The sequence below is a fragment of the Mustela nivalis genome (assembly GCF_964662115.1).
Source record: "Mustela nivalis genome assembly, chromosome: 3".
Taxonomy (NCBI): Eukaryota; Metazoa; Chordata; class Mammalia; order Carnivora; family Mustelidae; genus Mustela; species Mustela nivalis.
The window spans coordinates 169,565,924-169,854,281 of record NC_139022.1 but is presented as its reverse complement, the minus strand read 5'-3'; the positions used below and the strand labels follow the sequence as shown (position 1 = coordinate 169,854,281).

Sequence of the window (288,358 nt, the reverse complement as noted above, 5' to 3'; positions counted from 1 at the left end):
ATTCACACAACCCTTTAAACTCAACTAAACCAATCTAGCTCAATCTCCGCCATGCATACGGACTCTCCAACACAAGGTATCATGTGAGAAAATGGAGGAAAATGTAGGGTGGGAAGAGACTCTATCCTTACTGATGATGGTTGAAGTATCTTATTTTGAACAACTTTACACATACTCCGCATATGAACACACTGTGGGACCCCTCCCAGGGCCTTGGTAAAAAGCAGCTTGACTGGAAATTTAGTTAGCCCCTGGGTTTGACAAGAGGTTCTCAATAGGAGAGGAGGGTGGAATTCTCTCGTGGGGGCATTTGACAGGGACCTGAGACGTTCACTTTTGCTGGTCATAATGGAGAGGGGATAGGAGGGTGCTAATGGCAGCTAGCGGGCTGAGGCCAGGGATGCTGCTAACGTCTTTCAGTGCACAGGAGAAACCCTCCAACCCAGAATCATCTACCCCTCGATGTAAACAGTACTGAGGTTGAAAAGCCCTAAGTTAGATTAATCAAACACGAGAAAAGAAATCCATGAACAAGATAATTCAAATAGAGATAAATACTGTAGAGGCATTAGGTTACACAGAATGTGGTGAGAAAGGTATCCCCAAAGAGGGAGAGGTGGCTTTTAAGCTGAATCTGAACAACACAGAGGACCCAGGGTGAAAAGCCACAGAGAGAAAGCAGTATAGGCAGAGTGAAGGATTAGCGCAAAAGCCCAGAGTGGTAATGAGCTTGGTGTGCCGTGAAACAGAGCCGACCAGTATAACTGGGTCCTAGCAGGCAAATGATGCGATCCAAAAGTGCAGGGCCTTGGAGACCATGGTAAAAAATGCAAAAGGAAAGTAATCGAAATGATCTGACTTAAGTTGTAAAAGGCTGTGCTGATGCTGTGTGGAAAATGGAGGACAGAAGAGCAACAAACTTTTCAGGGAGACAGATTAGCACTTTACTGCAGTGGTCTAGGCGAGTGAGGAAGGCGGCCTGGACCACGTGATACCAATGGAGAAGAGAGTGGTGGAGAGAAGAGGGGTTTATTTTGGAAGTTGAGCTTAAAGTTCTTGCTGAGGGATTAAAAGTAAAGATGAAAAAGGACGCCCTAAAGAATGACCTAACGGTGCTGTGGCTGAGCACCTGGATAGATGTTCTTGAGATTTTCTGAGATGGGGAAACAGAAATTTTGGAGGGTGGCAGAATCTAAAATTTCTATTTGGCCATTACACATTTGAAATGCCATTAGACATTCAAATGGGGATGCTAAGGAGGCAGACAACTGGATGGTATTTAGAGCAATGAAAATTCCATCAGATATACAGGCTTAAAACTTACATTACAAAGAAACAAAAACAAAATTTACATTGCAACGAGCATTAACTATTATTTATTATATCTGACAAGTTTTCACCTGAAAGAATTTGAGCTGTGCTTAGCCAAAAACTGTCAAATGACTCTGAAATTCCAAGGACTATATTCAGAGACAAAATATCGACCAAATGAAATGATAAGCACATTGCCAAAGACTTCATTCCTCTCTCAGGAATCAAGAAGCTAAAAATCCTGAAAACCTCCAAATATACACCCCTGGACCATATCCTTGCATTCCAAACCATTAAATCAAAGCAGTGACTCAACAGTATTCAGCATAATTGCCATTTTGAAAGATTTTCCTCATTCTCCAAGCCTGGGTCAATTCCTATGTGTTTCCAAAATTACCAATGGAATTATTTAGAGCAATTCCACCTGCTATCAGGAAAAGAATGTAAATGTAGCGCTTACTACAACAACAGTAGAGCTGATGCTGGTGACCTGTTAAGCAGAAAATGAGAAGATTCTGATCCATATAGTCCTGTAGGATTCAGACTCAAAGAGACCCCATCATTGTTAATATGTCACTTTCAAAGTTACTTAAACTATGAGGCACACAGGAGATGGAAAGAGAGACCATAGAAAAGACAGGCAGGAGAGAGATTGTGAAGCAACACATATCACATCCAATCACATTCCACAGATGAGAACAAGCCATATGGTCATAACTACATTCAAGGAGACTGGGAAATGTAGTCTCAGGCCAATAACCCACCTCCCAGCAGCAACCCTACACTACAGAATATAGATCTCTGGTGTAGACCTGTGCATGTCTTCCACCCATTCACTTGTCTATGCCTACCTCTAAAGTGTAAGCTTCCTGAGTGAATGTCTTCCACCCATTTACTGGTCTGTTCCTACCTCCAGAGTGGAAGCTTCCTGAATATAAGACTATGCCTTGTTCAGCATTATGTGCCCAGAAGTCAGCCTAATCCCAAAGGAGGCATTGGTATATAGGTCCAAAGTATGGAGCCCAGTGATTACCTGAGCCCTAAATTACTATCCTATAGGCTCAGATTGCAGTATCTTTCAAGGATCTGTGGTTATAATTAAGACAAGGAAAAAATTACTGTCTATACCCTGAAATATCTAAAATGGCTGATCTCGGACTCATCCACCAGGAGCACTGACTTCAGCAGAAAACTTACGGCCAATTAATGGCATTATTATTCATATTAAACTAAGAGTAAAGGGGTGACCAATGAAGAACCCAAGAAAGTGGAGTGGTTCCCAAACTATAAACACTAGTGCTCTTCTATGAATGGTGCCTTTGTGAAGCATGGCATGGCTTTCCCAAAGGGAAACTATCACATGACCTCTGTCATCCTACTCTTCCGTATAGCTTCTCTGTGCCTAAAAGCCTTTGCTGGAAGAAATGCCTGGTGGTCTGCACTGATTTTGACACTGAACACATTAAAGTTGAGTAACATGAGACTGGATAGGCAGCATATCTCACCCAGACACATCTGCTTTTCTATGTTAAGTAGCCAAGCAGTGCTCCCAAGAGTCCACACAGTCTTTGAAGAACCATTTCAGGTAAGAGGATCTTGTACGAAGATACTGCTTAGAACTGAAACCATGTGGTTCCACCCCAAAGCACAACCGCGTCTTAGTGACTGGCTTAATGTGAGTTGTCAGACATAATACAATCAAATAACAGGTTTCATTAAGTTAGGGTACCTGTGGGCAGAAACTTTAAGCAAACAGTGGACAGGAGAAGAAAGCAAATGTAAAGTCTTATTACCCTCAAGTAAAAACGGTGCTGTAAGTTTAGGCAAACATTGAAGGGTGACTTGAAACACATTACTGAGTGAGATTTGTGAAGTAGAAGTGGGCAGGCTTGGGCACAGAGAAGAACTAGAACTGATCCTGATTGAGCCTGCAAAATCAACAAGATAAAGAGCCTGGTCCCAGGACATTAAGTCACAGCCAACATCAGCATGAGTAGGTGGAGACTCAACAGATATGATGTTGCCAACATGATGCCACTGATTAGTATATAAAAATAACACATTATAATGAAAAAGGGCCCATCCATCCATAAGGAATTATGTAACTCCTCTGATCAAAGCTCTCCAATAGCTCACAACTCCACTCACCTAAAAACCAAAGTGTTATCAAAGGATCTAAGGTCCTACAAGTCTGAGCTCATTTCCTGTCACTTGGACCACACCAGCCCCTTTGCTACTCCTTAAACTTGACAATCACACTCCCACCCTGGGCTTTGTTCTTTGCCTTTTTTTTTTTTTTTTTTTTTAAGTAAGCTCTATGCCCTGAGCATGGAACCTGAACTCAAAGGCCTGAGATCAAGAGCCACATGCTTTACTGTCTGAGACATTCCAGGTGCCCCTCTTACCCTGGGTTTTATAAGACCTGATCCCTCTGCTTGTAAGGTTCTGCCACCGGAGGCCTGTGTGGGCTGCCTCTTTAATCCAGGTTTCCATTAGAGGTCACATTCCCCATGGGGTTCTCCCTGCCCACTCTACATTAAAACAACAGCTTCCCTCCATACATACTTCAGCACTGACCTTACTCTACTCTACTTGTTACCACCTGACATACTGCTAGTTTTCCTACAAATCTGTTTGTCTTCCTTCCTGCCTAGAATGTAAATTCTGGAGGAAAGACTGTTTTATTTACCTATAGAGCCCCATTGCAAGAACAGTGCCTACACTGGGATAGGAAATGTTTGCCAAATGCACAGGGAGGGACTAGAGCCACTGGGTTTCAACTGGTTGTGAGAGTGACTTGTGAGTAGAAACAGAGTGGAGAACTAGTCAAAATCAAAGTACTTGTTAATTTTCATACTACTGTGGTTAGACATTGTTCCAGATATTATGCTAGATGGGGCTTCCACAAATTCTTTAAGGTAAGCATTACTGTATCTACATTAAAGATGGGAATATTAAGGTATAGAACAGATAAACAATAAATGACAGAGCAGGACTAAGTCTCACGCCAGAATGACTCCATGGTAAGGAAATCTTTTTTTTTTTTTAAGACTTTATTTATTTATTTGTATTGATTTTGTTTTATTTATTAAAATAAGCAAAGGGAGTGAGAGAGGGAGAAGTAGGCTTCCCCGCCAAGCAGGGAGCCCAGTGCAGGACTCGGTCCCAGCACCCTGGGATCATGCCCTGAGCCAAAGGCAGACGCTTAATGACTGAGCCACCCAAGCAACCCCATGGTAAAGACATCTTAGATGAGAAGGAGGCAAAACTTGGGTGATTAATAATGCTTTTATCATTATTTCTTCCCCAACCCCCTAAAATAATATTGAAAAACTGCCAAAAAAAGTAATTAAAACCTACATAGATATACAGAAATTAAAATAAAAGGGCAAAGAGAGACACAGGGAGAGATCAACCCATTTTAGAACATGGAATGATATACAGCACCTGGTAGATCTGTAAAAGCTGATTTCCAAAAACGTGCAGAGAGGAGGAAACCAAAGATCAGAACGTCAGTTTGAGCCTGAGAACCCGGAAAGGCTCAAGTATCAGAGCTGTCTGCTATCCAGGGGATGGGGCAGGGCAAGGGGCTCAAAGCAAATGACTTAGTGGAGTGTCTATATAAGGAGGCTCACATACTGCCCTCTCCCAGCACATCCTCCCACCATGACTACCCTCCTCCAGCCTACAGGAGGGAATAGTCATTCTGTGGGAATACTGAACCAGATGGGGCTTTAGACTGAAAAAACACCAGGAGAGAAGTGCTTTACTGAAAACAAAAGAACAAGGTCAGGGAGTAATACAAAGGGAGATCTCCAGGTGCCTTCTCTCACTTGTCTCCCAGAGATGGCAGCCAGCTGAGGACCGTCTACTGAAAAGTCCAACAAGCATGGATTAATAGCCAGAAAAACCTCCGATCAACATGACTCACTCACATCCACAGAGCTTCAAATGGGATTTTTAGTACCTCAATCTTACTTATAAATAGACAGGTCAGGCCACCAGACAAGTGAGGGACATGACTGAGACCAACACAAATCAACATAAAAACTGAGAAGAAACAGATACAACATAAGATACAAAAGAAATATTCATTAAAGATTTAAAGAGTAAAAATATTCTTAAATATTCATAAAAATCAAGAAAATTCCCAGAAAAATGAGCTAATTCACATGTGAAACTTGAAAAATATCATTTATAAAAGAAACCCAAAACACTCTTGGAAATTAATGATCATACAAATAGAATTACATACTAGAAAAAGTAGAAGGGAAAAGTGCCAAGAACACATCATCAGATTAAAAAAAAAAAAAAAAGTAGGAACAAAATCTGCCCAAGTTATAATATTTAAGAAAACAGAGACTATCAAATACATTTTAAAATATAATTTCCCAATTGAAAGGACATGACAAGTGCCAGCCCAGTGAAAGAGAAGACCCACACCAAGACTTACCACCATGAAGGCCTAGAAAACCAAGGACAAAGACTCTCGAAGTTTCTGAGGGTTAGGGAGTTGGGGAAATTATTGCAATCAAAAAATTAGAAATCAGAGGGAAATTGAGTAACAAGCCTACAATTCCAAATCAACATGATTTCCAACCCAGAATTTTAGAACCAGACAGCTCCTAACTGTGAAATCATTAAAAAAGACATGTTAGTTCTCAGGGGGGGGGAAGGTATCTCTCAATTTTTTGTCTTATATAACAAGACAAAAGATAATGTCTGAAACTGGTATATATGAGAACAGTAAGCATAAGCATTTTCTTTAGAAACAAAGAAATAAATGCCAGAAGGAATAAAGCACTACTGATTCAGAAATGGTTAACCCTCTGAAGTGGAACTGGGGTTTGGGCAGGGACAGCTGTTTCTCATTAATCTCTTCTAGTACTATTTAACTTAATTAATACTCATATTACAAAAACAAAAAATGTTAATGACAAAATGGGCTTTCAACAGTCAACTCTGCTGGATTTCTGACGAAACTAAGGTTTTGATTTTGGACTAAAACTATCCAGATATGGTTGACAAATACAGAACCTGAGCATTTGTGCTACAGAAATTAGTCCCTGCTGAGAATGAAAGAAGGGCTTTTTCTTCTTCTCAAAATGAGGCCCCAGGTCTCATCATTCCAGATTCCGCATCATCTTTACTTTGACCCATGGTGAGAGGGCTCTGCCCAGCATAGTGTGACAACAGCAGAAATACCAGCTATATTCGCTAAATCCTCTTGTGCTGACTTTTCATTCGTAACCACTGAGGACTCACAGAGGTTTCCTTTACCCAGTGAAATGAACAATAAATCTATAGCCCCTGGAAATTCTGATATGGAGACTACTCATACATCTGCACCCAACAGAGCTGCAAACTTAAAAGAGAACTATATGCTCCTCCTCATAGTTAACAAACGATAAGAAATCTACAGGAATTATTCTTCAATATGAATGGCTGTACTGTATTTGACTTGCAATGGTTCTGCACCATATGAGGAGATGGAGAGGGGTGGGGACACTTGAGTCTCTTTGGTATCTAACTGTAGCCATTGTTGAAGGTCTGCTTTCCTGGTCACCTATTTGTTTACTGTCACCTTGAGAGCCAGCAGAGGAGGAGGTGACAGTTTCTAAGACCCTGCTACATCACCATTTCTCTTTCCCTTGCTCATAAGAATCCTGAGAAAACTTACACCTTCTATAGATATTAAAAACAGACATCTTTTCTGTCAGCTGCTCTCATAGGAAATGAGCTGGTTCCATGATCCCATCTCTTTGGAGGAGAGATGGAAATCCTTTGGCTCCCCTTGGGCTGTCAGAACAAAAGGGGAAATGTGGCATACTACGGGCCTGCCATTGTTGAAGACTGAAAAGCACTGTGAATACAGGTGAAGAAACCCTTTCATCAGAATGAAATTGAGGCATTTCAATACGCTTTTTACCCTAAATTTCTTCCTCTTCCTAGAAGGTTGTAATCAAAACTATTATTTTATGAAAGAATTTAGAATCAAGTAAAAAGGTGTGAAAGAAGATAGCATTGATCAAACTCCTACCAAGATTAAAACACTTTACCCTCATTATCGCTCTTATCCTTAACAAAGACAGTACTATTATCACTAATTTAGAGAAAAGGAAACAGATTACCAGGTCAACTAAATCACCCTAGATGGCACCATCTAAGGGTAAATGGGGGACAGAACAAGCTCACCTTTGAGATATAAAAAATGCAGCTTTACCCTGCTCTTTTAAAATTTCCGTTTAAAATGGATAAAAAGTCAGGCAGACTCCCAAGACTTTGTTGGTCACTCTAAGGAAATTAAAGTCTTATAGCCAGTTGAAAGTCACAATTTGGTAATCATATCTGATTGCTTTCCTAAGCAAGAAGCACAGAAGAAAAACCTTGACCTTCTCCTTTCCTGGCTGCTCTTTCCCCTTCTTCCTATCTACCAAGTGACCTACTATCTACACCATGCTACCTCTAGACTTCCTCTTGACCAGAAATAAGAAAGGAGGAGGGAACTTCCTACCTGCTGGCCTGTCCTATGCTTTCTACTAAGGACCTGGCCCATGAGAAAGTTGAGTCCATCTCCAGCATGCACCTTCAAAGACTTCCTGATATCTCCCAAAACCTGGGAGATGCATACCTTCCTCTTGGTGTTTCTTGGCCCTCCACCCTGGATTCTGCTGGTTCACTCTATAGTAATACTCTGACCACTCTAGTCTCATTATTCTTCAAAGAGGTCCTCTCAGAAAAAGTGAAGTGATTCACACTGGGACCACAGGGAAGACCCAAGATAGCCCCTCTTCCATCTGTGTAGCTCTCAGAACACTTTACCAGCCACTCTCTCTGGGACAAGAGATCTTTCAAGCAAGAGACAATCCAAAGCCACTGAGCCCAACTTCAGAAGAACTTCATGCCATTCAAGTGGTCATATTAAAGCCCTAAATAATCTTATTAATAGCTTATAGAATGAGAGTTGAGACTCACAGAACTCTAAGAACTTTCTTGAAAGGCATCCATCTTTCAACTGTTCTCTTCTCCTTTTTCTTTTTTTAAAATCCTTTCGTACCCTTCTTACAGGTGGTGAGTTTTAGGATTTGCAACTCTGGTTTCCATTAGAAATTTTCCTCTCTATATAGAAATTCCCTTTGGAACTTTTTTCCAGTATCTCTTGATGCTTCACTTAATAGGAAAAAAAAAAAAAAAAACCTTCTATGACATGGGCAAAAGACTGAAACCAGGATTCAACCTAGGCCTGGGAACTCCAAACCTGTTCTCTCTCCTGTAGGACCATAATGATCCTGGGAACTACACTGTCACTGAGGAGACCACAAGGACTCCTTATAACTGGCACGAATTTGCCAGCACAGTCTGTTTATTAACAGACAAATGTTCAAGGTATTTTAGATACAAAGGATAAAACAAGGTTGACATTTTAAGAAATATGAGTTTTTGGTAGACACAGGAGGTTGATAATCTTTAAGGAAGTGTCAATGACCATAAAACAGTAAGACAACCAATATTCTTCATAGTAAATACACTAAACACAGCCTCATCAAATATAATCATCAATGGGCTCACGTACAGGAATTCTGAAATTCTGGTTATGTTATTTCATTAATTATCAGAATTGGAATATCCATTAGATACCACCTGTCAGCACCTTCATCTTATAGTGAGGAAATGAAGGCCCAGGCGAGTGAAAGATGGGTTCAATTAGCATGTGACAGAACCAGAACCAAGATTCAGAACTCAACATACTTATTCAATATCTTCATCTCTTTCACTCCACATTTGGTGTGGAGTGAAACTTAAAAACAAGAACAAAAACCAAGGGATAGTAGATATGCTTTGAGAAGTCACATTTGCAGTAATGAGGCTCAATGAAATTCTAAATTATCATCTATATTTCCATTGAGTTTTGCATTATTAATATTATGCTGCCTTCTTAAGGTCAAGATACAAAAAGAAAAAAAAAACAGAGGTAAAGAAGTAATACTTGCTAGATTTTTTTCATATGTCATCTCTCCATTTTTATGCAAAAGCATCCCAAGCTACTGCATTTGTCTATAAAGATAATTTCCCTAGGTGTGCTAAAAAATGAAGCTGAATGATCCAAAGTATCATTTATGCTCAGCATGACACACCAATATTGCACTGTGCTTAGTTAAAAAATAAGCCTTTATTGCAGATTTTGTATTTTGGGCCTCGTTTGCATATTTGTCTCCAACCTGTGAAATATTTGTCTAGTTAACATTGACATTTTCTGATGAGGCAATCTATTCTGAAAGCTAGACTAAAACATACAGGTGGGCCAAAATATGTGTTTTCAAAGGATTATTTAGATACAGGTGTCAATTCTATTGTATATGCTAGAATACTTACTATCCTGCTGCCAAACTTACTTGATTTCTCACTTCCTTGATGATTAAAGTGGCCACAGTAAAAAAGGGTCAGGAAATTAACAATTATATGCATACACACACACACACACAGACATGTATGCACATGCACATGTATATAATCAACATCCTTTAAATAAGAATGAGAAACCAGCAAAACTTCATAATTAGAGGAGAGCTTCTTACTATGAATGGGATAATGGGCTATATCTAAATATATATATTACTGTGCTTAGTAGGTGTGAAATAACTCTTCTAAGACAAATCATTGATAGTAAATGATTAAATAAAGGGGAGAGAGGTCTAGGGGAACCTTATATTTAGCCCAATGTCTTTATTTTGTAGATAAGAAAAAATGAGACCTAAAGATATTAGAAAAGTCAGACCAAGTACACACAGATAGAATCAAAACTAGAGTCTTCTCACTCAACCTGCATTGATATGTATTATCACTGAATTTTATAAAACATCAAGTACAGATAACAACCCACAAATTCTGTACCCATGGAATGTAACTTTTTAACTTTAATTCTACACTGTATTTAATTTCTATTTTAAATTTCCACTCTACCAGATGGTATAAACTAAATAGCAGCCAATTCAAGGACTTGCCCACGTCCCCAAGTCCCCAGAGTAGCATCTGTGTTCTGTAAGAGCTTTCACGATGCCAAACATGAGTGTGTGTGTATACAGTGCAAGGTTGTGAGCCCTGTTGGTCTTACTAAAATGGATTAAAACATCATTGTTCTGGTTGCTGGCCCAAGTTGGTCACTGTTATTCTTCTCCTGCTGACTGTGAGAACTCTCCCAGTCAAACTACCTCTCAGTTGTTTGCAGGCCCCTCTATGTTAAAAGGAAAATACTGGGCTTCCATGTCTCTCTGAGAACCTGATTTAACCTTCTAAGATTCTCCTGTCCCAACACCACACAACCATTTCTAGGCTTTTGTCCTTGTACCAGGGGATTCCTGAGATTCTGGGGTGTTGTCACCTCCCCAAGCTCCCCTTAAAAAAAAAGGACATAGGTTCACCTCTTTTCCTGGGTTTTCCAAACCCATCTGGTGTCAGTACCACTACCACCTGTGGCCTGGGGTTAGAGGGCAGACTGAAACCAGGAGGTTGGGGGAGTTGAGCAATGAATTATAATGATACAAGCTGCATTTTAAAAGATCATTCTGACTGCTGTATAGAAAGTGGGCTCTAAGAGACTAAAGGGAAATGGGAAAACATATAAAAAGGTTACCTGCTACTTATATAAAACAAACATGAATTACACCAGAGAAGTAGTGGAAAATAGCAAGGATATGATATGAGGGATAGGCTGGGCTAGCATAGATAGAATAGTGTAGGACAAGATAAAAAATACATTTTTGGAGCTGACCAAACATCTTGATAGATTAGACATACAATACAAATGGAAAAGAAGAATCTAGGATAAAATCCTAGCATTTTGTCTGGTAGCATTGCTGAGGGAAAAAAAAAAAGTTTCCAGAAGAAAGAAATGGTCAACAGTGTCGAATGCTGCTAAGCAGTTCTGTACACAGTTGTTCACAGGACAGAAAACTGACAGTGGATCTAGAAGGATGGAGGGCATGTAATAATGACTTTAGAGGAATGGTAGGGTTGAAAAACTAATGGGAGTGGATTGAAGACACAGTAAGAGATGAGAACATACAGAGAGCAATTCATTACTGTTAAGGGAACAGAGAAATGAAGAAGTGGCGGAAAATGTGATGACAAAAATGTTTTGATGAAGACAGGTATATCTGTAAAAAAAAAAAAAAAAGGGCAATGAGCCAGTAAAAAGGAATACCTGTTGGGGAAAAGAGGTCTGGAAAGAGAGTAGGCGAGACTGAAGAAGGCAAATGTGAGAGGGTAACAAAGTTCTTGAGAAATCAAGAGTTGACATGATCCAGAGCACATAACAAGTTTGATCTCAGGTAGAAGGCAGCATACCTGCAGGTCACTTCATTGCAAAAGGAAATAAAGAACTGGTATTTACAAATCATATGGGTTAGTAAATTAGGGATGGAAAGTTAACATTGTTCTTGTCCAACTAAATCCATTTTCTTTGTGAAGAATGAGAACACATCAGCTGAAAAGTTAGGGGATGAAGGTATTAGAACTGAGAAAGAAAAAATATATGGGGTGGTTTTCTCAGAGTGTAAATTTGAAGTCTGAAGTATGAAATGCCCAGTTGTGAAATGTCCCTGAACACTACACAGCTGCCAGGGGCAAGCACCACTTTTGATGTTTAGAGAGAGTTGGGTACAATATATGTGGAGCTGAGAAAACCTTGACAGATCATCTATGTGGTTGTGAAAGTCCTGTGGAAAAATGAAGGAATGGACAGAGGAGGAGACAATAAGGCAGGTACTGAAGTCATCAATGAATAAGGCCAGCAGATGACAGAGACAAAAAATGTGAAATGAGTGGAAAAATCCTATACACCACACTTTAATGAATTAAGATTTCCAAGGATAAAAAGAAAAAAAAAAATTGAAAGCGGCAATAGAGAACAAGGAGGACAGTGATCCCTCCATCAGATCCGGGGTACCTAAGGTGCCCAAAGAAATCACAGCCTTCTCAGAGACATGTCTTTGGAGGAGAGCCAGTTTTCAGTCAGGGGGGAAATGATGAAAGAAATTATCAAGAAAAAGGCAGTGCAAGAGAGCACAATGGGTGAGTTTGGGGAAGCGGAGAGGAGTATGAGCTAGGGTCAGATTCAGGGCTGTACAGAGTAGTGAAAAAAAAAATGAATCTTGCAGGAACAGATGGTGTGGGAAGTAAAAGCTTATAATGGTACTGAAACAAAAAATAAGTACTATTGTACAAATTCAATTGTTTTAAGGTAATTTCTTAAAGCAAACTAGAGCAAACCTGACCTATATTAATTAACCTATGTTAATCTTATCACTCTGATATTTATCCCATTATGTTGTGTGAACTATGAAGCTATGAAATTTTTAACTTATATGACACAAAAGTCCATTAATCATTAACATAGGATTATGTACAATTAAAGCCATATATTAACTTTTTAACATAATGTTCAATTAACTCATAACCTGGCCAAATAAGACAAAATGTGACAATGAGCATCCTGGAGATATTTAATCTCTGTCATAGGGATGAAGTTTAGAAAGAGTTAAATGGTTAAAAGTTTCCCTCAGGATGTAACTAAATCTTCCACTCATTCATAAGCAATAGAAAAAGCCTATACTAAGTACTTGTATTTATTTTCATTTATTTTGTTTTAATTCCAGCTCTATCTTTTAAAAATAAAGGGAAGAGAAGGGGAGATGAACAAGGAGGGTAGAGAAGTGGGGGGGGGGGGGTAGAACAGAGAAGAAAACAGAGGAAAAGGGAAGGACAAAAAGGAAAAAGACACAGAAAGGATGGTAAGAGAGCTATAGAGCCAGGAAAGGAGAACAGAGGAGAGAAGGGAAAGATGGAGCAGGACCAGAGGTAGGATGGCAGGGAAGGGGAAAGGAAGAGAAGGGAGGTGAGCAGGAGGTGGATCCTGGAATGGATATTTCCTTACCAGAGAAATACTCATACCACTGCACAGAACTTTGATTAAAAGAGATGCACAGGGGTTAATAAAGCTTGGTTTTTCCTTTAATGTAAGAATTAAAGATGAACTGCTAGTACTTGGAGTAAACAAAAATTGGAACTAGCTCTACTGGTAGCATTTAATTTGGCCAAAAGGGAAAACTGTAGGTCAAGCAAAATGGGGAGACAGAAGAATATGCTCCAAAAGAAAGAACAACAACAACAAAACTCAGAAAAAGAACTAAATGAAAAAGCAATATGCCTAATAAAAAGTAATTGATGTAAATTAATTAATTAATTAATGTAAAGATACTGGGCTAAAGAAAAGAATGGAAAATGCAGTGAGATCCTCAATAAAAAAAATAGAAAATATTACGTATTAAAAAGAACCAATCAGGGCGCCTGGGTGGCTCAGTGGGTTAAGCCACTGCCTTCGGCTCAGGTCATGATCTCAGAGTCCTGGGATCGAGTCCCGCATCGGGCTCTCTGCTCAGTGGGGAGCCTGCTTCCCTCTCTCTCTCTCTGCCTGCCTCTCTGTCTACTTGTGATTTCTCTCTGTCAAATAAACAAATAAAATCTTTAAAAAAAAAAAAAAAAGAACCAATCAGAACTGAAGAACACATAACTGAAATTAAAAAAAACACACACTAGAAGGAATCAACAGTAGATTAGAAGATGCAGAAGAATGTATCAGTGATCTTGAAGACTGGGTAATGGAAAGCACACAAGCTGAACAGCAAAAAGAAAAAGGAATTTTTAAAAAATAAAAACAGTTAAGAGATCTCTTGGACATCATGTAAACAAACACTTGTATTATAGGAGTCTCAAAAGAAGAGAGAGGGAAAAGTGTACAACACTTATTTTAAGACATACTAACTGAAAACTTCCCTAACCTAGGGAGGGAAATAGACATCCAAATCCAAAAAGCACAGAGAGCTCCAAACAAGATGAAGGAGGTCCATACCATGGCATATAATAAATAAATTTCAAAGATTAAAGATAAAGAGAGAATCTTAAAAGCAACAAGAGAGAAACAAAAGTTACCTACAAGGGAAAACTTACATGATTTTTCAGCAGAAACTTTGCAGCCCAGAAGAGAATGGCATGATATATTCAAAGTGCTGAAGAGGAAAAAACCTACAAACAAGATTCTACCCTGCAAAGTTATCATTCAGATTTGAAGGAGAAATAGTATCCCAGACAAGCAAAAGATAAAGCAGTTTATCAGCACTAAATCAGCCTTACAATAAATGTAAAGAGATTTAAGTGGAAAAGAAATGGTCATAAGAAAAATATGAATAAAAACATATAAAATGTGGGGCACCTCAGCAGCTCACTCAGTTGAGCATTCAACTCTTGATTTCAGCTTAGGGCTCAAGCTCAGGGTCAGGATCAGTCTCTTCATTGGGCTGCATGCTCAAAGGGGAGTCCCTTGAGATTCTTTCCTTCTGCCATTCCCCTCCTCTCTCTTGCTCTCATAAAGAAATCTTTTTTTTTAAAAAGATGCAAAATATGAGAGCATGTACATAAAATGTAGAAAAGGGGGTAAAAAGGGAAGAGAAGGGAAAAAAAGAAAAAGAAGTTTTTTCTTTTGTTTTTTTTTAATATGTTTAAATGTAAATGACCACCAAATAAATATGGAGTGCTATTTACTTAGTATGTTACATGTGAACCTCATGGTAACCACAAACTCAAAACCTATGCTAGATACACAAAAAATAGAGAAAGACAAGTAAAACACTACAGACACTCATCCACCACAAAGAAAGAGAGCAAAAGGAGAAAGGAACAAAGAACTACAAAAACAACCAGAAAACAAGTTTTTAAATGGCAACACATACTTATCAATAATTACTTGAAATGTAAATGACCTAAATGCTCCAATCAAAATACAGAATGGTGGAATGGATTTAAAAAAAAAAAAATCCATCTACATGCTGCCTACAAGAGACTCACCTCAAACCTAAAGATGCATACAGACTGAATGTGAAGGGATAGAAAAACATTCAACTCACAAATGGAAGTGAGAAAAAAAGCTGGTATAGCAATATTTATATCAGACAAAACAGACTTTAAAACAAAGGCTGAAATGAGAGACAAAGAAGGGCACTGCATAATGATAAAGGGATCAATCCAACAAGAGGATATAACAATTGTAAATATCTATACACCCAAAATCGGAACATCTAAATGTATAAAGCAAGTATTAATGGACAAAAAGAGAGAAACTGATGGTAACACAATAACTGGAGGGGACCTTAACTTTTTACTCACATCAATGGACAGATTATCCAAATAGAAAATCAATAAGGAAACAGTATCTTTGAATGACACACTGGATAGGATGGATACAACAGATATATACAGAACATTCTATCCCAAAACATCAGAATTCATAGTCTTTTCAAGTGCACATGGAATATTCTCCAGAACTGATCATATACCGGAACAAAACAAAGGCTCAAAGAATTCAAGAAGACTGAAATCATATCATACAACTTGTCTAACCACAGTGGTATGGAACTAGAAATAAATCACAAGGGAAAATTAGAAAAAAACACAAACATGTAGAGACTAAACAACATGTTACTAAACAACCAATGGGTCAATGATCAAAGAAAAAATTGGAGATAAATGAAAATGAAAACACAATGGCCCCCAATCTCTGGGACACACTTAAAAGAGTTCTAAAAGGGAAGTATGTAGCAATATAGGCCTACCCCCAAAAAAACAATAAAAAACTCCAATAAACAATAAAATCTTACACCTAAAGAAAGGAAAGAAGAACACACAAAGCCCAAGGTTAGTAGAAGAAAGAAAATAATAAAGATCAGAGCAAAAATAAATGATGTAGAGACATAAAAAAAATAGAAAAGAATCAATGAAACCAGGAGTTATTCCTTTGAAAAGAAAAAATTGACAAACCTTTTGTCAGACTCATCAAGAAAAAAATAGAAAAGATCCAAATAAATAAAATTAGAAACAAGAGAGAAGTAACAGCTGACACCACAGAAACACAAAGGACTATAAAACTAAAGAAATGGATAAATTTCTAAACACATACAATCTTCCAAAACTGACCTAGAAAGTAACAGAAAATCTGAACAGACCAATTGCAAGCAATGAAATTAAATCAGTTGTCAAAAAACTACAAAAAAAAAAAAAAAAGTCTAGGACCAAATGGATTCACTAATGAAGTCTATCAGACACTTAAAAAAGAGTTAATACTTATTCTTCTTAAACAATTCCCAAAAACAGAAGAGAAAGAAAAGCTTCCAAATACATTCTACAAAAGCAGCATTACCCTAATACCAAAACCAAAGACAGCACAAAAAACGAGAACTACAGGCCTATATCCCTGATGAACATTCCTCAACAAAATATTAGCAAACTGTATACAACAAATACATTTAAAAGATCATTCACCTGGCTAAAATTAACAACTCAGGAAATGACAGATGCTGGTGAGGATGCACAGAAAGGGGAACCCTCCTACACTGCTGGTGGGAATGCAAGCTGGTACAATCACTCTGGAAAACCACATGGAGGTTCCTCAAAAAGTTGAAAACAGAGCTACCCTATGACCCAGCAATTGCACTAATGGGTATTTACCCTAAAGATACAAACGTAGTGATCCAAAGGGGCACATGCACCCAAATGTTTATAGCAGCAATGTCCACAATAGCCAAACTATGGAAAGAACCTAGATGTCCATCAACAGAAGAATGGATAAAGAAGATGTGGGAGATATATATATGGATGGACATATATATATATATATATATATATATATATATATATATATATAGTGGAATACTATACAGCCATCAAAAGAAATGAAATCTTGCCATTCGCAACGACGTGGATGGAACTAGAGGGTATCATGCTTAGCGAGATAAGTCAATCAGAGAAAGACAACTATCATATGATCTCCCTGATATGAGGAAGTGGAGAGGCAGTGTGGGGGGTTTGGGGGGTAGGAAAAGAATAAAATGAAACAAGATGGGATCGGGAGGGATACAAACCATCAGAGACTCTTAATCTCGCAAAACTAACTGAAGGTTGCTGGGGGGAGAGGGGTCGGGAGAGGGTGGTGGGGTTATAGACATTGCGGGGGAAGGGGTGTGCTGTGGTGAGTGCTGTGAAGTGTGTAAACCTGGCAATTTACAGACCTGTATCCCTGAGGCTAAAAATACATTATATGTTTATTAAAAAAAGAAAAATTAAAAAAAAAAAAAGATCATTCACCATGATCAGGCAGGTGGGATTTATTCCTGACATGGAAGGATGATTCAGTATTTGCAAATCAATCAATGTCATATACCACATCAAAATGAAGGATTAAAGTCATATGATCATCTCAAGAGATGCCGAAAAAGAATGCGCTAAAATACAACAATGATTCACAATAAAATATCTCAATAAAATGGGATTAGAGGGAGTATACCTCAACATAATAAAGGCCATATATAGAAAACCCAGTGCTAACATCATCCTCAATGGTGAAAAACAGAACCTTCCATTTAAGTTCAGGAACAAGACAAGGACATCCACTCTCATCACTTTTATTCAACACAGTACTAGAAGTTATAGCCACAGCAATCAGACAATAAAAGGATGTAAGAGGTATCCACATTGGTAAAGAAGAATAAAAAGTCATTACTATCCACAGATGACATAATACTATACACAGAAAATTCTAAAGATTCCACCAAAAAACTACTAGAAGTAATAAATGAATCCAGTAAAGTGGCAGGATACAAAATTGATACCCCTAAATTGGTAGTATTTCTATTCACTAACAACAAAGTTGTAGGAAGAGAAATTTTAAAAACAACATAATTTACAACTGCACAAAAAGAATAAAATACCTAAGAATAAATTAACCAAAGAGGTATAAGATCTGTACTTTGAAAAATATAAAACACTGATGAAAGAAACTGAAAATGACACAAACAAATGAAAAGATATTTAATGCTGGAAGAATTTATATTTTCAAAATGTCCCTATAACCCAAAGCAATCCATAGATTCAATGCAATCCCTATCAAAATACCAACAGCATTTTTCTCAAAAGTAGAATAATACTAAAATTTGTATGCAACCACAGAAGACCTAGAATAAGCAGAGCAATCCTGAAAAAGAACAAAGCTGGAGGTATCACAATTCCAGATTTCAAGATACAATACACAGCTTCAGTAATCAAAAACAATATGATACTTGCTCAAAAACAGACAACGATCAACAGAACAGAATAGAGAGCATAGACATAAACTCATATTCATATAGTCAATTTATCAAAGGAGGCAAGAATATACTCTGGGGAAAAGACGGTCTTTTCTGTCAGAATACTAGACAGCTACCTATAAGAGAATGAAACTGGACTACTTTCTAACACCATATACAAAAATAAATTCAAAATGGATTAAAAATATAAATGTGAAAATTGAAGATATAAAAATCCTAGAAGGGAACACGGGCAGTAATTCCTCTGATATCAGCTCTAGCCATATGTTTAAGATTAATCTCCTAAGGCAAGGGAAATAAAAGCAAAAATAAGCTATTGGACCACATCAAAATAAAAACTTTTGCACAGCAAAGGAAACCATCCAAAAAAAAAAAAAAAACTAATGAATGGGAGAAGAGATCTGCAAATGATATAACTAATAAGGGGTTAATATCCAAAATGTATAAGGAACCTATACAACTCAACACACACACACACACACACACACACACACACACACACACACAAAAGCCATCTGATTTCAAAATGGTCAGAGACCTGAACAGACATTTTTCTAAAGATGACATACATAAGGCCAACAGATATATGAAAAGATGCTCAACATCATTAATCACCAAGGAAACACAAATCAAAACCAGAATGAGTTATCACCTCATACTCATTACAATAACTAAAATCAAGTCAAGAAAGAGCAAGGATTGGTGAAGTTGTGGAGAAAAAAGAACCCTTCTGCACCGTTTGTGGGATTGTAATCTGGTACAGCCACTGTGGAAAACAGTATGGAATTTCCTCAAAAAAATTAAAAAAGAGAAGTACTGTATAATACAATAATTCCACTATTGGGTATTTACCCAGGGAAAACACTAACTTGAAAAGACAGGCACCCTTATGTTTATTGCAATATTATTTACACTAGCCAGACACGGAAGCAACTTGAGTGTTCATCAATAGACAAACAGATAAGGAAAGTATGACATACATATCTATCCTTAGACACACACAAGGGAATATTATATGGCCATAAAAAGGGATGAGATAATGCCATTTGCAACAACATGAATAGACCTAGAAGGTATTATGCTAAATGAAATAAGTTATAGTTAGAAAGATAAATACCATATGATTCCACTCGTAAATAGGATCTTTTTAAAAAATGAATAAATGAACAAAAAGCAGAATCAGAAATAAATACAGAGTCAAATTGATGGTGGCCAGAGGGGAGGGAAGTAGGGGGTTGGGCAAAATGTGTGAAAGGGAGAGGGATATTTAGGCCTCCAGCTATGGAATGAGTAAGCCACGGGAATAAAAACCAGAAGGTAAGGAATACAGTCCATGATAATGTAACAGCAATGTAATGGGATGGATGGTGGCTATACTTGTGGTGACCACAGCATAATATACAGACTTGTTAAAACACTAAGTTGTACACCTGAAACAATTGCAAAATTGTGTCAACTATACTCAAATTTAAAAAAAAAATACATTTAAAGCCCTTAAAAAAGAGTTGAACAAATTATATCAAGAGAATACTTTAAAATGATGGCTTTATAGAAAATGTACATTCCCTGAGAACTTGTTTTCCATAAATTGCTAAATTCTTCGGGCATCATATGCAAGTTCTCCAATGCTTTCTGTCATTTCTTTTTTTTTCCCCTTTCATGTCATTTCATAGCATTATTTCCCACTCTTTTTTTTTTCAACTTCTAGTCACTTTTATTCCTTCTTTGTAAAATTTGTATTAGAAATACCTTAATTTTATAAAATTATAATAAGCCACATGAAAAGATGGGCAAACAGTATAAACAGACATCATAGAAAAAGAAACACAAACTAGTGGTTGACAACATTAATTATCCTCCAACTTGTACAATTAAAAAAATTACACAAACTTTGCTGAATAATTCAGAGAAGACATAGGTGACAAAATTTATATTTTAAATTAAACTGACTGAGTACTTTTGTCATTTACAGTGTTACTTTCTCTTACTATAAAAACAGTATATTTCATTATAGAATATTCAGATTAACAAAAAAAAATAAAGAACATCCATAACACCAGCCACTTGAAAGCATCCACTGTGTACACCTGAAAGTGTCTTATACATTCCAATTGTTTCTACCAAAAAAAATACTGTTTCTACCAGATCACCTGGAGCCCCAGCTATTTATATTCAATGAATGCCAGCAACAATTTAGTCCATTAAATCTACAAATTGTTTTCTTGCTTCATCTTCAATCTGTAATATCACGCTATTCTTCGAAGCATCAAGTCACTCTGATTCCCCTCCATGCACCCCCAGTATATAGGGCTGGCAGGAGAGCAGGCTGGGTGGTACCAGTTCATGAACCAGCTCTGGGGTGCTCCTGCAGTAGCTTTATCTCTAGGAAATTTTAAACTTTTACTTAATTAGTAATTGTTGCCTTTAAGGATTTCAGTGTAGTTCCTAGCAGTAAAGACTCTTTGGAGAGGAGGGGAAAACCTTAGGATTTGTTTTAGTAGTAGAGATAGATAGATAGATAGATAGATAGATAGATAGATAGATAGATAGTAGAAGAAGCCTTCGCCTCCTACCATAGACCCAAAAACCAAAAGAAGTGAAAAATGAAGATGTGGGGAACTAACAATAGAGTCAAGAATAGAGCCAAATTAAACAATAATAAGGATGAATTAGGATAACTGGAAATGACCCGATGAAAGCCAAACTGTATTTAAATATTATGTGCTCACAATAAATAATCTCCCACACACCCTAAATTTCCCACAGGTGGGAAAAAAGCTAATAAAACTAAATCAATAGCAAAAACTATAAAGTTTGCTTGTGAAAACATGAGTGCATTTTGCAGGAAAAGAAAAAGAATTGACCCAAAGAGGGTCTTCCAACATTCAAACATCTAGATAAAGTTTAGAAGCCACAATCTTAATAGAAAGAATTATTTGTTGACTTAGTCACTTATTCATTCATTATAATTTCTGTGTTTTCAAGTACATGACTACTTTATGAGATAGCTCTGAGAGCACTTACCTTTTAATTAAGACAAGAGCTTTACTATCTTACTGTACAACTTTAGCCCAATGAGACAATCAGTGGAGAATCCTTCAAGATCTAAATTTAGGGCAATGCAGTGCACTGGGTGTTGTTTGGAAATGTTGAATCACTATATTATACTCCTGCAACTAACATTACACTGTATGTTAACTAACTGGAATTTAAATAAAAACTCTAATAAATGGGCACATATGGCATGAAGCACGGATGTGGTGCATAAACAATGAATCCTGGAACATTGAAAAAATAAAATTAAATTTTAAAAAAACTCTAAAAAAATGAAAATAAATAAATAAGTCAATTATAGCAATGCATGATCCTGAAATCCCACTCCTGCTTATATATCCAAAGGAAATGAGAACAGGATCTGGAATAAATATCTGTACTCACGTTCACCGCATTATGCACAACAGCCAAGATATGGAAATAGTTTAAGTGTCTGTCAACAGATGAAAGGATAAAGAACATGTCCTGTATAGAGAGGCAATTCTGTAATATATATATTCTGTAACATATAGGAAGAAATATAATAATACATGTATTATACACACACACAGAGAAAAATTATTCAGCCATGAGAAGAAAATCCTGCCATCTGCAACAACATGGATGAAACTTGAGGGCATTACGCTGAATGAAATAAATCTGACAGAGAACAATACTGTATGATATCAAATTACATGTAGCATCTAGAAAAGGAGAACTCATAAACACAGAGTAGAATGTTAGTTACCAGGGGCAGAGGAATGAAGATAAAGGGAAGATGTTGGTAAAAAGGTACAAACTTCTGGTTATAAAATGAGTAAGTTCTAGAGATTTAATATACAACATGGTGATTATAGTTAATAATATTGTATTATATACTTGAAAGTTGCTAAGAGAATAGATCTTCAAGGTTCTCCCTACAAAAAAGATATAATAACTATGTGATGTGCTGAACATGTTAGCTAGCACTATGGTGGTAATTATTTCACAAAATACACATTGTACACCTTAAACTTACACAATGTTATATGTCAATTATATCTCAATAAAGCTGAAAACAATAAATTAATAAATTTGGGCAAAGCCATGTCCATTCGTGATTGTTATGGTGTCCACGCCTAATCATCCCTAACGGCGCATTATCATCTTTGTATCATCCACCTTTCCTCTCTCACACTGACTACTACTCCTAGAAGCAGATAGCAAGTCTTTCTTTCTCCCACAACACTTGGCAAAATACCTGCCAGAAAGCAGACTAATATCAGACGAATGTCAAGAAAAACCAAACTATTTACTCTTTTGCAAATGCTATGAGTATGGTACAATTTTTAGCTACTGACTGTAAAGGTAACTGAAATCTCCATGACAAAACCATGAACTAACCTGGACTGAAACACCCTAATGAATTTTAAATCATCAAAGGCATCCTATTTTTATCTTTCTTCCAAAACAGAGCTTGCAAGGCACTTACAAATTTGAATAGACTTCTTATTTATTTGCTTTTTCACATTGTTGGGTAAAAATGTGAATATATGGTAATGGATTTCATTGATTTCTGTCAAGCTGGACAACAATTTGTAGCATTAGTCTATCCTTTCAGGAAGAAAGGTAAGAAAGCTGTTGTATCAAGCCTTCTTCCTTGTCAGCAAAATATTGGGAAAATATTATTCTGCATTGACTTTAAAAATGATGAGAGGTACATATCAGGATTCAAGCCACTAGTGGCTGAAGCCACTAGCAATACAGCTTGTACAAAGAGGTACTAAAAAGAACTCTCACTTACCGGCTATTTCTAAGCAGACGGGGATGCTACCGGAAGTCCATCAACCAACTCCACGCAACTATTCTTGTGCACAAATGATTATCCGAAATTCCGGGGAAGAGATTCGCAAAGGCAGTTGCTGAAAGGCAGCAACACTGCGGGAACTGCCAGGAAGCAGTGCCTGAGGGACATCAGCTACCCCACAGTGTGGAGCACTCCCAGTAGTTTTAGACTCCGGTTAGACACCACTCCTTTCAGTCAAAGAACAGAAGTGCACTTCAGAGAGGATAATTCAGCTACTACTAGAAGATGATTATTATCCTGCTTTAGAGATCAGACAATTCAAGTTAAGAGGGAAAGGATTCCTGGGCCTTGTGGAAAGATTCTCAAAAATATATTCCAGTGGTGCAACATTGACCACAGCAGAAGGGGATTGTCCCAAGTGCCAACACCTTGACTCAGGCTTAGTCAGGCTTGGAGTTAGTATCCAAAGTCCAAATATGGAGCCCTGTGCTGGTCAAGTGGTTCTAGTCAAAGCTTTGTGAATACACTACATGAACCAGCAGACTATGTGCGGCTGGGTGGCGAGATACTCATGGTGACACTGTTTCCAAAATATCCATGAAAATAACATCTCCTATTAGTTCTGTTTTCCAACCAAAGACAAACAGAAAATCTGAAGTTCAATCAGGGCCAGAACTATATTTCTCTAAAAACAATACTTCAGGGGCACCTGGGTGGCTCAGTGGGTTAGGGCCTCTGCCCTCAGTTCAGGTCATGATCCCACGGTCCTGGGATCGAGCCCCGCATTGGGCTCTCTGCTCTGCGGCAAGCCTGCTTCCTCCTCTCTCTCTGCCTGCCTCTCTGCCTACTTGTGATTTTTAAAAAGCTTTAAAAAAAATAAAAATAAAAATAAAAACAATACTTCAAACTCAGCAAAATAGCAGAATCAGAAGTTCTCAGAATAATGCTCTCCTGCGCACGACTCTTACCACTAAAAAACTACAGTTTGATAATTTCTCCAGTTTCCTGTACTCCTTAGAGTAACAGCCAATGGCAAAATACACAGAGTCTCTTAATACACTTTGGAAAAAGGAAATCACACTAGAAAGTTTCATCCAAAGAGTCACACAGGTATTCCATGGAGTCACCTTCTGGGAAAGGATGGCCCAGACTTCTCCAAGCATAACACCCAGAGTTTAAAAAAAGACAGGGGTTGGGGGAGGAGGTGGGGTATAAGGACATTGTAGCTTTCACTGCTTTTTTTCCCCGGGTCAAAATATCTGTGAGGATGGCGACTATACTTAATAATCCTGTATTATATCTTTGATAATAATGAGAGTAGATCTTAAAACTTCTCATCATACACACTAACTCTGTGCTGATGGATGTTAACAAGGCTTATTGTGATGGTCATTTCACTATATATACATATAACAAATCATTATGTTGTTCAAAAACTAATATATCATATGTCAATTTTATCTCAAAAAAAAAATCTGTGATGACATATTCCTGGCAACTTGTACATGATTGATGCAACTTCCGTACTGAAGGATTCTACTCCCCTTCCCTTTCTGTAAACTTGGAAGGCAAGAGTTTTGAGTCAGCAGTTCTATTAGACACTAACTTCAGCCACTTCCTCAAGTTATGTGTGCATCTCTTGCCTCCTGGACTCTCCTCCAGGCCAACAAGTCCTTTGCCTTTTATTACCACAACAGCTTGGCCCATCAGCCTTGATTGAAGTGTGTGCCCCCTGTGTGCTTCCAGGATTCAAACAGCATGGCTTAGATGAGGCCACTGGTGATGTATATATAGCTTGTACAAAATAGGGAAATAAAAGGATGCCATCTCACAGGATGGACTTTGACATCCTTAATGGCCACAGGCAGAGTTGAACAATGCAACCCAAAGTACAAGGAAATGAACTCTCTGTTGAGTCAACTTTGAGCCATGGTCAGAAGGAAACAGGAGGGAAGCAAAGCCTACCCCAGTATGGACTCCATGCTCTGTTCGCATGGGCTTCTTTGTCTTCTGGTGCTGAGGAAATGCACCTCCAGGCCCCAACTGTGTCTTTTCACAGCATTTTGTGGTGCAGCCGCTGGTCTGGTAATACATCCCTTCGCATCTCTGCTTACTTTCCCCTCACTCTCACTGCCTCGGTGTTGCACCTCCTAAGTAATACATGAATACTTTAAATCCTTGCCCCAGACTTATTTTCTAAGAAACCAAGGGTAAAACTCAATCTATGAAGTTTCACTTAAACTTGATTTTTCAGTTATTTTGTTCATCCAAATTCTAGACTTAAAATATAACTAAGAGTAAGTTCAAATTAAGTGTGTCAAGTCCTTGGGGAAATACTGGGATATATATATATATACACAAACTCACCAATTTTAAATTAAAGAAATATCCTTGGAAAGTTTTATAATTAACTATCTTCCTTCAAGCACTCCAAACAGTGTTAATAAAGACTCACTCTCAAAAAATCGACAAAGCTAAAATCAAAGATCCATCTCTGAAACTGGGGTGAACAACCAAAAAATTGTCAAAGGTTATTACTTCTCTTCATCAACATTGTAGAAAAAGAGTATAGGTGACATGCACAGTCCCCATTACAATGAACTTCATAGTCTTGACAAATTTATATCTTGGGGCCCAAAACCTGCACTTTTCTTACGTGGCTGGAATTCATAGCCTCGGGCAGCTGGAGATAAAATAGCTATGTCCAAACTCTCTAAAATGAATTAGCAAACATAAACAACTGCTCTAAACACAGTTAAGAAGTTGAAAAATAACATGAATCCTCTGAACAAGTGACTCTTTGTACAAATTGTACAAATTGTGTAATTTTCTTTTGGAGGGTGATCAGGATATTTGAGAAGGAAGGAGATGATGAGAATCAGCTGTGCAGTGTTGGGCCCTGGGGATTCAGAGATGAATAATAAACAGTCCCTGCTTTTGATAAGAGTCCGATAAAAGAGAAGAGACAAATCAGAATTCAGAATTCATTGCAGTTAAGTATTGAAAGTAATACATTTCGTGTTATGGTAGCACAGATGGCAGTTGCTAATCCAACTTGGAGGAAGTCCGAGATATCAGTAGATGTTCTAGTTAACATGCTACTGTTAACTTGTTTGAGGTATGAATTTTCTCAAGGAAGGAAAGTAAGAGGTTTGGTTTGGGATATGCTGCCTTTAAGGTACCACATCCAGGTACAGACAAATGGAAAATCAGGCCTGATGTTCAGGAAATACTTCTAGTCTAAAGAAGGAGATGTCAGTAGAAAGGACACAGACTAGAGTTGCATGCATACATGAGAACATCCAGGGACAGCATATCAAGAGAAGGGGGGGAGAGTCCAATTTTGGAACCCCCGCAAACACAGCTATTTGGGATGAACAGGGAATGAGAGAAAGAAAAGAGGGAAGAGTAGTCAAAATTTAGGAGGAAAACCAAAAACATACATTATCTCAAGTGAAAGTTGGAAAGTTTCAAAGAGAGAGAATGTGCTCAGCAGTTTCAATGCTGCTCCACTGTCCACAGAAATAAGTGACCAGAGAAAAGTTACCGTTGGATTTGGCAGTGAGCAGGTCATGCTGAGAGGACTTTTTCAGCATCAGAACTGACCGAAGCCAAGTTGCAAATGGCTGAAAACAGAAAGGCAGGCAAGAGAGTGGAAAGGGTGATGAGTGTCTAGTGTGAAACAGTGATACCGCATCAGCACGCTGGGTCGAAAAGGAAACTGCATCAAATACACAGTTGCTGTGTGTGTGACAGCTTGTTGTCTCTTCCTGGGGTCTGCATCACCTCAGCAGGTCTGGTCCCTCCTGCAGTCTGGTGTTCCTGGGAGCCCTCTGCTGGTTCCCACTTAAGTATCTTTAGAGGACCATTCTGGCTTCCGGGGCCACCTGGGATTTACACGCTCAGCTCCCTTTTCATAGGCTTCAAGCAGGAGCACTGGGCTGGAGAACAGGACACAGGCACTCGTGGTCTGCCTCCAGTTTCCCAAGACAGTTTGCTGCTTCCTGCTTTGCCTCCTGTTGCCCTCCAGCTGCTGCCCCCTCCAGATGTTAAAAAACTGTGGCCACCACCACACTCTCCCTCTCCACAGCCCCCAGCCTGCTCCCCTTCGTGCAGGATGATGACAGGGCCCCTGACAAGAGATGGCGGCTCTAAGAGGGACACACATGCACCTCTACCAGGGACCGCAGAGGAGCAAGAAAGAACTTAGCTACAGGTGTCTAACCTCTGGTGTCGTTTCAGTTACTTTTCAGTATTATTATTCTCTAGTCCCTCATTTATCATCTACTAGCATTGTATCAAGTACCGTGATATGGAAACTAACTATTGCTTGGATAGAAAAGACAGACTTCATATATGGTAGGATATGTCCTCCTCAAAACTGTGCCAGTTGTACGTCTCTGGCTGTCAAATCCATTTTCCACTCTTCCTCTAAGGAATTTCACTCCCCAGTTCCCCTTGGCACCTGGATTCCACATGACGGCAGCCAGGGAGAGGCCCCAGCCAAAGACCGGACAGAGGGCAGAGGATAGAACGCAGGAATCTCTCCCTCTCTGACTCGCTTCACGCAGCTCCCCCAGCAGTGGCTGTGTCTTTCTTGTCACTGCAGATTCACCATGCCACTGCCACGGTTCTCTCTCCCTGAAGGGGAGCCTGGGTCCCAAGTTCTGGTCATACCACTGCCCCCCACTGTCTCTCCAGTCTTATGCGTGAGCACAGATCTCTGCTGTCACTAATCTTTTCAATGCATCAACTTCCCCACTTGGTTTCTCAGATCTTCCACTACCCAAGAACAAATTCCCTAAATTAAACTCCTTTTGTTTAACCATCTAGAATGGTTTCTGTCCTCTGATTAAACCATCACAGAGAAACCACCATAACCAGATGTAGGAAACATAGTTTTAGGAGGATTACTAGCAAATATAGAGGGAAATATCTCTATTAGCCTTCATTATCACACTTCCCTACCCAACCCAAAGTGACAGAGACACTATGTTCACAGTGTCCTCTCTAGTGAGAAAATGTAAATGGATTTAAAAGCAGGAAAACGTGAATTCAAGGAAAGACAACGCCATGGACAGAAACACTGTGAAGTCAGGGCTCTCAGACAATGAGGGCTGGTGGTCCTAGATGCAAATTAGCTGAGGGAAAAGGGGGGCATACCAGAGGCTGAGAGCCGTCAGAAAGGGAAAAGATGTCAAGATGAGATGCATAGGGAAATGTGCAGAACAAAGTCAGAGGAACCGAGGTGAGGAGACTGCTTAGTGAAGTTAAAATCTCTGAGATCTGTGAGGTAAAAGGACACAGGGCTCCAGGGAGGGACAGAGAGAAGGAACGACTGTACTAGAAAATAGGGAAGGGGGTTGGTTTTGTTTGTTTCATTTTGTTTTGTTTTTAACATCAAGAAGAAACAGCAAGTATACTAAATGGTTTAAGTCTCTGCAGATATAACTGGACCAATGAAGCCTATGTTTAAACAACTTCACTCATAGAACCTTAAAAATTAAACAAAATAAAAACAAATTCCTGGACTCCCACTCTAGAATTACTGAAACAGACTGTCTAGGGGGTGAAGTTTGACTCTGATTTTTAAAGAGCTCCCCACACAAAGTTGAGAGGCCCAGTTGAAAGGATTACCTGCAAGACCTCGTGGGCAGAACGAACACTAGCACAGTTGAATCATCTCCCAGCATGGAGGCGTAGAGGGAAACTTCTTTAATAGAAGTGAGGAAATCTGTCTGATACCAGAGATCCCAAGAATTAGAAGAAACATTTCACAGTAAGTCTTTCTGGATACTGTGGACAGTGATAATGTAAAGTTGTTTCCAGCAGACCTGGGTAAGCCTTCTGTTTGACCACTGCCTTGAGACGAACCTGCCTCATTCCAGCCCAGAGTAAGAGTTTGGTATCTATGCATACTTCCTTGTTTAGGATGTACACGTCTATTGATCTCCTCCATTTCTTTTTCCTGCATTTGTGGTTTGGTCCTGAAATAATTTTACCTAACTTTCCTCACCATGGCAGTTTCTTTTAATTCTCCGTTGGAAAGTTCTGGAACATTAAACAAAACAAAAAGGCTCTTTGAAAAATATTATTTTATAGAGCTATTTGCTGCACTTATTTTACACACAGAATGATGATTACTTCTCCGGGCTTTTTTCCTCCCCTTCCTTTTTTTTGTTTAGAGATAACTAGATAAGCAATTTTTAGAAAACAGTCACAGACACCCATTACTAAATGCCTAGCACATTCGGGGAAGCTTCAAGACCATTTGTAACACCACTGAAGACATTTTCAATAACTGGCACAATTTTGAAATGGAAATTGCTCTTGGTGTTAAATTTTAAAAGCAATTTTGTTTGGAAATATTAGAGCAGTCTACAAAGAAAAATCAAATCATACAGCTAAGGGGACTAACAGCCTTTGAAGCTTTAGCGGTAGACTGGAGATTTCTCGTTCTTTTCTTTGTGCTTGCTTGCCTTCCCTTCCTGTCTTCCTTCTTTCCTTTGTTCTGGTAGATATGAGGAACGCAGGAGTGAATAAAACACCTATTATATCGGCCTTTATGGAGCTAGAGTCCAATGAGACAATTAGATAATAAGTAAAGAATTATATCCAAAAAAGTAGTTATAAATGTGAGTGCATCTAAATGTGGGATTTTACACAGGGATGAGAAGTTTCGGTGCCTTTCAGACGCGTAGGAGAAAAGATAGGTAGACGGGTGGTTAGAAGGTAAAAGTCGAAAGACAGGTTGTGGTTAACAGATTACAGGCTGAAACTATTCTGATTCAACGCTATTTCCTTTGCATTATCATTTGAAATGGCCTGGATGAAATTTATTCTTTCAGGTAATAATCACTAAGTAGTTAACATAGCGGTAGTACATATATGGTCTTCACTGGCCTGGTCTTTCGTGTGAGTGAAGGGGAAAGATGGGTATGTTCGAAATGGTGAAGTAGAAAGCCCTATATAAATTCAGACCCAAGATGAGGCAGGGACTGATACCCGAGTCCGAAGGAGAAGATCAGGAGCCCCATGCACAGGGTTAGGAAAGGAGGAGGACATGGAGAGGTAAACGCATTCCGAGGAGGGAACAACCGTGGGTTTCCCCAGCTGTCTGGAAGGGAAGCATTCTCACGAACCTTTCCTAAACCTAAATGGCCTAAGGAAAGACGCAATTACCGTTAATTTAGATGGGAAAAAGTTTGAGCATTCTCCACCCCAAAACTCACCTCCTTTAGGTTTTTCTGATACCTTCGGTCACATCTTGCTAACGGACGGACGCACAAAATAAAAGGAGGCAAAGCCCCGAGGCTCGCAGGCACAGTTCGAAGCCCCGAGGCTGGAGGCCCGGACCCTGGGCGCCGCTCCCGGGCAGGGGCCGCCAGCACTGCCTCCGCCAGGCCCGCTGCAGAACCAGCCAAAGCTGCACGCCCTTGCGCTTGCACCGCTCCCCTTACGGGACAAGCCAGTAGGGTAGTCCCCCCCACCCCTGACCGCGGGGAATGCACTCAAAGACCCCAGTCAACACCCGAAGCCACAGGCGGAGCCGGACCTCCTGTAGAGTACGTATTTTTCCCCAGACAGACGTCGGTGACCAAGTTTAACGTGTAAGCTGGGCACAGCAGAGGAGCAGCAGTAAAAGGTTAACGTGCTGGACTCCCCCTTCTTCTGGCGACGCCCCAGCCAGGAGACGCAGCGAGGGCAGGGACGCGGCCGCGGGCACCCAGCGCGGGTTCCCACTGACCTTCGGACGCTGCGTCAGAAGGAGGCTCATCTGCTTCCGGACGCTGCGTCAGAAGGAGGCTCATCTGCTTCCGGGTCACGGTTGACCGCGAGCAACGGAAATGATGGAAGCGAATCCCCAGATCCGGGGAGACTCCTGATGCAGGTCTTCTGCAAAATACAAGTGGCCTAAACAAACTTTCGAAAAGCAGGGATAACCGTTTACCAAAGCAAGTATCCGCAGAGAAGAAAGGCAGATCCCGGCATAAATGGGGCTGCTGTGAAGTCACTCAGGTCAGAGAGCCACTCAAGATACTGACCGAAGCCCACATCAGAGGGTGGGTCTATGTATATATGCTTATCAGTATATGCATATGTATACGTGTATAATAGACAAATATTTATTAATTAGTATGTAAGATGCAAAAATACTAAAAATTTTAGCTAAAACAGACTCATAGCATGAGAATAGGTAAGAAGTTGAGCCAAACTTTAGGGAATTTAGAAATTGAGAAGGTAAGAGTTTAAATAAAACTGGACAAGTTCCCCCCCAATACCCCTTTCTCTTGTGGCCTTCCAACCTTTCCCCACCTCTTGTTATTGTATTTCCCCCAAAAGCTATTATTATCACCATAAATGGCCCAGACTATGACTCAAATCAGTTTTAAGGTATATAGAAAGTTGACTAGCAGTTCAAATTTTCTAATACCCAACTATCCCATTTTAAAGTAACCCTCAAGGAGGTGAACCATGAGAGACTATGGACTCTGTAAAACTATCTGAGGGTTTTGAAGGGGCAGGGGGCAGGAGGTTGGGGAACCAGGTGGTGGGTATTAGAGAGGGACAGATTGCATGGAGCACTGGGTGTGGTTCAAAAACAATGAATACTGTTACGCTGAAAAGAAATTTAAAAAAAATTTTTTTAATAAATAAAATAAATAAAAAATAAAGTAACCCTCAAAAAGAAGGGGAAAGTCTCATTACTACCATAAACAGGGTAGCTTAAACAACCAACATTAATTTCTCACAGTTCTGGAGGTTGGAAATCCCAAATCATGGGACCAACAAGTTCAGTGTCTGGTGAGAGCCTGATTCCTGATTCCCAGATGCAAGTGCCCCTATGTTTTCCAACGTGGAAGGTCCTAGCGAACTCTATGGCATCTCTTTCACAAAGACACTAATCCCATCAGGAGGGCTCCACCCTTAGAACCTAATTACCTCCCAAAGTCCCAACCACCTTGCAGGTTAGGATTCCAGTATATGAATTTAGGGGGAACACAAACATTATATACCTGAATTAAAATGAAAAAAAAAATGTATCTGCATAGTTTATATGATCAACATCAACTACAGTCACCAAATTAAGAATAAAGCATTAGGAATGCATCTATGTGTATTAAATACCCTTATCAAAGAAATAATCCGGGCGCCTGGGTGGCTCAGTGGGTTAAGCCGCTGCCTTCGGCTCAGGTCATGATCTCAGAGTCCTGGGATCGAGTCCCGCATCGGGCTCTCTGCTCGGCGGAGAGCCTGCTTCCCTCTCTCTCTGCCTGCCTCTCCATCTACTTGTGATTTCTCTCTGTCAAATAAATAAATAAAATCTTTAAAAAAAAAAAAAAAAGAAAAGAAATAATCCATCATTAAGGAAAGTCTTTTACTATCATAGATAGAAATATGCTTTCTTTTTTGCTGGTGCATTTAAGTATTAGCTCTTTTGTAATTGTACACCTCCCAAGGCTACAAAGTCTAATTATTCCAGAAGTAAATAAAACATAAGGGTTTTCTTACACAAATGATTCTTGAAAATGACTTAAACTTCAGCACAGTTCCTTAATTATTCATTGTTCTTTGTTTCACTCATCAGCCCTTTTCTCTTTGTCTCACAATGAAGAGCTAACTTTCCAAAAGGGAAAGGAAAAAAAGCACTTTGGAAAAAGCACATAATTTCTCTGAGCGTGGAGCTCCTCCTATGCAGAACGGGAGAGCAGCCCGGTTGGGGTATTGCCTGCTACTGTCAGGGGGCGCTCCAAGCAACTCAGTCTTCACGACTTGGAGGTAACCATCCTCCCATTACAGGTAAGGAAACTGCAGTTGAGCTACTTGCCCATCAACACAGGGGAAGGGAGGAGGACATAGGAAGGTTCAAGTCCAGGGACTTCAGCACCGTTTGTGCCATGTGGCATCATCCTGTATAATCAACAAGTCAACCTCCTAGGATTCTTCTGCAGACCAAAACAGACAAATTACATGAAACATTTATTAACCTTTTAAAGGATTACACAAAAGTAAGTTATCATTTTTATTTAAGTGAGTGATGAAATGAATATCCAGGGCTATTATGAATGAAATTACCTCAAGACCTTCACCCTTAAGTTGCCTGATTTGAGGGGCACCTGGGTGGCTCAGTCCATTAAGCATCTGACTCTTGGTTTTGGCTCAGGTCCTGATCTCAGGGTCATGAGGTTAGGCCCTGCACTGAGCTCCACACTGAGCAGGGAGTCTACTTGAGATTTTCTGTCTTTTTCTCCCTCTGCCTCTCCCTGCTCACATGTTCTCTCTCCCTCTGTCTCAAAAATAAATTAATAATAAGAATAAAAATAAGAATAAGAATAAAATAAAAGTTGCCTGATTTGAGATGTCAAATGGGAGGGGAGAAAAAAAGATAGACTTTACATGTTTCACAATACCATAAAACATTATTACGGACATTATAGCTCACTATGAGTAAAATAAAGCCTTGAAAATATGTGATACCTTACAGCTTTGGTGGTCTGATTAAATCAGACATGAAAACAGTAATCTCTTTTGTGAGTAAGATTATCTTGGGTCAGGCTATAAAATTTTTATTTTAACTCACTTCATATTTTAGGTCAGATGTAAGTTACCTTTAATATATATTATCTGTCACTTCCTAAGAAATTTGAAATCAATTTTTTCTAATTCATTTGAAAAACTGTGCTGCAATGATCAAAACTAATTGTTCAATCTTGAATTTAGGTTTATTCTATCAATAAAGAAACATAGCAACCACAAATTTTTACTTTTATTACTATTTCTTCTAACTTCAGTACTTTAAGAGGTATTTCCAATTTTCTTTTTTTTTAATTTATTTTTTATTTTCAGCATAGCAGTATTCATTATTTTTGCACCACACCCAGTGCTCCATGCAATCCGTGCCCTCTATAATACCCACCACTTGGTACCCCGACCTCCCACCCCCCGCCCCTTCAAAACCCTCAGATTGTTTTTCAGAGTCCATAGTCTCTCATGGTTCACCTCCCCTTCCAATTTCCCCCAACTCCCTTCTCCTCTCTAACTCCCCATGTCCTCCATGCTATTTGTTATGCTCCACAAATAAGTGAAACCATATAATTGACTCTCTCTGCTTGACTTATTTCACTCAGCATAATCTCTTCCAGTCCCGTCCATGTTGCTACAAAAGTTGGGTATTCGTCCTTTCTGATGGAGGCATAATACTCCATAGTGTATATGGACCTTAATAGATTTTATTTATTGACAGACAGAGATCACAAGTAGGCAGAGAGGGAGGAAGGAAATCAGGCTCCCCGCTAAGCAGAGAGTCCAATGCGGGGCTTGATCCCAGGACCCTGGGATCATGAGCCAAAGGCAGAGGTTTTAACCCACTGAGCCACCCAGGCACCCTTCAAATGGTTTTCCATCATTTACTTGTAATTGTGGCAGATGAGCCACACCCACCTAAAATATCATTGCATAACATTCATAAAAATAGAAATGTATGATACATAGTTAAATATTTATATGGATATATTAAAGTCACAAAACAAAATAAATGTTAGAAATTGTTCTATATCAATGTAAAGCATCATAGTTTTATTACTTTCAATCTTGGAAACAGTTTGACATCCATGAAACATTCATTCATGGATTTCAAAATAGTTTTATTCCTTATACTGTGTCATATTTTAGACATTTTATATTCTTTTGCTATAAACTGCTTGAAGTCACCAAAGTAACTCGAACTTTGTTGAGTATTACTTTAACAAGCAAGAAGTTTGTGTGGCAAGTTGTGGAAAGTCTAATGGTATTCAATCAAAAGGACAAACAATACAATGTGGTAATATTGAAAGGTTCATGAAAGGTACGTAATTATAAATCCTCTGGTGGTGTTGGTTCTTGGCTAAGTAATTTCATTTGTGGGTAAACCTCAGGTAAACTAGAAACATTGAAGAAACTGCAGAACCAGATTCCAACACAACAGTAATTATTTGAAAGGCTATAATATATAATTTTTTCGAGAACTAAATGATATTCTAATATTTATTGTATTTAAGGATGAAGTAATAATTATAAGAAATTGACTGAATGGTAACTATGTTTTAAGTACTTACTAAAGGCTTCATGCCCGTTATAGTTAGAAATAAAGAAAATCGATTCAGTTGCACATACAAGTGATTTACATAGAGTTAGGAAATGAAATGGGTCATTAGGAATCTGTGTTCAGTCTGGTGATGTTTGATGATATTTTATTCCAGGAAGCTAAAAATCCTCCTATTTGGCTTTTTCACTAAGGCTAACAATGATTAATAGGAAAAGTGGACATGAAAGGCACCTTATTAATATTAGCCACTGCCTAAAACACTTCCAAAGCAAAATTCCTGCTGAAGCCCACACAGCTCAGGCTGAAACCTTCCAAGGCCTTGATTTTCCTCCTTGCCTGCATTGCAGTGGAGCCCCCAGTGGTGGATGTAGTGAAGCACAGCAGGGAGAAGAAATAAAACAGACTCCAAGGGAACCACAAGTCACTTACTAATATCACAGAAGAGCTGCCAAAGAGGCAGAGACAAGCTATACCCATGTGAAATACCATAGAATAATGGTCATAAAAAAAGAAATGTGTAATACATATTTTAAAAATTAAAGTCATTTTCATTATGTTTTAATGTACAAATGACTCTTAATTTGGAAGAGTAAAGCAGCCAAAAATCATTCCATAGGGGTTCTATCCTAGCTGGTGAAGTGTGATAAGTAACTTTATGTATCAACTGGGCCACACTTTGGTGCCCACTTCTTTGGTCAAATAGTCTAGATGTTGCTGTGAATGTACTTTGTAGCTATGATTTTCATTTATATTCAGTTGGTGTTAAAGCAGTGAGCGCCATCCAATCAACTGAAGGCCCTAAGTGCAAAATCTGAAGTTTCCCAAGAAGAAGGAATTCTGACCCAAACTTGTAACATAGAAACCCTGCTTGAGGGGCCCCTGGGTGGCTCAGTCAGTGAAACATCTGCCTCAGGTCATGATCTCAGGGGCCTGGGATCAAGCCCCACATCAGGCTCCCTACTCAATGGGGAATCTGCTTCTCCTTCTCCCTCTGCCTCTCCCCCAGCTTTTGCATGCTCTCTCTCTTTCTTGCTCACTCTCTCTATCTCAAATAAATAAATAAAATCTCTTAAAAGGAAGGAAGGAAGAAAAAAAAAAAAAAAAGGAAACTCTGCTTGGGCTTCCCAAACTCCTAACAGGCCCTGCAGATTTCGGACTTAAGACTACAACATAACCCAAATTTCCATTCTACCTGTATTCCCTATAGATTTTGAACTTGTCAACTACACAATCATGTAGGCCAATTCCTTTGAGTATATATCAGTCAATCAATCTTTAAAGAGAAGAAAGAGCAGAACTCTGAATTATGTGGAATGGTTAATTTTGTAAGGTAGAGAGGGGACATTTAAGAAATATTTAAATATTTAAAATATATAAAAATATATTTTATAACCTATGGATGACATATTTATTTTCACCTGGTTAAAAAAAAATTGCTTAAAATGATCATATTTGTGACTGCAAAAGAATTCATAGTACATTCCCATTAGCAGAACTATTTCTAACTCACAATGCATTAAATCTGGTAATGTAAGAACGAATATGTATGAAAACTCAAAAGACAAAAATAATAAAGGTTGATTATAATACAACCAAAAATCTCCTAAACTACTCCTAGGTCAAAGAGGAAACTTACATCTCTAATTACAGAGATCTTTGAGAATGTGGTGTATACCAAATGGATGTATTTGGCTTCACACTGAATGTGCCCCCCTAGTGTGGCAGTATTTGGCAGTGGGGCTTATGAGAGGTAACTGAATTGGAAGAGGTCTTGGAGATGGGACCCCATGAACAGATTGGTGCCCATATTAGAAATGAAGAGCCCAGAGCCCTCTCTTGAACTTATGCAGACACCATGAGAAGGTGGCTGTCTCCAAGCCAGGAAAAGGGCCCTCACCAGAATCTGAGCATGCTGCCACCCTGATCACATATTCTCAGCCTCCAAAACTGGGAGAAATAAGTATTTATTGTTTAAGCCACCCAGTCTATGGTATTTTGTTACCATACCAGTAATAACCCAGGCTAAGACACAATCTTCCTAATTTTCTGCTGAAGTAAACCAACAAAAAGAAAGTGGCTGAGAAAATTGTATACCATTGTGGAAAAGTCAGGAGGCATTTTAATTCCGCATTGCAATGTCAAGGAATGATAACTTTTAAATAATGCAGTTAAAATGAGATTATGAGTAAGAAACAATGTCAACCTCTTCCACCACTGGCCATGTCAGGAAGAGAGACCATTGAGGACAAACATCTACCCTGAATTGTTCCTGCAAAGAGAAATTATCTGGTCAAAAGTTAATTTTTCAGGAAAGAAAAATGCAAAACTGTACCTCTCCTACAGGTGTAAAAACGAACACGTTATAGATTTTGTTTAACTCATTAATGACGAAGCTGGAGAGGTGTCACAACCAGTTTCAGGAGTTAATATTACAATTCATTTACATTGTACAGATAAGAATTCTTTCACATTGCTTCTAGTTACCTGCAACTCAAATAGTTATAACACAGCTCCCACAGAATCCAAACCATATGATGTCATATTTAGAAAATAAGTAGAGGGGCTCATGGGTGGTTCATTCGGTTACGTGTCTGCCTTCGGCTCAGGTCATGATCTCAGGGTCCTGAGATCGAGCCCTGCATTGGGCTCCCTGCTCAGTAAGAAGTCTACTTCTCGCTCTGCCTCTCCCCCTAGTTTGTGCTCTCTTGCCCTCTCTCTCACAAATAAATAAAATATTTTTAAAAAGAAAACTAAGTAGATGCTCCAGCAAATCGTTTGTAGATGTTGAATTTAACAGCTCTGGTTATAGTGACTTCTATATAATATGAATCATATGCTACAGTAGATTTCTCTCATCCCTATTTAAAAGGTCATGATATTTATCCATTCAAGTTGAATGCGTTGATATTTATATTACAGGCTGAAGAGAAAACCAGAGCCCACTACAACGAGCCTCTTTATAATTTCTTTATTTGAACACCAAGTTATCCTACATCCATCCTAAAAGTCTGCCCTAAACCATATAAACTGTACAGGAAAGCTGAGAAATCTTCAGACATGAAAAAAGACAAAAGAATGATAAAGAAAACTTATGTGCGAGCTGAACATCCTTCTCCTGTTCACTCTGGATTTAGCATTTTTTAAGAATCTGATATTTTTCCCCTCCACGTGCAAATTCTTAATGAGTGCGAGCATCAGCATTTGCTTCTTTTACTTGCCCTGGCCTGGATTTCTAGACATTTGAATATTTGCAATAAATTCCTTTGAATTGGAAGAGAGAGGTTTATACACATAGAAAAGGGTTCACACAGGTCCAGACATCCTTGGTTACTTGTAACTATCCATGATTATATGTGGATAGTGGAATTGCAGTTCTTCTTATTTTCTTATTTTTGCTTTATTTATTTCCCATGTTTTCTACAATGAAACTACCATGATTCAAATTGAGAATCAATCATTTTTATCTGAAAATTTTTAAAGGCCACTGGGAAATTTCGATGTCTCTTAGAAGCTTATGTTTGTTTCATGTGAAGGTACTAGGCTGAAAGCCTTAGGCCAGACATTAATTGATGTACTACTCATTAAAGACCTGTATAGTTTATAATTCTAATAACTAGCTATACCCTTCTCATGCTCAGGGAACACAAGTCCCACTCACTCCATCTCCAAAAAAATGATGGGTGTGTTCCTTATGCACTTTCATCAGCTTCTTATAGTTATAGAATTAATCATCGCCAACATCACCATCATAGCTAATTAATCATGTTCTATGTGCCAGACTCCATTCTAGCTAATTTATAGATAATTCACCAATCCTCATAACAATCCTACATGGTATGTGCTAACATCAATCCCATTTCACAGATGAAAACATCAGTTTGGAGAGAGGTAAAGTTCCTTGCTCTAGATCACACAGCTAGGTAGTGCTATAATTGAACTGGATACCAGATGAGAGACTCCAGATCACACACCCTGAACTCCCAACCTCTCTGTCTTGCTATTGTGTAAAGCACGTGAACAAAAAGAAGAGGTGGGAGCAGCACGAGCAATGTGAAGGTCACACACTTAGAAGCGAGCAGAAACAGGCAACATTCTCCTGCACACTAAAGTTCCACTGATGACCTGTCCATCTTTCCTGGCATGAGTACCTGTCAGTAGGCACCATATACCTTGACCTAGAGGTTTTCTGCTGGGTCATATTTATACATCAGACCAAATGGCACAGGGGTTAAAAATGCTCTGAGTTTTTGAACAAAAACTTTTTGAACAAAAACTTTATGTATGATATAGGCACACAGAATAAAATGGTGGAGTCTATGATCAGAGAACACCCTGGGATTTTAGGGCACATCCTGCCTTCACTCAGCTACTATCTTCCTTCTAGCTCTGCTTGCCTTCTCCAACTTGAATGCCATTTTCAGTCACTTTACAACCTACCCAACCATGACCAACCACATCATCTTTCCACCATGCCCAACTTACCATTTACCGACCCCAGGAAAGCTGACCACGTGTTCTTGTTTATTTCCCGCTCCTACTTCTGACCTGCCAGGAATTATGAGAAACAAAATAAAGTCATGGCAACTGGCTTGATTAATCTCATTAATCAGATTATGTTGCCCTCTCTCTCACAAATAAATAAAATCTTTTTAAAATAATCTATATAATATGAATAATATACTATAGTAGATTTACTATATATACTATATACTATAGTAGATTTCTCTCATCCCTATTTAAAAGGTCATGATATTTATCTATTTTAGAAATGCTCACCACCAGTTTTCATTCAGTTCCTCATTATTTCCCTTGCCCATGGTAAGTAGCAGGTATCAGAGAACATTCCCGTCTCCCCACCTCCTTCCACCTTTACTTCCTCCTCCACACTCAGCAGATTGCCTGCATCCTGTTCTTAGAAGGTTAGGGCTGTCCACATTGAGTCTCCTCTGCTTCCATTCTAGCCACCACAAAATCTGTCTGGCATTCAATCTCTAGGTATTTTTGTCCCTGCTTTCAAGAAAAGCACATCAATCCCTTTGACTGCAATAGTCACCTCTAATTGAGCTCTTTGCCCATCATTTTTTTGTATTTCCTTACTTTACTCTTTATCCCGTTGCTCTTGGAAGTATGTATTGTCTCCCTCTTGACTTTTAAGTTTGGCCATTTCCTGATATTTAGGCCAAATAAGGGTTACTAGCTTTCTGGTTTTCTATATCTGAACCTTAATATTTTTGCTCCATGTCTTCCTCAGTCAACCAGTTCTTTATCACATTCATTTATTCAATAAATATGGATGTGCACTCCTAGTATCCAACTCTATTCTAGTAAATAAAGTAGGCATAAATACCTGTCTCTTGACACTTACACTATAGGGGGGAAACAGGCAATAAAATGGACATAAAAGTAAAATATACCATATGTTAGATCATGCACGGAAGAAAACTAAATCAGGAAAAGGAGATCTAAAATATCAGGGGATAGGAGGTTGAAGTGATGGAGAGACTAAGGAAGAAGCACTGGGAAGGAGATTTTGAGTAAGAGCCTAAAGGATAGAAAAGAACTTGCTAGCAAACATTTAAGGCAGTGCTCCGGCTAGGGGGAGCAGCAAGTGCAAAGCCTTGGAGTTTGGTGTGTACCTGATGTGCGTAACGAAGAGGCCATGGGACTGGAATATAGGATATGCAGGAGACAGTGGTAGGAGACAAGGTTAGGAAGATATAAGAGGAGGAAGAGGAAACCACATCAAATAGGGCACTATTGATCTACAGATCAGTGTAAGGACTCACTTGGGCACTGAAAGTCTGTTTCCTTTAGAATGGAGAGCTGACCCAAGGAAAGAGTACATTCCCAAAGTTGTGGGTTAGTTTTCTCATATATATCATCATGCAGTTCAGAGACAAATAGTCCAGGACTGTCACAGTCATAGGAACCCACGCTCCATTTATGGTTTTGTTCTGGTTTCATTAGCTTGTGACTTCATTATATTCAAGACTACCTCATGGTAACGGAATGAATGCTGGGACTCCAGCCAATGCCTATATCCCATGCAAGGGCCACTCATAAGCCCTTTTTAAAGGCATTCTCAGAAACCTTCAAAGACATGTTCTGATATATCATTGGCCATCCCTACTTTATAAGAGAGGTTAGGAAGCGTTGAATTTTAGCTAAATACATTGTCATCTCCCCAAATTAAGAGCTCATTAAAGGAGAGAGGAGAATGCGGTTGGAGTGGGCAACTAGCTGCCCTAGATAGTTAACATTTTTATAGCTTTTGATCGGAAAATGAAGAAGCTGGATAAATTTTTTAGAAGTGGAATTCTGAATTTGGCAGTTACTTTATTCACAAAATAAAGGTATGTAACAAAAATACTATTTAAAATAAGAAAGGAAACCAATATTTGAAGCAATTTCAGTGAGTATTTCATCAATGGAAACATACTAAGGAAACTTGGAAAGCCCCCCTTTTTTTTTCTTTTGTTGGTGTGGGAATATAACTGAAAATATGACTCTCCAAGATAATTATGAGCAAAGAGGCCCTCAAGAAGCCATGGATCTACTCAATGCTTACTATGGCAGAAAAACACATTTCAGTTATAGGGAAACCATTCCACAAAATGCGGACCCAACTGGTATCCTCTGAAACACCAGTGTCCAGAAATCCTCAGGAGAGATTATGATGCTTGAATAGCATTCTGCGAACTTAAATGTTGCACATTTGTGGGGTGTTAAAAAAAGAGCTCAAGAGGAAAAAATAGATACAAGAGGTAAACTAAGTGTTCATAAAATTAAAATGTAGAGGCAATAGTAAGAGAAAGTCATTGAGTATCTCTGCGGGCACGTTGAGTGGAGGAAGGAAAGAGAGAGATTTACAGTTTGAAGTGCTACCTTGACCAGAGAACTCATCCTTTCTAGGTTCCTTATTCCTGAGATCCTCTGTCGAGGTCATAAAATCCACGGAAGCCCTCATTGCTCCCATTTCCGGGTTAATGTGTTTTATAAAACTCTTTCAAATCCGGGAAGGTGGTTTTCACTAAGACGGTACAACCTTCCAGCACAGGGGAAGCTTCGTTTCTGTCTTCAGGAAGCAGTAAACCCAGAGTCATTCTCTGTGGGCGCTAAATGAACATTAATTAATGATGAATGGAGGGTACTTTGCCATCTGTTCAGCACTGATTCAAAATACACTGTTGTTATTTAATTGGATTATTTTTAGTCTCCCAGTTTCAGCTGGGTGAACACTAATGGCTGGAACTGTGAGATGCCCAGGCAAATCATAACTCCCATTTTGAATTCCTTGTCTGGAAGGGCGGCTAATTATTGAATGATAAGTACATCCAAATAGCAACGAAAGAAGGTCTTTTCTAACATTTGGTTTTCGGAAAGTGATAAAGCATCCCCTCTTCAGTAAAATAATTCAAGTCATGTATAACAAGTGACAGCCTGAAGGACTGGGAGCTAATGGAAGAAAGACAAGGAAAATATATTTTTTTACAGGGGAAAAGAAAACAAATGGGATTTACATGCATAGTAAATAGTAGGACATTGTCTTTTTTGTCATTAGCAGCCCTCTGCACACCCACCGCACTCCCTAATCCCATCAGAGCTGCCGCGTGGTGCTACCCTCTGGAGGGAAGCCCTGTGATACGCAGCGGGACCTGCCCAGAGGATTTCCGTTCAGTCATTTCATATTTACAATACAATCTTTGCCATTTCCTTGTGAAGGAGAAATTGAGCTGTTTTTAAAATTACCTAAGGCAAGAGGTTTCCGAGAGGTTACAGGACTTTTTTTTCAGACTTTCGAATTAGAATTAAGAATAAGAAGTAAAGATATTTACTTAGGTGAGCAAGGGAAGCTATGGTTTAATTTGAGTGTATTTTTTTTTCGTTCATGCATTGCAGGCTAGAATAATCGATAGCCCCAAGTGTTTTATTTGCCCCGGTGAAGGACTTTATTAAAGGTGTGATTTTCCCTAGCTTGTTTTCAGCTGCTCCAACAACACAGCCATCTCAGATATCTCATGACGCAAGATATAAAAGACAATCACGATCGTGCTTCTAAGATGGATGGCCGGGCTGGCAGAGTGGATGGAGCACAGAGGTCAATTGTAAAGTATCATATTCCAGCTGCAGCACATGCCAGATACGTGACCTTAACCTCTAGAAGTTTCAGTTCTCCCTGAAGAAAAAAAAAATGCACATTTAATAAAATCTAAATCACAAAGTTGCGTTGAGTATCACATTAAACGATGCCTCTTAGGTATTTTGTACAGTGCCTGGTACTTCCCATGCTTTCTGTAGGTACATATAATAGAGAAAATGCTGACCACGCTTGCCCTAAGGGAAGCTTAACAGCTACCACTCACCCAGGCCCCTTCTGAAGAGTCATTTTCCCATGGATCCCATGATTTGAACCCAGGTCAAGATGGATTTGACCAGAGCAGGGAGCCTAGTGCAAGGACAATTGATCTATGGGCTGAGAAGAGGCCCACAAGGTAGCCTACTGCAAAATCTTTTCTCTACAGATATAACTGTAATTAACTGAACCAAGGGGGTGGGGAATCCTCTTGGTCAAGAAGGAGATGTATGAACAGAATCCGGTGATGTCTGGGGCAGAAGCTACATGACACATACGTGGGGAAATGCAGCAAAGGGACATGAAGCAACAGAACACACAGGTAAGCAGGAGCAAAAGGCAAGGAGTTTGAGCTGTGGCAGCAGAACTGGTAGGAGAGGCAGAGTGAAAGCATGAGTCGACATAGGGACCACAGGACAAGATAGACGCCTGTGACCCTGAGGGACAAAATATCCCAGTCCCTAGAGCCAGCAGCCTCTGGCTGGGTGCCTCCTGTCTGTGCCCAGGTAAGGGCCAAGACGGTAGCAGGTGGCCCCAATTGATCAGAAACCAGGTCAGCTTCTACAGGGCACGAGGTCTGTGCGCAGCCTCTACTTCTCAAGCCTCAGTCCCGGGGCTCCCACGCAGGCAGTAGTGCCGAAGAGCAGACACCTGCGTCTGAGGCTAAAGCTGCCTGCTTTGTCCCCCAGGTGGCCCTTGCCAAAGTCAGCAGGAAAAGCTACCCTTTCCACTCCTCCGAAGCTACCTGAAAAATGCCGGCTGAAGTTTACCCTTTGTAGCACTCCCTTCACCGACTCTCTCGTTCCTCCCTGTTCCAGACCTTCCCTTCCTTGGCTCTTCTTACATCTGCGTGAGCTTTGGCGCAGCAAACACCTCGTCCCCATGCTGTTCTCAGAGGGGCTGTTTTCTAGATTCTACTTCTAACCCTAATTAATAATCATTTCCTAAGCTAATAGAAGGGGGAAATTGAGTGTTTTTCTTCTACCAGACACTGGTCTGAGTCCTCCACGTGAATTAAACCACTTTATTCCCTACAACAGCTCAATCGGCTAGTAATGGAATAATCTTCATTTTATAGAGGAAGAAACTGAAGGACAGTAATTCTAAGTAATTCGTTCAGCATCAGTCCCCTGAGGCTTGTCAGTGTGGCTGTTTATGTTTGATTTGCTTCTCCCTATAGCATTGCAACAAAATCCGAATGCCCAGTTTAACATACATGTTGAAATAACATGGAACATCTATATCGGTTTCTTGAAGCCTTTTTTTAAAAGGCCCAGCTAAAATTCCTTAATATATTTTTACATGCATGTCTCCTTAAATATTTTTCCTTTGGAAGCCAGAGTCAACACAAAGAGATTATTATTTCCTGAAGCAGATTCATAAAGAACCACACTTGGGCCCAATACGAGCACGCTTGCTTTGGTTAGGAAACAGGGGCTCCGCGTGGTGTTATAGACAGACACAAGAGGAGAGCAAGAGGAGGGAAGGTCAGAGTGGTGGCTGGTGGCCAAATCATAGAGAGCCTTGTAGGATGTGGCGAGGACCGTGGTAAAGCCAGCAACGTAGCCGCCGTTCGCAGGATATGAACTGGGGAAGGGCATAACGTGGTCTGTGTTTTAGAATGATAACCCTGGCTGTTGTTCGCAGGAAAAAAAAAAAAAAACCACAGTTGGAATGTGGCAGTAAAAGAAGGTAGATCAACCAGCAACCTGCTATAATTATCCAAACAATAAATGCTGGCAGCCCCAATTTGAGAAGAAGGGGGTCAGAGCGCAGAGAAGGCATGAGATTCTGGATATGTTTAGGAGGTGGCCGTCAGGATTTGCTGATGGACTGAACGCGACACGTGCATTCGTCTTCTGCTGCTGCACAAGGGATGACCACACAATGAGCAACTTAAAACGACAGTCATTTATCTCTCATCTTCTGCGCATGGGGACGCCAGGCGTGGCTCGGATGAGCCCTGTCTTCTGGGCGGCCCAAAGCCGAAATCAAGGTGTCCGACAGGCTGCATTCCCATCTCAAGGCTCAACAAAGGAAGGACCCACATTAGAGCCTCCTCACGTTGTCAACAGAATCACTTTGCTCGCAGCTGTCGAATTCGCCGCAGCCTGCTTCTCCAGGGCACCACAGACAGAAATCTCAGCTATTTGAATTCTCAATTTCAGGAAATGTCTAGGCCCTTTAATAACAGACTCACCCGACAAGGTCAGGGCTACCCAGGATTCTCTCCCCCTTTGACCAACCTAAAATGGACTTATAGGGGATCTTCTCTTTTTATTTCTACCACATAACATGACGTAATCACAGAAATTCGATCCCATACACGATGCCATCTTCTATAGCATAGAAGCACATCATCGGGACACCCACAAGGGGAGGAGAGTGCACAAGGGTGTGTATACTAAGGTGCAGAAATCATGGGGGACACCCCAGGATATGTCTTTCCCCGCCCCCGAGAAAGTGTAAGAGAAAAAGAGGAGGCCTGGATGGCTTCACATTTTTTGCCCAAGCAACTGGAAGAATGGGAGCGTTCAGGTACTAAAATAGAAAAGATAGGCTGGCAGGTTTGTTGGAGGACTGGAGAATGAAGAGTTTGCCTTCAGACATATTTTCTTTGATATGTCTATTTGATGTCCCCCTGGAGACGTCAGGGTAAGCATGTGCACATTGCCGGTGACGTGGGAAGACTGCATGACTGTCCAGGCGGAAACCAGCATGTGGCACCTGCCCGGCTGAATTTTGCACGGCGCAACTTCCTCACCTTCCATCTCGATGGTTCTGAAATGGGATTGACTCAGTGCTCCATGGCTCAACACACTGAGTCTGCTCCCTCGTAAGAGATGAACGTAATAACAAGAACATATGATTCACCGCGGTGATGTCACAGGAAAGCAGACTGGATTTTCATATAAATACGGGGAGCACTGCCGAACAGGTCTAGGGAAGCACTGCTAGTATTTGATCTAATGACTTGCATTTTTTTCTATGAATCGGTAACTGGCCACCTCCCATGACCAATGCACACATTATTTCTTTCACTCAGAAATTTCGACCACCACTACCCCCATATAGTTCTGAAATGCATGCTGAGTGGGACTACTCCCTGTCAAACATCCCTGCTTTGGTTTTTAAATGGGATGTTGCTCCAAAATATTAGATATTCATTTCATAACTCTCCAAGAACAGTTTTTATCACCTCACTTCCCAGTTTCTTGAGGCTTACCTAATCATAGTCACATATGACCTGCTACTTAATGAGGTACGCATAATATCCAAATTTACTGATGAATATAGAAGCTCAAAGAAGTTAAAGGACTTCCTTAAGTCCCACATCTAGAAAGGATCAGGGAAATTCAGACTCCGGTCTAGAAAACCCCAAAGATCACGTTCTTTTTTAAATATCTGCATTTCTAAAACCGTGCTCTGCGTAGCTTGGAGGTGAAGGGAGGAATAAGCCAAAGAAAATTGGAAACTTCTTCCTTCCTGTGTAGAGCAATTAGAAGTTAGGTGAATAGTCCTACAGAACAACTGTCTATATCATTTTCCCAATATATTTTCAATAAGTGAAATAAGCAGATTAATACATCTCCAAATCCCTATTTCCTCTTAAAATCACTATTGATCCTTCAATATCTAAGTTCGAATGACTCTCTAGTGAAGTCCCCAGACAAAATCAATAGCCTTCTCATAGTTCAAAACAGGAATCTATTTTAGTACCTTCCATATTTATTATAATTATTGCCCTTTCTGGCTGTCTCCCCAACCAGTCTAGGAGTGTCGTAAAGGTGGATGTCGTTTCTGCATCAGATTTATATCTTTGGCGCCTAGGACCATTTACCTAAGCCTAAAGGATGTTCAGGCACTGTTGAATGAAGGAATAAAAGAATAAACAAATGAACGAGCAAGGGAATAAATGAATGTTTTTTGACCCATCACTGTCACTGTGATTACAAGAATATAATGCCTAGAACAGAATGGCCCAAGATAGACTTCTCTTCTATTTGCTAAAGCCGACAACACACAGGTTAAATTGTAGATTCCAATTTTACGTCCTGGCATATGTATAACTTTAAATAATAAATAACAATGACTCTTATAATAATGGCTCTTATTAATAGAGTCCAGCTTCACTCTGGCCCAAACACTGTGTTATACTTCCTACATACATCATCAGTTTTGAGCCTGACAAAAGGAGGAAGAAGTGAGTACTCCTATCTCCCTTTGCATATGCTATAACTGACATGAAACTATCCTGCAAAATTCACACCTTTAGCATTTCACACAGCCAGGATTTAAGCCCAGCTTGTCGGATTCTAAAGTTCATGCTCTTCCCCACGACTTTATAATACCCTTAAAAATGTTGCTAAATAAATCAAGGTCTGCAGTAATTCAATGTGGAAGAAAAAAATTAAACAGATCCAAAAGTGTATTGTTCTGCTTTGGTTTCTACGACTGTTCAGTGCTCCAGGGTGTGTATACCTTCGATAGCTAGTTTATGGGGGGACATTTAGAGTGACTCTGGAGAGTCTCTTTTATCACTGCAGCATCTTCGGTTGGCACCAGTTCCAGCTTGTCTGATGAAGCTGTTTCATCTGAGATTTCTTTGCATTTAATGTGCGTGTGTGTTTTACACTGTGTCCAACCATTCTGGTAGGAGCATATGGTTGGTTTTGTTAATTGGGCTTTTTGTTATGCTGTGTCTGCAAAGCTTCTTTTAATTTATATTCAAATGTTTGTCATCCTCTGGCAGTCTGTTTTGTGATGTCTGTGTTTGTTTTGTGACCCAGGACTGTAGCATGTTTTTCAAGCTGTGTCCTGGCACATTGTTTGAAGATGCCCACCATGTGCTGGCTTCGTGCTACAATATAATTCCTGCTCTGTTTCCCTAACGAGCCAGCGGAGTTGGCCCTTGGAGAGAGTAGGGGCGGGGTGGGGGAAGGGGGTGTCACTGTTTCAGCCCATTCTAGGCAGCTACATTGTTAGGCATGATATAGATGAGACAACAGTTGGCCTGCTTATGAAATACACAATGCTAGATGGTTCCTGTAGCATGAAACATTCCTAAAATCCTATCCTTTGCCAGGCACTGTTCCTGGCCAGGCTCAGGAGATTCAGTAAAAGGTAAACTAGGGAAGCCACCAAGAATGGTACTGATCTGGGGCGCCTGGGTGGCTCAGTGGGTTAAAGCTTCTGCCTTCAGCTCAGGTCATGATCCCAGGGTCCTGGGATCCAGTCCCTGCATTGGGCTCTCTGCTCAGCAGGGAATCTGCTTCCTCCTCCTCTCCTCTCTCTCTCTCTCTGCCTGCCTTTCTGCCTACTTGTGATCTCTGTCTGTCAAATAAATAAATAAAATCTTTAAAAAAAAAAAAAAAAGAAAAAGAATGGTACTGATCCCAGACTCTTGAGACCTAACTGCCTGGGCTCAGATCCCAGTTCCACTGCTCACCAGCTGTGTGACCTTGGACAAGATACTTCACTTCTCTGTGCCTGAATTCTATCTATATGGTATGGAGAACAATATCTGTTTCATAAAATTTGTGGAAATGTTAATGAGCTAATCTTATAAAACACCTAGAATAATTCCTGGGATGTAGAAACATTCATCAAGTGTTAACTATTTTTGCTATCATTGCTATCATTGCACTAATATAATTAGTGCAAGAGGCACTGGACATCAGAAATTAAAAGACCGGGATGCCTGGGTGGCTCGGTCGGTTAAGCTGCTGCCTTTGACTCAGGTCATGATCCCAGGGTCCTGGGATAGAGTCCTACATGGGGCTCCATGCTCAGCAAGGAGCCTGCTTCTCTCTCCACCTCTGCCTGCCACTCTGCCTACCTGTGCGTGCGCGCACTCTCTCTCTCTCTCTCTGACAAATAAATAAAATCTTGAAAAAATATATATATTTAAAAAAAGAAATTAAAAGACCAAAGGGGTTCAACCAATATTTCTCAAACTGCACTCTGCAGAAAATTAATAAATTTAAGGAAAAAGGCTTCTGTGGTTAATATGAATAAGAAATGCTGAGTTAAACAGATGCCTATGAACTTCACAGAGCCTGTGTTAGGCGGATGTGGCTTGCGACTCTCCGAAAGCAAACACGCAGCCCCCAATCATATTAAATACAGGACCTTCATCCACACATGGGGTCTAGATGAAGGGGCTTGTCTAGTGTAACAGCCTAGTATTAAGGGACTAGTTTCCATAGAAAAATCTTTGGGAAGTTCTGATCTGAGGAAAAATGTGAACAGTCACAACCGGAAATTACAAGGAAGCTAAAGTTAAGGAGAGGAACCTTGTTCCTAACTGTTAAAGATCAAATTCTTGGAGATTTAAGTGCCAGTGCAGTAATGCAATTATGTGACACCACACATGTGCACGCATACACATACAGGGAACTTGTCCACAGCACAAAGCTTGGTGTCACCATCAGAGACCAGATCTTACAACAGTTTTGGTACCTCATCCTTTATGGAATGATTTCTCTCAAAAGAGAAACCAAAGAGCCTCCAATCCCCCAGCAAGGGAGAGAGCTGAAATGCAGCTGGGATTTTGCTGATGACTGGCACTTCTGTGCTGCTCATGTGAAATTCTGAAGATGGAGAATACTGTCTCCCTCCCATTTTGTTTCTGAGAATGTAAAAATACACTAATTTGTTTGTGCTGTAATTTGCCACACGTATTTCTAATGGTGAACGACTTGGAGAAGACCAAGGGTAAAGAGGAGCCCCAAAGGAGGGGGATGGCAGAAGCCAGAAGGCAGTCATGTTGGGGCAACACCACTAAACGGAAGCACTTCCTCCCAGCTTAAGGAACACTTATGTTTGACTCAAGAAAAGTTTTTACGGAAATATTTGACCAGTTTTAATGTGACTGTAATTCTTTAGCATGATTTCTACATTGTGCTAGATGCTAGGTGGGAAACGGTGGATTTGACACAAGAGTCTCTTCGTGTCCTCATGGCTAATCACACAGGTGTTAAGTTAATTCGCAGCAAGGTAGCTGTGGGCTGAAGAGGTTCAGGAGCTGTAAAGACAAAGGGATGAGTCACTTAACTCCAGCTGGCTGGGGAAGAGGCGGAGTACTTCCAGGGGAAGTGGGAGTCGAGAGAGAACTGGAGTGAACAGGAGTCAGCAAGATGATAAAGCGTGGGATAAGAGATGAGTTTGACAACAGAGAAAAACCCAAGGGCGAGAGAAAGAAGAGCAGAGCTGGGAAGCAGAAATCAGGTTACTATGGTTGCAGTGCAGAGTCCAGAGGAGCAGAGTGGTGAGAGATGAGACGGAGAGGTAAGTCGGGGGCAGACAAATGACTTCCCAAGTCAGGTTAAAGGGCCTGCAACTGTTCCTGAGGATTATGGGCAGCTATTGAACTCTTTAGAACTCTGTTCTAAACAGAGCAGGGACGTGATCAACTTGCTTTTCAGAAAGATAACTCCATCTGCTATGAGGAAAATCAGTTTGGTTGGGAACAATATTGATGGTCAGAAGACCACTTAGGAATCAATATCTGTAAAGAAGGCAAGAAATAACAAGGGATGGAAAGGTGTGAGAGGTGGAGGAGGTAAAATTTGTGACTGGCCGGATGTGGGAAATGAGGGAGGAAAATTCAGGATGGCTCAGTTTCTTGGGATGTGGGTGCCACTCATTGCTTTGGGAACAGAGAAGCAGAACAGGGTGGGGATAATTAATTTAACTTTAGATATGTGGACTCTGAGATGCTCAGTCCGCTGTCTACACGGAGATGTCCAATGGCCAGTTGGATATGTAAATCTGGATTTCAGTTGTGAGTAGTCTATGCTGGAGATAGACTCAGGTAGTGTCATCATGGAGTAGATGCCTGGGAAGAGTATATGGAGAGAGGACCTCTAGGACAGTTCTCTGGGAGACAACCAGAAGGCAAGGTACCCCCAGGGAGACTCAGAAGTCAAGGAAAGAATGGGGGAAGGAAAATCATCAAGAAAAATAGAGGCAGCCACCATCAATGCTAAGAAATGACAAAGCTGAAGCCTGAGAAGCATTCTTCAAATGCAGAACCACCACCATTGTTTCAGGAAACCAGTAGCAACAGCACCGTGAGTATGCTGGAAAGGGGGTGCAAATGAGGAAGGGGGAGGAAAGTGTGCTCTTGAGGGAAAGTGATTTGATTGGGAGCAGAAGGAGGATGCTAAGTCATGGAAGGACGTTTTCTCTTGGTACCAGGTTCATCTAAAGAGAGGAAAGGGTTGGGTGTTTAATTCTGATGAGAAGAAGCCAGTAGATAGGAAAGAATTATCTGGAACTATCAGTTGAGTAAGGTCTCTGAAGAGGTAAGAAGGGATAGGAACCTGAGCTCACCAGTCCTTGATTTTGTATTCATGCCCCCCAAAATCACAGCTATACATCTATCGTATCACCGACCTTTGAGCCTTGTCAAGCTCCTTTGCAATAGCTGTGTATAGTAAACTCCATGCAGGCCGGAATTATGTCTGCCTTCCTCATCACTGTATCCCTCACACCCATAGTAGTCAATCAGCACACATGTGATTTTTAGTATTTCCATAATGCAAATTTTAGGAAAGAAGACTTGGCATAAGGACTAGAGGCCACAGCATGTTCTTTCAAGGCCTTAATGTGTCTAAAACTTAGCAGTAGCTCAACAACATCCTTTTCTAACTGAAACCTTAAGACTTCATCAAAAGGCAGCATGGTTTAGCACATTGCAAGTCTGCTGCCTTTGGACCTAGCAGAACTGGGTTATTCAACTTACTAGTTACTAGTAATGGGGGACCTCAGACAAATTGTTCCGCATCTCTTAACCTCGGTTTCTTGATCAGCAGAAGTGAGGAGGAAGACAGACCTGAGGGAGAAGGACAGGAGCTGCTACAACCTCACAGAGCATCAGAAAATTTTACAGATTGTTAGGGAGCAAATATTCAGAACAAATGTGTTCAGGGTTCAGTAAAGAAAAATCTCATGGAGCTCTGCCAGGTAGATATTTTTTTTGGAACTTGCTTTGTTCATAACAAAGAATGATGTTTCATGTCAGCATTGAAATGGTACATGAGACTGTTTAAAACATGTGTTCTCTTAAGCTCCCTCGTAGTAGACTGGTGGTCTACCCAGTCTAATAACACACAGCTTGCAATTAACAAAGCCAGGATTCAAGTATAGATCTAACTGAAAACTAGATCTCAAATCCCTCCCACAAACCTACTAGGAAAATATAGACAATGCATGGAATAATGCACAAAAGACTAAAGAGGCACTTTGCCTCCCCCCCCCCAAAAAAATCCAATAGGGTAATGAATGTGTGCAGTGACGCTCAACATCATTGATCATCGGGAAAATGCAAAGTAAATCCACAAGCAGATACTTCCAAACCCTGACAGAATCACTAAGATCGGAATTTCTGGATCAGCCAGGCATCTTATCTGCAGATCACAGGAGTCCTTTTGGAGTAACTATTCAATCAGTATCTATAGTCTTATGTTGGAACGCAAAGATTTCCATGAGCTGGAGGAAGAAATTTGAATTTGGTCTATGATGGAGCTCAGAGTTTGGCTTGACTTGGTTTGGTCCAATTTATCTATTTTTGCAAGTTACAGTGCAACACCTTTTGAAAAACTGATTTCTCTCCATTTCTCAGTGTTCCCTTTCCAGTCTAGCTGCCAGCAGAGCAAATTCTATCTTTATTGCTCTATATTTATATACTACATATTAATATTTGCATATATATTCATTGGGTTCCTCAGCTACAACATGTACACTTTCTTGACCTATATTATATTTTAACATAAACTCACAAAAAGTAAGGAAAAAAAGACATGAATTTCCCATTCCCACTCTGCCTCTCTTCCCTTCATCTTCCTGTTTTTGTGTTCTGCTCTGCTCCACCTCCTAGCCCTGTGAACTGGTGGACACACTAGCTTTTACCCAAACCCTCCCCCAGAATGTGGATGCCCTCGGAATCTACACATCTCCCCTGAGAAAGCAGCTTTCATCTCCTACACCCACCCTCCCGCTTCCCACAGGAAACCCCTCTGGCTCTGCCGGACTTTCCCACAACCCTGACCGTGGTTCACTTTAGATTAGCCTTCTATTTTTTTTTTTTTTAAGATTTTATTTATTTATTTGACGGAGAGAGATCACAAGCAGACAGAGAAGCAGGCAGAGAGAGAGATAGAGGGAAGCAGGCTCCCCGCTGAGCAGAGAGCCCGATGCGGGACTCGATCCCAGGACCCCGAGATCATGACCTGAGCCGAAGGCAGCGGCTTAATCCACTGAGCCACCCAGGCCTTCTACACATTAGGTCTGTTTTCCTCTCATATGCTGTATACTTCAAAATGATGTTGATACAGGGTTGTGCTGTTTGTTTCAGAACTTTTCCATTTTTAAAAATTTTATATTTCAGAATGGGTTTTTTTATCGCATGGGAGAGAAAAGAATAGCGCTTTTTTTAAATCAAAAGTTTCTTTTGTTTCTTTCTTTCTTTTTCCTTTCTTTCCTTTTCCTTCTTTCTAGCTGTAGATACACTGAAATAACACCTTCCTCTGCACAGAGGAAAGTTCTTATAACTTACCTAAAAGTAGTTAGAAGCTAATATAAGAAGCCCCCATGATTATTTTTAAGATTACTTTGCTGACACCTACTGGACAGGATCTCTTACACAAACATATAACACAAGTAAGGCAATCAAGAGTCCCTATTCTAATTATGATACATGAACTATTTTTTTCAAAGAATAAAATGGATGGGATTAACTGATTTGTAAACTCCTTGTATGGATCCAAGTTAAATTTTGTATTCCCTTTCCTTCCTTTCTTTTCCTCTCCTCTCCTCTCTTCTTTCCTCTCCTCTCTCCTGCCCTCCCCTCAATTCCCCCCTCCTCTCTTCTTTCCTTTCCTTTTCTTTCCTCTTCTTTCTTTCTTTTGACAGGGAATGGATAAAGGTCAAACATTTCCAGCTTTTCAGCTTGGAAAGAAATGATATCACTTTTCTTTAATACAATAATGTATTGAGAAAATCAGTACTTAACAAGCTATATCTAAATTGTAATAGCTGGTAGATCTTCCAGGTTAACAAAACAGATGAGACGAAAAAATATTTTGAAATTCATCCACTGGTTTCCAATCAGAAGTTAATGTGCTCTCTTAAGTCATTTAATAAGGCCTTTTGAATCCCAAACAAACATTTATGAGCACTTGGAATTCCAAAGCAAACAAGAGTTTCATTTAATAGTTAATAGAGGTAATAAAGCTGTAATTCCTAGAGCTATAATTTTAAAGTTGTTAACAAATGTGTAGCTACAACAAAACTTAAAATTTATTTAAACATTTCATTTTTTAGTTGTACAGATAGTAGGTGGACAGTCGAGGAACTGGAATTACAAGAAACATCAGAGTTGTGCCTAGAACCCAGAACCTGAATCCCAAGCCAGTGCTTCATGCAGTATCTACTCTATCCCTGGCCCTTAAATGTGGGCTTACTATTTATCCTGTGAGAGCAACAATTTTCATTATATTATGGATCAACACCATTCCTTACTTCAACTCATTGATTAGATGCTAACAATGGAGCAAATGATCTGGTGACAAATTTGGGGAAAGATGTGTTGATGCATAATCAATAACCACAAATTTAGTAGCTTAAAACAGCACCTACTAACTGTCTATAGTTTCTCTAGATATTTTCTGAGGTCAGGAGTCAAAACACAACTTAACTAGGTCTTCTGACTTAGGATCTCCTGATGTTAAAGTCAAGATGTTGGCTGGCTATGGTCTCACCAGAGTTCAACTGGGGAATGATCTGCTTCCACAATCTCTCAGGCTGTTGGTAGGTTCTTTTCCTTATAGCTGTGGGACCAAAGGCCTCATTTGCTTATTTTATAGGTCAGAAAGTGCTCTCAGCTTCTAATGACTTCCTAGAATTCCTTGTCATGTGGATTTCCCTAACAAGGTAGCCTCACTCCATGGAAGCTTGCTTCTTCAAAGCCAGCAAGACTCCACAAGACAGTGCTAAGTTTTATGAAAGACCACCACAGAATATGTGGTGCTCATGTAATCACAAACATCCCATCTCCTTTGCCACATTCCATTGGTTGGAATCAAATAATGTGTCCTAACTACATAAAAGAGAACACCAGGAGGCAGGGATCTTGGGGGCCACCCTAGAATCTTTACCCCACAAAAGAGATCTAAAAATACCAAACTCACATTTATATCCACCTTGCATTTTAAAACAGAAGAACACCCATATGTATAATTTTGCCTTGAAAATGTGAGTGTGTATCTAATGGAATATAAAACAACACATAAGTGGTACAGCTTTTACCCTTCTACAAATGAAGCAGCTCCAGTGAAGATTCCCAGAGTAAAGGGACCACTGGCCGGAAACCATTAAAAGCCCCAAGAATACTCCTGTCACTAAAATGGGGTTGTGAATGTTTTCAAGGAGAGATGATAGATATGGAAGAGGGAAGCTTGTTTCAAAACAGCTACAAAATAGGAGAAAAAAAAGAGAACAAAATAAAATAAACCTCTTTGCATGAACCCTGCAGACACATGACTGTTGTGAACTTTAAAACTAATTCTTCCATAGGAAGTACAGCCAAATATACCAAGTATAGCACATTTTTCAACACCTATTTCAATTTTCTTGATTGCATTTTAAAATAACATACATTTGAGAAGCTTCTAATATGAGGCAGGCATTTACAATTTTGTCAAGTTATTTGTCCTCCATTAAATCTTGGAATTCATGGGCTTGGATTTGACTAGCACCATAGACAGCACTAGAACAGATGCGGGGAATGTTTTATTAACACAACGAAGCAATGTGCGGTTGTTTCCTATATTGAGAGAGTTTGGCTATAGCAATATGTGAAAGCAATTTTGCAGGCTCTAAAGATGAGTTACAACTAATTAAGCATTGACTCAGCCATGTTAGCATACTGCCAGATTGGTAATGGATATTCAATAAGTCTCATTTAATCTCCAAATAACCTTGTAAGTCACAGTATTACCCTTACTTTATAGATGAGGAAACCAATGCTTAGAAGTTAGGTAACCAGCCCAAGGTCAGGCAGATAATGAGTAGGAGTTCTCTAACTTTATACCTAGTGCTATTTCCATCATAAAATATCTACCTAATATTTGTATTTTAAATTAATTTCTTATGTCCTAAAAGATCTAAAGGAAATATCTTTGCTCCCAACAGATATGATTTGCTGGAGTTGGTCAAAAAACTTATACATACACCTATTTTAAGTTGAAGAATGTGAGTATGTGCTGCACATTTACACATTTTTTAAAAATAACTCATGGATTTAAAAAAATGAATGTATAAAAAACAAAAGGTCCTTGGCTATCCAAATGTGGCCATGACACTGGTCTGCTGGCACAGGAGATTTCAAGTTGAGCTCTTGGCTACTGGGATCTATAGATTGATTCCTTAGGGGCTGTGAGAGCTAATCCAGGGGGCTACCTAGAGAAGCTGTAGAGCTCTCATGACATGGGGTGCATTGTAACAAATAGGGGAGAGATCTGTCCTCTATTTGCTCTTTGTGTACAAATGGCAGTTTAGATTTCAAAAATAATATCCATTAAAAATCAGTTGAGGAATGATAAATTACGCAATAGTTTCTGGGAAATGGGTTCGAAAGATAGCTCTATTTCACACCAAAAACAAATTCTTATCATATTAAATATAACTATAAAAACAGAAAAAATATTACAAACTTGTATCATGAAAAGGCTTTCTTAGCATATCACTTAGGTAAACAGTGCAGGGATACACACACACAAGCACACAAACTGTAGAGATAGTCTATTGTTCTTTCTTGTCAGTGATCCTTCCTTCCTTTTTTTAGTAAGAAAAAACTTCTGAGGCTTTCAGGCACCATTTTTTCCTATTGCTCAGTGCCCATGACTTACCACCCTACCTTCCAGTTCTAGATCAAAACCAAACCGGCCCATCAGAGCCACGTGCTTCACATCACTTAACATTCATGGGCGTGTAACCTGTGTCAGCCCAGACAAAGTCTTCCAAAGGCTTTTTTGGAATTCTTGGGAGAAAAGACTCTCTCTTCAGGGTCTTGGGAACTGAAGATCTTGTAAGTCTGAATCTGCTAAAGGGGTGAAGGGAGAGGGTGAAGGGAGAAGAGTTCAAACAGGAAAGACAGTAGGAAAGATAAGGGAGAAAATGAAAGATGAGAGAGAAAAAGGGAAAGGCAATGATCAAGAATCCTCCCCATGCAACAAATCTTTGAAATAAATTGTTTTAGCCTTGAGATGGATTTGAACCCCAAAATTATTTTGAATTATAGAACAGAAGGGAGTTACCAATTTTCAAGGGTTGAATTGCTTTAAATGGCTATATCCAATTTTGCTGTATTGGGAAGTCCGTCAAAATTAAAGTAGAAAAATGGCCTACTGATGGGAATGAAAAATACTTTCATTAAGAAAGGAAGCTGAGTGTGTGTGTTTTCCATTTTGTTGTATCCAATACAGGAGTCTCGCTAAGAACTCTTCATTTCCCTTCATCACTCTTTATTGAAATTCATGGACTTTAACGGAACCTTAAGGATAATGTGGAGGATGTGATTTATTACTATTTAGAGAATTTTAATGATCAGAGAAACTGAGAGCTTATGTTAGCATAAAATACTTAACATCACATTCTGTAGTTACCAAAACAGATGCACAATTATGTCAACTAATTTCTACTTAATCCATTGTTGGAATAATTTATTTATGAAGATTAACTTGAACAGCATTGCAATCAGTAGGAGAACTGGAATGGGGGAAAGCATAAATAGCATAAATAAATAATGAAGTGAAATAAATAAATGAGAAGAAACTATAGAAACAAGTTAGTGCTATGTGTCCTCCCTTCATATGAGAGAAGGGTACAAAAGATCTCATGTGAAAATATCCCCTGAAATGTGGAATGGGCTGAGCTCCTGTTTCAGGAAATGCTTTATTTTACACCAACAAACCATTGTCCTTCAAAAGATATTCTGTCCACATTTGTGTCCCTGCCTTTTGCTAGTATTTGTGGAAGAATCCATTATTTTTTAGTCATTTTGTTTTAACACCTTCATTCAGGTAACTATTAAGGGCACACATTCTGCACTCTTCTCATGCCCAGGTGGAAGAATGTCCATTGAGATAAGCCCTCACTTGTCTCTTCTGCTACCCTCATTACTTCTTGAATAGCAGAGCAGTTGTCTAATACTGCCTGTGATTAAGTGGGGGAGGTGATTCTGGGATAACATTTGGCAAAGCTCTGTGGGGTCACAACAGAAGGCTCATTCTCCAACCAGTTTTATTTGCAAAAAGTTGAAACAATGATGTATCTTAAATTTCCTTCAGTCCAACTTTTGAATCAATCCATCAGTTGATACAGACAGAAATCAGACAAAGAGAGAAATTCAGTGTTGCCTTCTTGAATCCCAATTATTTTGTCATTAGAGTTAGGGTCTAATACTATATTTAATTCAAAACCTCTCCTTTTTATTTACTCAGGCCTGACCTATTATCCACAAGCCTCCAGTGGGCTAAAGAGTGTGGTTCATTCTTTCACTCTCTCCTCTACTCACTAGGCAATGTCCTCCTTCCTGACCTCTGTGATAGACCTACTCAGCTCTCCTTCCTTACAGCCTACAGTTCCTTCACCTCAGGAAGCTTCTGTCTTGAGTGGGTTCTTTCAAGATGGCTTGGGCCCACTCACCCATCATGAGAGGCAGTATGGCAGCCAGACTCATGGTATTTCATATGCCATTCATATGACCCTGAAAAAGTCTCAGTGACCCGTGTATAAAATGAGAAAGCTAAAATACCAGTAGCATGTGGTTGCTTAAGGATTAAATGAGCTAATATACCTATTACTTTATACATACATACATACATACATACACACAGATATAGATATAAATCTAGATATAGCTATATTAAGGTATTCATTTGGAACAGAGCATGAAGAATTGCATACCAAAGTGTAAAAAGCAATGCAGATATTGGTGGTAAGTACTTAAGAAGAACCCATAGTTCCATGATAGTAAAACAAATAAAATGGACAAGCACAGAAGGTTAACAAAGCCAAGGAAAGACTGAAGGAGAATGCAAGGATCTCAACTCTGGGTGTTGGAAAGACTGTATGTACAGAAGAGATTGCAACCACTCAGGGAGCTATCAGAGCAGGATGTGGGATAAAGTATTCCCTAATCCACACAGAAAAGCATCAGCAAAGGACAGAAGACTTAGTGGTTCAAGAGGCTTACAAGGTTCTACATCTGACCAAACACTTACTAAAAAATAAGCTCTTTTGACCCAGAGACAAAATTTAGGAAGCGTAAATTAAAACTAAATGACACTCCTTCCAGGTGATCTGGAAAACTGTGTGCATGCTCAAAACTGAACCTTCTCAGAGGTGACTAGAGAGGGAGGTTTCAAATGTCTAGACCTCGACAGAATGTGGAACAAAACTATAAAATCCCTAAACTGTGAACACTGTTCTCCAAGCCACACAGACACACAATGATAAAGCCTTACATACACATACAATCAGGAAATTCTAACTGGCTGAGGAGCTCAAGCGTAGCCTTCATCCAATGACTCAGGAGCTGGCTCAGGAACTACCCTAGGTAGCCACACTCAAAGACAAAAACAAGGAGGGGGAAAAAAAATGAAGCAGGGACTTCAGAGCCTACATGATCCTGAGTAAATAGACTGCACAGCATGCATTCAGCCAAGTCTCTAAACAAATAAGTGACAAGACAAACAGCAAAAATAAGTGCTGTGGGGGAGAGGTGGAGTCAGTACCAAGATTTGTCACAATTTATTATCTAAAACTGTCTGGTTTTCAAGAAAAACATTATAAGGCATGCAAAGAAACAGGAAACTTAACCAATATCCAGAAGAAAAGAGCAAACAATAGAAACTGCCTTTGAGGGGATCCAGATGTTGGACTTTAATAGCAAAGCCTTCAAAGCAGCTATTGAAAGTATGTTAAATCAATAAAGAAAACTCTATTTAAACAATTAAAGCAAGATATAAAAATTCATTAAGAAATTCATTGAGTAGAGAATACTAATAAGAAAACAGAAATTGTTTAAAGAATCAAACAGAAATTATGGAGTTGAAAAGCACAATGCTAAAATGAGGGGGGGAAATTACTAAAAGAGTGTGTATTCATTTGCTAGGGCTTCCTTAACAAGATATCCCTGCTTCTCCCTCTCCCTCTGCCTCTCCCCCTGCTTGTACTCTCTGTCTCTCTCTCAAATGAATAAATAAAATCTTAAAATATACCTATATCAAAAACCGAGAAGCTTAAACAACGGAACTTATTGTCCCACAGTTCTAGAGGTTAGAAGTCTGAGATCAATGTGTCGACAGAGTTGGTTTCTTCTGAGGGTTATGAAGGAGAACTCTGCTCCATGCTTCTCTCCTAGATTCTGGTGATTGGCTGGTGGTTGGCTGGCAATATGTTCCTTGACTTCTCCTGCATCACCTCAGTCCCTGCCTTCACTTTCACATGGTGTTCTCTCTGTGGCATGTATCTATGTTCAAAAGTCCCCTCTTTATGAGGACACCACACATATTGGCTAAGGACCCACCCTATCGCACCATGACCTCATCTTAATTAATGACATCTACAACAAGCCTATTTCCACATAAGGTCACACTCTTTGCTACTGGAGGTTTAGGACTTTACACACACAATTCAACCTTTACCAGAGTGCAAAAACAAATTGATCTGATGGAAGAATCTGAAAACTTGAAAACAGATCAATAGAGATGGTGAAATTTGAAGAACAAAGAGAAAAAAGAAATAGGAAAAATGAACAGAGACTCAGAGAAAGGTGGGCATTAGCAAACAGGCCAACATATGCACAATGGAAGTACCAGAAGAAGAGGAGAAATCTATTCAAAGAAATAATGTCAGAAGTCAATAAGAATTAGAGGGTTGGAGTGGTGAGTGAGAATGCTGGTGGGAGGCAAGAAAGTAGGTGTGATAGAAATGTGACTAAAACATGTTTATAGCAGCAATATCTGTTTGATTTTAATTTCTAATATATGCTGTACTTTGTTATTCTACCACCATATAACCCAACTCATCAGCAAAATCTACTGTGCACAGCAACCATAAGCCATCAGTGCTGGAAAAATTAAGGAAAAAACTACAGAGATGGAGAAGAAAGCACTGAGTACAGATACTAAACAGAAGATCAAGAAATCAAAGCCAGAGTTGACTGAGCAGTAAGCAGCCAAGAATCATCCAATAAACTGCAAGAAACTTTGGGCTTCACACTGCAAGTAAGATGATATTTAAGCCAGTTTTAAATGAATCTTCAGGGACAAAGAAAAACCAGCCAGGTTGCAATTCTTATTATAAATTCAAAAACAGATAATACAATTATTGCTCAAATTGTACTAAAAGGTTAATGGCTAAAGAACTTGGTCTTAGTTGCATTTTCTTAACTTGTTACATGGCTTTAAAATATGTCTAAACAATGAGTTGTACCGCATATAGACAGACCCATATTGCTTGCCTCAGATAAATGCGTGCGTTCTTTTTCCTTTCAGGGTGATTTAATTCACATCACATTTTTGCATACCTAGGGAAATACAAGTAAGGTGAACTTTCAACTGTAATTTCTGCTGTAAGATCATTTCCCCATCTTTAATATGAATCTTCTCCGGTGGGGAAGGATTCCAAACTGTTTGGCTGTGGGCTCACTTCATAATACATCAAAGCCTCAGCTCTACCCCAGCATCAAGCCATTCCAGAAGGGACCTGTCATTCTCATCATCAGCAATGCCTCCAAAAATTGTGTACTCGTTTTGTTCAATGTGAACCCTTTGTATAAAAGAGAAACACTTGAATAAAGACTCTGTGCATCTCCGATCTGAGAAAACTCTGAACTATAAGCAGCAGCATGTGAGTGAGGAGTGAGCTGAACTCATGGGAGTGTCTTCAACTGAAGAGTTTCATCATCAGGGATTTTATGTTTTTAATGACATGTACCACTGCAACTGTCTTCTTTTCCTCGATCACATGTAAAAACAGCCTTTTCCTTGAGTGAGTGATCCTAAGATTACTTTTCCTAGAGTTAACAAGCAACCTGTGGCTGAGACTCCACAAGGCCAAAGCACATCTAAGAAATGAGCTGTGTAGGCTCTTTGACCTGAGTGAACATGAAAGTCAAGGAGTAACCGACAGAGAAGCACTTGTGTCCAAGCTGACTTTCAGGGCAAGCTGATGAGGACTAGCTCAGATTAATGAAGGAGCTGTGGGACTGAACCCTGAGCTCCCAGGGAATGCCCATGAGCTTGAGAGCCAGGAGCGCTCCACCATTCAGTGGACGTTTCATCTTGGCCTGCGGCAAAGTGAGCTTCTTAGCCTCTTCATATTCTCTTATGTAAAAGGAAGATATTACTTTTTAACCTCGAGGGTTGTTCTGGGCTTAAATGAGACACTGTGGGTAAAACACCTATAGGCTGACTTGGCAGAGCGAGTTTTTGCCCTACTGTCATCCCCAATGAATAAAATAAGTCTACAGTGCAATGTTTACAAATAAGGATTGATAATTCTTCATGAATATTTGTTTGAAGAATGGTGTTTTTGTTAATAAACATGATGTGGAGAATTCATGACCACAATTTTTGATGGAAGGAGGTCTGCAAGGAAAACATTTTTTTTTTAAGATTTTTTTAAAATTTATTTATTCGACAGACGGAGATCACAAGTAGGCAGAGAGGCAGGCAGAGAGAGAGGGGAGAAAGCAGGCTCCCCAAGGAGCAGAGAGCCTGACGCGGGGCTCAATCCCAGGACCCTGGGATCATGACCTGAGCTGAAGGCAGAGGCTTTAACCCACTGAGCCACCCCGGCGCCCCAGGAAAAACATTTTTGAGCAAAGGACAGTGAAGGGAACACTCATGTCATCTAAGAAGCATCCCAGCTCATATCACTTCCTGAGAAGTGATTCGTTTAAATCAGTCAATACAAAGTTGCTGAGAGACAGAAAGTGCCCCAGAGCCCTCGTAAGTGTGTTCATAGACCACTGGCAAGATCCCACTCTCTTCTGGGCAGTGCCTGCCTGTCCTCTTTCTTATCTACGCAAATGAGCGGGAAGTAGATGGCAAGGGTTCCACTCCTGTTCCGATTCTAATTAGCATTTTCATTTCCTACAAAATAAAAGTCATTTCGTTGATCAACATGCAAGCAATTGACTAACTGCTCCTTTTAGCAGATCCATAGAATTTATCCAAGATGATACTATCCAGAAAAGCTTTTCTGAGGGAACCCAGTAGGACGGTATTAAGTAACTAACTAGCATGGAATAGCCTGGAGTACACTAGAAGCTCTAGGGACTTAAAGAGCTGCCAGAAAGTAGCTTTCCCTGTGTTTCTAATGAGTCAACAGCCATCGCTTGCTGTATGAAGAGGCAGGACATCAGGCAGGGTTAATGGTACCAGGTGCGAAAGGTAGATCTGGCCGAGATCATAGGGTCCACCCCTGCTGACTCAGTGGCTTTGAGCAAGTTACCCAAACTTTCTAAGTGTTGTGTTCATCATCTGTGAAACAGGTGCTGACAATAATACCTACAATAATGATGAGTGTTAAAGGCACTAATACAGAAAAGAACTTTGTCAAAGCTTCATGTTCAAGCAAATCAATAGGAATCTTGCTAAAATGCAGATTCTGACCGAGCAGATGTGATCATGCATTCCTAACAGGCTCCCAGGTATTTGACTGCTGCTGGCACTACCACAATCTTTCTAGTAGCCAGTCTTTAAAGATGTTGTCTCCGGCTTGGCGCACTGTAAATATTCAGTGAGTTTTCACTTTATTATTATGATTTTTATCCATTAAAACCCATATCAAAGAGCCCTGCATACTGGCCTTCCTTTCAACTATGGAATGCCTCTGGAACTATTAACCGTCAGGGACAGTGATGTTCAAGAAAAGTTTGTATACTCTAAAAGTAATATAACACTGGGCAGTAGGCTGAATATTCCCACCCAAAGACATTAGGTCCTAAGACTTGGAACCTGTAAATGTTACTTTATAAGGAAAAAGGGTCTTTGAGATATATTTTCATAAGGCAAAAAGGCCTTGGGTCCATTTAGAATTCTGAAATGAGATTACCATGGCTTATCTGGGTGAGCTGTAAATCCCATTGTGAGTGTTCTTGTAAGGAAACGACTGAGAGAGATGAGACACACAGACAGAGGAAAAGGTAAGACAGAGGCAGAGCGGGGTGTCTGAGTGGCAGTTAAGCATCTGACTCTTGATTTCGGCTTAAGTCATGATCTCAGAGTCCTATGATCAAGCCCTGTGTTGGCTCAGTGGAGACTCTGGTTGGATTTTCTCTCTTCCTCTCCCTTTCCCCCTCCCCCTGCTCTCTCTCTCTCTCTCTCTCTCTCAAATAAAGAAATCTTGAAAAAAAAAAAAAAAAAAAAGAGGCAGGGAGTGGAGGAAGGTGGCCAGAAGCCAAGGGAAGCTAGAAGCCACCAAAGGCTGAAAGACGCAAACAAGGATCTTCCCCCAGAGCTTCTGCCGGGAGCACGGCCCTGCGGGCGCTCAGAGTTTGGACTTCCGGCCTCCAGAACTGTAGGGAATAAATTTCCTTTGTTTTAAGCCACCACACTTGTAGTAGTTTGTTTCGGCCTTCATGGGAAATGAAAGTAACTGGTTTTAAGTAAATTGTTAACATATATACAAACGAGGCTGCAAACACCTCGAAAACTAAGTATTTTAACACAGCAAATTACTTTGTCTCTGCAGAAAGAAGGGTCCTGACCCTCGCCGAAAGCATAAAGAGACTGAAAGCATATTAACACTGAGATTTTACTTTCAGAAATCAGAAAAACCCTATATTCTGCTCTTCTGTAAAATGTAGAAAGTTTTAAAGAAAGTTGTCACTGTTCTTACCATGAGAAAATGGTAAAGGCATAGATAGGCCAAAAAGAAAGGATAGAAAAACATAATCCAAATAAGTCTGAGTGCGAATATTAATATTAAACAAAGAAACATCAGGAGAAGGAATATTACCCACCTTAAAGAAAAACATTACATGATCATGGAGTCAACTCACTGCAAAGACACAGTGATCCTAAATGAGTATGCATCTTTTTTGGCGGGGAAACTTATAATATTTATTAGTACGAATCAGCGTGTGTTAAACCCCAAATAACATACACTTGGGTGATGCTGAGGGCAGTGCCTTACTATAGAACACAAGGTGGAAAGGTCCTAATTGTCTGCAGAAGCATCTTCTATATGTGTGAGAACAGGGTCCAGCCCAGACAGAAGCCCTTTATAAAAACACGAGAAGAAGGAGCAGTTTATGCGACAGAGTGCTCACATTGGATCACTGGGTCCGCTTTCAACAAGGATGGCTCAATCCCGAATGGATCTGAAAACAGCAAAGGTTGAAGACCTAACATGAAATTTGAGCCAACAGAAGGGCTGTGCCCCAGGGAGAACTGAATTCACCTATGGAGGGAGGTTTGGATGACGGAAATAGTTCCCTTATGGTCAAGGACTGTGGTATACGCGGGCTGAGGCCAAGCTCTTCTTAAGGGATTCCACTCGCTGCCATGCTCGCGGCCAGTCGAATTACAAGCTAGCTTATAAGCTAAATTCATATGTATTAAAAACAACTTCAAAATCCACTTAGAGATACATGCTGTCACGTAGGCGACATTGATACCATCGGGGAGCTTGCTAGACATGCAGAGCCTCAGGCCCCTTCCCAGCCCCACTGATTCTAATCTACATTGGTAACAAGATCCCCACGTGACTTGAGTGCATTTTAAAGTCTAAGAACGCGGATAGCCTTGTGCCACACTTCTAATAAAGAATATATGCTCAGGTGGTATATTTTCATAGCAGTTCTTCCCACAGGCACAAAAAAGAGGCTAACTCTGTGAGGGGATGGACACGTTGACCAACTCGATTGTGGTGACTGTTCCCAATGTGTACAAATACCAACTCATTAAGTTTCACACCTTAAAGAGACACAATTCTTAATTGTCAATTAGTCCTCAACAAAGCTGAAAACAGTCAATTAAAACATATTTTGCCACAAACTCATTAATAAATATAAATAAAACCATTTAATAAACCTATAAATAATAGGTCAAATAATTACAATTTCTTTAAATTTTTTAGAAAAGAATCTTTTTGCTTCTTGGGTTCATAGAGGATACAGAATTCAGCAACAATGTTTTATAATAAAGATTTGAAAGTTGGAGACTTAAATAGAGTATTAATAGGAGAAACATTAGAGATGACTGGGTGGCACAGTGGGTTAAGCATCTGATTTTGGCTCAGGTCCTGCTCCCAGGGCCCAGGGATCAGGTCCCATGTCAGGCTCCCTGTTTAGCAGGGAGTCTGCTTCTCCCTCTGCCCCTCCCCCATTCATATTGGTGCACGTGCTCTCTCTGTCTCTCTGAAATAAACTAAAAATAAAAACATTTTAAAAATAGGGGAAACATTAAAAATAATGAGAAACATTCTAATATCATATTTGAAAGGTACTTTTAGCATTGCAACTCTCCAGTTACATAATTGCTCTAAGCTGTTTGAGCCACAAACATAAGTTTCCTCATTGATGAGCATTAGTAGTCTGCAACCACTCACTCCTTCAACTAGTGGTTCTGGATCCAAGCTGCTTTAACAGGAGGCCCAGGCCCTTCCCCTAGATATTTTGATTTTAGTAGACTGTAGTAAAGCCCTGGCAACAACAGGTTTTTAAAGGTCCCCAAGTGACTCTACTGTACCACAGGATTAAAAAAAAAATACTTTAAGAAATTAAGGGATTTGTGGGTATTTTTGAGGGACAGAAACAACATGAGTGTGCATGCATACCAGTGGGGGGAGACAGAGGGAGAGAAAGAATCTTAAGCAGGTTCCACACCCAGTACAGAGTCTGATAGGGACGCTTGATCTTCCAACCCTAAGTTCACCACCTGAGCCAAAATCAAGAGGCAGACACTCAAACAACTGAGCCCTCCAGGTGCCCCACAAATTGATCTTTCTTTAAAACACACACACACACACAATTAGTAACTGTGATTTCAACCCATGCATAACCCATGAACACTGTATGTGGCCTTATTAAAACTGACTCTTGCACAAGTAGTGGGGAAAACCTAATTACCTAACTGGCTTTCCAGGCAACTCTGTTTGTGATTACATTTGATATGAATGTTACGCGTATTAGCCTAAGTGAAGAAATACATGAAGAAAGGTATTAACAGTAATCATAAGACCTTACCAGAGCAGGGGCAGAGCTTCGCGCTGCACAATATGTCTTGGCTCTATCCACACGACACACAGCAAGGAACAATAATGTAGAGCCCAGTGAAAAATGGCATTTGGCATACAAATTAAAGACAGAACAAGGCTCCCGATCTTGGCCCCGTACGCGCCCAACAAAAGCTCAAACTTGGAAACAATTAAGCTTGCCTATAAATCTGGAGCCTTGGGAAACTAAATGGAGTCTTAAATCAGAGAAGGTACACAGAAGGCTAGGAAGAAGACTCATTAGCCAAATTCACACAGTGGTTTGATGAGTGTTCCTAAGAGGTGGCAGCTGATAGGACTTTTATAAAATCTCAGAGTCTACCCTTTGAGGCCCTGAAATTCTTTTTTTTTTTTTTTAATTTATTTATTTGACAGGCAGAGATCACAAGTAGGCAGAGAGGCAGAGGGAGAGAGAGGAGGAAGCAGGCTCCCTTCTGAGCAGAGAGACTGATGCAAGGCTCGATCCCAGGACCCTGGGATTATGACCTGAGCCGAAGGCAGAGGCTTTAACCCACTGAGCCACCCAGGCGCCCCGAGGCCCTGAAATTCTAACGTTAGATCATAATACCACTGGCATTTTGTAATGAAGCCTTTGAAATCCAAGGGATAAAAAAAAGCAAAATTTTAAAGGGCCATTTACTCGTTCATTGTCTTGCTCACCAGAATTACAGCAGTAATTGCATTCGAACAGTGTCTGTAAACAAACCTGACCCTCCTCCTTACCCCCCCCCCACCCCACTCAGGATACTTCATCCCATCCCAGGTTCCTTCCTTCGCACTGAATCTCTATTTTTTCATGTCTTCTCATCCAGGTGAGAGGGTAGGATCCAGCCCATAAGTACTGTCTATCGGGCTGCTCTGCCGTATGGCCTTTCCAGCCTGATAAACAGAACCAGGAAAGGCCCTGTCGACAGATTGGGTCCACAACACATTCTGCTCTTGCCTGGGTCAAGTTCATTGGTTTTCACATGCAACACAGAATGGAACTCACCATTTAAGGTAAATAAGAATGCGTTCATGGGTTCAGGGTCTTAGACAAGTTCCTCTCTGATTCTAAAGCTGACCTTGAATTCTCTCCTCTTCTTCAACGTGGTGGTATATGCGGGTTCTTCAAATGCACATTCTGGATACGACAGATGTCAGTCAATTGACCAGAATGCATAAACTGCAAAAATTACCACAACTAAAAGCCAGAAAAATTACCAGCCGAAACTACTAGATGTCCTCATGTTTTCACAAGCTACTGATTTGTTTATTGGTCTTCCGAAGCATTCGCCCAATCTGGAGGACCATATTGTGAATAGAAGTAGACCATTTGTTTACCCTTAAGAGGTATTATTTTGATGGGCTGCTGAGGGCTTCCCATCAACGTCATCAGTTACACAATATAATTTTTAAAAATCACTCTGAGCACTTGCAAGAGAAAAGTATTTAAAATGTAAAAGCATTGGGAGATGGAGAGGAGAAGGGAGTTGGGGGGAATTGGAGGGAGATACAAAGCATGAGAGACTGTGGACTCGGAGAAACAAACTGAGGGGTTTTGGGGGGTGGTGAGCCTGGTGGTGGGTATTGCGGAGGGCACGTTTTGCATGAAGCACTGGGTGTGGTGCATAAACAATGAATTCTGGAACACTGAAAAAATTTTAAATTTAATTTTAAAAATGAATAAAATAAAATGTAAAAGCAATTATGCACTTCAGCAGGATCTGACAGGAAAAAAATATGTTGCAGAATCTGGGTGGGAGTGGAAATTATATCTTCTAAGAGAAAACTGCTCATGTATATATTTTATTACTCTTATCATTACTAAAGATTTCTGCGCTGCAAAAAATCTGTCAACTACATTATCAGCAAACGTATCAATTTTTTTTGTAATTCTACACCTTTGAGTGCAAGTTTATCACTAATAAAGATATCGCCGATGCAGTGCATTTTGTATGTACTGGAGACTCCTGCAATCCATTTAACTACATAACACTCGTCATTTGCCTCATCCTGTCTCCTACTGTCGAATTCTTGACAAGACTTTTCCATCACAAATAGCGTTTAACACCAAGAAGTGCTTCTCACTCTAGGGACTTGGGAACACAGGATTTCCACGGGCCACAGCTCTGTAGCTGGCAGCAGTCAAGCAAGGTTTGAAATTCCATTTAGGAAGCAGCCCTCCTCAGCCCTCCCACTCCAGGCTGGGTTTCCTGTCACCCTTCCTCTGCTCCCTTCCTCTCATTAGGAAGCAAAAGAAGACTCCCCAGTCCTGCCAGGTGGGAGAGGTTTTCCCTTGTCCTTCAGATCTAAACTGAGATGTCACCTCTCCAGAGCTGCCCTTCCTTAGGGCCGAGTCACATGACGTCTCCGTAGGGAAACCGTTGCTCAAGAACACCTGGGCTGTGGCTTTGCCACGTCCCCTAATGGGGACCTGGCTTTGCTGCTGCTGAATGGGTTCAATGCTTGCCAACGCTCCCTTAAAGAGAAGCTCAGAGGAGACAGAAGTAAGTGGAAATCCCCACACATCAGGACAGTTCTGATGTGGCAAAGTGTTTTCTTTTGTCTCAATTCTGAGAGGACTTCATTTGCATCAAGAGAGTCATCAATACCTGCCCCCTGCCCAGGAGAACCAGGGGACCAAGAAAAGCCAGACAGCAGTGTAATGCCCAAGTTTTCGTGTCCAAGAGACCACCAAGGAGCCAACACCGATGCAATCACATGAGGGTTTATTTGACAAGCTTAAGCTTGGGCCCAAGAATACCCAACACAGCAGAGTAGGGACTTGGACCCCGACGCTAGCTAAGGCAGGAGTTTTTATGGGTCATTACAAGAGGTCTGCGGGGGCGCAGGCGGGGAGAAGTTTCTGACTTTTCTGCAGTAAGCTGATTAGCTGTTGCCGGGCTGTTTACAGGGTTAGGTACTTTCCTGGAAGTGTTTACAGTGTTAGTTATAGTGGTTTTTCCTGGAAGTGTTTACAGGGTTAGGTATTCCTGTTACTAAAGCAGGGTGGGGGTCCCTGGAACTAAAGTAAAGTAGGGGAAAGCTCAGCCCTTGGTCACAGGGGCCTGAGATGGCTGCCGAAGCTAAGATGGCTGTACTTGTGCTAATGCTAAACTCGAGGTGGGATGGCCTTAATTTTCTCGGCCTCCACAAGTAGCTGCTTTGGCTCAGGGGAGTTGCTTGCTGCTGGTACACTTGGTGTCCTCTGTTAAACAGGGACGCTGTAGTGTGGCTTCTGCCTACTAATCCGTGACACCTGAATGGCTGTGGTCTCCCTCGCTTCTAGCACCCGGCATTTTCCTTTGGAGTGCAGAACTCCAATCTCTATACGTCCCTCTATGAATCTCATACATGTGTCATACTATACATTCATACGTTGAGATCATGTAAAGTTGCATATCTGAATAGTCGCTTATTTTCTGTGTCTAGTCCTCTTACGCGAAGTCCTTGAAGTCAGGGAATGTGGGCATTTTTTTTCCCACCGTTGTTCCTGACACACAGGAATCAGACACACTGAAGTAATTTTTTAAGTAAATCAATACTGAGATGATGACAAAGACTCAGCAATGACACCCGTACCCTCACCGTGTGTTGTTTTCTCCTCACACAAGCAGTTGGCGACTCTTCCCATCACCGGGAAGAGTCAATGAGTTGGTTCTCTCTTGCCCCACACCCAATTCAGTAGAAGCCAAGAACCTTCTGTGGGTGGGAGCTGCAGGGTGAGAGCTGGAGGTGGTGTGGAAAGGGGCATCATTGGCTCTTCACTTCTTCAGCGACATTCCTTATTGAATTTGTCCCTAAAAATTTCTAGTTGTCTCCATGATGTCCTTTCCCACTTCGGGTCTCAAAGACTTGTACTTATATACCAACAATTTCGTTTCACAAAATTAGATGAACTATGCATTTTCAACAAGTTAACTTGATAAGAAACCTCGTTTTGAAAGCTTATTTCTGGACACTCAATGGCACTTGCTCCCTGGCTGAGAAATAGCAGTTACAATTTTGACATTCATTAACAGCTCTTTATTAATTCACGTCATTTCTACATCTTATTATTTGTTCTTCAAAATAAAATGATTGCTTTATCACAATTCCCACAATCAACTAGTATATAGTAATTCAGACCAGCAGAAGCTGCTCAAATGAAAAGCGTATTGTTCAAGATGGGTGAGGTCCCAAGAACCGTCCAGGCCCAGCTCTGACCATAATTAACATAAAATGAGAGGGACCCACACCTGCTTCCTTGCAGCCCCTCCTTCCTATAAAATGGTTTATCACCAGAAACACAAAGTTAGACAGGAATTTAAGCAATCATTTGCAGACCACAGCTCTAATTTAATTCTGACTAAGTTTTCTAGTCAATAAGTTATAGATGAAGCAGTTTATAATTCACAACAGGATTTAAAATAAAAACATATGAAGAGTTCCACAGATAGTATTTTCTTAATTAATAAAAGGCCCCCACAGCAACTGACTTCTATTTTTTGCCTGGTCTTCCAATCATTACACCATTTCAAGTCAACCCGATATTTTCTGAGGTGTATCTTTCACCTCATACTACATGTTTACCATTTCCATGTTAAGAAAGCTTTGATCCTGTTTATCGTGGCTGCCTCACATCCCCTACTTCGGTAACTATAGACTTAGTACTGAACACGTAGGGTGCTCCCACTGTTTTCTGTTATTAAATACATTTTGATATATAAATTACTTCAGCCTCTTCAAATTGTTTTCTTGGTATAGATTTCCAGTAGAGAAGGTAAGACTCAAAGCATATGAACATTTTTATGGCTCTTTCTGTGCTTGGATATTTACTTATTTTACAAAAAGAATGGGTTGATTTCCACTGCTCTAGGAATCTCTAAGCATATCACTTTTACAAAGACCTCACCACAAGTCACTTCCAGCCTTCATATTTTTTTATTATAACAAATATCTGTATCTCATTATTAATTATCAGTGGAGTTGAACATCATTCTACATGTTTATTCTCTAAGATTACATGTATTGTCTATTCATCGATTCACATCCTTAACCCAATCATCTACTTCCTTCCATTTTTTTTAAAAGGTCTTCCCAAATGGCTGATTGAGCTGTGAAAACAAATCTCTTAACCTGACCTAAATGCAAAAGGCCATAGAAGCAAAATCAGCACAAACCTGCCTGTTCCCTTAGTGAACAGGGCTGTTTCCAGAACCACATTAGTGGAAGAATAATACGTTCAAGGAAATGTCTGCTTGACCTACCCTGTCTTTAGACCTGAATGCATTACTGTGGATTTGCAGGCCACACTTCATTAGGGAGTTGTAAGTTTTGCTTTTAAATCACCAAATAACTTTTCAATAAATACAAGGATTGGTCATTAAGGATGAAGCAGGTTAAAAGTGATTAAGCGTCCAACTAAGGAGTAGGGAAAACCTACACAGCTCATTAGCTGCGTGATCAACATTGTTCAGCGCTCACGGACAAATAAAGGTTAGGGTAATCCGGACCTGCATTTTCTGGAAGTTTTCAGTAGGGACACACCCATGTTACTTGACATCACAGAGAAGGGCAACCCCACGGAGCACCCAGTGTTCAGGGACCTGGGCCGTCCTGAGGTCCACAGCGGCAATGTAGTTCAAGTCTGTTCGAACTGGCTTCTTGTAAATGGGGCAGGAATAAAACCGAGGATCTCTTAAAGCTACAAAAAAATCCATAAAAAAAACTTAGTGAATTTCAACATTAGGCAGCCCCAAAAGCACGCAGAGGCAAATCTGTGCATTTTAAAGATCATTCCAAAGTTTGGGTAGAATGAGAGAGATTCTTCCTTAGGTCAACCTGTCCCTAGATGTGAGGCAGACATAACTGCACCTTTCCAGGGAGTATGACAAAACACCCAGACATCTTCAGGTTTATCCCACTGGCCTCTTGTCTCCTGTCCTTGACGATAATCCCTGCCCACATGAAATGACAATGGACCTCCCACTGCTTCCTTTCCACCCATCAGTTCAACATGGCCCCCGCGCTCCTCCTCTAAGTCCTCACCCGATCTCATGCTTGGACAACACCCTCTCCATTTTTCTCTCAGGGTTTGCCTTTGACACAAGGCACTTGTCACTTTTAATCAAATACCCAGCACCAAGCGTCACTAGTATTTCATTATATTAAGATTATGATTTCAAATCTCTGCCTTTGACCCTCTGTGCCATAGTCTAAGGATATTCGAAATCACAGGACAGAGGATGTCCCCCCCCCTTATCAGGGGTTGTGAGTTCTCCATGTGTACAGAGGAAGAGAAGTGGCTGGGAAGAAGACAGCCATGGCACAGTTCAATTCCCTGAGACGCAACCTACCACTTTGGAGTAGATGATCACACGGAGTTTCCAAACTGCTTTTGCAACAAAGACAACTTCCGCATGTCCATCTTTCAAAGACCCTTGCTAATATATTCATCCCTAACCAAAGTTTCACATTCTCTCCAGTCTCGGAAACCCCATGATCAGGGACAGATCCACAGGTCTTACAGGTGGCACAAGGCTTTCGGAAAAAGAGTAAAAATTTACAAATACTAAATTAGGCTTTGGGAGGAGCCTCTGCATGGAACAGCTTGGAACAGGAACTTGGTCAGCTTCTCCTTCACTCTACACTGTCCGCATAGCTCTTCTGTGTGTCTCTGCACATCCATCTCAGGAAGCAGTACTTTATTTTCTCTTCTCTTCCTAAACTGTTTCCGCAGAAATGTGGTGTCTGCACCCACCGCTGTGCCCCTCTGGAAGGCCAACACTGTACATGACCCTCACAGAAACATTCAGACAGAAGCAAGTTTAATGAAGAGGAGAACGCTGCTTTGGTGAATTCGTGTGACGCACACATGTGAAACTTGGAAACAGTAACTCTCAACGCTCTACGTGAGATGCTGACATATTGCTGAATTTATGTCCCAAAACTAACTTGTATGATAATTTATCTTTTCCTAACAAATTCCAAAAGCAAGTCACTCTCAAAAGTTAAGATCTCATTTTCTGATCCAGTAAAACCCTCTACCTGCTTTGCTATGTGTTTTTATAACTCTACTGTAATTAATTTATTGGGAGAAATTAAACACTTGAATATGATGATATTATACATTAGGTTTCAATATAATGTAAATATTCTAAAGCAGTGATTCTTAACCAAGGATGATTTCTCTCGTGGGGGACATTTGTGACTATCTGGAGATATTTTTGGTTACCACAGCCGTGAGACCGCTACTGGCATCTAGTGGGCAGAGGCCAAAGATGCTGTCAATGTGCTATAATGGACAGGACAGCACCCCCTGCAACCCCCCCAAAGGGTATCAATAATATCAAGGTCAGGGAACCCTGTTCTAAAACAAGCTCATAGGTACTTTAAAACTACGGGTTTGCTTAATCCCATGAAATTACTCATGAGAGCGAATCTAAATTAATTTAACACCTAATTTTTAAATCTGGGTGTTGTTTTTTAAATTACCAGGAGACTATCACTCATAATAATTATTAGGCAAATATATCAAAAATTCTGATTAAACAGTAAATTCATGGAGTGTAGTTAATACTAACAGTATTGACTGATATCATCAAATCCTTTAATCCTGGGATCTGTAAATATATATGTGTTAAATATTGTTCTTCTTGATGCAAATTTGACTAACGTTATAAATCTTGAAGGAACCCAGTGTAGTCTCGCATTTGGCGCAAATATAATTATAGTATGTATGTAATAATAAATATATGTAATTGTAATAATTACACCTTGGGAACTATTGGACTACTTGGATTTTAATCCCAAAAGCAAAGACAAATTGGGGGGTGGGGTGGGAAATAACATTCTTTTCAATAGACAGGTAGAAAACAATCCTCTGAGATGTTTATCCAATTTTGTTTATTTGTAGTTGTTGCAGAACTGAAGGTGCCCAAGCCACACCAGAACAGGCAGCCAACTTCCGCAGCAGGATTAGAAGCTGCTGGAAGTGCCATTTCATGGTCAAAGTGCCAACAGACACTAAACAACCACATCAACAGATGATTCAAAGCCATTAGCCCTAGTTAGACAAGTAACTTTGAAGACAAAAATAAACATGCTAGGTAGGGAAAGCAAATCAGCTAATCACGTGGAAAGCCTTAGAGTCCCAGAAGGAGGAGCCGAGACAAGAGGCTGTCTAAATCGGGGAGAGGCTATGGTTTCGGATCTGAAAGGTTTAAACAGCTATGTCACTTCCCTCTCTAGCCTACACTTTTCATCCAGGTGCTAGTATATCACTGCAGCATACGTTCCTTCCGATATCCAAAACAACCAAGTTACATAGAGATTCCCTATATAACCTTTAAATCATTCCTTTGTTTAATTCCTCTTTGTGAATGACATTGAAGTGATTAAAAGGGGACTCTTAAATGTTTATTTTAATCCTGCAACAAACATGTGAGTTAACTTATTAATAACAGCAATAATAACAAAATGATTTATTTTATGCTAACTGGGTGCTAGCCACCTGTCAGTTTAATGCTCTTAACAGCCCTACGTGATGGGTACCATTATGAAATCCATTTTGCAGACAAGGAAACTGGAACACAGCAAGGTGAGCTATTCACCCAAGGTCACAAAGTTGTAGGTGATAGGAACCAAACCTGTTCAGAATGGGTCGAGAGCCTATGCCCTTAATCTCAGCAATAGTCAGAATGTTGTAAGTGTGTGTGCCGCTGCATCTTAGCAGGAGGAGGTGAAAATGAACTGGAAATAACAATTAGATGTCTGACTTCAGCTTAAAACACATTTGAGACTCCTTCAAAGTCACACGACTGAGGCACCTGGGTGGCTCAGTGGGTTGGGCCTCGGCCTTCAGCTCATGTCATGATCTCAGGGTCCTGGGATCGAGCCCCGCGTTGGGCTCTCTGCTTGGTGAGGAGCCTGCTTGCCCCCCTCTCTCAGCCTGCCTCTTTGCCTACTTGTGATCCCTCTCTCTCTCTGTCAAATACATAAATAAAAAATCTTTAAAAAAATTTTTGAAAGCCACATGACTAATTACTGGAGTGATAAAATCAGAAGTACAACTCAAATATCCAGGCTCCTGGCTCACTGCCTTTTACCTGAGCCCTGTGCCCCATCCCCCCCACCCCTCCAACCCTTGCCACCTGGCAGGGGAGGTGACCACATTTAGCCCTTTAGCCTGCAGCATGCAGAGAAGGAGGCCACAGGAAGTGAGAGCTCTCATCCAGACGGGCAGACTCTGTGTCTACTTCACCATGTACCTGAGAAAAATATACTCATGACTTCAAAATGCAAAGAAGCTGTCCTCATTTGTAATTTAGGCTTTGATTTGAAGCTTCAACCCAGACACCAGAGAGACTCCCTAAACGCATAGTCTTAAGTAGAACACAGGAGTTCCCAGAGGTGTGCATTCATCCCACATTCTGATACCAGCTTTGATAGCTGGAAACCCTACGCCAATTTCATACATCTCCACCCATTAACTTTCCCATCTGTAAAACAAGGATGATACAGCTTACTGAGTTGTTGTAAATATTAAACAAACTAATATATGGGAAAGACCCCCCAAGCATAGTATAATACTTGAAATGTGACAGATGCCCAAAGTATGTTAGATTTCTCCTTTCTCTCTCTCCTCACACACACATGCACACACACACACATACACACACACGCACAAATCGACACCCACCTTTATCTTTTTACTGAAAAAAATTCCCCAGATTCATCTTCCCCATGACTCCAAACGAGTCCCAGGTTTACAAACTGAAGGTGGCTTAAATTCCATGGGGCTCAGGAGTCAGGAGGCCCCCACCTCCTGGTCCCGGCATGGGGCTATTCCCACCCCCAGCCTCATGGCTGCACAGTGTTGGGTCAGGGTGCCTCACAGGGTGTTCTAGAAACACCTTCTTCCTCATTAGCTGTAGAGACCCTGAGATCCTTCTCACCCTACTGAGTGCCCAAAGATACATAGTAAGTCTTGCTTTGTCCCCGCAAAGTTCCAGTTACCATTTTCCCATCACATTGCCTACAGCACTGAAGTTCATTGGGAAGCATCACTCTATCTATATATAATCTATAGGGAGATAGAAATTTCCTATGTCTGCCTCTTTGCAACTTCCTTTGAGAGCAAAGGAGCTAGAGTTGATATGGGAGGTTTTGCCCTTTTGGTGAATTTCATACTATTTGGGTGACGTTCTTATGATGTCCTAAGCATATGGGGACACATTATGCAATTTTTTAAACTTACAATAAATATCTAGATTTCTTTTTTAAAACAAACTGGTCTTCAATGGTGAGTTATTTAAACTAAAAGTTACCCTTCATGTCAACATAAAAATAATTTACTATAAGAATTTTAACCTTAAACTTTAAAGCTTTATTAACAAAGCTACACCCCTTTAGCTCAATTAGAGCCCTCTATTCAAGTTATCAAAATTAAATGAAAATTAAGTTTATAGTATGAAAACAACAATGGAATTTTAGCTTTTCATCACTAAAAAACACTTCTCTGACAACAAAGCTATTTGGCAAAACAAGTTTCCACCAACTGCTACTGAAATTAAAAAAAAAAAAAAATGAGAGAAAGAAAAAGAAAAAAGAATGAAAATTTCCCTTTTTATATTTTTTCAGTGCTTTGAAATTAGTCACTTTTTCCTTTGCTTATTCTATTTCCTCCCTTAACCTGCTGCTAATGAACCTCACCACTGACTAATTCCCAGCAGGGTGAGTACAGTTCTTCTATAAAAATGTGTTCTTAAATAATAAAGAACGGCCTGTATTATGAAATTATTATTTTATTGATACCATGCTGAGATGTTCAAAATCATGTCACAATGGATTGTTATAGTTTAGTCATAAGATATATAAAACTAACACCTAACTGAATATGAAGAAGATTTTATTTTATTTTTACTTTATAAGGGAAACATTTTTTGCAATGTGTCGACTGGGCCCAATGATATATTAAGCAAAATTTCTAAAATATTATCTTGGTTAAAAGAACACTTAATGACTATTTCTACAAAGTAACCACTGCCCCAGGTCTTCACACCACCCTAAGAGCCAATAAATCTGAAGCCTCAGGCAGCTTGCTCGCCTAGACTCAGCCAGACACATTTCTCCTGTCAGATTCCCTTGGGGTACGTGGAGGACCTCCCCGTTTCTTTACTGATGCGCCCTCTCTTCACAGGCTCCTCTCCCTTCACGCACCTTCTTTCTGTTCCTCACTCACAGCATAGCTACCTCATGCCTTTGCACTCTCACCTTTGCTCCTGAATATTCGCAGAGCTGCCTTCCGTCACCTGGATCTCAGCTCAATGTTCTCTCCTCAGCGAGCCTCTTCCCGAACCCCTAAACTACCCGTTCCCTAGCATGACACAAGTGTGTTTCCTTCATAGAAAAGAACTATCTGGAACCAGTATGTGCATTTAGAGTCGATTCTCATTATCATGGGACTTCAGTACATAAAATCTCTAGGAACAGGGAATTAGCAACTACTGAACCATTGTTCCAAGGGTTTCCAAACAGAGGGCAGGTTTCCTACAAGCCTCTGGTTCCATTATGTTCATCAACCACTCAATAATAACCTTATTGTAGATGTGTTTTTTTAAAGGCACCTTTTTCATATATATTGTTGATTCATGAACATTGAACTCATGGCACTTTAACTCACGCTTCAGTGAAGCTTGTGTTAGACAGGTATTTTCTCCATGAGGCACATCACAGCCTTCTTCTGCCTGCAAATGACCATGTCTCATGCATGGACTCGGGGGTTACAGACAGATTTTAGAGTACAGTGAATTCTGAAGTGCAGAATCCATGAATAACAAGGACCAGCTGTGTCTGTCTGTTTCCTTTTTGCTGCCTGTCCCTCCTTGACACTGGGTTCCTTAAGAATGGGGATTCTGCCTGGTCTTTCTTCCCTGTTACGTCCCCAGCACCAGAGCAGAGCACACAGGCGGTCAGTACCAGACAGATACTGGATGACCTACTGGGCTAATGTATTTCCCTCTGCGAAGAAAAGTCTATCGCCCACTCCTTTCACACTCATTCTTAGCGTCAAAGCACACCTCGTTATGAAGTGCTTCGCAGCTCCCTGGGCGTTCTGAGTGTATCTCTATCTTAACATGTATCAAATTCCATTTCAATTATTGATTTACCTGGCAGTCTCCCTAACTAGAGGGAATCCCTTCTGGGCTTGATCTGGTTCATCATTATCTTTGTGTCCTCTGCACCTAAGACAGTGGCTGGCCCATATCAGGCATCCAGCAAATATTTGCTTAAAAAATAAATATTCATGGTTTATAAACTCTCTTCCCTTGACCCATGTTCCCAAATGTGATATTTATCTAAGAGATGGGGATCCTAGAAGCTGTCTTTCAAAAAGAGATAGTCTATTCCTTACTTGTTTAAAGAAAAACCTATTGTGTTTCTGTCATAAAATCAGTTTTTCCTTGAAATCCACTATCATGGCCCTCACCAAAGTGCATGGCTTACATCAATCATCTCACCACATATATATATATGTGTACATCAAATCGTCTTGTTGTACACCTTAAGTATATGCAACTTTTATTAAAAAGATAAAATAAATTTTCTAAAAATGAGATGAACAGGGAAGTCCCAGGTGTGCTGAAAGGTGGTTATTGCTGAGGAGATATTAGCTGAGTGAAATGGAATAACAAAAGCCTCCAGAACACATCAGGCCAATGATGGAAACCACTTTAGATCTTTTTAATCTTACCACACAGAACTTTGTCAAAGTGCAGTAACGTTTGCTTCATACACATGCTATTATGTTCGTAGGCTGGAATATGAACCCAGGTTTTTACTATTAGCTACTGGATTCAGCCAAATGGCCCTGAATTCAATCTGGCTTTCACACCGTGGCTTAAATCTCCAAGCTGGTAGAGTCATCACCTCCAGAGGGTCCTATGCTGTCCTGCCCAGAAAGCCTCCCTTGCACCACTCGTCCTACCTCATCTTATCAAACCTTCCGGGCCCTGTCCAGGCTCTGCTCCTAAGACCCAGCCCCTGACCACTTCTTCCCACTCCCACCTCCCCTCCTTTCCCATCCTCTGTTAACTATTCCAAACACTTGCTTCTTATCTCATCACCTAACATTTCGTGGGTATCCCTATATATTTTACCTGCTTTCGTAAATAGGCAAGAATGATCTAGATTCATGGCCTCCCCCGTAACACCCAAAAAGTACCTAACAATCAACAAGCACTCATTAAACGTGGGTGTGAATGCGAATGCTGATAAAATAGTAAAATCCTCGTGCCATGATAATAAATATATGAGACCTTGTGTTTATAACATTATCCAATTTGATGCCAACCATCCCTAAACGCACAGGACAACTTACTGTTGTTTTCCGCGTAAATCCTTATGACAGGCATCAGTTCAAAGAGCACTTTTGGTTTGGACTCAATGAGCTTCATGTTCCTCTTGTCCCAACCAGCACCTTCAAGATACAAGCCGTAGACATAGACACCCTCGGTGGGAGGGGCGGAAATGTCATCCTTCATCCACTTGGTGACTTCATTGCAAAGCACCATGTTGTCCAAGGCCCAGCCTTCGTTGGCCCGCGTTATTTCCTGCTCAGGACAAGAACACGAGCAAAGGACGGAGAGCGTGGTTAGAGGTTTATCTTAACATAAAGAGGTAACAGGGATGAAAGGGTAACCCCCAATTACCCTAATTCGGAGGAAGTAGAATTGTCCTTTTACAGTTACAAAGATGCTCTCATAAACAATACCCATCTCCTAACTCAACCACTGTATTTTACCAAAAAACAATCAAATTATATCAAATATAAAGATAACAAATAAATTCTTTGAAAGTCAAGTTAGCAGCCTGAGAACAAGCTGCTGGATTTCCTTTCAGGACAACGTAATTGCCGGTGGCACAAACGGACAGCCATTCTCTGTCTCGTTACAGTCTTAAAACTATACTGACAGAAGAAAACCTTGTAAAAGAAAATCAGAATAACACAAGAGGTGTAAGTCGAAACTATTACCTGGCGCATTGCAGTTAAAAACCCTTGGGGGTTAAAAAAGCCTGTCATCCAGAAGCAGTGGGGTCGGCCGTTGAAAACCCAGGAGGAAAACTGGCAGTTTCTTTCTAGAAGTTCCGTAAACCAGAAACCCAACGTACTAGAAATCCATGATGCCTGAAATGCATACATTGAAATAATTAATTAACACAGGCTTCATTCTGCTGTGTGACTAGCTATGTGCACAGGAAAAAATGAAGAAATACCAAATCACTTTTAGAACTTAAAAGTTCCTGAGACATGAATTTCCCTTGGGTTCTAACATTTAAGTTTTCAAATTATTCTTCCTCTTCCTGATTTTAAGATATGCTAGAATCAGCTGATCATCACATGAATTCCAGAACAATCTAGCACTCAGTATGCTCTTCAAGTACAAATATATTCACTACCAATTCTATTATAAAGCAGCTAAAATAGTTAATTGAATTAAATTTAGTAGGTCTCAACTATTTTTCCTTAGTTTACATTTTTTTTTCCCTTAGGTTACATTTTTAACAGCTACACATAAAACAGGGTTTCTATTTACATAAATGTGCTCATGGTCTCTTTAAACTATATTGTTAAAAAAATAAAATATATTCTGTTGCTGAAAAATAATAGAAGCCCTCCTCCTCTTCTCATTTTTAATGAGGCAAACAACAGTTATTTTCAGAAGTTCTTGTCCCTGAGAATGAACTTTTATTCCTCTGATGAAGGAGCAGAAATGGAAACACAGGTCCCTTACCACCAACAAATTAATTGCATTCATTGTTTGTAATATTCTGCCTGAATTCACACGTGGAACTTCTATTATTACAATTGGTATAGGTATGTCATTAGTGTTAGCAGCAACTCTACCAGTAGATATCTCCAAACCGTATTTTATATCATTTTACTGTAATTGGAATACCTTATGTATGAATAAATGCAGTGCTCAAACTGTGTAGATATATTGCTTGAATTTCAAAATCTTAAGAATTAATTTGCCTATAAAAAATGAGATTCCAAAGACCGACAATAAGTTGAGTAGAATAAAAAACTGTAAATAAAATCATAATTTCAAAATTAGGTAACTCATTCTATCCTATCTTTATAGGTGTGTTAACTGGAAAAGATGTGTTTATACTGACCTGGGGGCAAAGGGAACCATTAATGTAAGGGCCTCCCTTGACAACGATCCCTCCTCCAAAGCCTTCCAGGAGCTGACCAAGCTGGGTGAGCTGGTTTGGTGGGAAATGAACCAGCAAAGGCCACTGACTAGTGACCAGGCAGGTTCTCCCTCTGTCACCGGCAACAAGGACAGTCAGTCCACACAGAAAACTCTCTGGCCTTGGGAATGAATTCATTGAAGGTGAGGAGAGGATGGAGTGTGGTCAAGGCTGATCTGGGTTTCTAGAGCCCAGGGTGAGATACCAGAGTCTCGATGCTAAACAGTCTCCTTCAGTTCTAACTCGATCATGTCCCACCTTCCCATTTACCTGAGTAGCTTCCAGAAGGCCAAGACCTGTCACTGCATGACCCACTCCCATCTCCGGATGCTGCCCTCCCTGCACATACCCCCACCTGGCCCAGCCCCAGCTTTCCATCCTCCCCAGTGCTCCCGACATAGACCCAGATCTTCACCGCCCCCCCCCCCCCAATGCATGAACTCTGGACAAAGTTACTCTGGTACTCCCTTTACTTCTTCAAGTAGACAAGCATTTGTCAGAAGTGTATCTGCCATGTAGCACAAGGACCAGCACACGATCAGTAAGCAGACTGTTACATCCTTATCTTGTTACCTGAAGATATACATACTCACTTATCTACAGGCAAACCCATGAAAAATGTTTCTCTTTGGTGTGACTTTGGCAGTGTGTGTGTGTGTGTGTGTGTGTGTGTGTAGGAAAACTTCCTTCTACAAAGCTAACATCATGGGCTTTGAAGCTCAAGAGCCGGGGTTTAATTTCTGACCCTTGGACTTCGTAGGCGTGGGATCTGGGAAAAGACTCAGTGTCTCCCAATCTCAAGTCCCTCACCTGCAAAAAGAGGGCTATAAAATGCAAAAATTTAAATGAAATCATGCATACAAATGGCCTAGTAGAATGCCCCATACGTGGGAGTGCTAAGTAGTCTCCTTCCTGCACTAAATGCTACAATTACAGACCTACTGGGGGACTTGTCCCTAAAAAACAGAACCCTTCTAAGTAAACGACGCTCTCCTGCTTTCCCCTTGCCAGTCCGGACTACCGACAACAATAAAGTGAGGAGGGAGACGGGGAGCAGACGTGACCGTACTTTCTTCCACCGAGCAGGAATTCTGGCATCGAACATGCAGTTCAGCGCATCTCCCAGATCTTCGCTCATGATGATGGTGCCGTCGACAGCGAGTTTCAGCTCGGTCAGGGTGCTGCGGACCAGGGAGAGCAGCCTCTGCATTCTCTCTATCTCCTGCCTGAGGAAAATGTTCATCGGCTGGAACAGCCCCATCTTCTGCAGCCTCTCTCTCACCTGCCATGGAGACAGTCGGCACATGTTCAAAATGTGAGAGCAGGGCGCCTGGGTGGCTCAGTGGGTTAAGCCACTGCCTTCGGCTCAGGTCATGATCTCAGGGTCCTGGGATTGAGCCCCGCATCGGGCTCTCTGCTCAGCAGGGAGCCTGCTTCCTTCTCTCTCTCTCTGCCTGCCTCTCTGCCTGCTTGTGATCTCTCTCTGTCAAATAAATAAATAAAATCTTTAAAAAAAAAATCTTAAAAAAAAAAAAGTGACAGTGACGGCTATTTATGTAACTGGCTCCCTGGGGCTGCTGAAAGGCCCCTGATTGTGCAATTCCACTAATGGTAAGCTTTTAATTTTTTTTTTCGCTGCCAGAAAACAAAGGAGAAACACAAAAGGACACATCTGTGGGTGGACCAGCTGACTTCCTGTCCCAGGCAGGAGAGAACAGGCAGCCATTCATTCCCAGAAGAAGACGGACGCATGACCACTATCACGCAGCCTTCCACACAGCAGTGGCGCTCGTCGGGAGATGCTCATGTACCTGCTGGCCTAAGACTGGCCAAAACACACACAGACACACAAAAAACAGATGTGTACATGCACACAACCATCCTGCTGGCTGCTTCAAAAGACTAGACTCCTGTCTTCAGAGCTTCTGGTTTTTTCCATCAGAGCATCCATCCGATCGTTCGCCCCCAGCCACCCACCCGTTTCCATCCTACGAGTACTTATCGAGAGCGTCTTCTATGGATCAGCTATCCTGCTGGGCTGAGTTGCTTTCTCCCAAGGCAACACAGACAAAGGAAGGAGGCTCTCCTAAACCCCATTACTTGCCATGTTTATTTATGTAACTGCTATTCCATTTTTAGATATTTTTATTGCTTCATAAATATTTCAGCCACTGTTAGATATGAATGACCTCTCTCCCGATACTACAACGACAGGTGCTTATGAAAGCTGATAATGGTATTGATTTTCTCCAAGCAAGTGATCAGTTTTCTCAAGGGGAAATTATTCCCTTGGTAATGGGTCCTTGAGTTCAGTGTACAGTACCAGAAACCAAAATGGTCTGCTTTGTGGAAAAATAATAAGATGTTAAAGAAACAAAATGCTGCAGGTTTCTTTTTTGAAAACCAGGTAAAGAAGGGCAATATATATATATATATATATATATATATATATATATATATATACACACACATATATAAAGGGCCAGGGGGTCCTGTGACAGAAGTGTTACAGGGTTAGTCCGGGGCATCTGCTAAAACTACATGGAAAGTTAGTCACTGGTGCTTTTATCTAAGATTTTAAAATGTTTTCAGGGTAAATCTTTTCACTAACATCTGCTAAACTGTCTAAAAAATGAACTTTCCTAATAATAAATTTGGCTTAGAAGTCACTTACATATTAAAAAGACAAATCAATTTTCAAAACCCATGAAGCTGTAGAGTTACTGATAAAACCTTCCCGAAATTAGGATGGCCTGAATTTTAAGATGTGCATTAAATTGCACAATATTTTTTCATTGACCGGGTGCCTGATTCTCAAAATACATGACTTCCCTTTGAACGAATGACAATGTGAAGAACCTCAAAGGAAAGTTCTAGAAAAGCAATCCTAACCCATCGGTATACACTTAGAACCTAGTCACGAACATGAACATTCTTGTCAGGGTTCTTTATTGTTTCTATTTCAAAATGATCACATTTATAGACTTAAAAACTTCTTTTCCTGGTTCTTCAGGAAGTGAGTTTTTGAATGTTTTTTTTTAGCTTCAGAAAAATCATTTTTTGCCCTCCTTCCTTACTCTTCACGCCCACCAACCGAACAGATGCTTCCCACTGCTGACATCCAGTCAGAACGTCAACTCACTTCAAATGGGCTGTAGTCGGGGGGCAGCTTTTCCAGCATATCGTCGGCCAGCCGGGCCACCACAGCCTCCCGGGTCTCATCCCCTCCCCCGGAGCTGTCCTTGGGCTGGATGCTGAGGATGGTGTCCAGCACATCCTTGGCCAGCTTGCTCTGGTAAGTAATGTCGGCATTGGGATGCAGTCCGAACACCTCAGGGCTGTCGTAGGTAGGCAAGCTCTGAACAACAAGTACCCCACATTAGCCCACATTGCTGACATAAGCACCCCTTAGATTATACAGTCTTAGGAAAGAAATGTTTTTATTGAAATAAATCATGTAACATTGGGTGTCAACTATACTCGAATTTTAAAATGAATAAATAAATAAGTAAATAAATAACATCAAATACTATCCCTACCACCACCAAAAAAATAAGCATTTACACAATATGTCTTATTAGTGTCAGGCTTCAATCTCAATAATTTCTCCAGGAAAGAGTCAAATGTTGACGTGAAAGAGGATGAACACTGAGAAACACAGTAAGGTCAGGGGTCCTTACTGTCTACACCTCCAGCAAGTTTAATCAGAGACACTGTCTTGTTTTAGAAAATGTGAAATAGAAAGAAAGCTCTGGATTAGTATTTTGTTTTCTGAAGGTCTAATTTAAACCAATCTTTTAAATAAATGTGATATAACTAATGGTTTCTGTGCTTTAAGGTACCAGAAAATGATAGTTTTAAGGTACCAGAAAATGATAGTTTTAGCAACTATGGCCCAAAAAGGGCCACAGGTGGGAACTGTACTCTCCCAGGGAGAAAGATGGAGATTAGGAAAAGAGGAATACCGAGAGCGACCCAGTGTGAGAGAAAGGCAGACAGCAAGAGATGATCCGAAGAAGCATAAGCAGGAGAAGAACACAGCTATTTGAAAGAAAAAAAAAGTACCTAAATTTGACATTGGTTTCAATGTGTGAATTGTATCCTAAACTTCATTATTGTCTCCTATTTTTCCTGCAATCTCCTCCCTTATTTTATTCCTTTTTACATAATGTCTTCTCATGAACAAACTCAAGTTCATTGTGAAATGAAGTATATGTAAATAAATGCATGTACGGGCATATCTAAATTTATATCTTCACAGGCACTTTTGTATTCAGTGCTAATGATTTAAAGACATCTATAGAGCAGTTAAGACAAATGTATTTGTTGATGTGAATTAATACAAGTGTAGAGGTGGTAATGTACGATAAACTCATTACATTCATATATCACAGAACCTCTAAATGTACTGATAAATTGAGCCCTTTGGGGCCATTGGGTTTTAGTTTGTTCACTCTGAGATGAATCTCAGATAGAGGCAAAGAGATTTCTTTTTGTTTTTTAAGATTTTGTTTATTTATTTGACAGATAGAGCAAGAGGACACAAGCAGAGGGAGCAGCAGAGGGACAGGGAGAAGTAGGGGCCCGATCCCAGGACCCCAGGATCACAACCTGAGTCAAAGGCAGACACTTAACTGACTGGGCCACCCAGGAGTCCCAAAAGAGGTTTCTAAATAATGATCTAATGAGTTCAAGGTATGGAGACAGAAAATGTAGTTACCCTGAAACACAAATCAGATCTTTTCCTCAAATTTCCTGTCAAAATCTACCAGATTCCCTCTGAGAGCAACACTTCCCAGCCAGGGGCAATTTTGCCTCCCGGGAACATTTGGCATGTCTGGAGACATGGTTGGTTGTCACAACTGGATGGGGGATGCTGACATCTAGGGAGCAGAGGACAGGGTTGCTGCTAGCCCACTGACAAGACAGCTCCCCACGGCCAAGAAGGCTCCCAAAGATCCTCAGATTCTACCATCCGGCCCGGACTGAGAACCAGAGATCTCAGGATGAGTCCTCATGTGGCCTTCGCCCTGTTACCACAAGGAGCTGAGATCTCAAGAGTTTCCAGGGACTTACGTAGCTTCCCTAGTTTAAAATCCATCCAGTCTGTCGTATCCCCAAAGAATATTCCTCACGAAGAATAAAAGAGAAGGAAGGGAGGGAATTCATACAAAACCCACACTCAGAACAAATACAAACATTGTAATCATTAGGTGATAGAAACATATGAAGAAAGCACTTACAGTGAGAGTATGTATCACCATTAAAATTTATTTTAAAAGCAGTGTTTGCAGTGCAAATAAATATCAAAATGGTCACTAGGTCACTAGGCTGTAGACATGCGCTCTAGGCATATAATTCTGAAGCGGACAAACCTGGATATATTGAAGATAGTTATCCACTGTGTTGCATTTCGGAATATTATACCCTTGGTAAAAGCTGAAATCTGATCCAAACATGTTTTCACTGAACCAGACCTTAGCAAATGTGTTCAGCAACCTCTTATCATAGTCGTCGGTGACTCTGCCTCCATACTGAATCTCTCCTATCATGTAGCAGACAGTGGTCCAGGAGACGCCCTGCGAACATGGACAGAACCGTTGTGGAGAACTGATCACCTGGTTCATCCTGGTTTTCCCCACGAAGCAACAGCTGTGTATTTGTGGTCACCAAAGTCATTCATTCATTCTTCATCAGTCATGTTAAAAGTGCAGGAAGAAAATGACATAGACAAACCTTGAGGATTACTCAAAGCTCCTGTACATGATTTGAAATCGACCCCTTTGGTGCATTCCTATGCTTTCATATTTTAATTTCAACTTAAAAAAAAGCTAGATTTGGGGAATACTGAGGCAGCTCCTTAAAAAACACATGCTTCAAAAGTGACCTAGACTTTCATTTTTGTTTTTTAGGATTCTAAAAAACAAGTTTTCTCACCCCCCGCCGCACCAATTCAACCCTTTTGCTTTGCATGTAATTTCAGCTCAGCTTTGAGAAATACAAAGATAAACAAAACTGGTTCCTTTTTTTTCATCTGAAATCCAGAGGCAAGTGTGACCCCAGCTGGCACGACTTAAAGGTAGGACTATGCAAGCACGGAAGGCCATCACTGTCACAGGATCCGTCCCGAAGCTGGGCAAGTGTGTGAACAGAAGGCCCTGTGCCCACAGGAACTGACAGCACAGGGTGGCGCACACACGGTACCTTTTTGACATCCATGTCATCTAGGTGGTTTTGGATGAACTGCACGGTGGCGTTAAAGTCAGCCTGATTAAATTCATAGGGGATGTTCCATCCCAGGGGACCGAACTTCCTCCTCTCCTGGACCGTGGAGTGCAGGAAAGCCACCGCATAGAGCATGGGTTTCCACTGGGCTGCGGTGCTTACGTCCAGCAGGTCCTGGCTCACACCTGTCATGGCCGGTGGGGCGAAAACCTGTATCGTCACTCACACCCCTTGACTTCTTATTACACTTATGCATTATTATTTTTGTAAATTTCTGATAGTAAAATTCATTTATCTTGAATTATTTTTATCACATTCATATGACAATTATAATTTAACTTTGGGTGTCCAGAGGGTGTTTCTTGCTGAAAAATCTGCAAAGAGACTGGGCGAGGAGGTTGGGGGCTGGTTAACTTAACTTAACATGGGTCAAGTTCCTGCCAGTCTGACAAGATATTGTGGGGATAAACTAGAGGTAGAAGAAGGATGGCAGTACTATTACTAAAATACTAGTATTTCAAATGCTATTATTAATATTATTTATTATTACTAGTAACCTAACATCATTTAATATAATACTATTATTAGTATTATAAATGCTACTACTAAAATTAGTATTATAAATTAGTATTATAAATACTACTACTAAAACTACTATTACTAATTATTTATTATTGCTCTTATTATCATTATTATTTGGAATCTGTACTCAAGTTGCAATGAACTTCAGTATATACTACTCACAATTTAGTATCAATTAAGACAGTGTATCTAGAAGCCCACCACACCTGAGTATATTCCCCAAATTATGCTAAGTGAAATAAGTCAATCAGAGAAAGGCAATTATCATATGGTTTCACTTATTGGTGGAACATAAGGAATAGCATGGAGGACATTAGAAGAAGGAAGGGAAAAATGAAGGTGGGTAACTGGAGGGGGAGACAAACCATGAGAGACTGCGGACTCTGAGAAAAAACTGAGGGTTTTAGAGGGGTGGGGGTTGGGGGGGATGGGAGAGCCTGGTGACAGGTATGAAGGAGGGCATGGATTCCATGGAGATTGGGTGTTATACATAAACAATTAATCATGGAATATGACATCAAAAACTAATGATGTACTGTATGGAGACTAACAAAACATAATAAAAATTATTATTATAATTATTATGTATTTATATTACATATATATAACTGTATATTTTTTACTTAGAATTTTTTTACCACCCTCATCCTTCCCCATCTATTTACTCCCACATTATCTCGCAGCCTGACAAGCATTTGAGCCTTGTTAGCAACTCAATAAAAACTGTAGAGTGTTCAGATGGCCTCATGAAACGCAGGCAGGTCATAACTTGAATTCAGCCTCTGCTTTTGCAAGAGGCTATTGGCCAACTTTAGGTAGGGAGCATGAAGGACCATAAATGGCAAAATAATGTTAACATAGAAAGGCGGGTGTCTAGCTGGAGAAGAGCACAGGCCAAAGCAGAGCAATCCAGGGAATACAGGAAAAGTTCAAGGTGGATGACCATGAGCTTTGATGTCCTAAGGCCACCAGAACGTATTCCATGTGGGGCGTGACAAGGTGTTGTCCTCTCCTCATCATGGTAAATAATAGTATAGTTCACTACAGCTCTATCTTGACTTATGGCTTTTGCAATTTCTTTAAGACAACAAATTTAAGCACAAAAAGTCCCCTCGACTCACCACCATATGTTCTTTTCAAGCCTGCCCGGAGGCCCTGTGGAGGCTCATTGGCAAATTTAATGGCCATCTGAAGGAGCGTAATGGGAAAGTTCTTATGAACTTCGGTGGTCATCCACAGGCGGAAAGCATCATGTACCATCTCGGTTTCTACAATTATGTCCATTAGCTCATCCATGAAATCGAGTCCCAGATGGCAGTTCTGCAGAAGTGCCCATCCTCCCTAAGTCAACAACAGTAAATGGAAATGAGACACTATTTCCTGTTGCACCCAGAGATTTAAGTTAATATATTCTTCAGAAAGTAGGTAATCAAAATTTAACAGAGAAGCACACTAACCACTAAATCAGTCCAGGTCAAATCTACAGATACAATGACGTTGAGTTGAGGTTAAGTGTGTCTTTTTCTTTTTCCATGCATTTGTCCCAAAGCATACTAGCACGCCAACTGATAATATATAGTAGGAGTCATGAAAATAACCAGAGTTGGTGCCAAAAGAGATAACATCACTGCCTTGTACAGGTGGTTGAGTGAAACGTCCATGTACCTCAGCTTCCTCCCAGGTTCCGTGAGAAGTACAAAGAAGGGACATTTTTAGAGGCATGAGTTTTTACGAACAAGGACAGTGAGGGTGAAGACAGTATCAGTAACATTTAAAACAGGAAAGCTAAATCCTCAACTGGCATTCAAGGAAAGCTGAGAAGTAACCGGATTTATGCCACATAACCCCAAACACACAAGAGCGTGTGGTGAGATGTTCCTGTGGAAGTGGGGGAGAAGATGGGCTCACATGAGAGACCAAAAGCCCAGCCCTCCAACCGGTTCCTGCCTCCCTTAAAGAAAGAGGGAAAGCTGATTTTCTTTGGAAGGTACCATGGACAGGGCCGGACTGGAGGCCATCAGCACATTGAGGGTCTAGGAACCTCACTGAAGACAGGTGAAAGAAAGGCTACCTACTCAGTTTCGAGACCTATTCCATCCCTTCTCCCACGGAGTTCCCAAACTTCTGGGCAGGATGTCCACCACCTAGAAAGTGGGAGAATCTACATACTATAAGAACAAGAGCCTTAGAAAATAAGACTTATCTTTTGTATAACACATGGTATGAGCCTAAGAATGTTTCTTGTATAAAGCAATAGAGACAATATTTTAGATCATGTTGTAATAATTTAGTTAACACCTAATCTATATAATATTTCTGCTAGAATGATCTATAATATCCAGATCATAATCTTGAGTTGTTTTCTTGACTCTGTAACTTTGGCTGGTTTTGATTTGACTAGTGCAGCCCGAGTTATTTCTCTTTCCGAGAAACAAACCAAGCACCAAATTTAAAATCTTGGTATAAGACGGATCACTGTGAAATTTCACATATCCCCTTCTATTTTCTTGAGGAGTATATAGCACTGCTGAATAAGTAAACTATTTTTTGTCCCTTGAAAAATTCAACTGGCACCGTTCACAATTCAAAAAAAAATTAGATATAAAACATAACAACCACAAAAAGGGTTGAGCCACTCTCTGTCTCCCAGCATGCTGGGGAATCTGAGGTGAGAAGTGGGCTGTTTCAACCCTCCCCTGGAATCTGTTCTCCATGGCTGTTTCTGTGGGGTTACCATATTCTGTATTAAATGTTTTATGTTAAGGAGATCATCCACATTGCTACTGTTGGGTAGTCAGTTCAATCTGTCATAGTGCCTCAAACCTTCCTTTTTTTCTTTTATTAAGATTTTATTTTTTAAGTACTCTCTAAATCTACCATGAGCCTCGAACCCATAACCCCAAGATCAAGTGACTGAGCCAGCCGGTGCCCTGCCTCCAATCTTTCCTACAAAACTTTAAAAAAGCTAGTATCTCTGACAAGTTGTAAGCATGCTAATAATAACATTTTTTTTCTTTTACTTGATTTACTAAACTACTAAACAGAAAACATGAATAAACTGAAGGCTAAAATTATTCCATTTATACTCAACTTAGTTGCCTGAAACTATAATTATTAAATACTTATTTATTTTAAATTAGAGTTAAATAGGTGTCCTGTTATTGCGGGTGTCTTTGTTCTAAGCACAGTAACATGCAGAGGGAGAAACAGAGAAAGTGAAAAGGAGGAAGGGGAAAAAAAGGAGGAGGCCAAGAAGAAGAAGGGGAGAATGCGGAGGAAGCCAAAAGGAGGTAGAAGCCAGGGTAGAAGTCTACTAAGCCTTCATGTCAGACCAGACCTGGCATTCTTTTTAAGATTTTATTTATTTATTTTATATATAGAGAGAGAGCATGAGCAGGAGGAAGGACAGAGGGAGAGGGGGTAGAGAAGAATTCAAGCAGACTCCACAGAGCCCAACATGAGGTTCAATCCCAAGACCCTGAGATCATGACCTGAGCCAAAATCTAGAGCTGGATGCTTAATCAATTGAGCCACCCAGGTGCCCCTTCCCAATCTGGCATTCTTAAGTATAGATGCATGTTTTCATCTCTGGATACACTTCAGTCCACCCCTGCCGCCCTCCTAACTGCATAGCAAGTGCTCAGACAAGGCACACACATGTGAGCCTCCCTACAACCTTCAAGAAAACTGGGGGTGGGGCATATTGTACTTGGGGATAAAAGAGGTGCTAGGTAAATATGGAGGTTCTAAAACCCAGTGGGCTCAGTTCTAGACCAGAGGAAAGATACTAAACTGCGGCAAAATAGTGAGGTTCTAGATTCAGTGGCCAGGACCTAGAACCCAGTGGTTTCGTGGTGGGCCTAGTGGTTGGAGGCTAAGAGTGGTGTGAAGATAGCTAGTCTGTCCTCAGCAGGGAGATTCCCTGGGGGGCACAGAAGGAGTTTTGAGATATGGCAGGGGAGAGCTCAGACTCAGGGAAAGAGGATTAGGGTCCGATCTAAAAAAAAAAGAAGGCCAGAAAGACATCTAGATCAAAACTGCATGTTCTCCAGTAGGAATATGAAGCCAAGCCATTCTGCCCCACTTGCCTGGCCAAACTGTGGAGGAAGAGGGAAACGGGGCAAGGGTTCATCCAGACAGAGTTGGACACTCCAGAGAAGGCTAGACCAGCATAAACGCATTAGTGTCCTGTCCTAGAGATGGAATTCTAGAGAAGAAATGGAAGACCTTGTGCATTCAGTTAATTTAAGTCCCTGGAAGTGCCTCAGCTCTGGACTTGACTATCCTATTAGCAAGATTATCATGTGATTTCCAGCACTTTATAGCTCCCCAGTGAGGCCTGAGCGTGGCATATTCTGCATGCTACAGAATTTGCAAGCCACAAAGGGCTCTAGAAGCCCCAGTCTGGAAAGCAATAAGCGAAGTTTCCTAAAATCTCTGGTACCACCACAGGGTAACAGCAGATTCCTGGCCTCTGGGGTCTGGGCTAAGCCTAGGGGACTCCAAGGCACAGATTATACATTATGGAACTCAAGAAAGACATGCTGTGGTGGGTTCTGGAGTGCTGGGCATTACAAAAGCAGAACTGGAAGCATAGCTGAGGTCCTGGAGTGTAAGGCACAGGAAGTAAGGCTGTAGACCTCCCCCTCACACTGAGGGTTTGGGATCTAGAGTGGGGCTTAGCATTATGCAAATTTGTTGTGAAATAAGATGCTCTAGTTGGGTAAGTTTTCCATAAGTCAAGGCTCCGCAGAAAAAAATTGTATGTTGTTCCATGAACATTTTTCCAATGAATATTAAACTTTTCCCTGTTTGGTGAACATCACAAAGCACATAAATTTTAACTCTTAATGATTCATAAGTTCTTTTCTGCATTGCTATTCTTTAACCTGTAATAACAACATAACCTAAAAGTAGACATTTGGCCTCACATTCGCCATGGTCTGCTGTAAGAGCTTGCGTGCGTGGACCTCCTGGCCTTGGCCCATGGACACATAACGGGTTTCTATTTTTAATCTCTTCCCCAAGGCAATGATGGAATCCGTGGGATCCGAGCCCATAGACAGGAGACAGATGAGTGGTGTCCGTGGATCAGATTCCTCCCACGTTTTTTCCAAGTCCAGGATAACTCCTTCTGCATAGCGCTCTCCCATGGAGTCCATGATGTACTTGCGGGCCTGCCAAAAACAGTACAGGAGTCACCAAAACGGATCCTAACTCCTCCATGTGTTATGATGCAGGGTGGCTCCCAAAATTCATTTTGGTAGATTGTCTCAGTGATGTTCACAGTAACTCTGCCTGGGAAATAGGACAGAGACATTTTCCTTATTGTATCTCTACTCTATAAATACCAGAGAGGCTGTGTGTTCTTTGCCAACACACAATCACACAGTTCAAGACCAGAACCCAAGTTGGCTGACCAGTTGTCTGGAACCTGTTTCTATACGCTGGCTACTTCATGGTACATAAGAAATTTAAAATATTAGGAAACTGTATTATTCAGGATGCTTTAAGGGAAATGTATATTCATTCTAATAATCAAATAAGCAGCACAACACCTGGGATTTAATAGATACTTATCAATGGATAATTACTGAATAACTTCTAATTAAATAAAATATATTAGATATTTACTGAATAAGTTAGTCAATATTTTAAAGATTTAGTCCATAGTTATTCTCCTAATCATTCTTAGAATCCCTTTCCATTTTGGGCTCATCTCCTTTACCATTAGTTTTGTTTTGACTGAAATACATGCTCACAATATCACAGACTTTGTCAACTATATTATCAACCATATAAAATATTTCACGTAAAAACATAGCCCCTTTTCCAACAAAGTAAAATAATTAACCAATAAAATACTATTGTGATCTTTAGTCTATGGTCTCCCTCTGGTAAAAACTGGATTCCCTCAAAGAAAAATTTCCTATTCTGTTTTCTTCTCCTACCTCATGGGAGTAAAACCCAAATTTCTCTACCCAATGAGATTCCCCAGAAGAATCTCTCTCACGTAATAATCAGAGCCCAGCTACAGGTGCAACATGACCTTTAACCTTTCCAGGGGCTGGGTAAGGTGAGCTTTGGTGAGGTGGGCCTTGGCGGGACCCCACTTCCAATTCTGGAGAAACACAAAACAGTTGTAGTCAGGGTTTTCCTTAAGTCAGAGAGACTTGAGAAAGACTTGGGCCAAAGCGAGAGTGGTGCTGGTTAAACTGTTTTCTTTGACTTAAAAACACCCGAAGTTCGATTTCAGTCAGTAATACAGGCTCTTCCTCCATTTTGAATATCCGGCTATGCACGATGCATTCCCAAAGTAATTGTCACCTCCCAGGTCTCTGAGCTTTAACATTGGGATGATGTCCGCACTCATGTCTGCCCACTGCAGGTTAGAGTGGGAAGGTGGTAGCCACAATAAGGGATTCATCCAGATCTTTGGGTGATGAGCGGGATTTATCTAGATGAAGAGGACAGGCAGGAGAGCTAGCGTGGTGAGCATTCCACGCAGAGAGGACACACACAGAGAACTTGAAACCGAAAAGAGCACGTCACCGAGAAGGACCAGAAGGACATCCAGTATAACTCATGTAAGATTCAGCTGTGGGACATCCCGGCTTCTGCACACCTCATCGGCATGAATGGAAAGAGAGTGCCACATTGTCACAACTTACTCTTCACATACCTGTGAAGAACATTTTTGTCTCAATATCTGATTTCAGTGAAACAGACTCAAGTGTTGAGTCTGGGTAAAAAATCAACAAGTAAACTTCTGCACCTGTTCTGACCCTCTTCATTGTTTTTGAGACACAAATGTGTATGAGACATGAGATAACCTCTGAGGGTGCTCTGTTTTTACAACCAGGCCGCTGAAATTCGCCTGACGTGGGCAGTCATGCTCGGCCAAAATACTGAGAACGAGCCTGATGCTGCCTATGGGGAATGGGGACTGCATATACCCACGCTGTAGACTTTCAAATATGCTTCCCAAGAAGGTGTCTGGTTGAAAGGCACAAAAAGAATGTAATGTGAGCATAAGAATTTCAGAGGAGAGGGCCTTTTTCCAGAGGGGCCTTGCAGATCTTAAGACTTGGGTGTTTTAATGGCCTTGGGAAGGCACTGAAAGTCTTCAAAAAGGAAGGAATAGCATAATCATATTTCCATTCCTTCTAGAGTATACAGGATTAACTGGAGTGGACAAGGAGGAGCAAGAGGAGACCCCAGCTGGGAAACCATGGCTCTAGTCGATCCATGGACAACAGAAGCTACGATGGTGATGACAGAGTTACAAAGGAGCTTTGTAGACTTCAATTCAGTATTGAACCAAATGAAGTGTTACATAAGGAAAAAAGGAAGGAAGGAAGAGAGTAGAGGGAGAGCGAGAGAAGGGAGAGAGACAGGAGAGAGGAGAGGAGAGGAGGGGAGGGGAGACGAGGGGAGGGGAGGGGATGGGAGGGAGAGGAAGGAAGAAAGAAGGAGAAAAAGAAAGAACGACAGGTAAGGGAGGGAAAGAGGGGAGGAGGGAGGACATGAGAGAGAAAGGAAGGGAGGGAGAAGGGAAGGAAAGAAAGAGAGAGAGAGAGAGAGAGAGAGAGAGAGAGAGAGAGGAAGGAAGGACTGCTTGAAACTCCTACACTGTCCTTAAGGCAACAGTCTGACAAGTCTTTGGGGCAGGATAAAAGTAATGAAGTTGAGAAGAGAAACTGAAGGACGGGTGATGTCCGTTGCCCTGCATTGCAAAACTCATTTTTCTTTTCTCAATAAATCATCGAATCTAGTTGTTTTCATGACTCCTTGGTACCTACCTGGACTTGGAATGGGCCATTCCCTGTTGTTCAGGCTCGCTCCGGAGAGTGCAGGGGAGCGCGTCCCACACTCTAGTATAAGCCCAGCCTGCCGTACTCTGTGGCTTGTTCGGGGAGGGCCTGAAGGAATCCACCTGAGCTGAATATTCAAGCTAAATTTTTCATTGTGGAGGCAGGACACAAAAGTCTTATTAGCAGTGACATTTCCATGACAGGAGGCCAGCAGATTAAAGGTCTTTGAGAAGATGGATCTTCACATTTAAACCATATGAAAAATTCAGAGAGTTTTAAGCCAGTTCTTGCATCAAGGTTCCTGACACTTTCTGGGGTTGTAACTGTAGATTTGGGAATACTCTGCCTCCCTCTTATCTACCTCTCCGGCCAGAATTCCACACTCTTCCTACTTTTTACGACTAACTACATGGAGCATCCACATCATTTTGGAGTTAATATAAAAATGGTATGGAGGAGTAATACATTATCTTTACGTCATACCTGTACGCTGACCTAAGAAACACGGCTTCCTCATTCACTCTTGTACCATTTAGACCAAAGAAGATTATTAAATCATTTAGCCCAAATGCACACCTCGCTACATTTGTTTACTTTTCCATTTGTCACATGGATATTGCCAGAAAATTCCATAGAAGCCTCCAATTCTGACTGGGATTAAAATATTCAATATTTCTTTAAATTTAAATGGAAATTCTCCTTAAAAATATTCTCCTAGGGGGCACCTGGCTGGCTCAGTTGGTGGTGCATGTGACTCTTGGTCTCAGAGTTGTAGTACGTTGGAGCCCCACAATGGGTGTAGAGATTATTTACAAATAATACAAACATCTTTAAAAAACATTCTTCTTTACAAACTTTTTACCTGGGCAATGGTTCTGTCAGGACACCATGATCTAATAAGGAGAAGACGTCTAAAGCAGTCAAGAGATTTGTCATAGGCATTTGGAAGGGGCTCCTCCTCAGGGTTTTCCTTATCAAACCAAATTTTCCACATTTTCTCATTTCTTGATATCTGAAAATACCAGGGGATAAGAATTGCATCACAGCACAGAAAAACCTTTCAGTAATAGTTCACAGATATTTTTCATCAAATCTTCTGACTTTTCCAGACACGTGTGAATGATATCCCTTGTTTTGCTTTTTTTTTTTTTTAATTTTATATTCCACTACCAAAAAGTGTGACAGTCTAAAATCAAATGTGATTTTCTCTAAAGTCGGTCCACATTAATGCCAGCGTACAGTAGCTTTTGAAGTAGGGTACCTTTCTCATACCTTTGTGCTAACAAATTTATGAGGAATAAAGAAATCAATGAAAACTCATTTTCATTATTTTAAGGAAATCTGATTTGCTCCATGAAATCCTTTCATGATCAGGAACCCATTCACTCATTATTCACGTATGTTTCCTCATTTCCCAGAACCACTCCTGGCACAAAAGAAGACATTTAATATATGTTTATTATTGAGCCAAAAGCCTTTTGGTCAATACTCCATTAATCTAGAGTAATTTGAAATATATGACTTAATATCGTATCAAATGAGTAATGACACACATGCTTCCTTTAGGCAATTGATAAGGAGGAAGAGAACACAGTCCATTATCCTTTGGAACTTAAAATCAGGGACAGCAGTCCACGGGCATTCATCTCTAAAACACAGCACAAACAAATAACGTCTGCAGATAAATATAATCCAATGTTCTCTGGTATATTCCCCTTGATTAAAGCCCCGGATAGAGTTCTTGGAAGCCTAATCAAAGGGGAAAACGTGCCAGATCCACTCTAGAAAGTATTGTGTAAGAATAAAAAGTAAAAACCTCCCTCTGTCGTGAAGGACAACATGATGTGGAGGGACTTCAGGCATAAGACAATCTCCAGAAGACGGCAACCTCAGGAACAGATACCAGTCGGAGAAAGGTCACTAGGAGTCATCTCATAGGGGAACACACTCGAGTGCATTAAAACCTCCCAAATGAAAGTTATTTTACACAAAAGAATGGGTTAAATTATACAGTAGAAATAATGCAGATCACCAGGCATAAAGCCAACACATACAGTTAGAGCTGAACAGGAACTTTTTGGTCAAACGAAACCGGGAAAGTCAGGAACCAACATTAGCATGTTTTCTGGTCATAAAAAGCCTACAGCTTGTGGGTACATAAAGCCACCTTGCTCTAGTGTGACTTCTCTCTGCTCATCTGATTCTCAAGAATCTGTTCCCTAGTTGGTCCCCATTCAGCTCTCCAGACCCAACTTCCATGATGCCAGCACGTAGACAACTCACCAGGAACTGGCTGCTTATGACCGGATAGTGACTTGTAAAAGGGGCCACGGACTGGCAGCCCATTTATGCCCAGACACCTGGCTAAGGCCATATCATGGGAGCACAAGAGAGGAGGAAGAAGAGAAAAACAAGAGGCAAGAAAACCATCTCCAGCATTTAGAGGTCGGCTGTTCATGTTTCTTTTTGTTAATCTCCAGGAAGATGGCAAAACCCCTTAAACATGTCGAGTGATTTCATTAAATCTCAGTGTTCCCACTCATGGCTCTCCGGTCGGTGATACTGACAGAGGGCACTGGACGGCACCATTTCGACGTGGTGGAGTTTGCTTCATCAGAGTGCGAGTGGGTGGGAGGAAGGTCAGGCACCAGGGCAAGAGGGACAACATTAAACGACTTCTCTCTTCCACGAGGACCGCAGCTACTTGTGAGTCAGGGAGCTGCTCCCTGCGACGCTGCTGGAAACTTATTCAAAGCACAAGTTACCTGATCAAGGATGTCTGAAAACTGTCTGAGTTTGCTGAGTTCCACCAGATTCAGCCAGGTCATGTCCAGGATCCATTTAGCTGGTTTAGGAGGACAAGCTTTAAGGTCCAAGGAGGCACCTCCTGTAAAATCAAACACAGAAAGTTACTAGATTGTTCTTTCTTTACTCTAAAACAACATATTTATATACAAAAGCTTTTTCTGAAACATTTTTTTAAACATTTTATTTATGTATTTGACAAACAGAGATCACAAGTAGGCAGAGAGGCAGGCAAAGAGAGAGAGAGAGGAGGAAGCAGGCTCCCCGATGAGCAGAGAGCCTGATGCAGGGCTCCATCCCAGGACCCTGAGATCATGACAGAGACAGAGGCTTTAACCCACTGAGCCACCCAGGTGCCCCAACTTTTTCTTACACTTTTAATTTTAATTATTTACCACCTTGACATTTTTTAAAGGTTTTAGTATTCTGAGAGAGACAGACAGAGTGTGCACGAGCAGGGGGAGGGGCAGAGGGAGAAGCAGACTCCACACCAAGCAGAGAGCCTGACACAGGGCTGTATCCCAGGACCCTGCAATCATGACCTGACCCAAAGTCCGACACTTAGGGATGCGGGAGTGGCTCAGTCTGTTAAGCATCTGCCTTCTGCTCAGGTCATGATCCCAGCATCCTGGGATCAAGTCCCATGCGGGCTCCTTCCTCCGTGGGGAGCCTGCTTCTCCGTCTGCCTGAAGCTCCCTCTGCTAGCACGTTCTCTCTCTCTCTCTAAGAAATAAAATCTTTAAAAAAAAAAAAAAAAGTCCAACCCTTAACCAACTGAGCCCCCCGGGCACCGCATTACCTTGTCATTTTTTAGGCTCAGAAATATGTCATAGTAATGAACAAGCTTTAAAATCAAATAAAGGAATTGATGATTTTAGAAGAATCAGAAGCACAGGTATGGGCTACTGGATTCTGTCCTAACTCTGTGTGGTTAAGGTCTAGGACAAGGCAGCTCATCACCTGGGTTCCTGTTTCCAAATAGGTAACAAGGATTAAAGAAGCCTGGGTGTTGTGATGGTGACAGAATGAGAGAAAATATGTATGTAAAGCACATGAGACAGGACCAAGACCACAGCGGAGGGACACTAAAGGAGCAGCTGTTGTCGACATTGGCACAAGCTCTTTCAAGGAGAGAGTTTATCTAGAAATGTCAGCAGCACCCACGTGTTTAAAGGGTTCTTGTCTATGAATCAATATATTATTTATATCCATTTGAGCACACCCAAGCATCCTGCACTGTGTCACTTATTTTTGGTCAGTCTAACCACAGCAAACATTTCCACTGGGTAATGACTCTTACTTTGTAGCTGCTGACTTACCTAAGCTCACGTAACTCATATAACTCCCACGACACCATAAAATAAACGACACCTTAAAATGTTATTGTTGCCCATCTCAGAAGAACTAAATGTGTAAACAATCATATTTTAAGTCAAAGAAATATTATAGGATGAAATATATTGTTTAATAAACACCATCTATTAAAATATTTCAAGGAAAACATGCTCTAAGTATAATTCTTAAAAGGATATAACCAATTCATTTGGCTAACGTTAAAATCCTTTTTTGAACACAGCAGGTCAAGAACAAATAATAACACTCCAGATATTTATTGAACCAATCTCCACTTTATCCAGGTGCCATGGACCCCACTAAATTACTATCTTTTGGCCAAATCCATCTTAGTATATTTCCAACAAGGTAAAAGTATGGCCTTGAAGCAATTTTGATAAGATTATTAAGTCACCAAATCAAAACAGATTGCTTCAATGGCAGAGAGCAGTTAAAGACCTGAGGACAATGGCATTGTGTTGAAATATGTCATACCAATTTCCATGGAAACTGTCCATTTTCCAACAAACTCAAAAGAATAAGACAGACACCAGAGAGTTAGGGAGAAGCCATTTACAGGAAGGAAAGGGTGGTCCTTGCAACCAAAGCATTATTCATGGGTTAGCAGAGGGTAACAGTGGCATGAATATTTTTCCTGCCTCAAAAGTGTACAATGGGCCACAGAGGATGATGGTATTGGGTTGGGGGCAGATATATTCCTGGATGATACGGCACCAGATTAAATGTACTTCTGATGAGTGAACAATTGGAATAGGTATAATTCAAAATAAACTCTCCAGGTGACTGAGAGGTATGCGGTTGCCTCCATTCTGTGAATCCTTACTCTGGGAAGAAGTTTGAATTTATACCATAACACTTTGTAAAAAAAAAAAAAAATTGATACATTCTTACAACAAAAATTTCTACAAGTGATATCCCAGAATCATAAAGTGGTCTAGGTAAGGCAGATTTAGAAAGTCATCGGGGCTGAACCTGTTCCACCTTAGAGATGAGAAAATTAAAAGACCAGTATCCAAACATTTTCGCTCTCTAAATAACATTTTCAAAGAAATGACTTTAAAGTCCTTGCAGAAGAAGTTCCTCCACTGGGTCCTTCTCACCAACATCTCAGCCCCTCATTGAGCAATCTTGTGACATAGCTGCCTTGCAAAGCTTCCTCCAACTCTGTTGCATAAAGCAGGGTCACAAAACTGTTGAATGCCAAAACCCCGCAAAAACCAGTGCAGCCTATGTGAGCCTCAGATTAATAAAAAAAATAAAATAAAATATTACAGATAATATAATAATGCCTATCATTTGCTGAACATATCCTACATGCCGTCATTTACACAAATTGTGTGACTTCTCAATAATCTGCTGGTGTAGACTTGACCATCCTTGTTTTATAGCAGAGGAGACAGGAGCCTGAAAAGTTTGAAGAACGTGCTTGAGACACTCATCAAGAAATTAGCAAAGCCACTACTTTCTCTTAGAGTCATCCTAACCCTAAATCCCACATCTGCTATCATCACATCAAATGGCAACACATTTCCCAGTATTTCATCCAGACTTGGACACATTTTATGAGGAAATGCACTTCATGCCTGGATGGAGATGTCGGGGACAACAAGCCACAGGAAACCTCCATCAGCTGGAGCAGTCAATGACACCGTGAGACGGCTATTTGAAGGGCTCGGTGAAGAAGTCAACCCCTACACCTACGCATCTCCCTAAGGGATGTTTCCCCAAATCATTCACCATCCACATGCTCTGATTTAGAAAATCTGGAAAATAAAGAGATCTAAGGAGCCAGAGTTCAAGAGCTGGAGACAAAGAATAGAGAGAGAGAAAAAGAGAAAAATTGTCTGTAAATCATACATTCAAGTCTCACCAAATGAGTCTTGGTTGTTTCTATAAGATATGTATGCAAATGTATATTTATACAAACACGAATACACATTTGTTCACATTGGACATAGACCTATGCCGCCCAGGGCACCACAGGTGCAGAGCCACCCCCCTTCCCTCCTGCCCCTTCAGGGTTGTCTTCAAGTTCCTCTGCAGCTCCACTCTCCAGGGGAACGTGCAAATCTCTCCCCACCCACTGTAGAGAAAATTATGTCTTTTCTGTAAAGATAAACCTTTGCTTAGAAAGATACAGTAAATAAAGCCATGTAGACCCAGCAACATTTCCACTAGTTTTTGTCCAGATAGTCAAGAATGTGACAGCAAATGTGTTTCCTAGCCTTCCCTGGGCTGTAGTGTGCAGTGGCACAAGGGACCTGCCTGTGAGCAGTGCTTCAACAGATTCAGAAAAAACATCCACAACTGCCCCGCCCACGGCTTCTGCCTCTGTCACACCAGGCTTGCCCCTACCGGCACCTTGATGCCCATTCCTCTCCCTTTGACACTCTCCCTCTGCCTGTCCTCAGGGCCAGTGCCCCCGCCCCCTCCAGGCTTTTGTTCACCTGTCCATCTCTCAGGGAGGCCTACCCCATTAGGTATCCCACTAAATACTCCATTCCAATATTTTAGCTGCCCCCACCAACTCTGCATACACTGTTCACTCCCTGTCTCCCTTATCAAGCTCTGTTTCTTTTCCCCATCGTGCCTACTAGCTTCCACATACTACATAATTTACTGTTTCATGATGTGCCTAGTGTCTAGTCTGTGACTCAGCACACAGGAGGCTCTCAATAAATATTTATGCAATAAATGAACAAATAAAATATTGCACATATATGCAACCTTCAGTGAAATGCAAGACAACCGTTAGAGAAAAAAAAAAGTGCTGCTCTGCACCTTCAAGTAATTCCTACATCTGGACCTTTCTATTGTTATACTGACCTTTAACAAGGGTGAGAAACTCTTCATGCTTGACTCGGTTCCTCTGGATGTCGATCTTCAGGGTGAGCAGCAAGGTGAACAGGAACTTGTGTTCTTCATACAAGCCCCGGGCCGCATACTTATAAACCTCATAGGTCATATGCTCAATGATATTAGCAATCCTCTTGCTCGTAATTGGGCTTTTGACAGACCTGGTGGAGAGAACCAGACTTAAATCAGGCTTATCCCACTCCCCTTTTCCATTGCCCATAAAAATGTCTTTAGCGGAGAACAGGTAACTTTGGAGGGCCAGTTCTTTTTTACGCATAAGAATAAGCATCCTAAATCCAAAATAACAAGCATTCTCTCAGCATAAAATAACACAACAGAATCCGCAATGTTGTCTAAATCAATTTTACCCGCAGGGTATTATCACTCACAACAAGGTCTTGGGAATTCTCTTGTTTAACAGAAATAGATGAAACCCAAGGAATCAATCCATGGATGAAGAGTTGGTAGAGCTGTCTCTGAGCGTAAGAGGATTTATGCGAATGATGTGTTAACATGCTGGTAATTATACTCGGCTTAGATTAAAAAAAAAAAAAAGACTCAGTAGCAAAAGGAAAAGAAGTTATAAGGTCATCATTGGACCCTGCAGATAGAAAATTCAGCCTGGCTTCCTGAGTACAGACATACCTGGCTAAGGAAAGGTCAAACAAGCCAAGAAACTGGCCGAGCGAGGTCTGATACATTTCATTGACCAAGCGCATCTCAGTGATGAGGAAATACAGAATGCTGCCTCGCGTCGCCACTGAAAAACAAAGAAGGTTACATGGGCTGGGGTTGGACAGTGAATGACCCATGCACAGACCAGTTTAAACTCTAAATGAAAACAGGTCTTAGTTTTGTTTTATCCATGACTATCTACCAGCACTAGGAGTCTGGAGCAAGGCTCATGATGTATAAATTAGTTCTTATTCATAAGCTTTGTGTAAGCAGTCTGTTGTTCGTGTTTATCAAGTGGAATTTTCCACGTTAGAACTTCCAGATCCCTTATAAACATACTTCACTCTCTTTTCTCATTGGCAGAAAAGGCAATTGATGGGAAAGCAAAAACTGTAATGACCGGCAAATGGTGTAGGCATCTTATGCACCTCATGTCTATGCTCCAGGAGGAAGCCCCAATCACGTGTGGCCTCAGGTTGGCAAAACAAGGCATGGCAACGATGACTCTCCACCAGCACATGATACCGCTCTGATTATTTCTCTAAGAAGAATGATATATTTCTAAAGGAAACAAGGCTTTCCACAGGTCCCTCTTGTAACGCGTAAACAACACTGATTTGCAAATTTATGAGTAAGACTCCAGCACTCCGGTGAGACCAAGGAGCTACTTTTCTAATACAAAGACTGCAAACAGAATACTGGCTGATTGCTACCAAATGATAAAAAACTAGTGAACAGCCCATAAATGCTGCACTAACTCCTCAGATTTCGAAACAGTTGTCAGACGTTCTTTCAAAATCCTCCCTCTGTACTTTCTAAGTGTAAAGAATTTGCCAACCCACAGGAACGGTAAGCACCTAGAAAATATACACCATTGCAAATTTTTTTCATCTCAGTTTTACCGAATGCCTCCCAAAGGGATGCCACAAAACGTGAATGGCCACCCTGCCTCGTGCCACCATTTTCATTAATGTCCTTCGTTCCTTTAATTTCTCCGATGTTCGGTTTTTTTCTCACTTCATTTTCCTGTGACATTTATCTTTCATTACCAAACTTACCAGGTCTGTATTCCTCCCGGGCTGAGTTAATTTGAATTTCTGTCTCTGCCGAAATTTCCAGCTTCTGTGTCACCTCTTCCGCGGTCTTTTTTGTGTTACTCAGCACAACTATGAGACTCTCGTCTTCCACCAGGGACCCCCGGGTACTCGTCAGCCGGTAAAGCAAATTATCTTCTAGCTCTTTCATCCTTCTTTTGTTTGCAGTCACCTCCTCCACGAGATGAGTTCTCTCTTTCTCCAGTTCCTGTGAATTGGCATAAAGATATTTTCCTCCTTAATTAACAACTATTGTTTGGCCATTCCTGAAAAAGTTAACCTATGGGACTGCCTTCCTCCACTGTAGTTCTCATACTGGACTGCTGAAAATACATCAGATTAAGAGGAGGGGGAGAATGAATGGAAGAAGGGAGAATGGATGGCCAATAACAAGAAATTTGCTAAAAACACTACCAACATCCCTGGACCATCTATCTATTTCCTAAAGCCAAATCATTTTAAGTGACTTCTGGAATTATATGTAAGCTTGTTTTGAAGGTGAAAAATAGTTGAGAATATATTGGGATATATTCGAAGACGCATATCGATCTCTCGGATTAAATACATTTTCTTCTGTTTAGTTTTTGTTTATAAGAGCTCTGTTGTTGTCTGAATGGGATTATTGTCAACTCGCTGGTTGAAATGGTATCCAATCCCCCAAAAAGCAAGTGTCCAAAAAACTTAGTCAAACAATCCACATGGCTGTTGTAAGTATCTTTAAATGGGAAACTGTTTTTGGTCTGGAAAGGTGCTATTTTCTCCAAGAGAAGGAAAGTTCTAGATCTTTCCTGAAAGATCTTTTTAAACAGCTGGGGAGAGTGGGACGCCTGCGTGGCTCAGTTGGTTAAGCAGCTGCCTTCGGCTCAGGTCATGATCCCAGCGTCCTGGGATCGAGTCCCACATCGGGCTCCTTGCTCAGCAGGGAGCCTGCTTCTCCCTCTGTCTCTGCCTGCCATTCTGTCTGCCTGTGCTCGCTCTCTCCCTCTCTCTCTCTGATAAATAAATAAAATCTTAAAAAAAAAATAAAAAAATAAACAGCTGGGGAGAGAACGGTTTTGGAAGGTTATTGTCCTTACTGGCTACTTCTTCGTCATGGTGGTTTGGAGAGGGAGAGTCTGTGGAACAGAAGGAAAAAAAGGATGAACTGGGGAGGGTGGAGAAAGAGGCCATGGCCATGACACAGAACAAGCCAAAGGCAGCACAAAGCCCAGTGGCTGTAACTGAAAACCACAGATCTAACATAAAGGTGGTAGTAACAAAACTGCATGAAGACAAAGAACAAAGGCCACTGGCCACTGCGTTCTGTTCTGGCCAACTAATCACCGTTGACCCAACACTTATGATGGGTACAACCCTACCAGGCTTTGAGCAAAATCTCAGAATTTGCTTAAGTCTTGGAGACAAAGCAACTCCAGCACAACCTGCCTCTATCTGCTTCCTTTTCCTGGGTTACATTGAAAAGCTTCCTTCATGGTTATTTTCATTTCACTTATTCACCGGATAAGAATCTCAAATTTGAGAAAATGTAAAAAAACAAACAAACCAACAACAACAAAAAAATGAGTACAGAAAGTGAAAATGAGTACAGAAAGTGACATCTAAGACACCTGCAAAATTCCTCACAAAAAGCTACTGTTAAAAAAGAGAACTTACGCTACAGTTACACTAAGAAATAAAGTAATAAAGTTTAAGGGAAAAATTCAAGTATTTTTTATTGTCATATTCCCACATTTCCCACACTATCACTATCATGTCTGAGTTCCTAAATATCTATCTAAATATCCTAAGTATCGGTCTAAATATCCTCACCTCTTGAAGATGACCAGTAAGGGAAAGAACGTAAAGCCGTAGGGAGAATCATGGTTTTGACATCAGGGAGACATGTGCTTGAATCGCAGCCCCCAGAGATCTATCAGCTAAATGGTGTTGGCCCTATTATATAACCCTAGAGCCTCCGTTTCCCTACGTGTGAGATGGATATGGAAACAGCTCAGACAGTGATCGTCAGGATATAACTAGTAAAGCAGCTACAACAGAAACTGAATCACAATAACTGCTCAAAAGACTTCTCTCTCCCTTTTCTCCCCTTCTTCGACTCTTCCCAAGCATGGATTTTTCAGAAGCATTATAATAGTTATTGGGAAAATAAGCAGTTTGGAAAATAAAATTATAGGCTGGCACAAAATAAACCCTACTTCGGAATTTCACAAATCATTATAATAGCCTAATAAAGTGGCTGAAATGGGACAAAAGAGAACTTTCTGATCTTGTACTTATCTTAGAGATGCATGGTCTCGTGTCTGCTGGGACGAGAACATGTGCTGTCAAATCCCAAACTGTACTGAGTCTTACGGATTCTTCCAGCACCGTAGTTCTTCCTCCGTCTATGGGTTCCAAACCAATAGCCAGGGCCCTGGGTTAGCCTTTAGTTACTCCTCAGGGACTAGTCTAACTACGACTGGTCTCCCTGCTCATCCTCTGCTCTGTCCTCACCCCCTTTCCTGCTCCTAGACCTTTGGGGATCTCTCGCAGCTGTTTTGAAAGATCCAACATTCTCAACATAGTTTACAAGACATTTCAACCTACACTTCCAATCTCATCTCCGCCTGAGAACTACAGAATCAGTACTAAAATCATAACCCCATGTTACTCACGAAAACTGTTGATCACAAAATAAACAGTTAATATAATGTATACAAAGGGGCAAATCATCCAGTTCCTGATTTTAAAAATAGCAAGTAAAAGCTTGAACACTATTCAGATGTTTGGAGTCAGTTCAATATCATTGTTAACACCAACAAATCTGTCAATTAAAGTAACTGCCTGTATTCCTAAAGGATTAAAATGAGGCTAAGAAGTACATTTCTCCCGAAGTCTGAAACTGATAAAATAATATCCCCTAAAGTAAACAATATAATTTAAAGCAATTGGGAATTATGAAAGCAATCTGTATACTAAATAGTGGGTAAAAGGCCAATCACTACAATGGGACAAGAGTTATGGAAAAAAAGAAAGTAATCTCTGAAGGTAAACAGAACAGCTATTTGCTTCTCTTTTCCTTTCCTTTTCTTTTTTTTTTTTTTAAAGATTTTATTTACTTGACAGAGATCAAGCATGAGCAGAGGGTAGGAGCAGTGGGGGGAGGAAGAAGCTCATGCCCCACTGAGCAGGGAGCCCCAAGCAAGGCTTAGGGCTCGATCCTAGGATTGGAGGACCCTGAGATCACCACCTGAGCAGAAGGCCGATGCTTAACCAACTGAACCACCCATGCACCCCTGCAACTTGTTTTTCACTCAGGATTTTAAAACAGAAAACCTATTTTGGGATAAGGTTTTCAGTGTATGCTCACATGTATGGCTGATTTAAACATCGTTCTGTTCAACTATGACTTTAGGTCCCCCAAACTATAAGAAGATAGTTCTTTTTGAAATTAATAATAAGGAGCAAAATTGATCAAAATAACATTTTGTCTATAAGCATTTTCCCATCAAAGGGATTACCTCAACACACACACACACACACGTAAACATTTGTGTTATGTATTCTATTTACTAAGGCTGCCATTTAAATTTTTTATAGAAACTTTGATAATATGAAAAGTATCCCCAAAGTGGGTAAGAAAGTACAGTAGTGATTCAGAACAATATCAGGAAACATACTATGTATTAATCAAAGTATCAAAAATTAAGTAGCTCAACAAAGATGCAAATGACAACTAAAAATATTTGTGTACCTAAACTGCATCTGTCACTACGGTTTTGAAATCAGTAAAAGGAAACAGGTGACAGCCTTTCAGTTCTAAGAGATCACCCAGGCTTTCATCCAAGGATCCTTCCCTTTTTTACCTTACATGGCAATTAAAATAGAAAGATTAAACAATAGCATTCAGATTTATTTTTCTCTATAGCGATGAGCTGGTGATAACGACATCTGTTTAAGGATCCTCATTAAATTATTTCTTCTGTTGGATCCACCAAGTTTGGGTGCTTCCACCCCTAAAATAAATCAAACATCTGTTGGCTCCTCTGGGATTTTGAACAAGGTGACCTCTGAGGCCTTGTGTTGTGTGAACAATAGAAGCTATTAATCTAGATTAGTATTTTTCGCCTAATACTATATAGCTCTCTTTGAGTTTCTGTCTTGTTCTCGGGGATCAAGGTAAGAGTGAACCTAAGGGGAAAAAAAAAAATTTAAGGATAGTTGCTAGAGAACTACTGGTTTGCTGCCTGTTTAAAATGGTCTTGATACCTCGCCTTCTGGTGACAACAGCAGGCTACCTACATCTACTCACATCAGGTCAACAATTGAATATGGCCTTGATGTGACCTTGAACAGCTCACACATTTAAAACGACTGCTTTGCAGCACCCAGAAAATGTAGAATCATTAAAAATCTGCCTTCCCTGCATTCCTGTGCTCTGGGGTTTGCATCTGTTTCTGAAAGGCAACAAACCCCGAGAGCCAGCAGTCTAACAACAGAGCACTGACGAGACCAGAGCCCATGTGATAACAAGGCTCCTCACTGCCAGTATCTCCAAGACACTGGACAGCTGGTGAATTTATGGATTCAGAGAAAAACAGCCTTTCCCTGGCATCATAAGTCATTGTTCCCAGCCACCTTTCAGAAGAACCGACAGACCGCTAAAGGTTGGATTCATCCTGACTGCAGAGAACCCACACCTGGTTTCAGCTCATGTGTTAGGGAATTTCTTAGATGCCTTCCAACACCAGCTTCTTAAGCGGGGTCTTCCCTGCTTTCAATACCCACCCTTGGCTCTGAACAGCATGTTATCCTGATGGAGTATACACAGTAATCACCTAAGAAGAGACCATAGTCAGAGAGACTGCATTGTCACAGAAGTCAAAGGAACACTTTTTGAACCTGTAAGGCTCTTTTCAAATGAGTTACTCAATTTCCAGAAAGCACCAGAGATCAACTCAGACCCCCTTGCCACCATCCAGGCTAAGGCGATTTAGCAATGTGAGTGAATTCGGGAGTGTGGGGGGAAGACGGGATGCTACAAAAGAAAAGGCGGCTTGCAGGTTGTATATTACTGAAAAGCCTTCGAAAGTAAGTTCAACAGCTCACTTCATGCATGAGACCTTGTGTTAGAGGGAAGAAAATACAGGTTACGTGTTGTCTAATCATGTGTTTCAGGGTAGGAAGACCCTCTAATACTCTAAGAGAGTGAGGGTCCCATTCATATGGCCATACTTTTCCCAAGAATTATCTACTCGGAGCCTGGAATAGATTCTGATCATGGGACAACAGCAAAGGAGTAGTTTTCTCAAGACACTCAAGGCACTTTTCCGGGGGGGGGGGGGGAGAAAGCCCAGCCTGGGATCCACATTGGCTTTTCAAGGCTGTTGAAAGCCTTTTCAAACTTCTGTTTGAACAATTATGGCTTCAGTGCTGGAGCTGTTTTGCTGCAAATAAAATCTGTCAGAACAAATTATTTCTTCCAAGGAAACTATATTCATCTCAGCTGAATGTAAGAAAACCAAAGACAAGCCTATGTTTCAAACTGCTGCTGGGACTCCTTATCTGCTGGAAGCCAACACCACAGGTGAAAGCAGAGCCTAACACAAGGGTATTGGCCACTGCCCCAAAGACTCTTGGGGATTCCCTGCTCGACATTGCATGTGGCGGATGAAGAATCCCAGTCGCTCCTAAGTAAGGATATGGCAGTGCTAGGCTTCCTCAACCAGCTCGAGTCTGACTCACAAAATAAAGAAGCGCATATTCTGAAGGCTGCTATCACTTCAGGAGCAAGTCTGTGGTAGGAACTCTGGCCTCAGTTCCTGGCATTCTGAGGTCACTAACTACGTGAATCTACAAAGTCAGATTTAATGCTCCTAATAAAACTTCCAACCATAGGACTCTATGATTCATGCACTATAAACTAAAAAATAAAAAGAGACTACCCATAAAAAAGGAAAGGAGGGAGGGGGAAAGTGGTGAAGAAGCAAGAGATAAACATATAGAAGGACTCCCAAGACCAAGCATGAAGCACACACACACACAATGTTTTTTCAAAATCATAGAAAGGACAAATTCCAAAGATTTTGCCAAAGGTTTTAACCTAAATAAATCTTGAGTCAGTCTAAAAGGGGGCTATAAAATAAAGTAGACTTCTCGTTGCTCCTGGAGAAAATCAATAGCAACTCTTAGAGTTCATGCAGCTCTACCCAAACAGTCTTATTAAAATCCGGTGACTCAAAACAAGGAGGTTTATAAGTTATTGGCTATTTTTTATCGATCATTAAGTTATTCCACCAAATAGAAGTAGAGAAAACAGATACGTGACCAAGCCAGAGCCTCCAGAAGGTGCTCAGGGAGGTTCCAGAGTCACAAATGTCTGTCCCGTCACAATATACATGCAGCTCTCTCATATAGGCAACAAGTAAGACTTGAGAATGTTGTCTGTTAGCTGTTTTTAATCCCAGGGGTTTGAAGTCACTAGTCTTAACTTTATACTCCAGAAGCATAATAATGAATTGAATGAAAGCAAAACCTAGCTGTATCCTAGAAACCTAAAAGTTAACAGGCAAACAGAACTCACGACCATGCAAACTCTTCAGAGAAATGAAGCAATGTAAGACCAGAATAATGATGCCGGGCATGAGACTGATATTCTCATAGTCCCGTCATTATGCTCCACAAAATCAATGGATATATATGATTTATGAGACAGATGAAACACAGAAGGTAATCGGTTAGTAATTACCCAAGACACCTGGGAATGAATAATGGAAAAAAAAAACCACAGGGATAAAAGGCAGGGGGGCCTTAATCCTATGAAAACTTTTATCATATTATTTTCGTCAATGAAAGAATCACAACACAATGCCGAAAAGGAGGTGGTCACACTTCACTCACCTGCTTCTCTGTGAGGATGACTCTCCCCAGTAACTGATCTTCCAGACCTTTCATGGTGACAGTGAAGTCAATGATAGAGGTCCGAGCACTTATTTCAGGGGTGTAGGCTGGGTTGGGCAGTTTGGTGGTGATGTAGAGTCTGAAGCCATCCATCACGTCTACTTCCTTATCACCAACTTTCACCTTTATTATAAAAATAAAGTCAAAAGTAATAAAACATGCATACACCTTCCTGTGTCCTTTTCTGCACAGGATCAAGCATTGCTTTAAGTAATTATATAACTGGAGATCTCTGTATACTGAAAAAGAATTCATCATTAGGCATTCACAGGGCTTCAAACCACTAGGATGAAAGAAAGAAAGGTGGGTGGAAAGGAGGAAGGGAGGGAGGAAGTTCAATGTATGCCAGTATATACCATAAATTAGAAGTTAGCACCAAAATTGGTGTGATCGTGAAGAAGTGAGATGGATAACCCATCCAAAATTTCGTTCAGAGATCAAAACTGATGACATCACATATGTACCAAAGGGTATAAAAATGTTTATTACTCATATAATGAGATTTCTGGAGAGATTAAAGTAGGTCCCCAACCGGTTCCAAAAACTGATTGAGAGAGTAAGGAAAAGTAGCGGTCTTCGGGTTTTATGGTGATTAGGAGCTTGGGCTGGGATAAAGGTTCCCACACAGGGCATCAACAGAGGATTGTATGGTTTGATTTTCCCACCATTGTCAAAGGCAAAAGTTCCACATTTTCTTGTCAGCTTGCCCAGATTTGAGACAGGAGGGGAGGGTGAAGGTCATGATGGGTTTTGAAAGACATCCCCACAGTCAATCATCAAAATGGAGTCAGATTCTGTCACACAAAAGAAGTAGATATTTCTAAAAGGACTGTTCTTAAAAACTTTAATCCAAACTCAGGAAGTGTAGAAAAGAAAAGCAAATGTCTCTTCCAATGACTCAAATTTCAGTTGTTGCCTAATGAGAAAATTTCATCTATGTCTATGTCACATTTACCCGGCCTCGTGCTAATGGTTCCGCACATTATTATCAATAGGTTTAACCTACCTTAAATGTAGACCCAGTCTTAATGAAGTTCCTCTCCAAAACATTATCCAGCGCTGGATCTAGTTCCTCCCCAACATCTTCAATAAGCAAGGGCCTTCCAAGAGAAAGACTGTCCTCCAGATGGTTTCTGAAATACTTGTGATTGAGAGATGTGATCTAGAAACAAGACCCAAAGGTTGCTGTTGACAATATCACGATGTCACACACACAGAAAACAGACATTAAATGGTGCCTGGGCATTCTATCATGGGACACAAATATGGAGATCTTTAGAGAACCTTATCTGGAACCCATAGAGGGTGAGACTGTACTGCAAGCTTAAACTGTTTCCATCCTTTTCTTTTACAAACTGTCATTCCCCAGGGCAACCTGTCTTCTCATCACCATCACTTTTGTGACAAATAATAATGGGATAATCATGAAGCGTCCTAGTTCAGTGCTACACACATGGTGCGGTACAACTCCACACTGCTCTGTTCATCAAGGAAGGATTTAGGCTCTAACAGGGGAATCTGAAACCTTCAAAAGATGGCATTAGTAGAGATCCATACAAATGTAAACACAATTTTTAGAAAAGATTTTAATATTAGAGTTTAGACTTGCATCTGTTACTGCTCTATCAAGGATTACAATAGCTACTATTTTCAATTATTTCTTACTTCTCAGACTCTTGTTCATCTGTGGCAATAAAACCTCTCGGTAGCATGAATGAACTCAAACTCAAGTTACCTGGAGTTCATACTGGCTTTCTTTGTTTTTAATCCAGATCTTCCCTTGAGTCTGTGGGTCAATTAACAGAGGATAGCGAGATGCCTTTGTGACAATGATTCCATTCTGAATGGACAGGTCATCGTTTGGCAGACCTTGGAGGTTCCATTCACTAATAGTGGGAGCATCAATCAACATCTCATTGAGATTTAGGTTATCTCCAAATGGGATTTCCCGGACTTTCATTTCCTTCTGCCAGTCATTGAGCAGCAGACTGCGAAACTCTTGGTTAAATGGACCAGAATAAGATAGAAAAGCTGTAGCCAACAACACATCCCCTAAAACAGAAAACAGAATGCCACTGAAATACTTTATAATCAGCCTTGTAAATGTGCAGAATATTAAATATATTCTAAAGGCAACCACTCTTTTAAACTAACTTCCAGAAACCAGACCGTGACTATATGTTGCTATGTCTTGGTGAATAAGCAGTAGATCATCGTTAAACAGGTCCAAATGGTCCACCTGACAGGCAAGTAACACCTGACAGGCATCATCAACTAGGTTATTTTGATTCTTGCTGGATGTGAGAGTATGACTTTGGAGCTTAAGGGATACAAATCCTGAGAAGACAGAGCTTCCATTCCAAGTGACCCTGGTCAATAAGACCATTGACTCACAGGAAAATTTGAAAGTGACCCTTTGAAGGTCAAGAGCACATCTACCTAATAAGGACTGCACAGATGCCAGACCAGTATTCATCCTTCTGAAACATCTGGGCACATACACACAGGAATTTGAAGGACTAGAGGGTTCGTTTGTATTCTGATTAAAGTTTCAGTTTCCTAACGCCCTAACAGAGTCCACACGTAATCTGATTAATACAGGAATTTACATACCTACAAGTCTTTTTGTTTGTGCAGCAAACTCTTTGCTTTGTTCCGTCCATCTTTCTTTTTCTCCCGCCAAGCCCCCGATCAGCGCGGAGGCCGTCTGCATCTTCCGCCTGCAGCGCTCCGCGTCCTCAAGCAAGGTCTAAAAACGGGCCAGAATCAGAAGAGAACTCTGTTCAGAAAAATATGGCCTCTGGCTGAGGAATATAATTTTAAACCATTATATATTATCTGCCCTTCTGAGACCTGTGAGCCATTTATCTCACAGGAAGTATAAAACTCAATGCCTGTGTGCCTGTGGTAGCCAAAGCCCAGCTTTTAAACCTTTACAAGGGTCCTGAGCCCACAGGTCACACTCTCCCCAGGTGTTAATAAGTAAGAGATAATAGAAATTTGTGTCATTTATGAGTTCCTTATAAAGAAAAATAGAGATAAAATACAAGCATACTTACTAATACATAGCACAAGAAAAAGTAAAACACATATCCTACTTGAAAATCAGGAATATTTCTCCTGTTAAAGTTCTCACATCATTAATGCTTCATGTAAGTGCACATCTCCTCTGACTTGAAGTGAAACTTTATATTAATCTTCAGATTGTGCTATTCTGAGGTTTGCTCACAGATCCCGGGGACACCTGACTCAGCAGGTCCCTTTCTGGTGCTCTGTGCATCAGTAAAAGACCATGAACCAGAATTTCACATGCTGTTGCCACTCAAGTCTCCATTCTTAAAAACAAATGGTCCTCCTCCTTCTTAAGACCACTGCTAACGCTACTTGTAAAAATGTGTATGTATGAAATAACAGTGGGGACAGATAAAGATTTAACTACAGGACCAGTCACCGGAAATTCATTTATAACATTTATGTATGTTACACATAATATATAATTATGTTATATATGCTAAATGTCTAATGATAGAGAAACATTTAAATAAATTATTGTGGAATAAGCATACTCTGAAGCCATTAAATTATTTTATAAAGATTTTTATAATCAAGAAAATATTCAATTACTAAGTTAAAAATTTAATTTATAAACAGTATGCATTGAATTATGTTATGTATTTAAATGTTATATTTTACATATATTTTTAAAATATATGTAAAGCAAGGAAGATGTTCAGATGGGAAATGAAAAAGAGCAAATACTTCTCGTGTTCATTTCCAGGATTCTCTATGCGTATATTCCATAAAGAACATGAGTTGCTTCTGTAATAGTAACACAACACAGTGTTTTTCAAAAGCAAGATACGTATTCTAGTTTGTTCTCTGAGATTCTATTCTCCTGTTCCCTTTCCCCCAGAGTTACTGCAGGAGACCTCAAAGCCCAGCTGAGGTGTGCCCCCCACATCTATGTTGTCCGTATTTGTTTATTTGTTTCTCCCCAAGAAGAAAGATGCCAGCTAGGAAGTGTGACCCTACAGATCACTTACTTCTGCCTACCTTTGAAACTAACTTTTCATGTAAAAGATATTTTTAAGATTAAGTTGTATTCCCCAAATTCCCCATCCCATTTACAAATAAGAAAATGGCCAAGACCCTCTTCTCTGGCATTTTTTTTTCTGGGAGCCCACGCTCATTTGGGGGATGGGAACAGCAAGAATGGAGAGGAGCGGACATCAGAGAGTACGGAAGCCAGGAGCAGCTCTTCCCTCTAAGCCTGGCTGGGGTAATGAGCGGACTTCCCTGGGTTCCTCGGGCAGGGCCCCAGCCCACTCTCTGTTCATGCTCCCGGGGGGTAACCAGCCATCCTAAAGGCCTAGGGAAGTGGGCCCCACAAAGGCACCACCCTGTGCAGAGAGGAGTCGGGCACACACTCCTTCAGCGAACAGCAGAGACTTGGGGCTGGAGCTTATGGGTCCCACCGTGGTAAACTGTGCATTCAAGGCTCCCCTCCAACCTTCTGTAAGTCCGTAAGCACCCGGGACTTGCATGGTGCTCATGGAGGGGGAAGGAGCCACAGAATAACTAAAGGTCATCTTCACTCCAGCATGGGGGAGGCAGGTAGACTCCCAGCCAGATTTTGTGTTTTTTAATTAAAAAAAATTTGACATTTGTCAAAACAAGTTTTAAAGTCAGAGCCATGCCTTCACAGTAGCACTTCTTGTATGGTCCTAACAAGCAGGAGATGCTCAAATCCAAAATAGCATATTGAACGAACTGATGCAAAAATATTCCAACTGAAACAGAACAACACGGGACCTAAAATATTTCCAGTGTATTCAGTAGCGCCTCCAAATGGATGGGAGTGTCCCCCGTGGCAAATAATGATCACTCTTTCACCATAGTTTCCGAAGTAGATTTTCTCTTTATGTGATGATGATAGGTGAATCCCAAAAGCATAATAAACAAACCCCAATAGGTGATGTACAATTACTTCTCTAAAATTTCTAAAAGTCTCTTCTTTTGCTTTCAGGAGTGGAAGTATCACACATTCTCACATAGTAAAATTTGAGCATTCATCTAAGTTCCCTTGTTGGGACTCCTGTAAGAGACTGGACAATCAGAGTGGGAACCACAACCCTGACCACTGAAGATCGAGAGCCGGCAGGAGGAAGGGAACAGAGTTTTTCCTTTATCTCTTATTTACCAAACACGGGATTTACCAGAGCCAGATACAGTCTTTGTAGGGCCAGAAGCTAACATATCTGTCCACTTCAAGAAAATCATTAGAGATTCATAAATACAAAACACCAAGGTGAATGTGTGTTTAGACTGAGAGGGGAAAAAACACTACAAAGTCTTGGTGTTGGGGCATCTGGGTGGCTCAGTGGGTTAAAGCCTCTGCCTTGGGCTCAGGTCATGATCCCGGGGTCCTGGGATCGAGCCCTGCATGAGGATATCTGCTCAGCAGAGAGCCTGCTTTCCCCTCTCTCTCTGCCTGCTTTTCTACCTACTTGTGATCTCTGTCAAAGAAATAAATAAAATCTTAAAAAAAAAAAATGTCTTGGTGTCTTAGAAACTCAGGTACCTTTCGTCTGAAATTTCTAGGCATTTTATCCAAATGCTTATATGCAAATACTTGCCAACCATAACCGGGTCTCCCTCTTACCTACAACTCCCAGGATCCCCAGCGCCTAGGACACTGTGCACATGAGAAGCTCTGAAGCTTAAGTTACATTAGTTGTGTGTTAAAGCTGCCTGAATTTCCAGAAGGAAAGAAGTCCGTATGGAGCTGGAATTATTAGAAACAAGATAAAGAACCTATTGCCCAGTGAACCAGAAGTGTCTGAACCCAAATTCTGAAAGGTTCTACAGCTGCTATTTGCAGCCTAGGTTGAGAAGACCATAGACGGTCATTGTCATCAGATGCAACCATGTGGCCATAACACTGGTCCAGCAGAGAAGCCTGAAGTGGACACCAGAAGACCAAGATCTACTTCTGACTGCCCAGCCCTACAACTAGGAGCTGTCCTCTGGACCTCAGCTCCTTTCTCCAAAATGACAATTTAAAAAGCCATCTTGCTTACCTTGCAAGATCAATTTAAAGCTTAAATGAAATGAAGAGGGAAGACATGATTTGAAAAACAGAAAGTGCTCCACAAGGGGCTGTTTTCACCACCATCCATGAGAAGACTCAGAATGTTTATGTTCCAGAACAGACTCCCATCTTGGCTGACCATCCTGACCTCTCACCAAGGTCCTCAGGGCTTAGTGAAGGATGAAGTGTTGTTTATGTACTATGTATACATTGAATCAATCCCTGCTGGGAACCAAACCCTTGGAGAAAGAAAGGAGCAAAGGAAGGGTTTATGGTAGCCATATTAACGTATGACCGTCCCTTCAGTGCCGAGGAGTTACCTGCTTCTCGGTCATGGCCTGTTCATACTCAGCCTGCACCACGTCAAGCTCTGCACGCTTGTCATCCAGCTCAGCCTGGGCCTTCTGCAGATCTTGCATGGCCAAGACGTAACGATTCTCCTGGATCACCAAGTTGGCCTGCACAGGACATACCCGGGGTGAATGAGGGACCAGGAACAACCAACCAATCAGCCAGCATTTCTTCTGAGATCTCAGCCATGCTCATACCTGTTCTCTGCTCTTCCCCTAGAGTCTTGGCATTAAGTCAAGACCAAATTTCAGTGTGGACTTGACATAAATGTTTATAAGCAGAAAATTGTAATTCATTCGAAGTTAGCACATCTTTTCTGTCAAGTGACAGATAATAAATAGTTTAGATGTCTTGGCCCGAGGGGCAAAATTGAGGCTATTATTCAGGCACTTACTTAAAAACCATTTAAAAATGTAAAAATTCTTCTTATTTCACAAGCTGTACACACAGAGGTTGTGAGCTAGATTTGGCCTGCAGGCTGGAGTTTGCCAGTGCTTAGATCAGAGCATTGCGGTATGAAAAGCACATAGGTACTCTACAGAACATTGTAAGATTATTGTAGGAAAAGAAAAAAATGAATATTGAGAACCATCTGCCGAGTAAGACTCATCACTATTGATGAGGATGTTAAAACTAGATAAAAAATGGAACCTAATTATTCACTGAAGGTAAAATACAGATTTTCTGAGCCATGGTGATCTCGATGTCGTTCTTGTAGTCTAGTCTTCTATATTGCTTGCCTTCCATAAAAGAATTGTTACCTTGAGCTGTGACTAATTAAAAATACTTATTTTTAAGGAAGCTACTAAATTTGACTCAAAAGCGATATTCAAAAGCAGTATTAGCAAAAGAGGAGATATAGAAATCAGTTCTTGCTTACAGGAATTTAGATGCTTTAAACAATTTTTTGGAATCAAATTTTTCCTTTTTAAGTCTCTAAGATGTTAAAATTGACTTTCATGGGGGATAATCCACTATTAGGGCCACGTTCTCTCTGGGGTGTTTCAGAAGAAAAGATTACCTTGAAAAAAATTTTTTGAAATAAATAATTTTCCTGTCTGAAAACCTCAGGCTCCCAAATTTTGGAAGAATAACTCTTTAAGGGAAACCCCAAGTTCTATAACTTACTAGGACCAATGACAGGCAAAAGCGTGGCTTAACAACTACACTTTAAAAAGGATCTAACTCTTGGGACATGTTCTTCTCTGGTCTGCTGTAAACCACACCTGTGGCTGAGGCATAAATATAAAAGAAAAGCAAGGTAACAATGCCCAACAACTCTCTAAAGCAACACACTGATGTCAAACCATCACAGCTCCAGAGATTTTGAATATTTTCTAGAATTTTCTAAATTGAGAAAACTTTTCAAGAAGATCTCAAAAGTTGCCAACCAAAAGGCATAGAATCCTTCAAGTCTAGCGGCTCGCCTTGGGAGCTATGGGCCTCCATGCAGATAGCTTACATTCTGTAAGATTCAGTTTATCTATGACGATGCTGAAGATCTACCTCCTGTGATGTGTGTGAGAGAGGATTAAATAAGATAATGCATGTAAACACCCACCACTGGTGTTTGGCATAGAGCAAGAATCCAATAAATAACAGATGTTGTTGTCCAAGTTGAGTATTTAAGGCTCTATTGTTATAAACATCCTGTTTCTGTGAATGGATATTTACTGGTTTTCATGGTTTTCAAGGAGAAATCTCATTATAATTAACTTGAACAGAGTCTAAATTGCTATTAGTTGGTATTTAAGTTTATTCTCTACTAGATGTCACTTGGCCCGTTGACAGGAGTGTTCCCCAGACAAAGGAGAAGAGCCCCTCAGGGTCCTCGTCACTGCTTAGTGTTGAGAAGGTTCCAGCTGGAGTGTAAGGAGTGTCCTTAATCTGTCTTCACTCAGAAGCAGGGAAGCCCCTCTGGGAACACGCAAAATCAGAGGCCTTGGTCAGGGTTGTTGCATACGTTAGCAGAGTTGCCCAGCGATAATCTGCACCCCCTCCATCTTCGCCTTCTCTGAAGCAGTGACTGTGTAGGCTCTAACTGCACTTCTGTTCACGACAGAACATTCAGAAGGACCTGATGCACTCAAGGCTCCCGGGGCCTGGGAGCTCCTAAGACATTAGGAGGTCACTTCCGGGTCTGACTTCTCAGAAAGAGAAACAGAGGATCTAGGAGCAGATAAAACATTCCCCCTTCTGACAGTGTTCCCTTCACTTACTTCCTACTGCACGATTGAGGGTGTCCTAGGACCAGGGGGAGGCTAAAATGTCATAGAATAGGGGAGTGGATTTCCTTGTTCTTATGTAAACCTTGTTCAGAACGGTCATTATTTAGCATTGATTTTGGCTCATTTTCTTTAGAATAGTTATAGTGACATAAAAGCTGTCCATCATGAATTCAACAGTAATTCCCTTAAAAACACTGCATGCTCACTCACTGGAAAAATTTGCGAAGGAAGTCCTGCACGTTTCATTTGATAAGGCTGTTCCAATTCAGCCAGTATCAGAAGGCCCATTTTGGAGCTACGCTGGAGTCTCCAATGGTCCCCAAATTCATAATGTTGACAGCATGACATCAATCATTGGTTCTGAAATTCCCTAAACCAAATGAGCCTTTGTTCTTTAAGTTGCTTTAAGACCCCAAGGGGCTTTAGCCACTGAATAAATGACCCTGGTATGGTAACAGAAAACGAAATGGGACTTGCAAGTCAATCCCTATCTTCTTTCCACTCTAAGTTATTTGTATCATGTTTATTAAGTTCCTCACATAGTTTATAAGCGTTAGTGGATTTCAGTTGATGCTTGAGAGAGATCGGACTCCTACAAAAGCAAAATAATCAAACAGGCCACACGTGCCCTCTTTGAGACACCGGTATTCCATTTTCAAAGCAAGTATTTGCCTCTCTGTCTGCTGAAGACGGTCACTGATGGCCAGGGACAGGGCACGGGTGTGCATATGAAGCCTAGAAATGCAATTACTCAAAGGGAAACAAGCCTACTCTCCAATTACATTAAAGAACAGATGACATTCAATGTCCTTCCTGAGCGGGAAAGGAGAAGAGTGGGAGTACTGTGTCATACCTTACAACCAAGACCAGCCACCAGCTGTGTGTTGATCTGCCTCAGTCATAAGATTCCCTGGCAGGAGATCTGGGATGTTATTGGGGGATTCTATGCTATCGTTTTCTATGTGTCTTTTTTCCAAGTTGCCATTGTGGAGGGAGAATATCCAGCAGCCTACAGTGGACTTGGCATCCTTGTTGAGAGTCCATGCTTAAAGGCTTGCACAACTCAGCCTGGAGTGCTTGGCCTTTCTGTCACTCGCTCTCCCCATGGACTTGAATGCAACCACACCAGAGGCCAAAGGCTCCTGTGCTACATGGAAAGACAAGACGAGCTGACCTCAAGGGCTCTCACAGGCACGTAACATGTGGTTCTACATAGGAGGCTCACCTTCAGAGGCAAGACTTCTCTGTTGATAGAAAAGAAGGAAGCCATGGCTTTGGTCCAGGAACAGAGACCAGCTACGTTCCCACACACACGCTTAGCAGTTTCAATGTTGTAGTCTGTCATTTCAAAGTAAGGATTCAGAAATTCTATCACTTCTTCATTGATCGTGTCTTTGGGGAATTGCTATGAAAGAAAAGAGTAAAATTAAGTCAAAATACCTACTTCCATAAAGTCATACTCCCATGATGCTTACAATGCAACTGCAATTATTGAACAACCAGGAAAGGATGAATGACATCATATTCTGTTGATATCTCAGGATATGGAGCCAAAGTCCTGAGAGTGAAAACAAAAGTGAGCAGTGACAGCGAAGAAGTCAGAGCAAACTTTAGCTTCTGTGAACAAGAGATACCAAGCCCCAGTAAATGTTCTGGGATCCAGGGAAAGAGTAAATTATTTAGGTGAATACTAATATGGTTACTAAAATTTCCAAAGCAATAACATTTTCATGTCATTAATCCTAAATAGGTGAATTGTAAGCCCATAAAATCAATAATGGAAAACTAACACAGTCAGGTATACTCAGCCTAAGGATAAAATCTATTTAGCATTTAGCAGCAACTAAATGCTTAATACATTCAAAGAGAGATTCTATTAAACTCATCTGAATTACAAAGTAACAACCTGGACATTAGGTCTTGAGGGCAATGAATTAATTTTTAATCATAAAATTATCCAGAATGTGGGAGAACTGGTATCTTCTGAAGCGATAAAACTGAAAAACAGTAGCAGAAGTGGATTACGAATGCTTTCTTACGTCAAGAGACAACTGTCCAACCAACGAACCTGGACCTTTCTCAAGAGGTATTTGCGCCTCTCAAAGAAGATGACTAGATCTTCTCCAGGTAGACTGGATCTAAAAGCTTTCACAGAACATCCATGAGGTAGGGTGCAACCCACACTCTCATTCAGACATCTTCCACTACAAGTTTCTTTGATGACACTTGAGAAATAGTGAAGCCAGAAGAAGAGCCAGAAGAATATTTGGGAGCCATGGAAGGGTGGTGGTGATGGCAAATGGCAAGGGAACTTCCAAGACCAGGGGCCCTGCCACCAGGTACATAGACCAGGAGTCTCGAGTCACCTGCCAGGATCCTCTGTGCAGTCCAATTCCATCGTCATATTTTTCTGTGAAAGCTTCTTAAGTCTTCTCTGCTACCTAGCTCCCTCAGTCAGAGTTCATCACAACCTTCCCTCCATACAAGCAGCATGCTATTCCTTCTTGGTGCTACTGACATCCCATATTTTAATTATTTGAGAAGACCTGCACAGCCATCAGTTCATAAGCTGCTCACCACCACGGCTGCTGGAAGGTACCTCACAAGGCGGCCCAGCCACACAGCACTTGGGCAATGTGGCATTGGAAACTGAGTGAAAGGCAGTGCTAAGGTCATTGCTTGGGAAATAGGCGTGACTTTGGTATTCCCAGGTACTTATGGCAAGATCCAAGTATGAAAGATAAAACAATAAAACTTCTAGAAGAAAACACGGAACCATTTATTCTTCCTTAGAGGCAAAGATTTCCCAAACACAACACAGAAAGCACGATTAAGGAAAACTGAAAAACTGTCTCATGTTAAACTTAAGAATGTCTGTGAATCAAAGGACACCCTTAACAGAATGAACAACTAAGGGAGAAAGTGCAACAACGTATTTGCAGGTTACTCATGTTTTATAGAAAGTAATTCTACCCATTAATAAAAAATTAAATGGACAAGAGACCTAAACAGGCATTTAAGGGAAGAATTCCCAAAAGGCTCATGAACTGATGAAAGAGTCTCAACGTCATTACTCCCCAGGGAAACACAAACTAAATGCACAATAATAAGACATTACTACAAACCCATCAGAATAGAGAAAAACAAAAAATAGTTAAGATGTAGAACAACTTAGAATCTCCTAAAATCAACAAGTCAGGAAACAAACAGATGTTGGTGAGGTGTGGAGAAAGGGGAACCCTCTTACACTGGTAGAAATACAAACTGGTACAGCCACTCTGGAAAACAGTATGGAGGTTCCTCAAAAAGTTAAAAATAGAGCTACCCTATGACCCAGCAATTGCATGACTAGGTATTTATCCAAAGGATACAAATATAGTGATTCTAAGGGGCACCTGCACCCCAGTGTTTATAGCAGCAATGGCCACAATGGCCAAACTATGGAAAGAGCCCAGATGTCCACTGACAGATGAGTAGATAAAGATGTGGTATATATATATACACAATGGAATATTACTCAACCACCGAAAAGAACTAAATCTTGGGGTAGTGGGTGGCTCAGTCGGTAAGTGTCTGCCTGCAGCTCATGTCAGCAGGGGCCTGGGATCAAGCCCTCCATCAGGCTTCCTGATCAATGGAGAGTCTGCTTCTCCCTTTCTCTCTCCCTCTGTCTCTGCCTCTCCCCTGTCTGTGCTCGCTCTCTCTCAAATAAATAAAATTTTTTTAAAAAAAATTTTTTAAAGAGTGAATTTTTGCCATTTGAAATGATATGGGTAAAACTAGAAGGTATTACACTAAGCAATCAGAGAAAGACAAAAATCATATGATTTCACTTATATGTGGAATATAAGAAACAAAACACCTGAACATAGGGGAGGGGAAGGGAAATAAAATAAGATGAAAACAGAGAAGGAGATAGACCATAAGAGAGTCTTAACTCTAGGACACAACTGACGGTTGCTGAAGGGGCGTGAGGGATGGGGGAACTGGGTGATGGACATTAAGGAGGGCACGTGATGTGATGAGGACTGGTGTTAGGTGAAACTGATGAAGCATGGACTTCTACCCCTGAAACTAACAATATACTATATATTAACTAAATATAATTTAACAAAAAAAAATTTTTTTAAAAGAAGTTAAACTCTGCTCACAGATCTGTAAACTGACACAGCTACTTTTGAAAATTCTTTGGCACTACCTATGAAGCTGCTTAAACATATACAAATGGTAGTTACACTGTGCTGAGCATACCACAATGTACAGTTGTCCAATCAGTATTTCGTATACCTGAAATTCATGTTAACATTATGTGTCAACGATACTTCAATCAAAAAAATTTACAGGATTAAAGAATGTATAACCTAAGACCCAGAAATTCCATTCCTGAGTACAAAGCCAATTGAAATGCAGATACACCCACTGAATGACCTATAGGCCAATATTCATAGTAGCTTTATTTATAATAGCCCCAAACCAGTAACAACCCAGAAACGCATCAACAGTACAATGGAAAAATAAACTAAAACATATGATAGCATTTCACACTGTGCTGGTTCATACAAACTCATGAGGAACCATTTCTAAATTCTCAGGAATTTTATAAACTGTGTGTTAAATAGAACAGTTATTAAAAATATATTGTATATACTTACACTTGAACAAATTTCATTTAAAATAAAAATAATGCATAGTCAAAGTAATCACTGTCTAACATTTAACTGCATTTTACCCCCTATTTTTTCATGTCATTTATATCTATTTTACCTATATTGTGGTACATTGCTACTATTCTACTATGTACCTCTCCCCAGCTCTCCATTCAACAAGACCATTTTGGTAGCTTGAAATTGGCCATTGTGGGCATATTTACACCATGGAAATTAGCAAACACTACAAATCAGACTTTTTACTCTCTTTTTTTCTTTTTTCTCCAAGAAACAGTTGTTTTAAATAATTACCCCATATTACCGCTTCAGATACTGAACAGCCATACAGCAATGAAAAAAGAATGAAACATCCTTGCAAAATAAGAATGAATCTCAAAGACTTGTTGAATAAAAGATATCGAAACAAAATAGGTCATATGACATGATATCATACCTTAAATTTCAAAATGAACAAAATTAATTATCAGGATAAAGATCAGAATAATGGTTATCTTAGGGGAAGTTACCGACTGGTTTGGGACACAAGAGAGATTTCTGGGGCCAGGAAATACAAATCTTGATTTCAGGGCTCATTAACAGGTATAAACATATATAAATATTTATTAATCCATATACTTAAAATATGTACATTTTATCATATGTAAATCCTATATTAAAACTAAAAATGTATAAATCACCCCCAAAAAATCACTATTGAGACTTGCAACATATAAATATGCATACATTTGTATCCATATGCATATAATATATGCACATATGCATTGCTTTCTTAATATGATTTTTTTTAAAGATTTTATTTACTTGAGAGAGAACAAGGATGAGGAGAAAGAGAGGAGATAATGAGAGGAGAGAGGTCAGCAAGAGAAGCAGACTCCCTGCAGCACAGGGAGCCCAATGTGGGACTCGATCCCGGGACTCTAGGATCATGACCCGAGCTGAAGTCAGTCACTTAAACAACTGAGCCACCTAGGCACCCCTTAATATGATTTTTTAAACTTTTATTGAAATATATCACTGATGATGCTTTAATATGCCTAAAATCTGTCAGGCAAGGCTCTAATGCTTGTTTTTAAAGCTTTAAAGTCTTGGTTTTGAAAGAGAAAATTCTATTCTGAAAAAATATTTATGTGTTCAATATATGTATGTAGAATATTATTCAGGCTTGAAAAAGGAAATCCTGCCATTTGTGGAGGACATTATGCAAAACAAAGTAATCGAGACACAGAAAGACAAATATTACACTGTCTTAGTTATATACAGAATCTAAAATAGTCAAACTCCTAGAAGCAGGGAGTAAAATGGTGGTTGCCAATGGTGAGGGAAGGGGAAATGGGAAGATGTTGGTGAAGGGATTAGAAAGTATCAAGTTACAAGAAGAGTAAGTCCTGGAGACTTCATGCGTAGCAATATGAATACAGTTAACAACATCGTATACTCCAAATTTTCTGTGTTCTCACCCCAAAATAAGAAAATGGCGACCGTGAGGTCATAGAAACCTTAGCTGGCAATGATTTCACAATATATACAAATCTCCAAATATCAAGTTGTACACCTTTATATAGGGAATTTTTTCTCTCTCTCCTTTTTTTTTTTTTTTTTTTTCGAGAGAGAACACATGAGTGAGGAGGGGTGGTGAGGGAGGGGCAGAGAAAGGAGGAGAGAGAATCCCAAGCAGGCTCCACAGCCCTCAGATCATGACCTGAGCTGAAATCAAGAGTCCGACACTTAACCAACTGAGCCACCCAGGAAATCCTGCCATTCAGAAAATTTTTATACATGTTATGTAAATCTATATTCTCTCTCCAACTCTTTAAGAGAATTTTGGAGGTAGCCAATCACTAATGCCGACCCAGCGGCTATATCAAAGATAAGGACTGCGGATTAGCAGTCTGGATGGCAAAGGTGGCTACCAGACACGCAGGGAAACTTGGTGTATGTAAGTTTGGAAACTTTGTTTTATACATTTGTAAAATAAGTTACTAGATCACTATAGTAAACTTTTATATGTCATTATACCTCAAGAAAGATAGCAAAAAACAGAGTAAGTAAAAATATGTAAATTTTTTAGTAAAAGTAAAAAAAAAAAGTAAAAATCTGTAAAATTTTTTCTGAAATTTGTTCTACTAAAGGACTCAGACACTCTAATGAAGTCTCACTCAGCCCATCATTGCTGAACTACCAACCTGTAAGTTCTGTAAGAAGTTTCCTGCCGTCATGAGTTTTAAAGATTCCTGCCATGACGGAATTGTACAGCTTTTTTCCAGGTCAATTTTCACTGCATTGACTTTCCTTTGAAACAGGAGCAGCACACAGTCCATGATCCTCATGATGAGGTGAGGGGGTCGGCCCAGCGTGCGGACAGTGGCGATGTCTGAAGGCTTGATGGTCTGCGGAACGACAGGAGGTCATCATCCCACCTCAGATAAGACAGTGTGGACCAACTTTTCATCTTTAAATGCTACTTGGGCGGAGGAAAGCAAGCATTTTTGGAGTTAGATGCCAAGTCATAAGGCTTAAATGCATAGTTAATCACCAAGAAATGCCATGTCCCCAAAAGTTCAAACTTTTACAATTCAACTGGCAGTAAGAGGAGAGACAGTGAGGGACGGTGAGCAGCTAAGAAACTGTGACTTCTCTAAAATTACACACACCACTTTGTGTCAGAAAAAAATGAGTATAATCTGAAAGAAAAAGAATACTCAGCACTTACGGAGCTATGAGGAATTCTCAACCAGGAAAACTCCCGGCTGGTGCTGTGCTTTTTACTCATTAGTTATGTAGGTCAAGAATCTGCCTCTCTCTTTAGCAACCCAGACTTGTCACGGTGGACTAACCTGCACAGGTAGCCCCGGGGCTGACAGATTGAATAATTAGAGATTTCTGAGCTGGGAAATGACCTTTAACTTATGGAACTGAAGCAATACGATTTCACTAAGTCAGAAAAGTCCTGTCGCATTTCTAGTATGGAGATTCTAAAAGAGTAAATTATTTAATAGTCACATAGAATGATTGTGATTGTTAATAACTGCTCTATCTCTTAGCCTCTTTATGGAATAAGTATTGGAAAAATGTGAACTATGAGAATCTAAAAAAGTCTTATTTCTAGGACAAATAGTGTACACTCATTCCTTCCAGATCTTATTTGCGTGTGCCTACCCACCATCAAATGAAGGTGACCAATGACCTTCTTATCAAAGCTACTAATCTTTTCTCTGCGGATTAAGAAAAAATAATGAAGATGAAAACCACTGAACTTGTTAATTAGAAATGTAACTACTTTGAAAATGTTTGTGTCAGGATTAGTTTTTGTGAACACAAGACGACTGGAAGTGAAGGGGAATTTGTGTTCAAGAGCTGGCAATGGCAGATAGCTATTGATAGGAGATGTGTGCCTAGAAAAGAAAGGAGAGAGATACAGCAGCCAGTGGAAAAAGTAGGGTCGAATAAACGTTGTGTAAGCTGTAGGAGCTGGACATGCTTATTTTACTTTAGCTTTAAAAGGGAGCCTTCTCAAACAGAATTGAGCTCAATTATGTTAGGTGCCCAGGTAAAAGGAGGTGGAGGAAAAGGGATATCTAAAGTCCAACCTATTTCAGCTAAGTATTGGATTCCGCTTTTACTCTGCAGGCAAAGCAATATGATTGCCACAGAATTTCCTAGATATCCTTGCAATATAATAGTTATTTAACATCTGGAGGTATTTTGTATGATTGCATGGAGTCAGATTAGCTTTGAGATAGGATGAGAAACAATCTTTGCTATTACCTTATTTGTTGTACAGATTTATGTGACCTGGTGCCAAAAAGTTAGCTTGACTGGGTCTGGAACTTCTTAGAATATGTTGGTAGTACCATATTTTAGGATTTCAAAAGCTCACAAAAAAGCAATAAAATGGAGGCAGAACCAATAAAGGAAATTGTTGAAAATCTCTCCAATACACATCATCATGTCACCCCTGTTTCCACCCATTTCAGCACTAAAAATTAATTTTATAATGCAGAGTATCTTAGTGGTTGAGAATATGAAATTAGAAGGATGAAGGAAAATATTTTATAATATCAAAAGGATGACAAGTTTTTTTTAAATCCTGGGAAAATGCACACCTTTAAGCATGATCTAAGGGCCATATGATCTGTTTCTATGATGTCATTAGGTATGGAGATTTCTTTACATTTTATCAATATATTCTGTCTGTTGATCAGAGACTCTTGGTCTGAAGCCAAGAGGCCCCAAAAAGGGGAGTGTATGGAGATCAGGATCTTGAAGAGATATCTGCACTCCCATGTTCACTGCAACATTATTTATAAGCGCCAAGACCTAGAAGAAAGCTAAGGGTCCACCAGTGGGTGAGTGGATAAAGAAATGTGAGACACATATATATACACAATGTGTGTGTGTATGAGTGCCTATGTACAATGGAATATATTCAATCTTAAAAACAAAAAAAAAGAAAGAAAGAAATAAAGAAAGGAAAGAAAATCCTGCCATTTGAGACAAGGATAGACCTAGGGGCCATTTTGCCAAGTAAGGTAAACCAAATAGAGAAAAACAAATATCGTATGATCCCATTTATATGGAATATAAAACAGTCAAGATTCATAGAAGCAGAGAGCAGAATGGCAGTGGTCAGGGCCTAGTGGGGAGAGGAAAAGGGAAGCTGATGGTCAAAGGGTACAGATTCTCAGTTATTCAAAATAAAAAAGCTCCGGATATCTACTACAGAGCACAGTGCCTGTGGTTCATACTGTATCATATATTTCAAATTTGTCGGAGGCTAGACTTTAGATATTATGCTAAATGTCTTTGACACATAAAATAATAGCAACATTAAAGGGAGTGGGGGAAACTTTGGGAAGTAGTGGACCTGCCAGTGGATATGAAGGTGGGGATGGTTTCACAGGTACACACTGATTCCCAAACTCCCCAAGGTATATACACTATACATGTCCGGCTTTTTACACACCAATTGTATGTCGATAAACTGGTCTTAAAAAACGGGTCAGGGGGAGATGAGGAGGCCACCAACCTGAGCGACTAAAGACCTCCCAGAACTCCGGGGATCAAGAAGCCCAGTTTAGCCAGCGTGAGGACAGAGGAAAAATAAGTGAGGACATACCCCGGTAAGAGTAGTGTGGAAAGTTGGAGAGATACAGGAGAAGGCTATCGCTTCATTGTCTCAAAAGAGTAGAAATTCATATTTGTCTATTGTTCAGGAAACTTAAAGACTCAACTTGGGTCAAAAAGACTGAGAAGTGGGGTACCTGGGTGGCTCAGTGGGTTAAAGCCTCTGCCTTCAACTCAGGTCATGATCCCAGGGTCCTGGAATCAAGCCCCGCATCGGGCTCTCTGCTCAGCAGGGAGCCTGCTTTCCCCACTCTCTCTGTCTGCTTCTCTACCTACTTGTGATCTCTGTCAAATAAATAAATAAAATCTTAAAAAAAAAAAAAGACTGAGAAGTGTTTCAGGAAGGGGTTAAAAAATTACATTATCAAGTAATGAGGGATGCTCAGTTGAGGTTCTAGAACCTGAATTAGCAGTGGACAGAGCAGCAGGCTTCACCTCTCCAGCTGTCTCCTGGAACCAATAACAGAGGGCCACAGAGGATTAAGATTGAAGTAAAAGCAATCTTAAATTGAGTCCCAAGAAATCTTATATTGAGTCTTCAACACTCAACCAGCCCCATAAGGTGTGGCCCATTTCACCAAACTCATCATATGTTCTCAGAATCCAACCTTCTCTAATTTCCCCATTTCTGTTCTTGCCCCACAATTGCGCTGAATAATTGTGAGAGGCCGTTCAAAACCCGCCATTCACGAGCTTACATCAGCAGTTCCGCATTTGGATAATTCACAGATAAACTAAGGACACACCGCATCTCACAGACCTGCTCCAGTGTCCTCAGTGCATGAGGAGGGAAACATTATCTTAGAAATTTCATGGGACATTCCCAACACCGTGTGCCTTATTGTTGACATAGTGGAAACGAGAACCCAGACTCCTGACCGTCAACATAGGACGCTGCCCAGCATTCATGAGTGAAGAAAATGAGACGGGAAGTAGCAAGTGAAAAATCTCTAAAGGGCTAATAACACCTCCCTGCAGAAAACACTCCTTGGAATGGTTCCAGTAGGTCTGAAACAGTCGAGCGTTTCCTTGCTGTTACTCATCTTTTCTTCATCCTCGTCCCTCGTCTCTGGCACTACACGTGACATCGGCCACCCGGCACAGATTTACCTGCAAGGCTGCTTCTGCCTCTTCTAAAGCTGGTTTTGCCGCTTCCAGTTTCTCTTCGGCAATGGCCTTATCTTTAGAGATGCCGTCCACAATTGCCTGGGCCTTGTCCTTCACTTTCTGTACCTCAGCCTTGACCTTTTCGGCAGCCTGCGCCTTCATTGTCACTTCTTTTAAGACCTAATTCAATATAAAACAAAACAAATCTTGTCAAACATAACTTGTCAAGCTGAAAACGTACACCTTCCCTTGATCTGTTGATTTTGTCCACTTCTAGGAGATTTCATGGAAAATGAAGAGTACTGTATTCTATTAGAAATAATGTATCCTTTCGTGGATACAATGTAGTGAAGATGTATACATTGTTAAAATTTATTACCAGGAATGTAAACCTGGTAATACACCTTGCAGTATGGTCCAAGCAGGAGGGCCCACACACCGTGTCAGCTTTCTCATTGGCCACTTGGAGCTCCTTTTCTTTCACTTCCAGTTCTTTGCTCAGGGCTGCAACAGACTCTGAGGCTTCTTTTAGCTTTTCCAATCCAGTATTCATTCTAGGATTAAACATCCAAGCAAGCCATGTTAAAAATGTGTGATATTTGGCCACATTTTCCAAGCACGGATCCATTAATATGGAGAGTAATGGTCATATTTGAAGAATGAGTGTGTCTGCAAGTAACAAATCCCAGAGGGCTTGACAAAAAGAATATGCACCCAGGGTTGATGCTGGACTGAGCCCATGTGCATGTTTTTTCATAGACCGCGTGTGGGAGCATGAACTCATTACAACCCTGCAGAACATGAAGAATGGGTCCAGAAGCTGTATCATGAAGGATACATGCTTAATGAAGTTCAATTCAATGGCAACAGACTTCAAATGCCTGAAGCCCTATCACAGAAGAAGGAAAATAAATAATTTATATAAACTTTTAAAAGACAAATTAAATTAAAAGAAGAAAGATTTGGGATCAAGGAAGAAACCAATCTGAAGTCATTGGAACAAGCCTGTGAAGGGACTGCTCACTGTCTGGACCTGAGATAATGGTCCCTCAAAGACCAGAGCTCTCAGAGTCAGCCAGTCCAATCTCCCACCCGGGGTGCCTTACGGAGCAGCGCTGGCTGGTCCTGGCCATACACAGAAGAAGCTGGAAGTGTTCAGAAAAAAGCAGGCAGAGCAGTGAGACCTGGAACAGGCTTTGGTAAAGTAGGGTATTCAGTGCAGTGAATATGCAGTGGACGTCAGCATCAGTCAGACTCTCCTATCCTAGACGCCGTAAAGGATGGGAAGAGAAGGACGAGAGGAGGGAGGCAGGAAGCATCGCTACCAGATGTCCCTCCGTATTATAAAAACTGGTAGGCCACATAAACACCGGGCAAGAATAAAGCTCCTAGCAATCACGGAATAATCCTTTGAATAGGCCTGAGGAGCGGGTGTCTCGGCCTCAGCACAATTGGCATTTGGGGCTGGCCGATTCTTTGCCGTGGAGGGCTGTCCCGCGTACCACAGGATGTTCAGGAACGTCCCTGACCTCCCTCATTTGATGCCGGTAGCACCCCTTCCAGCCCCTACTGCCTAAGCTGTAACAAACACAAATGCTTCTAGTCATTGCACAATGCTCACTAGCAGCAAATGTGCCACCCGTCGAGAGGCACTGTTGTAAAATCACCTTGTATCTGACCTTCACACTTACCTATTGGCCAGAGTCTGCACTTCCACATGCTTTTCTCTGTATGTGCACTTATATCCCTGAATAAAGGAGAGGTATGACTTGGGAGTCACGTGAGTAGAGCGTCGGAATCTCTGGAAATAGTCGACACACTTCTCAGCTACCCCATCCTGGAAGGAGCCCATGCACTGGACCACCTCCTTCTTGGTTTCCGAACTGCAGTCAATGTCATAGGAGGACAGGAAGTGTTCGGACACTAGAAAGTATAACGATGGCAACGTGTGAAATATGAACATGAATCACCATTTTAAGAGTTAACTAATTATGCTTGAAAGATTTAGACATTTCTCGGGACTGCAGACCATTTTAGTAGCTCCAGCTAGGTAGGTATCTGTTGACATTTTTGGCCCCAGGCCTACGACTTCAACAGTTTTATTTTCCCTTTCATATACAAAACTATCAGGGCACTCAAGCCTGCCATCGGTCTTTGTTTTCTGGTACTTATGCAAAGAAGTCTCTTCTCTCTGGCTGCGGGTTCTGCCCAGGGGCCAGACTATTCTATACTGTTCTATACAGAAGGGCCAAGGGGCACAAATAACTCAGAAATCAGTGCCCCCTGGGTACTCATATTTAACAAACTCATTTGTTTTTAAAGGCAGAACCTGTCATACCCTTAATTCCCCCAGGCCGGGACTGCATTTGGTATGTGGAATGTTTGTCACGAAATTTTTATATGCCTGGGCCACCTTGTTCTCAAACATGGCAGCTAGCCACCTGCAGTCAATTCTAATTTACAGTGCCCTTTAAAATTGTTTGGGTAAAAACCTCCTGTTGGAGACCGTTATCTTCCCAACAGCACCAATCATGGGACCAATTCTAAGGCAGCATTTCCTATTATAGGAATAGGCCGTAAAGTCAGAGCTCATCAATCACCTCGTATACATCAGCATCTGCTGCCCTCTCACCCCGTGATGGGCCATGACGTGAGACTCTAGTACAAAGCTTGATCTCAACCCTAAAGAACTGACAAAAGTTATGCATGACACAGTTAAGAATTATTATAACCATATTTACATAGCTTGGAAAAATTTGCCTATGGATTTTCTTGAAAAGTACTTAGAGTATTAAATAATGTACATAAGGGTTGCAGATAGAAAGATGACCAATAAAAAGGGAAGGAAAGAGAAGGAATCAAGTAAACCTGATAGGTGAGAGTTGGCGAAGATATAAAAAATGATCAGTAATCACTCGCTAAATTAATTTATTAATGCAGTCATCATGGAGCAGTATTTACATCTATGTAAATAATGGGTACCCTCTACCAGCTTGGTTACAAACATAGTTTACCATATACAGTGAAAGGCAATAAATCAAGACTCAGAAGTCATATTTTCTCATGAGTTAAGCAGCCTCTACAAAGAATATTTGAAATTCCAGGAGGTTTAAGTCTAGGCACTGGAAACATAGAAACAATCCTTGCTTATGATGATATTTTTGTAGGTATTCAGTCCAACAGCTGCAATATTCATCATGTACTACACACGATACTAAATGCTTTACTCGGCATTATGCTGTATCCTCGGAGAAGTTCCCACTTCCTGAAATGCCCCCTTGATTTTACCATGTAATGATTTTTTTCCTTTTTATATGAACAGAGGATATCAAGAATGGTGACTTATTTCTTTATATAGCAAGTATTCTTTTTATCTCTCTAAAAATTCAAAGAGAATAAAAATAGGGTGGATTCAAAGTATATTTTTCCAAAGACCCCAATCTCTGATGCAAGAAAGGTTATGAAAAGAATCAGATTTCAGACTTCCAGACTTTCATTTAGAATGGCCAAGAGGCCTTGGAAAACCCTTCCAAGGTCATCTTCATTATCCAATCACCAAAGCAACAATGCCAGTTTTGGGGCCCACTTTCAGACTGATGCTTGAGGTTGGTGTGGGTTATATTTGGTCATATATGTTCATATCACCTGATGGGAATGAAGTAGGGTATGAGTGGGATAGAGAAGAGAATGCTGGGCTCCATCACTGAATTTTGGTGTCCTCGGATTTCTACTTCATTTAGATTAGAAGAACTAAAGTCACAAAGTGAAAAAGGTGCATTGGTTGCCTTTCCAGTAGCCATCTTCTCTCTTTGCTACTAAAAGAATCTCTCTTTTGCTCAGGGTAACAATCTGCCCAACTAAAATCCTTCGATTCCCCGGACTCTCTTATAAGTAGGGGTGACTCAGTTCAGGCCAATGACATGCAGACAAAAGTTCTGGAGGAAGAATGTTGTCCTGAAATAAAAGGCGAACTTCACGAGGCATTGACAGACATGATGCTCGGGGAGGCGGCAGCCACTTTGTGCCTGTAGGAGTAAGAGCCACATCCCGAGGATGACAGCGAGGTGGAAGGAGTAAGAGTCCCCCAAAGGCACCATCCTAGACTGCACAGCTCTGCATTCTCTTGGTCGTAGGAAAAAGGGAGAGGCCAAAAAAAAAAAAAAAAAGGACTTGTTTGAGCAATGACTTCTCTGGTTTTCTCTTACAGCCAAACACATCTTAACCGATACAGCCAGAGGGTAAGCAAGTCTAATCTTGGCAAATCCTAAATCACAGAACTGTATCAGTTAATCCTTGCAACATCCCTAAGTAATGGATTTTAATATGTACCTCTTGTAGGTAAGAATAATGAGGCTTAGAGAAGTTTACTTGCAGATGGCAGATGTGCGATTCTAACCCAAGGGTGATGGGCTCCAAAGTCCATGTCACCTTGATGCAGAAATTTAAAGAGAAATTTAAAGAGAACCAAATTATGTAGTCTAAGGAAGCATGTTTAGTTGCAGCCAATTAAAAGTTCAAAAACGTTTATTGACTACTGTGCTTCATAAATAAAATGTGCTAATTTTTCTGGGAAACCATGGGTACTATTGTGGTTAGTGTTACTTTTTGAGGGGTGTATTAGGTGTCCTAGCCTCTTTTATGCTCTCTCGCTAGTGGCCAGCAGGGACAGAAGCAGGGGAGGCTAATTCATAAGACCAAAATCTTGAATATTATTTATCAGGTAGTAATCTTCAAAGGGGGCCATTTTATTTACATAATTTAAATGGCCTACCTTCAAAAAAGTATGCCATATAAGTGTTATTGATTTTGCTTGAGACTTCAAGTGAAGATGGTCTATTTTCATAACAATGGACAGGTTTAAAATGTAATCTAGAAGAACATTAAAAATTTACCCTTAGAGAAATCTAAATGAAGTTTATGGATTTAGTAGTAACATTAGAATCACAGAATATCATTAAGAAACACAGGACTATCATCTTAACAATGCTGGAATTAAAAGACAAAACCTAATAAAAAATGAAATACAAAAGGAGAATCAAAATGCCTCAGCTGATAGAAACCTCTGCCCTTCAGTCCTCCCTCCCAAAAAAATTAAAATGTAATACAACACTACAAATTGATACCAATATCCTCAAACAAGCCTCTGAAAGAGGAGAAACTGCTTTAAATCAGAAATTCAAAATTAGGGATGCTGGGGTGGCTCAGACGATTAAGAGTCTGGCTTTGGCTTAGGTCAACGATCCCAAGGTCCTGCTCTCCCCATGCTTGTGCTCTCTCTGACAAATAAATAAAATCTTAAAAAAAAAGAAATTCAAAATTAAAAAGAAACTGACCAAATAATGTACCAAGAAGAAATGCAAAAAGAATCGATTGAACTCAGGAAATAAAAAATAAAAGACAAAACCAGCTTAGAAATGAAGACTAAAATATGAGGCACCTGGGTGGCTCAGTGGATTAAGCCTCTGCCTTCAGCTCAGGTCATGATCTCAGTGTCCTGGAATCGAGCCCCATATCCAGTTCTCTGCTTCCTGCTTCCCGCCACCCCCTGCCTGCCTCTCTGTCTACTTGTGATTTTTCTGTCAAATAAATAAATAAAATCTTTAAAAAAAAAAAAAAGAAATGAGGATGAACATAAAAGGGACAAAGAAGCGGGGTGGAGAAGGAATACAAGACAGGAATGAAGATAAGACACTTAGAAATAATTAATTCAAAACAACTCCATATATAGCTTTAAAAAAAGGGGGAGGGTTGCCAAAATGGAGATTATTAAGTGTTAGAAAAGACATGATTTTACAGCATTAAACAAAGCGTATTAAACAAACATTAAACAAAATGCTTCGTCAAGAGACTTAGTCAATTTAAATTCACATGTATAAAAACCTTACATTTTTTCCAACAGCACTTTAGTTACTAAATACTACAAAATCTACGATTAACTTTCTGAGCATCTTTATTTTTTTTAAGATTTTATTTATTTGAGAGAGAGAGAGAGCAAAGTGAGCGGACATGAGGCAGAGTGAGAAGCAGGCTCCCTGCTTAGCAGGAAGCCCAGTTGCCTGGGATCATGACCTGAGCCAAAGGCAGACTCTTAACCGACTGAGCCACCCAGACACCCCCTTAGCATCTTTTAATGAAAAAAATACTCTATACAATAACAACAATTCAAACAAGAAATTAAGAAAACAATCTAGTTTAGAATTGCATCAAAAAGAATAAAATACATAGGAATAAACTCCACCAAAGAAGATGAAAGACCTGTACACTAGAACAATAAAATACTCATGAAAGAGATTAAACACAAACATATGGAAAGATATCACCTTTTTAGAATTATAATTTTTTAAATATCCATACTGCCCAAAACAATCTACAGATTCAGTAAAATCCCTATCAAAACCCCAATGACATTTTTTATAGAAATATAGAAAACAATCCTAAAATTCATATGGAACAACAGAAAACCCCAAATAGCCAAAGCAATTTTGAGCAAGAACAAAGCTGAAGGCTTCACATTTCCTGACTTCAAAATATCTTATAAGGTTCTACTAATCAAAACAGTATGATATTGGCATTAAAAATAGACCTATAGACAAATGAAATGGAAGAAAGTCCAGAAATAAACCCATATATATGTGGGCAACTGATTTTTAACAAGGCTGCCAAGAATACATACAATGGGGAAAGGACAGTCTCTTTAATAAATGGTGCTGGGGGGTGCCTGGGTGACTCAGTGGGTTAAAGCCTCTGCCTTCAGCTCAGGTCATGATCTCAGGGTCCTGGGATCCAGCCCCGCATCACATTGGGCTTTCTGCTCAGCAGGGAGCCTGCTTCCTCCTCTCTCTCTCTGCCTGCCTCTTTGCCTACCTGTGATCTCTCTGTCAAATAAATAAATAAAATCTTTTAAAAAATAAATAAATAAATGGTGCCGGGGGCACCTGGGTATCTATAGACAAAAAAAAATGAAATTGGGCTCTTGTCCAAATTCATTTATACAAAAGTCAACTCAAACATCAGTTAACGACCTAAACATAAGACCTGAAGCCTTAAAACTCCCAGAAAAAAAATACAACAGGTAAACACTCCCTGACATCAATCTTGGCAATGACTTTGGATTGGACACCAAAGCATAGGTAACAAAAACAAAAACAAATGGGACTACACCAAACTAAAAAAATCTTCTGCATGGCAAAGGAAACAATTAACAAATGAATAAATAATTTATGGAATGAGAGAAAATATTTGCAAACCATACCTCTGATAAAGGGGTATGCAAAATAAAGAACTCCTACAACTCATTAACAAAAAAGGTAACCTGATTAAAATGGGCGAAGGAATTGAAAAGAGATTTTTCCGGAGAAGACATACAAATGGCCAACAGGTATATGAAAAAGTGCTTAACATCAATAGTTACCGGGGAGATGCAACTCAAAATTACAGTGAGATATCATCTCACACCAGTCAGGATGAATGTTATCAAAAACAAACCAAAAAACCCAAAAGATAAGTGTTGGCAGGGATGTGGGGAAAGGGAACCCAGGTACACTATTAGTGGGAATGCAAGCTGGTAAAGCCGCATGGAAAACAGTGTGGACCTTCCTCAAAAACTTAAAAATAGAGGGGCACTGGGTGGTGCAGCCGGTTAAACATCCAACCTGGTTTTGGCGCCAGTCGTGATCTCAGGGTCATGAGACTGAGCCCTCTATCGGCTCCCCACTCAGCTCAGAGTCTGCTTGAGTTTCTCTCTCCCTCTCCCTCTGCTCCTCCCCATCCTCTCTCAAATAAATAAATAAATCTTAAAAAAAAAAAAAAAAAAAAGGTAGGCAGGGCCCCAGGTGACTCAGTCAATTAAGCATCCAACTCCTGACTTTGGTTCAGGTCATGATCTCACAGTTGTGGGCTCAAGCCCTGTGTGGGGCTCTGTGCTGAGCATGGAGTCTGCTCGAAATTCTCCCTCCCTCTCCCTCTATCTCCGCCCCACTCCCTGCTCCCATGCATGTCCCCACTCTCTCTCTCTCTCTCCCTTTCCTGCTCCAAACAACTAAATAAAATCTGAAAAAAATTTTAAATTAAAAAATAAAATAAAAAATAGAATTACCATAGGATCCAACAATCTCACTTCCAGGCACGTAACCAAAGGAAATAATATCACTATCTCAAACAGATGTCTGCACTGTCCAGTTCCCTTCAGCATTATTTACAGTTGCCAAGATGTGGGAACAACCTAAATGTTTGTTGATATACAATTGGATATACATGCAATGGAATATTATTTGGCTTTAAAAAAAAAAAAAAAAAAAGAAGGAAATCCTGCCATTTGCAACAACAAGGATGAACCTGGAAGGCATTATGCAAAGTGAAGTAAGCAAGACACAGAAGGGCAAATACTACACGATACTATTTATAGGAGAAATCTGAAATTGTCAGACTCATAGAAACAGAAAGTAGACGTCTGACGGCCACGGGTAAGGGGAGGAGGTACCACTCCCTCTCCTCCGAGTCAAAAAGTCAAAAATACAGTGTTTCGGTTATACAAAATGAGTAAGTTCTAGAGGTCTAGTGTAAAGCAAGATGTCTATAGCTAACAATACTGTTTGTAAACTTAAAATTAGCTATAAGAGATCTTAGGCTGTGTTCTTATCACAAAATAATAACAATAATAATTGAAGAAATCAGGAGGAAACTTTTGGAGGTGATGGATATGTTTATGACATAGATTACAACATGGGCCCCATGGGTACACACTTACTTCAAAACTCATCAAGTTGTGTATTTTAATTATGTATACTATTTTGTATATCATACATACCTTAATAAGCTGGTTTAAAAACAAAACTAAAATCTATCTTAAATTCTAAATTAATTAATATTATTAATCTTAGAAAGTTATAATAATTTAGTACTTGTATGGGAAATATTCAGTGGAATCTAAATATACTAACACAAACAAAATTGTATATTTCCTTTACTGATATGGCTGAATATAATAATTTAATTTAAAATCAGCATCCTGAAGACAACTTAAATAAGGTTGGTTCTAGAAACCTTGTTACTAATTTTCCAAAAAGAATAAATAACACTTAAATCCCTAAGTATATTAAGTATTTCCAATACCCACAGATGGTATTCTTTGAAAATAACATTAGCCAGGTTCCAGGTTAATGTTAGGTGTATAAATGTATAGATTTTATATTTCTTGCATAAAGGAGCTATGTTTTATATCTTACAATTATTTCACCCACTACTGTAACTAGCACAGGAAACATTTATCAGACTAGACTGGAGATATAACCACAAAAGATTAAAGGTTATCAAAGGTTTAAGAACATTTCAAAACCCAGATGCACGATATAAAATACTATAGATACAGGAGGTCCATGAAGGTGTCGGTGGGGGGGAACTAAATATTCCTAAGGAAATAAAGAAAGCGTGAAGGATGTGATGAGTTCTGATTAAGCTTTGGAATGTAGATAAACAAAGGAGATGGAAGAGAATATTCTTGATCTAAGTGGGCTAATGTGTGCAGGATGAGGATGATTTAAGTGCATTCAGGGTCACCTGGGCAGCTCAGTCAGTTAAGAACCCAACTCTTGATGTTAGCTCAGGTCATGATCTCAGGGTTGTGAGATCCCACCCTGGTCAGGCTCTGCAGTGGGGGTGGAGTCTGCTTAAGATTCTCTCTCTCTCCCCCTCTGCCCCTCCCCACTGTGTTCTCTCTCTCTCTCTCTCTCTCTCTAAAAGAAGGAAGGAAGGAAGGAAAGAGAGAGAGAGAGAGAGAGAAAGAAAGAAAGAAAAGAAGAAAGAAAAAATAAGGGAGGAAGAGAAAGAGGGAAGAAGGGATGGAGGTATATCTAGGGGGAAAAGAGAGGGAGGGTTCATGTTTGGTTAGAGAAGACTGGAAGTAAGTCATGGCCGTACTATAGAAGGACAATGAATTTCAACAGACTGACTCATTCATTCAACACTACAACCATCAGACACTGGTAGCGGCCACGATTGTGAATGAAAAATAGGTAGTCCTTGACCTCATGGACCTTTTAGTTGAGCCAGACAAATCAGCATTAATCAAATATATACACAACTAAGTATATAGACAGTAAACTGTGGTTAGTCCCAGAAGGAAGAGCACAGAGTGCTAGAAAGTGTTAACATGGAAACAGGCTCTGTAGAAGAGAGGGAAACGGGATGGCTCCCCTGAGGAAGGGATATTTGGCTGAGCCAGGATCATCCGAACAAAGGGAGGAGGGTCCCAGTCAGATGGAGGAGGAGGACGTCACATGGGAAGAAAACGCAGCCTGTTCAATGATCAGGAAGAACAGAGCAGGGGTAAAAAATCAACGTCAAGGGAAGCTGGTGGAGGTGAGCGGGGCCACTCTTCCCAGCCTTAAGGCCAGGCTAGAGACCATGACCTTTTTCCCAGGAGCAAGGGATGGCCATAGAAGTAGAAAGCAATGTGGTTGTGTTTGTGTTTTCATCGCTCTTCTGTCAGCAGTGTGAGCTGGCTGGCAGACAGCTGAAACTGGAAGAGAGGTCATCCGAGCTATTGAGGTTTTCCAGGTGAGTGACAATGACAGCTTGGCCTAGGAAGTCTGCCTGCGAGAGGGAAAGCACTAGAGACAATGCCCCAGTATTTAAAAGATTGGGTCGATGAGACTTGGAGATCAAGCCGACTTGAGAGCTGGAGGAGGCCCAGATGCTCAAGACAAAGCTCTGATTGTATAGTTTAGTGGATGATGTCGTGATCCTGGGCGAAGGACCAGGGGAGAGGAAGTTCGGTGTCAGGCACTTGGAGAAGCAGTCTGTGAAACCCCCCTGAGAATGTATCTAGCAAGACCAGCCAAGTGCATAGATTTCAAGCCCAAAGACAGGCCAGACTGGAGAGAAAAGCTGGTGGGGCCCATCACCCAGGAGGCTAAGGATGAGCTCGCCTGGGAAGAAGACTGGAGTGAAGAAAGAAGTCTGCCTTGCCCTCCCTGGGCCTGGTTCCAGAAATAGCCTGGAGCTCAGTAAGTACATTTGCAATAAACAAAGACATAGAAATCAAAGTCTCCCTGACCTCCATGTAATACTGGCTTGGGTTGATACAATGAGGTTTTTTTTTTTTTATTTTATCTTATTTTTTACCATGAAATTTTAAAGAAAGGGGCAGATTTGTGAGAAATTAATGAAGAGAAGTCAATAAGGTCTTTGTCTTGTAATAGAAGAGATGATTGAAATAGAGACCTCACAGGAAGGGCTCTGTATGTAAATTAAATCATCTTAATTATGGTGTATTATAATGTTTGTCACCTGAAATTGTTATTTTATTGTTTGTAATAATGCCTTACATGATACTCCACAAAGTACTTCTACACTAATTATCATCATTTATAGTTAATTTTAATATAGCTCTGAAATTCTGTCATTTTGTGCTCTGCATTTATATCCTATTTCAAAGAATTTTTAAGTTTTTCCTTTAGTTGTACTCACATTTTAATAGAACTTAAAATTATAAGTCACTGGCCTTTTCTCAAACTTCATAAGACAAAAGAGAAAACTATATATGTGTATTTCAAATATGTTTAAATATTCTGTGTTTAAAAGCCACAGATTGGATGATCATTATTGTCAACAGCAGTATGTAGAGAAGAGAATGTCTCCGGAGGCTAAGAATAGATCCATATACATAATAGACCCAGATTCGGCCCCAGTATTGATCTTTATGGCTTCTTACATCTCTGACAATCTCCTCAGCTTCAATGTCCCCAATGTCTCCATCTACCAAAAGCAAGAGATGGGCTAATCAGTTGTTCCCATGGTGGGTTCCATGGACCTGGAAAGCCAGATGTGGATATAGCACAGATGTGCATTAAGGGGGTAGGCTCCAGAATTCTTCCTCACCTCCACTTTTTCTTGTTTTATCTATTAGGGCCACTGTAAGATTTTACTGAGAAATGGGACTCTAATTATTATTAAAACATAATGAGACAAAAAGTTTGAAAACCACTGCCATGAACCAGGGCACCCCCTGAGGGTCTGATACAATTGGTCAGGGGAGACTCCTAAACATCCCTACCATCTAAAATACCCACAAGTAACTTCTTGCCAAAAGCTAAAAACCATAAACTTAATGATCTCTAACATCTCCTCTACCACATCTATGTTCAATTTCATTTAGAGTGAGAGAGATATTCGTGTTCTGCAGGACGGATGATCATGGACAGAACTGGAAGCAGTCAAGGAGCCAAGTCACAGAACAGTCTAACATCCCCTTTCAAGGACAGAAGCCATCAAGAGCATTGCTGGGTAAGGTGTTCTTCTTTGAGGTCCAACCCTGCAGCCACAAGAACAAAATGTCCAAGAGACAATCAGCTTTAACTACCCTGAGGTTGACCAACCACTCTGAAAAGAACACAAATGCTATCAAAGTAGTTAAAACTTTAGTGCCTCCTTGGGACATCCTGGAACACATCTGAGTATCCAACTGAGACAAAGCTTGCTGGCATCCCTGAAAAGACTACAGTCACTGGAAATTAACTCAAGGGAGTGGAGATTGAAGACCAGTGTCTGAAAAAACAAAACAAAACAAAAAAACAGTGTCTGATAACCACACTCTGGGAAAAATTAGCTACCTCATTTTTGCACCTTTGGTAAAAGAGCACCATCTTTCAAAAGTCCTCAAATATTGGACTCAAATAAAGTGATTGTGGGCTCAGTCCAGATAATAGCATAGAAAGTAAATTCACACATGCATGCGCGCGTGCACACACACACACACACACACACACACACACACACACACACACACACTTTTAACCAAAAACTCTAACAAAAGTTTCCACAACACTAACCAGCAACTAAGGCATCCTTCGGCCACCGGCTGAACCAGTCAATAGTGCATCCTGAAATAAGGGCAGGGAACTTCAACGCTCGGTTTCGAAATTTCTCCCCCACAGGTGAAAAGCAGAGCACAATGTGAAGATGCTGTCGGACCCGACTCATGAAGTAGTCATGCAGGTTCTCATTGGTAGGTGGGCGCCTGGGGTATTCCTTTTTCATGACAGATAGGAGATCACTATGAATTTCATCAATTTCATCACGAGCAAATAGGTTGGAGACCTTCAAAAGAAATGCAGACATTCAAGTTCAGGACAGACAAATGAAAAGAGATCAAAATACATAGCTTAGCTATGATACATATAACAGCTTTCCTGCATTTCTCCTTTAGAAAATTAACCAAAGTCTTCATGATACAAACAAATGGAAAGGTATTCCACACGCATAGGTTAAAAGAATTAATACTGTTAAAATGTCTATCTTTCCCAAAGTGGTGTATAGATTCAATGCAATCTCTATCAAATACCAATAGTATTCTTCACAGAACTAGAACAGATTATCCGAAAATTTGTATGGAACCACAAAAGACCCCCAAATAACCAAAGCAATCTTGAAAAAGAAATAAAGCTGTAGATATCACAATCCCGTATCTTAAGATTTACTACAGAGTTATAATAATCAAAACAGTATGGTGCTGACACAAAAACAGTCCTACAGATCAATGGAACAGAATAGAGGGCACAGAGATAAACCCACACTTACATGTTCAATTAATCTATGACAGGGGAATCGAGAATATGTAATGGGGAAAGACCATCTCTTTAATAAATGGTGCTGAAAAAACTGAACAGCTACATGCAAAAGAATGAAAGTGGACCACTATCTCATACCATACACAAAAATAAACTAAAAATGGATTAGAGACCTAAATGAAAGGCCTGAAACCATAAAACTCCTAGAAGAAACATGACAGTAATTTCTCTATCATCAGCCATCGAAACATTTTTTTCTAGATGTGTCTGTCTTCTCAGGCAAGGGAAACAAAAGCAAAAATAAACTCTGGGGACTACAACAAATTAACAGGCTTTTGCAAATCCTTTTTTAAAAAAGACTAACCAAAGTCCTCAAGATAAGATACCCCAAATTTTAAATACACAAATCATACACAAATGATTCTATCACTTTCATGGCTTTTTAAAGGGTTAAAACGTTACATATCAAAAATCCAATCAGCTGTTTTATTCTCTAAACCCCAACAGAAAAAGCAATTTTTCCTACTACTGATTTCCTAAACCCTAATAATGGAAGGAAATAGCTCTAAAGTTGGAGATACTCTGGAGTCAAAATGCATGAAGATTAATGAGCTCCTACCTCACCCGATGATAAAACGTTGTTCATGTATTCCAAAAATGACTCATCCTTAATCTCATTGTCTGTAAAGATGAAAGTGATTCCTTTGCCTTGCTGCCCCGCCGTTCTATACAAAATCTTCAAGTCTTCCACCAGATTTGATGTGTTGTATGATCTAAAGAGATATTGTCATTGTGTCATTAGCTAAACTATTCTGGTGGAGAGAAAGATCCTTACAACAATGCGTTATGCCATTCGGTTAATCAAAAGAAAGACGGATGTTGTTTCATCAGATAAGAATTTTATTGTATGTGAATGTTACTCGTCCATCAAATTTCCTTACAAAGATGAAACTGATTTTTAAAAAATTTCTTTCATTTTCTAATAGCTATTCCTTTGAGAGTAATAGAGGTACATCTTGGTAAAATTTTGAGTACTTCACCATTCACAAAAGTTAAGAGCTATTTTTTCCATTGAGGCATACCCGACTTATAATATTATCTTAGTTTCAGGTACACACCATAGTATTTCCATACTTGTATATATTGCAAAATGATCACAAATAAGTCTGGCTAACAAGCCAAGTAACTTTATATTTACCTGCAAATATGAAACTGGCTTTTAATTCCAGATTTCATTAACTGTTATAATTAATTTTTACATGCAAAATAAAAATCTAGAGTAAAAAGTCAACCTGAAACCAAAATATCATTTTTACCACAACTAAATGTCATCCGAATGGGTATGTTTCATTTTGAAAATATTCGTTGGTAAGGCTAACACAAGAGTCAAATTGGAATGCTTATTATGTACCCGTCTACAGCTGGTATTTTTTTTTTTAAGATTTTTTTCTTTAATTTGTCAGAGAGAGAGATAGAGAGCACACAAGCAGGTGGAGTGGCAAGCAGAGCAGGCAGAAGCAGGGTCCCTGCTGAGCAGGGAGCCCGAAGGGAGACTCGATCCCAGGACCTGGGATCATGACCTGATCTGAAGTCAGATGCTTACCCGACTAAGCCACCCGGATGTCCCTGCAACTGGTATTTTAGAAGATACCTCACAAATTAATCTAAATTAAATCATATCAGGCCTTTAATTATATAGGCTGAGGAGAATGCTCTAATTCAAATATGCCCTCTTGGGGCGCCTGGCTGGCTCAGTCGGAAGAGCGTATTAGGCTAGATTTCAAGGTTGTTAGTTTGAGCCCCATGCTAGGTATAGAGGTTACTTAAAAATAAAACCTTTTAAGGTGCCTGGGTGGCTCAGTGGGTTAAAGCCTCTGCCTTCGGCTCTGGTCATGATCCCAGGGTCCTGGGATTGAGTCCCATATTAGGGTCTCTGCTCAGTAGGGAGCCTGTTTCTTTCTCTCTCTCTCTGCCTACTTGTGATCTCTCTCTCTCTCTGCCAAATAAATAAATAAAATCTTTTTAAAAAAATAAATAGGATAAAATCTTTTTAAAAAGTAAAATAAAATAAAATAAAATAAAATATTTTTTTTAAAAATGGTGGCCTCTCATCCCCCAAAACAACTTCATTGCATCTTTGAGTTCCCTGTAAGAATTTTCTGAGCAATCAGTCTACTGTAATATAACAGCTGGAAACATGAAATATCACACTCTAAATCTTCTTTCACTGTCAAAAGCAATTCTTTAGTGGAAATCAGCCTGCAGTACTGAAATATTAGAGAGGTCCCAAAACAGAGTAGCTCATTACCACCAAAAGTAAAAATAAAGATATTCCAATCCTGGAGATTCAGACTTACTGAAACATTATTTCAATTTTCTGACATTAAATAAACTCAGAGTTCAGAGCACAAGAGCAAATGGCCTTCTGATTTTTTTTAAAGCTACTAACTATTTAACTCTATACTCTGTGCTTTCTGATCATCTAAAACCTAAAACCTAGAACCAGAAAACCCTCACAATGCATCAGTATTTTAAGAAAATGTCTGTAGAAGTGCTGAGAGATTAGAAAAGAATTTCAAAGATGCAGTCCCCCATAGAGAGAGAGAAAGGAAAAAACCTCACTTCAGCTCTTCCTGACTTGGGAAAACTTTCAACCCAGTCCGTGGATCAAGGACCCACTGCCTCAAATAATGGCCTCAGCCCTCTAACGCAGGGCTGTGCTTCCCAATTGGGAGGTTCTTGCTTCCTGATTCTTGGCCACATAGCGATTCGCCGGCTTGGGCAGTAAGAAGGTCTCTTGAAGGTGTGAGAAGGCAAAGGAGTTGGCCCTCCTCTTCATCAGTAATGGTGGTAACTAAGACCCTTATGACATGCAGAGAAACTAACTGATCACTGAGAGAGGAGCCAAAAGACATTCTTCCTGAGGCAGTATGGGACGGTGAAGGTCAAGCCAGAGCAGAAACCAGAAATACTGTGGTCAATTCCCAGGCAGATGTGGGACTTCAGATAAGTGATAGCCTCTGAGTCTCGGCTGTAAGATAGGCTAATATTACTATATGCCTTGCTGACAAAGTTTCTTCGAAGACCAAACTAGCCTATGCATATAAAAGTGCTTTGAAAACTGTAATACAAATATTAGGAACAAAAATGTCAGAGTCCAGTCTCTTTTCTGCATGGGTTATCTTTTACCTAACTCAACTGCTATCCACAAACTCGCAGAATTATACACAAGGTGATGAGAATTATGTCTCTCTGTCCTAGTACTTGAAAAACAAGGAGCAACCTTTTGGATTTATTCTCCAAGCAGAAGCCTATAATTCTGACCAAATGAAAAGTGTGACAACCCAGACAACGGGATCTTAAATGTGGCGTTAATAGTTACCAATTGTCCTAGCGGGTATCTACGGGCCTCCATCAGGAACAGATGGAGGGATGCTTTGCCTGACTGGGCCAAGCCAAAGCTCTACAGCACCCCCAAGAGGCAAGACTTCCTGCTCCCACCCACAAGTTAACCTCTAATAATTCTCAGCCCAACTAAACTTTCCAAACTGGCTTTTTTTTTTTTTTTTTTTTTTTTTTTCAGGATTTCTGGATTCCTGGTTTCTTTCTTTTTTTTTTTTTTTAAGATTTTATTTATTTATTCGAGAGAGAGACAGTGAGAGAGAGCATGAGAGGCAACAAGGTCAGAGGGAGAAGCAGACTCCCCATGGAGGCTGGGAGCCTGATGTGGGACTTGATACCTGAGCCGAAGGCAGGTGCTTAACCAACTGAGCCACCCAGACACCCCCAAACTGGCTTCCTGCCTCTCATCTTGATTAATCCTGAAATTCTGTTCAGCCCCTCTGGGTCACCTCTGCGTATCTCCCCATGCTGAGAGATTCACTTCCTAGTTTTACCCACACTACACACTCATGACCAAGGACGCCCGCCGCCCAGGGCTTCCGACCTTGCCGAGTTGTACGCATCAGGCAGCTAGCTTCCCAAGCCAGAACTAGGACGCACCAAGTTCAAAAATTCAACTTCCCAACCAGGTGGTGGGTATTATAGAGGGCACGGATTGCATGGAGCACTGGGTGTGGTGAAAAAATAATGATACTGCTATGCTGAAAATAAATAAATTTTAAAAAAATTAAAAAAATACATTTCAACTTCCCAGTGATCCTGAGTCCATCCTTTTCCCTCCGTCCTCACCCCTTCCACTCCTGACCCATCATCTCCTGCCTGGTAACTCTCTCCAAGTAGCTCCTCCCAACCGCATTCTGTACATACAAACCCACAAGCCCTTCCTATCAGTAATTCATTAATGGTTCCCTGTCACTTTAGGATCAAGTCCCTATTCCTTATCATACCATCAATAGCCTCCACTTCTATCCCTTTCCCACTTGCTATCTCACGCCGCACACCCCGCCAGATTTAACTTCTTCCAGGGCCTCAGTGTGACTTCACGTGTGCTGACTCTTTTGCCAGGAACACTCGGCACCTCACCTCTTCTCTGAGATAATTCCTATTCATACTTGGGTCTCAGTTTAAACATCTTTTCCTCCAGGAAGCCTTTTCTGACCATCCCCCAGACTAAGTCAGGAGTCCCTCCCCCATGTTACAGCAGGAGCTGGGTGGTCTTCATTGATTCTCTTCCAGTAGACAGCACCTGAGTAGGACACCTTCCTGAATGAACTGCTCCGCTGCCTGACCCCCTTGACTATTGGAAGCTCTGCGATGACACGAGCCAGCTTTACCTTGGTCACCATGAACTCCCCAGCATCTAGCCAGTGCCTGACACATGGCTGGTGTCCAAGAACTCTTTCTAAATATATGAATGACTGAATCAATATAAATTTTCCATCTACTCTTCTAGTTTATTAACATTCTTGAAATCTGAAGTAACAATTAGGAGGGATAAATTTCTTCTGAAATACACCACAAGGAACACACGTAATATTCATGTCATGCATAACATAAAAACAAGGAGGCATCTATTCATTACAATGAGAGAGGTTGAAATACTTCAAAAGCAAATTATTAATGTGAAAATTTCATAATCTATAATAAAAGTTGAAAGGAGATGATGATAACTCAGCATTTAGGAAGGAAAGTGATTGATTCCTCATGTATAAGAAAAATGCATTCTTTAGTTCAAGTGGCCTCTGAAAACCTGCTATCAAAATCCATTTCAGGTGAATTAAAGTGAAAGCATGTTACCTGGTCAGAGTGATCTGGAAGGAAGAATAGCCGGCAATGAACGAAGCCAACCTCGTCAGGCTCTGCTTCCCTGATCCGCCCACTCCGACCAGGAGGGCATTTCCCCGGGGCGTGCCAATGACGCGCGAGATCTAGAATGTGCAGTAGAAAAGGGACATATCATTGTTCAATGTGCAAATATTCCACTTTTTTCCTATATAAGCATTTGGGAAGACATAAGTGTCTCAGGATGGGCATGGAGAGAGACATTGTCTGGACGAAGGAGGCTATTTCTGAAAGAGAATGCTGTTTGAAGAGGGTGTGTTTTGGGGGGTGCCTTTGGGAAACTAGAGGAGACCAGTACTGAATAGTCAACCCAAGCTACCCCTATGGCCTGTTCTGGGTTTTAAAGGAGAGAAATAAAGAGGACGTGGAGGTTTCCTTTTAGTCTCCCAACCTAATGCAGTGGGACAGGGAAGAGACTGAAATTTCAAGGCAACATGTATTTCTGGAATACAGAACACACCGTTAATGAGAATATCCTCAACATTTGAAAAATGGCGGAGAGCTCAAATTGAAGGGAAGAAAATCCCCAAAGTGCAGCATAGGTGATGGAGTTTTTTAAAAGAAGAGGAGGAGGAACAGGAAGAAAACAGGCATAAACACCGTCCCATTATTTGGCACAGACAGTGAGACCTAAGGAACTGCCCAAGAAGTGAATATGGGTGGGCGAGTCAGTAGCCCCAGACCAGCTTCTAACGCCCACCTAGAGGAGATTCAGTATAGGCTTCTCCTTGATGCTTGCTTCCCCATACTCCATACATGCTAACTATTTCTCTTCCCCTCCTAGCTGCCGTTTGAGCCTGGGGAATTACCGTGATACCCCCTTGTCTGCAAACTGATGACAGAGTGTGAGACAGGGCTGAGAAAGTGGCTGCTCTGCAGCTGGCGGAAACTCCCTGGGGTAACCGGGGCTCCGTATTCTGCCAGTGGATTGCTAAACACCCTTTCTCAGGATTACCTCCTCTGGGAAGGGCTATACTTTCCTCTTTTGGGGACATCTCCTATTTTCTTCTTATTGAGGTTTAATAAAATGTTGGGACTATGTTTGTCTTTTAGATTATTTCCCCCAGCTTAGTGTGAGCATGGGAAATGGAGACCATTTTCTGGTCTCTGCTGTGGACCCGAGAGCCTGTGGACTAGGTGGGGGATGTCCCCGTGGCATTCCTATTCGGCATGCCCTCGTGATTCTCTGTAAAGTTGTTGCAGGCAGGATAGGAACGGTACTGGCAAGAATGATTTTGCCAATATCTGTTTGTATTATTTCCCCGGTATTCCTTCAAGAGGCCTAGATATGGAAGGTAAGGAGCTATTGAAAACCACATAAGAATCTTCTGTGTCTTTCCTTAATGAACATTTTTCAAAATATAAAGTTTTTGTCATAACCATTTCCTTTCAGTGGTGTTGGTGAATATGGTAAGGGTTTAAATAATTGTTGTTAATTAATTATGTATTGGGAACCTTCACCCCACATCTTTTCCTGCAACTAGACCTAGGTCTTATATTAAAATTTTCCGTTCCCAGTCTCTAGCACACAATAAATGCTTAAACCCTCTACAACAAATAAACATAAATATGAACAAACAAGTTGGAGGGTTTAAAAGAGACTCAAATCTCATAATCTAATTACAAACTAAAATTAAATGAGAAAACACAATTGAGTAAAACCTTTAAATGGGACTCTTTAGTCTTACTCTATACAGATTGTGAGACAGAAATATTCTTCAATTCTTTTAGCAAATATTTTAAAAATTAATACTGCCCATCCTGCCCCACAGGTGCTCACATGCTAGCAGAGGAGAGAGACCTATTAAAGGAAATGTGAGGCTGCACAGCCCACAATGAACGTGGAAACAGGTAAGAACGGTAGTGAAGGGAACAGTGCTGCTGGTAGAGGCAAGTCTTGGGTGTGGAGCTGGGGGCGATCTGGATCTTGGAATAACTTGAAATCAAGAAGGGGGCATGCCCGGCAGGAGCTGAGCTACATTTCAGGAAGAAACGATGGGCTACAGAAAGTCTCAGAATCGGCAGAAGGGCTGAAGTGTCCCCATAGAAATGGAACTCCAGCACGAGGTACAGAAATATCAGGAGGCGAGGCAGCAAAGGGTGCTTTAGGGCCACACTGGGGATGGGGTTAAATTCCAAACCAATCTATCTAGTATCCCAAGTGTGCCTATTCTCCTTTTGTGAATACTGAGGTGAATAAATTGGGTACCCGTGTTCACAGAGCTTATTGCCCAGTAAGGAAGACACACACACACACACCGACAAATTTCACATGAGTCAGCGCATGGGTGAAGTGCTCTGGAAACAGGGTGTGCTTCATCAGGGATAGCCGATTTTTCTGGATTACATGCTAAGCAGAGTAGAAGCCACTGGCCAGAGTGCTACGCAGGGGCTATACCATGAAAAGCCACATGCACCATGGTTTGAATCTTTACCAAAGACACAAAAGAGCTACCGCAGAGGTACTCTGTGTTTTGAAAGAAAATCTTTATTTTAATGAAAAAAGGAACCAAGAGATATGTCTGGTCTCCTATCACACCCTGTAATGCTGCAGTTTTCATCTTAATTCTGTCTCTTGGCTTCTGTCATGTCTTGTGACTAAGTCACACATTTCAAGGTTCACATTCACACAACACAGTTGGGATGTACTGTCCCAGGAAACAGAAGAATAGAAGAGAGGGTCAGCCTAGGAGAACATGAGGAATGCAATTAAAGCCTTACTCAAAAACTCCAGTCACGAATTCCTCACCCAATTCCAGAGCAGACACAAGAGTCTAAGAGGGAAGTTGAGGGAAAGCTGTCAAAGACCCTATGCTAAGTCCTATGTGCCTCAAATGTCATGTCCCCACATTGTGAAGAAATGGTCATCACTTCATGGTCTGTTCATGAAACACAGAAACAAGGGAGTTCCAGAGAACTTCCTCAAACATAAGACTAACATAAAGTCTCATCTTTAATCTGAGCAATTATGAAATCCTAGGCCAATCAGATTTGTCTCCAAAAGACATTAGTTATAAAGTTGCCTTTGGTATTATTTATTTTCTTTTCTTTCTTCTTCCTCTTAATCATTAAATATGACAGAGTCATTATTTATATTTGGAAGAACATTTGTGCTCACAATTCAGTAGAGATGTTTCAGACTCTGAGAATTGAGAATGTCCAACCATATGCCCTCGTGGGGGAGACTCAATCTACAACAGTCACTCTGTCTTCCTCCGTCTCCCTGACATACTCCAGCCTTCCCCACCCTATTCTACTTTCAGAGTGAGGATCGACTAGATGAACCTTAGCTTCAGTAATTATCAGAGGTGACACTGTGTAATTATGAGATTTTTTCCTTATGGATAAACCCAAGTAATGGAAGACAGCCTCTTTCTAACTAAAAGGATGTAGCCTGAAAAAGTAACTGACATCAAGAGAGTGAGAATACCAACAACAGATTTAAAATGGCATTATCCACAGATACATTAAGTCATATAAGTTATCAAATAAATAACATATTTTACTTCCAACCTTTGAGAGTCAACTATGCTATGAATAGATACTGGAATGACTCCTGTGACAAAGTAGAAAGGAAAATGTACTTTCCTGGTAGACTTCATTCTAACAGAATTTTCATCCAACTCAAACTCAATCGTTTATGAATTCTTTTTAAATTATCATTCCTAACTGTGGTAAAATATATATCACACAAAATTTACGGTCTTAACTACTAAGTGCATAGTTCAGTGGAATTATGGGATTAAGCACATTTACATTGCTGTGTGAGCACCACTACCAACCATCTCCAGAACTCTTTTCATCTTGCAAAAATGAAACTCTGGACCATAAACACTCCCCATTCTCCCTACCTCCAAGCCCCAGGCAACCACCATTCGACTTGCTGTCTCTATGATTTTGACTAGATTAAGTACCTCCAATAAGTGGAATCATAACAGTATTTATCCTTTTGTGACTGGCTTCTTTCACTGAGCATAATGTCTTCAAAGTTCACACACTAGTTTTACAGCTTTCTTTTGCATAATGCAAAAAAATAAATAGACTTTTTGCCTGTGCTTTGAACTCATGTTAACTGCATTCATTCAATGTGGTGAAAACACTGAGCCGGAAGCCATATGGCAACACTGGATAAAATTATATCACACATGAATAGTATCCATGCTCTGATATTCCGGCTGATTTTCAGCCTACAGGTGTGACACGGTGCATTCCGTTTGGAAATGAAATTGGAATATGGCATTGAGTTTATTTGCAAATTGAATATTCTTCCAGGAGATGAAAGAGGAGAGAAAAAAAAAAAAAAAAAAAACTCTGGTGTGAAGCCAAGCATCCATCACTTTGGGGAGGGGTTACTGGGTGTGGCCACTGACCTTGACTAAGTGAACCATGGCGTCCTGGAAGAAGACCAAATCCATGCCCATGCCGCGGACGCTCTCATTATACAGCTGCAGGAACATAGTCAAACGCTCTTTCAGGTGATCAAAAGATTCAATTCGCTCATAAATTTTGGGCATTTCAGTATCGGCCTCCTCCGGCGTTTCACCTAGGTTGGGGCAAAACAATTTGCTTTCTTCAAATCACTGGGCTTTCCTAGTTCCTTCAGCCTAAATTAATATACTCATAACTCAACATTTTCACATGCGATACTAATTTCATCTGAATGCCATATTATATGTTTTTAGAAAAGAAAAGAAAAGAAAAGAAAGCAGAGGCACCTAGGTGGCTCGGTCAGTTGAGCGTTTGACTCCTGATTTCAGCTCAGGTCAGGATCTCAGGTCCTGGGACAGAGCCCCAGTGGGCTCCATGCTCAGTGGGAAGTCGGCTTGAGCTTCTCGCTCTCCCTCTGCCTTGCCTCCACTTGCATGCCCTCCTCCCTCCCTCCCTCTCTTTCTCTCAAATAAATAAATAATATTTTTTAAAAAAGAAAGAAAGTAAGTAAACAACAGTAAAAGCATTGGATTTCTTGTGATCCTACCTAGTCTTAGTTCTTTACAGTCTAGAAAGGGCCAATTTCAAATAATGTTATATATATTGAATTTAATCCAAATCTATATTTGAATATTGGCATTTCAAGGAAGTTTCCAGAGGTATTTGCTTAATGGTCAAAATGAAGATCGAAAAAGTAGGGATTTAATATCAAAATCAGCTAAAGAGGTCAAGACTTAAAAGATTTTTCAATAAGAAAAAAAGAAAAAGGTCATTGCATTTACTTAGGAAATTCTTATGAATCAGGAATTTCAGGCTAGTTGTGAAGACAAAAGTGAATTTGGGGAGTGGAGGGAGAGGACTGAGAGAAAACAGAATAGTGATTTCCTAAATAAACATAGTGAATTATGTCACTGGGGTAAGATGTATTAAAATCAATCTACTTTTTTTAAGGTTTTTATTCATTTATTTGACAGAGACAGACACAGCGAGGAAGGGAACACAAGCGGGGGGTATGGGAGAGGAAGAACCAGGCTTCCCGCTGAGCAGGGATCCCGATCCAGGGCTCGATCCAAGAATCCTGGGATCATGACCTGAGCTGAAGGCAGCGGCTTAACCAACTGTGCCACCCAGGTACCCCAAAATCAATATGCTTTTCTAAAAAAAAAATTAGAAACACCTAATATACCAGCGTAATGCTCTTCCATCTTTGACTACAAAGCATAATGCTAAAAGAAAAGCTAAACTGGACATAGAGAAGTTCACCAGCAGTTAACATTAGTAATAGGAAAAAAGTGATTCATGAGTTGAATACACCAATAACAGCTTAGGAATTCGCTGGATACTAGAAGAGGGAGTGGCTCTTCCAAACTTCGCAGTACATAATCATTTTCCATTGACCCTGTCCTGATATAATAGCACATTAACCTTATTATGACAAAGCAAGAAAACTAATTTAACATAATCATGAAGATTGGCTTATTTGCAAAGCTCTCTCTAATTGAATTTCAATAGTCACTTCAGTGTTTCATAAATATTCAACTCAAGCTTCGAGAAACAAAGTGCTTAGAAGTCAAAAAAGGTTATGTGTTTGCCTCCAATGCAACTGCCCCACAAAAAAGCACTGTGCTTTGCTCCTCAAAAACCATCATCTAATTATTTAGCCTTCTGAATTAAAGGAAATAAAATACATAAATTCTAATTTTTTATCCTTGTGAATTAGAGGAAATGAGATACATAAATTCTAATTTTAAATGCTCTTACAGGATTTTTGTATGTGTGTGACCTCGTTTAAAATAAAATGTGTCAGCTTCTTTCTGTAGAAGGATCCCTCCAACTGCACAGCCAGCAGGAATTCTCCTTTTGCAACAGTTGCTCGGAAACTTTTGATAAATCATATACAACCTTACCAAACTAGAAAGGCGCTGCTGATCATTTTCAACCATATATGAGATATCAATTGCATATATTTAAATATGTCTTTTTAAATATGGAAATTAACTTAAAATTCACCCTCAGTATTAAAAGAGGTAATTAAATGAAAGAAAATAGTCTACTTAAGCTCAGTTATTTCGGAGGGAAAGAAGTAACTGGAGCACTACTTCTTTTTCTAAGAAGAAAAGTAACATACATCTTCATTTTTCATAGAACCATAACCACGGAAGCTTCTGTCCACATGGCCTCTTTCCAATTATAGTCAATGGTCTTCTCAGATATCTGAGGTTTATCTATTTTCAAACAGTCAGGCTGACCTGAATAATAATTATCATTATTTTTGCTACCTTTCATTTGGCAGACTGCCAAGCCACTCTCCAGATAACATTTCATTTATTCCCCACAGTGCCCTAGGGGGCATATATTAATATTTGCATTTTCATAAATGAGGAGAATGAGGTTCAAGAAAGTTCAGAGACTCGCCCAGTTACTATGTGGTAGAGCCCTTCCTCAAACCTACCGCTGTGTGACCGCTCTAAGTCCTGGGCACTTTCTTCTGCCCTGTCTTGTCTCCCAAATCTACCTTAATAGGAAAGACTAATATGCATAAAAAATAGTTAACCTCTGAACTCAGTAAGTATCCACTTGGTCTCTATTTACTGACCGCATACTATGTCCCTGGCTTGTTTCAGTGAAGCTTACTAGACAGAAATTCAACACGCCTAAACTGAACCTTCTGTCTTCAGGTATCCCTTTGGTGAATTTCAAATGCCACTCAATAGTTTACCTGTAGCTTCAGGTGCGTCCCTCAAGAAATTCACAAAATAAGCATCCATTCCACAATCCACCAAGAGTTTTTTCTCTTCACCAAACTCCTCCTCCACCAGACCGGCTAACGCCTTATCAAACCAGGTCACGTCTTTGGACACTGTGAAACGATCAGCTATAACACGTTTACACTCGTGCTTCCACAGCTGTAACAGTACCTGTCGAAAGCATAATTAAAATGTGTTACTAGTTTCTATTTGCCACAATTGGGAATCAAGTTGACAGAATTACAGAGCACCATCCTTCCTGATCTAAGACGTTATATTTTAAAAACCTGACGTTAAAACATACTTAACTTCATTTCATATTGGTCTCATTCAATTATAGCAAATAGAGAGTAATGTCTATTCATTTTCAGTCTTTAAATTAAAATGAAAACATCCCTTGACAAATTACTAAAACCACTCTGATTAACCAACAGGGTAATATTTTATGTGAAAGTCTTAAGTCTGTGATAAATGAGTCTATTTGGATAAGACACATATATTCATGTGGCCAGAACATAATATAAAATATAGTATATAAACAACTCTCATGTACACAATAGAGATATTACAAAGGTATATTTACTTAACACAATGTGAAGGAAGTTTGTGGCAAAAATCTGGATTATCTGAACAATGCAATCACCTACTCTCCATAATCCAAGCTTCAAAGTTAACTGGAAGTTGAGGAAATTAATTGCTCTACCAACCCTTTGTGTGGCAAGCTCATTGGAATTGAAAGATTGGTGGAAATTTCTTAACTTGCTAGCACTCTGCAAGTTAGGAGGTTTTTTTAAACCTTTCGATTACTAATGATAAAGTGTTATTTGGTTACCAAAATATAAAAGGAACTTAGTAAAATATACTCAATGATTGCTGGAACTATTTATGGTAATTTAAAGTAAGCATCAAAAATGGCTACTCAAGAAAATAATATTTGGGACATGCATTCTGTATTACCATTAATTTGTTAATAAATGTGAGGGGGAAAAAATCAAGATAAAATGTTTCCTGCTGGTAAAATGACTCTCTGTTCTCTGTAACAAGGAGCGTGAGTTTTCCCTGGAAGAATTGTCTTGGAGTCAGCCACTGTCGTTCCCTGCTTTGTGATCATCTGGGGCAAAGTTGGGGTTTTTTTATAGTCATTACTTGGTGTGCCTAGTGACAGTCTGGTGGATATCTCAACTCTCCCTGTGTGTTTATGCGGACAAGCCCTAAAACCTATTTGTTTAACCACCTCCTCCATTCCATGTAAAGCTTTTAGAGAAGCCGCGTTACCTATTGCCTGAGCACAACGGCCAGCATTTGGGGGGGAATAAATACTGGATTTTTCCGTAAGTTTCCTAGTCTGAAGAGAATTCTTTTAAAGCTAGGAACTTTAATATTCAAGTGTGTGAATAAATGCTGATTTTTCAGCCAAATGAACTTTCTACTTTTCTGCCTCTTTTCAATTATACCAAGAGACGTAATTCTTTTAGTGCATCTAGTTACTTAGAAAAGAAAGATTGAGGATGATGAACAATAAAATGGTCTCTTCAACTTTGAATGTTTATAAAGACAGCTACTTTTTTAAAGTTAAAAATGTCAAGTTTAAAGTATGAAGACTATTACATAATAAAATCAATAGTGGTTCTTTCTGTTATTTAGTATAAGGAGAATAGCTTATAATGGGAAAATAAGATCAATTGCTTCTTTTATTCCATTCATTAGAAAATAACTGTGTATGTTATTTCCTTAAACATAAATTAATTTAATGGAATTTTTGGAAGAAATTCTGACATACTTTTCTCTTATTTATATCAGTTGAAAACAACCCAAAAAATTAATATCCATGCTAAAACATCCCAAAATATCTCATCATTCCACAAAAATTATGTTATGAATAGTATTTAGGACATGGAATAAATAACAATGCCGTTTGTTTGCCTATGTATCACTCACATCCGGTTCCGTGATAACCTCCGAGGTGGTGTTCAGCATACCCTGCCAGATCCTGGAAAGATCTCGAAGGTTAAATATGTAATGGAATTTTGCTGGTGTAGGGAGCATTTTAATCTTGGTCATCTGCCACAGTCGGCGTGTCAGGGGAACCAATTTCATCACTAAATCTCTCACTTCTTCTGAGAAACCCCTCTGAGCACAGTAGTAGCCTCTCCCGATAACACCTGAAAGAGGAGCAAAGTCATTAACATTTTGAGGGATGGTTCAAGACAGTGAAATTACAATGAAAACCATTACAATGTCGAGTCAGCACAAATATCATACACATGTTAATAGATGGCCACATAGCAAAGAAATGTATATTCATGTTCTCTTTTTTTAATCTAAAAAAATAGATACAGGTGCAAGCCAGTTAGCATTTGACTACTGGCAGGTTGATTAAGAATTACCACTGCAAGCTCTAGCTGAACAAATTCAATATTATTAAGTGAGTGATGATAAATATATAAAGTCACCTTATAAAGACATAAGAGACAGGGAGGTCTCATGAACCCTAAGATTTCTCCATTCTGTTGTTTCTTTTCCATGCATTATAAAATATTTTAATTTACTTTATATGTAAAACTTTCTAGCAAAAAGAAGAATAATTAAAATTGATAATAGTCATTTTTTCTGGTCCGTTGTACTTTTCCCAGGTTTAGATCATTCACATATCATTTGGCTTCCAAACTTTTGCCCACTGTTGCAATCGAAGGCAGATACTTCCACACTCCAGTAGTTCGGGGTGCTGAGATGACATTTTAGTCTGCCAGAAATTAATTAGGGTAATCCTAATAAGTTTTCTCTCGGCAGCAGTTTCAGAAGTGGTAAATTAATACCTAACACCATGTGTACATAATTTTACACTCTTTTTCTGCAAAGAGTTAACTACAAAATCAACTATAAACTCTTTTCTTTTTCTTTTCTTTATTTGACAGAGAGCGAGAGATCACAAGTCGGCAGAGAAGCAAGCAGAGAGAGAGCGAAGCAAGCTCCCTGCTGAGCAGAGAGCTGCATGGGGGGCTCGACCCCAGGAATCTGAGATCATGACCTGAGCCAAAGGCAGAGGCTTAACCCACTGAGCTACCTAGGTGCCCTTATAAACTCTTTTCATTTCTTAAACTATCACAGTTATCTACTGGGCCAGTGTTTCTTCAATGATATTAAAGAAGCATCAGAAGGCAACGTGCAGTTAAATACTATCTAATTAATCAACCAATAACCTGATTTCAATCCTATAAATTACTCTGAGATCAAACTCTGGCTAATCTCTGCTATAGGCAAAATTATTTCTTTGGCCAAAATCATTACGTGGGTTGGTTAAAGTACACAAACTTTTGGAATGGCATTCCATCAATCCGGACCTCATACAGGTATATCCATGAGGAAACAATCTCCTCATCTCCTTGTTCATTTAATGTTTTCTTCCTTGCCTAAGCCAGCAACAGTTACTTTAAGAACAAAGATAGAAAAGATCTGCCTATGCACCCAATTCAGGATATAATAAATTCTTATAGAAACAAAATCCTGATATCAACACAACTGGTAGAGCACCTAGGTGGCTCAGTAGGTTAAAGCGTCTGTCTGCCTTTGGCTCAGGTCATGATCTCAGCATCCTGGGATCTCAGCATCAGGCTCTCCACTCAGCAGGGAGCCTGCTTCCCCTCTCTGCCTACTTGTGATCTCTCTCTCTCTCTCAAATAAATAAATAAAATATTTTAAAAATTAAAAATAAAAATAAACACAACTGGTGAGTGATAAGGGTAAAGACTAAGGAGCCACCCAATGCCCCTTCTGTGTTGACCTCTGGGTGCATATTTTCTGATTGGAATGCAAGCAGATGTTCTTGGTTCCCCAAGCCCCCTTGACCCATTTTACCGAAGATCTTGTCCATGGAAGCATCAGAAGGCAACGTGCAGTTAAATATAGAGAACTGCCTCTTGAGTCTTTGCGGTATATCGTTCCGTCCACCCCCAGGATGGATCATGGCTGCCAAAAACTGGATGTCCACGATGCCAGTAAACTCCCCAGGCTTCTCTAGGTTATAAAATCCATTCTGTTCCATCAGCTGTCGTACTATCTCATTAGTAACCTAAGAAAGACAACTTTCAGAATTAAAAGGTCACTCCTTTACATCGCAGAAACTAGCTCCTTGAGTGTTTCCAGATAATGAAATTTATTGGCATTGAGGAACTGCATATTGAAAAAGTGAGAAAATATTTACTCCTCAAGGCATAAATCAATGTTGAATTGAAATGAACCACGTGATGGAATCAATATACCTGATCTCCCCACTCATTGATTATTGGCATATTCACATCATCAATAAAAACAGTCATCTTCTTTCCTGCAGGAGGGCCGTATGTTGTACCCATGCGTTTATCCACATAGCTCTCTATTGTCTTCTGTGAAACAAGAAAGCCAACAGAAAGATCTGTGAAAATATCCTCTAAGGCACAGTAAATGATTTTTAAAATCTAGGAACACTGGAATTGATGTGAATTACTCACAAACACCCCAAAACTCTTTTTAGTTCTGGAAACCAAAACATGAAGTACCTAAATTATCTTGCCATAATGTTAACCTTTGAACATCTGCTTTAATTTAGGAGTTAATGGAATTCTAACTAGTGTATATTTTAGTGGGATAGGACTCCTCGGTCCCATTTCTACAGATTTTTACCTTATTGTTCCTGTGTTGATGACACTTTATCCCCCAACCCCATTATTCAAAAAATAATTTAGCCCTTGCACCAGTTTCCCTGCACTGCCCAAGAAGCATCTCAGGTCTGTGCTCTGAGCCAGACAGCCTGCCACCCCTGGAAGACTGCTTGCTCTCCACTGAGAAGGCTGCCAGTGGCTTCTGTAGCCAAACACAAGCCAGATTCAGGGCTTTGGGGCAGACGGAATCCCAGGGAATCCCCTGCCCTCTCAGCCGCTGAGACAAAACTGCAAACTACACCATGTGCATCTCTCTCATTGCTTCATTCTCTGCTTAGGTGGTAAAGAAGACTACACTGCGCTCTATTAAAAAGAAAACAAATCTTCCCTAGCAATATGAAAAAGAACTTGACAACTGATTAAACTAATGTAACGTGACAGGTCAACTATTCCTCAATTTAAAGAAAAACTGATGGAAGGAGTGTTGGAAGAGATAAGGGGGAAGATGGGGAGATAGAATCAATGTACCGGAGCTCCCCATTCATTGGTTGATCCAGACTATTGATCACGGGATGATCATTTCCATAAGAATACCATGTGGCTTGGAACTCAACCATCATTTGAAATGCATGAACTGAGTAACCAGAGCTAGGACCACAAAGAAAACAGAAAAGATTTCACATGTTCTCATGCTCTAGAAACTCGGTCTTAAAGGCCTCATTCCATTCCTACTACTGTAGTAATCTACTGATTCACAATTTTAAGTCCTGTTAAAGGTGATGTATAAATGTAGGAGAAAGCAGGGGTTTATTGCAATAAAATACATTCTCCTCCTATCCAAAAAAAAAGTTTAGTTATTTCATGATAAAGAGCAAATCAGCTAAGAATGACTTTAATAATCCAAGATACAACCACAAAATAAGGCCAACATATAAGCAAAAATCTATTTATTTGTCCTTGGAAACCTTTGTAGTTGGTAATTTGAAGTTGTAATTTTCCATCACCATTTTAATGAATAATGGCAAGAGACATAAAAGTTTTTCACCATTTCCAAATATAAAGATATACAAATATATCACAACTCATTCAATTACAAAATAAATCTCTCATAACAACAGTGCAATGGCAAAAAGAATTTCCTATTCCCCGACATAAAAGCAAACTGTTTAAAGTAATGTACTAGGCTAAATTTAGCTCTGCTTTTCAATGAATTTAAATGCATAAGGCAATTAATAATCTCCTGACACCTCCCTATGGCAAGCCAGAGCCTTCCACACATTCCCTTGTCTGTTAATGAGAACTCACGGGCACATGAAGATTTTATGTCTCAGGGGCCATCTAGGAGCTAAAAGGCCATAGGTGGGATAATATGAAGTAATAGCCCCATATGAGCACTTGCTTTCCCTTCATTGTAACCCTATTTCTTTTTCCAAATAAGAGGGAAATTACTAGTAAACTATATATGTCATAAAAGAGCTGAGCTGACAAAAGCAAAAACAAGGGAGGGGTGAAATGAAATAGCCTTGTGACCCTGGAATTGAGACCTTTCTGTTTTTAGAACTGCTACCCATTAATGCGTAATTTGAAGTTTGGGGACACCTCCTAAAGGCCTGAAATACAATAACTGCGGCTTCTACTCCATCACTTATCTACTGGGCAATGTTCAGGAAAACCACCCTAAGTGACTGGTCTCTCCGGCTGGACTTGCCCACATGAATGATCCACAGCATCACAAAATCAACATAGCTTTTTTTTTTTTAATTTTTTAAGATTTATTTAATCACAAGAGCAATATATCTAAACATAAATGCCTCCTACCCCAAAATCTGCACTCCCTGCTAAGTGCCCATTTGAGGGAATGACACCAACGACCCAAATGTCCCATCCAACATCAATACATCCCTTCTCTTAAAATTTCAATATTGCTATCGAATGTATCTCCTCCCTGAACAGTGATATGCCTGAGGACTGTTACTTGTCCTGGGAATTCATGGGAATTAATGTCACAACACTCTTAAGTGGCCCTCCCACTAATGGTGCCTCCTCCAATAAGTCCTGGGAACTTCTTTAAAAAACATATACACTGGGGACACCTGGGTGGCTCAGTGGGTTAAGCAGCTGCCTTCGGCTCAGGTCATGATCCCAGCGTCCTGGGATCGAGTCCCACATCGGGCTCCTTGCTCGGCAGGGAGCCTGCTTCTCCCTCTGCCTCTGCCTTCCATTCTGTCTGCCTGTGCTCGCTCTCACTCTCTCTCTCTCTGACAAATAAATAAATAAAATCTTTAAAAAAAAAAGTGTTTAAAAAAAAAAAACATATACACTGTCCATATCGTGTGATTTACAATTTTACCCAGAATTTTCTGTCTCCCCTCCCCCAAAAAATCCATCTAAAGAACCACTGCTAATCTTTGTAGTGTTCTGCCACCCACGCTCTCCCTGATCTCCTTCATCCGGGGGAGATCAAAACCACTGTTTTGGTTAGATAACCGCAGTCCAGTTAACAAAAATAGGTATATTTGTTTATCTGCGTATTGTCTGCCTCTCCCCCTAGAATGTGAAAAGGGAGGGCACCTTGTTTATCTTGTTCATCACCGCATCCTCCGTGTCTAGAAAGGCATGTGGCACACTGTACCAATTTATAAATGTTTGATACAGGGACACTCACGCAGAGAAGTATCCGACTCTGGTTTTGGTTCAGATCATGATCTCAGGGTCATGACATCAAGCCCCGAGTCAGACTCCATGCTCAGTGTGGAGTCTGCTTGAGATTCTCTCTCTCTCTGCACTTGCCCCTGCTCGCACACTCTCTCTCTCTTTTTCTTTCTCTCTCCCTCTCTGAAATAAATAAATCTTTAAAACCATATTTTTGAGGGCGCCTGGGTGGCTCAGTGGGTTAAGCCGCTGCCTTCGGCTCAGGTCATGATCTCAGGGTCCTGGGATCGAGTCCCGCATCGGGCTCTCTGCTCAGCGGGGAGCCTGCTTCCTCCTCTCTCTCTGCCTGCCTCTCTGCCTACTTGTGATCTCTCTCTGTCAAATAAATAAATAAAATCTTAAATAAAATAAAATAAAATAAAATAGTCTTCCTTTAAAAAAAAAACATATATTTGATACATAGAAAATGAAGAAAAGAAACCTGGGGGCCATCTGTGACCTCCTCCTCTCTCTTCTGTCCCTCTCTTTTAACCACATGTTCCCAGCCCACAATGGTTGTGCTTCCTGATCACAACTTGAATTCATCCTCACGCTGGTTCCATTCCGCCCTTTGTTCCTTGGTCCAGCCCAACCTTCCTCTCCTCCTGGGTCTCTCCGAGGACACCCGTATGTCTTCCATCTTTTCCTCCACTCTGCAGCCAGAATGAACCTTCTGAAGGGCAGTGTGACCCCACGAACTCCACAGGCTCCCCAGGAGTGACTTACAAAGAACTCCATGATGTCTCCACTTATGTGTCCAGTCTCTCCTCTAAACCCTCCTCAGTCTCTTTGTCCTGGCCCCTTGTAGTCTTCATTCATTCATATTCAGTTAACAATAAGACACACACCATAAAGTGATCCTCAGCTCACCAGCTAATGTACATTAAGATTAAGAGATCCTTATTTATATATTCCTAGAACAGTCATTTCTGGGCCAAAAAATCTCTCTCACGATTAGCCTCAGCCAAACACAATTTGTCAAATATTGATTCGGATGAATGATGGTCCATAAATGTTGTTTCTCTCAACCCAGCTATTGATTAATAAAATTGAGATCTCTAGCATGGACCTGAACTAAGGGCGGTTTATGCTCTTCTCTGAGAATAAACAAAAACTTTACTCTGAAATCAGGGAATAACAGTCCATGTGGTACCATCTTAAGCAATCCATGGAACCTAGAAAAGATTCTGATCTTCTTGTCTATCTATCTCACACTCACCTAGCATATCAAGGTTAACCCAAGTAGTGACAGTGGCATTTTAAGAAATAAAAACTTGAGGGTTAGAAATCCAGACAGACTCAGGAAGGCAGATAAGGCAAGCTGCCCTTGTCCACTCTAAGCAGGGACTCCCTAAAACCAGAGATAAACAATTTTCTGAGTTAATTTCTTAGTAGACAATTCAGTCTATATAATTCCTTAAAAAATATATCATATTGATATAATATAAATATGGAATTTCTTCAAATAATGTCAACTCTTTCATTACATTGATCTCTGTAATCCTCTAAAGGAACTACTCCTTTCCCCCTCTGGGTCTACAATACTTAGATTATACCATAACTAGCATTTATCACATCAGTTATACTTGATTGTATATATGTCTGTTTCCCCAACCACACAGAAGGAGGAACACTGCATTGGAAGGGATATTGATGGGTCATGTGCAGTTGTGGAGGTTGTATGCTGCCCAGTTTTGGGGGCTTACTATTCACACCACTATCTCTGTGAATAAGACATATCACAGATCTGTATAAGCTGCATGGTCACAAGTGGGAATGTATATAAAGATATTTAAATAACAAATACTTATATTGTGTGTGTGTGTGTGTGTGTGTGTGTGTCTATCCACAGGAGAGTATTATCCATAAATGATATATGTAAAAGCACCTGATGAGCTTAATGCATTATAAAAATGAAAGGTATTTTATTATTATTTTAGGTATCTCTATATATCAGCATTTAAATCATTTTCATACATATTATACCCAATTAAATTGAAATGTTTTGAGATACAAATGTAAAAAGTAAGCTAGAAAGATATTATAAGAAATTACTGGACATTTGTATAACTTCTCTTTGGTATTCTGTGTGTGTTTTTTAATAGCACCCTGTTTTTATTTCATGTTTACAATACCTTAGAACTCTGAGAATAATAAAAGTTTCCATCTGCTCTTAAATAAATAAATAAAAATAAAGTATGCTCAATTTTAGGCTTCTGTATATCTGCTATTTAGCTAAAAGATAAAAACTGAGAGCTTGTGTTCTTTATTAAGACATCTACTGCCTAAGTAAGATCTTCCCCTTGTACTATAAGTTACTCAAACCAAATGAAAACAGTCTTCCATGAATAAAGTTTAAAATGCTCAACAGCACGTCGTTAAAAAAGTAAAATATCTAAAACAACACGAAAATACAATAACACATAAATAGAAGCTAAAAATAAAACAAGAGCACTAAGTGATAAATCAGTGGCTTTTGAATATGAATGTGGATAAAGAAGAGCCATTGGAAGGAGACATGGGGCGAACTGGAAGAGCAGAGTGAAACATACGGGAACCGGGTCTCTCTCCAGGCTCTGGTACGAGCTAACTGTGTGAACACAAGAAGGACTTGAGCTCCCTCCACCTGACTGCAGTAACAGTAACAGTAAAACCTGGCACTTGCAGAGAGCTTTACCATGGAAAAATAATTTCACGTATAATCTCTTGTGATTCTTCTTTGGAAACTAGTCTTCAAACTATGCTCTAAGGAGTCCAAAGAATTCTGTGCAATCGTGGGGCCCCTGAAGGAAGCAAGGATAAAGTTGGGAAGGATTTCAGGAGCCTAGCTCCAATGCCACCAGAGCAAATCTGTGGTTATCTGTTTTATAGCTTAGTCTTCTGCAAAAGATTTCATTTGGAAAAGTGGTTCTAAGAAAAAAAATGTGGAACTTCTTTCGAGGCTCTATGATTCTCATTCTTTTTTAATGAGAATGCTATGCAACCATTTATAAAATGGTTATATTCAAAACACTTTAAGATTCTTTTTAGAAAAGATAAACCTTTTCAGAAATTCTGTAAAGAAACTTTCTTCTTACCTTTCTGTATTGTTTACATTTTTAAAGATACGTATAGATTACTTTCAAAAATAGGAGGAAAACCCTTAAAATGATATTTGTTTTGAAAAAAAATCGAGATCTCTTTCTTAAAAGACTGATTGAATTCCCTTAGCCAAAACAATAAAGTGACCATACAATTTTTGCCCAAACTACTCGCTTTTGATAGTGACGGGGATGCCATTATTAGTCCAAGGCAATGGAAGTAAGCTAGACTTTCCCAGACAAAGAGGGACATACAGTCAGTCAGCCTACTGATGAAAGATGTGAACGTGACCCCATGGGAAAGACGAATGAAAACAACTATCGAAAAACAGACGTGTGTCCTTGACTGCACGAAAGGCCATCACGGTCCCACAGACATGCCAGGATGCCCAGTATCTGTCTTCTCATGTACAACCTCAGTTTCATTTGGATCTGGATAAGCGGGAGATCTTGAGACAAATGCTCCTCTCTATCAGAACTCACCCCAGCATGAACAGCTGAGAAAGGTTAATTCCAGCAGTTGGGCTAATTGGAAGCTCTCTAAAATTAATGAGTCTAGCTTAGTAGAAAGCCTGGCTACTCAGCAGTCCAAAGAGGCACGAAACAGAGTACATGATCCTACAATGTTTCTGAGCAGAACTGCCAATGCCCCCTTCACACTGTGTGGAAGGGAACGGGGCTAATGGACTTGCGAATCAGACAATGGGATCCTAAAGAACACAGATGTTTGTGTTTTGAAAGCCTGCTTTATTATTGTCCTAATTACTATATTTCAAAGTGGCATGACTTCCAGAAATGTATTATATAGTTTACGGGTTTTTGTATTAACAAACAAGTTGCTTTCTACATAAAATATACCTTTTTCCAGGAAATTAATAAATGTCTCATGTTAAAGAGATACACCCTACAGATCTTCACCCCCTTAACGGAGTAAACAATACCAGAGCTACTAATAAAAATACAGTGACAAGGTCTTGTTATACACTAAATAATTTGGCTGGCCTTTGTCCCTGGTTCTCAGGAGGGAGCCTTTAAACACCAGCAATTTCCTAAGTAACAGGATTTTCTTTGTTACTCATGGCGGGTTTCTCAGACTACTCTTGCCAAAAAGACCAACCAAGTGATTGGGGGGTTGGGGATTTGAATCACATGCTATCAGCTGACCTTTTGGAAGGGAGGGGACTTGGGGACTGAGTTCAATCACATGGCCAATGATTCAATCCATCATGCCTATGTAATGAAACCCAGTAAAAACTCTGGAGATTGTGTTTCAGGTGAGCCTCCTGATTGGGGATACATATTGAGGGGCCTGGAGGACAATGCATTCTGAGGACACAGAATGGTTACAGTTGGGAACCTGCCAACCAATGACTTGCTGCATCTCTTCTTTTGCCTGATCCTGATTCATATCTTTTGTAATAAAACCATAATCATTAGCACAGCACCTTCCTAAATTCTGAGAGTCATTCTGGTGAATTATGGAAACCGCGAGTCATAGGAATCCCTGAATCTCTAGCCAGTTCTTCAGAAGTACTGGTGGCCAGGAAACCCAGACACGTGACAGATATCTGACGTGAGAGAGGGCTTGTCGGGACTGAACCCCTCACCTGTGAAGTCTTTAGTAGGTCCAGGCAGTTACTGCCAGGATTGCACTACAATGCTAAAGACATAATCTAGGCTCAAGAAACGTGAATAGCTAAAAAATTACCCCACATGATGGGGAAAAAAAGTCACACTTTGATTTAAGGTTTTAAAACCTGCATTGACCAATAAAGTTAAAATTACAACCTTAAGAGGATGTTCTCCTAAAGTAAAACTAACAAAAGTTCTTTTAATGTAAAACAATATTGAGGGAAAGTGGCTAATGTTAGTAACAAAGGAATGTGTAAAATGTTAGCATCCTGCCAGCTTAGGGTAATTTAATGTGCTATTCCCCAAACACAAAAATACCACAGCTGAGTCTTTGCAATCTGCGGCTGACCTTCCATTCACACCTTCCTTCCCGTCACCACACTGTCAATGGCATTCATCTGCTAGAAGGCCAGCCGGTATTGGAAATTGCATCTCTAACAGAGGAGCATAATATAGTTGACAGTCTTATTTAGAAACTTAATCAATGGTCTTAGTTTTTTGGCACTCCACAGTCACCAATCACATTAAACGATACAAAGTCATGATTTAGCCATGCCATCAACAATTTTCACGGCTCTTTGATATTTTAATTCCAACAGCTAAAGAACAACAAAGTTAGACAAGAGCCAAGTTCTTTGGGTTGGGATTCTCCTAAAATTTCCCTTCCGTTTTCAATGTTAAGAAATGTGTTCTTTTTATAAATGTGTTATTAATGTTCTAGCAGACATGAGAGATGATTCGAAAACAACTGAAGCATGAGGGGACACACAGGATTAACCTCCCCCAGAGTCAGGAGGGTCTTAGACAACTTGGAAATAAGAGCAAACAACCAGACCACCACTGCAAACCCAGGTCATTCTTGGCAGTTCCACTGACAAAAGCAAAGGAAATTTGTGAGAATTTTTTTTCTGTTACTCCCCAATGATATGTATGATAGGGTAAAACTGTCAATGCGATAACTCTTGAGATTTATTCCTGCAATACTGATAGGAGCCTTTGTCAAATGTTCAGTCAGGGAACAACAAGATGGATTGGAAATACCAGAACCAGAGATTGGAAGAGGAATGAAAGCAAGACTGGAAGAGAATCAGACTGGACCAGCTGGCGGTCTTTCTGGGCTCATTCCCTGGTGTGGATCATGAGGATGTGAATTATGCAGAGGTCTACAAGAAGAACGAAGAGAAGAAAGGAGACATGGAAAGTATTTCTGTAGCCACACCAACAGCCCTTGATTCAATAGAGACCCATGTGTCTAGCCTAAAGCCTAGAATAATACTATCGCCCACAGAAAAGCAGGTATTAGGGACAGCAGGCAAGTTTGGATGCAGGAATAAATGATACTCTTTTTAGTTTAGGATTTTACATGTTCACAGGATTTGCTAGATATTTTAAACACTACTGAGGCTTTTAACACCCTAGATAAGCTTCTTACATCTCCACAATTTACGATTATACAGTATCATCCGATGAGGGAGATATTCTGCTGCAGGTGAAGAATGGAGGGTATACGCAGGGGATTTATCACCACTGGGAAAGCGCAGATGAAGCTCACGGGCACACACAGAATAGTGAGGAGAGCTGAGCTACTACAGCTGATCACACATTTGGTCTTCATGGTGACACCAAAGAGCCAGTACCTGAAACATCAATGGGGTGGTTGCAGAAGAAAAATTCAGACTCTTGATCATGTGACTTTCAGAATCATACTTTGACATAAACCCTTTGATAATGACTGTTTTGGCTGTTCCTTGTTCACCAATCAGTAGCACGGCCTGAAAGAGACGTTGAGAAAGAAATCCAAGGAATGCAATACAAGGAGTATGAACTCAACTGTGGGCTCCCCCCAACGCCCCAAACCCCCATGTTGAGGCCCTAACACCCGGTACTTCAGAATGTGACTGTATCTGGAAATAGGATCTTCAAAGAGATGACCAGGTGACAGTGAGGCCATTCGGGTGGGCCCTTGTTCAGTCTAACTGGGATCCAGGGAAGAGGAGGAAATCCGGATGCACATACACAAAGCAACAGCTCGGAGGGAGTCACACGGGTAAAGAGCATGGGACACAGTGGAAAGACAGCCACCTGCAAGCCAAGGACAGAGGCCACAGCAGAAATCAAACCTGTCGGCACCTTCCGTCTTGGGCTCCAGACCTCCAGAACTGGGGGAAAGGAATGTCTGTTGTTTAAACCCCTCAGCCTGTGGTGGTTTGTGATGGCAGCCCCAGCAAACTAACAGAGTCATCAGAAGAGAAGGATTTCTCCTTGGAAAAAACAAGTCAAAGTCGGCTTTCTCTCAACCAGTATGTGAGAAATAATTACTTGATCATGCGTCGGAACTACTCCACTCTTAACACTAATAATAAAAGAATATACTAATTTGGGTAATACTTACACTTACTTGAACAGCAAACCAAACACTCCAAGATTAAGGCGAGAGGCCTGGTGTTTTCAAGAGACATTTTAAAATATGCTACTGTCAGTGAAAGTTAAGGAGCCGCACCTTGCCCTGTTTGGCGATGGTTTTAATTAGAAAGTCGGTCCTCACGTTGTCGACATTGGGCACCAGGATGGAGCCATATTCTGGGGTGACGTCAGACGGATACACATACTCCTCAGTACACGTGCTCCAGTGCCTCCATTCACCTGAGACGAGCAGAGAACACGCGCGTCTTCATGCCTACGAACACCTGAATTCTGACCTAGAACAGGCAGACGCCCCTGACGTCTCATGAAGGTTTCAAAAACGCTCCATGGAATGAAGAGCATTAGAACCATAGGTCTAAGTGGTAGTGAAATGTGTTAGCCAAGTCAAAATTCCCCAAGGAACAATTCCAAAGTGGTATTATTAGGAAATGTTAAGAAGAATCCTGGAATTTTCTTTTTAAATAGGTCAGTCTTCAATAATGTCTATATAAACATGAAGAAAGCAGTGATAGTAGTATGTGCCTAAAGCCATTTAAAATATCTAATCTCACGTTTTCATTACATTTTTTAAGAAGATTTTATTTATTTGACAGAGAGGGAGACAGCAAGAGAGGGAACACAAGTCGGGGAAGTGGGAGAGGGAGAGAGAGGCTCCCTGCCGAGCAGGGTCCCGGGATCATGACCTGAGCCAAAGGCAGACACATAGTGACTGAGCCACCCAGGTGCCCCACATTATATACTTTTTTTGTTTTTTTACATTATACGCTTTCTTAATTATAAACCAAAAATAGAAAATATATAAATAGTGTGTGTTTATGTGTGCGTGTGTGTGTATATATATATATATACATGTATACACTTAGTAGTATGTACTTTATATATATGTAGGCACATTAAGTAAACTAGAAGAATATATGAATAGAGATATAGATATGCATGTACAGATGAACACACATATTTGTAAAAACATACTTCACATTTTGTAATTTTTATGTAACTACTGATTATATACATGATTGCAACAGATCTGATTTAGAGATTTTTCTCTAATTTGTCTTTTTTTTTTAGATTTATTTATCCATTTTAGAAAGAGAGAGTTAGCATGACTGGGGGGATAGGGCAGAGGGACAGGGAGAGGGAGAATCCTCAAGCAGACTTCCCGCTGGCTGAGCGAGGAGCGAGCTCGGGGCCGGATCCCAGGACCCTGAGATCATGACTTGAGCTGAAATCAAGAGGCAGATGCTTAACCCACTGAGCCACCCAGGCACCCTCTTAGTTTGCTTTTACTTCATTAAAAGTTCAGTAAACAATATACTTAACAAGGGGAAGATGTGCATTTGGAACACAAGTGAAATACAATTTAAAAAAAGAAACAATTAGGTTTCTTCACACATGAAAATTTCCATTTTAATTTTACAGCCAAGTGTTTTAACTCACATTTAGAAAAATAAAATTTATGTAAATATTAGCCTGTGGGGCGGGGGGGGACTGTTCCCATGTGTTGTGTATGAGGCCGCGGAAGCAAGGACCCTCACCAGTGGATGAGACATAATAGTCAAACATGCTGTCCTCTGTCCCCTGCGGAGGTGGCAAATCCAAGGTCAGCCCTTCCTGAGAGCGCAGCCAGTGCTCCACCCGGCGCCGGCCCTCCGGCTCCAGCAGGGCGCCGATGCTCCACATCAGGGAAAAGACGTATAGTCTCCCCAGGTGCTCGGGGGTAACCTCCACACCTTGCTCCTGAGCATGAAAGAAAAATTTTGTTTTAATGCTTGATTCTCCAACTAACGTTTTACTTTGAGGTTTCAATGAAAATAACAAATATGTAAAATGGACAACAGTTTTCTCCAAGATCAGAACAAGGGAAAGATGAATGAAACGGGGAGCAAATACAGAATGGGTCTCAAGGAATACCAAGCCAGTCTCCACAATAAATCTGGATTCTTATTAGATGACAGTGAACTTGCCACTAAATGACAGAGCAATGGCTTCCTTGGTGAAAAAAGAAATGAGAAAAATGCAGAAGATGCATGTGCATGTTTAAAACATCCCCCAACCACGGGTCTAACAGAGCCAATTTCAAATATTGTACTCTCTGCACAACATGGCTCTAAGAGAGAAATTTCTAGAAAGTTGAACAATTTACCTTTGGAGGGATCAGCCCTTGAAGCATGTTAATGCTCTGCATGATTACAAAAGCCTCAAGGATCTCCATCTTGTATTCTAAGTTCTGGATACTGAAGCGGTAGAGGCCAGGAAAGGACTTGCCGTAGAGCTGACGAAGAATTTCAGCTTCTTGAGGCGAGCGTTTCTTAAGGAAACCCTGTTTATTGACAGATTAATGCATTAATAAGTTTATTAGCATACCAAGAGAATGTCCATTTGCAACAATAATTTTTTAAATATTAATTAATGATAATAGGGCATACAGGATGTCAGGCCTCGCTAACCGTGCTTTCATTCATTAGATTGTTTAATACCCAAGATAACGCTTGAGGTAGGCATTATTCTTATCTTCTCTTTACAGATGAGAAAACCAAGACCCAAAGAGTTGAAGTAATGTGTCCAGGATCCCATAGCTGGTGGGCATCAAGGCCAGCATTCAGACACACACGTTCTGTTACCTCCCTATGTGTGTGTGCTCAGGTGAAGAGGGAGAAAAAGTCTTAAGCTCTTAATTAAAATATTCTAGAACAAAATAAGGAGGCATTTATGAGGAAATAATTTAAGAAAAGAAAAAGGAATAAAAAAACAAAGGAAATCCACACCCACATTGTTTTAAATGGGGAGAAGGATTTATCAAGTTAGTTGTTTCCTTTTATGTCTTCTAACTTAATAACCAATGTAGAAAAATACCCAAGAATACTCCAGAAAATGCAGAAATGAGTCATTTAGTGAACCCACTATAGGAAAGGTGTGTGTGATTTCTAACAAAATACCACTGACACAAAATATTCTCTGAAGCTGAAGCAAGTTCCTTCAGCCTCAAGACATCGGCTCATCCTTAGACACAGAAGCAATAAAATGTTGATTCCAAATTATTCATCAGTTCATGAATTTACCAGGGTGCCACAGCCACAAAAACAGAAAGTAGTACTTTAAGTTGATGGAACCAAAAACAATGTCATAACACAGGGTCAAGTTATCAGCTTAGCTCCCAGGAGCAGAAGATTCCCACCCATCTGCCTCTAATAACTTCCTCGGAGCTGCCTTGGATCACTCTCAACATTTCCAGTCTGATTCTTTGTCAGTCTTGCTTCTTGCTAAGCGTTCGTGAAAAGAAACTGCGTTATTTAAGGTGAGCACTGGGTATTATAAGCAAATAATGAATCATTGAACACTTCATAAAAAAAAAAAAAAAGCAAAATAAACTTTCAAAATTGGAGCCACAAAAAAATAAATAAATAAATACATACATACATATAAAAAACTAGGTAAGGGGCACGTGGGTGGCTTAGTCAGTTGCGTGTCCGACTGTTGATCTCAGCTCAGGTTTTGATCTCAGGGATGTGAGGTCAAGCCCTATGTTAGGCTCCATGCTGGGTATGGAGCCTACTTTAAAAAAAAAAAAAAAACCCACTTCAGTAAGTGTAGCTTCTTTTTTTTTTTTTTCTTTTTTTAAGATTTTACTTATTTGACACACAGAGATCACAAGTAGGCAGAGAGGCAGGCAGAGAGGGGGAAGCAGACTCCCCGCTGAGCTGAGAGCCCGACTTGGGGCTCGACCCCAGGACCCTGAGATCATGACCTGAGCGGAAAGCAGAGGCCCAACCCACTGAGCCACCCAGGCGTCCCCAGTAAATGTAGCTTTAATGTAGGAACCTTATTCAGTCTCAACATAGAACATAATAGAAGCTTCCTGCATAAATAGAAAAGCTTAAATATTCATTAGCTACTCATATAAAAGTATTCTTTAAAAGCCTTTGTGAATGTGAATATTTGGGGAAAATCACAGAAATACTTTTCTACTTGGAGCTTGCTGCTGTAGCTGTAGTTACCAAATCTGGACCTATTATGGTGCTTTTAAAAACAAAAGCAAAATCAAACCAGTTCCTGAACCTCCCTCCACCACATTCCCCCACCCTGAGATTCTAATTTGGTAGAACTGGGGTATGATCCCTTCAGCTGTATTTTAAAGAACTGTCGATGATGATTATTCTTGCAAAGCCAGGGGTCAGAACCCTTGCCCTGTATTCTCCTTAATGGGCAGATAATTTGATTGTGAAATCTGAAATCTTTAGAAGCATGTTTAGTGACATATCCAATTATATATAAGTATCATTTTTCTCTATAATCCCCTCTTTTCTCATATCTTCACATTTTACCAAACCTAAACCGTTTTGCAAACCAGGTTTCTGTAAATTTTGAGAAGATATTATTAAAAGCTAGTATATATTCATAGAGAAAGAGAAGCACAAAACAATGACAATATAAAGCAAACATCTACTTAATTAAATTATGATTTTGTAAGTTTTCAATCAAAATCTTCTCCAAAAAAATTATGTAAATAAAATAATAAATTACACCAACAATGTCAAAAAAGATTTCACATCTGTCTTGTCTAATAAGCATTTTGCCTTATAACATTTAAAATATCTAAGTGTGCAAGTCATTTAACTATAATCTGATTATAATCAATATACTCTAGAATGTATTGGTGATAAGAAAATAATATACCTTTTCATGAACTGGAGATACTATCCAAAATATTATTTCCAAGAACAAACCTAAAATCAATGACTAGTAGATCTCAAAGAAGTTGCTTGTATGTAATTTTTCCCTTAGATGGAATTTTAATAAATTGTTTTCTTCAAGCTGATATTCTAAGATGATTGCTCCCAAACTTTATGTGACTGAGTATTTTTTAGAATGTCATGAAGTCCCAAAGTGATCAAATCAAATTTTACTTATTCACAGTTTGGCGGGATTATTGATTCAGTGATGGCTGGCAATTACTCCACAACCCACCGTGGAAATCATAGGTCCACAGAGATGAGAAGATCCCTGCAGACACCAGAATGCTAAAGGAAGCTGTAAGGGACAGTCAGGGTGCCAAGGTCCTGGAGCAGACAAGGAGCTGCCAAAAACAACAGCAATGGGATGCAACAACACCACAGGTCTGCAGAAAAATTAGCACGTGCTCTACAGGAACGCACTCTATAGGAATGCACTCTACAGAAACGCGCTCTACACAAATGCTAAAGATCCGCTTTCCTCTCTCAGTGCACAAAAGACAGACTCCACTCATACCTCAAGAATAGGACTCCAATCGAGGATAGATGAACTCATGAAAACCATTCCATTTCTTGAGACAGTAGCAGGTGAAGCATTGTCAATGTTATGGGGTTCAAAAATGATCTTGCAGTTGGGAGCCATGGGAATCCGATCACCATTCGCAAGGGTTAGAGTTTTGTTATCATCCAAAACAGAATTCAGATTTTCAATCCAAATGGCATCAACTGGACCATCAAGAACTATCCAGATATGCTCGCCTAGAATATTCCACCAAAGGTGGGAGGGAAAGCATATAGACACAGATATATATAGACCCATAGCTATTATACTTGAATAAGGACTATAACTTAATGTAATTGTCATTAAACTTTGATAGATATGATTATCTTATTTTATCCTATAGGACTTTTCCAGTTCTTTATATACCAATTGTTCAAGCACATAATCAAAGCAAATAGTCATTTGTTCATTGAACAAATATTCATTGAACACTTCCTATATATCAGCACTGTCCTAGAGTCTGGGGATATCATGGTAAATAAGACAATGTCTTGCTTTCACAAAGCTTACATTCTAAGGGATGGAGATGATAATCAAACCAATAAGCAAAGAAATATGCAAGATAAGAAAAATTAAGAAGGTCAAGAGGATGGGGCATTGCTTTAGATAAGGCAGTCAATAAAATATTTCAGGAGAATGAAGTGATGGAAAGATCTAGAGGTAGAATCTTCCAGATAGTAGGAATAGCAAGTGCAATGGTCTCAAAGTAAGTGCAAGCGTAGGGTGTCCCAGGAAGAGCAAGAAGTTGAAACTAGTAAGCAAGAAGAGATGAAGGAGTAGAATGTGAGTACAGTCAGAAGGACTGGCAGAACCACAGAATCAACTCTTGCTTGCATGTTTTACATTGGAGACGTCCCACAGACATCCCATAGTGTCATTGAGCTAGAGGTCCAAGGGAGAGGTCAGGGTTGAAGATGAACATGTAGAAGCCACCAGCTTAGAGATAACATTTAAAACCATAGACTGGGTATGGTTTTTTCTAGATAGTAAAAGTAGACAGAAACAGGAGGTCTGAGGACAGAGCCACTTCGATGTTCAGACTTCTGGTAGTGTCTCCTTTGCTGGTTTCTCTCCCTGTCAGACCCCTCATGAGGCAGAAGTAGAAGGAGAGCCAACAGGTAAAGTTTCCCTGAATCCAAGCAAGGGAAGAGTTTCAAGAAGGGAAGTAATCAACCGTGCTAGGTACTATGGGAGCCAGACTAGCCTGAGAACTGACCATTTATATCTGAGTGGCCTTGAAAGAGTCATTTTGGAGGACCACTGGGGACAAAACCTAATGGGAGTCATGTATGGAGATATTTGGAAATAAAGAAAGTGACAAGCTTCAGCAGAATGGTCAATGACAAGGCCATGATAAATTGAGGAATTTGGTTTAATAGTTCCTCTTACTCACCTAGTCTCTAATTTCTCTTTATTGACACCATGATCAAGTTTGCAACTCTAGTTTTTATTTACTGTGTAAAACCTATAATATATTCAATGCCAAATCAACTGCTCTGAAAATCTTCTTTATGCTCATTGGACCTGAATTTAGAAAAAGCATGTTGCCCTCTTTAAGGAGGGAAAAAACCACCTCTCTGAGCTCCCATTCTTGGGAGCACCGGGCACTGGATCTTGTTTACACGGGACTATTGAAACAAGGTCAGAAACAAAATTTGATTTCCAGTAAAGCAATAATTCCAAATATGAACACACTTTTGAAATCCCAAGTTTTCATGTCTCTTCTACAACAGATTTTAGGTTGATGAGCTCCATTCCCTGAGAACTTGGATGTCATCACATTAAACATTTATCAGTAGAAAGTGTTCCTGAAGAAATAGCTCCAGTATCTTGTCCTTCTCCTAGATCCTTATTTCTCTCTTCAAGTGCATTCACTACGCCTTTCTCCTCCTTATTCGGGAGTGAGAAAGCGTGATGAGAGCAGAGTTAATGTCACCTCTTCCATCTGAGCTTATATTCTAGGAACAATGGGCTCCATTTCCAGACTCCACAAGTAAGCAAAAATTCAGAGTGAACCAATAGCCTTTAACCAGTTGGTTCACAGGACAACCAAACACCAGGGTATACCTAAACAGAATAATTTCTTGGTTCAATATAAACTTCATTTTTGGTATATGTAATCGTCTTCCCAAAGAAGACCCTTTCCTCCTGTGATTTTATAGGAGAATCAGTCTTCTAAAAATAGCCTAGGCTTAAATAAAAGTAACATTTTTAAATGATTCAGTGAAATAGTTATAGTAAAATCACTTTATTCAACACCATCAATTTTCCTTAACAGCTTTTTCTTTCTCTTTTATTCTAAGATACCACAGGGAAACGGAAATATTTATTCAAAAGGAAAATAATGCCCCTTGTAACAACAACAAAGATAAAAGGTGAGTGAGAGGGATTTAAAATACCCTAATCAAATACACTGATTTAGGACTTCTTAGTCTTGGCTCAGATATTATATGGAGAACATGTTCTACTAATTCTAAATAGGGACCAAGGATTTTATTTAGAAGGACATGTCAAAAATAATACTTCATCTTCTACCTTTCTTAGCCCTCAGTGTTTTCCTCCAAAGGGTTGAAAATATCCCATCAGTCCAGTCGTTCGTGGCCACGTCAAGCCGACCAAACATCTGTGGGGCCGTAATCGCTTTAGGATTCATCCTCAGTTCCCGGTGTGGCTTTCCACAATCTGTACCAAGTAAATCCAGATTTTAAATGACTCACATGTAGAGTGAACCATCCTTAGGTAACATTGAACTAATTTGCAATGTACCATCAGCGGGTGTTCAAAATACGAAAAGGCAAAATTACACAGAGAATATATGTCTTACTGCATTCCAAGTTATCATAATTAACACTGTCATATTTTATGGACTAGTCTACTTTTGTTTTTATCCTTATGTAGAAGAAAATTACAGGAAACATAAGGGGAGAAAGATACCACGTTGGCACTAATGAACAAATTAATATGACCTGGAAATCTTTCAAATTTCACAGCTCAGAAATCTTCTGATTTATGGTATACCAGATTAAGTCTAGTCCCGGAAATGTCACCCAGTAGATGCCTCATTCTCTCCATTACTGCCTTCGATTTGCTGAGATGTGTTCTTGTTCATTTAGGAAAAGTCCATTAAACTAATCCTGCAAGAATCGAGGACTTCTTCTTTGTGACTGACCTCAGAAAAATGTCTTTGATCCTCCAAACCCTAAAACTACTCTGAATGCACCCACTGTACATAAGAGACTGTGGTTAATAAGCAGAAAGGTGAAGAATAAGGTTTAAAGTACAAAATCATAAAAATGGATGCTAAAATATTACATATCACATGAAAGATTGGTGAACACAGGCAAGCATACATACCCATGCACTGTGAAAAAGGTGTTAAAAACCCTTTAAAACTGGGGCACCTGGGTGGCTCAACCAGTTAAGCATTCAGCTCTTGATTTCAGCTCAGATCATGATGTCAGGGTCAGGAGATCAAGTTCCACATGAGCTCTGAGGGGTTACCCACTCAGTGGGGAGCCTGCTTCTCTCCCTCTGCTCCATCCCCACCTCCTGCTCCCTCCCTGCTCTCTCACTCTCTTGTCCTCGCTCTCCCTCTCTTACATAAACAAATAAATCCTTAAAAAATATTAAAACCAGGGCGCCTGGGTATCTCAGTGGGCTAAGCCTCTGCTTTCGGCTCAGATCACGGTCTCAAGGTCCTGGGATCAAGCCCCACATCAGGCTCTCTGCTCAGTGGGGAGCCTGCTTCCCTCTCTCTCTGCCTGCTTCTCTGCCTGTTTGTGATCTCTCTCTCTCTCTGTCAAACAAATAAAATCTTTAAAAAAAAAAAATAAATAAGAAATAAAAAATATTTAAATATTTAGAAAATTAAATATTTAGAAAATTAAACCATAGTTCTCCTTTTTTTTTTTTAAGATTTCTATTTATTTATTTGACAGAGAGGGAGAGAAAGTACACAAGCAGGGGAAAGGCAGAGGGAGAGAAAGAAGCAGGCTCCCTGATGAGCAAGGAGCTGAGCTGGATTTGGGACTTGATCCCAGGACCCTGGGATCATGACTTTCGCTGATGGCACATGTTAAACCAATTGAGCCACCCAGGCACCACTTTAGTTCTCCTTTTTTTTTTTTTTTTTAAGATTTTATTTATTTATTTTACAGAGATCACAAGTATATAGAGAGGCAGAGAGAGAATAGGAAGCAGGTTCCCTGCTGAGCAGAGAATTCGATGCAGGGCTGGATCCCACAACTCTGAGACCAAGACCTGAGCTGAAGGCAGAGGCTTTAACCCACTGAGCCACCCAGGCACCCCTCGTTCTCCTTTTTGAAATCACAAAAAGACTCAGAGTAATTATCTGCAATACTTTATAATGTTGAAGTTAAACTGAGTCACAATTCAGCTTTTTCAATAAATGATATCCATAAGACAGGCAAAACTGTTTTTTAAGCTAATTACACTTTATAAAAGGCCAGCAAACTCTCAAACAGTATGACAGTGTCATAGGTAAAAACTGGATTTGGTCTGTTGCCCATATAAGAAAAACTGTCAAAAATTATTTCATTATGGTAGTAGGTAGAATTGCATCATTTTAATTTAAAATATCCAATGGAAATAAGACAGTCTGTTCCATAAGCGGTCCTGAGAAAACTAGACAGCTATATACAGAAGAATGAAACTCGACCATTCTCTTACACCATATACAAAGATAAACTCAAAACAGATGAAAGACCTCAATGTGAACAGGAATCCATCAAAATCCTAAAGGAGAACATAGGCAATAACCTATTCGACATTGGCCACAGCAACTTCTTTCAAGACATGTCTCCAAAGGCAAGAGAAACAAAACGAAAATGAATTTTTGGGACTTCATCAAGAAAAAAAGCTTCTGCACAGCAAAGCAAATAGTCAACAAAACAAAGAGGCAACCCAAGAAACGGGAGAAGATATTTGCAAATGACTCTACAGACAAAGGGCTGATATCCAAGATCTATAAAGAACTTCTCAAACTCAACACACACAAAACAGATACTCACATCAAAAATGGGCAGAAAACATGAAGAGACACTTCTCCAAAGAAGACATACAAATGGCTGACAGACACATGAAAAAATGTTCATCATCATTAGCCATCAGGGAGATTCAAATCAAAACCACATTGAGATACCACTTTACACCAGTTAGAATGGCAAAAAGTTGACAAAGCAAGAAACAACAAATGTTGGAGAGGCTGTGGAGAAAGGGGAACCCTCTTACACTGTTGATGGGAATGCAAACTGGGGCAGTCACTCTGGAAAACAATGTGGAGGCTCCTCAAAAATTAAAAATAGAGCTTCCCTATGACCCAGCAATTGCACTACTGGGCATTCACCCCACAGACAGAGATGGAGTGAAAAGAGGGGCCATATATTCCCCAATGGTCATAGCACAATGTCCACTGTTACCAAACTGTGGGTAGAGGGGACACCACTGGCATTTGTGGGAGAAGCTGTCCAACAGCCACATCTGTATCAGGGGAAGGCCAAAGGGATGAGGCACTGGGTTCCAGTAGCTTCTGTTACACCTCCCCTACTCCCACCCACACACAAATTACATTTATCCATACCAAAGCAATTTCTGGGTATGCCATGCTCTCTCCAGTTCCCCCTACATGCATGGGCTCTTCATTCTGCTAAGAAGGCCTTTTATCCAAATGCTACTCAACCTAGCACTTGCTCTGTAAGCTTTCCCATAATTCCTTAGAAAAGCTTCTGATCTCCTTTGCCTCTGCTCACAACATAATTGTCCAAACCTCTTCATAGCAATTCTGTGTTGACTAATAACTATCTGTGTTACTCCACTAAGCTGTAAGTTCCTTGAAGACACAGCCTTTTGTTTTCATGCCTGCTTTCCCATTTCTGCTACTGAAACTAGCAGGACCTCAAACATTAGAGAAATTTGATGAATCAGGAAACAAATATAAGTGGGTCTAGTATAAGTTCAACCCAATTACCTTCTTGATCTTTGGGATAATGAATGGTTTCAGCAAGAAACAATGCATTGCTTAAAATAATGACTATTTTCTCTACATTTAAAACCAAGAATAGGTTAATCAACAGCTAATGATTAATTCATCTTTGCAAAGAACTTCTCCAAAACCAGTGATACAATATGGGTTACATAATTTAGACGTATTATACATAATGTATCACTGTTGTTTAATATTTAGAACTCCTTTGTTCAAGCCATTTTACCAGGTGCATTTGTACTTTATTGTAAACAGAAGGCAGCAACATACCAACAAGAAAGTATTATTAGGCATAATTTGAGAGAACACATCATTTCAAAGCACTATAAAAATCCCCAGACACAATCTTAACAGCACGTGAAAAGCACATGATAAGTCTTGCAGGTGTGAGTTCTCAGTTTAGGCAAGGTGAGTGATAGCAGGAAGCACAGTTCTTTCTCAGTGTGGAGACTCCCTGGTGGAGTATTGATGTACAGAATTCACTGGGCCCCATCGCTGAGGATACCTAGACTACGTCCAACGTGTGCAGGAACCTAGAGCAATACAGAACAGTCTCCACAACCACCAACTCAAGATTGGTGCACTGCGGCTGTATGGGCTTCCTGGAAACCCAGCCAGGCACCTTTTCCCTGTGGGACCATGTCTGCGCATTCCAACGGCCAGAGTTCTGTGCCATTTTGGAACCCAAATCTGCCATGGCCAAGAGCTGCCGACACAGTACTTTCAGTATGAGAGATATCAATGTCCAATCAGGAAAGAGAAGAATAATCACAAATGTGGCAATGCCTGTTATCTTTAGATGACCTAGCGCTGGGTAGGAACTTTGCTATCTAAGGCTTAGGGAGATCTGGAAATTAAATGCCTTCATTTAACTTCACCACAAAAACATCTGATTCTAGGTAGGAAATTAGTTTGTGATTAGGATGATTTTAGGAATTGAAATTGCCGTGTTTTTTTTTGTGTACTGGGAGGTTATATTAAGTCGTACTGGAAAGTGTGGCAAATTATAATGGAAAAAGTCTAGGCTTTTCATTAGTGGACCCTGACATTAATTCCGAATCCTACCACTTACCGTCTTTGCAACACGGAGCATTTCTGAATTTGAGCCTTGAATTTTTGTACAAAATGGGATGGTAATAGCCACATCTCAAGATCATTGTGAAAATTAAATGACATGAGTAAAACATACAACGCAATATGTAAAGTCACTGTTCAGGAATTTTTTCACACAACATTATTCCCAGAAGCCAAGATATGGAAACAATTTAAATGTCCATTAATAGATGAATGGATTTAAAAACATGTGGTGTGTGTGTATGTACATATATATATATACGTATATTTATTTTTATATATGTATATTTATTTATTTATTACTCAATCATGAGCTAGAAGGACATCCTGTCACTTGCAATGAACATGGATGGACCTTGAGAACATCATGCTAAATGAATTAAGTCAGACAGGGAAAGACAAATACTTTGTGGTATCACTTATATATGGAATCTAAAAAAATCAAATTGTAGAATGGTGGTTACCACTATCTGAGGTGTAGGGAAATGGGAGATATTGGGCAGTGGGTACAAACTTCCAGCTAAAGGATCAATAGGTATGGGGGTCCAATGCACATTATAGCCTACTGTGGTAGAGTGATTGGAGCTAATTATACTGTATCATATACTTGAATGTTGCTAGAAGAGTAAATCTTAAATGTTCTCACCACAAAAAAGAAATGGTCCTATGTAATAAGATGGGGGTCAAACCTCACGGTGGTATTCATTTGCATCATACAAATGTTCCAAGTCAATACACTGTACACACTAAACATGATATTATATGTCAATTACATCTCAATAAAGCTGAAAAAGCTTTTTCCCTTCTAGTTCATTATTATGTTATCTCTAAAATGTACCCAATAATCAGTAAAGCAGCATTCTCTCCTATACAAATATATTAATGTGTCTGACTTTTGTGTACCGCTTGGAATATTCAAATGGGTCACAACTATTTAAATGTGTCGCCCAGGGCAATGGGGCGTGGCCACCCCCTTACCGGCCATGGCTTTCATCAAGGTGTGGATGCAGGTGGTCTTTCCTGCTCCACTGGGCCCCAGGGCCATCATCCCATGCCGCACTCTCTGCGTCTCAAACAGCTGGATGACTTTGAGTTTCCAAGGAGGATGGTTGATTAAACCAGCTTCTTCAACCTGAAAACATAAAAGCCCCATATTGGGCCATATCAACAGCAACTGGGACTTACCATTGTGCTCAAGATAAGCACAGACACTGAGTGGGGGTGGGGAGAGGAATGGGGGTTATTGTTTAATGGGCATGGAGTCTCAGTTTGGGAGGGTGAGAGAAGTTCTGAAGATGGATGGTGATGATGTTTTGCACAATAATGTGAATGTACTTAATGCCACTGAAAAATACATTTAAAAATGGCTAAATGGTAAATTTTATGTTATGGATTTTCCACAAAAAAAGATATATTGCTGGGGTCCCTGGAAGGCTCAGTCAGTGTAATGCCTGATCTCAGGCTTGTCAGTTCGACCCCAAAGTGTGGCATGGAGTTAATTTAAAATAGAAAATTTTCATATATATTGCATAAATATATATATATATATACAAAGACAAAGAGCAAATTGAACACTCAAAATGTTATCCCAAGCCAATAAGAAACATCTGCATTTGCCTTCAACAATTGAATACATTTATATTAATATATCCTTGAATATATGCCTAGGAACAACTTAAGAATAAAGACTCAAATGTCAATATGCATTTTGAATCTTTAATTTAAAATGTGATATTTAGTAACTGAAAAACTTTGTAGCATACCAAGTTGACTGATATTCCATAGAAAATTCCAACTGTCTATAAATCTACTGGGTAGTTTTAATCTGTACAACACATGCGTGAAAGTTAACATGCCAAACACTATTCTAAGTTCTATATTCATAACAACACTATAAGATTAGTCCTATCGATATCTTTCTTTTACAGAGAAGGAAACTGAGGCACAGAGGGACCTAGCAATTTCCCCAAGATTATTACTTATAGAGTGGGGATGTGAGCCCAGGAAACTCAGCTCTATCGTGCTATGCTTAAACACACTATGAACGATGCTTTTATTTTTACTTAAATAATTGTTGGATAATAATCATGTATCATTTTATGCTATACATCTATGCTTTTCAAATTTTCATATGCTACAAATTATGCTGTTAGTCACCCTATACGTGACTTATACTAAGTTTTTAAGACAATGCTACAATTAATTCAGCCATATGATGAAGAAACCATTTGCAAAATGAATCATCACTCTTACCTGATCAGGAGATTAAGATTTTTTTAAAGATTTTATTTCTTTATTTTAGGGGGTGAGCAGAGGGTGAAGGGAAAGACAGAACCTCAAGCAGACTCCTCCTGAACACAGGCCCACGCAGGGCTCTACCTCAGGACCCTAAGATCACGACCTGAGCCAAAATCAAGAGTCAGACGCTTAACTGGGCCACCCACGGGCTCTGGAGATGAAAATTTTTATATACTTATTTTTAAAAGGAAAATATCCATCAAATTCCATTAGATTGGATTCTAAAATTCTAAATTCTAAATTCCATGAGAATGGATTCTAAATCCATTAGATTTGATTTTTGTTAACAAATATTTTCAAAGAATTCAAATATATTTTATAAATATGAGCTAATCTCCACTTCTATAAAACTTTTTTCCCCCCAAACTCTTCCTTGTAGGAAAAGATACAGAAGCATAAGGTTTACATGGTTCATTTTCACTCCTAGGAAAACTATAAGAAAGCAAAGCTCTATCAAGTGTCATGGGAAATCTGGACCCGTAATGATACGTATAACGTGGTAGACCCCCCCAGGGCCCCAGGAAGAAATTGCAAGTGATGCTGGGCCTGGGAGAAAAGAATGACAGGTGAGGAGCCTCATGAGATCATTGTGTATGACTCTCAGGGGCAGGAGTCAGAGGTCAAGGCCATGTGGAAACACCAGGGCCACAGAAAAAGCCAAGCTGGGCCAGGCAAGGCAGCCAGCTGAGCCCCACTCCTCCTGCTCCCTTGTCATATTTCTTTCGGAATCTGGTGTGGAACAGCTTCCATCAATAATGGGACCCTGGGCACATGGCCAGCTAAACATGTGGCTGTGGGATGGTGGGGGACTCCCTGGCTGTAGGAGCTCTGTCAGTGGTGAGGAAAAGCCTGTCCTGAAACACTGGCCACAGCCCTGGGCGCTGTTCTTGGAACCCACAGAGCTGGAATCTATCAGCGCCACCTGACGCCCAGGAAATTCCAACAGGAGGGACATAGCCCTGGGTGCCCTGAGAAATGTATTACCTGTCTACTAATCGCCATTTCCAGTTCAGGGTAACCTGCTTTGTCCAGAAGAATATTTGGGAAGAGATCTTCAATCAAACTCAAAAATAAGGGTTCGTCCTCATCAATCTAAAAGAGAAAAGAAACAGAAACTGGAAACTGGACCAACTATTTTTGCACAATGTACAGATAAACTGAAAATGCTGAACATACCAAATTATTTTATCAAAACTATTAATAAATAAAATACCATCTTCGTTGAAGTTGAGAAATATTTTCTCATGCTACCCGTAAGTTAGTTATTTATAGAAAGGGGGGAGAGAAAAGGGAGGAAGAAGAGGAAAAGGAAGGAAGTAGATAAAGGGAAAATTTGCCTACAGAACAACCTCCCCATGAAATAACCAGTTTGGAGAGTTACTATATAACCTACAAGTTTCTAATTTGAATTTTAAAAAGTAATTTAAATAAGAGACAGTAACAAATTCATGAATTGGAATTTGCCTCACACTTTTATTTTGAAATAAAAATATATCATTCTGTCACCTGTGCATAGATTTGCTGATATTGAACAAAGGATTTTCAGTCTCTACTGTGAAATGAAAGAGTGTGAAATTATTACACACTTGTTAAATTTACATATAATTTCCTGCTGGGCTCTACAGACTTTAAAGAAGGTGAGATTTTAGCTCTAAAATCCAAAAGTATTTCAAGGTATTTGGAAACTTAACATGTGGATTTTTAAAAATCCATTTCAATTCTATGGAAATAGGCGTATGTTATACTAGATACGAGTTACTGCAAAAATAACTTCCGAAAAAGTCTAATTTAAAGCTATGCTCTCCAGCGCTTTTAGCTGATAATTAAGCATTTTAAATGAGTATTTTAAATAAATATTTCTAAATCTCATTTGTGCTTAGTTAGCTGATATTAAAGTGGGTGGAACATTTCCATCTGTGAATCTTACCAGTTTAGAAAGATTCATGTCTCGTAGAACGCGCATGACGATCGTTGATTCCGTATCTGTGGGGTTGGCTCTTTTGGCTGCTCCCAGTGTTCGCAGAACTGACAGAATGTTCCGCAGACCAAAATCATAATGTACCTGAAGCACATGAGGTACACAGGGCTTATTTTCAACATTAACTTATGCGTGAAAACTATACATTTGACAAAAGGCCTATTCACAATAATGAACAAACTGTAATTTTCCTTTAGGAAAAAACTGTACAGCTGGTGGAGCAATAAATTTTTATCAATACATATTTGGAGCAAATTGAGACTATCCAAAAGAGTCCTCTCATATATGACCATTAATTTAAGCTCTTAGGCCAGAACTAATAAATTTATCTTGACAGGGAGAAAGGAATAAATTTCCTCTTGAAGTATCCGCGTCCCCCTGAGCCTCTTCTTAATCAGTCATCCATAGAAAAATTTCCTCGTGTATCTAAAGCTAAAATTCTGAACCAGGAGAATATATATTTATATATGATGGGGAAAAGACAAAGGTATTCAGGAAGAAGAAAAGTAGCTACATTCTAGGATTACATAAACTGGGAAATAAGGACAAGTCAGAAAGCCAAGCCCCCAGCTGGGTTATTCCCTTAATATATATTTATAAAAGCTCAATAACACCAAATTTCATCACATGTAAAGTGAATAATTAAAACCCAATTATCCAACCACTATAAACTTTATTTATTTATTTATTGATTGATTGATTTATTGAGCTAGTATGAGCGGGGAGAGGGTCAGAGGGAGAGGAAGAGAGAGAATCTCCAGCTGACTCCAAGCTGAGCACAAAGCTAGATGCAAGGCTTGATCCCATGACCCTGAGATCATGACCAGAGCTGAAATCAAGAGTCAGACCCTCAATCAACTGGGTCACCCTGGTATCATATATTACCAACCACTATAGAAAACAGTATGGCAGTTGCTCAAAAAATTTGAAAATAGAACTACCATATGATCCAGAAATCCCACTTCTAGGTATATACCCAAGTAATCGAAAGCAGGAGCTCAAAGAGATATTTGTACACCCATGTTCATAGCAGTAGCAGTCACTGTAGCCTAGCGGTGGAAGCAACTCGAATGCCCACAGATGGATGAATGGAAGAAAAAATGTGGTATAGCCATACAGTGGAATGTTATTCAGTCATAAAAAGGAACTCTGTCACCCCCAATACCATAAATGAACCTTGAGGCTCATGCTAAGCAAATAAGCCAGTCAAAAAAAGACAAATGCTGTATGATCCCCCTTATGTGAGGTATCTCATGGAAAATACAAAGCAGTAAAAAACATAAAAACAAGAAGTAAAGCAGGGGGGTATCTGGGACTGAGGGTAAGAATAAGAGAGCAATCGCTGTTTAATGGGTTTAGAGTTTTGCAAAAGGAAAAAGTTATGGAGATTAGTTTCATAGCATCGTGAATACACCTTTTTTTAAAGATTTTATTTATTGTCAGAGAGACAGAGAATGCACAAGTAGGGGGAATGGCAGGGAGAGGGAGAAGCAGGCTCCTGCCGAGTAAGGAGCCTGATGCTGGGCTCCATCCCAGGATCCTGGGATCATGACCTGAGCCGAAGGCAGAGGCTTAACCCGACTGAGCCACTCAAGTGTCGCACATTGTAAATACACTTAACACTACTGAATTGTACACTTAAAGATGGTTAAGGTGGTAAAGTTAATATTATGTATGTTTTACCACGTGAAAAAATAAAAACGATTATTTGCTAAGGTGACTGGAGTTGTATTGCATCACTTCATACTCACCAATGGGGGGATGGAGACCAGAAAAATATTCCGATGGAGTTCCTACTTGATTTCAAGGAGCTTAAATTCTAATAGAAGTAACATGATAAAAACGTAAACAAATTCACCAAAAAGTAACAATGACTTGAAAGTGCTGGTGTGTGGAATTAATTAAGGAAAACTTCTCAGAACTGGACTCACTTAATGTGTGGGCATGAGGTGAGATTCACAGGATGTTCACCCAGAGATCAATCAGCACAGGGCCAACTGTTTTGGGTGCGTTGACTCATTTTGTCGGACAATGACCCCGTGAGCAGGGGGCATGACGGAAAGAGAAAGGCGATAGTAGAGAAGAAGACCAGAGTCGGTGATGTGGGCGTTTTCTACATGCAAGAAACAGTGTGGGGGGCGCCCGGGTGGCTCAGCGGGTTAAACCTCTGCCTTCAGCTCAGGTCATGGTCCCAGGGTCCTGGGATCGAACCCCGCATGGAACTCTCTGCTCAGCAGGGACTCTGCTTCCCTCTCTCTCTTGCCTGCCTCTGTGCCTACTTGTGATCTCTGTCTGCAAATAAATAAAATCTTTAAAAAAAAAAAGAAAAGAAAGAAAGAGAGAGAGAGCATGGAAAAACACTTGACAGAGGAAGAAGAAGAATGGGTGAGTCAAGGCTGCAATAAGCAGAAGAAACCAAAAATATTTTTAGAGAAAATATAATTTAATGGAGGCTGGGGGTACAAAAAAATAGTCAAAGAAGCTGGGAATGGAGGAGAGTGAAGAGAAGGATCGAAGTTATGTATGTCAGGAAGCTTTATTCGTGTTACAGTTTTACGTTTATTTTAGTGTTTTATTATTTAGCATGTGCTTTTGGCAATGTTTATTTATATGTCCTAACGATCTGTGCCATGATCCCCACTTCCTGGTGGGATCTTTTCCCTTTGAGTGTGGTAGGCCCTGTGATTTGCTTTAACCAATACAATACAGCAAAGGTGACAGGTCATATGTGATTGTGTATATGTGATTCTGTGGTCACATGACTTAAGATTTGTGATGGCTGATTTTATGTGTCAATTTGAGTGGGCCACAGGAGGTCCGGATAGCTGATCAAACATTATCCATGAATGTGTCTCTAAATGAGTTTCTGGAAGAGATTAGCATTGAACGGGTGGGTTGAGTAAAGAAGACAGCCCTCCCCAGTGTGGGTGGGCACCACCCCATGGATGGAGACCTGAATAGAACAAAAAGGCAGAGGAGGTTGGATTCACTCTCTCTGCCCTTCTGCTGGGCTGGGATATCAACCTTCTCCTGTCCTCAGTTCTCCCGACTGTCTGGCCTTCAGACTTGGACTAGAATCTACACCATCATCCCTTCAAACTACACCCCCATCTTTCCTGGTTTCCAGCTTACAGACAATAACGTCTGGGACCTCTCTACCTACATACGTGTGTCACCTAATACTGTATAATGAATTTCTCTGTAGGTATTAATGAATGTATCATATTGGTTCTGTTTCTCCGGAGAATCCCAATACAAGACTGCTGCAGCCAGCTTGCTGGAACCTCTTCCCCTCACGGACGTTGAGAGGGCAAGCAGCCATGAGGCAGATAGCAGCGTGCAGCCTGTGGGGACCGGTGGTGCGGCCTTGTCCAGCTGACAGCCGGCAAGAAACTGAATCCCCCAGTCTTCCAACCTCGAGAACAGAATTCTCCCAACAACTGGAGTGAGCATAAAAGTAAGTCCTCCCCCAGTCAAGAACGGGCCCAAGACTTGATTGAAGCCTTGTTACGCTCTAAGCAGAGGACCCAGCCAAGCTGGACCAGGACTCCTGACCCACAGAAAACACGAAATAATAAATTATGTATTGTTTTAAGCTGGCATATTTATGGGACTATTGTCAAACAGCAACAGATAACTCCTACAAAATTAATGTAAGATTAGTTTCATGCCTCATAATTAAAAAACTGCATGAGGGGCGCCTGGGTGGCTCAGTGGGTTAAGCCGCTGCCTTCGGCTCAGGTCATGATCTCGGGGTCCTGGGATCGAGTCCCGCATTGGGCTCTCTGCTCAGCAGGCAGCCTGCTTCCCTCTCTCTCTCTCTCTCTACCTGCTTCTCCATCTACTTGTGATTTCTCTCTGTCAAATAAATAAATAAAACCTTTAAAAAAAAAAAACTGCATGATGTCAGAAACTGCTACTCTAAACAGTGCTAGGAGGGCACCTGGGAGCTCGGTCAGTTAAGCGTCTGCCTTCGGCCCAGGTCATGATCCCAGGGTCCTAGGATGGAGCCCCCTGGCGGGGCCCCTACTCACCCAGGAGTCTGCTTCTCCCTCTGCCTCTCCCTCCTCCCTGCTCACACTCTCTCTTTCTCAAATAAATAAATAAAATCTTTTTTAAAAAAAATTACAGTAAATGAATCACTAAACTCTACCTCTGAAACTAATAATATACTATATGTTAATTGAATTTATATTCTAAAAATGAGAAATAAATTTTTTAAAAAGTGACAGTAGATAAAATAGACTATTATTAGCAAGGCATGGCCGCTACATGAGGGACTTGGAAGTGAGAAGAGCAATGTCTAAGAGGTTCCTGAAGACCATGAGGACACACAGCACACATTATGATTAATGTACCGGTGGGATAAAGAGCAAATATTCATATTTATAATTCTTTGGCTCTTCAATCAGTTCCAAAAGTACTTACCTCATTTCTTACGCCGCAAATATTAATTTATCTAAGAGCACTTTAAAAAACTATGCATATAAAATTAATTTTGTAATGATATGACTTTCAACTTCGTATCACTAACGTAATCTGCCGACAGCCCTAGCCTACAATTTTTCAAAACGAGCAAATTTCACAGAAGAGAAGAACTAAGGGGCTAAGTGCGGAGAGCCCCCCAGCACCTCACACCTGCTTAGAAAGCTGCTCCTCGCACAGCTTGTAGAGTGTGAAGAACTTCCGGGCCAGAACAACGTTGTCGATGAAGCCACAACTAGCCAGCTTCACCCTTATGATAATCTGCCGGTCGGGCACCATCATGGCCACGGAGCGGAAGTTAATCTTCAGGTTCTCGGGGAGCTCCTGCCGCCCAGCATAGCCAGGATTCTACACGGGAAATAAACACCAGGGGTGAACGTCACGGTCACGGGCAGCACACCCCCACCGGTATGCCAGAAACAGATTCATCGAGCACAGGCAGCAAATCTGGACTGATCACTGGAGAACGCACTTACATATCTTACTCCCCTTTTAACCGGAGAGACGACATCACAGGTTATTACGATGAGCTTTGTTTAACACCCAAGGCTTTCACGCAGGAGTTAAAAATACCGTCCCAATTTCCGTTCATGGAAACGAAGGGCCCTGAGACCCGGGCGAGGCATGAAAGCTGCGATAAGACTGACATTCAGCAGCTCTCCCTGTGGTTCCTTACCATGGTCAGGAAAAGTCCAAATTCAGGGTTCATAGTCACATTATCTCCATCGGTAAAAATAAAAGACTTTTTCCGCTCCTTTTTACATGTCAGAATAATGGAAATTTGCTGGGCTGCCACGGACAGAACTGGTAAATCGATACGGTTAAATTCATCAAAACAACCCCAGGATCCAGACTGTGCCAGTCCTTCGAAGGAAAATTAAATAGAAAATCCAATTAGTATATAATTTCAAAAAGCCGGGGAAAAGGGCATTTTGCAGCTGCTAAGACAAGCCAGAGATAAGTCTGTTCAAAAATAAACTTGAACAAACAGACTCTGCACAGGGTGCCCCCAAAATGATTCACCATGTGGTGCTTCATTTGGAAGCGGCCAACCTGTGGGGATGAAGGCGAGTGAGCAGGACATTTGATCCCCACCACACCGCGAGGCTCAGTTTCCAAAAAGTTGCACGAAGTTGAAAAATGACACTGCACTGTAGCCAATGGTTGAAGAAAAGAAATCTTATTCCACCTTAGCTTAAATTTTTCATCAAGTAAAAACTATAACCATCACCTTTAAAAATCCGTCCGAGGCCTCGGAAATCCATCTGGTCAGAACAATTGAAAACCACAACATACTTCCCAAGACACCGTCCCATATCTTTCGTGGTCTCTGTTTTCCCGGTTCCTGCAGGTCCAGCGGGAGCTCCTCCCATGCTCATTCCCAGAGCCTGAGCCAATGTGATGTAACACCTGGAGGAAAAGAGACATCACTAGAACCATCCCGCCAGCACCCGGAAGGCACTGTGGAGACGCCACAGAAAAATGAAACCTGCGCCAGATTTAAAAAGGGAAAACTCGAGCCACTGTCCCTACATAATATTTCCCGAACTGCATCTTAATATATGCTTTTATTACAGATAGAAACATGTGTAGAGGAAAGAGGAGGGGATGGCCTATGGCCAAGTAAGTTGGAAAATTCTTAAAAAGGTCCAATGAGCTTTCTCAGGATAATGTATAGTGAGATTCTCCAAGCGTGAAAAATAGTACATAGCATTTCCAAAACTTACTTGGCAAATTTTCACAAAAACCTACCAACCTTTAAAGAATAATACTCTATAGAACAGACTGGACACCATTTGATTGTCTTTTGGGTGGTACTGACAGTTAAGCATTTGATTCTTGGTTTTGGCTCAGGTCATGATCTCAGGTTCGTGAGATGGAGCCCTGCGTGGGGCTCTGTGTTCATTGTGGAGTCTGCTTGGGATTCTCTCTTGCCCTCTCCTGCTGCCCCTACCCGCTTCAAATAATCTTAAAAAAAAAAAAAAAAGATTAATCCCCTTTTGAATCTAATGAATAATTTGAGGTATAGGGGGCATGATATTTGATATCTGAATCACACATTGCTAAATAATCACATCTTTGATCTATTTCTGGGAACAACTACTGTCCCTACACACACCTTCTACTGTCTCTTACTGCATGATATTAACAGAAGATTCTGGAAGAAAATACAAGAGCGCCTGGGAAGGAGAAAACTAACCTGATAACTCGCTGATCCCCCAGCATGCCACTGTGTTGTCAAAGGAAGTCTATAAAGTGATGCAGTTGAGGGCTTTCCTGTGGCTGAGCTCTGTAAAGCATTCCTCTGGACTCAAGAAATATTTCAAAGGATAGAAAGTGATTGTCCAGCATGAAGGGTGGAAATAAACAGTGAGCACATCAACTGGAGGTCCTCTAGAGTCTGTATTTTATCAGAAGTGGGCTCCTAAAATAGGTTAGTAAATGGCTGAGCCCTGAAAGTACGCAGAGCCCGGAGAGGGAGAAGACAAGGTAAACTCAGGAGGACTCCCAAGCTCACTTTGATTTTGCCTTTTAATTCAAGGTTTTCTTTCTCATCTTGCCCCTCCGCTATCCCTGGCAGAGCCGTCTCAGTAAGAATAGTTCACGTGATGGGCTCCACCTACAAGATCTCACGTAAGCCCGGAGCGGAAAACCCTGCAGGGAAGCTACTGTTGTTTTTCCCATTTTGCAGACGAGGGGAAAGGTTCCCAGAGATGGAATTCCTTTCCTCAGGATTGTGGCGGCAGAGCTGAGACTCGAGCCTGTCTGGCAACAAGCCCTAACACCGCTGGGTTCTAGAACATGTCCACCCCGCCAGGTAAGGAATAAATCTCCAGGAACTCTGGCCACCCACTACATCGTCTTGCAAACTCTTCTTACAACTGGGATCATCTGGGTCTATATTTGACCTGAAGTACCAGCAAGTTGTTAAGGTGCCTTAAAGGCATCCTAATTACACGAAGAATAAGTGGGCGAGCCAGGGGCTGGATCCTTCGTTCCTCCGCTGGGTGAGGCTTCGGCCCAGCTGCTAGGCTGGCCCCCAGACTCCTCTAGGACTTGCCTTTCAGAGACAAGCATGGATCTTCATGTCCACATTCATGTGATGCCCCCGAGTATTCTAGATGTATGTGCATCTCTCCTCCTCTTTCCTACTTTCCTTTCTAGTCTCTTGGCTGATTTAAAAAATGTCATCATTCAGGAAAAGGATTTGGACTTCTATGTGCTTAGTGGTTTTCTGCAGCTTTCTATCTCCCCAGCAGACTGCCCTAAGCTCTCTGCTCTCAGGAACGGGGTCTAGTTCATACTTGTACCTTCAACTGTTTCCCTAAACCTGGCACCTAGTACTCTACGAACTCTTATTAAATAAATGTCTTGTGCCAGCCCAGCTGTACAGTCTTAATTGGCTCCTCCTCTCCCAGCAGCTACTGGAATTAGAGATGCACAATGTGGGGGCACCTGGTTTACTCAGTTGATAAAAAGCATGTGCCTATTAATCTCAGGGTTGTGAGTTCACGTCCCAAGTTAGGCATGCAGCCTACTTTTTTTTTTTCTCTTTTAAAGATTTTATTTATTTATTTGACAGACAGATCACAAGTAGGCAGAGAAGCAGGCAGAGAGAAAGGAAGGGAAGCAGGCTCCCCGCTGAGCAGAGAGCCCGACGCAGGGCTCGATCCCAAAACCCTAAGACCATGACCTGAGCTGAAGGCAGAGGCCTTAACCCACTGAGCCAACCAGGCGCCCCCATGCAGCCTACTTTTAAAAAATAAATAAAATAAAATAAAATAAAGAATAAATATTCTTTAATAATAAATATTCTTTAATAAATATTCTTTAATAAATAAAGAATAATAAAGAATAAATAGAATAAATAAAGAATAAATATTCTAAAGAATAATCTTTATTTATAAATAAAATAAAGAATGCAACTATAGTTGCATTCCTTCCTATATATCAAGAAATTTAAGAAAAAGAGAGAGAGAGAGATGTAGAATTTGACTATCACGTTAAACCAACAATGGCCAGCCCCATGATCCAGGTCTTATGATGGAATTCAATTTAACCAAATCCAACCACAAAAACCAACATTCATAGTGTTTTCAGCTCCTATTCTTAAAGAGTATTGATTCCCAAATGCTAAAAACCTCCTAAGGCAAGGAGACAGACATCAGGAACTTATTTTTCTTTGTTCCTTTCCTTTGGTTTGGTTATAGACTCTGATTATAGAACATGCTTAAGGAGAAACAAAAGGAAACATTGATAAAGAACGTCTTATTGATGATTAAAAGAAACCATAGTCATAGCAACAACAATAATGACTAACATTTACTGGGTGCCAGGCCGGGGTACCTACATCCATCACCTCTAGTCCACACGGTAATTCCAAAAGGAGGGAATCAGAGAGGTTAGGTGTCTTGGCCAAGACCAGACAGCTGTGGAGGGCAGAGTCCAGGGCTCAACATGAGACTGTGACTCACAGGAGCCATGAGAATACTTGAGACAAAGGCGCGCGGGTTGCTTAGACCTACCTACATTTCTTATCAAGCAGACGAGAAACTTCTACCAGCATTTGATTTCTGCTGCCCTCTGCCAGAGTGACGGGGGCAGCAAAGATGACTTTTGTCTTCTCTACTTGTGCCCAGAGTGGAAGGAAGGACTAGTCATGAAAAACACCATGAGCTTTCAGAGAAAGGTGCTGTATGTTCTTAGCAAATTAGAACAACTATTTTATCATCTGGAATATCAGCAGCTCCATCCACCTGACCGTGAACTTCCCAGAGACTAAAGCTGCCAACATGGTTGAACTGCCACAGGGCAATCGGGAAAAGACTGACAAGTAGATCAATGCCTCTGGTCTTTGACTTTGTAAGTATTAATCTTAGTGAGGGGTGCTTCTGTAAAAGCACAGCAAAGCTCGCCGTGGAATCCCGGGGTTCAGCAACAACAAAAACAACAACAAAGTGGTAACTCGCTTCTCCCATCATCAAGATAAAGAAAAATAAGCAAATGAACAGTTAGGGGGAGACAGGCTGAGACAGACTTAGAGATACCCACTTTGCTTTTAAAGTTATCCAGTTTTTTTGATACAGTGAACACAATGAAAGAATGAGGGTGCAGAGAAGTTTGTATAGTCTGATACTTATCTGTGAAAATGAAAAAAGAATTTTAACACACAAGCATTAGACATTTCCAGGAAGAAAGGAAATAAACTGGTTTTAAAAAACAGGGGAAACTTTACTCTCATACTTCCAATTGTATGTTCTTCTGTCCTATTTAAATTTTTCACCACAAAGATGTGACTCTGAAAATAAACATTTCTTGCATTGATTCGGGAAATGCTTCTTCAGCACCTATAATGTGACAGCACTATTCTAGGAATAGTAAATAAATCACGGGAAGTCCATGCTGGCTCTTCAGCAGACATCCTAAAGGAAGGAAACAAGTTATTTAAAAATAGCAAACAGAAAAAATAAAGACAGCTCTGGGACGTCATGTGAGCAGAGCCCAGAAGGCGGGGACATCATGTGAGCAGAGCCCAGGAGGCGGCGAGGACGCAAGCTCTGCCGGAGAAAGAATTCAGGTCAAGGGGACAGCAAGTGCCAGGGCTCTGAAGCAAGGGTGCGCTGCTCAAGGACCAGCCAAGGAGCAAGCGGCTGAAGCTGAATGAGGAAAAAGAAACAGAAAAGCAGCCAGAGTCAGCTCATGCCAGACCCTGCGGACCAACATGAGGACACTGGAGTTCATTTTGGGTGAGAGAGAAAGACAGTGGGGGGACTGAGGCAAAGAGGCGACAGAATATGACTTATGTCCGGTGTCTGACTTGAGAGTAGACTCTGCAGGGGAGGGGGAGGGGGGGCGGGGGGGATGGCAGAAGCAGGGAGACTAGTTAAAAGCCTACCACAATAATCCCAGCTAGAGATTATGGTGGCTTGGAACAGCATGACAACAGCAAAGAATGGTCACATCCTGGATGATTTCTGGAAATGGCGCTGAGCGAGCTTGATGATCGATGGGATGAGGAAGCAAGAGAAAAAGGAAGGCACCAAGGAGGCTCCGAGGATTTCGGCTTGAGCAACCGAAGGATGGATTCGTCGTTTGTTAGGATGGGGAAGACTACAGGAAGGCGGGTTTGCAGGGGCACGATCCGACGTGGTAAGTGTAAATCCCCTGCACCTATCCAAGTGAACATGTAGCACCGGCAAGTGGGTCTGTGTGTCTGGAGTTCAGGCGAGAGGCCCCGGTTGGGTGCAGACTGGGGAGTCCACATCTGCATGACACCCAAAGCCACATGAGACCACCGGAGCAGGGAACGCAGGTGGACAGAGTCCTGGCATGTTCTACATTTAGACCAGAAAGATAAAGAGGAACCAGAAGGCATATGAAGAGACAACCAGAAGAGTGCAGGTGACCGGAAGAGCACGAAGCGCCAGGAGAGCGTGCTGTCCGAGAAGTGTGTGGAGAGAGCAGATCACAAGGAGAGTGTGTTTCCTGACGGGCCGGGAAAGCTGAGAATGAGTAAGGCCCGGTGCATGGGGCGACCCGAAGATCTGCGTGGCATCTGCCCAGAGACGGGAGAGAGCGTGAGAAGCAGCATAACCTCCCCCCAGCAGAGAGATCCACGTTCTAATCCCTGAAACCTGTAATAGGTTCCGTCGAATGACTCAGGGACTTCGCAGCTATCATGTCGAAGGTCTCGTGAGAGATGATCGGACTACCTGTTGGGCCCAATCTAATCTCTCGAGTCCTTCAGAGGTGAGCTGGGAGGCAGAAGACTGGGTCCGACACAGGACTGAAGCCAGAGAGAAAGTCGATGCACAAACTGGTCTCAACCCCCCGCTGCTGACTGTGAAGACGGAGGACAGGGTCGTGACCCGAGGGACGCTGGAGCCTCCCAAAGCTGGGAACAGCCCTCAGCTGATGGTCAGCAAGAAAACCTGGCCGGGGGCCCTCCACTGCCGAGAAAGTTTTGCCAATGACCTAAAACATAGGAAGTGGGTTCTGCCTTGCAGATACCAGGAGGGAGCACAGCCCTGCGGATACCTGATGTCAGCCCAGAAAGACACAGGTCAGACTTGTAACACGCAGACCATAGAATCAGCCATTTCTGTTGTTCAACCTTCCAAATTTGTGGTGAGCCCCTATGGGATCGATGGAAAATGACAGAGAGCCGAACCAGAGTGAATTCAAAATAAAATAGGTGAAGAGGAACAGGTGTTTCTGGGGCGTTTTGACAGAAGCACAGAAATGGGAAGAAACCCTGAGGGTTCGCTGTAGGATTTTCTTTCTGATAGCAGTTACAGCGGATTTGTATGTTGATGAGAACGATCCAGCTGGAAATGAAAACCGATGATGTTCCCAGAGAGAAAACCACCGTCGGTAGAGACGTTGGCTGTGGAGGATGGCACAGAACGTCCACCCGGAGAGCTGACTGCACAAAGGCAGACACCTGGGTCGGCAGACGCACGAGAGGGGAGAGGAGTGAGGGCACGGTCTCTCCTGGGACAGCAGCTTCCCCCTCAAACAGGAAAAGTGGTCTTCACCAGAGAGGGAGAGTGCGGGGGCGGGGGGGGGTCTGAAGAGGCAAAAGGTGGGAAATCACTGCTCGAGCCACAGATGTTTCAAGGGATTTGCCACATCTGGTGATCAGCCACCCCTGCACTTCAAAACAGAGACAAACACTCCCAAAGGACATCCAAGTACATCCAGTATAAACTATCTTCAATGCAGGCTACGAAGGACTAGAAAGAGGACGGCGAGGAGGAGAGTGAAGATAAAATCTCTCCGCGGAAAGCCGGCATTGCACTTAGCATCACAAACAAGCAGGAGGAACAAGCTTCTCGGGAGGAACAGGGGTATGATGTCAAACTTTTATGTTTGGTCTGATACTTTTCATCTAACGGCCCAGAGAGTCACTTCATGAAAATGAATGAGATTCAGCGTCAGCTTCTACTTGGGCCAAATCCTGATTTTAGCACTCATTTTGTCCAAAACAGGTATCCGCTGCCTCCCTGAGCACAGTGTCTGCACAATTAGCAGATGCCCTGAAGTTTGAAAGGGACTAGGGAGTTACAGAGCTGTGGAAGGCCTCTCACAGGCAGCCTAGCTCATCTCGCGGATGAGGACGTGGAGTCACGGAAAGGTGTGAGGCATCTCTGGCTAGCACAGCTGCTAACGTAACAGGCAGAGGACAGGGAAGAGCGCCAGAGGTCCAGGCCACCATCCTCGCCATTACTTTTCTCCTGCACTGATACTCAATTTCATTCCTGCTAAAACACCATCTTAATTCTTTGTAATAACAGTAGGTGCCACCGTCCCCAAAGCAGCCTTCAAGGCCATCTGTGATTTGTACCTATTGACATGTGGCAATTAATTCCTTTCCTTGCCCATTTGATGTCCATTGAGTCCTTTAAACGTGGCCCCTCTAAGACTGAAGGTAAAGGAAGCAAAGCGTTTCAGTCGCAAACCTAAATCCCAAGCAAAGATCCGTGGGTACAGCTAAAAATACTGAATTTCAAAGACGCTGGTATCCTAGAGCCTCTAAACCCTAAAGAGACATTAAGCAGAAGTCCCCGGAGGAACTCACGAGAATAAAAATGTTGGGGAGGGGGCGGAGGGAGAGAGGTTGTGGAATCACAGAATCCTTCCATCACCTGTCTGTGAGCGGAGTTATGACAAGCCTGTCAGTGCAGCCTAAAAATTCATTCTGGTATATGAAAGCCACATCTGTGATGTGGATCATCATCTTGTCAGAATCTTCGTTAAAATAAAATCTGCACTGTTTCAGCCACTCGAAGTCTGTAGGGCTCTTGATATGCATGTGACACTGAAATGCAAAAGATACACGTTAACGCTGAGATGAGAGCCGCGTATAAAGTATGCACGTGAGCACTCCTGCAGATCCTAATGCGATGCAAATGAGACTCAGAGACAACCCCACTGGTTCGGAGATGTCAACTACATCACCAACCAACCCGTTCATTCACTGATCAGCAGAAAGGACACTTTAGAAGTTACGGGAATAGAAAAATTCAAGAGAAATCCCTAATTGTGCCCACCAATGTAAGTAGCGGGACGTATTTTCACAGTAAGATACTCATTTCTCACATTGCACGTTTCTGCAGTGCTCTTACAGCAGCCCTGCAGAGCCATAAAAGGCACAATCTACAAAAACCATGTTTTGGCATACAATCAAACAATCTCATTGGGAAAAAGGCATCTCTTATGATTATGACAAAGTACACTGTTGGGTTTTTCCCCTAATCCATTCATTATTTTTCCTAGGATTTGCAGCAGGCCAAAGGGCCTAACATCTAAATGGTAGGTTATTGTCCAGCAATGCTTTTGCCTGAATTTTTTAACCAAAAGTTTAGGCCCTTTTAATCATTTTCTTTGACAAATAATAAATGCAAAATTATCCAGACCCCTTTATTTCTCAGAGAAGCAAGTGCTGTGCTTAACTGTTAAGAGAGGAGATTAGACCACAGCAGCTTGAAAGAGCTTCTTCCCAGTACATCCGAATCAATCTTTTATGATCTTTTTTACATAATGGGGTGAGACACAATCCAGCAAATTACTAGGAAAATAAGAGCTTCTTGCCTCTTATCTAGTGTTCTACTTTAGAGTACAGGACAAATTTCATTTCTTTTCACACTTCCTGTTTTCTGTAGCTACTAAACTCTGTTTGCCCCTCTGTCCTCTCCTTAAAGGTAAAACTCTGCATGTCACCTGAATGTCACCAACCATATTAGGAAAGGCCACTGGCAATCAATGACATAAAAGGTAGCAAAACTTTTTCAAGATGGGATTTATCAAAAGCCTTGGAGGAAGCACAAAGCCACTCTTCTAGCAGTGTTACTCATTTTTCTGTAACAAGAAACTGGTAATCCTTACCTACTAACTATAGGAGCAGAAGACAAATGAAAGGTTTTCTGGGATGCTACCTGGCAGTTTAGTGTTAACAGTGATCACGTAAAGAATTTTAAAAAGAAAGTTGAATTGCTCAATAACATCTTAGCAGAGATCATCAAAATGGGATTGAAAAAGAAAATCTGAGCAATGATGTCTCATCATGACGTTGACCCTTTGCCTGACTCTTCTGTTTGCCTGACCTTTTCTTTGAATTCATTCAAACCAATTCCCACAAGTAAACACAGATAATGCCCAGTATTTGCTTTTCTGTATATGCCATAGCATTTATAAAGCATTTACCAGGCCATCAAAGATATCCCTTTGGTGCACGTGAATAGTAATCAAAGTCTCATATTTGACCCGTTCCATGGAACTCAGATCCTTTGTTGTGATGCCTATCAATGTGTTCAGTAGCTCCAGAAAAGACTGATTGGTTTTCTGCATGATTCTTTTATCAAACTTGGCATTTCTGAGGGCTTCTTCTGAATCTCGTGTCCATATCATTTGAATTCCCAATAATCCAACCTTTTGGAAACGAAAAAGGCTTTATGAGTGTGTGTGGCATATTAATATATTTAAATAGAAGTTAAAATACCGTGGATAATGGTGATTAGTATGCAAATATAAGGTCATCCTTGATTGCATCAACTTGATTCATCGTTTGGAAACCTATGGAAATTCTATTCATACCATCCACCTGGTGATTACATACATAGAGACTCATGAGGTGTCCACAATATTTTCCTTATAATTTTAAATCATTTACTGTTAAAGTCATATTTCCTTTATAGATACACTTCAAGTTACTAGAAGGGAAAGAATATGTCTTAAACCTGTTTTCCTTGAACTAACACAAGGTCTACACATGGTGAATACTCAGAAAAATCTTTACTGATCATAATGGCTAAGAAAACATTTTCTCCATTTTCATACTAAAATCCATTTCTTGTGTTTCCAGTAAACCATACACTCAGTACTTTTTTGTAATTTATTTATTAAAGACATTCAGCAGGGGAAAAAAAACCTTTTAAGTTAAAAAAAAATAAAGAAAACATATATAAAAAACATATGTAAGACAATATATGTGTTTGGACATATGACATATATATAACCAAATAATCTGTAGCTGAAACCTTTAAGATTATTCACATTAAAAAAAATTCTTGTGAAAATCTTAATTCTGGTCCAGTCTTAAATTATAGCCAGTTGTGTAGCTTACAATGTATGAGATCTCAAATGACTATTCTGTAGAAAATACTTTCCAATTTCAATACACTGACCTGAGCGGGGAAGGAAGAAAGAAATTCAATCAACTGGAAACCTGTTTCTTGAATATTTGCAGCTGCCTGGCGAATCACGAGATGCAAGGAGGCCTGACACTCCTCCAGGAGAGAATTAAGCCAAACTTCCACATTACCCTCTGCCATCACAGGTTTATCCAATTCAATGGTCTCACCCTCTCGAGAGGAGATTGACAGAATGCGATCATAGATCTATGGTAGAAGCCAAAAAAAATAAAAAACAAAAACAAACCAGCTATATTCATATAAAGAATGAATACCTCTGCAGCTCTCTTGGCAATGCTATCCTTCCCGAAGGAAGTTAAGCTATGGATTGTAAAATAAAAGGCAAAAGATGATATAAAATCAATTTCAAGCCAACAAAAAGAAGGTGCCCGTGAAATCTAGAAGGGAATACTAAATCAGTTCCAAACAGTCTATACCTGAGAGGGGAAAGCTTGTTCTCTAAGAGAAATACTCAGTATGAATGTGATGATCAAAAGACGACTAGTTTCCCCAAATGAGACAGGACACCGTAAGAGCCTGTCATCCATACTACAAGCTTACCAAGTCGACATTGGCAATATGATCCATGCAGACACCTTACCAGGTAAGCCCAATCCTGTAGGAAATGCCGTGGTCCTTACGAGAGCTCCCGGCAGCACAGAACATTTTCTGATTCAAACCCAGCTCCTCGACTGGTCTTCTCACGCCAGCCCCCACACAGTATGGCCTCTTGAGAATAGAATCCTGTTTACTAAAATATGGGCTCAAATGGTGTTCTGCCACTCGTTGACCATGCAATGATGGGGACACAGCTCTGAGACTAATTCCCGCTTATCACTAGTCCATTAAAAACCATGCCTGTCCTGCTTCCTCACCCACTTCATAGGCTGATGACGAGTACATCAAATACGGCAAACTATCGAGTAAATACGAATGTTTGTTGTCACTATCATTCCCTTGAGTTCCAAGTTAGGACCATACTAATGAACCCTCCCTCGTTGTAAATAGACGTGATCTACCAAGAAGCCCATAAGACACAATTTCCATGGCCTGTCATTTAAACAGTCCCTTTCCAAGTCCTGAATATAAATTTGTATTTGTCATTTTATAAGAGTGAGAACCCACAAAAACAGGATGTGCCCCTGATTGTAGAGACATTATGGTTAAGAACAAAGGACAAAAAAAGCAATGCTAGTAAGCCAGGAAACAACAGATGTTGGCAAGGATGCAGAGAAAGGGGAACCCTCCTACACTATTGGTGGGAATGCAAATTGGTGCAGCCACTCTGGAAAACAGCATGGCGGTTCCTCAAAAAGTTGAAGATAGATCTACTCTACAACACAGCAACTGCACTACTGCGTATTTACAATACGCATGTATTGTAATACAAATACAAATGTAGTGATCAAAAGGGGCACATGCATCCAAATGTTTATAGAAGCAATGTCCACAGTAGCCAAACTATGGAAAGAGTCTAGATGTCCATCAACAGATGAATGGATAAAGAAGACGTGGTGTATATACACAATGGAATACTATGCAGCCATCAAAAGAAATGAAATCTTGCCATTTGCAACAACATGGATGGAACTAGACTGTATTATGCTGAGCTAAATAAATCAATCAGAGAAAGAGAATTATCATATGATCTCCCTGATGTGAAGAATTTGAGAGGCAAAGTGGGGGGTTTGTGGGGTAGGGAGGAAAAAATGAAACAAGATGGGATCAGGAGGGAGACAAACCATAAGACACTCTTAATCTCATAAAACAAACTAAGGGTTGCTGGGGGGAAGGGGGGTAGGGAGAGGGTTGTTGGGTGATGGACATTGGGGAGGGTATGTGCTATGGTGAGTGCTGTGAAGTGTATAAGCCTAACGCCTCACAGACCTGTACCCCTGGGGGTAATAATACATTATATGTTAATAAAAAAATTTTTTAAAGCAATGCTATTTATTTTAAGAAGTAATTTCTATGAACGGTGGCTAAAAATGAGGAAGTTTAATTTGACCTCACTGTACAACGAGACCATGAGAAGCTTCCCTCTGTAACCTTAAAGTCCTAGCCCAAGAAGATTTGAGCAAAACATCAGGGAGAAATTCCTGTGTAATTCAGTACATCTTTAAACACACACATCCAGCAAATCTACAAAAAAAACATGATTTTCAATCACTAAGTCCACCCTGTCCTCCCTTCCTCTCTGCCCGCCCTCCTTCTCAAGGCTTTGTCGTAGCAGCTCAGTCTTTCCATGCTTACCGTGCTATCATTTCCGATACTAGTTTCCCTGTCCCCCCTTCTATTCGCCCATGACACTGAGCCAGAGAATCTTTCTGAAATATAGGTCAGGTCACTTCCCTATGTAAAAACCTCCCGTGCCTTCTGTCACGTTCGGGATGAAATGGAATTCTGTAGTGTGGTGCACTTGGCCTTTTGGAACTTGGTCCATATCTCCTTCTTCCCTTTTCCCCTTGCTCACCACTGCCTCTTCTGGGTTAAACTGTGCACCCCCAAAATAAATGTTTAAGTCCTAAGCCCCACTACCTGTGAATGGGACCTTATCTGGAAATAGGGTCTTTGTAGAAGTCATCAAGTAAGATGAACGTGGCCCTACTCCAGGAACTGGTGTTCTTATAAGTGGAAGGAAACTAAGACACAGACACACAAGGAAAACATCATGGGAAGACAAAAGCAGATGCCAACGTGACAGTGTCTAAACAAAGGAACATCCAGGGTTGTCAAGTGCCACCAGAACGTAGGAGAGAAGCATGGAATAAATTCTCCTACAGACCCTCCAGTAGGAATCAACCCCACTGGCACCTTAGATCAGACAGACTTCCAGCCTCCAGAACTGTGAGAGAATATATTTCTGTTGTCAATCCAGAGCAACCCTAGCAAACTAGTACAGTTCCTCACAGTTCTGACACCCCGGTTGCCCCACCTCCGGACCCCTGCACCTGCCCTTCCTTTGAACGGTCCATGTTCAGCTTCCCCACCTGCCGGGCTGTGTTTCACTTCAAATCATCAGTTCAAGCACCACGTTCTTTGCAGGAGGCCTTCCCTTACACTACCAGGCGAAGGCCCCCAACAGCATCCCCATGCTCTCTGTGCACAACACAAGTGCAGCCAATCGATAATTATCAACCATTAAATTGCCAAATGTCTGACGAATGCTGTATTGCATAAAAACGCCTTCAGTGTTGATTATGATCATTTCTCCCTTAGAACCCCAGGATGAGCACCATGCCTGACACGTACCCACGGGCGTGAACTTACAGGACCACCCATGCCTGGCACATACCAGGGCCGTGAACTTACAGGACTGGCGTTTGACTGTTTGTGATGCGACAGGCCCACCACCGCAGCGACTACGCTCTAGAAAGACCCCCTCGAGCATGGCTCCCCGAGTCCTCCGTATTCCCATGCTACGCACGCCGTCTGGCACACAGAGGCTGCTCAGTAAGAGCAAACCGCATGCCAGGATGAATAAATGAGGGTTTACAGGAAGCCCCAGGGGACGACAGAACACACTGTCAGACCAGAGGGATCACTGTCCCAGGGAACTGTGGGCGACCGGATGGATTAGGCGGCGTCCCCGGGCAGCTGTGCAAATGGCAACATCCTCCCATTGAATGGCTTCTCTTAGGTTCCCTGCAACTCCATGATTCTAGAAACTTCTTGGAAGTGTTTAAAAAAAAAAAAAAGGTTTCAATCAAGCATGATGAGAAACAGGGACTACGATCATGCCAAAAACGTCTGAAAGCTGATAAAACAACCCAATCACCGAGGTAATTCTGTTTAGCGAAGGCATTATTCTCTGAACAATTGCTTTCCTTGGTTTGTCGAATTTCTAAACACCTAGCTTGGCATGCAAAACCACAAATGCTACACACAGTGCATTTAATCACGTTTAAACTCGTTGTTACTCAAATTTACACTTTGGAGATTAAGAAATCACACAGTTCTGAAGACAAATGGGGCCCAGAGGTTCGCTTTTCATCACGGGCTGAGAGCGAGAACAGACGGGAAAGTCACCCTTTGTACCGACCAGAGAGCTACTTCATAAAGACAGTGGAAGTCTAAGAGATGGCAAGTGCTGGCCAGCAGTTCGAAGTAGACAAACCTTTTCATGGAACTTGACGGTTTTGATGTTGTCAAACACGTTCAGCAAATGGGCCTGTATAGTGTGTGTGTCCGACGCCTGCCCCAGGATCTCCAAGAGCGCAGGGTCTGAGACGAAGAAGAACCGAGGAAAGCACAGCCGTTTTTTCTCCAAGTACCTATGTGGGGAGAGGCAAAGAGATACTGTATAAGCACACACAGCAGGCCTTTCTAGAAATAAATTAATCTTGGTGGGGAAAGATCTTGAGACAATCTCATTTTCCCATATTCTGTTCAATGTCTTGTTTTTTTTATTCCTCCTCTTGCCAAGTAGCATTCCACATTTGGAAAGGAAATTTTTTTTTTTTACAGGATTAAGGTGAATTTCTTCAGGTTTCACAAGGGTAAGGTATACATTTGACTTCATCTGGAAAACAGTACTCTCTTGGTGGCGGACAGGAGCAATTACACACCAGGAGTTTAGGGGGGGTTAGATTTGTTTGCAAGCACCGTGCTGTGTCAGCGAAAGGCTGCATCTCATTCTTGGATTGCATCTTAAAGAACTCAATGAATCCATCACCAAAGCAGAAGTAAAATCCAGCTCTGAATAAACCGTATGAAGAGGTTCTAGTGCTGCTCCCTGCTCCAGGAGGTACTGAAACCCGGGGAATGTTTCTGTCATTGCCCTGCTTTCAACTGCGCTTTCATTTCTCTATTTATTTTACAGTGACCCTTTGTGTTATGGATATAATTTTTCTGTTATTTTCAAATCTGTACCACTGTAACTTTATTTCCTTGCATACTACCATATAATTATTCCAGTTTTCATTGTAATTCCTTACATTGTAAAATCTTACCAGAAATCCTTTTTAAACTTTTATCTTTTTTTAAAATTTCTGTTCCTTTCTTGTCATGTGTATTATTGTTTCATTCCTGTGTAAAATCATGAGGGAAATGTTCTTAGTGCATACAGGCAGAGTCTTTTCTAGGAAGGTAGAGTTTTTACTAAGGACCGTATAGACCAGAAGCCAAGCCAGCTGCACCCTCTAGACCACACTTGGCCGGCCACACTTAGTCTAATGCTAGACATGTGTGTCATTGCGTGGGAGGCCCAGCAAGAGGGCAGAAGCCAAACTCTTTAGGACAAAAGAGAGGACTTTTTTCAGAGGCTGAAAGAAGCAAAGAAAGGAAGGAGACAGAAGGGTAGACTGCGGAAGTGACATGCCTCTAAAGCAGCAGAAATGGACAAGCTTTGCATGCGATGTAATCTTCCTCCTCAACGCTCATGAAATACTCAGTAAAATACACTTTAATCGTTTTGGCAATTTGGATTTATTCACTTTGGGCACGTGAAAAAAAATACAAAGTCTGGCCTCAGAGAGGGGGCAGAATGAGACTGCCCAAGAGTCTCTGATTCCATCTTCCTCATTTTCCTAAAGTCTTACTTTTATGCTCAGCGTGTTTTATGTTGTTTGTCTTAGCTTTTCTTTCCTTACCCTGAAAAGGTGAATTTTATTTTAAATATCCCAATCCATCTTATTCGTAGAATCTTAATCTTTACTCTTTATTGAGAATAGGGTATTCCTTATTCTTTATTCTTATTAGTAAGAGTTAAAACATTCTTACCAATTCATCCCCTTTACTTGCTGTCCCCTTCACAGTAACCTAGTCTGATTCTGATGAGGAATCAGGTAATGTTGTCTCTCCAGTGAGACAAGACTGAAAGGAGACACGTGAAACGTGACCACGAAACCTTTGTGACAGAGTAGACAAGACAATTTATTCTGGACCTGTCAGAAGTCCCCTCTGATTGCTGCAGACCCTCATCAGCTGGGAAGGGTGTTCTTTTGTGTAAACATTAATATTCCAGTGTTTATACCAGGAATATGTGCTTTGGCCCATAACCCTTCAGGAACCAAAAGTCATGAAAAGCTCATTAAAAACTATGAATAATTTCAGAGTAGACTTATTCCTCCAAGGAGTTATAAAACAATGTCAAGGAGAGCACGATAAAAAAAAATGAAAAAGAAAAGAGGAAAAAAGGAGTGTGTTTGCATGCATGAGTGTGTATGTACAGTGGAGGGTGGGAGAGGAGGAAGCAAAGCAACAAAATCAGCTGCAGAAAGACCAGTGATATGACTCCTCAGCAAGCTTCTCAGGGGCAACTGAGCCTGCATGATGTCCTAGTGATTCATGCCCCTCAACCTTTCCAACATGAAGAGCTCTGAGAGCATGGAAGCTTTCGAATCCTTTTCTTCTTTCCCTCTGGCCTGAATCTGGTGGTACACTGCATGGCCATCAAGCTAGATCTCTAGCCAAGAACCTTTAGAGGCGCTGCAACATGGCTGGTCGTGCTAATCATTATGGTTAAAAAGAACGGTACATGATCAACCATTCGAAAACAAAAGTCCTTTCGTCAAATGTCCTTCAACAGTCACTTGCTTTCATTCAACAATTTTATAAAATGCATCAAATCCTCCATACCTGAGATTCTATTTTTTCTTAAAATCTATTTTGGAGGATTCACTTGCAAGTAGTTTTGTTGTATATTAAAACTAGTATAATATTGTATGTCAATTATATTTCAGTCAGAATAAAATATAAATGAAAGCATGTGTAGTTAACTGTTTTTACAATATTACTATTTAATGTATTTCTGCTCACATGACTTGATCTTGACTAGCCAAAGGAAAAGAAAAATATCTGTTGCTCCTGGAATTCACCCAACCTGCTTCCTGTGTGTGTGTGTGTGTGTGTGTGTGTACACCACAGATGTATGAAGCCTCATTTCTATATAATCTTGACTACGTGTGTACATTACAGTGTTCATATTGTTCTTGGTTGTGTATAATGAAATATTTTGTCTCTTCAGATGTTTTTCCAAGAAGGAAATCAGAAAAGTAGGTGTATTCATTTTAAAAAGCAAAAACTTCAGGAGAATGTTTGCAAGATCTTGTCCCAGTAATGAAAGAAGCCCTAAGACCCCTTATTCCAAAACATGAGGTGCTGAGCTACCAGTTTTATCTGTACAACAACATCAGACATGAACTAAGTTTCGGCAAAAGAAAATCAATATTCTTAATGCTGTCTAGTCCCTCTAGTCCTGTTCATCTCTGGGATGCTAAGGCAGGTTTCCCAGGGCCAATTAACTTACCCAGTGAGGGATTTCTGGCATATTTCCAGCTGGTCCAGCAAATGTGGTAACAGCTGCCCCATGGTCTCATCCCCAACACAACACTGAATGACATTTGGCATTTCGTGGGCCCGAGTCATAATCTTCACCCAAGATTTATCGATGTTGGAAAAGCGCTTGGCTTCCTACAGAATGAGGTAACAACACACACTTGGACACATCTGTGATCTCAAGGTCAGAGCATCTCACAGACCTTCCACTGAGACCAGATTTCTGACCAGTCTGGATACCCCAACTGTACATGCCTGAAAAGTCACATGTGTTCTATTTCAACTCTCCTTCAGCACCACCCCACCCCCTTCCTTAAAGAAGATATCCCCATTACGTTAACTAAAAGAAGACAGATACAGAAATGAAAATACAATATGAGACAGCCTAGGAGGAAAGAGGGCTCCCAAGCATTTTTGACAGTTATCTCTAAATAAAGTGAATTTTATGTTTTTCAAGTTTTCTATTCTGAGCACTGAATTGTTTTCATATCTAGGAAACAAGGCAAACATTTAAAAATCAGATACAAAATTAGGGGATGTCTGGATGGCTTAGTCAATTAAGCATCTGACTCTGGGTTTCAGCTCAGGTCATGATCGCAGAGTCCTCGGATCAAGCCCCACATCAAGCCTCACATGGAGCCCCACATCAGGCTCCCTGTTTAGCAGGGAGTCTGCTTCTCCCTCTTCCTCTGCCCCTAACCCCGCTCTTGCTCTCTCTCAAATAAATAAAGTCTTTAAAAAGAGACTGTGCACTCTCTTCAAATAAATAAATCTTTAATAAATAAATAAATAAAACAAAATTAATTATAGTATAACCCTAATGCTATAAAAATTTTTAAACGTAGATATTTTTAGAAGAAATAAGTGGAAAATACGGAGATTAATTTGAGAGAGTAGAAATAATTTTTGTTTTCTTCCCTTAAACTTCCTATAATTTACCAATAAGTATGTAATATCAAATAGGAGACCCAGACACCCCACCCAGCTCCTTCAATATTGTATGTGACAAGTTTCCACTATTAAGTCCAATTTGAGATTCACCTCCCCCCAGCAAGAAGAAACCCTTGCCCAAATATAAAAGCAAAACTAAATACAAATACTTAAAATTTCAGTGTGTGGAAACATTTCAGTGGTAGGTAAAAAATACATAGGCCAACAGATCTGTCCTCTATAATGACACTGAAAACTTGTCACAGGAAAGGTAGGAAGGCCGAGCACAGAGAGCGCTCAACATAATTGTGCTTCTAAAACCCAAGCATATCGTTAAAACATTGCAATTTTGCAAACAATTTAAGGTAATTGAATAAGAATCCTTGAGATTTGGTAGAAATAAAAATCTCAAAATACTACCCTCCATTTTCCTCGTGAGATGATTTAATTTGGTGACAATCCTGAGAAGTCCTTTTTTTGTTCTGGAGATTTTTCCTGCCTGTTTCCACCTCCCAGTTTTCCGGTGCAGATATAATTGGGTATACCGCTCAGCATGGTTGTTTTAAACTATCAGTAATAGCAAAAGAAATTATCCCACCATTGTCGAGATAACAATTCCATAATTCTACACTGTTCCAAATTCTACCTTCAAATTACCTGAAGAAACGTATCAACTATGCAGGCATCTGTCCTTTGTTTTCTTAATCCTCCACTTCCTACAAAATGGCCCAATTCTCTAGCAATTGCATCCCTTCTTATCCACAGCTGCTCTTTAAAAAATAGTTCCAAGGCAACAACAAAAAGATTGAGGGGGGTGTGGCTCAAGAGGGGTTGAGCTATTATTGCATTTTTAAAGGAATTATTAGCTATTAGACAGTTCTCTAAGCTAAACCTCTGATGAAATCCTAAGGACAATATTCAAACCTTGGGCAGCTGCTTAGCAATATCTCCTCCAACAAAGACAGCTTCTAGGTAAATCCACAAGTTCTGCACCATCATCCAGTTCTCAATGATGTCTGTTGAGTTGGAAAGGCACTGCACCCACTTTTGAATCTGGGCCTTGAATGGCATATTGTACCTAAAATGGAAAATACATACGTTCAGCATTTGGGTAGTAATTTTTTTTTTAGTGTTTTCTTTTAATTGTTCTTTTCAAACTGAAAGATTTTTTTTTATCCTAATCTTTACCCATTTCTTTAGGACTTTATGTTGCTGGCTTTTTAAAGTTCTATTTATTTAAGTAATCTCTTCATCCAACGTGAGGCTTGAACTCACAACCCTGAGGTCAAGAGCCGCATGCTCTTCAGATTGAGCCAGCCAGCTGCCCCCTGTTCCTGGCTTTTAAAATGATGCTACCAAGTGACAAATTCATCACTATTTATTGTACATTGCTCAACTTGTTAGCAACTTAGACTTGACTCCACCCAACTTCTAGAGAAATAAAATGCGAGTCAGTGTTGCTACAGCCAAGAGCATAATATTCTTTCTGCTGACCTTCTGTGCTCATTCCAGGAACTCTCTGGTTTTTCATTTAAATGGAGTAATTACAGAGACACTGGTGGAGACCAAACAACTAATTCAATTTTCAAATATGACAACCTCTGCGATCTCTCTAAACTCCCCTTTTCTGGGTCTCTTTCCAACTTCCCACTCACTCATATCCACCCACTCATGATTGTGTATGTGTGCGTGTGTGTGTGTGTGTGTGCGCACACGCAAGTGTGCATGTGTTAGGGCTTACACATCCGTACGTGTACACTCCAAAAGCCACTTTTGTGTGTATGCGTGTATGTGTGCGTGTGTGCACACGCAAGTGTGCATGTGTTAGGGCTCACACATCTGTACGTGTACACTCTGAAAGCCACTTTTGTGTGTGTGTGTGTGTGTGTGTGTGCGCACATGCAAGTGTGCATGTGTTAGGGCTTACACATCTGTACGTGTACACTCCGAAGGCCACTTTTGTGTGTGCATGTGTTAGGGCTTACACATCCGTACGTGTACACTCCGAAGGCCACTTTTGTGTGTATGCATGTATGTGTGCATGTGTGCACACGCAAGTGTGCATGTGTTAGGGCTCACACATCTGTACGTGTACACTCTGAAAGCCACTTTTGTGTGTATGTGTGTGTGTGTGCATGTGCACATGCAAATGTGCATGTGTTAGGGCTTACACATCTGTACGTGTACACTCCGAAAGCCACTTTTTATAGTTCACCTATAGCTCCCCTTTTTCTTTCTTGAGACAGAAACTGACGTGGTCTTGCAATGTCTTTTCTCCTTCTCTTTGGATAGAGAACTCCATTTCTCCCTGGACACAGAGCTGCCCAGTTACAGTACCGAATTTCCCAGCCTCCTCTGCGGCAGCGTGCAGTCCCAGGACTAAGTTCCACATCAGTAGTTCTTAACCTCGCCTGCAGTCTGGGATCATCCAGCAGACCTTAAAAACGACTCGTGCCCTCCCGGACCCCACCTCCAGGAGACTGATTCGACCGGTCTGAGATGTGGCCCAGGCACAGGGATGGAAGTCCCTAGGTGTGTCCAGCTTGTAGCCAACTCTGAGAACCACTGTTCTGGAGGAGCAGTCGCAGCACAGGACAGAAGGGGAATTACGGTAGGGAAGGACCACACTTGGACGAGACAGAAGAGTAAGCCAGACAAGGCCTAGGTCCCTGATGATGAGGTGGAGCTTCTCATCAACCTTAGAGATTCCCTTATGTGAGAGACACGCAAACCTCAGTCGGATGCACGCAATGTCATGTGTGGTGCCTCTATTATTCGCAGATAAAATTCTAAATGATTCCACTGCCTATTGCTGTTCTCCCTCTTCTTCTTCTCCCTTATCGACATTCCTATTCCAACAGACTATGGACTTGAAGTCTTCTCAAATATGAGTCATATTCGTGAATAAAATTTTCATTCCCATAGTCTTAATTGTTAAATAAACCGTTTCAATATTGCACATTTTCAGGGGGGTTATTTATGTTTTTCACTAGAATGCAGTTCCACGGCAATGGAGGTCTTTGTTTTATTCCCTCTTCTTTCCAGAAGAGCACAGGGCACACGTAGGTGTTCAACAAATTCGTACTGCATATGTGTTCCTCACACAACTCTTGTCTGTGAATTCAATGTCATTGTAAGGAGAGTTGACTGATCCTCAGCATAAATAATTTTTACTTAATTTATAAGTCTACATTTTCTACCTCCCTAAGGAGTGCTATTTTCCATCCATCCTTTATCTTACTTGGGTATGAATCACAACCGAATTCATTAAAACTCTCAAATCCTGAGCAGTTCAGAGTCAAGATTACCAATGGTCTAAATCTCTAAGATCTAATTGTATACTCCAGATTACTCACTTCAAACACTCAAGTGAACCAAGTAAATATGGAGAGAAATTTCTATGCAAACAGTATTAAGGGGTTATTAATCCTTACATTAAAATTACTGAAACATATGTGTACACAAGGTAGAGTGATATTTGAAAGACAGAATGCAAAAAACTCATATCTCAATGATACCCACATGATACCCTATCACCAAATATTTGAGAAGATGCTAGAGAACAAGAAATTATTTCCGAAAGAGCAAAGCCAAGCAATGGACCAAGGAAACATTCGGTTCATGAGTCTAACACTCCTGTGTCCAAAGCGTGAAGGCTTTGCTGGGAAGTGTCAGGTAGAAGTGTTAGACTAGTATCTGACTGCGCTGTTTTACTTCTTTTTATGAATTAAATTCCTTCTCCATCTTAATCTGTCATCTCATTAAAGTATGGACACAACTAAGAGTTTCTAGTCCACATATGTTGGCACAATGATTTCCCAAGTAGATGATTATTCTGAAACTCAGCCTAATTTCCCCTGGACTCCAGAGCCGGTCGAGCTGTCAGCTGTGCGGCGAGGCTTGTCAGCAGCAAAGCTGAAACGTTCTGCAAGATCCGAGTGGCTAATTACATGTTGTGCTATTTTGTCCAGTTGACGGTCTCAGACACATCCCACAAACAGGGGATAATGAAATAAAAAAGGGATTATACATGCTGTGGCAGAGGAGAAAATTACAACAAGGATTTTTAACATTTAAATGATATGGGGGCTACTGCGGCATCTTAAAAATGAATTTCCCTTAAAAGTGTTTGTTACAATGTTTCCCGAATCTCAGGGGAGCGACGGATGGACTTCTTACCTGTTGCTCAGAAGGGAGCCCAGCAGCATCAAGCTGTCCTCCATGCTGGCGATGATTTCTGCGGTGCTGTCTCCCCGTAAGAGGAGCTCTCCACGAGCTTTAAAGCTGCCAAAGGTGAATGCTTTGCTGTCCCACTCGTTCATCACCTGCTTCAGCTTCTGCTCAATGTCCCTCTCTTTCACTGCACTGATGCAGATGTCCTATTAAAATTGCAAGCTCTCGTTGGATCACACGAAAGTCACACATCCTTCATCAACAGTCCAGATTCAGCAAAGGTCCTGACCTCACTATTTGCCTCGTATGTTCCTATACTTTTTTTCCAGCTATAAAATGCAATATAAGAAATGGAGCATGTGTATGAAGATACACAATTAGGGAAAGAGATGAAGATGGAGCTATTACTAACAACAGAACCTTAAGTTGGAAAACTTCCCATCAAACTCTACCAGAAAGAAAGATGACAGAAAAGACATGTAACAATGGAATGCTATTCAGCCATGAGAAAAGACATCCTGCCATTGGCAACAACATAGACAGAACTTGAGGGCATTAGGCTGAGACAAGTCAGACAGAGACAAATACTCTATGATATCCCTTACATGTGGAATCCGAAAACACCAAACTCAAAAAAGAACCAAGGGGAATGGTAATTACCAGAGGCTGGAAGAGGGGCAATAGGACAGATGTTTTTTGTTTTCTTTTGTTTTGTTTTGTTTTTAAAGATTTTATTTATTTGATAGAGAGAGATCACAAGTAGGCAGAAAGGCAGGCAGAGAGGGAGAGAGGAGGATGCAGGCTCGCCGCTGAGCAGAAAGCCCAATGCAGGGCTCGATCCCAGGACCCTGAGATCATGACCTGAGCTGAAGGCAGAGGCTTTAAACCCACTGAGCCACCCAGGCACCCCAATAGGACAGATGTTTAAGGGTACATACTTGCAACCAGTAGATGAATAAGGCCTGGAGATCCAATACACAGGATAGGGATTATAGAGAACAAAACTCTATTGCAAATATTAAACTTTCTAATAGATTAGAGCTTAACTGCTACCACTGCTAGATGAAATGGTAACTATGTGGCCAACAGAGCTGTTAGCTAACGGCACAGTGACAATCATGCAGCAATATCAGTGTATCTACTCAATACATTATATACCTTAAACTTATACAATGTTATATGTCAATTATATCTCCATTTGGATAAAAATAGATCATGTAAAAACCTTTTAAATTTTGAAACTCTAATCAAAGACTCAAAGTTTACTGTGTATCTGACTTAACCCTAGAGCCAAATCCGTGCAGTACGAGAGGAGGAATTAACAGAAACCTGACTATCCCAGGCTCCTCTGCAGCCACATTTATTTCTGGACTATGAGCCAAGCCCTGTCCTTGCCCTCTCCTCCTCTCGTGCTGCACTCCCTCTCTGGGTGAGCTCTTCTATGCCCATAGCCTGTAACCTTTTGTGTCTCCATATAAGACCCATATCCATTTGCCAACTGGGCCTCTGTACTTGGATCTATCCAGAGAATCCCAAACACAGTCTGTAAAATATCAGATTCATGCCCTAAGTTCTCTGCACCTTGTCATCCAACTGATCCCCTTCCAATAATTCCCCATCTCACTGATTAGCACACTCAGCCACTGAGATTTCTCAGCAGGGAATCTAGGGTTCCTCCTTAACCCTTCCCATTTTTTTCTCCTACCATGTTCCCCCACTCACCAAATTCTACCCAGCTTTGCCTTCTAAAGATCTTCTCAATCTTCTCTCTCCTCTCCAGCTTCACTGCCTGCCCTCTCGCCCAAGATACCATTATCTCTTGTCTGAGATATTCTTATAGCTCTCAGTAGACTGTCCCATCATTCCCACTGGCCATCCCCCAATCCTTTCTCCATGCATTTACCACAGCGGTCTTTACAAAATGCAAACCCAACCATGTCATCTCCGCTCAAAATATGTCTCCCAGATGGCTCCCCATGGGCCCAAAGACCAAATTATGCTGGCTTTCCTCTGCTTTCCCAAACACACCTCAGACCTTTTACACATGCTGTCTTACCTGCCTGACACTGACTTCTGGCACTTTCCAAACCTCTCCCTGCCCTACCACAGAAGCTCATGGACACGTACTCCCCAGCAGTCATGGACATGCACTCCAGCATTCCCTACTTTAACACTCCCCACCCCCAAAGAGGTTAAGCTTATTATTATAGTCTGTCCTAGTGCAGATACTTTTACTCTAATGGTATTTACCCCATCTTGTAACTATACGTTTATTTGGATAACTATTTCACTACACAAATTATTAATCATCTGTGAATGCAGGAATGTATCCTTATGTTCCCAGCACTTAACACAGAACCTGTCATGTAAACATTTGTTGAAGGAAGGAAGAGCTGAATGCCCTGAAAAGCATTTTAATTCACTTAATATGGTTTCCTGATCCAACATTCTGTAATGTAGGAACACTATCAAAATAAACCCTATGGGACCTTCCAATCCCCCCACTGCATCATACTTTCTATCAACTGTACCTCTATTTCTTCCTTGTATTTCAGAAGAGGTGCCTCCATGATATTTCTCAATTTAAAGGCTTCATTCCCCACATCCAGACTATGCCCAGTGAGAGCAGCTATCCTTTCCCAGTGCCTCTCCATCATAGCCTTACTGGCCATGTGCTCCAGGAGTGGGCAACATTCACTGAAGTCATCAATGGTCTTCTTCAGATCCAAGAAAGCCTGCCAGTCCTTCAAGGCTCGAGGCAGCTTCCGACACCTGCGAAGTGAACACCATGAGCAGCTATTCAAAGGTGAGCCTGACTGTACCTCATCCAAGACTCTCTCCTAGCATTTCTATCAAAAACAGTCATTTTGAATATTTACCACATTTTCAAATCTCAGGACTGAGAGGATATCTGTTAATATAACAAACTTATACATTATAGAAGATTGTTCCTCCCAATGAGGAAAGATTTTTTTCAATTTTCTCATAAAAATTAACTAGAAAAAAAAGGCATTATTTTAAAGGATAGAGGTACCTCCCAATTCAACTCAATTCTACTAACAGGTATTAAGAGCCTTCTAAGTACAAAGCACAACAGAGTGTATCAGGCTGTCAACCAAAAAAAAAAAAAAAAATGTAACAAATGACCCTCTATTTTCATTGGGCTCAACACTTAAAAGAATAAAGAAAAATCAAAGGGCTCCTGTTTTTATTATAGGAAGTCATCTCACATAAACTTCAAATGTTGGTAAGTATAACATAAATAGAGATCATCTCCCTTCAAGATGCAGAAAAGCCCTGGACCAGATTCATCCAGGTTTAAATGATGTGCTTGTCTCACCACGCACACACAGGGGTAATTAATAAATAGTGTCTGACAGGGGTGATGTCAACAGACAACAGCAAGGCAGCACGAGATGTGCTTGCAAAACATCTGGGGGTGAGAAGAGAACTTGACAACCTATCAAAAAAGAAAGCATTTGAGATTCAATAGCTCTGGGCGTACTAAACATTTAATTTCTCACCTGTTCTGGAACTCTGAAAGTTCACTGTTGATTTTTTCAATATTCACTTCTGACCAAAGGATATCATGATAGCTATTTACAGTTTCTATGACGGTGTTGTATAGAGTATATATTTTCTGTAGAAGATTTAATTGCTTCTTTATTTCAAGAAGCTGAGGATACTGAGTAACTGGCAGCCCAAAAAGCTCCTCTCCTCCGGTATAGGTGATATATTTCCGATAGATATTATCAAATTGATTCTAAAGAAAACATAAGAGGAAACTCATCAAGATGACTGACACATGAATAAACACGTAAATTTCAAAAGCTTGGCAAAGAAGCAAACATGTATGATCTCTGAGCACAGACAAGTAAGAATAGTAAATAACTATAGCTAACTACATAGAAACTAACTCCAATTATAATCATCCCAAATCACATTGTTAAAAACATTCCACAATAGGCCTTTCTATATTAAGGGGGGAAATGTATGTGTCCAAAACACCTTAACGTTTTGGTTGTTTAGGAGGCCATAGAAACTAAAAAGATTACCTGAAACATGATAAGCCTATCACTGGCTTCCTGGGGTTTCAAGCCACTGGCCATTGGACCATTCTGAAACAAAAAGTTAAATATAAAATAGAATGAAGTGTTGCCTATGGGTTTTTTGTGCATCAAAGTTAGCTTTCATGCATGTCACATCAATGACAAGAAACTTCATTTTTTAATTGTAGAAAAGGACTCAGGAAAGTGTCTCATTTGGAAATATTTTCAAGTCTAAAAAAATCACAACTTCCAAATAATACCACAACAAATACCACAACTTCTAAATTTCAAGAAATTTTGAAAATTAAAAACTAATACTATTCATTTCTTAGGTGACCCAGGCAAAGAAATGTCAATAAGCACTCGATAAGAAGCCCATATATCTGGTTTTCAATTAAAACCCTAATGTGTTTTTACCATTCTCATATCTATTTGCAAAGTGACCTTTAACCTTAACATTCCCAACAGGTTTTCCTACATTAAACACCTACAATGGGTAGATTTCTGCACTTCTTCATCCATGAAGTTAGTCCATGGATCCAATCTCATAACTCCACCAACTTTGTGGTTTGGTGTGTTTTTCCTATATAGTAGACACAAACTGTACCCTTTACGCTACATATTTCCTTTCTGTGGTATATTATAATTGGCTAGAAATGTGTCTTATTATACAGCATATTCCCAGTAGGAGAGTTGGCACTAAAACTCTTGAATAACTAAAACATGAACTCCATCTGTCTTGTTCACTGTCTTCAGCACCAAGGACAGTGCCTGGCACATGCGAGGAACTCTGCAGTATTTGTAGAACCAAGGAAAGCTATAGGTCTGTTTTAACTATATGTGAATAGCATTTGTCTACACAAGTTTAGAAAGTTATCAGACAACCTCAGGAACAGACCAATGACACAACATGGACAGCACTTCTTAAATTCTCTTTTTGTAGATTGCTCTCATTAAAATAAAATTCCCACTCCTAGGGAATTTCATTAAACTTGACATAAATCTTTGAACATTTGGCATGCTCTGTTCGCTCTTCCCCAAAAACACAAACAGAAAAAGCTGGAGTTGTACCAAATCATAGTCCAGGTAGAACTGGTGACAGTCCTGGAGGAAGACCTCCACGGTGCTGATAAGTTCCTTCCGGAAACCAGGCTGCAGTGAGACTAATTCATTCTGAACTTCTCTGGCACGTGCCAGAAGCTTCTCCCAAGAATAACGCAGAGTATCAACTTTGTCCATCTCTTCCTTTGCTATCAGAAGCCCGTATTTGTTAAGCAGGGCATAGGATTCCTACACAAAAGAAGGAAAATTTAATTTCTGCCAGTCAGACGCACACACACACTCATTTATTGTCTCTTTGCCTAAAAAGCATAAAAACTGCCTGTCTTACTCACATATGATCTCCCTGATATGAGGAAGTGGTGATGCAACATGGGGGCTTAAGTGGGTAGGAGAAGAATCAATGAAACAAGATGGGATCAGAAGGGAAACAAACCATAAGTGACTCTTAATCTCACAAAACAAACTGAGGGTTGCTTGGGGGAGGGGGGTTGGGAGAAGGGGGGGTGGGTTATGGACATTGGGGAGGGTATGTGCTTTGGTGAGTGCTGTGAAGTGTGTTAACCTGGCGATTCACAGACCTGTACCCCTGGGGATAAAAATATATGTTTATAAAAAATAAAAAATTTTTTAAAAAACTGCCTGTCTTGCTCATTTTTTTAGTAATTTCATTACTAAATAATTTCATTACTAATAATTTCATTATTGGGCCTTTGCATATAAATAATAAAACTTTGGGTTTTCTCCTGATAATGTCTCATGTCAATTTAATTCTAAAATCATCTAGAACACCAAGAAGGGTAGAGGGTGAATTTTTCCTCCTCCACAGCTCCATCCAGGTCCTGTTAACCAGCTGGTATTCCTATCACAGCTGCTAGGAGTGCTGTCTGTGGAGATCATCGCTGCCTCTTTCCCTGCAAAATTGTTCTCCACTAAATGGGAGCCTCCTCAGAGGAAAATTATGGTCAATGATGAATTGACTTGTGGGTATAAAGGGCAGTCTTCCTTCCCTCGAGGTAGGACTGACTATGTGATATATCTCATGCTCTAGAGTACCCCATGGGATCAAGCAGAAATCAGTCTACAGCTAGTATCATACCCTCTCTTAGCTACCCCTTGTGCAGAAATCCCCATCCCAGGCTATACACTTAGGAAGCTTAGATGTCACATAAAGGACCAGAACTGACCCACAGAAGGTATCCTATAAAGTTAGATATCATCATTACCGAAACTGTTCTTCAGTTAGATATGTATCTATTTGTAAGTACAGTCCAGACCTAGACAATACTTCAGCTAATATCACTCAACATGTAAAGATAATTCCAAAATGAGCAAATGATTATCAGTTACCTCAATAGGTCCTACTTCAAAGTCAATGGAGATTTGCTGCTCCCTGATTTCTTTCAGTGCCGCCATAGTAATCCGAATATCATCTAGGTCTTTAATCTGACGATTCAGTTTCTTATTGAATTCTTCAACAAGTGTAAAAATGTTTTCCATCTCACTCCTGTATTTTTTGTTACAGTGACGGCCGATGAAAACCATCCAGGCCTTTGTCTCAGTAGTCAGAGTGAACTTCAAGTCAGCTGTAAAACCCAAATGTCCACAGATCAGTTTGAAAAATTTGAACCAGTAAGAAAAGACAGAGTGCTGTTGTTCACCAATAATAAATACCTTGCAATTTACCTTGTAGTACATAAGAGAATCAAACTGGAAAAAAAAAAAAGATTTTCCTACTCATTATGTATTCATTCATTTTATAAAGCTTGTCTTACAACAATTTGGAACATTATTTTGAAATGCTAAAGAAAAAACCATTGGAGATAAGCCTCAAATGTTTATCATTATTTATTAAAGGAAGGGTGAATTTTGATTCCAAATACAACATGCACACCCTCTTTCTCTGAATTAGCATTTACTTTCAAGGTCTAGTAGCAATGTGTTCAAAATAGTACAGAATATATAATTATGCAGAAGGGAATTAAAAACAAATCTACAAATTGGTCTTAAACTTAAAGCCCATAAAAGGAAAGTCAATCTTAATGATAGCTAGACTCTCTGGAATACTAATCTAGGTAAAGAGACAGAACAATACTGTTGAATTTTTATGAGAGAAAATGAACCAACCTGTGTACAGAGCAACAGCACCCACACAGATGCACTCTGGCTCAGCATTAATTTCCTGCTCTAGCTTTTGGAAATAGAGAATCTGAGACTCAAATTCAGAGAGCAAGGGGTTTTTCGTAATAAACATCATAACCATTTCTTCTTTCTCTTTTTGCCAAATATGATTGTAACGTTTAAAGCAATCCATAGATGTAATAACTTCCTAGAATACAAATAACAGATTTGTGTTGAGAGGAAAGATGTGGAAATGGATGTATACATGAATGTTGGTCAACTGCTGTTGGTTCCCACAGGTCTGTTACAATCCTTAATTAGTGAGCTGTGTGAGTAGTTAGAAATGCCACGGAACTGGAACTAGGTACATCATGGACACAGTAAATCAAGAGCAGCAATGACAAAACTATTAGCTTTCCTAGCCAAAAGGAGAGGGGGGTCATTTCTAGAAACTGGAAAAAAAAAAAAAGTCCCTAAAGACTCTTTTGGATGAGAGCCTCTTGATTGGAGCTGGCCTTCCGTTCAGAAACCACAGTTGGAAATCATGCCACACCAAGGGTGCTATGGGAAAAATCTGAGGTCTGAGGTCACTCTCTTCCCCTCCCTCTTCTCCACACTACCACCAGCATCAGCCCTCCCCCATGACTTTCTCATTGGTCAAATCTATTGGAAGCCTCAGTGGAAATCTATTAATCTGTTCCCCAAGGTCAGAGGGCAGAGATAAGGTCTGGAGAGGCAAACAGAATATATCCAGCATCAAACTCCACTGGAAGGTTGCATGGAATCACATAAAATGTATACACCCATTGGATTAGGACTGGCATCTGTACAATATTAAATCTTCCCATCCAGGAACATAGTATATATTTCCAAATATTCTAATTTTTTTAATTACTTGTTAACTGTTACAGGAATCTTAATAGAGACTTCACATACTCTTTATCATGTATGTTCCTAGGTATTTTTCAATGAAAAGATTATTGTAAACAGGAGCTTTTTCCACTATTTTTATAACTGACTATGGATGGCATATAAGTTTTAAAAATTCATTTTTTTAAAAGACTTTATTTATTTATTTGACAGAGGGAGAGATCACAAGTAGGCAGAGCAGCAGACAGAGAGAGGAAGGGAAGCAGGCTCCCCACTGAGCAGAGAGCCCGATATGGGGCTCCATCCCAGGACCCTGAGATCATGACCCGAGCTGAAGGCAGAGGCTTTAACCCACTGAGCCACCCAGGCGCTCCCCAAATTCATTTTTTAATAAACAGTCCTCTTTGCTATAAAGTGTGCCTCTGTGAGATGAACCGGCTCACTCACATTAGGTAACCAGAGAAGAGGCTGACGTAATGAAGAGGTCACATCAGATGCTATTTTTTCCCAGCATTTTGTTCTGTACCAGCTAAAGCAGCAGCCATGGAGGGGCACAATCTTGTGAGCCACGGTCCTTACACCACGCTTTCCTTTGGGGCCAATTTGGTCACCACTTCATTTCAACAACATCCTTTGCACAGTGCAACATGGTCTTTCTATATCGTTTCCTTGTTTCCGTAACAGCGTCTTTAACTTGTTCTCAGACCTACCCGTTCACCAAGTTTCCTTCACTTTCTGATAATGAAGTTCTTTACTTACTCTACCCTTATTAAATGGGTGGAAATTTTACTGTGATTGTCATAGTTTTGTAACTACAGTGATTAACAAAATTTCCGGGTTTCGGCGATCTGCCTCAAGCCTGTTTTTCTCATAATCCATGTTAAATTAAATGTGCAACCTTGCACAAGAGGATTTTCAGGAATACACTCATTGTATTACAGCAGAGATGCCTACAATTTCAATTAACAACTAACTTAACTCTCATTGAGCCTTTTTTTTTTTTTCAGATTAGCCTTGCAGATTTACATACCAGAAAATCATTATCTATAAATAATCATTGTTAATGTTTATACCTGTTGGGAATCAACTTTTCCTACTGACTTACAATTTCAGAGTTACATCTACATGAGAAAAAATTTTCTAAACTGAGATGGAATTAAAAATGCCATTACTGGGACACCTGGGTGGCTCCCTCAGTTAAGCATCTGCCTTCAGCTCAGGTCACAGTCCCAGAGCCCTGCATTCGAGCCCTGCATCAGGCTCCCTGCTCAGTAGAGGAGTCTCGAGTCTCCCTCTCTCTCTCCTGCTCCCCCTGCTTGTGCTCTCTCTCTCTCTGTCAAATAAATAAGTAAAATCTCTTTCTAAAAATGCCATTATTTGCAAAAAAACATGACATTATTGACAGCATTCTCAATGGCCCAATCACTTCGGCAAATTTTACCTGTAAGAAAACCAAGCAGCTTCACCCCACCATTCCCCTCAGGCCGCTAAAATGTCTCTCCCAGCTTCAGGTTTAACCGCTACGGAGATGTCTCACTCATGAAAACACACAAAGCTAAGCTGCCACTACTTGCCACCAAAGCAGTCCCCTGGCCCAGGCTGAGATGTTGGCGTTCATACCCAGGAAGAAGTGCCACAGCATGGGACTTCACAAGCATATGATGTCTTGGCGAATGAATTACAGATTATCAAAGATGCCTAAATATGGGTAGAAATTCCAGAACCCTGAGCTCTTTCAACATTCTCTAATCTTTATAATATTACGAATATACCCTAACTAAAGAAGTTTTGGACTCTCACTTATCTTTTCTCACAGTGTCACTCGTTATTAAATCAGTAGTTTTTAAAGTGGCAGTACCCACTCTATGTTAATAATACTGGAATTATAATAAAAACTTAATTTCAAAAGTTCTAAAAAAAATAAAAAATAAAATAAAGTGGAGGTCACCTGACGCTATAAGGAAGAATTGCCTGCACTGCATGTGTACAGCTGTTCTGCTGATTTTTCCTGCCAAGGTTATTTCGATGGTTCAGTCCTGCTCATCCTTTCAAGGCCGGCAGGGTTGTAAGTTGATGGCTAGCTTATGGATCTGCTGAAAGTAGGTCAGATTTACATTCTGATCCAATCAGCTGTGGCAAGAAGAAAAGGGCTGGGATCATGGGATTTTCCCTGGTTGAGGCAGAATCACCCAGAAGGGTCCTTGGCTGCAGGGGAATGGCCATGTCTGGTACGATGCTTACGTGTATATTTACTCTTCCGGAAGCAATTCATCCATCTTGTCAATCCAGAAAAAGTTCTTCAAGTTATTCTAAGTGCCTAAGATTTGCACTTCCTTCATATAATAGAAAAGTCAACGCAACAGAAATAACACAAAGATAACCATTTTGTTGCCAGCAGTATGCTAATTTCGACTGCTATGACTTACCCTGCTATTTTCATAATCACGGATGTTTATATTCAGTGACAGTAATGAGCTTCATTATTGATTTATCTTATTGTATTTCCCATGATTACTGCAACATTCAAAAATATATCTGAATGTTTCTTATCATCATAGACTACTTACCTTTATCATTTCTGTGGAGCTTGACAAAGTAAGAGCTAGATAAATATTTGTTAAATTGAATTATGTGAACACTGTCCCTAGGGCAAAATTAAATATAGGATCAACGATATATTAAGAAGAGAAAATTGAAAATGCATACATGTAAATGTGTCCCTCAGGAACACATTGAAATTAAACTTAATAATACTTCTTCACATGGTTACAGCAATGGCAGCTTTTCAAAATGTTTCCAAACAAACGAAGCTCATTCTCTCTGAACTGACTAACAGAAAAGATGTATTTGCTGAGGGACAACCATCCCCTCAATACTGAGAGTCATTTTTAAAGAGTCAACAGGTCTTGGGGGGTAACGTGAATATAGACTGTTTTGAAGTAGAAATTGACTTCAGGGTTTTGAACCCTTCTAACAAGAACTGATTCGCCTGAATAAAAACAGGGCATCTGGGAGAAGAGCAGAATGGAGGAAAAGTTAACCTGAATTTACACCCCTGTTGAGTATAAGTTGGTACCAACAACACTACTATTTGCTCTGTCCTCTGTATTATCTTATTTCCACGTGGCAACACACATAAATTTTCAGCTGATGGTTTATGAGATTTACCTGACTATAAACATCTGAAAAACTGACTATAAATCTTACTAGGTTTCAAAAGATACTAGTCGCTACTGGTATCACCGATTCTCTGAAAGTGAATCGCAACACCAGTTCGCTTTGAAACATACCAAATTGTTTAACAATTAGGTCTATGTGTACTAAATCAGTGAACACATGGGTTTACAGCATTAGACAGAACACAGTGTGAAATGTAGGAATAATCGCTCTTTTTCAGTTTGCAATCTACGAAGAAAAATCTTAAGTTAAAACGAACATTTGCTGACCACATCCCAGGTTCGGTAGCTTCCCCCCACTGCCAGCCCTGAAGGCACAGTGGTTAATCCCCAGGCTGTGTGTAGGACAAGCTTGTGACCTTTGACTGCACACAGGCACACACTGTAAAGCACAGGGCTCTGACGACAAGCCCTCTTGACATACCTTTTTGGTGGAGTTGATGATTGTGCTCAGCACGGAGACTAATTTCACAATCTCTTTGTTGTCGGACACATTCTTATAATAGTTCCTGGTTTGTACAGGAATGGGTAAGTTTACAGAGGCTACCTCAAAGGTATCTAAAAGCAAAAAAAAAAGCAAAAGAGAGAGAGAGAGAGAAAGAGAAAAGTTTATCTCAACAGCAAAGAGAATATGCTTTAAAACACTGAGGGGATTTCTGAAAGGAAGACACTTCTGTAAAGGAAGGACCTCTGACAGCCTCCTTCCTTGCAAAAGCAACTGAAAATGGGGAACATTTGTCAATATCAGTTTTTTCAGAACTCTGGACATTTCTATCAGCTTTTATAAAATGTTCAGAGAACGAATGAAAACCCGTTCTAAAGAATTAAAGGAGAGTGTGAGAATTGCGTCTCACAAAATAGAGAATACTGATAATGAAACAGAAAAACAAGAGTCAACTGCAAATTCTGAGGTGGAGAACATAAATGGAATTCTCGAGAGGACCTCAACAGATTTGTCACTGGAAAAAAAAATTAGTAACCTTGAAGATAATTTAAGATAGAAGATGAAGTTATTGATTTGAGGTATTTCTTCTTTTGTCAATTTCCCGCTAAGTGCTGCTTTAACTGCAATTCATAAATTTTGACAATTTCTCTTTTTAACTCTCTTTTGTCATGACAAAATTATATATACAGCTTCTCATTAAACATTTTTTCTTTGCAATCTCAGATATAACTCATGACTGAGCATAGTTTGAGCTTAGAAAATTCTGAATTTTAAACTATTCTAGGACATAAAGCTATGTTTCCAAATAACATAAAAATTGAAATGGACACAATAACATGTGCTTTTTTTGGGTTAAGTAATTCCGTAAGTTGTGGGCAAAGTTGCTTTGAGCTATTTTTATCCTCCTCAGTAACAGACAATTTTAAAGAGAAACCTGCTTCAGTTTCTTCTCATGGTCCGTTGATTTATCACACAGGGAGATAAAGAAAAATTGAAAATTACATGGGGTCTGCCTTTTGCAGAGTTGCCTTAGAGTTTGCAGGACTAAGGGCAACATTTAATGTCATTAGCGACTTGGATAGCATATGTTCTCTAATTTTACAGACTACAAATGAAAACCATGAGATATACAGCAAAAATCACAACATGTCAGCACAACAGGACACATAATGGGTTAAGATACAAAATGTGTCTTAAATCTCAGAAAATATTCATTGTGAGGATGGCAAGTTTCTCTTTAAACTGTAAGACTGAAGTCCTTCTTATGCCCCTGTTCCTAGCATTACATTGGACCAGAAATCAGTGAGGCAGCCACATTTGGGACACACACACTAAAGAAACACAATTTATCATGGAGTCATTAAAACACATGGATTTTTATATTACATTAACTTAAAGTAGGCTCGTAAATTAATATTCCAATCAACACTGAGTTACGAATTGCATGGAGGGAAAAATCCATTTGAGCTCCTTCAACATTGCTTTTCAATGAATGGTTCAAAAGACCCAAAGGAACATTCACCTTGAGGTCCGTTTTCTCCCATTTCAACATCAGAATCACTGTCTTCATTATTCTGCAAAGCAGCCATTTTTCTCTCCTGCATCTTTTTCTACAAAGTAAAAGGATATTTTTCAGCTCGGTCCCATCGATAAAAGCGGCACCTTCCATATGCAACGATGCCTTCACCCCACACCCACCTTGGACAGCAGCTCGCTGCTCCACTGTCTAACCCCCTTGGTGACACTGACGATGCAGTCCACGGCTTTATTCAGTGTCTGCTGTATGTCCTCCAGGGCAGGGACCATGGCGATGTTGGGAATGGCCAGAGTGATGCCTGCCCGGAAAATGGGCCGGCTGTTCTGCTTCAGCCTAGATGCACTCTTACTGTCTGGGTTAACACAAAAGAGGGAAGGCTTACAACTTTTTTTATTTAAAGTGGGGTTTATTTCCTTTTAAGCCAGGAAAATTAAAGCACCTGGAACAACACATAGGACATACATTATCAGACAAATATTTGGGGGATGAATGAAAGCTACGGAAGAACTCATTTTGTTCAATGTAACGCAGTTCAGTGGAACTCGACAGAGTTTCTGCTGATCTAAAACACCTCAAATGAGGCTGTCCACACACCAGCCTCCCAACGAATTAGTTACATGTGGAGCAAGGAAGCAAGGCATGAAGAACAACAAGAGTTGTCAGAAGAAGTCAACCTCAGAACAAAAAACCAGTTTGGAATTTCACATAAAACATATGCCTTTTCTACCGCAGTGTGTATAACCCAATCTGGGAGCAGTTAAAGAGTGAAGATGAAATAAAGTGTAACTCACCATCTATTTCCAAGGGCTTTTCAAGTTGCATATAGGTATAACTATTGGTATAGGAATAAATACATAAATGTGTGTGTGTGTGTCTGTCTGTCTGTCCACATGCATGCATGTGCATGTAACTTTATATAGTTGAAAATACCTTCAATATATGAAGTTGGGGAAGATGTGTGATTTAATATTCAGCACATCAACCAATATATCCCTTTGTTAGATAAAAGCACTATCTTCTGTTCCATGCTACCAATCAAAAATCTCTTCAATGTATCCACTTTTATTCTACTTTTAATTAAATATTAGGGACACTTCCCCTTAAATGCTAATATTCAAAACAAATAGGGTTTATTATCCTATCATTTTGCAATTTGAATAATGTATTTTCATTTTTAATTGAAAATTTAATTTCAGAATGTCTCTAGATTTGATGGATTTATGTGGCTCATCTGGGAGACGCAACACCCATTTCTGAATTTTGCTGTCGAGAAAATGATTGTATTAAGAAGGAACAAACCAGCTGGAAAGTACTAAATTGACACAAAAGTAGTAAAGAAATGTTCTGCTTTGGAGAGTACGGATTAATAAGATCTACTTCACAGAAGTGTTGGGATAATCAAAGTTCTTACAAGGAGGCTCTCAATAAATGATGGATTTTTAAAATTATTTTAAAATAACAGGAACACACACACACACACACAAGCAGCAACCTGGGCTGCCAGTAGACAAACTGTGCTTAAGTATTACCCCGGAAGTTTGTCATGTTGGAGGAATGAATACGCCTGCGGATGGCCTCTAGTGTGTTCCTTGTAACTTTCAGAAGCGCATCCATGTTCTGGTGGTTGAAATGGGAAAGCAGCCCACAGGCTTCCTCCTCTAACATCTCAGTCTCCTTCTTCTTTCTCAGGATTGTCGCCAAAGGCAGGAGGCCTGCCGGGGCCTTGCAGGATGGTGTCGAGGTGTCTGACTTTCCTTCTTCTCTCTTTGCTATTAGGAGATGAGAAGATTGAGAGAGATGGAGAAAGAAAGAACCACCTACTGTAATTAAAGATGAGAAAACTGAGATAATTATACGCAAGTTGAATAATACTTAAATGTCAGTTTTCCTAGAAGGTGAATCCATCAAAGAACAGGAAGAAGAAACTGGGGCCTCTCCTACTCAGTGTGCGGAAACAGGAGGAGAGACAGGAGTTATGGCTGTAAAGACAAGGCCAGACCACAGGGCCCTGGGTTCTAATGCTCTCTCTCCCCCACCAGTAGCCATAAAGCCTTGGGAGAATCACTTTCCTTCCTGCCTCTCAGTGTCTTCATCTGTTCTACAGAAGCTCTGCTTTAGTACAGGTAGAGGTTCTCCGATGGGGATTCCAACCCATCAAGCATCCTACTCTATCAATAAGGTACATGTGTGTAGTTTAACCAAAAATAATGGGGTGAATGACAATATGCCCAGAATCATAATTTCAGATTTATAAATATCCTTATAAAATGAGGAGAGTATTTACAGAAGGGTGAATTTAATCACCACATAGAAAGTGAAATTTTAGTTTTCAGTAACGTCCTAGAAAAATAAGACCCTTCCATGACCCCATCTCTTACCTGAACTTTCATTTTTTGAGCCAGCACCATTCATATTAGACACTATGTCACTTTCTTCTGTGGATAGAACTTCTACATCCAGCAACATATTTATTAGCTCATTCACTGCTTCCTCCACTAATGAGCTTTTAAAATTTAGTATCTGAGCGCCCTTTACACAAAGGTCCTATCAAAAAAAAAAGAACATGGTGTCATATCTGTCTAGCTCTTGAGACTACAGCAGTAACAATAGTAATGTCATAGATTCAGCTTCTAGATGGGATTTTGGCCTCCAACGATGCTTGGCCACACCCCTCACATGAACCTGGGCCAGGCATCCCATAAAGGAACACATCAAAGATAGGGATTCTACTGCACAGCACAGACAGACCAAAATGACACTTACTTCTCCAACAGTGGGGAAAATACCTCTGAAAGTTTATCAGCAGCCTCTCTTTCCATGAAGTATCCTTTATTTCACATCAGTCTGCTCTAGCCAGCCTTCCTTCTCTCCTCACCTTTGGCAACAAGCCACAGTCAGCCCCTAATTAATTTCAGATTCCTCTCCCCTCCCGGGAGAGTCCTTTTTTTTTTTTTCAAGAATGATATTTAACAAATATAAACTAATATGACTGGGACACTGGAATCAATTCTGTACAGACAGATAGACATATAAATAATGGATGGACGGACGGACGGATGGATGGAGATAGAGACAGATGATACAGACAGTCAGCAATTTACCACCTGGCTGGACAATAAGCCCTTGCGAGAATAGATTCTGTTCGTTGGTCACAGCCCCCAGTTCCTTTCCAAGCCCCACCATCACTCATCTTGAGACTCTTCTAATGTGCTCATGGACCATCTACTCCAAACGTCAGCTTCATGGCTCATTTACCTCCTCATCACCAATGACTTTCACCTCTACTTTACTGCTGCAGGGCACATGGCGTTTTGATACCATTGACATAGGAACATTCTGATGTGTCCTGAAACAAACTATTAAACTTCTTTATCATCGAATAAAATATAAAACAAGTTGGGAACGTCACTCCCAACTCAGAACTTCACCCAACTACCAAACTCCATCCCTAGCTTTGAGATCATCAGGAAAAAAAGGTGGGTTGGAGACTGGATAAGAGATGGGATAGAGTTAGCACCATCCAATAATAAGTCTATACTTACAAAATTCCTGGGTTCAAATCCTAGCTCTGCATGATTTGGGAAATCCTTGGTTCCCAATCTGAAAAGTGGTGACTATGGTAGAACCTACCTAAGTTGTTGGGAATATTCCATAAGATAATGTACATAAAATACTAGAACAGAGACTGGTAAGTACTCAGAAAGTATTTGTTTTGTCAGCAAATCATACATAATCACAAGACCTACATTTGCCCAGGCTTGTTCATCTCGTGCCACAGAAACCAGTTCCTTGTCCTCTGACAGGTCACTCTATGTGTTTTAAAATCTGTATCATAAATCCCTCACTCTACACACTGTTTCCTAATGACTTGGTTTCTCAGTTCAACCATTCTTTTGCAAATACCCTTACTTCTATCACTCCCTCAGCCTTCCACTGCCCCACTCAGGAGAAGCCCAAACCACATGAACCAGGTAATCAACCCTCTCCACCTGCATACGCAAGTCAAGGCAATGCAGGTATTGTACTGGGGATTCGTGATCCCCAAATTCAGTCAGGCCCCCAAAACTACCCCAGAATGATTCTACATGACTATAGTCATGTTCCTCTACTGGCCCCCATATCAGCTGTATCCTCAAATCCTTGTATCCTCAAATCTTTACACCATCCTCTCCCACATACTCAGCTAATAGCCTTGATTTCTACAGCACAAAGCAAATGACACAGGGACTCACCCAACTCCCTGACCCCATGCCCTCACCCTGAAGACAAACTGGCTTCTATCATTAATCCCTTTTCAGTGAATACAGTATTTCCCCTTCTCCCTAAGAATTATCACATAACCTGAGTTCTAAATCATGGACTCCTCTGCTTCCCCAGATGCCATGCTTACTAACCATTCCTTTTCTCCTTCCCCCTTCCCCTCAGCATAAGAACATAAGAGATGAACTTCAATGCAACATCTCTCTCTTCCTCCAACTATCATAACAAGTTTCTGCCTCAGGGCCTTTGCACTTACTGCTCCCTTTGCCTGGAATTCTCTTCCCCAAAGATATTCACATGGCTTGCTCCTTCACTTCCTCTGCTCAAATGTAATCACAGAAGTCAGCCCTGTCCATCAACATAAATCACAACTCTCTGTCAGCTATGCCTTTTCATCACTACCCTCTTAATTTTTCTCCATTGAGCTTATTACCACCTAACTTATTGCTGGGTTTTTGCCATTTTTGTTTATTTGCTCTTCTGTATCCTGCACTTGAAAAGGGCTCCATGAAAGCAGGAATTTCATCTGTTTTGTTCACAGCTGTATCCCCAAGCAGTGGTTTGCATAGAAGCACCATAAAAATTGTTGAAGAATAAATGAATTATAAAAAGTAAACAAATTCAAGAGAAAGCAGTCACTTAATCGGTAATCACTGATTTTGGTAATCAAAATGCAAATTAAAATTAGGTTCTATGATTTTGTTACTTAAACTAAAATTAATAAATTAGAATTTCTGATTATTTATTACAATAAATTTACTATAGTTTATTTATAACAAATTTGTTGTTTTATTATATACCTCATTATAAAATCTTTATTACAATTTATTACAATTACAATAAAACAGTATCTGTTGGAAGATAGTGAAATTGGTACTATCATATTGCTGAGGGCATTGTAAGTTGATGTTATCCTTTTGAAAAGCAATTTGGCTACAAATATTAAGAAGCTATTAAATGAACACACATTCTTTGATGCAATAATTTTACTTTGAAGGAAGAAATACTCCCAGAGGAGAAAAACATGGTACATATAAATATATTCATTATAGCTCTTGGCAAAAACAGCAAAACTTTGGAAACCATCCAAATGTCCAGCAATGAGGAACCAGTCAGTAAATTAAGGTACATAAGCCCAATAGAATATTCTGAAGGCATCATTGAAAAGGTTGACTACGAAAGCCACATAGCAACATGAAAAATATTTCTTGAAAAGATGTTAAGTGGGAGAGAAAAACACTGTTTGCAACTTTATTAAGAGGCATATAAATAGGCAATACACCAAAATCATAACAGTGGCGGTCTAACTGATAAAAATCCTACTTCTTTCCATTTTTAAAAATATTCTAAAACTTGGGCTTACATTGAAAAGGAACATTTTTATAAAATAATACTAAGAATAGGGGTAATATTAAAACCATGGACCCCAGTTTGCCCAGAGGGCAAGATCACGACAGGGGAGGTGGGGATTTGGGGGTCTGGACAGAGTTTGTAAATCTCAATAAAGGAGGAAATGGGAATTTCTAAAATGTAGACATTACATTTGGATTATCTAACAGTAATTTAATGTAAACTGAAGATGACTGCATATCCAGAAAAGGGTTACCAGGACAGGCCTGAGTCTGGAACGCTGCATGGCAGGTTGGTCTCTGGCTGGTGTCAGGGCCTGGACGTCATGAAGGTTCCCACTCTGCCTTACCCAGCTGTGCAAACAGTGCGGCTACTCCTGCCAACCTGTTTTCCTTCTGGGTATCTGGAATTTGGGTCCATCCTAGGCAGAGGGCGCCTCTGTGGCCAGACACCTTTGGAAACTCCAGGCACTGAGTTTCTCAGGAGCTTCCCTGTGCAGAAATGTGGCAAACACGTTGCTGCATTTTTGTTGCTGGGGCGAGAGTAAACTCTCTGTGGCCTCTCGTGATAGCGAGACAGTATAAGGAAGCTTACACAAGCAAGCAGTCCTCCAAACCCCCGCCTTTTTCCCCTTAGGGTCTCCCTATCTTTACCACATCCCCGTAGTAAATCTCAATCCTCGGTGCAACTAAAGGCTGAGTTCCAGGAGTCTTTCTTATAAATCGTATGTCTTAAATGTTACCTTAAAGATTATCTTAAAGATTAATCTAAGATTAAATGTTATCTTAGGGCGCCTGGGTGGCTCAGTGGGTTAAAGCCTCTGCCTTCACTTGGGTCATGATCCCAGGGTCCTGGGATCAAGCCCCGCATCGGGCTCTCTGCTCAGCGGGCAGCCTGCTTCCCCCTCTCTCTCTGCCTGCCTCTCTGCCTACTTGTGATCTCTGTCTGTCCAATAAATAAATAAAATCTTAAAAAAAATGTTATCTTAAGTCTTAATCTACCATTCTCATAAATCATCCTTCTAGTGGTGATGTCTTAGGGACTCCTGACATGCCAAATTAAAAGCATCCCTGATGAATTCTTGTACTCAGGATGCCCATCAGGAACACTGCAAATGAGAATGCCAAAATGACATTCCCAAAAGGCTGCTTCATGGAGAGAGCATGGTTTCTAGGATCTTAACCCCAGCATAGGGGAGAAAGGGTTCCTTTTGCCAAAAAAGTTTGAGAAATAGTGGGCCAAAGAAAATTAAATGGGCTCTTTACGTAAGAGACTTTCTGACGACCTTTATTTTAACTGTTAATATGTAGACTCTGCAGGGGAAGGGTCCAGCCTTTACCCTGAGCAGTTTAAACACAGACCCAGCCTTCCTGTTTTCCTGGAAGTGGCTGCAGGACTGTGTACCGTAGAACACCAGTTTGGGAAGTGGTGTTCTCCAGAAATGTTTAAAGAAGAAATGCTGTCCCAAAGAGATTTAAAACAAATGTCTTATTAATTAACACTAGCCTACTGGAAACTTCAACAAAATAGCTCAATTCTTCAAAAAATACGGAAAACGAGAAATGTGTCTCATGGCAATTTCTCTCCTACTGATATGAAAAGAAACGGTCTGTTCCTCATGTCTAGGTGATGCCTTAGATACGCTCCTCTTCGGTTTCAAATTACTGTCAGAAGGCTCAGCATTGGATCACATCTATCACAAACCAATCACAGACAGAACAAAAGTATAGTTTATGCATCAAAAAATGTCATTTATTTAAAAAATTTTAATAAAGGGGTGCCTGGGTTGGTTAAGCTTCCAACTCTTGATTTTGGCTCAGATCATGGCTCCGTGCTGGGTGTGGATCCTGCTCAAGATTCTCTTTCTCCCTCTCCCTCTGCCCCTCCCCCACCCCCACTCTCTCTCAAAAAAAAAAAATTAACAAAAACATTAATTTCCTAATAACCTTTGTCATTTGGAGGAACTCTGCACAGGTAAGTGGCTCCTCCTGGGGGAGATGGCAAAGCGCCGTGCTGCTCATTTCTTCTAGAACGGCATCAATGCGGAACTCCATCAGATCGTTGACCCTGTCAAGCAGCAATTCCAGGTCCTCTTTGGAAAGAATAAGAGAGATTAAGCATTTTGTTTAAAAAAAAAAAATGCACACAACTTGGGGGCCTGGGAGGCAGTTAGTTAAGCCTCCATCTTGGTTTTAGGTCAGATGGTGATCTCGGAGTCATGAGATCCAGCCTCACATCAGGCTCTGCTTGAGATTCTCTCTCTCTCTCTCTCTCAACTAAATAAATAAACCTTTTTTAAAAATCCACCTGACTAAACTGCAGTAGTGAAATCAGGATTAAAGTCACTCCAGCCCATTTCTCACTTGGGTTTCCGCACACTGTTCTTCCTCTAACCAGCTTCCTTCCTGCTCCGGCTCTTTACACCTGCCACATTCTGACTCCGACTTGAAGAGCTCACTCCGACGCAGCACCACCAGGAGGCTTCCTGGGAATCTGCACTTATTGCCAGCAGCCCCCCTCCCTCTGCCCTGGCACTGACCCCAGAGCATCCCTCCATCACCGCATGTACCCTACTGCCTCCTCATCGACTCCTCACAGGTCTTTCCTTCTGGAATTCCTCTTTGTCATCCTTGATTCCTCAACACAGCCTATTCCACAGAAGGCAGCCAACAGATGATCTTTTTTTAAGATTTTACTTTTAAGTGATCTCTACACCCAACATGGGGTTCAAACTTAACAACCCTGAGACCAAGAGTCGCTGAATCTACAGACCAAGACAGCCAGGTACCCCAACAGATACTATTGAAGTGAAATTTCTTCAATTTTTCCTTTACAGTTACTATCATAAGGTACCTTTTTTAGAATTGTGCTGAAGTAATACTGAACACTAAGTTCCATGGACAGAAAGGTCAATTCTAGAGGAAATTAACACTTTTACATCAAAAGTCAGAACGATGGTTAATAAAGCTCCAGCTAAGGGATGATACCGTTTCAACGGATACCGTAGAGTGAGTTCTCTTTCATTCTGATACGGCTTTTGTCTGGGGAATGAAGTTAAAATTGAATCCATGTTATACACTCATAATGTGTCAAAGACATAAAACACTCCCTTAAATAAATACCTTTGCTTCCTCAAGAATAAGGCCCTAGAAGTTTTCAATTATCTCTAAGCTAATACCAAGATACCAAAAAGTTCTGCCTGGTAAGCTTATTTCCTACTAAAAGAGAACCAGACTTCTATGTGAGCATGCGTGCACAACATAATTCTTCACTCTTCTGATTCTTGAAAGCTCCTTCAAGGACATCTGTGACCCACCACACCCCCACAAGATGTCCACATCCTAATCCCCCACAAATGCTACCTGATATGGCAAAGGAAACTTTGCAGATGTGAGATATAGAGACAATGCCTAATTATCTAGGTGGGAATTATCTACACTCAGTGGGGCCACTGCAGCCAAAAGGGTCCTTGTAAGAGGGAGGTAGGAGAGTTGAAGTCAGACAGAAGACAATTTACCCATGAAAGCAAAGAAACAGAGAGAAAGAGATTTGAGAATAATATGTTGCTAGCTTTGAGGATAGAGTGACTATGAGTCCAAAGGATGAGGACGGCCTCTGGACACTGGAAAAGATTCTCCTCTAAAGCCCCCAGAAGGAACTATCTCTGCTGACATCTTGATGTTTAACTCCCAAAGAGCCATTTTAGACTTCTCACCTCCATCTTGGATCTTTCACTTAAATCACAAAAAGAAAACAAAATCAGAGAACTAAGGAGAACTTTAGAAACTAGCTCCTGTCTCCAACTAACATTATAATAAAACATCTAAGTGTAAACATTCTAATCCTAATATTCTCTAGGGAGAATAGTATTGAAGTCTACCTTGGTAGCCTATTCTAATTTGGTTTGGAAAACTCTCTCTATGAAGTTTTTATGCCTTCCATAAATACCTCCTTCTGGAATGTTAGCCTATTTCCTCCTGTTTTAGTTCCCAGGGAAATGTATTTTGGGAAGACTATTGGTTTAGAGGCAAAAGAGCTGGGGTCCAAACTCATCCTTTCTGCTTACATCTCTGTCACATCAGAAGTCACTCAGCATCTCCAGATCGGTTTTCCAACTTTAAATTGCCCGTCTTATTTAAAGTCTAGTGTCCAATAATAATAATAATTTTTAAATGTAGTTAATCTCTGGGAATAAAATTAAATAGTGAATATACACAGTTTCCAGGAAATCAACAAGCTCATGCATTTTGATAAAACTCCCTTGGGAACACTTTACGAATAACCCTCCCATTGTATGATTTATATCACAGTTCTCTAGGAGAAACTATACGGTAGACAATAAGAACTCAGCCTTTCAAAATGAGAAATAATAACCATTCAGACAGACTTACTGATCTTTGCAAAAGTGTTTTTTAAGTACATCTCAATGTTCAGTGAGGTCCAGGTAAGGGCAGCCAGGCCAGGCCGGAGAGCTTCGTCCACTTTAGCCAAATGAGGGGCCATCAGCGGCTCTACGGTGGGAGGCATTTTTGACTTCACTCTCTGATATTCAGCCAGCATCATCTGTAATGAAATGGAGGTTAGATGATCAATTAATATCACACTTTCAATATCTTGGGTTTTTTGGTCCAAAAGGATGGCCTCTATTTAAGGTCCAGCTATAGGGCTCCAAAGCAGCCTGGCAGCTACAGGGGCAAAAACAAAACAAGAATAGAAGTTGAGAAATCACTCCCTAAACATGAATTCCTAATCCAATAAAATACAGCTGAAGAAGAGGGAAAAAAGAATTTAAGAGTAGGAGTTTCATACCTCTTACCCAGTCCAAAAGGGGAGAAAAGTTCTAAGGTCAATTGAGTTTCCTAAACCAAGTTACCAGTGCCTTAGCCTGTGCATCACGAGGCTCATTCCTTCAGCTTTGCACGCGGGCACCCTGCCCTGCCTGCTCCTCTGGGCACTTCCTGGGATCATACTCGTCACCTGAAGTGTGGGGGTCACCAGAAGTCCGCCTCAGCCACTGCTGAAATTGACGCCAAGTTTTGATGTGAGACCCAAAGCATAAAAGGAGTCAGGAGCCAGCGTTTTTGTCAGCAAATGTCATGGCTTTATGTATCACACATACGCCAAAGACAACCAAATTCACGTCTCAGCCCATATCTCACTCCTAAAGTCTAGATTCATCTATGGCGAAAGAGTATTTAGTATCTCCAACTGAATATAAAAGACATTTCAAACTTAGCATCTCCAAACCTTCTCTGCCCACAGCACTCTCCACTGGCGGCTCCTGTCTTTCACACCCCCAGGCAATGCATCAGGATATCTTGGTTGCTCCATATTCAAGAGACCTGCTTACCATATGCACTGCTCTCACCACCACTAACTCTCCTCTAAATTATTTTAGTGGTCGACCATTGTGTCTCTGCTCCATCAATGCCCCCTACAGTCTATGCTCAATTTAGCGGTAAGAGAGATCCTTTCAAAATGTAAATCAGACTATTAACCCCATTGCTTACATGGCCTCATGCCTTCCCATCACATTTAGGGCTACAGGTTCTTCTGTGAGGCTGCACAGATCTGGTCCCCATTACGTCTCTGATCTCATCTGTAATCACTCTTCTCATCCCTCACCTACTCCTACCCTACCATCTTCCTGGCTGGTCCCTAGCTTCAGGGACTTTGCATCCCCTTCAAATAATTACTCAAATGCCTTCTTCTCAATTAGGCCTATCCTGAATATTTATTTAAGTTTGTAAGTTTGTAAACCATCACCCAAAACCACCTACACATCTCTTTGCCCTGCTCTATTTTTTGCGTATACCTGTCAGCTTCTAATAGACTATGTAACTTACATATTTGCAATGTCCGTGGTTTATTTGCTGTCTAAGCCAACTAGAATATAAGGACAAGAGTTTCTGTAAGAACAAGAAATTTTGTGTGTTTTGTTCAATGAGTCTCAAACAGTACCTGGCACATAGGAGATGATCAATCAATATTTCCCTCATTTATTAATTAACTATTATCAGGAACATTTGTGACTGGAAACTCATGGATTCTGTTCCTACACTGAAGTTTATGGGTTGTATAATATTGAACTGTGTCGGTATTTTTTTCATATGTTATCATTTTAAATAAGACTAAAAGTTCTTCCAGCCTACCTCTTTTGCTAATGTTCGTATTAATAGTAATTAATTATAAGAAAGTAACTTTAACACACTTCTCAAATACAATTTTTTTCAAGTTCGTATTTGTAATGTGCATGTTGATATTACTTTGTCATTAGATCAATGGTTACCCAAGCATTTTCCCTGAAATACTAGCCCTAAGACATTCTGTAAGAAAAATGGTCCCTGGCTGGAAAAGTTTGGAAAACACTGTACACACAATCTGCCTTCTTGGACAATCTCAATTAATATTAATGATTCTGAGAAAACTGCAAGAAGGAAGTAAGAAGCCCAGTGGATTTTTGTGAATTTTATTAAACGCAACATTTCCCAGATGGACCACACAATCCTTTCTTCATACAATTCTTTTCCACAATTTATATCTTTTCAATGTCCATGAAAGCCACTTTGGAAACACCTACCTTGATGGTTCTATTAGTACCTACTGACACGTGCTGAAGCATATCCACGGCTTAGCTTTTTTCAATGTCCATCCCTTATTCTACCTGGGAAGCACATCAGCAGACCTTCTACTTCTCCCCTTAATCCTTTTTAACCCCATGAGATATTATTCATTTTATAGGTAAGAAACTGAGGCTTAGAAGGGTAAAATAATTTGCCCAAAGATAATGATTTGTATCCAGATCAAATTGGTTTTAGAAGGTATACTCGTAACTATTAGTCTAGGTAGCCTCATTTCTCTTTGAACTACATTCCAAGGAGAAGATGAAGAAAACAATCTCTCAGCTACTTTGGTATATCCACGGGAGCCTGATGGTACAATAATTCTGCAATAGCGAAGGTGGTCCCCCAGACGTGCCAAAATATCTGTTCTTACCAGCTTGGATAGGGACATTTCACTCTTTCAACCTCCAAGATATAATAATGTCAATTAGATGACAATTTACTTGCTCAAATTGTCGTTTATATGACATTTTAACATTTTAAAACATTTTTTGGACCCTCCTTCCCTCATGGTGTAGGATCTGTGTCCTCTCCTTGAATCTGAGAAGACTTATGGAGCCCATGTGATTACAATAGAAGTGGTGCTAAGACCTGTGAGGCTCTCCTAAAAGCCGTGCACTTTCCTCTGTGTGTACTGCAATGCCCTCTCTTAGGACCCTGAATGAACATATAAGAAATTCTACTACCCTGAGATCTCCATCCTGAAAGACCACACACAGATGCTCCCGTCCTTAATCCCAACTGAGTGAAACTTCCAGTTTTACCCACCAAAGAACCAGACATGAGAATGAGGTCACTTTGGACCTTCCAGATCACACACTTGCAACCCAAACTAAATAACCTTAGTCAATGCCACAAGGAACAGACAAATCACCTAGTCAAGGCTTGCTTAATTCTTTATCTACAAAATTATGAAATCGTTGTTTTAAGCCACTATATTTTGAGATTGGTTGTCACCTGAACAGAACACTGAAATAATCATTCTGTGAACCAAATTATTTTTAGCAACTTTATATTCTGATAAATATTATTTCTTAGTAAAAAATACTGGTTTTCCTAACAGGCAAGAAAAGACTAAAGGGGAATCTCAACATGCTGACCCGTATTTGATGGTGCCACATTTGAGGAACGTTGGTCCACTGGCAATATCAGTTTTTTAATATAACATGAAGGAGTGGAAAACAATAGACTCCAGGTCTGGTTCAGGTTCTACTTCTGCCAGTTATTAGATATAAAACCCTGGCTAAGTCTTTAACTACTCTGAGTCGTGGTTTTGTCATAAGATAATACAATAGTGTTCTATCCCAATTATCTACCATGGCTAAGATTACATGGAATAATGAGTAGTTGAAATGTAAAGCGTTACGCAAAGGCATGGCTTCCCTGGCCTCATCCTATGAGGTTGTCCACCGTAAGATGGCAACGAGGGTTTCCACGTCAGACATCACAGCGGCCTCTCCGCACTCATCTTGCCGTCCTTCAAGCTGCCTTTGTCCCTGGGGATCATACCCTCCTGCATGAGGACTTTCCGACCCTCTCCTCCCACCTCAATGACCAATCCTTAGTTTGTCTGCATCCTCCTCCTCCTCTATCAGACTTGTTGATACTGAGACAACCCAGAGTTTTGCCGAGACCCTCTACTCTTCTTTACCTCTGCTCTCCTCCTTGGCGATTTCACCCAGGACCATGACTAAATACCAACTATGTTTCAAGTTTATTTTTTTTTAGTAATCTCTGTACCCAATGTGGGGCTCAAACTCATGACCCCACGATCAAGAGTTGTATGCTCATGGGATGTCTGCATGGCTCAGTTGGTTGAGCATCTGACTTTGGCTTCGGGCCAGGTCCTGAGCTCCTGGGTCACAGGATCAGGTCCGATCTCAGGCTCCGTGCTCAGCAGGAGGTCTGTTTGGATATTCTTTTCCTCAGCCCTTTCCCCCTCTCTTGCTCTTTCTCTCTCTTTCCTTCTCTGTCCCAAAGAAATAATCTTAAAAAAGAGAGAAAGAGAGATTTGTACAATCTTCTGACTGAGCCAGGCAGGTGCCCCTAAATACCAACTATATTTTTAAAACTCTCAAACTGGGGCGCTGGGTGGCTCAGATGGTTGTGTCTGCCTTCAGCTCAGGTCATGATCCCAGGGTCCTGGGATCAAGTCCTGCATCAGGCTCCCTGCTCAGCAGGGAGATTGCTTCTCGCTCTGCCTCTGCCCCCCTCTCTGTCTCGAATAAATAAAATCTTAAAAATAAAAAATAAAATGAAACTCTCAAACTATGCCTTCCACTTTGACTTCTCCACTCAACTCCAGACTTAACATATCTATCTGCCTGGATAACACCAGGCAGCTCTAAAAATCATCTTGTGCTTCAGATGGAAATTATTGATTCCCTCCTGTCTTCCAAAATTACAGTAGACCCCGTCTTTGCCATCTCTAAATGGAACTTTCATTCTGGGCCACTGCACATTGTACAGAAAAATGACCTGCACAGTAATACATAATCACCTTACTTTAGTAAATCTGTTGAATCGCTCACACCAAAAACAAAGGAATCATCCTTGAGTTCCCTCATAACCTGCTATTGGCATTATTCTCTGATCCACCGATCTACTCGGCTGCCACCCTATTTTAATCCACCTTCATTTCCAACCTGAGCCACTACATCAGCCTGCACGCCGCCTTCACTCTGACACTCTTGTCCCTCTAACATCTGTTCTCTACCAGGAACAAGAACAGATTTTATTACTTTAAAAAAAAAAAAAGCATCCTCCCTCTTCCTCCTGCTTCAATTCCTACAATGGCTTCCTGGTGCGTTCACCAGGTGAATTCATGGTGCATCCACCATAAACACACCCTGGTTTTATGAGATCATGGACGACCTGGCCCTTGTCGACCATACCGTCTCATTCCCTCAGGCTCCTGTCCGGCCATCCTGAGTACTTGCTGCCCCTCAACAGTGACACACCATCACATTTTTGTTTTTAATACAAACTGGGGCTCGCCAGAAAGGAAGGGAAAAAATTAAAGTACCGTACCTTCATGTTACTGAAGTTCTTTTTGTATACATCTCGTTTCTGGAACAGGGCGGCTGCAAATGGTGAAACTTCTAGACCCATCTGTGACATACACTCTGTTTCTCTAAACAAGGTTAATATCTGAGGGTCAAAGTTGACGAACAATTCCCCTGTACGTGGAGCCTTCACCAATAAAGACGCCTTGAGTCCTCTGTGAATTTCCTCAATCTGTGTGAAGAGATCAACATTTTTACTAGTAGAAAGTTCAATGCCTACACAGGGTATCTAGCTCAGCCATTTCTGGGAACAATGACCAGTAAGTATTGTTTCATGGATGGCTTCTTCTCAAATTAAAGACAACGCTCTTCTTCTAAGGTCACTTTCAGAAAAAGGCCTTCAAGCTCTTGGCAGTGAGGCCATGCAGTCAATCTGACAGAACAGCTGTGTTGTGACTCTCTCACTTCCAACAGGTAAGTAGACACAGAAATAGTGATGGCTTCTCAAAAGCCATTTAGCATTGTGGTACCTTCATGCCTATTCCATTATTTTTCCTAATATAAGTTTCATAAAATCTACTAAGCTCCATTTTCAGTTATCTAGAAAAACAGTGAATACCACTATGGAAACATGTTTGTTATAGGCTCAGGCACCAAAAACGGAACCAGGAAAATGAGACACCACTTTAGAGGCCTTGTCAGTCTGAATTTTATCCTCCATAATACTTCCTGCCAATCTACAAAGAGATACAAGTGTTGGGAGGGTATGAGATACAATTTGATGAACCTAGTATAACCAAAGAAAACTTAAGACTTCGCTTAACAGAGACATACTAGTATTCACTGACCCATTACAGAACTTAATGGATATAAAAAAATCAGAAATCCTAATCAACTAGGTAAAAGAACCAATAAACAGGATCTTCTTTCTCCCTTAGGACTCTGCAAGTTAAATAAAAATGAGTTTCTGTTACCTGGCTTATAATTATTTTTTCAAAATTGACCATTATTTTTCTTCATGGATATACTATACTCTGATTATCTACATTCAATCAAACCTGCCTTAGGGTCTACCCACAAATCCAACTTCCTACAGGAATGAAGCTGTCCGGTGCCAGCAGAGGGGTCCCCACTTTTGACAGTGAAGATGTCTTGGAAGAGCGCACAGGTAGAGACTCACCTGCTGAAGCCATGCCCTGTGGTACAGAACCTCGAACTCCAGGAGCACTCTGGCTACCCTGTTGTAACTACGAATCACGGGCTTGGCTTCAGGCGTCTGCAGAACAGTCGGGTGTTGCTGGAAAAGCTGCATTGGTTGCTGAATCCTGTAGAAGAGCTGACGGGCCCACAGAATCTTGCCGGCGATGGGAGGCTGATCTCGAGCCAAAGGAGGATCACATTTCTGCTTTGTGTACAGCTTGGAGATCATGTCAATGTCAGCCCCATAGTTCTCAAGAATACGCCGGTATTTGTCATCAATACCAAGATTAGGTATGTTCAATCTGATATTTTTTAAAAAATGAATGTTTTGAATTAATGAGCAGATACCTAGCAACCTTCTTTATTAAGAGTTATTTTAAAACTTATGGTAATGGAGGGGCGCCTGGGTGGCGCAGTCGGTTAAGTGTCCGACTCCTGGTTCCAGCTCAGGTCATGATCAAGGTCACAAGATCAAGCCCTGCACTGGGCTCCATGCTCAGCACAGAGTCTGTTGTGCCTCTCCTCTATTCCTTCCCCACACTCACTCACTCTCGTTCGCTCTCAAATAAATAAATAAATAAAACCTTTTAAAAATATAAGGTAGTGGAAAAGAATGAGGTATTTATTTGGCATTTTAAATAAACCAAAATAGCATCAATCCATCCATTATATCTCAATAAAGTGGTTTTAAAAAGTAGGACTGGGGTGCCTGACTGGCTCAGGCAGTAGAGTATATGACACTTGATCTCAGAGTTGTGAGTTCCAAGCCCCATGTTAGGCATAGAGCTTACTTTAAAAAAAAAAAAAGGTTCATCCTTAAAATCTAGGCAAAACCATTAACCCAGTAAGAATTTTTTCAAATTACCTAAACATTAATATGATAAGCAGTCACAAGGTACTTCAAAGCTAATAGGAAATAAAACAAATTCTTAATCATCTTAAGAACTTAAAAACTGAGACCTTGTTATGCAGAATGACAAGAAAAGATTTTCTTTCTATCAGAATAGGAAAAAATAATAATAATGAAATAAATTAAACTGTGCTCATATGACCCCCATTTTAGAAGACAAAACAGAATTTGTTTCAAATTTTTACCTTTCAAATTTCTTTAACATACTTAGAGCTTGATTTGTGTTTTGAATTTTTTCAAATGTAACATCCATGAACTTCTGCAACTCATCCTAAAATGGAATAAAGTCTGATTATAGTGAATCTGCATTGAGAAATGCCCTGTTCATAAAAAAAAAAAAAAAAATTTAGAGTACACCTTTTATATCAAAGTGAAATTGACATACAATGTCACGTCAGTTTCAGGTACAACATGTTGATGTGACAACTCTACACATTACTCAGTGCTCACCACATCAGTGTAGCCACCATCTGTCACCATAAATTATTACAATATTATAGAGAAAAAGGTCTTATTGAGCAGCAAGACAAAAGAGCACCCCATGCTCTATGAACACATACAATATAGGACAAAATACAACAGAAAACTTAATATTCACCTGAGCTTAAAAGATAAATGCCCAGAAGCCAGAACAAAGAGGGACTTGAAAGCCAGATCAGTCACAGGAGCTGGAGCCGGCACCATGAGAGGCTCCATGGGCCTGGGGGTTAGCATTGGGGTTTTACCACAGGGTGGGCAGAGAAACTGTAGGGTCTTAACACTCTCAAGAGATCCCTGCAGAAAGCCAGGGCCCTTTAAATGCAGCCCAGCGCAAGCAGTGATTCTGTCCGCAAGGTGGGGAAAGCAGCAAGGGGGCCTGCCAACTGCCCAGAGCTGTGAATGGATGAAACAGGCCATCATGATCCTATATTTCCTCCATAAAGGGCCATGCAGCCACTATTTTCAGCTTTTACAGCAGGTACCTTTCAGAACTACTCATCCTCCACTATGTGCAGAGGCAGCCATATATAATTCGTAAAAAAGACACAGAGCAAGATTTAGCCCTTGGGTATAGTTTGCTGACCTCTGCCCTAGAGCAAATGAAATCCTGTGTCTGTGCTGCACTTGGGAGAGGAGTCTGAGTTTAGACTATGCATGACATGGGAGGGTCTAATCTAAGAAATTAATATAACAGGTAGTCTGGGGTGCCAAAACCACTGGGGCCCCAGCAGAAGGAAAGCAAAAAGCTAATCTGTGGAAACACGTCCATAGGCCGGACCATAAGTCCAGTAGAGAAAAACTGGTAAATAACTCCTGAGAATTTCAAAAGGAATGACTTAAATATATCAAAGTTTTAAGAAATACCTCTTTCATACAACTCTCAAATCAATTTTCCAAAATGATCTTCACCATGGTTGTCTTGAGGGCCTCACACATCTTATACTATTGTATAATTTTGTTCAAAAATAAAATTGCACCAAAAAATGAAGCATGTGATTACTTCTTTGTTCACTGTAAGACTTAGTACAGTTGTCATTAAAATCTAAACTGAGGGGGCACCTGGGTGGCTCAGTGGGTTAAGCCTCTGCCTTTGGCTCAGGTCATGATCTTAGGGTCCTGGGATTGTGCCCCACATCAGGATCTCTGTCCAGCGGGGAGCCTGCTTCCCCCTCTCTCTGCCTGCCTCTCTGCCTACTTGTGATCTCTGTCTGTCAAATAAATAAATAAAATCTTTTTTAAAATATCGAAACTGAGTTAACCAGAGACAGAAAAATTATTTCATTATTTTCTGGAACATTACAAAGTTTCAATCAATCTTTTTTTTTTTTTTTGTCAATTTTACCAGACAGAAGTTTTGAGCCTCTACCATTCTAAAGGAATCATTAACTTATGTAGTGATAAAACCAGGAAGCCAGTTTCATAGGCAGTGAAAATTAGTACCAAGATGAGCATGATAGTACACAAGTATTTTGGCAAGACAACCAGTTAGAAATATCCAGAACACCACTGGAAACACTCAACATTTGAAGAGACATTGCTACCTGGGGAAGTAGGAATGCGCCTTGCCCCAGTCAGCAGAGCCCCAGAGTTGAAGGATCACTAGACTTATGACAATACATTTTTGCTCTCTGTACTTCTCACTACTCCCGCTGAAACTATATATAGGAAATATATATATATATATATATATATATATATATATATATTGACTGACTGATGTTATTTCTGCAAAGACCACATCCTAAGACTCAGAAATTGTCTTGCACTAAAGGACAGTAGAGTTACCCTACCTAAATAAACCCTCAAACGTTGCCCCCACATTCACAGAAAAAAATTGCATATAAACTATGCACAACTAGAACAAGTGCAATGTTTCCATTCCCTCCCTCGAACTTCAGACACCAGCAACTTTATTGAACCCTAACACCTGTAACTGGTTTTCCTTGTTTTTCTGCCCTGTGGCTTCACAAAGGCCTGTGCTAAGCTCTGTATGAACATCTAAGACACTGAATTCGTCTTCTTTCCCCTCGTCCTTGGATCCTGTCTTAGTCTTGTGGAGCCTGGTCTTGGGATCTTCAGACTACTCCTCTTATTAGTTCTGGGCTCTCAGATCCTGCTGTTTTTTCTCCTCTCAGCTTGACATCTCAACAGCTCATACTTTACTAAATACTGCCTTATCTGCCTGCTGGAGTAAGTATGCTTCTAGACTTCCAACCCTCTCCTAGTTCCAAGGTACTCCCTCTCTTTGACCAATCAGCACCAGCAGGAACCCTCAACCTGGATAGGATTCCGGGCTCTGATCCCCTGGACGGTAGAGTGCTGGACACAGCCCTGATCCAAACCACTCATCTACCCCTACCCCACCCTCTAAGCCCTCTAAGCCCTATCTTGTGTACACCGCAGTTACTGGCTCCTTCCATCCCTTGTCTCCAAATTTCACCACCTCTGCCCTTAACTCCAACCAGAGCTATGGAAAGATCAGTGTTTTCACCCTGATTTTATAGAGATAAGGGCTGAATTCATGAGAGTGGATGAGTAATTTAAAGGAGAAAGGGGCTGATTAAGAGAAAGAGAATGGAGGGGCACCTGGCTGGCTCAGTCGGTGGAGCGTATGACTCTTGATATCAGGGTTGTGAGTTCAAGCCCTACACTGGGTGTAGAGATTACCTAAAAATAAAAATCTTTAAAAAAGAAGAAGAAGAAGAATCAGAAGCAGCAGCAGCAGCAGCAGCACCTGCGTGCTCAGAAGGTTAAGCACTGTACTCTTGATTTTGACTCAGGTCATAATCTTGGGGTCATGAGATCAAGCCCTGCATTGGGCCCCGTGCTCAGCGGGGAGTCTACCTCTCTCTCTCTCTCTCTCCCTCTGCCCCTCCCCCCAGTGTGTGTACTCTCTCTCTCAAATAACTGAAAACATCTTTTTAAAAAGAGAGAGAGAGAATGGACAAAGCAACAAAGAAGTCAAAGGAACATTGGTTATCCAACCAAAGAGACATGGTGACCATGTTTGAGGTGTAAGACAAGATAAACAATAGTGCTGACTTTAAAAAATAAAAGATTAGCGAGAATAGGAACTAGCATCTGTAACTAATGCCTTAAAACCAGGCTGTAGGGCATGTATAAAATAGTGTTCTTGTTATTATACAAAGTGGGCACAGTCTTGGAAAGGTCTCCCCACTCCTCTCACAACCCTCACCATGCACTAGGACGTCTAGTTCTAGCGTCAGGTATGGCCTCCTTTCTGAAGCCTTTGCTAATCCAAGCCAAGCAGAGGGTGGACAAGGCTCCATCCTATCCTCACCGGTGTTGCAATGATTCTCTCCTGTGTGACAGCTGGTCCTCCCTGGAAGCTCCCTTAGGACTTCTTTGGAATATGTCCTTTTATCTTTGAATCTTCACTTCCGTGACAAGATCAGAACATTATACTGTTATAGTTGGTCATTTTAGCCACTAGTCACCCTATTTTAGCCACTATTCACCCTTTTAATATGACGGGCTCATTATTCGAACATATATGTACGTTTTAGTCATATCACATGTCTGCCTCTGTCTGACTGCGAGCTCTGAGGGCAAATCCACATGACTTCTTTCTGTCCTGGTTACCCACAGCATAGAAGCACAATGCCTAATTGATATGCAGTAAATACTTGTTTAATTGCAGCAAATCTAGTTGCTATTAATTCATGAGTCACACAATAATTTGGCAAACATCCTTTGCTCTCCAGGTATGTGAGGTGCCCTCGAGACAGAAACAGGAATGAAGACAATTCCTGCCCTCAAGGTGTTCACCATCCCCCTCTATCCCACATCCAAGCCACTAAATGAACTACCACGTGATCCGAAACTGCTGGAGGTGGTGCCGAGGAAGCAGAGAATCCGGACTGCCACTGCCCATCGGTCTCCAAAGAGATCAAGTTCCGCTGTCCTTGGCCCTTGTGTGGCTCAGCTGGGGTTAAGTCTCTGCCTTCGGTTCAGGTTATGATTCCAGGGTCCTGGGACTAAGCCCCACGTGAGCTCTGTGCTCAGCAGGGAGTCTGCTTCTCCCCCTCCCTCTGCCCTTCTGCCTGCTTAAGCTCTCCCACTCTCTCTTATTCTCTCTTTCTCTGTCAAATAAATGAATAAAATCTTAAAAAAATAAAAAAATCCGATATCCTTATGTCTGAATCAGGCTCCAAAAGAGGTGACTGCATAAGTTATCATAGGCACTCTATCTCCCCATCAACTGAAACATTTCTTCCAACATAATAGTTAAAAACTTGAATCCTCGAGCCAGACTCCCTGGATTTAATCCTGACTCTCCCAGTAGTTATCCCTGTGACTTTGGGCAAGTCACGTAACCTCTCAGCACCCACTTTATAGGATTATTGTGAGTATTACATGGTCGACACCCATAAAGTGCTAGGACAATACCTAACATACAGAATTAGCTCATTCTATTATAATTCCTTTTACCACTGAACCCACCCCCTCAGACCTCTTTTTTCTTCAAGTGCAGAAATTGACATCAAATCAAAAATTTTGGGAAAGAAGTAACAGAATGGCCACTTTCCTTTCATAATCAGAAAGGTGTACACTTAGCACTTCACTAGGATGAAAAGAATTTTGAATATGAACTATGGTAGGCATACCATAGTTGATGACCACCGGGTCATCTTCCCTTCACCCTCCTTGATCTTCTTCCTCTAATGACAAACATTCCCAACCCCCCCAACCCAAAGGTCCCAACCCCCCTACTTTCACCACAGAACCCACAGGTGCTAGACACTCCACTAGAACTGGCCAACCCAACCCCTTCCTTAGGGATTTGAAGCTGGGGCTGGTTCTAATATATATTCTCAGAAGTTGCTAATGGGCATTCATTGCTCATATGGACTGGAAGTCAAGATGGCTGGTCTATGGTAAGTAGGGGTGGGGCTGGGGGGAGAAGGAAAAGAGAAAGAGGCTTCAGACCAAGAGGGACCCAGGTGGGGTGCTGGTACCACTGAGTGGGTCCTGGTACCACTGTTTCTAAGGCCAGCTGCAACCCTGTCTTTGCAAGCTACCAGACAGCTGGTCAGAATCATAGCTATAAAGTAACAAACAAATGGAAACAAATTTCTATATTCTAATAACCCCACATTTCAACAGAAGATGAAAGTTAATTTTCTAAGAACTAAGATGGAAGACATGCAGAAGTCTGTGATTACAGATCATTATCCAAAGCTATATTTATGACCCTTTAATCCATGAAAAAGAGCCTTCAATTATTAATGTGAAATCACAAAATGCAGACTGAGGTTACAATCGGTCACCTCTGTGACGAAGATGCCTCTCCCTTCTGAATGGTTAATGATTAGCAGCATTATACAGAATGGAAAAAATAAACACACACTGTCAACGGGAATTTTATTACATGACTTACATGAAGGTCATTAGTCTGCTTGCAAAACTCTTCATAATCCTGGTCAAAATCCATCTTCCGCTGGTCTAAGAAATTATAATCCTTTTTCTTTATGGTAGCAACCATACTCTGAAATGTTATGAGAGAAATAAGACAATATTTCAATATTCTTGCATTATTTCATTAAATACAACCTTTAAATGTAGAACCTGTGTAATCAACTTAAAAGGAGCCTTATTTCTTTAATTATTTGCATTGCTTCATGCTTATCAGAGGCAATATAATGTTGCCTAGTGCATTCAAAGAAATCATTTAGAAAGCATTTTCATGAGGTTTTACGTATTCCTAAAGAAAAATAGAAAGTAAAACCACATCTGAAAAGTAGGAGAGATGTTTTCTCTAAAAATTTCTTACTAATGACATCTAAATTTTTTTAAAAGCCCAAAGTAGAATTTACTAAAACATTTTTCATTGAAAAGTTTAAGTCTTCTCAGAAAATAAATAACATAAACAGAACCCAAACAACCTAGGAAGAGAATACTTGTAATATCTAGAGATGGAAAACTATCTTCCGGGCCTCACATGCCTTAAATAAAACATCAAACCACAATCTGCCATTTAAAGACTCTCCAGAATTAACTGCTGCTTCCTCCCACCCTGCAAAGCCACAGTCTGTGACTACAAAAGTACAAATCTGGCAACTCATCTCCTTGAGAATACTATTATCCTACGTTTTGTTTGCTCAGAATAATGAGCTATCGAGCTCTATGATCATTCTTAACCAAGTACTAAGCCATTCCCAAACTCAGGTGCCCACACTGTTGACACAGGCATATAATTTTTATGAAGAAAGTTGAGCCTCCTTCCATCATCTCTTCTTCAAAGTCATTTCCATTTAAACATCAATTCAAATCTCTCAGTAGACAAAAGTGTATAAACTGCGTAACTTCTTGAATCAAGCTTACTAATTAGAACCTACCCTTTCCATGCTGTATAGCTACAAAATTAGTTCCATGAAGACACTGTATCCATATAAAGCCGCCCATCATGTTATGTGCCCTGTATATAAATGGTCACTTAAGAGTATTAAGTTAATAAACTGATTAATCATGACCTAAAACCAACTCATCAAACTCGATCTACTAAATCATGAACTTGGCAGATACTTAGTGCACCCCTATTACACACTAGTGAACTCTGAAGACACAGGAAGGAACGGAACAAACAACTCTGCCCTCAGAGGACGTCCATCCTTGGTGGCGGGGGGGGGGTCAGAATCCATGTAAAGCACAAATAATTTCACACCATGATAATTTCACACCGTGGTAAAATGAGCAATGCAACATGGAGTGATTGAGAGGAACAGAGGTCAAGGAAAACTCTACTGAGAGGATCATTTAAATGAAAATCTAGAAGCCAAGAAAGAATAACCATGTGAAGATCCAGAGGCAGAACTTTCCAGAAAAAAAAGTTCTATAAGCCCTAAAGTGACTGAACTGAACTGATCTGTGTCTGGAGAACATCAAAGTACAAAGGCAAGGCAGGCAAGGAAGTGGGAGGCATGGACAGGCCCCTGATAGGCAGGCAAGGAGCCTTGAGTTTCACCTCCATGGTCACCATTTTGAACTTCTGACACTGGTCCCAACACACAAATCTCACCTGGTGCTTTCACGCACCGCCTGCATTTTATGTCACTACCCTCTGGAATGTCCATTTCTCCATATCTCACTTTAGAGTTTCAAAGCTATTTCTCTTCCCAGTATTTTTATCAGGTTAGAACAGTCTTTATCTGCATTTAGATGTATAGTTCAACTTCTCCCTCAAAAATAAACTTCGACATATGCTCCAAAGTTATTTTTTCATTAAGAATAGAAAATAAATAAATTCCAAACTGAAAAGCAAATGAACACATTCTGTCTTTGTCTTGCAAAACTGTCGTTTCAGATACAGAGTTACCCACCCGGCAGATAACACCCAGCGCACCTAAAACGCTTCCTGCTGTATAACAAAGGTATTTTTTCTTTTTTTCCTAAAATCTGGTCTACTCAGGAAATGAAAAAGATTCCTGATATTAGCCTAAACGGTTAGAGGACAAAAACCAACGTACGGCAGTAAATGTTATGATCCTTTTCAAATGCAAGTACAAAAAAAAATTGAGCTTTTCATATTCCTGTCCCCAAACAAGAGAGACTTGACTATATCTAGACTAAGAATCTAAAATCCATTTTGTTTGTAAATTGGTTTTTTTTTAAATCTTCAAAACAGTATTAGATCATTGTGCCCACTTAAAAAACTAAGATATACCTTTATATGATAAAGCAGTTAAAAATCAAAATAATTGGGAGCAGTTGGTCCCTTTATTTGGTTGACATAGTTCCAAATAAAATGCTAAGTGCGGCCACAATTGGATACACTCAGAACCTGGTGTTAGCTAGTGCCTGACACACAGTACATGCTTCATTAAATATTTCTTGCATGAATAAATGAAATAATAAGTTATAGTCAAACATTTTTCTTGCGCTACTAATGAAAATGCTTTTACTAATGATGATTAATTTTAGAGTATTGAGAGGTCATTCTCGAAATCACATACCTGAAAGGAACATATTAGCACCATTACACAATTCTCAAATAGATTTAATTTCTTTATTGTTCAAGGGCCATGAGCTTTCATCTAACACTACAGATGGATTATTTGAGTCATTCTAAATATAGATATTTGCACAAAATATTAAAGTTTTAGTTATGGATGAGGGTAGCAAATTTAGTTTAAGGTAGAGAACCTGGGCCGGGGCGGGGCGGGGGTGGGGGTGGGGGAGGAGCCCTGACTGGTTCAGTTGGTGGAGTACAGGACTCTTAATCTCTGGGTCACGACGTTCAGTCTCATGGTGGGTGTAAAGATGACTTTAAAAAAAAAAAAAAAAAAAAATCTTTAGGGCACCTGTGTGGTTCAGTGGGTTAAGCATCTGCCATCAGCTCAGGTCATGATCCCAGATTCCTGGGATCAAGCCCCAGATCAGGGTCCCTGCTCAGCAAGGAGTCTACCTCTCCCTCTGAGCCTCTCCCACTCTTTCTCTCTCAAATAAATAAATAAATTTTTAAAAATTAAAAAAAAAAAACTTTAAAAAAATAATAAAAAAGAAAGAAAGACGAGAACCTGGTATTTAGTGACCATGTCTTCCAGCCCTTCAATTTTAGAATCTTGCAGGACTGAATATGTCCGGAAGGTTGTAAAGATGTCTATTATCTTGGCGAGACGTCGGTGGAAAGTTTCAAATTTTCCAAAAATATACATCTCACTAAATTCAAATTGCTTTTCACTTGGGTCTTGTTTAAGCTTTTGTTTCGTCTTGTGAAAGCAGTGCTGGTATTCCTTAAAATTAAAAATCAAAATATTAGGCAGGAAACATAACAGAGGTATCAACCTTATTCTCTTAAGTGGAGACTGCCACAAATTTAGAGCAGAATTACAAACCCTTCAAGTTTCATGCCTTTGTGTGTACCCATTTTTCAGCTGGGAATGTCATCATTTCCCAAATCCCAATCTAACAAATCCTAACTATTCTTGATCTAACTCAATGGCAGAGCCTTTCCACTTGGTCACTCCAGCCAACAGTAGCCTCTCTCCATGTCTAGCTCCCCATTCGTCCTAAGAAACTGAAGACACTACCGCATCTTTGCATCTCTCCTACTGAGTATGGCCTCGGGACATAACAGACCCCCAAAACAGTAGAGTAAGTGAATAAATTGTGAAAGCAGATTTGCTAACATTCAATTTTCTTAACAATAAAGAATTACTGTTTTTATAAAAAGAATGACTTTTGAGCAACCAATAATATGGTAACTACCAAGTGATTTAAGATGCATTGGCAAAAACAACACACAAATGATAAAACGTTACCTAAATATGTTATTAAGCTGACCATTACCTCCTTAAGCTTAATTGCGGATAATATTTTCTCCACCACAACATCCTGTGGCTGGCTCCAGATGGAAGCAGTTCCATTGTTGGTAATATAGGCTTTACACGCAGATATCATCTGATTAGTCACCTGGAATGTCCCAATAAAATGGCATTAAATACACAAAACAGTCATCAGTCACCAGCTGGGCTAGAGGGTCCTTGACTCCTCTACGTCTCCGAGTATAGTCTGTGAACTTGACATTAGGTTTACTTTTTGCCATCACAACTATGATCCAGCACCAAGATTTTTTCACCCCAGCCTTAAGGAGGTATAAATGACAAACAAAAATGGTATGTATTTAAGATTCACAACATGATGCCTGATATCTATGAATATCAGGCATCATGTTGTGAATCTTAAATATATACTTAAGTATATATTTAATATATATACTTATATTTATATACTTAAATATGTATTCATAGACAGAGTGAAATGATTCCCACAATCAAGTTAACATATCTACCCCTTCACAATTACTGTGTGTTGAAAAGATTTAAGATCTGCTCTCTTAGAGACTGCTGAGTACACAATACAGTAGTATTAACTATAGTCCCCATGCTGTGCATTAGACCCCCAGAACTTATTCATCTTTTTTAAATTTTTTTAAAGATTTTTATTTATTTATTTGACAGACAGAGATCACAAGTAGGCAGAGCAGCAGGCAGAGAGAGAGGAGGGGAACCAGGCTCCCCACTGAGCAGAGAGCCCGATGTGGGGCTCAATCCCAGGACCTTGGGATCATGACCTGAGCCAAAGGCAGAGGCTTTAACCCACTGAGCCACCCAGGTGCCCCAGAACTTATTCGTCTTATAACTGAAAGTTGTACCTTTTGACCAGTATCTCCCCATTTCCCACGCTCTCTGGCTCCTGGCCACTATCCTTCTACTCTCTGCTTCTATTTGTTGGCCAGTATGTACTGTCGAAATCATTCATGGAATCACAGAGTTGGAAGCACTACAGCAAATTAACAGTTCGGGCCCGCTCATGGGTACAGGGTGAACACCTTAACCAGCCAGGAAGGGATTCACTTCCTTATCTTCCCTACCAGTCTCCTTAGGTAGCCTGCTAGAACATGTCACTCACAGTCTCCAAGAGCCATGAGAAGGCCTGTCCACCCCGGTCATTTCATGACACCAGGAGCTGGAGCAGAAATGTCAGAAGGAGAAGCAGCGGAGAGTCAAGCTGACATCGTTTCCACTCACGTTTTATCCATCCCTCCAAACTGTAAAAAACTTCTTCAGAATTTTCCTATGACTATTTTTTAACGGTTTAAAAGGAAAATCAGATGACCAAACAGTATACGTAGAAAGACACAATGTCTGGGATGTGTATGCAAAGGTTGGCAGTGCGCATAACCCATGGACGGCGTGTGGCAGAACCTGGGGGACCGGAACCTGGGGGGTCGTGTACATTCTCTTTCCTTTTGTACCTGCCTCAAATTTTCCACAGGGAAAGGTTTTTCAAAATTAGATAAATGATGATTTCACAATTTTGTTCACAAACAAGCCTTGTGGAACAGATGCATAAAGCCTGGCGTGATGACATAAAGCGACTTTTGAGTCTCCTACTGCCCGGAATATCCCTCATGACCATAACAAGTCCTTCTAACGTGGAAAGAAGTGCGGCAAGAAGCTCGTGGATTTCCCTCCTCTTTCTACCCAAGTGCCTGACTGAGCGCAGAAGAAAGGGAGTCTCCCGTCCAGCTCTTGAAGGGGACCTTCCCCTTCCCAGCAAGACCTGGGCCTCCTACTATGTTAACATTCGCAACACAAGCCCGGATGAGGCGAAAATGCCTCTGTCTTAATACAACACTTAAAATTTTCACCTTGGGAATGAAAGTCATTTACTTCTCAGAGACTGTTCAAAATGGGAAAAACAACAGTGCTCACCATAAACAGTTACGAGTTAGGACAGAAGGTTTCAAGATCGTTATGTTTTTTGGCAGAATCATTATAATTGCTTTATGGATTACTGAAACATTGCAAGTAGCTTTCATTATCATGATTACTGTTCTAATAACACCAAGTAAACAACTGTGGCATCAGATAAATTTGGAAAAGTGGCACATAAAATATAAAGTAGGAGAAAGCCAGTTAAATATAGTTTTTCTTAATTAAAATTTACCCAATAGGAATAAATAATGTTGCTAAATAACATAGGGAAAGAAATTCAAAGAGAATCTTTATTTTTTCATTTTATTATATAAATAACACCATATTTATTATCTTTGGAAATAATGCCTTATGATTTGTGAGAGTCAGCCTCGCAAATACACTTAAGTTGTATCTCTATTGAAAGATTAAAATTTTTTCTTTCACTGTAGGATACATACACGCTGAATTATGCCAATGTAATATTTTCTAATTATTAAAAAATTAACCACTGCCAAAAATATGTATGTTACCACAGACAGACTCTACGCTATCCACTCACCTTTACAAACAGAGATGTGATCTTCTCAGAGGTGTTATAGTAATGAGAGATACTATAGATCATTTTAATTGCATTTATAAGTGTAGGAATAGCATCAATCATGGATATCTGAAAGACATCACAAAAGTTTTCAAAGAAACAAGTATCAAATTCAGCAAAATTCTAATATTCTAACCATTCAATCTTCATTAGAATAAAATTAGCTAAGAGGCTTTTTTAATTTTTAAAATATTAACTAGCACTACTAACTAGTTACTAACAAACTATTAAACACTTACTAATGAACTACTTACTAGCAAACAACTAACTTAACACAATTACCACTCCCACTAACATATTGACATTTCACATAAATGTATTCAAGGGTAGTTTTATTTGTATTACTTAGTCAGATGCAGTTAATCAACTTTTGTTTCAATGCAAGAAACATAAACTTTCTGTTAATGATAAGGTTAATGGTGAACGTGTAATAAATAAAAGCAGGCACTCCTAAAGTTTAAAGACAAAACACCAGCCAATAACGCTTCCCACACTTCTTTGAATATCATCCAGAATATCAATTACAATACTTAACGGAAACTGGAATATACAATAAAGATTTTTTAAAATAGTATTTCTTATCCATCATAGACAGATAGACAGATCTAGATAGACATGAATACAGCTGACCCTTGAACAATACAGGGGTTAGAGGCACCAACCCCCATGTAGTTGAAAATTCAGGCATAACTTCTGACTCCCCCAAAACTTAACTACTAATAGCCTACTGTCGACCAGAAGTCTTACCAATAACATAAAAAGTTGATTAACACATATTTTGTTTTTTACGTGTATTATATACTATATTGTTACAATAAAGTACACTAGAGAAAAGAAAATAGTTAAGTAAGATAAACTATATTTACAGCTCTGTACTGTGTTTATTGAAAAAAATCCACACGTAAGTGGACCTGCAAAATCCAAACCCGTGTTGCTCGAGGGTCAACTGTATACATATATAATTTTCTTGAGAGTAAAAAGAGGTTTCAAAGACTTTTCCAACAGACTGTAATAATAACGAACCAAACTCCACACTCAAATCAGCCAGGGCAAAAGGGTCTTCAGTAGACTAAGCAAGTAGAGACCTTTAACTCACAGGGTCATTACCGTACAAGGGGTCACAGCATTTTTCAAGTGTGTACAGGTATTTGACATTGTCCTTGGCTTCATTCGCTGCATCAGTGACTCGAATATCCATCTCCCGCCACGTCTGAGGCAAGACAGGAAAGCACTGTTAATGCATTGACTACAGAGGAACTTCCAATAGGGCAGCTGCTAAGTCACCACAAGTCCCCTGTGTCAGACATCCAGTTTATCCTCTGCACCTCGCAGGAAGCTGAAGCCACAGGACCGAGGGGTATTGCCACATTGAAGAGCAATGTAGAGTTTTTGACTGAAGTTTTAAAGGGATCTCCTCGCGGCCTTCTCTTGCAAAATCCCTTCAGTAACCAGAACAGCATCAAGAGGGCGGCGCCCCATTCGAATCCACTCCTTCTCTCCTCCCCCAGCTCCTGGATCCATTTTGCGCCTCGCTCCCTCATTTTCTATGGTAGCAGCCGAGAGCCAGCAAGGAACAGAGCCCAGCAAGACGCCCACCAGCAACTTGGAGGCAGGTCCTTCCCCGGGCGAGCCTCAGATGAGCCGATACCCTGACCACAATCTCAGGGGAGATGCTGAGTCACACGCAGCCACCTGAGCTGTATCCCCACTCCTGACCCACAGGCTGTGACATAATACATGCCTGCAATGTTAAGTTGCTAAGCTGTAGAGTAATTTGTTACACAGGGATAGAAGAGCAATACTCTAGGGCCAAAAAAAAATTAAAAAAAAAACATATTCAAGTTAAGTTCTTATTTTACTACTCCTGCTTGGTCCAAATTCAAAAAATATATATAATTGTGATCTTGTGCTACATCTTAATTACATGCAATGCCCTCTAATAATATGTATACTTACCTGGACAGCGGCCAACTGATACCGTTGGTTTAAAGGCTATTTCCACAGAATTATAAAAGGGCAACATTATCCAATCTTAAAGTTTGGTCCACATTTTCCTGTGCCTAGTTACTCTACGACACGAAAATGCACACCGAATTTTTACTCCTACAAAAAGAAATGGCTGACAACCTTCAGAAGCTTCGACCTGGCGGCAGCAAGCACGACCAACACACCCCTCACATCTGGGCTTTTTAACTGATCCAAGAGGTAGTTAAATTTGGACAGTCTTTTTTTCCAGTGCTCCAGCTCTGCTCGGGGCCCAAGGTCATCCGCTTCCTTCCGCAGCTGGTTGTTTTCGGCAAGGACCTGAAAAGGCACAGCCGAGCCTTGGACCTCTCATGAGGACTGGCAGTACGAAAGTTACACGTAGACAAAGAAAAATAAGGAAATAAGTCAATTATGCTATTGGAATCATGATATATTTTCATTCGCATGTGTGCTTCAAAAGACAGCCTTCTACTTGTATCCATTTTGAATGCTTTAACAAAAATTTAGTTGACTTGTTCTAACTGAAAACTACTTATTTAAAAAGCTTGAATGAACTTTTGCAGGACCTGACTTCAAAAGTTTCCTTGACTATCCCCTTGCTGTTTAATTCTGGAGCAACAGAACCTTGGAAAGCCCCCATGCCCTAAGTTGGTTAATTTTCATTGTGCTTATTTTCCAACTCAATGTCCACCTTCACTAAGGATTTTTCTGAAAATATTTTTTTCTTTAAGTCTCAAGCTCCCTTTCAGAAGACAGTGTTTGGAAAACTCCTTGTTCTTCTACAGAGGTCCTATCTCAAGTAAAATACACCTTGAGAAAACAATTGGCAAAGTGCAGTCTTCTTAGACATAAGTATTTAAAGCCATTTGTTTCATCTCTTCAAATTCTTACTCTATCTTCTTAGCTAATCACTATAAATTAAATTACATTGAACTTCTCACCTTTTTAGGGGCTTGAGGTTAAATACTGAAGAAAAAGGGAACAGCATACGATATGCTCTTCCATTGACTACTTCAGTAGCGTGGCATGTGAAACTGATGATTTTTTGTAAATTACCTGTTCTTTCTGGTTTCGGGAAATTACCTGTTCTGTCTGTTTGATCCATATTCTCACGTAACCTTCTATTTTCTCCAAAGTCTCAGGGTTATTAGCTAGAGTCATGTAGTCTATTGGTTCCTTCAGGGTTTTCAGTTCAAATATGTCACACTTTTGAAGGTTCACCTAATTAGAATGAAAGTTAAATAATAAGATGATGTTAATTTTAAAACACACACACACACACACACACTCTTCTGTCGACCCTAGGCTTAGAAAGGTCTCAAGGTTTTCTCAAAACTACCATGTTCCCTGGCATCTCAATCCTCCTTTACAAACTGAAGTGCCACTCAAGATGATGGAGAGCAGACTTTGGGGTAAAAAGGAGTGTACTAGAGAAAGAGAGAATCATCATAACATCACTAAATTTGGGAATTAACAAGGAACTTAGAAATTACTTAGAAATTAAAGAGTCAACTCATAAAACCAAAGAATTATGGGAGAGAGAGCTTCAAGGAAATTGACTGGAGGAAGAGTAATTTCTAATCCATTACATTCTTTTTTGACACTAACCAGATGAAAAGACTCTCATGTCCTTACCCAATAACATCCTTATAGTTAGCAAGTTCAATGGCAGGTACATGGGATGAGGTTAGGGAACAGGTGTGTTGGGTTTTGACTTCACAAAGAAACCTGGTGCATTTTCTAGCACACATAAATGGACATCAATATTTGAGAAGGGCATTTCCTTCTGGTAAAGAAGCACCTGCCACTGGAAATGCCTGAATACAGGTTTCAGGCCCAACTGGCTTTTACCAACCACAGAACAAGTACATTTCTCTCAACTGGTTCAGAACCAGCAGGAAGGGGTGTGGTTGTTTGTCACCCTCAAATGCCAATATAGCCAAGGAGCCACTTGACAAAGCCTAGGCCCTAAGGGCTTGTTGGTAACCAACGCCGAACCAGAGCTTTCCCATTTCCTTCACTTGCTTCCTACCACAGCCCTGCCAGCTCTAACCTTAGCTGATGGCCTCCAGCCCTGGCTCCCACGCTCAGAAGCTCGACGTCTGTCCATCTATGTGGGGCTCAGAGACACCACTCTGCTCCCAGAACCTAGCCTCCCCACTCTGTGTTTTTCACTTGGCTTCGCTCCAGCAGAGTTCTGAAAACCCACAAGGGCAGGCACCTGCCGCCACTCCCCTGGGCTTGTGCTCACGCTGCCCCCAGTCTGGAAGAACCTCCCCAGCATGCCTCCATTCCTGACCTCTCCTGCTCAGCACCTGCCACCTGCCGCACCTGCAGGAGTGATCCTTGGTTTCCTAGGGGCGGGCTCTCTATTTCATGAAGTGGCACAATCTCCCCACTAGGTGGCGGTCCACCCACCCTTTCAAATATCTCTACAAGAGGAGGTGGAACCCTATGAAAGCATTGCTTTTTTAGATAGAACAGCAATTCAACTGGCTTCAACTTGCATCTCACTATGGCCTGCATCAGCGTTCACTGCAGATAGAACTCGGATATGACATGGAATCATCCCACTCCTGTCTGGATGAAAGTAACTCCACTTCCGCATTCATCCTTGGGAAAGCCCAGTGCCTCCCTTCCCCACTACTCCACTAAGTCCAAAACGCTCAGCATTCTCTGGAGAAAAGTGAGTGACACACTGTCATTGGTGGGGGCGCCTGGGTGGCTCAGTCAGTCAAGCATCTGCCTTTGGCTCAGGTTATGACTTCGGGGTTCTAGAATGAACCCAACATTGGGCAACCTGCTTAGCAAGGAGTCTGCTTCTCTCTCTGCCCCTCCCCTTGCTCATTCTCTCTCTCTCAAAAAAAAAAAAAAAAAAAAAAATCTTTAAAAAAATACATTGTCATTGGTATCATAGGCTGCATTTCTCTGTCTCCCATACATACCTGATCTGGGCTGTTGTCGCCATGGTTTTGAATCTAACACCTTCTGCCCCCAAGGAACCGGTAACACAGGCTTACCTTAGATCACACAAATTTTATGGAAGCTAAACCTGACCTTTGCCAAACTTATTCTTAAAGGCCCTTTTGGTCACAGGCGGAACCACAGGACCCAATCGGCTCCTTCCAGCTGTGTCAACTCCTCTCTCCTTTCTGTCTCATCTTCGGGATTTCCTCCATCCCAACCCATAATCCACCACCCCACACTCACGTGCACACACGTGGACACACACAGACACATACCACACACCCTGGTTCCAAATTCCTTTCCTTCTAGGACGCAGAGCGATGCCAGGAGCATTCCATATGCTCCCCTTTGCAGTTGAACGTTTGCTATTCCTAAATAGAACCCTCCATCATGGCCGACCCGTCTAAGGGACCCCCTAATGCATTAATCCCTTAAATCTCGTCACCACCACCTCTTGAAGGGGCAATAAAAACTCCCACAAAATGTTTTTCCACATTTGCTGGGCAACGGAATTAAGACCATCGAAGGGAAGCCTTCCTTACTTAGTGCTGATTTCTTCACCATCTGATAACTTCTGAAGGAATAGTTTATTCCCTCTTACCTTCTCCTTCAAGCTCTCCTGGGCGCCTGACAGGACGCTCACAAAGCCTTCCAGAGAGCTCAAGAACTCCTGCCGAATGCTGGCTGCTTCCTGAAGACCCTCGAGCTCGCCCAAGCCCTGGCTCGTGGCCCTGAGAGCGGGAATGAAGATCTCGGACAGCAAGCGCCTCATGCTGTTAAGCAGACCTCCATCCGCGGTGTCCAGCATATTAAAGCTCACCTCCTGGAAAACAGTTAGGAGACCCTCTGCTGTATAAATCACCTGCAACGAACGGCAGCATGGCTGCTGAGTCGTTTCTGAATGCTGTCAGCTCATCCGCTCTCTGCAGAAGTAAATGAAGATGGACCAAAAGAGAAGAGCAAAAGCTCTGAGCCGAGCCCTGCAAGAGTTGGTGACCATCGCCTGCATGTCAGCAGACGCTCAGAAGCAGGCAGGGGACTAGGAAAGCCTCCCGGTGGCGGAAAGGGACAGCGTGAGCGGTGGGGGAGCTAGAGGCAGCTCCAGGAAGTGGGGCATCCTGCAGGATGGGGGAAGGGTGCATCTTTGGCTTTCTCTTGTCGGTCCCAGGGAAGCATGCTGGGAGTCCGGACGGACGGGTGGAAGACAGCTGGCACTCATGAACCAGGTCCTGACCATGCTGGCCAGTCATTAGCATGACTATTGCTTGCCTTCCTCGTGGTCTCCTGCAAGTCTCACACTGCAGGCCAGCCACCCGGGCTGTTTCCTGGAGAAGGGGCTTGGTTTCTAGGCAGGTTGCTGCCAGCCGGAGTCAACATTCTGTTTTCTGTAGGGACTGGCCTTGAACTGTGTGTAGATTCAGTCTCTAAGTCCAGGAAATTACTTTTCTGATACCCTGGTTAAGATGTAAGCTTCATACTATTCTAAACTGCAATCCTCAAAATAAAGTCATGAACTAAACAGAACCCGAGACGTTACCAGCTCACTTGCTCCAAGCTGATAATGCACCCAATGTGCGCAGAGGAGATTTACACTTTATTTTGCACAAAAAATAAAATTATATATCCATCATTGTAAATCTTATTGTAAATGTGTGAAATTTGCCATTAAGTAAGTAATGTATGGGAAATTATGTTTAAAAGGCAAGACTTCCCTGTTTCACCCACACACACACACATGCGTGCCCAGGCATACATATAATATTATATCCAATTGTGATAATAAACTGAACACGAAGTCCTCTGACTCAACAGATTTAAAGGAAACATCCTCTTGTTTGCCGTGAAGCCTTTTAGAAATATCTCTTCGAAAGTATTTTTAGATAGGCGATGGACACAGTGGCTAACTCTCTAGGGAGGGATTTTTTTTTTTTTTTTTGAGAATTTATGTGAGTTTTGGCAATTTGGGGTAAAGGACTGCTCTTGCCCCTTACCCGATGGATGTTCTCAGGAGTGATGGCTCTGGAAGGGTCAGTCCTGATGAAGAACACACATACTCCGGTAAGAGCAACATCTTTTCCCTCCGTCACGAACACCTTGGGTTTTTTAATCTTCTCAGAAAGAGGATTTACTCCCCCTGGAGCACCAAGCTGTCCTACAAGGGCAGAAGAATTTTAGTTTCACCATTACTATCTATAGTCCACGTGCCTGCCTCTTAGAATGAAGCCTCCTCAGGAAAATATTGTCATGCTGACTCATCCATGTGCCCTGGAAGGTCCGCTGCTCGGACAATCTCTAGCCGAAGGCCTGAAGGGTTCTAAAAGGAGCTAGTGATTCCAGATCACAGGTTTATTTCAGAATCATTGTTCTAGCCAAAAACAGCAATGAGAGGTCCAGAAATGAGACTTTGGTCCGAAGTAGATTCTTGCCAAAGCTACAAAAGTCATTTCCACCCACAACAGGTCACACAGTAGAGCCATTGAGAAGGGGTGAGTAAGGGAGGGGACAGCATCTACTGCACGTGCTGTGTGTCAGTTCCCCTACTTGGTACCGTGTCGATGTTACTGAAGTCAGTATAACCCTAAAGGCAGCTGTGACCTGCCCTGAGTCCCAGCCAACAGGTGGCAGAGCCAAGATCAGAAACCAGCTCTGACTGTAAAACTCCAGACCCCTGCTGCCCTGTCAGTATGGCGCTAGAGTCAGGACACTGTTGACCCAGGAGAGGGTCATAATGAATAAGGAGCCAGACTCCCAACGCTTGAGTCTTGGGCTGCACTTCCCAGCCATGTGACCTTGGGCAAGTTACTTAATCTTCCTGTGCCTCAATTTTCTGATCTGAAAAATTCAAATACTAATCCTAGATCCAAGCATCTGGATTAAAGGAGTTAATACGTGTGAAGACCTTAGAAAAGGACATAAAAATCGTTGCTCACTAAGTGTTCTCATTATTGTTATTTTAAAATTCATTTTTGGTCATCTAAGCACGCAGCTCATTGAGTGGACCATTTAAGTACGCAAAGCTGGTCCACTGTGCTCTTATCTGCCCACGAAAGTTTTAGCTCTTCATGTGACACAGTAGCTCAAGCAAGATTACTGGCGTGGGAGGAGGAGGACAGTGCCAAGGGCGAGATCTGGGGAAGGACATGGACTGGAAGTTGGGTCCTAAAACCCTGGGATTAGGATCTCTTAGAGGAACCCTCTCCTAGGCTCTCCCCCAACAGCACTGGGCTGGGGACTTGGACTGAGGCTTTGACAGAGAATGCGTCCAATAACAATAATCAGAGGAGGAACGCCTGGGTGGCTCAGTTGGTTAAGCAGCTGCCTTCAGCTCAGGTCATTATCCCAGCGTCATGGGATCGAGTCCCACATCGGGCTCCTTGCTCCGCAGGGAGCCTGCTTCTCCCTCTGACTCTGCCTGCCACTCTGTCTGCCTGTGCTCGCTCGCGCTCGCTCTCTCTCTGACAAATAAATAAATAAAATCTTTAAAAAAAAAAAAAACAATAACCAGAGGATATCACCATGGGATGCACAGCCACCTGTCACCATCTCTGGAGAATCCACCTAGTGCCCACAAGAGCAAAGATCCAGAGAATCAAGTTCAGCCAACTGTGAAAGTGACAATGTCAGTCAAGTCAAAGCTCTCCTGCCACCTGTCGGGTCTTGTCCCTGACCTACTTCAAGGTCGACACAGTCAGCAACTGTGGTTTACACAGTGTGGACAGGAGTTTCCAGAAGGATAAGCTGAAGAAGCAGAGTAGGACCAAATGCTTCTCTCCTGCAGCAAATACGGACCTTCTCAGATCCCTGCTGGAGTGGAAGGAAGGGAGAAGACCAGAAGTGAAGAAGACTGAACTTTAGACCAATTAATTTTGATCAACTGGATGTTTTTTTTAGTGTCTGAATTGAGATAGTACTTACAACGTGAAGCAACAATAGGAATTTTTCTTACTCAAGAATATCCAAGAAAGTCAAGGAATGGTCTGAATTCTAATCCAAGGTCAAAAGATTAAAGACAGTCCCACCAAAAACATTTAGAGGGAGAGTGGGAAACAAAAATAAGCTTGCATCGTGTCTGCATCCTATGAACCCTTCTGGTTCAATGTCAGATTTACACACAAAAGCCTACTCTACCCAGCACACATTTCACAGACAAACTCAACATTTCATTTGACTTTATGTTTTGCAATCTGGGATAGAATTCAAAACGTATGTATTTCAACTTTTCTCTCAGTGTAATGAACTTTCTGACCATAAAATTTCAGATGAATAATTCTAGAAAAATGCCAATCACTTTGAGTACATATTCATAATTTTCTCAGTTTTTAAACAAAAAAGCATTAACCATACTATATGCCAACAGCAATAACTACTTTCCCTTTCTTCAAAAAGGTCATAAAAGGATGAATATAATATTTTAATATAATCATTATATTTTTGTTTATGTCCCTAGTTTGGCTTTAAAATTATATGAATTCACATAAAAGTGGAATGGGTTATGCCAGTTGAATCCACACAAAGATTTGCAAATTTTTCTTAAGTGAAAATAACTAAACTTGTCATTCCATATTACTCGTTTGAATCATCGACAGTAGAAAATAAACATAATGTGGTATTTAACCAGAAAACTCATTATGCTCATTGGCAACAATTCTTATGTTAAAAATAAATGATGTCTATATAGAAAAGAAGCAGATGCCCATAAAAAGTTCTAGAACATAACTGCATAGAAGGACTCGCATGGACAGAAAAGAAGCCTCAAAATGTAAAGTACATTGTTATTCCTCAGTCACCCGCCCAACCTGAAATGGGAAACCAAATATCTCAAAGTTAGAACAACCAGGCTACATACCTACATTATCAGTCCCTTCTCCTTCAAGGGAAATGGAACCCGGGCCTCACCTCACAGAGGCCCATCTGTCCCATGGGCCAAGGTGGAAATGTCAGCTCCAAGGGTGGCCTTCAGCTTCATGCCATCCTTGGATGAACCTAGCAACACATTTGTGGGTAACATAACACCAAGTCTGGATACCTGTTTCTGCCACATCCACATCCTGATAATAAAATATAAGGTGACGAAGACCGCCAGCAGTGAAAAGCTGATCGATTCTTTCAATCTGCAAAAAAGAAAAGGCAAGGTCACAACTTCGTGCTGAATTAGAAACCATACTTGTATCAGCAGTGGCTGTCATCTTCTTTCACAGATAAAACTGCATCAATGCAAGCCATAGAGAAGGCATCATATTGTTTGCAACATAAAAATAGAGTAAGTGCCTCACCATAATAAAAATGTAACTCGATGAAGGGATTCAATTAATCATGAAAATATTTGTTACATATACACATTTGAAAAGAGACTGTCTCTCCAGTTTTGCTAATTTCTGAAAGTGCTGAGCTGCTGAAAGCAGATAAATATAGAGGTGCTTTGTTTTCACTCAATCGCAGATCAGAAAGAGAGAACAAATACCTTTTAAAACCCAGTCTAATGCACTAGAGACAATTAATATTAAATTATAATAATCACTGAAAAATACCAGAAGAACACACATGATTACACTCATCCAAGAGCGGTCCAGATCTTAGTCCGTGAGCTTGGCCATACAACCAGAAGTCTGCCAGATGGCCTACTACCAGTGGCACAGTTTTAAATTGATATTAGAGGAAAAAGGATAAAAATCTACATGTCCATTAGGATGGCTACTGTTAGAAGAAAAAAAAAATCCTAGAAAATAAATGTTGTCAAGGATGTAGAAAAATTGGACCCCCTGTACACTTTTGGTGAGACTGTAAAAACGGTACAGTCACTATAGAAAACAGTATGGTGATTTCTCAAAATATCAGTGGAATTACTCTATGATCCAAAAACTCCACTCTTGGGTATATACCCAAAAGGACTGAAAGCAGGGTCTTGCAGAGATATTTGTATACCTTGCTGACCCAGCGTTATCCACAGCAGGCAAAAGATGGAAGCAACCAACTTGTTCATTAACAGATGAATGGATAAGCAAAGTATGGCATACTCAATGATGGAATATTATTCAGCTTTAAAAAATGAAGGAAATTCTGATCCACGCTACAACACGGATGAACCTTGAGGACATTTTGCTAAATAAAATAAGCCAGTCACAAAAAGACAAATACTGTATGATTATACTTATAGGAGGTATCGAAAGTAGTCAGATTCATAGAGACAGAAAATAGAATAGTGGTATTCAGGGGCTAGGGAAATGGGTTTTTTGATGATACCAAGTTTCAATTTCACAAGACAAAGAGCTCTGAAGATTCGTTACCCAACGATGTGAACATACTTCACCCTACTGAACTGTATACTTAGAAATGATTAATGGGGCACCTGGGTGACTCAGCAGGTTAAGCGTCTGACTCTTGATTTCAGCTCAGATCTTAATCTCAGTGTTACAGGGTGTGGAGCCTACATTAAAAAAAGTTTAAGATGGTCAATTCTATATCCTATGTCATTACCACAATTTAAAATAAAATGTTTCCAAATGAAAAACTCTAGCCTGAAAATTTTACTGTGGAAATAAATAAGCCCCTTCGATTTCTACCATATTATAGACAAAACTATAATAAATAAGGAAGAGCAAGGGGCACCTGGGTGGTTCAGTGGGTTAAGCTGCTGCCTTCAGCTCAGGTCATGATCTCGGGGTCCTAGGATCGAGTCCCACCCCTAGGGAGCCTGCTTCCCAATCTCTCTCTCTCTCTCTCTGCCTGCCTCTCTATCTACTTGTGATCCCTCTCTGTCAAATAAATAAATAAAATCTTTTAAAAAAATAAAATAATAAAATAAGGAAGAGCAAGCTGCCCTGTTTCCTTCATTAGACTTCCTTGATAGAGGATGCTCTGGGGCCAAGTAGGAGGCCCTTATTGAAATGAACTTCCAAGCCAAAAATGTGAAGGAGGTACTTCCAGTTGAAACTTTTGCCCCTCTACGTTGCTTGTGAGCCCAAGCTGGGATGTTTTATTTCAGTCCCCAGGTTTTGACCTTCCTGGTCCTGAATATGACACAGCAGCTTAAACTGGGCTTCCTATGGTTCAGAACTTCTACTCGTTCATTCCACTTGCACAATCCCAAATCCAGATGTCTGAATTGGGGCGTGGGGCAGAGGTAAACGTTTCACCCGTGGAACAATCTCTTCAAGATTGAATTAGGTAGACTCTGTCTACTTTTATGCCTCCATTTTGGGGGGCTGTTCAGTGCTCTCCACCCCTAACTGTTCCACTGACTCCTAGTGACCCCACCAAAGTGACATGGCAGGAAGGAACACAGCCAGCGGAGTGCTGGAGACAGCTCATACTCGTCATGACAGCCAACTCATCACAGCTCTTTCCAACTAAGCCTTTAGTAACATCATGTTAGTAGTCTGGCATCAGCCATGGTGGAAGTATTAACACCACAGAAATCAGCAAACACTCAAAATGGTGCTTCCCTCTACCTTCTTGCTCAAAGCTGTTTTGTTAAACATTTAAAAGCGTAACACCAAATAACATTATCAATACTGTGACATCTCTATCAACAGACAGGACTCACCCTCTCTCTCTATTTTTGTGCCTAAAAAACAAACAAACAAAAACAGCAACAAAAACATTTAGCAACTACTATAGGGCTCCTGATATGCCTTTCTTGGTGCTCAGGAAACTATATCCTCCCGTATTTTGGCCTACCCTCTCCAAAATCAAATTATACCCCAGATTTTGGAAAGAAATCATGGTAGAAAATGGAAATTAAGTTCAGGAACAAAAGAAACCAGATTCAGCTGCCAAACCAAAGTCAAAGCCAAGGAACTATGGCACAATTCAACCACCAGGTTAGAACAGGATAAATGCAAAACACAATAAATCAGAGGCTGAGAGAAGATTCTATTCTCCATATTCAGGTTCCAAGCTGGTGCTTGAACCCAGCTTCACTGGATTCAGAAATATGCAGAATTGCTGTCAGAATCATGGGACTTCAACGACAGTTATAAGGAACCCATTCAACATGAAGAGTTGGAGAACCCTACAGTCAATCTGCCATCACCTGTTACCATCAGAATGGAGTCCTGCCCATTTAGAACAGATACCCCCTCCACAGCCCAGCATAGATCATGCCATAGGACTGAGTCAATAGACTCTCTGTGCCCTCCATAATTAAGTCAGTGAGAACTCAAATGCATCTCACCTGATTCCCCTCAAGAATGGCATCTTCCACTTCAGTTTTGTCCAGGTCTATGCAGGAAGCTATAATTGCAAATAAGTAGGCATGCCTACCATCCAAACGTGCCCGTTTGGCTTCCTTCTCTTCCTTCAGTCTTTGCTGTAAGAAAGGACCAAAAATGTTACATGACAACTGCTGTTCTCAATGGATTCATTTTATGATAATTTCATGTCACTATTGCTTTTTCAAGTCTTGAGTATTTGGATAACAGACCCCTGAATGGTACCAGTTTTTCTGTACTATCTTCCATTTTCAGAAATACTGTTATTCTATCATGAAAATAAAATGTGCTCATTGTTTTTAAAATTGTATAATACAGAGAAGCTAAAAAGAAAAAAATCATCTGTCATCCAGAAATTATTGTGGCAATTATTTTGTTCTAAATCTTTACAGATTTATTTCTATGCATATATAAACATTCAACAGACATACAAAAAGAGATCCCTATTTTTTATAAACACTCCCTAAGCCTTTAAAGTAATATTCTCCTACATTACCTCTTAACTTTATTGTTTGTCTACAGATTTTATCTGGTCTTGAAATCGATTTCTGAGTACCACTGCTTACCTTTAAACTGATTAGCCATTATAATATTAAGGCATATTCAATAGAACAAATGTGAGCAGTTGGAAGCATATCCTTCCATTTGCACCACGCTCATACTAACATATGCAGATGTCTACACACATCTCTATAGTCTACTATAAAATATGTCATGTATTTTCTTTTAATAACACACCACAGACCTAGTTCTACTTGAATATAGGGTATTCCTATCTGTGTGATAGCTGCAAAATATTCAACAATATGGATACATCAGTTAGGACAACCTTAGTAAATAACTGTGTTTGTAGCTGCAGCATCCCACAGCTCTTTGGCAATATGACCAGGACATGAACCTCCCCTCCTCTTGAATTTGGCTGGCCCTGTGATCAGTTTTCACCAAAAAAAAAAAAAAAAAAAAAAAGTGCAGACTATAAACCTGTCTAGGCTAATCCTTAGATCTTCAGTTTCTGCCTTTGTGTTTGAGAATTCCCCCCTGGGAACCCAGCTACCATGCTGTGAGAAGTCCAAGTCATATGGGGAGACCACAGGAAGAAAACCAAGGTGTTCTGGCCAACAGCCCCAGCCAACCTAGCCAACAACACCCCAGAACCAACTTTCTTGGTTCTGGAGTGAGTAAGCTATCTTGGACATTCCAAACTAGTCAAGTCTGCAAATGACTGCAACCCAACCCAACACCATGTTGAAGCAGAACCACCACCCAGTTAAGCCCAATCACCCACATACTCAAGAGAGATAAAAATAGATTGTGGTTGCTACTGTGAGCCATTATGTTCTGGTATGGTTTGTTATGCAGAAGTAGGTAACAGAGTAATCCTTGTAGAATAATTTCACTGATTGGACAGAAAGCAAATGGATGTAGGCTTGAGAAAAGATAATTGAGAAAAGAGAAATACAAAGATATTGAATGTAAACTATTCTTTCCAGAAGCTTGACAATAAAGGAAAGAAGTGTGGCACTAGCAGATAGAGGGGTATTTACAATCAAGAAAGAATTCAGGTCATGATCTCAGGTTCATGAGAGGGATCCCCCCATCGGGCTCTACACTGAAATGGAGTCTGCTTAAGATTCTCTTTCTCTGGGTGCATGGGTGGCTCAGTTGGTTGAGCAACTGCCTTCAGCTTCAGTAATGATCCTGGAGTCCCAGGATTGAGTCCCGCATCCAGGTCCGTGCTCGGCAGGAAGCAAGCTTCTTCCTCTGATCCTTTCCCCTCATGCTCTCTCTCTGTCAATAAATAAATAGAATCTTTAAAGATTTTTTTAAATTTATTTATTTGATCAGAGAGAGAGAGAGAGAGAGAGATATCGAGAGATCACAAGAAGGCAGAGAGGCAGGCAGAATTAGAGGGGGAAGCAGGCTCCCTGCTGAGCTGAGAGCCTGATGTGGGGCTTGATCGCAGACCCTGAGATCATGACCTGAGCTGAAGGCAGAGGCTTAGCCCACTGAGCCACCCAGGCACACCTAAATAAATAAAATCTTTAAAAAAAAAAAAAAAAAAAAGATTCTCTTTCTCTCCTTCTGCCTCTGCCCCTCCTCCCCAATTTGCATGTACACTCTTTCTCTCTTTCTCCCTCTCTCTCTCTAAAAAAAAAAAAAAAAAGAAAAAGAAAGAAATTTTTAACACACAAAAAGGAACTTAAAAAACAGTGATGAGAAAAGTTGGGGATTTCAGATGCATTGAAAGGCCGTCCCTGGACCCACGCAATTAACATTTGTCTTTCAGAACCTGAAGGGACTGCTCCAAAGAAGAACTGGGGAGGCAGGAGAGGGATTAGGTTTAAAAAATAATAAACAAATAAACCTATTTTCATGCCCATTTCTCCCTAAAGGAACCAAGACAGGTCCTGACACAAAGTACACATTCCATAAATATCAAATAGAAAGAATTCTAAATCTCTTTTCAAATGTGGCTAAAACAAGGACGATGTCCTGTTGTTTCAACTGTTTTCTTCCTTCTTGGCAGGGAGAAATAAAATGCTTTTCAAAATGAACTCTTAGGGTTTGCACTAAATGGCTTCAGCGGCTTGAGAACCTGGTGGGCAACCAGGGGAGCCAGGAATCAGGCGTCAAAACAAGATGGCCAATGCTGGGTAGTGACAAAGAAAGCAAAGAACTGGAGAACCAGAAGAGCCCGGATGTGAAGTTACTGAAGGCTTCCAAAGAATAGAGAAACTGAAATAAGACTCTACCATGACAACACATTCTCTATGACCTGATTTTATAAGACTCCGAAGGAAAAAAAGTATATATATTCTAGTGGCGGAGAGATTGCTCCCTAAAACAAAACGCTAATTATTCTATTTTTACTTAAGTATCACATAGGAAGAAAAATTCCAAAGAAGTGTCATGTGTACAAAGAAAATTATCAATGTGTTCTTAAAGTAAACTTTTCAGAGCTACACTGAAAAGCATGTCAAGCAACAAGTATGTTCTTGCATAAAATGACTGTTGTCTCTCTAAAGACAAGTAACATGAAGCAAGCGCCCGGAGCCATGGAGAAGAAAGACCACATGTCTGTCGATCTCAGCTCTCATTGCCGTATCCTAAGGTATCCTGGTACAATGAGGGAATTGGGGTTTTCCTACCACAAGAAGTCAGTAACATCAAACGAGTATTGAGTGGCCAGATGGGAGCACTGTGAGCCCAAACACTTGAGCCTGCAGCTCTCTGGCTACTAGGGAACGGCAGCAACCAGCAGTCAGGTAATTGGCTGTCTGGAGGTGGCTATTCTATCGGCCGCCATGTTTCAACATGGAGGACACTTAGAGTGGGAGGGTGGAGGGGGATGAAAACAGCAAGAGGTAGATGATGGAATATTTTTTTTCTAGAATCACATTAAAATTGTTCCGTGTTTTATAAGCAAGCACCAGTGGATGGAGGCAAGGAGGAGCCCAGAAACCTATTGGATTGATGTCCAAAGAAATCTAGAAAGTAGTCTTTCTGCCATTTGATGACAAGGTATGCTGTGGCCAGCCTAGAAGAAAAAGGTAGCTAATACGCTAGCTCACAGGGAACAAGCGCAGCTTTAAGGCCACCGACTTCATGTGGACCAATGAGTCCTGGTTTTCAGAAGGGTCCCGGGTTCCAGTCCTGGCTATGCGACTTGCGTCTGTCAGTCAACACCTCTAGACTTCCATTTCCTTAATTCTAGACTCCAAGCCTTAGACGAGCTGACAACTAATCCTTCTCTACCACCCACCATCTACCATGAGCTCCTTCTCATTGGATCAAAAGTTAACACCGACAAGAGACTTGAGATTTTAAAATACAAATCCCAACAAAGACCCAAAGTGTGTGCTTTCATAATAAAGCTCTATGACTTTTTTCAGGACAAACCTACCCATTCAATTTTTTTTAATATACTGACTTTTGCCTTTGACTCTATAGTTAAGCATAAGTCTGCATGCCTAAAGATAGACCACACACATTTCATTTTGTCTCCAGGTTGACAATTCCCAACTATATGTAGTAAAATGGAGATACAGGTCCAAACCTGAAAGGTAATTGTGAAGATTAAATTGGAAGCAGTCTTGAGATAATATTAAGTCAACCAGCACTTGAATTAAAATGGTATGACCAAGGCATTGACCCTGGACATCAAAATTCAGGAGGAAGAAATTGTTTCAATAATAATGTCTTAATTATACAAATGTTTAAACTCCCTCCACCCTTAGAAAACCCAGCTCCACTGGCAGGTGTGTCTCAGATTCAGACCTATCCCACTGATATCACTGGCAGCCAGAAGTGAAAGTCAGGTCTAGGAGCCCCCTTGTGGCTGAGCAGCAACAGCCTTTTCCCCACCCGTCCTGACAATGTCAGAGTACATTTTGCTCTGTTTGCCCTGGTGACAGCGCTAACTATGGCTCTGCTAGTCATCGTTCACGTACTGTGGTTAGATTTTGATGTCACAAAAGCCCCATGAAGCAGACATTCCTATCTCCACACAAGGAAATTACCAATTTCTTAAGAGCACACAGCTCAGTAAGCAGCAGGGCTGGGAAACCAAGCTCTGTCTGTTGTGTTTGCAGGACCAAGCCAATACATGGTTGTCCCAGGCAACTTAGAATTTTGCATCCATTCAAATTGCTATTCTGTAAACATTATTTCTTTAAATTTCCACTCAAGGATTATCTAGGACACTCCTGGGGGGGGGGGGGGCATATACATTGCATGGATTAGAGAAGGAGCTGTGTGTGTGTGTGTGTGTGTGTGTGTGTGTGTGTGTAAACTGGGGTTAACTGGCACCATTTTCTGAGTTACACCAGAGACATTAAGTGCCACTGCAGACTGGTTCTAGCTGGCTTCCAGCCGGCATGCCCTGGGTCTGGCTCTCTCATTGCACTCCTGTGTCTGAACAAATGGTAACCTCCATCCTCAGCTCCTAAGAGTGCCTACAAGGTGGGCTTCCTGCTTGGGCGACCAGTAGGCTGGACTCCATGCTTTCCCCGCTGCTGCTGGTTTTGTCTGAACAACTTCACTGTTATCTATGATGTGATCCTATATACCCCAGGTCTTCATAGGACGCCATTGCACAGAGAAGTGTACGTGCCACAGAAGGGATTCCGCAGCCAAAAAAATATTCATTTAAAAAAGAAAAAGGTTTTCCAGGTGACATGACCAGCCTTGTTGCAAGTCTGAACGTGAGAAAGAGATCTGTTTTGCTGAAAGTCAGTTGCGTACTTTTGAATAAATGTATTTTTACTTTCTTGATTTGGGTGTTTTGTTCTTTGATGTATACAGATGCAAGCAGCAATGTAACAAATATGGTCAAGGAGCGTAAAAACTAGATTAAAATCCTCACTGGAGATACCTGCGAAGAAGATGAGTCCAGGAATTACAGGTGAAACCCCTCATCTTAAATCACAAAGTAATACCTCTGAGACGGATTCTGTTTTGGCTCTCAATATCAACCTCAAGTCCACAGGAAATTAATCCCTGATGAAACAGTTTTAAAGAGGCCAAGAACATGGGTTTGATCATCTCAGGCCAGTTAGCTTCTCTTTCTATCATCTTCCCGGACTGTGGATGAATCAGGGCAAATCCACGAAGGGACGAAGAAATTTTCCGAAGAGTTCGCCCAGCTGAAATGCCTCATTATTGGTGATCTGCCACGTGCATAACTTGTTCTTCTTAGCTCTTGAGGGTTAAAATAAAATAAATATCGACTGAATCTCATCATTCTCATAAGAGGAACAGCTCCACAAAGTGGGATGTTTTCTTCTTTAATTTTTACGATATCCCTGGTGCCTAGAACGGTCCCTGGCACATAGTAGAGCGTCAACTGATGTCTAATGAGAGGATAAATTAACCAAATCAATCATTTACAAGCCACTCTCAAATAATTAAGAGCTGGAACACTTTATTCTAGTGCAGTCTGAGCCCGTGATTGCAGGCTCGGAATTCAGTGAATGAGCTCCTAAGTCTTCAATGCTATTGTGTCCCGAATATAAACCACTGCACAAAACCGCACCATAGTGTGGATTATGCTCTCCCTCAGTTTACAGCAAATATTACTAAGCTCACTTTGCCTATAGCCTACTTCAGTGTGTTGAGTGATGAAAACGGAGGCAGTGGTCCTCCTGCTTACTTCCATGTAGAGATCTTTCTACAAAGTCAACCCACTTTCCAAGTCTCCCAACAAAGAAAAGCCTTCCTCTTTACCAGCATTTTCTTTTTGACCCACAGGGCCCTATTTCCTCTGGGAGCGGCTACTCGTGGTGATTCCTGGAGCATCCAAACCTGATCCTTAACTAGCTGGGAGACCCCAGAGCCCAGGAACTCCCCACTCCTAACTGTGCTCTTCACGTCCTGCCTTCTCTTACCCCTTCCTCTCACTTCTCCTGCTGAAGGGCCACACACGCAGAGGAAAGGCAGCACATCCTTCCACACGAAGAGCACTCCAGCAAAGTGGTTTCTGGAAGGAAAGACACTCCACAGTAGCTAATTCCACTCATAGCAGGTGCTACAGTGAAGTCCAGTATTCCGCGAGAGCTGTGCTCCACTCCACTGCCAAGAGACCGCACTTAAAGATCCCATTGATCTTCTTGTCCTAAAAGTACGTTCTGGAATCTGGTCTATTTTTACTCCCATTTACTCATTCCCTTATCTGTCATTCTTTCCAGGCCAGTAAAAGATGTCCTCTTGGGGCACCTGGGTGGCTCAGTGGGTTAAAGCCTCCGCCTTCCGCCCAGGTCATGATCCCAGAGTCCTGGGATTAAGTCCTGCACTGGGCTCTCTGCTTGGCGGGGAGCCTGCTTCCCCCTCTCTCTCTGCCTACCTCTCTGCCTACTTGTGATTTCTGTCTCTCTCTTAAAAACAAAAAAATCCCCTCTTTACCTTTTACTATATGTGGATTTTTCACCCAAATCGATCCAAAACCTGCTGGAGGGATCCACAGCCATCTCTGCCCCCAACATTCCACGATCCACATTCTTAGTCCGTTTTCTGTAAACTAAACCTTGGGATCTGGTCAAAGGTCCTTCGTGGACCTGCACAAGGCCACAGATTCTATCTCCCCTCCCATCCACAGTGGTCTTACTCTGAATCAGGATTACCTCTCCTGTGGAATTCCAAGAGCTCCCTCTGGCCGCGGGGGCCGTGTAATTCAAGTAGCCACATAATTTCACCCACAAGCTAAAATATACATGATGCCGCCATCCACTTTACCTATGGCACAGGAACAAAATTCAAAAATTCCCTTTTGCATCTCAATAAACCGGAGTACTTCAAGCTGGCTTCTCATTGAATCATGGGGGAGTTTTAAACTACTGATGCCTTGGGCGCCTGGGTGGCTCAGTGGGTTAAGCCGCTGCCTTTGGCTCAGGTCATGATCTCAGGGTCCTGGGATCGAGTCCCGCATCGGGCTCTCTGCTCAGCAGGGAGCCTGCTTCCTCCTCTCTCTCTCTGCCTGCCTCTCTGCCTACTTGTAATCTCTCTCTGTCAAATAAATAAATAAATCTTAAAAAAAAAAAAAAAAAACTACTGATGCCTGCCTTTACCCCAAAACTCTTGGCCTTGTCCCAAGGGGGGCCTGAGCCCTGGTATCCCTCAGGCAATTCTAACCCACAGACCAGTCTGAGAACACCACTCCGAAGGAAATCATTTTATGAATTGATCATGATTGAGGAGTATGACCAGGTTCTCACTTGAGGTAGGACCTTAACAGAGAAAGCCCCAGAGCATTAACTTGGAATGTCACCAACTCTAGACCGCTTATCTCCCTTCTTCGTTACTGGCATGATGCCAACACTGGCCATTATCACTCATTTCAGCTCTAAACTTCAGGCTAGTTTATGGAGCACAGCAGCACTGGCACAAAGTAGGCATTCATTCTACAAACAAGTGTTGGAGAATGGACGGATTTTCCACTCGGCCGCACCTTCCCAGGGTCTAGCTATGGCATCGTGATGATGTGGGCATCTCGAGCATTAACTCCTTCAGGCTCAGGAATAGATGCACCCAAGCATTAGCAAGCAGTACCTGTCCCCTCCCCCCACCAAGCTGAATCCTAGAGCCGTTGCCTCCCCCAGCTGCTAGAGAATTGTTTTCATATTGTATACCGTATTGTATGTGTGAAATGCATTCACCAGCAAACATGTCTGGGCCTGATGAACAGAGGACACTGAGACCTGTTTGGCTGTTTTACCAGAGGATAACAAAACCCACACCCTTTAAGCTTTCAAAAGATATATGAGCGCAAAGGTTTTCTGTCTTGGTTTCTACCCACGCACTCCCAAGGGAACAGAGGTGGCCCCCACCTGCAGAGTTTCTCAGCAGGGGAAGGCACTGCGCCTCCCCCAGGGGCCTGCCCTGCTCCCCACCACACACACAGTCTCTACCACGGAGAATCACTGTTTGGAGAAGCCTAGCAATCTGAAATTTGATGAACAACAATACTCCCTCGCACAAGTGCGTACAGGGCAAAACATGAATGATACACGTCCTTGCAGATAGGAGAGAACTTTTTCCACTTTAAATCAGCCTTGCAAACAGGTGAATTTAAGTCAAGAGGACCATCACAAATCTTTCGAGTCAACAAAGTCAACAAAGCCAACCAGCAAAATTACATATTTCAGTTTCATTTTAAAGAAGGGAAGAAAACAGAATCCAAAAGTCTGGAGCTCATGCCCATTGTACACTTGTAAGTTTGTACTGAACACTGTGCATCTATGAGAAAAACAGAAAGAAGGCAGACTATCTGGGCCATATTTTTGTAAATGAGTGAATCCATACAGAATTACTTCAAGTTTTTTTCATGGAGAGCATTTGCGTTTATCATACAACAGAAAGGATGTATGGCTTCCTTTTCTAAACCAAGGAGCTTTTGGTACCTTTAGTTGTTATTTGTATGTATAATCTGGATAAAGTCAGTTATTATATTACAATACCCTAGTTATAAGATAGCATCATTGCAGTAATAGTTCCAGACCAAGGTTCTGGACATAGAGATTTATAGTTTTTATGTTAAGTAGTCTTGTAATCTTGGTCATTGATTATTTTAGGTCACAAAGTTATAATTTAATAAACTGTTATACCAGTGCACTATATAGAAAATGTGTGATTATTTACAAAATACACTGCAACCTTATTGAGGTAATTCTATTAATCTTATTCATCAGTGTGGAGAACAGAACGGCACCCAAAATATATAAATGAGGGGCACCTGGGTGGCTCAGTCATTAAGCGTCTGCCTTCGGCTCAGGTCATAATCTCAGGATCCTTGGATCAAGCCCCCCATCGGGCTCCCTGCTCGGCGGGAAGCCTGCTTCTCTCTCTCCCACTCCCCCTGCTTCTGTTCCCTCTCTCGCTGTGTCTCTCTCTGTCAAATAAATAAATAAATTTAAAAAAAAAAAAAAAAAAATATATATATATATATATATATATATATATATATATATATATATCTTCCCAAAACTTGCTTCCAAATAAAATAGTAGCTCGTGCCAAAGAATATAATTCCTTAAACCATATATAGTCAAGATATAAAATCACCAATTTTAATGTTTACAACTTGGTAGTAAGATACCGGAAAAGGAGGGGCACCTGGTGGCTCAGTGGGTTAAAGCCTCTGCCTTCAGTTCCAGTCGTGATCCCAGGGTCCTGGGATCTAGGCCCACATCGAGCCCTGCATTGGGCTCTCTGCTCAGCAGGGAGCCTGCTACCCTTCCTCTCTCTCTGCCTGCCTCTGCTTATTTGTAATGGCTGTCTGTAAAATAAAATAAATAAAAGCTTTTTTTAAAAAAAGATACAGGAAAAGGAATCAGACATGTAAGAAGTTTAACTCATTCACTTTATTAACTGAGCAAAAAATTAAGACTTATCAGTGCAGGCTCTGTGCTTGGGAAGTCTACTAAAACTGGAAAGCCCGTCACCGCTGTCCTCCAGGAACTCCCAGTCTAGTGAGAGAAGGGGATATGTAGACCTGTGTCACTTCCCTGCAGTGACAGGACAAGGGGGCTGGCAGATGCAGAAGCAAAGTGCTGGGAGGGCTTCTCAGAGGAGGCACTGCTGGTATTTGGTCTTAAAGAATGAGTGCAGGCACACAAGTTCCAGAGCTCAGCTGGAAGATGTGCACCTTGGCAAGGATGTACCAGAATGGGGGGGCTGGGGAAGTGGGGGGCGGCTGGTCCCTGCTGTCTGGTGGGATGTGGTCTCCGCATTGTTCAGCTGTCCGCCACCAGCCACCCCCCACTTCCCCAGCCCCCCATTCTGGTACATCCTTGCCAAGGTGCACATCTTCCAGCTGAGCTCTGGAACTTGTTTGCCTGCACTCATTCTTTAAGACCAAAGAGGAGGTTGCAAGGCTGGCCAGAACCATCTGGGCTCCTGGGGCTGCACAGCAGACACAGAGATCCTGCCCTCAGGAAGCTTGGGTTAATGTGGAGAACAGTCCTAGAGCAACCTCCACTTTCTCCAGACATCAACTGGCAGCAAAGAGGTTCCAAATTCCCCTCTGCATTTGCATAATAAAAACTGCTGAGCTAAGCCCTCTTTGCCAGGGAAGCTCATTCTTCAATGTGATTCCAAAGGCACAGCCTTGCATCTCTCACGGTCTGTGACCTCATTTCCAGGCCTACAGAAAAGGGGGGGATGATTCCAAAGAGCCTAGAAGACTTGCCGCCCAGAATCGGCCTTAACTACCAACAATTACCAACAAAACCTCCCAGGTGTGAAAGAATGCAAAGTCACCAACGTGCCCTGAAGGTGTTTTTCCCCTCAGAGGAGCATCGGCCCCAAAGAAGTAGCCGGCATCCCTACAAGTAGTCAACATTGGGGCAGCAACCTGCACGAGCGAAAGACACAGTCCCCTATTTTTTGTATTTGAAATGTCACCCTGGAGCACTATGAACTATCCATAAACTAGTAAACCAACCCGTTTCTCACAAATTCATGGGAACATGACTTTGAATTGCTTTTAGGTCCTCCCCTCCTCCCTGGGGCGCAAAATATGATCCTCCGAGACCCCCTTGCAAGCCCAGGGACCACCGCTCCTTACCGATAAAATGCGGGTGACGCTCTGCTTCCAGAGCTGTCTCCGGCCGATCCGAAACATCACGGAGGTCTGTTCAGGGCACACAGGGGCCAGAGCTCTTCCTGAAGGATGCTCTAACTCCAGGACGCCTACTCCTCGTCCAACAGGCTTGCCAGAAATTCAGCCTCCCATTTCCACTCTGCATGTACCGCTCACCGTACGCACAGAATAAAAATTCCGAGCACACCTACACTAGTCAAGGTCTCCTTCTAGAGTCTCTCCCCTGGGTCCTCCCCTCGGTTCCAAAGCCCGTGTTGTTAGGGAGATACTGTTGACAGCCGTGCAGGTTGACCGTGACTCTCAGGTGTGTTTATAGGCCAATCAAAGCATCTTAACTGCTCGGTTACAACACTCCTGAGGTTCCTTTAATTCTAGACGCTGCCTAACAGTAAGCTTGGAGTCAATAGAGATATTTGAATAATTTCTTTGAACAGTGAGAAACTTTAAACCGTATCAAAATACAAGCAGAGAACGCCACTCTGAATAAATTGCTCAAGTCAAGAAATTCAGGAGTAGTTCGTCTCAACAACTTTGTGTGCACGATTAACTGCCAGCATTGTGACTAATTGTGACTAATTGTCAGATAGGCTAATTGTGACCCAAAGGAGCCATTTTTCTCTCCATAAAGATAGGAAGCCTCTTTCATATGCAAATAGCAAATGATGTCCATAAATTACTTTTGTTCACCCAGTTGCACATACAAATAAACCGAGGTAATTTATTCTGTGTGACTAAACATCTTGATCATCCTTACTAGGAGGACAAGGATGGGAGACCACAGCCGGCGTGATTTGAGAGATCCAGTATGGATGGTTTCTGTCATCGAGAAGAACACAAGGCAGGACACTTAAGGTTAGGCATGTCAAATCTAGGATTTAGACCCTGGAGTTCAAGTCTCGGGAACTCAGATCCCAAGGACAATCAGGAAATAGGGGACTCATCCTGCTAATACTCTGTTAACTAAACTTATAAGACTAACAGGAAAGCAAAGATGCTAATTTGGTTTTAAAACACCTACTGCTAATTCGGAGGCTGGTTTGGTACTTGAACTTGGAAGATTCACCTCATCAACATCAACACCAGCCACTAGGGAGGAGCCTCCACATGTAGGGTTAACACAAGAGACAGCACTCAAGCCTGAAGAGTATTTGGTAAGCAAAAAAACTAGAGCATAAGAAGGCAGAGTTTGTTATGGGACATTTTTAAAATCAACCTCTGGGTATTGGTGAGCATCTATTCCCTGTTCTACTCGTGAATGAAATGGTATCCAGACTACGAGTCATTCTCCTCTGCGTGGTGTTAGAAGGTCACCAGCAAATAGCAGCATTTTCCCATCCCCCTTCCTCAGCATCTTAGTCCAAGAATCCTCAGTCAATGTGTGACCTCTGGACAGAGGTCGCTCTTTCTTATATGTCTGCTTACCTTACGTTAGGTACATTACATGGCACTTCCCTAATGGGATGTCAGGCTCCGTCCTCATTCCAGCAGCCCATTTACAACAGTAAACTCTCTTCGGGGAGAGTTACTTTCTGGAAAAATTTCCACACATGGCTGATGGCATTCATTTTGTGTTTGGCAGGCGTAACCAGGGCTCTCTCGAGGCTTCGTGGTAAACTGCAAAGTCTTCCAACCTCTGTGGCTGAATTCCAACCCCTCTTGGGCACGGCAGAGACAGGTGTCTTAAGGGCTTCCCTCCAATGAAGGAGGCTCCCTGAGAACTGTCATTAGCAGCACCAACCAGGCAAAGCACCAGCCTGAATCTCCATCTGACCATCTGCCCCTTCACTGCTGGCCTGAGATAAAACTGATTTCTGGAGAAGAGTTACCCAACATTACTTGGAGGGAGACTCCAGGGTTTCCGTATGAGTGGTTTCCACCAGGCAGCAGTGGACAAGACTCCTCCTACAGGACCTCCTAGGCCATGGTCTCTCCAGCCCTAGCTGGGTGAACAGGGCACTCCTCCAGGCTGAGAATACCAGCTATAAACAGATCTTAAATCAGATATGACGAGAAAATGAGAGTGGACAGTGGGCCTCACAGAGGCAAGAGACTTCATCCAGAAATCCAAATACCTTCAGGCAAGGTTTAAAGTCCCACTTTCAGGGTGCCTGGGTCTCAATCATGAAGCGGCTCCCTTCGGCTCGGGTCAGGATCTTAGAGCCCTGGGATTGAGCCCCACAGGGGGCTCCCTGCTGGGTGGGGAGCCTGCTTCTCCCTCCCCAACTCTCCCTGCTTGTGTTCCCTTTCTCGCTGTGTCTCTCTCTGTCAAATACATAGATAAAATCTTTAAATAAATAAATAAAATAAAGTTCCACTTCCTTTCACTTATAAGACCATTCCACTCCACAGAGGTCTGTGGTGCTTTATACGGGGCCAGATAACTATACTTCACACGAAGCATCGTGCAGCTGATTAAAACACACTTAATCAAACAGCAAAAAATTAATTGTGATGTGCATAATTATCTTATGGAACAAAGAGATAGATAAAATGCTGCCAATTAAGCTTAAACACAACCTCAATTTTAAGATGCACTCTGAAATCGCAGATATTAAAATGTGAAATATGTACATCTCAGAATCGATGAAAAACCGTCAGTCCTGCCTTCGCTGAGGGAAGATAGTAAACAAACAACGCAATGATAAACCCATAATGATAAATAAGACATAATTATAGATTGTGAAACGTGCCTTAGAAAAAGTAAAGACGGTGCAAGCTTCGGCGGGATCTGTATTCTGAATTACGACCACGTTGTGCTTAAATTCCTGAACTCTCCATCCCTGAGTTATGGAGAGTCACCTACCGTGGGCTTTGCGGCTTTGTGTGTACAACCTATGCTATGTGGTGATGTAGGACAGT

General features: G+C 40.8%; 1 protein-coding gene and 1 long non-coding RNA gene across 4 annotated transcripts; one reads left to right on the top strand and one right to left on the bottom strand.

Moving 5' to 3' along the window:
• Window positions 1–31,145: 31,145 nt before the first annotated feature.
• Window positions 31,146–38,633, top strand: LOC309861841. 3 transcript variants are annotated; one of them, XR_014310229.1, is made up of 3 exons: window positions 31,146–31,382; window positions 32,909–33,120; window positions 38,324–38,633. It is a non-coding gene; the product is annotated as an uncharacterized lncRNA (long non-coding RNA). The 3 variants fall into 3 exon arrangements; XR_014310230.1 differs by lacking the exon at window positions 38,324–38,633 and adding an exon at window positions 35,596–35,885; XR_014310231.1 differs by lacking the exon at window positions 38,324–38,633 and adding an exon at window positions 35,559–35,885.
• Window positions 38,634–70,748: 32,115 nt separating this feature from the next.
• Window positions 70,749–286,315, bottom strand: DNAH5 (dynein axonemal heavy chain 5). The gene is made up of 79 exons (XM_082725156.1): window positions 285,464–286,315; window positions 274,368–274,502; window positions 271,221–271,305; window positions 268,186–268,346; window positions 266,796–267,017; window positions 264,311–264,448; window positions 263,369–263,545; window positions 262,338–262,451; window positions 261,203–261,310; window positions 258,731–258,853; window positions 257,959–258,174; window positions 254,823–254,930; window positions 249,127–249,212; window positions 248,012–248,333; window positions 246,857–247,063; window positions 241,595–241,766; window positions 239,150–239,295; window positions 233,972–234,137; window positions 233,123–233,362; window positions 231,755–231,945; window positions 231,579–231,666; window positions 230,036–230,169; window positions 225,572–225,773; window positions 224,795–225,030; window positions 223,457–223,675; window positions 222,392–222,454; window positions 221,861–222,099; window positions 220,868–221,108; window positions 218,343–218,542; window positions 215,088–215,241; window positions 213,205–213,368; window positions 210,073–210,229; window positions 205,950–206,162; window positions 204,970–205,194; window positions 203,412–203,584; window positions 195,995–196,173; window positions 195,440–195,627; window positions 194,917–195,111; window positions 190,228–190,362; window positions 189,285–189,392; window positions 186,981–187,134; window positions 181,463–181,609; window positions 178,883–179,124; window positions 175,779–175,955; window positions 175,171–175,372; window positions 173,712–173,854; window positions 172,849–172,983; window positions 163,431–163,553; window positions 163,027–163,240; window positions 161,110–161,333; window positions 159,144–159,342; window positions 156,367–156,539; window positions 151,952–152,082; window positions 147,372–147,525; window positions 146,015–146,282; window positions 134,879–135,110; window positions 133,627–133,741; window positions 133,191–133,367; window positions 129,140–129,343; window positions 123,515–123,694; window positions 120,031–120,168; window positions 116,233–116,368; window positions 115,355–115,671; window positions 114,626–114,781; window positions 113,560–113,742; window positions 106,645–106,888; window positions 105,557–105,671; window positions 104,882–105,072; window positions 100,663–100,784; window positions 98,760–98,909; window positions 95,015–95,260; window positions 91,205–91,424; window positions 89,481–89,686; window positions 88,652–88,855; window positions 86,419–86,634; window positions 84,346–84,558; window positions 82,054–82,206; window positions 81,400–81,631; window positions 70,749–73,722 (listed from the first exon to the last, which is right to left on the bottom strand). Exons 1-79 carry the CDS (start codon window positions 285,518–285,520, stop codon window positions 73,571–73,573), a joined length of 13,875 nt encoding a protein of 4,624 aa, XP_082581282.1. The 5' UTR covers window positions 285,521–286,315; the 3' UTR covers window positions 70,749–73,570.
• Window positions 286,316–288,358: the final 2,043 nt, after the last annotated feature.

What these genes read in the sequence shown, in the direction of transcription:
- DNAH5 (XM_082725156.1), bottom strand. Translation starts at nt 285,520, where the DNA reads ATGTTTCGGATCGGCCGGAGACAGCTCTGGAAGCAGAGCGTCACCCGC. An exon ending in AGGAGAGCTTGAAGGAGAAG is followed by an intron (nt 264,449 to 266,795) that starts GTAAGAGGGAAT and finishes CATTCTAATTAG; the next exon opens with GTGAACCTTCAAAAGTGTGA. An exon ending in ACTATCTTCAATATATCCAG is followed by an intron (nt 86,635 to 88,651) that starts GTTTGTCCGCTT and finishes CTTGTTGTTCAG; the next exon opens with AGCTTGCCTACCTACGACAG.